We start from the raw sequence: 231,335 nt of genomic DNA, 5'->3' as shown, positions 1-231,335 counted from the left end.
GACAAATGCACAAATTGACTGACCACAACGTGAACGATATCTTTGACCAGTTTTGGTGGTCTGTCTCTTTATTTCCTGTCCCTTTTCCATGTCCCTTGCCATCTCTGATGTCATCACTGCCATATTTACCAGGTCAAAGGTTTCCCTGGGAAAAACAGGGACGATTTGCAGTTTGAATAGATAGATGTGGATATGGTCCATGCCTGCGCGTCCTTCTGTGTGTTTATGTATAAGAATGAATTGTGAACTAGGTGAAGGGAAGCTATTTACTATCAAGTCGTTGAGTCCAGCAGGCATCTAATGACAAACGATTTCTACCTCTCTCAGTCATGCATAGATATAACCATCAGTATGCCATATATGCTTCCTTTCTCATCTTAAAGCATTTTGGCCGCTCTTATAACACACGGGCCTTCCAGGAGAGGACACAAATACTCTAGAATTCTATCATCAAAATCGGAGGCGAAATTAAAATCACTCATTTTCTTCCTCCATCCAAGGAGCAGATCAATTTCCGCAGACTGGGTCGTGATATTTTCCGCCATCGGGTTTTCCCGTCTTTGGCACAGCACCTTAACTGCTTAGCAGCAGGGAGCCCGGGGCTTGGCTACACGCTTCGCCGGAGAACAGTTACTTCTGCCGCGCCGAGTTTATTTGCGCCTCGCTATGAGAATTGCCATCATTTACCCTACCCCGACACCTCCCAATAAGAAAAGAAATAGACAAGAAGGGAATCTAGAGAAGAATGAGAAAGGGAAATTGATTCTTTTTGATACTGCTGGGGACATTATAGGTACCCAGTTTGGCCATCTTTAAAAAAAATGGACCGAATAAATTTAGTCTAAATAGGTGTTTTGAAGGTCTGTTGTTCATATGGGACTTCTATCGACACAGGCCTTCAGCATCTATGATGATGTACGATTTGCTTTTAAACATATCAAATGATACCCTTAATTGTCCACCTCATTACAAAGCCCATACCATTCATTGCTCCACACCACACCTGCTCCATTCGAATCTGAACTGAGAAGAGATTGACCCACTGTCTGTGGGACTCTGGGAAATTGTCTGTATGATCTTCTCACACCTTTTGGTCCCTGAAGGTTCACTCCCCCCACCACCCCTGCCCCCACCACCCCTGCCCCCTCCCCCAGTACCCCTCACCCATTCGGAGCAGGACAACCCTGCTGCTTGCGTGACGGAGCGGGTCTGGTCTTAATTAAACCCATATTGAGAAACTGTATATATCCAGCCCCCTTTTTCTCATCTTCCCCACTCACTACATCACGGGACGAAAGAGTTGTGCGGTAGGCTACATGTAGGTTGAGGAAGTCAAAAAGTCCAACAGCAGTTAGTAAAGTTTTTACCTGCGCGTTTGGAATTGACATTCTTTCAGTTGAAGCGTTTCCAATAAATAGCGCTATGGCAGGATTGAAGGTAAGCGGTCATATCCTCTATTCCAGTGAAATACACTTTCATGAAATGACATGTATTTATTTGAATTTAGGTGCAAAAACAGCTTATGCTCTTAAAGCCTAGGCTACTGAAAAAATATGCTTCTTCGCATTTTAACTCCATTATTTACAATTGATATATACTCCGGCACACATGTCAAATGTATTGATCTTTGAGGATACTAGAGTCACATCTGCAATGTGTTCTAGAGCAGCATACTTCAAGGGGCGTTCCCTCCAAACCAATCAGAACGCTTGATTTAGCAGCTGGCCAGATGTGATCCGATAGCTCCTGGCAGTTTAGCTTAAACCAAAGTTATGACGGTCAGTAAGTTGATAAATATCATGTTATGCGTAATAACGTTAATTATGTTCCATGTTTAAAGATGTTCCAGACTGTATATATTTGTCCCTTCTATAACTTTACGGTCTTGTAGGTGGTTAGCACACATAGAGAACATACTCGTGCGCTTCTGCAAACCCACAATGACTCAGCAAAATGCCTTTATTTTTTCATAAACAGTGGAATAAAGGGGGTTGTTTCATGTCATCAGAATCTGCAAAGAAATCCAAGCTGTAAAAAAATATAATTATCTGCAGTCAAATTTGACACAAGTCTAAATTCAATGACTATACTGTAGGTTACATGGTGATTGTGAACAGTTTGACATACCAAGAGGGGGGGATATAATATAATCTTAACTTGTTTGGGGATGGGAATAACACAAAACATACAAATGTTGGGAGGTATATGAATGTAAGATCCACAAATTTGACCAGCTGTTTTCTAATTTATGTTGTGTGACATCAGTACATGAGTGGGTTTGGGAACGAGTTTTCCTCCGAGGACTCTCGTTGTCCAGGATCCCTACCTGAAGGACAGGTGACAAAAACCAGTGCTCTAAATGCCACAATAAAGGCTTTAATATCACAACAGTTTAACACCACATTCCATATTTACACATACCACACAGATGTCTTCAACTACCTGTCTTGTGCCCCTGCAGAACAACCCTCAGGTATGTCCATATGGCCTATATGCTGAGCAACTCTCTGGCTCCGCCTTCACCTGCCCACGGCCAGCCAATAAAAGGAGGTATCTGTTGTTGCACTGTGACTGACACTGTGACTGACACTGACTTTTCCATCCTTCTCTGTTGTAGCATCTGCCCAATGTTTTAATAAAAAAGCATTTAATGTAAGGTTGACTAACGTGCACTCACAAACATTCATTCTTGTCTCGTTGTCTCGTTACTGTTCTCCAGCTGGCTCTATCGTATTTTGCCATCCGTCCGACACAAGCCGTATGCTGCAATGGACTGTGGAGACCTGACGGAAAACTGGAACGAAGTGGAACCTGATCCTAACCAGGTAGAAAGAGTTACACAGATTCAGAAGAGAGACAGAGAAAGAGATAGTAATATTCCAAAATGTCTTCCATAGATGAGGTGGCTTCCATTCACCATACCAAAATTCTCAGAGAAGAAAGTGGACTTTGTGATGGTAAAGTTGAATTTTTTATTATATAAATGATTGACTGCTGTTTGTTTTTTTCCGTAATGAAAATGGATCCTTTAGCAAGGTATTTGCTTGTACTTCATAGTGATTGGTCTGTGTGTGTGTGGCAGGGTCTACACACGCTGTGTGGTGCTGGAGATGCCAAGTCTCGTAACGGGATCGCCATCCACATGTTCACCTGCAACACCTCCATGATGGACAGGTGTGCCTACCTGGGACACTATCATTGACACCATAACTTACATTCTTCAATTATAAGATATCCACAGTCACCATCATTGTAGATAGAAAGGGCTGTCTACAATGTGACCTTCTCAGTTTCGTCTTTGTGTTTTAGATGTTTCAACAACTCTGATGGAGACTTTCTTATTGGTGAGTCAAATTTCCTTTAGATTGTTTTGATCTGTAGTTAAAAACCGAAAGATTTCTGTGGTTGGTACTCTTTCTCTTATCTCTTTCCCTCATTCTTGACCTCTGTCTTCCAATGTATCTCAGTGCAAGGCCGTAATCATAATAAATATTGGGGGGTCCCCCCCCCATTATTCAAATCTGGTCAAAATGTCCCCCCCAATATATTGATATAAAAATATAAATGTTCTACGCTATGACAGGCAACCACGCACACTGTCCGAAATGATCACAATTGTTTATGTTTTATTTATATATATTTTTTAATTTGTCTCCCCCCAATGTTGGACAGTGCCCCAGCAGGGAGAGATCCTTGTCACCACAGAGTTTGGGAAGATGATGGTCGAGCCAAACGAGATCTGTGTTATTCAGGTGAGCTTCTAATCCGTTCGTCCACCCTCTGCTCTTCCATATCGTCATGTACCTGTCCTTCTCACCATCACTCCCAATCTCCCTCTGTGTGTTCCAGCAAGGGATGCGCTTCAGTGTGGCTGTGTTTGGGGAGACCCGAGGCTATGTGCTCGAGGTGTACGGGGCCCACTATGAGCTCCCAGATCTGGGACCTATAGGTGTGTGCATCACCCCCTTCCCTCCATTCCTATAACTTGATCTGTCTTTTAACACCATCTGCTCGTATTTGCTTATATTCCATCATTTCCATCACCCCTTACCAATCATGTTTGTAGGAGCCAATGGGCTGGCCAATCCCAGAGACTTCCTGGTCCCTGTCGCATGGTATGAGGACCGCACAGTGGCCACAGGTTACACAGTCATCAACAAGTACCAGGGCAAGCTGTTCTCCAGCCAACAGGTGGGTAGGCTTGTGTGTGTGTGTGTGTCTGCCACTGTGGCACATGCAAACTGCTACTCATGTGGCTTTGACTGATACAATAAGGCACTTTTTACACATAAACTTAAAATGTTGCCTGTCACTAGCTAGAAGTTCATACACTGCATGGGTCCTCTAATGCCCTGTGTTTGCATTTTTCCGAAGCATTAGCCAGTCACCAGGACCTACGTTTCAGAATAACATGACAGACCTGCTACTTGCTAGCTGCATTCTTCTATTCAACTGCCATCCCCGATGATTTATTATAAAATGTCTAACTGTTCTTGGATCAGCAGGCTTCCATCTCAGCTCCCTTACCAGCCTTAATCACTCATAATTAGTTAACACATCCTGGAGTTACAGCCAGATACCTGCCTATCTGTTCATTGGAAGAAAAACGTTTCTTGAGTTAAGCGTTAATTTCAGCATATTTCACTCTGGAATGATTTCCCCCCCTGAAATGTCCTGTCGGGCGGGTAATTGGATCGACTCGTTATGTCTGTCAGGAGTTTCTTTCCACCGAGACAAAAATGGAAGGGTGGGGTGACGGGGGTAACCGTGGAAACAGTGTCCGCATTCGTGCACAGTGACATTACTCATTACCGGAAAAGCATAGGCTACGGTCTGACACAACCCCCACCCCTCCTCCGTAATTCCCCTTTCCAGTCTTTTTTCCTTCCATTCATCATCCCTCTATCTTTCCTCTGGGTTAGCTGGGTGTTGGGGCTTGCACCTGACACCCCGTCCTGTGAGATACCCCGCCTAGAGAGACAGGAGGGTGGGGGGCAGGGGTAAATGGAAGGTGGGAGGGGCGGGGGCTGGGGTAAGCAGACTTCATCTGGGGAAAGGGCCTGCCGTCATCTTGTCCTGCTGTTTGTTCCCCCTGCAGGGAAACTAAATTGCTCAAATTAACTTATTATTTGCTTGACTGGGCCAACATGTTTGTGTTCTGTGTTGTGTGCGTGAGAGAGACAATGTGTGTGTGTGACTGTTTTTCTCTCTCATCCAGTTTTAATCAAGTCTGTTGGAGTTATCATAAGAACTATAATGTCCAAGAGATTACCTGCCTTGGGGACCCCAAGCTCCCACAATGCAGTGTGACATTATGTCTGTGTGTGTGTGTGTGTGAGAGAGAAAGAGGTGAGCGCTTTTATATATACTAGTGTGTACTTGTAACTAGTGTGTCAGTGCATGTGTGCTTTTGTGTGTGATGGAAGACAGAGGTCAATGCTGAAGGCAACAAGAGCTGTAATGAATTATATTGATTTTCGAGCTGCCATTGAATGTCTCTTTCACAGTGACATTATCAGAACAGAAGAGCTATATAAAATTGCTGTGGTTTTAACAATCAAGATAAAGAAATATCTCTACACTGTAACTGTCCCTCCCTCCCATCTCTCCCTAAGTCACAGCACAGAAAGCTGAAAGTTTGGGAAAGTTTGATTGTGAAGCCAATTACAGTAAAATACCTGGAATGGAGTATTTGAAAGAACAGGAGAAAAAGATAGGAGACACATTGTGTTTCACAATCAACCCTTATCATCCTCTTGAGTTTTTCTTTGTGTCACAAAGTGCGTTGTCTGAAATTTTAAGATGACAAAATAAGTTTTTTTTCTTCTTCCATTATTCGTTTTTCTCCCTTCCTCATTCTCTCTCACAGGTGCCAAATTTAAACCATTTCATCTGAGAGCAGCCTTCCTGACATGATTTGTGTTTGTGTGCTTTTAGGATTTCTCTCCCTTTAACGTGGTGGCATGGCATGGTAACTACACACCTTACAAATATAACCTGGACAACTTCATGGTCATTAACTGTGTGGCCTTTGATCATGCGGTGAGTTGTCGTGATCACATACTTGTGTGTCACACACTGTGGGTTGTCGCTTCACAAACACACTCACCCTTCCCTTCTGTCTACACACATCAGGATCCTTCTATCTTCACCGTGCTTACAGCCAAGTCCAATCGCCCGGGAGTAGCCATCGCCGACTTTGTCATCTTCCCTCCGCGCTGGGGTGTGGCTGATCGCACCTTCCGCCCCCCCTACTACCACCGTAAGACGAGTCACACCCCTCTTCTGTTCCATATACTAAGATTCTGTCACAGTACTTGCTCAACAGGCTCAGACAAGTCATTCTATACCATTCCGACTAACATGGCCATCTAGTGACCGTTTGAGATACTTTCGCAGTGATGTCAGAGCTCCCCCTGCCTCACGTTTCAGGTAACTGCATGAGTGAGTTCATGGGGCTGATCAAAGGTCACTATGAGGCCAAGGAGGAGGGCTTCCAACCAGGAGGGGGCAGTCTCCACAGCATGATGACCCCACACGGGCCAGACGGAGACTGTTTCGAGAAGAGCAGCACGGCTGCTCTCAAACCAGAGAGGGTGGCTGAGGGGACCATGGTAACAGGCATACACTTTGTTCCAGCTCAGTGCCAGTATATGGTGGGAGCATATTCAACTTATTAGTTTTGTACGTGTGATGTTTTCTCACAAATCTCCAGGTGATCACATGTATATATCTCCCTCCTCCTGCCAGGCCTTCATGTTTGAGTCCTCCTTCAGCATGGCGGTGACTAGGTGGGGCCTGGACACATGCCAGAGGCTGGACAAGAGCTACTACCAGTGTTGGGAAACCCTCCGCAGTCACTTCAACCCAAACTGGAGGCCCAGCAAACAGTAGAAAAATATAAGAGTATACTGCCACACAGTGGTTGGCTGCCATAAATAAGGTTTGCAGCTAATAAGTAAATGTGTACTGATATGTTTAATAGATGGCCACAATTCCAAAATGTTTTGATGAATTTAAGCCTTGTGATCATATGTTGATAGATCTTTCATGAACCACTCAGTAAATGTTCTATAATACAGAGAATTTAAAATAAATCAATTTGGATCCCACCTTTTGAAGGCATGTATAAGCCAGACATGCTTTACATTTACATTTAGTCATTTAGCAGACGCTCTTATCCAGAGCTTTACTTCGTCAGTTAACCACCTTGGTGTACTTTTGATTCAAGACTGGTTTCTCATTTTAAACAATATATTTAATTCCATCTTTTAATATTAGTTACATAGGTTTTACATAATTTCTATAACACTACATTGGAAGGATGTGAATTGCCCTGACTCAGTATGACAGGCTGAACTTGGATTGGTTGTAGGTCCCAGCCTTAATCGCCGCCTCCTTGTTGTCCTGGAAACAGAGGTTTAGCGTTAGCACAGTCGCCATGACAACACTGTAAAATCCCCTTCTCTGCAGCCTGACTCTCAGCGTGTTTATAATATGAATGAATGTCTTTGTCCTGATTTCCCTGGTGTCTTTTTCTCCCAGTAGGCTATAGACAGTTCGACACGTTAAATCCTGCCCAAACAATAGCACTCAGTAGGTCTTGCTGACATTTTCTCTGAGTACAGATTCAGGGGGCACATTTCAATAACAATGGAGAGAAAATGAGAGGATGTGAAATGTTCTACTCCCAGTCAAAAGGAGGGGTGATGGGGCACAAGGGCAAATTAGTTCAGATGGTACAAGGGGAGATATTACAGTCTACATTTCAACTAGAAAGTCTGAGAACCATGTGTTGGTATCAGGATACTGGAATCTCATTGTACATAAACAGAACATGCCTGGATACCTTTCATTTACATTGGTCCAGTGTCTGGACATATCACTTCACATGATTCAATATAAGCTTTCAACACAGCGCGCATTAACAGTATATTGGTTCTAATAGAAATGCACTGTGCATGCATGTAGAACAGCACTTAAACCACGCAACAGGTCCACTACTCTCAGTACATTTACATGAGCGCCTGACACGGAGTATAGCTACAACTGAAGGGTCAAGCAAGGTCGAGTACAATGTATGTTTACCCTGTCCGTCTTGAACACATAATATAGGATGAAGAGCGGCGCCACTCCGAACAGAGCCCCCAGAAGCGACGTCTTTTTTGTGGGTTTGAAGTAGTTATAGGGGTTGGCGCGAGCATACACCCAGCGGTTCAAGGCTGGGTCTTCCTAAATATAGAAAAAGGGGAGGAAAAGGCCGAGATAAGTCAACAACAGGCGATGATAGAGAGTACATGTAAAGCGCTGTACTCGGCCTACGTGGACAATGGTGTTATTCTGCAAATAGGTAAAACACCTGTGCAATGATAGTCAAGATGGGCTTGATTTACAAGGGGGCATATAATGTGCATCCTAGCTGCCGATCATTCAACACAAAGTCAAGCGTTTGCCGCTAGCCAGCCTGGCAATCGTTGTAAACAGTTAGCTGCTTGCAATGAATGTCTGACATTAGCTTTAAAGGTTGGAAACATACATAGTTGGAAGCATACATACATAATGCATTTAGACGAACAATACTGACATATTTAAGACAAAACACGTAAGTCAAATGTTCTGCAATCGTCGTAATTCAATAAATCAGTGACTGAACTGACTGACATTAGATAGCAAGCTAACATAATGCTAGCTAGTGTTAGCATGTCTTCTCTGACCAACTTACAATTAGCTCTTTTCTGTGAGGGTTATTCAGTTGCGTCTGGTATTGTCTCTTCAGTTGTGCTCTCAGTGTTGCCCTTTGTTCCTCGGCACGTCTCTGGTCCGGCGAAAGGTTAAAATATTCAGCCGGATCCAATGATTTTGGCAGAGTGGCCAAGGGCGCCTCTCTGTAGTTCGCCATTTTTTTGGATTCCGAAGGGCAGGCAACGCGAGTTTGATATCTCGCGAGAGCCCGTCGATCGGTTTCTCCTTGTATCTATGGCAACATTCTGTCTAGACGCTAAACTTGAGATACAAAATGACCACTGATCCTTCTCAGCAACCCGAAACGGATTCATATTTTATCGAAAGTCTTACAATAACAGCAGATTCTGACGATGGTTTTCAATATGATGAAGTTACTTTTGAAGAACACTGTAGTTTGACTGAAGGAGAAGAGGATTTGGAGGCAACGGTAAGGGCTATCCAAGAACGTTCGGATGACACTACCTCAGTTGCTCTAAACCTCGATGCATCCCAGCCCCGTGTTTCTCACGTTCCCGAAGTGTTGGACGACTTCCTCCGCAATTTTCTTGTTAAAATGGGAATGAAAAAAACATTAGATTGCTTTCAAACTGAATGGACTGAGCTAGCACACAAAGGTCTATGGAACACAAACAAAATCGAGTTGGTCCCAGAAGTGTACACGCAAAATCAACTTCTGGACAGCCAGTTGAAGAACGCTCAAAGGGAACGGGACGAGTACAAGCATGCGGCCTTGGCAGCAGCAGATACACTGGTCAAGCTCCAGAAAGCCAGAAATTTTCATCGTCTACAGCACAAACGTGTGATGCAAGAGAAAAACAGACTGATAGAAGATATTAGAAAACTTAAGACCCACTGTTCCTCCTATGAACCTGTTCTGAGGCAGATGAATGAGAAATACCAAGTAGCTTTGAAGGAGAAGATGCTGGCCAGTTTAGAGAGGGACAGGGCCTTAGGGCAGGCACACAGTCTAGAAGCCAGCCTCCAAAACACTCAACTTCTGTCAGCCACTGAGGATCGTGGGGAAGACCTGAACCAGGAAGCGAGCTCTAAACCTGATGTCAAGCTGGGTAGGGAAACCAAGTCCCAGATGGTCAAGGTTAGCCGCAGTGATCCCTCCAAAGACCTAACCAAGAACCCCAACATGTCCAAAGACATAAAGGACTCAGAGTTCCCGGTGGACATGCGTGTCAAGCCCTGTCTGGCTCACATGAAAGATCTGTCCATATCAGCTCAAGACTCAGTCAAGGCCAACAGCTTCCACCTTACAAACACCTTCAAGGTTAGATAGCTAACCACAGACTGCTTAGTAATTAATCAAAAATGTAGATATCCGTCTTTAGATTTCCCCCAAATTGCTTCTCTATATATTTTTGAAAAACATATATTATATGCTGAGTTTTGCCATTTTTGTCCAATGCTTGTTTACCTGTTGTCCTAACCCTCCCTCCAGGCCCACAGCCTGGCTGTCAGCTGCCTGGCTCTGCACCCCTGTAAGCAAGTGTTGGCATGTGGAGGTGACGATCTGGTCTGGAGGCTCTGGGGGCTTCCTGAAGGAGAGCTCATCGCCACGGGGGAGGGCCACTCCGACTGGCTGTCTGGGATCAGCTTCCACCCTGATGGATCCAGGCTGGCCACCACCTCTGGGGATACCAGTGTCCGTGTATGGGACCTGGCGCAGGGCCACTGTGTGCTGACCCTGGAGGGGCACACGGGAGCCACCTGGGGGTGCACCTTTCACTCATGTGGGGATTTCGTGGCCTCCTGTTCCCTGGATTTCACTGTAAAGGTAGGACGGGAGTGATCTTTTAAAAGCTGTTTATGTTTAAATAATGTTTAAATCAATAATATTGAGCTCTATTTCACTCCCGAGTGTACTTGCATGTACCTTGTATGGGAGATGCTTTGTATTTGTGCAGGTGTGGGACCTCCAGAGTGAGAGATGCCGCTACACCCTTCGTGGACACACGGGCTCCGTCAACAGTGTTGAGTTCCTGCCCTTCTCCAACAACCTCCTGACCTCTTCTGCTGACAGAACCCTCTCTCTGTGGGACGCCCGCACCGGGCTGTGTGCCCTGTCCCTCTACGGCCACCGTAGCTCCTGCAACCACGCAACCTTCACCGCAGCCGGTGACATGGTGGCTTCCTGCGATGCCCTTGGCTTCGTCATGCTCTGGGACGTGAGGAATCCGCCGGCTCCTACGGTCACCGTGGAGACAGGGCCGCTTCCTAGCAACCAGGTGGCCTTCAGTCCATCAGACCAGACGTTGGCGGTTGCCGGGGACGACGGTGATGTGAGGCTGATGGATCTGGCTTTGTCCCAGGTGGCCCGTGTTCTAAAACATGAGGATGCAGTGCAGAGTGTCATCTTTGACCACAAGGGGGAGTACTTACTGTCAGGGGTTTCTGACGGGCAGATATATGTTTGGTCATAGCAGAGATATTTATATTTAAACAATTTACATAATCCACCATGCACTGCATTGATTTAATGACTTCATTACATCACATTAATGCAGCTTGTCATTATCAATAAAATTATAAGTTCCTCGTACTCAATATGTCCCGGCACACATCGTTTTAACTCTACGTTCTAAAGAGTTTTGTATCTCTAAATACTGTATATCATTTATCATTAGAAATATGTTATGAAAAGCACCAATCGTCCATTCAAGAATCAGTAATGTCTAACCTTAACCACCAGAGGGCAATGTTGTCCCACATGTTCACTGCCTAGCAAGCCGTTCTGTAGAGCCTGTTCACCTGTTTGTAGCAGTTCAACTCTGTGATTGTGATTTAATTAGATACTTTGGCCCTGAAGTTCCTGCTGCGAAAGCTGTTTAAGGGAGGCCCAAAGCTGATGGATTGAAACAGATGGACTTTTAAAACACCATCCACCCAATGCTGTACAATCATTCCAAATTCAATACAGGCCAACTAGCCAACCAGCCTCCTTCTCAACCTTATTCAGTGAGCCATATGAAAAATCAATGTGTTCCCGATACCTTAAAGTTTCAGAGTTGAACTTGTGAGGAGAAGGTTCTGTCTGGCACCACAGAGAGCTGCATGATCAATCAACATTGTCTCCACCCCCTCTACCAATCTCTTGATGAGGTCCACCACCATGAGGTACACTTCACACCACTGTGAGCTGTCAAATGTGCAGGACACAATGGGGTTGGATAGGTGTGGGGGTGCTGACAAATCATAAGAGAATACCAAAGAAAGCGTGTTAGATAAAGAGAGAGAATACATCTCCTGTGCTCTGCATCTACTCCAGGACTGTAATTAGCTACAGCAGTCTCAGGTGATGTTCCCCTCTTTTCTGTAAAATGCCTCTTATCTCTAAGACTGGGGAAGTGCAGCCAATCTTTATTCCCTCTTCTGTGGCTGTTCTGTACTAATGGTTGTCCACTTTAACTCATTTGACTACAAGTTTTAAATGTCTTTTTTTATATGTTTTGGACTGGGCTTACCATGAGTGCCTGGCTCTTCCTCAAACTTCCCTGACGATTCCCAACCCGACCTATCTCCACCCCATCAGAGCAGCCACTGTAATCTCCCTCCACAACGGTGCCATAAAACACGTCTTACCTCTCTCTCCCTCTCCCCCTCCTGACAGACTGGGCTTATTAGGATTCGGAACTGGCCTGCCTAGCTCTGCTGCCTTCTCCTCTCTCCTCTGACAGCAATGTCTGCCTCCCAGTCAGCAACGACCTTGACATCACACAGCACAGGAAAGTAAAGAGAAAACTCATGCTCTGCCCTTTCTCATGACAGAGAGAAAACTCATGCTCTGCCTCACTCTGCCTTCCCTCCCTCCCTCCCTCCCTCCCTCCCTCCCTCGTTCTTTGTCTGTCAGAGGGGAGGTTGGTAAACTGCAGCCACTTGAGCAGTTCTATCAGCTGTGAGACAAGGTATCTCTTTTGTAGTCGTGTCTAGCTGGATCAAGTTGTCAGCGCGACAAGAAACTAACCATAGGTCTGTGTATGCCTGTGGATATGCTTTCGTACATTAAAATGTCTAACCTTGACCGCGGGTGACCTGCACGTGTGTGGTTTAGTCAGACTTGTAGCACTGTCTAACAGCACCATTATCTTCCTCTGAGGTCTGCTGTTCTCAAGTAATGCATTCCTTTTAGTTCTTGGTTTTCACAGAGTGTAATTTGAATACTATTAGCATGTCGTACTTAGCCGTTCTTCTTGCTCCAATGTCCTGCTGGATTCATTTCCATCACACATTTACCATTAATCTGGTGAATAGTTTATTGCTGGGATAAATTATATGGACTTTATGAAATCAGGATTTATGCCACATTGTAAGGTCATTAAAAACAGACTTCAGTATGACCAGTCATGTGGTCCAAATGCTGCTGCATGTGGAATATGGTATGGTTTTGAGGATGATGATGAGAATGATCAGTCTTGACACAGACATTTAAAAATATCATAATTCATTATAAATTGTATTACTTTTTGTAGTACAATTTGTACAAATTGTGTATACTGCTGACATCTAGAGGTCATGTTGCAAGCTGCAGTAAATTGTGAAAATGATAACCAAGGCAATCAATCACATGTGACCTGGGGTCTAGTGTGTAAAGAACATTGGATCATTGCCAACAAAAGGTGACACCCAACTCCCCCAACAACACAACCACAATCAGCCATTAATACACAGATCAACGTCTACGTTCAAACAACAGGGTTTTACTGGGTTAGAGTGAGAAACAAAGAACGGAGTCTGTTAGAAAGGAAAGGTCACTGATATCTCTCCCATGTCAAATAAACCACACACACACGTGCATGCAGCACATTCACACACACACACGTCCATGCAGCACATTCACACACACACATTTACACACACAGACACGCACAAGCAGCCTGGCCCTGTCTGAACCCACCAGAGGGAGAAGGATATGCATCCTCCAGGTCAGGTGTGTCTCTCGCACCCAGCACAGTGATATGATGGGAGAGTCTGTGTTGCTGAGGTGTGTGTGTGTGTGTGTAAGCGTGTGTGTGTGTGTGGGAGGAGGGACGGGGGGGCATATTGACAAGACAGCAGAGCGGGCGAGCGTTACCGAGGTTACTGGGTGGTGGAGTGAGTGTTGGCAGGAGCCAGGACATCCTATGGGGGGTTCTGTGGGTGACAGTAGGCAGCACAACACCCCTCGTCTGATCTAATGGGAGGAGACAGGGAGGTTGGGAGGGACGAGGTAAATTCAGTGTGACACGCTGACCCGACCGAGGCCAGTCAGACAGAGGGAAATGGACAGGGAGGGGCTCTACTGGAATACTGAACGGGCAATATCTCAACTGTCAGTCACGACCGAGGGAGAAACATCTCAGCACAGAGGCCTGAGTCTGGGAGAAACACACCCTGGATCAGGTCATCACAGTTCCCAGAGCTCTGCCCTCTCTGCATGCCCCTTGGCACCAACAAACAACCAAACATTGACTGGATCAAGTACATAAAGATCTGATCAGGGTTGTAGTCGTGACACTGAGGACTCAAGCCCGTTGTCCATCAAGCTAAGAGAGAGACAGATCATGAATGGCTGATTCCATCAGTGTGGATATTGTACTCTGCTGAGAGTCTATGGTTTTGTGTGTGCACCTGTGTGCTTATGCTGTTTGTGTGTGCAATTTGTGTGCCAGAATGTGGGCCGGCATGCATCATGTGATTGCTTGTGATTGCTGCCACTGTAGGGGAGTGTAGGTGAAGCAGAGGCTGTCTGGCTGGTACCCTCGCTGCCCTGCTGCTCTGACCCTGAAAGCCCAGAGACAACATGTCTCTCTGACACCTTCTACAGCCATTCAGATCAATCTCATTCAAAAATCCAGGCGTTCTGGAGAAAGCTTTCTCAGCACAGAGAAACCCAACCCCCTCCAACCCCCCCTCCACCCCACCCCCCCCCTCCCCCAAACCTCTTGGGTTGGGATCACCTGCAAACACACGTCCACCTCGGTCCACCGTGATTCTCCATAATTTCTACCTGATCCATTCCTACTGTGTCCCACTGCAAGGGTCAAGAAATAGCATGAAGTATAGAAGGCATCCGAGATGCTAAGTGGACATAAATAATGCATTGGGTTATTATGTTCATCCTCAGCTATTGAAGAGATGAGGTTCTATTGTGAGATATCATAACAATGGGAACATCTTCATACCAAAGGCAGAGGGGGTTTCATCCTTGTTAGTACAGAATGAGTCATAGGTCAGTCTATTTATCTTGCGATTGTTATCTCATTGAGTTCTGCGGTTACTACAGTAGTGCCCAAGCATATACCCTGCATTTTCACAGTAGCTTTGCAGGACTAGACATGGCTATTCGACGCTCCATCACTGCAAATGAAGACCTGACTCTATGAAACTGTGGATATGGCTGACACAGCGGTACAAAAGTATTTGATCCGCCAGTCCAGATGTGAAATAATTAATTAAGACAATTCATGTTGTGAGGTCCCATCTCTGGCCAAATGAATTCATAATCAAGTATTTTTTTTCTGTTGAGTAGATTGAGTTTGACATCTAAAACAGAAGGCTCTGTCTACATCTAGATGATTCTTTCCCCACAGCAGTTGGCTGCACGCCCACACATTTAAATAGATTAACCAGGCTGGTCTGGGGTTGATGCTGTGCCCCTTTCCGCCTTGCCAGCATTGCGTTGGGCATTCAGTACCCAAAGCTCAGTGCTATTTTCCCCCTAATCCGCAGTTTCGGAATGAACTGTTGGCAGCTTCACAGTCCCTTGCATGGGAAATGAAGGTGTTACACAGAGAACAAGGGAGGGGGAGAGGCAGCCGAAAGGTTTATGTAACTTTTTGTGAAAAAGAAGAAATGCTAACTAAATGGTAATGTTTATTTCATAAATTTACGATGAGTACAGGATATGTTGCCAATCCTACTGTAGTCATTCAGTATTTGATTCACTCTACAAATGCTCTTGTTAAACCATCGCTAAAGATTATGTTCGATTTTCTGTAATCAAAATATATGTTAATTTTAAACAAGGGATTCATCTAGAAGTATTTGACAGGGTTCTAAAGGACACAGCATATTTAACCAGTACTGCATATTTAGCTGATGTATATATTAGTAACTTGAACAATTTACACAGAATCAATATATTGACTCACACAATGCAGCTACAAACTATGTAGCACACAGTAACATGTTGGGCACTCGATTGATGTATATTTAGTATTCCATTTCTGAACTATTTACTTGGGATTCTTCCTTTTCTGTGCGCTCCTCTTGGGTCTTTCAATCACTGCATCCCCCTGAGGACCAACATCAAGTATCAAGTGTCAGAATCAAACAACGGTTAAGATATTAATATGATATATGCCATGGTTCTGTGAAAACATCAGTTTGAGAGTGTTTTCCATCAGGAATGGTGGATAGTCACCAGGACTGAGTAGGCCCCAGAACGCCCCGTCTTCCCCTTCTTCGGTGGCTCCTGAAGCTGCCGTCTCACTCTCTCCACCTGGAGGCACATCTCAGCGTTAGAGCCCCATAGCACACCTCACATTCTGGTTTAGCAGGGAGCCAAACACTTTAAAGAAGCTGAACGCCTCGAGCGATTGTTTAACGGAATCTGACGCGTTGTGTTGACAGTTGAGGAACCATAGTGACCACAGTGGGGTCTGGATTGGTCTTGTCTGGTCTTGTTGTCATGGAGACCCACCTGGAGGGGTGAGGAGAAGTCATGGACGATGAGAGAGTAGGAGCCGACACGGGATTTGACCTTGTTCTTCTTCTTTGTACCAGTGTGACCCAGATGTCTCCTGGCACGCTCCGCCTGTTGGAGCAGACAGCCACAGGCGGTCAGACACAGTCAGGGAAGCAGCACTACCATGGCAGGGTGACAGATTGGTGCTGTGACAACATTCTTCAACCCCACAGAAATGTCACTTAATGTTTCTGTGGGGATGAATGATTCATGTGGTCGTAATTAGCTGTTTGCAACCTTATACAATTTAACTTCTTTATTGTGTGTGCAGTTACAATGTGGTTTACATTGAATTGTTTTTCTTTCAGTCACAGTGTCTATCTCTTTCTTTCTTCCCCTCCCTCTGTCCCTCCCTCTGTCCACCCCCCCCCCTCTCTCTCTCTCTTTCTCTCTGTCTTTCTGTCTCTCTCTGTCTCTCTCTGTCTCTCTCTCTCTCTCTCTCTCTCTCTCTCTCTCTCTCTCTCTCTCTCTCTCTCTCTCTCTCTCTCTCTCTCTCTCTCTCTCTCTCTCTGTCTTTCTCTCTCCCTCTCTATGTTCTTTCCCTTTCTCTATCCTCCTCTCTCACTCTGTCCCTCTCTGTTGTAATGGTACCTGGGTGACCATGTTGGGGAAGCCCTTGACGGAGACGGCTCCAGGCAGGCTGGCTGGGCCCAGGTGTGTGGGACCACTCCTCTCCAGCTGCCTCTTCTGTCTGCTCAACACCTAGCGCACGACGACACAAAGCGCACTGTTAAAGGAGCTGGCCGCATCTGTCCTTGCACATCTCTCTCGCTCTGCTAGACAAGCTAGATGTACTCGGTTACAGAACCGCAGTGTGAACCATTCTATAACCCATCTCAAAAATATATGCCAAAAATGCTATATAAATGTGCATACAGATAGATTACAGAGACTCTTAAGATCTGAATATAATGTCTCTGAGACATTATTCTATTATTCGATCAATTGAGTACTTTTACCTGTAACTGTTGTAGAATATCGGTGTGGCCTACGCTCTGTGGAGACATCACAGTGTGGTTATCAGAGATTGATCATCTGCATGCATCATCATCAATTTCTATGTGATGGACTGAAGGCTGGTTATTGATCGGCTCTGGCCACTCTTAATGAATGCATTGGTACTTGGAGGATAGATAAGCCAGTACCAGTCAGTCAGTCTGACTGACTGAAGCAGAAATGAGGACGGTAGGGGGATTTCAGCGGAATCAATAGAAGAATGTTTCTCAGGTTGTGTAATTGGCAGGATTTTTACTTACACCAATTGCCCCTCTTGACCCAGGTCTTGTTATCTGGAAACAACAAGGACAAAATGTTAATAAGATTAGAGGGTTGGTGATGAAGTGGGATGCTTTGATTAAGTAAAATGCTCTTTACGAGGTTGTCATGTGACTCTGTGAAATCAATGGTGCTGTCTGCTGCTAAGCTAATTCCCCAGGTTGCTGTTCAACGCCTGCTACATTAGCACACTGGTATTGTGTTGTGTATATGGTGACTGCAGCATTAACTGTAGTTATGTGTTACGACAGAACAGTCGGAACAGTTGGTATGTTAGCCTCCCTGGAGAGATCCCATGATGCAGGCATATGTTGAGGGATTAGCACACACACACACACACACACACACACACACACACACACACACACACACACACACACACACACACACACACACACACACTGGAGGAGAGACCTCTCCCAGCCTGCTGCTCTCTGTATGGAGCCTAGCAGCTGGATGCCCTTGTGGATGGTGTGTGTGTGTGTCTGTAGGGAGGAGGGTGATGGTACACGTACCGGCCGTGTTCTCCCAATGTTGCTTCCTTGTAGCCCTGCCCCCCTCAGCTACAAAATGTCAATAGTATAAAATAAGTAAAAAATTCAATGAATGAGAATTATAATAGCTATATTACTGTGCAATTTAAGAAACAGTTTACGATTCAATTTCTTTCAAAAAGTACATTAAAGTTCAAATGTTTTGGGAATCTGGAAAGGTCAGGGTTATTGTTACAGTAATATCCTCCACACAGTGAATCAGCTGGGCTCTCTAGCATCATGGATGACTCATCAGGGTAAAGCAATTCTTCCTTAAAGGATGAAGCCCGTTTTTTATTAAACTATTTTTTTTCAAGCACACACCATAAAAACTGTCCATGACCGATTTTAACCTATTTCTTCTGCTCTTGCAAGCATTGTTGGCTTGTAGCATAAATAACCAAGTCATTTTCTTTTCCATCATTCAAAATGACCTTGGTGGGAAGAGACACAGACAAATAAACTGAGCACAAAATTAAATCTAACCTTTTGAAAAAAGCTTCAGAAACCGTGTTGCTAATGTCAACACAGGAGGCGACCACATCAGTAGTATATGAATGCACATGGGCCCAGTACAATTACACAAAACACATTATGCTCCTAAAAGCCCAGACGGGAAAACCATTCTCGACTCTCATGTTTGAGAGTAAATTCACATTTTAAAACTTCCAGCTGTTGTATCCATTGCCTGATCCGGTTGAGGGTGATTACATTGGACAGAACACAAAGACTGTCCGCTGAAAATGTTGACCGCAAGTATGGAAAGTCTAACTGCCCTGCAGCCACATGAAGGTTCTGTGAGAATTGGGGTTTTTCTGTCTACGGCTGTGTTTTTGCTCAAGGCGCGGGCTCACTGTGAAATCCATAACAATGAGACTTCTGCCCCCTGATGAAAATAAACACATATCCCCACCAGGTTAATGACACGTTAACCTAGCTATGTATTTATATTACATCCTGAGATGACACACTTGACCACCACACCACAGTCACACAGACCTAAATTTAGTGTTACTATGTGGAAAATGAGTGAGAGGATCCTGCCTCAGTTATTACTGGCTTCCCGTGGCCTCAGTCTAAACCCTGCTAAGGAGCCACCAAGACTTGTTTGTGAAAACAAAAGAACTGTAAGGAAAGCAGCTATCCTCTGACCATTCCAATTCACACATCAACAACAACCATGTCTTTTGTAACGATAACAACCCTTCCAAGCTTCCACATCTGAATGTCCACACACAGCTACCGCATATTCTGTAACCCCAGCTGGAATCCACCCGCCCATCAACCCCCCCCCCCCCACCCCCCCCCCCACACACACACCTCCACCCCTGGTCTTACCTGTCCTCCTGTCTGGGAGGAGCAGTCCAGGGCATGTGAGAGCAGGCCAGCCGTCAGACAGAGCAGGCACACCCAGGCAGTCTGCTCCATGGTCCCCGCACTGAGCTCCAGCCCCTAGCCGATCCCTGCTATATACCCTCTGCTCTTAATGAGGACCAGATGCTGGGGCTTGGAGGCCCTGCCAGCTTCGCACAGACAAACAGGCCACCGCAGCTCTACGCTCCACGGCAACTAGCGGCCTGCGGTCCTGCTGAAACATGTCAGACATGTGGAGGGCCTCCCCCTGAAACCACCCCCACTCCCCCACCGATCTGGGCCTGCTCCACGAAGGCCATTTTCCACTGCGGAAAAGAGAGACAGAGTGAGAAAGGAAACTGCCTCAACCTCTGTTGACGATACACTTGAAAGATTTTTTTCATTTAGAGAAAAATCCATAAAAAACATTGAGGGGCCGAGGGGGTTGAGCTTGCTGGTTGTCTGATTGGTTCACTATAAATGGGTTCAGCTCCAGAACAAAATATACCCTTTCTGTTCTGTTCTGCTTTCTCTTAATTATTATTCTGCCTATGGAATCATTCTATTTTACAAAAATCATTACAATTGGATTTGACGAAATCGTCTGTAGCGTTTCTTTGGTGGGCTACTGCTTCCAAATTAGTCTGGGCCATATACTGTACATTAGGACAAGTTACACTGAGTTGCTGTGTGGAAATGTAATCATGGCAAAATCACAAGAATCTTAATAGCATGAATACTTAATTGTTTTCAAATTCTATATTTATCAGGATTTTGTTTATTCTTCACTCAAACTTGTGAGTTTCACAGCTGAGAAGCAGAGCTGACCTCTTGACAGAAGTTTAATTTGGTCAATAAAGCCTAGCATGCTGAGGATGTTGGATGGATGAATGGATGAATGGTTGAATGGATGAATGGATGAATGGTTGAATGGATGAATGGATGAATGGATGAATGGACAGATGTTCTGACGTGGAAACCACAAATGAACCGGGGTGTGGTATGAAGGTGTGTAAAGCATGGAGGGATAGAAAGGGGAAGTGAAAGACGTATTATGTCTTTAAGCTTCCAGCTCAGGGGCCGTGTAGGCTATCTCCGGAATGGAAACATCTGGTGTTTCAAACTAAAAAACAACAACAACTGCACAGTATGGGCATTTAGGATGTGTTGCATCCATCCGTTTTAATATGGTGATGTGTTATGTCTGGACTCAGTACAGTGTCAGGATTGAGCAGAACTGCACTGTCTGGACTTCAGCCGTGGGCACGGGAGCCCAATCAAGAGCTACTTCCTTTCACTTGAGCTGGCCGGGATAAACACCAATCCATGTTTGTCCTGGAAGGCAGTCCAAGGTGGGGTCCAGGTCATATGCTGCAGCCTTACCTAAACACATTCAGTGCAGATTAGGTTCTCTGGCTTGAACCCCTGGGAAGGAGGGGTGCTGCCCTACAAAGAAGTTGGGGTGTTTTAAACATTTCGGGCTTTGTGGTAAATATAGGTTGTGTCGTCGGGTGTGTAGCATTTCCAAATAGGGCCATGGGGGAACAGGCAGTCAGGTGTGAGCAGAAAACTGGTGGTGGAAACTTTTAGAATAAAGATCAGTATCGCCTTTCTGACAACTTGCACTTGCCAAACATCATTTCAAAATGAACTCACATAATGGCAATTCACTGCCTGCATTTTCAAATGGTCGTACCTGACAAACACTGAATGCAGGCTTCCTGTATGAGATATGAGCTGATGTTTTTTGACATTTTGCATTATTGTGAGTCAAAGAATGAAGCTGCTTGTTGCAAATCCCCAACCTGTGAACCAGGAGAATGCCACGGTAAGGACAACAGTGACGTAGATCATTGACATGCAGAACCACTTCCTGTGTTATTCTCATTTTGGCCTCCCCATCGGCTGGCAGTGTTAGCTCAGAGCCGAGTGGCCATCACAACTCGTATGAGCCTGGTACGCATTGGTAGCCTGTCGACCTTGTGTGTGTGTGTGTGTGTGTGTGTGTGGGAGGGGCACTCTCTGGAGGCACTTACGAGAACAACAGGTAATTTGTGACACGATAATGCGTCACAAGAAGCCATTTGGACCCAGACAGACACAGACGATGCGTCATTAGGAGACAACTGTCTCAGAACATCACCAGTAGGAAAGGAGTCATGAGCTGTACGGTATATTTTGTGTATTAGGCATTTTTTTTTAAATTATCAACCAAAACTAATGATAGAATTTCAATATGACAATGTAATGAAGCTATTGTACATTAAAGCGTGACACACCTAGCCTTCTGGCTGCATCATTTTTTCAGGAGGTCAGTATGAAAAACAAGTCCATTTTGAGGGTCTGTATGTTGTGCCCCTGGCCTGGCTTCTCACTGTGAGATGGATGGTGATGGGCCTCTTCCCAGAGAGCAGAGCAGGATGTGGTTTACCGTGCAATCTCTCAGCAAATGGGAAACAAGTGGATATAAATCAGACACTATACAGGGCTGCTGAGTATGTGTGCGTGCATGTGTGCGTGTGCGTGCATGCTGGTGTGTGTGTGCTTGTGTTTACCCAGCTCTTTGAGAGGCTGTGAAAGCTTGTAATGGAAAACGAACAGGCCCTGCGGCCCCCCGCCCCCCCGGAGCTCTTGGGCGAGAGATCTCCTTTTCAGCCCCTCAAAGTGGCTCTCCTAAACGGAGCCATGCACGGCGTGGCACCATCCGTCTGCTGTGAATAGCACTTCCTTTGTGTGCAGAGGGAGTGATTTCAACACCAGTGCTACCCATTCTGACTGTGGTAAAGATAGACATCACGGCAGCACGCTCCTTCCAGACTTTGAACATTGTTTTCTCTATGTCCACCTTTCTTTGTTCTCCCTCTTCCATGTTTGCAGCTTTCGCTACCGCCTCGGCCCCATTCCAAATCAATACTCCTCCAAAGTGCTTTGTCACTATTTCCAAGAGGCCGGCTCTGGCAACAGCTTGTTTTGAGGCGCGAGGGCAGCGGAGACCTTTCAGGGCCGACAGGTGGAAACAACCTGACAACCCAAGGATGGGGAGGGAGAGAAAACCCAGATGTGTACAGTCTGGCAAGGCAATCAATGGATTTGTCACTGATATTATAGATTGTGTTGTCTGCCCCTACCTTCCCCATCACCTTCTCTTCTTTATGTTTTCAGACTGTAATGAACAGTCCCAAACATGAAGTTAGCTTGAATTTCTTATCAATTACCCATGTTCATTCATCTTTGAACGAATATCTTTGCCTGGCCAGACCCTCTGAGAGAAGTCCTTGTGAATGAAAGGCCCACCGCAATCAGAGACCCCCTTTCCTACAGCACTTGGATGAAATAAGATTCCACCCCCGTCCTGATTCCTTTTGATGAAACTACAAATTACTTTCCATTTTAAACACCAACTCCCAGATCCATAGAGACGGAACGGGTGCCAGCTTGCCAGATTAAGAATGAAAGGGCTAATTGAGCTCTGCCAGGGACGTCCTGGTGATCTGTTATTCCCTGACAGCTCAAAACATGCAGAAATAAACTCAGGCACAGACGGCATCACTACAAGGATACTCACAACAGCGGTGCTCATCGTAAGGATCCCAGCTTACTTTAAGGATACACACATCATTGGAATAACAACGGTTGGTAGTGCACATGTCCAGACATATAGATATACAGACACATATACAGACAGATATACAGACAGACAGACAGACAGACAGGGACCAGGTCACGCCGTCTCACTATCTCACAGATTTACAATCCATTCACTGGGCTCCTGTTACCATGGCAGCACAGAGTCGATGGCAAACAATGCCTCCAAGGTAAGTGGTGTGGGGAAGAGGGGAATGCCTTCCAACACCTGTCTGTCTCCACGACAAAGCTCACCCTTATATGTCTGCTAACATCAAGCTCCATCCTGACTTCTCACTCTCAACGCCCACACTCTTTACACCTGTGAAAAGGTGATGCAGAATGTCAATTAAGCCGGGAGTAAATCAACTTTCATTGTTGATGAAAGAACTCTTTAGACTTTATAGGGCTGCTTGTACAATGCACCATACAAGAGAGCATGATATCTTTCTCTTAGTATACTGGGAACATCAACCCAGAATCTCAATCCAGTGATGCTCCACACAGCACAGAGACAGTCTTAATGACATGGGGTCTACAGGGAGTGGGTGGTTTGACATGAAACAGGAAATGGGAAAAATACGATTGAGTCATTTCACAGGAGGGGTGAGGACACTCTTTATTTCCCCTTCTTCAAACTGATTTTCCATAGCGTTCTTAGGACTCCCATGTCGACTGCCGGAGCTGAGGTGACACATCCTGATATCTGCAGCTCCTTCGTTGCATACCAAACACTATGCTGCCTCACCCCTCTCAAATACAGTCTGCCATCCTACTTTCAGCTAGGTACAGTGGCGAGTAATGCTATTCTTCCATGCCTGCTTTATGCTGATTCAGTTTGATGGTTAGAGACTAACCTGTCTGTGAGTGTGCAGATGTTATGACTATGAGCAGCTGTTGGAGGGCTGTTGGGAAACAGACTGTCAGAGAGACAGAGGACAGAGCAGGCCAGAGATGACAGGAAAACCTGTTCAGGATTCATCAACGTCATTTCAGCCGACTCCCAAGCACCTTTGTGTTTATTCAGCTTCATTAATTGGGCGTGACTGGACCATGGTTGGGAGATCACATTCTGCGTGAACGTTGGATGTGAAGCAGTTCTGTCTGGATGTAGGTTTCTCCACACTTCTTTAAAGCAAAAACTCGGAGCTTCCTAAGGGATTGCGGACTCTGCTGGAGTCTGTACTGTTTGTAGTGTTGTAATGAATTACAAAGTCTGGCAAGATGGGAGCCGTTATTGAAATAAGGACACAGAGGAAAGACAACACAAACACAGCCTCAGGAAGCAGCTGTGGTGGTTAGACTTGGCTGGAGTATTGTTGGCAAGGGACGTGTATGGAGTGCTAGGCAAAACTCTCACTGATCCACATTTGTGAAATAAACAAGCGGTTGTATGTATGTGTGTGTGCATGTGTGTGTGTGGAGGGGGCGTGGGGAATGGGGGTGGGGGGTGGGGGATGGGGGGGGGTTGGGGAGTGTCTGGCTGTGACTAATAAAGTCTGGAGGGGAGATTGGGTTCTGGCTTCTCATCACGCTGTGGTCTCCATGGACAGGATGCACATATCGGCAAGATTATAATGAAATGAAATCAATTCAAACATATATCTGTGTGTCAGACCTCAAACAAAGCCTCATTTCCCCCCAGGGTTGTCTCTGCGTCCGCTAGTCTCTCCCAGGAGGATGCCCCAGTCTGCAGGCCTGTCCGCTCCCTACCTAGTCCCGGTCTGGCTCCTATCTTGTCTCCCTCCTCGGTAGGTCTAGTGGGCGCTGAAGTCAGACTTTATACTGGTTTAATGACTACACTTGAGCTTAGAATGGGAACTGGGAACTGGGTAATGGGAGTTTCCTCCATTGTTTCACTCATTAAAGACACTGGGAAGACCAGGCGTTAGTCCGTGTTTAATAGCCATAACTAAGGGACCATTTTCTAAGTCTGGAGGGATGTTCTAACTTACAAAGGGTTGTTTAAAAACATGGAGCAATAGTTCAAGTACAAATAGTCTACTGTAAACAATAAGTCTGTGTTTGAATGTGGGGAAAGGATGGCACTCTTCAGTTTATTTATTTTTAAATGCTGTCGACAATATTTCCTGTGTGAGTGAGTGAGTCATTGTTTGCTGAGGCTTTACCGACTGTGCACAGGCCACTTACAGGCAATTAGCCACGTTCATTAAAGTCAACCTTTGCTCAACCTCCAACTGTTCGATCTGAATCTTAAAGTTAATAGGTATATTCTTTATGTAACAGGATTCAGCAGAGCAGATGTAGATAATACACACACAAATGCACATACTGCTTACATAAGTGTATATTTACCTAGATGACAAGGTGAACATTGGTCTGAAATGCCCTCTGATGGACCACACAAAGATCCTGGTTCTTACTTGGTCATCATGTTGTGATCCTTACCTTCTCAGTCCTGTAGCTGTCCACTGCCCATCCTGACAAACGCCAATGCAGAGCACAGCAAATACTTTACTGATTCAAAACTCGGAATATCTGCGTCTTCACCATCCATTCACTAGCAAACGTTTACTCTTACATTTAGATTCATTAGGTCATTTAACAGACGCTCTTATCCAGAGCGACTTACAGTAAGTACAGGGACATTCTCCCCGAGGCAAGTAGGGTGGATCGCCTTGCCCAAGGACACAACGTCATTTGGCGCGGCCCTAACTGCTCAGCCATCTGACCCCCACTCTTATCAGTATTCTTACTGCATACAGACATACAGGCACATAGACACAGACAGACATAGACTGAGTCATATGAATGCTTTAGCCCATACAGATAACTACAACCACAAACACACAAACTACCCCCCCACACACACAGACACTAACTAACCCCCAACCCCCCCCCCACCCACACCCACACACACACACCTAGCCTGGATGGTGGTTAACAAGCGCATTATCAAATATCTTCCTGTGGAGAATTGCTAATTCCAAAATCAATACAGTCTTACTTTGAGTTTTTCCGAAGCGCAAACTTTATTGTTTTTAAACATGCAATGATTACTTCTCTGCTAATGGGATTCCACTCTTATGTGGGATTAAGTAGATAAATTGTTTCTAAAGAGAAAGAGAATAAAGTAGCGGATCAATGACGAGAATGTATCTTAAACTCGACTGAACTCCAGGCTTCATGGAGGCTGGGCTAATCCAATTAATTTGATTGAATAGAGTTCAGAATTTCTTGTAATAGGGGGCATAAGCCATTGTAAAAACACACATACAGATACAGACACAAATGCTCTGTCACACATACAAATACAGACACATAGATTCAAACATTGACACAGACATACATCGCAGATCCAGATTACCACTTAATTTGACAATTCACCACTTACCCATCACCCCCCCCCCCCCACAAACACTCATAAATTCCTGTTGTGAGTGGTTGAGGTTTTCAGCTCCAAAGCCCCACAGGAAACCTGCACAGCCCAGCACATTGCAGCCACAAGAGATCCAGCACGACCAGCTCTTTGTGATGACTCATGATGATGCAGAGATTCCTTTTTTCCTTGGTAAGAAACTGAGAAACTTACATCAGTCTACAACATAACTCCTTTTCCTGCTTCAGAATCGACCTGAATTCAACACAGGAATCTGGTCTCAGATCCTCAATCTTTGTTCAGTCCAGAAGTTTTATGCTGAGAAAAAACCATAACCCTGAATGGTCTACCTCAAGGTGCGTCACACATAATGAAGGGTGTCATTTACTTGCTGCCTTCTTTCCGTTTACAGTGCAGAGATCATTGTAGCAGGTTGAAATGCACGCACTGTTTAAATATAGCTAAGTGTGTATGTCGGAATGTATGGTTGCTCCAAACAAAGGCTTATCCAAGCATACAGTCAAACATGGATATGAACATCCTTGTTATTGTGTGGACACAAATGGAAGGTAATCAACGGGATAGAGTGTTTTTAACTTTACGCCTTCTTTACTCTGATTATTCACCACTGAAGGTGATTGTTTTCTTTCTTGTACCTTTAGCTGTAGATTGGAGGGGCTAGAAGTGTGACATCTATTTTCAGGACTTTGGGACATGACAATTGTATCATTGTTAAGAGTGGGTCATGACAGGAAGCTAGTGGTTGAATGTTTGACTTCTTGTGAATGGTGCTTGCTGTGGGTCAGGGTTGAGTGGTCGGTTAATATAACCGGTGCCAGGTGGTAAGGCTGTGTGTACCTTTAGACACGCCTGCTGTCTGACTCACTGCCAAGGAGAGAAGGTAGGGCATATAAATTGCTCAGGGATATGTGCTTGTGAAAAAAAACGTACTGTAGTTACACTAATTGTTGATTTTTTGCTTCCCATGTAGGGGAAGGTTTGATTCAAACCTCAAACCACCACAAACTATGAACTCTGTCTTGTATCTCAAGTTGAAAGTTAGGTGAGAAGAAAGCAATACACTTAGGACATAAGTGAGGTATCTATTGATTGTCACATTATGAAATAATTGATAAACCTATAAATAATCTCCACAAAGGAGCTCGCTGGATTCATGAATTAATTCCATTTTAGATTGTTTTGAAGTGTGACATTTCGACAAAGAAATAGTTTGCACTGTGTGCAGAGAGACCCTCTGTATAGCCCCTCAAATGCCAGTGTTCCGGCTGTGTAGCTAATCTATTCCCAGACAAACAAAAATGTTGAATGTCGCTGCACACACACACACACACACACCGTTGCGTACACATACACAATTTCTAAAGCTTGCTCTTTCCCACTGATTTATAAACACACCCACATACACACACTCACACACACACCACTGCTGCTGCAGTGGGGGGCATGTGAAAGGGATAGAAGGACTAGAATGCTTTGCTCTCTTCATTCAACCAAATAATCCAACATTAGTAATCTCTGCTCTCCAACCCACACTAGTGCACTCACACTAGAAATCTACAACCAACCCACATGGAGACACACTGTGGCGATAGAAAATGCAAGGCGCTTTAAACTTGTAATTTATTTCAGCATGCAGCTCTTTACATTCTCCTTTTGTGACACTTAAGGTCAGTGCGTGCACATGCCATACTGGGACATTTATTCCTGGGCGCCAGCGACTTTTTTCATAGCGTTTTGCCTTTTTTGTGCGGCCGCTCTCTGAAAGTAAAGGCGCCGGTATCACTCTCGCTCCTTAGGCTAGCTAGCCACTTAGAGTTAAATCTGTCCGTAAACGATAAGATAATATGAGATTAGACTTTGAATAATCTCTTTGAAAAGTCTAAAACAAGTTATTTAGTGCTTTTTTATTTGATGTCATTTTTATTGAGTTACTATGAACGTAAACTGAGATAAAGATAAATCGAATCGTTTAGTATGGCGTTGTCATGACCTCCAGTTTTGTAATGTCTTTATGCTATTTGTTTTATTTTTTTGTGAATGAACACACAAAGCGAGTTCATTCTGCAGCAGAGGAGTGCGCTTCCTCAAGAGAGGAGAGAAGCGGTGTCTTTGAAGCACTCTGATTGGCTGTCCCACAGGATGCACAGGTGCCGACAGAAGATGGGATCAGAAGCTGGAAATCTACGTGGCGATAAACGGAGAACGTTGCGTGCCTGCCATTATTTTGCATTTTCTACCGCCTTTTGTCTTATGGCCACCCAGAGAAAATAAATGTGCACCGCTCTAAACACCGGGAAAACTGAGATATGTAAATCTCCTCACCTCGCCCGGTCTGCGCCGTCTTGTAATCCAAACCTTGTGATCACTCAATGGTGCCTGCGACTGTTTGGGGAAAATAACCCGAAGACATTGCAGCGCAAGTGACAAAAGGACTAACCTAAAGGAAGTTTAGCACTGCATATCAGAGCGCATCAACCCACGTTTTGAAATCATTGACTGGGATAAAGCGCTGTCTGGAGACTGTTGCTGGCGGTCATCTGGTGCTCATTGATTGCGTGTAAGTGTTTGCTAGACAAATGAACTTATGGCTGTTAACCTGTTGTTAGATCGCGTCTTTGGTTGTAAACATTGACAGCAAATTGACGGAATGTTCTGATTCAACGTATAAATACAACTTGACAAGAATGCTAGACTGCAAAGCAGCTGTGTTGTGTCCGATAGCCCGTTAATGCAATTATCTGTGTGTGACCACTCCGTATCATGCATTTTAATCATGATTAAAACAATCGCTTGCTCTGTTGCAGATAAGAGTTTTAGACGGAACGAAGCAGTGTATCAGAACATTATATATTTAACAACAGACACAACCTCCTTTTCATAACATTTGCTAGACTATGTTCTTATTGATAATCTGTTTTGATAAGCCAGCAAACGTGGCATGCAGTCTGAGGCGGTGAATGGGCTAAACACAAAATCACCATTGTTAAAATTATCTTTTGCGCCTAAGAACCTTCTAACATAACATTTATTCGTAAATAAAACCCGGAGGTGACCAGTCATCAGTCTAATCAAATGTTGTTACAATACATAGACATGTTAGTTATCATGGTTTCAACGGAGAGGAAATGAGGACAGTTTTGTATGTGTCCTTACACCTGCATTCACATAATGACGTGTTGGTCATTCTAAACAAGGCTATTTGGACACTGAGCTGCCAGACCTCAGAAAGGTAATACAACCATGAAAGGATATGCAGGGGAATGCAGAACAGTCTGGAGAGTTTATACAGATTCAAAGCCCGGGGGGCACTGTGAGCAGGCTGGCTTTATGAAACACAGATTGTAGGCGCAGAGGGGTGGACTCAGTGCAATATATATCCAGGCTAGTATAACTCGCAAGGTGTACCGTAGGATTAAATATACAGCCCAGGAAAAGAATCGATCGTAGTAAAGAGAACTCATTCAGACAGGGCTGTGTGCAGGTTGTGGTTGCTGGTGCTGATGAGTTGGCATCATGGCTGCCTGACACCTGTTGATAAGAAAGACTTTGGCCGTTCAAAGGCTTTGGTGCAAATAGCTTTTATCTCCATAGGCTGAGATTTAGCCATGCATGACAATAGGCTTCCTCAAAGCCAGTTTCTTTGATCTTTTTCGATATGGAAGAAAATGCAATGAGCAAAAACTATACATTTATTCAGTCTGCATATCACATCATAGGTCACAGCAGCAGTAGCAGCATTGAAGCTATTTCTGTGTTCAACAACCTTCCCTTTTTAATCAGGAGCGTTAGCTTTAGGTTAAAGGTGATGTCAGTGATTGTGAGGTGAGGTATTTCCATGGGGGATTGCAAAAAGCTTACCGGAACACGATTGTAAACAACTGCAACCTGTTCTCATATTCTCACCTTAACACTTCCTGTGTACAGGGTGGTAATTGCAAGGCAGGCACCGAGTGTGATAGCACTGCATCAGGCAGTGACAAATGGCCTGGTGGCCCTCAAAGACCTGGGGGGTGGAGGCCGCCGCTGACAGATGGTTGTTCTCTCGTCTCAGGCCCCTTCCTCTTCCTCTTCCTCTCTCTGGGGCATTAGCCTAGTTGAGAAAGACAAATGGCCAAACAGACATGAAAGAAAAGACAATATGCAAGATAAAGGCTACTGTTTCGGGTAGACTATTTTCCATTCCTTCAGTTTTTTTGACGGAACTTGGAAGGGTTCCCCGCGCTTTTGTTCTTTCGTTTCTGTTGTGGGCGCCTTGTTTCAAGGTGACTGCTATGCCATGGCTTGGTCTCTGTGATCTATGTGTGCAATTATTCCAGGGACTACGAACCTCTGGCTGGTTTTTCACCTCTAAGAACACACTCCTGTACAGATGGGTCACACACTGCACCCTCCACAACACTGTCCACAAACATGCAGCCGCAGAGGAACGAATGAGCTGGTTTTTATTCATGAGAGTCCTCCTCGGATGTCTATGAGTGGCTGGTCTGTGAATGGAGGTGGTGGTTGTCCTTCAGGCTGTGGCTAAACACCGATTCTACAGAGAGGCTAAAACAAGCAGTTCATTTAGCGCTTGGCTGCTCATACCCTTTGAGCTCGTCCTGAGGCCTGCTCCATCAGTCCTCCATCTGCTAGGAGCCGGCCCTGGTCTTCACACACTCTCCTGTGATAGGCCGCAGCAAGCAGACAAACGTCTTTGTCTTTGTGTGTGTGTGTGTGTGCCAAGCTGACATTTTCATCCTCTGCATCAATGTGGGTGTTCTTGCATGTGTGTATGTGTGTGCCTGTGTACGTGTGTGAATGTGTGCAGTACTGTGCAGAAGTCTAAAGCACAAATTAAAACAAAATAAAAAGTGGGACGAAAGTGCTGAAATAAATAATGTAATTAAAAAACTACACAAAAGTTGCCACACAAATTCAGAAAACAAAAAATACATTTTTTTTATGTTTATGAAAAAAATCTTGGGTGCCTAAGACTTTTGCACAGTACTGTATGTCCATTTGGCATATATATATATGTATATGCTCTGTATTGATGTGTGCTTCCTAGCTGACACAGGTTCCTGTGTCTGTGTTCTGTCAGGTGCTCCAGTTTCACCCACTTCCTGCTTGTCCTACCCAGCCACGGCTCATTGCTATCTCCCAAATCTTCCCTCATCTCATTGATTTCTTTTAGTGACTCACTTGCGTTTAAAGGTCAGCTAATCAAAGGCTAAGCAGTAAGGGGAAACTTTGTTTACGTCACATGACCCACTATACTGTTGGTCTTGGGTGAACTACCCAGGCAAAAGGCTCTGCCAGTTGTACTCCACAGTACTATCATTAGTGCAGGACAGCTGGGCGCCCCATGACACAGGTGGTTCCCCTAAAAGAACGTGTCTGATTCAGATATTGTCGAGCAATCAGCCCCTTTATGACTGAAGACCGTCACTGGCAGAGTGAATGACAGTGTTGCTGGAACGTCGACCCAATCTCCAATCATTATGCGGCTGTTTAATTCAGTGCAGCTTGTCGTGTTGTGAAGCACTTGCCCACACATCCTGCAGCGCTGGGTTCAGAGCGATGGCTCATTGGTGGCTTTTGTCTGCTGTGTGCTGGTGGGCGGGCTGTTGTCAGTGTATGATGCAGATGTGGTGACATCAGCACACAAGTGTGCTAGGATGAGGAGGCGTGTTTGAGTGTGTGTGTGTGCGTGCGTACAGTCAGGATGTGTCTGTGCATGTTGGCTTTGACCAGAAATCCATACAGTAGATTGGATGTATTGGATGCCACCCAACCTAAAGCTGTGACTGAACATGTGGATCCCACTTTTTAATACTGACACACACACACATACACACACACACAGATCATTGATGCCCCCCTCCCCTTTCCCCCTGCCCATGACACGGCTATAAAAAGCTGGGGCTGAATAATTACCTTCGCCCCTGGGTTTCAGTAATGGAGTATTTTTGCTGCTCTTTACATCAGGCCAGTACAGTACCTCCTTTTCCCTAAGGCCTGGGCCACAGGCACATGTGACAGACCTAGATAGCTCAGCCTAGAGAGTCACAATTCTCAACTGAAGTGCCAAGGCAGAGGCAGAGGCAGGAGGGGGGGGGTGTGTTCTCATGTTCTCTCCGCTCTGTCGTCACTTACATTTACATTTATTCATTTAGCTGGCGCTTTTATCCAAATTGACTAACACAAAAAGGGCATACATTAAGCCCAGCAGGAAATTATGACATTTGCAGCAAGAGTTTGTCCTTTGTCCATGTGAGCAGTCTTAGAGGCGTTGTGGTTTGTGAATGATAAAGAGTGAGACATAGAGGGCGTACATGCAGGAGTTGGGTGGGGTGGGGGGGGTTCTCGTTCAGCTCCAGGTGTTAGTGTGATAGGCTGAGTAATCTAGCTCGCTGGCTAGTAGCAGATGAAGGTTTGTCATTGGGAGCTGCAGTAGTCAGTGTGGGAGGCCTTGTTAATGACATTGTTATGCACAAAATGCAGCACCGGCTTACCGCGATGGTGAGATTTCACAGCTTTCCACTTAAGGCTGTTAAGAACGTGACTAAGTGTGTGTATTTGTGTGCATCTGTGTGTGCGAGTGGGTGAAAACACAGTGTGCCGGTGTATGCAGTGTTGTCAATGGGCTTGTGATGCATGTTCATTGGCTTCACTAGCTGGCTGAGACAGATGATCTCAAGGCTCTTACCCAAGACAGGACACAGTGAAACTTACAGTCCACGATGGAACATTTATCTCCCACAAAGTGACTTTGACATTGGAGACCGGCTGTCACTCTCTGGTCTGGGAGACAAAAGGACTTTCATCTGTCTTCGTGACGAGAAATAGGATGATGACGTGCGTTTGTTCTCCAGACTGGAGGAAGGCGTGCTAGATGGGTAGAGAAAGAGAGAGAGAGAAGGAGGGTGAGAGAGGACAGGAGTGTAGTGTGCAGAGGAGAGGAGAGAGTCTCCCTGTACTACAGGTCAATAACAGGAGAGATAATTGTCCAGGCTCATCATCATTCACCAGGCTCTCGCTCTGAACTCAGTCTCATCGTTTACAGGCCCCAGAGTTAATGGAGCTCTCCATGTCCTCCCTCCTTTCTCCCTTTCTCTCCACACCCCCCTCCCTCTCCCCCTCCCTACAGGGTCGTCCCAGCCTCGGCCCCCAGAGCCTCCTCTGCCCTCTTCCCCGGGAGCAGCCCCTTCGCTGAGCTGGCGCAGCCAGGAGAGATGCGGCGGAAGCTGGACCTGTCGGGCCTGACGGACGATGAGGCAGAACACGTCCTGAAGGTGGTGCAAAGAGACATGAAGCTGAGGAAGAAGGAGGAGGACAGGCTCAGGTGAGGTCCCGGGGGAGGGGTGTGGATTGGGGAGTGGAGGGCAGAAGGAAAGGGGGTACTGGACAGCTGTGGGGGTTTTCAGTTTGGGAGGGTATATAGAACATTTTGAGAATTTGAGTTTTCTGTTATGAAGGTCCCAATAACAAGCTGAGTGTGACTTGCTCAAGATTAAGAGACTTCTGCTGATTTGGAGTGACTGGAACACAGAGGGGAGAGGTTTTAGTCAGTCAGTCACTGGACATCAGAGGTGCTGGGTGTACAAGTCAGGGGTCAGCGATAGTTCTCACAGTGATGTCATGTCATGGCCCCCACTCTCTCACTCCCTCAGACAGACTCCCCACACTTCCCCTCCTGCTCTTCATGGCCCTCTCCTCCTCCCCTCCCCCTCTTCATGGCCCTCTCCTCCTCCCCTCCCGCTCTTCATGGCCCTCTCCTCCTCCCCTCCCCCTCTTCATGGCCCTCTCCTCCTCCCCTCCCGCTCTTCATGGCCCTCTCCTCCTCCCCTCCCCCTCTTCATGGCCCTCTCCTCCTCCCCTCCCCCTCTTCATGGCCCTCTCCGCCTCCCCTCCCCCTCTTCATGGCCCTCTCCTCCTCCCCTCCCCCTCTTCATGGCCCTCTCCTCCTCCCCTCCCCCTCTTCATGGCCCTCTCCTCCTCCCCTCCCCCTCTTGATGGCCCTCTCCTCCTCCCCTCCCCCTCTTCATGGCCCTCTCCTCCTCCCCTCCCCCTCTTGATGGCCCTCTCCTCCTCCCCTCCCCCTCTTGATGGCCCTCTCCTCCTCCCCTCCCGCTCTTCATGGCCCTCTCCTCCTCCCCTCCCCCTCTTCATGGCCCTCTCCTCCTCCCCTCCCCCTCTTCATGGCCCTCTCCTCCTCCCCTCCCGCTCTTCATGGCCCTCTCCTCCTCCCCTCCCCCTCTTCATGGCCCTCTCCTCCTCCCCTCCCGCTCTTCATGGCCCTCTCCTCCTCCCCTCCCGCTCTTCATGGCCCTCTCCTCCTCCCCTCCCCCTCTTCATGGCCCTCTCCTCCTCCCCTCCCCCTCTTCATGGCCCTCTCCTCCTCCCCTCCCCCTCTTCATGGCCCTCTCCTCCTGCCCTCCCCCTCTTCATGGCCCTCTCCTCCTGCCCTCCCCCTCTTCATGGCCCTCTCCTCCTGCCCTCCCCCTCTTCATGGCCCTCTCCTCCTGCCCTCCCCCTCTTCATGGCCCTCTCCTCCTGCCCTCCCCCTCTCTTACTTCTTATTCCTCCATCTCTGCTTGTGACAGGCGGTGGTCAGGGGAGACAGTGCTGTCACATTGACAAGCTTGCCTGGGGGACCGGTCATCAGATCCATTGTCCAGTCTCATCTGTCTGTTTTCTGAAGGCTCAGAGGGACTGGATAGGTATCCTATCAGAGCTCCAGGGAATAAGGATGTAGAAATGGATTTAACAGATCAAACACAAGACAAATTATGTTTTGTTTGGCATAATGGTGCATCTTTGTCCATCTGGCAAACTATCTTAATTTGTTATTGGATGGCAAGTTAATGATCAAAAATTAAATTGGAGGTTTTGTTGTGTTATCGAACCTCCTTAAGCGATGTTAAAGAAAGACATTGTTGCCATGCTTTGCTGGGAGATGAGTGGATGGATGTCCTTGCAACCCTTCTCAGCAGTACAGATGCATTAGTGACATCTAGCTTTGTTTGGAGCCTTGTTGAATTAAACATGGGTGGAAGCTAAGTGCTTTTCAAAGTGTAATGTTAATTTGGCAGTTATTTCAGATTATAGATTCCAGCACACAGACACTTAAAGTGGATTCCTTTATTTCTACTGATTTCGTTCGGTCTTGTTATTTGTTAAATATCGCCTCCGAAACCATTTCATTATCATCAGTTTTGACACACTCCCACAACAACCAACAATGTGACCTTTTTCTCTTTTCTCTAGTCCCCCCGCTCTTGAGATTAGTTTGTGTTTCCAGAGTTATCGTTTGAAAATGTACCACAACAAATGTACTGTTCTGCTCTGTCTTTAACTATCTGGGGTCCAGCTGCTTTGGGAGTCAGAACTTTGCATCTCAAGAACAAGACCACACACATACAAACACCACAGCCTATGTGTGTGGTCTTTTTACGGTTGCCTAACATTAGAAACTACTATAGATTTAATGTATATTCCAGTCTGCCATCAAAGGTTTAACTTTTACTAAAATATCTAATAGGTTATCAAAATGTGTATTTTGTGAGAGTGTGTGTGTTTGTGTGTGTGTTTGTGTGTGTGTTAAAGTGAGGTTGCAGAGCCATTGGTGTATTTTTGCTACTGCATACACCTATTTAAGAAGGATCAGACCAGCATTCATAGTTTCACAACTTTGCTGACTAGGTCAAGAAAACAACCAACAAAGCCTGTTGTTTGCTCGCTGTATGGAGCCATTTACAGGGAAACACCAGTTCTCAACACTGGAGACATGTACATTGTCTGAACATTAATAATAGCATATTAAGTATAGATATAAAAGCCACGGCAGATGGTGTGTTGGTGTTTGTGAATGTTTCAGCCCCCAGAGGGGGCTTGTCTGCCTGGCTGACGTTTGTTTGTTCTCTCTGAGATGAAGACAACCCAGAGGAGTTATAAAGTACCCCATGAATCCTTCTCAAGGCGAATTTACAAGTCTCATCTGGCACCTTTAAACGCTGCCGTTTTAATTTCCCCAGCGTTGCCTGCTGAGAAATTGTGAAAAACCTAATTGATATTGCCGTCTGTCTCATAAATACTGGCCTGTCAGAAACTTTAAATAAGCACAAAACAGTTCTAGTTTCTACAGAGAAAGTTTTAGCTGAAGTTTTAATTAGTCAGCATTGGCATGTACATGCTAAACACAAGCTGCTATAGCAGTGTGTTATATAGTCAGTCAGTGAGGTGTAGCTGGTACTGTACTTGATGGCCATTAATTACCACTATACTTTGCTTGTGTGTAAGTATGTTGAAGGGATGATAGTGTCTGGCATGCTTCAGTGTCATCCACATGCCTTTGACTGTGGCTTGTCATTACTTGCAAATGTATGGAACATAAGGTGAGAACAGACGCCACCAAAGGCAGCATGACAGGCCATGGCTATGGACAAGCAGCTTGTAGCATGCGCTGCCTTCTGTAGCAATACATCTGGCTTTGCAAACCCAGCTTATTATCATGTTGGAGCTTCTCCACCTCTGACCTTATCTCTGTCCCTCTCTCTCTCCTTCTCTTTCGCTCTCTCTTCCTCTCTCCACTGTCCCTCGGCTGGAGTGGCCTTCATTAGAGCAATGGAAAGAGCTGAGGTTGTGAGCTGAGGCTGAGGCTGGGAGTAATGCTGAGGCAGACTCAGAGGCCGAGTCTGGGGGTAAGGCTCAGCCTGAATCAGAGGCTGAGGCCGAAATCGATGCTGGAAAGCTGTAACAAACAGCCCAATGAGTGTTACTTATTCTGTAATGGTGCACATTGTGTTACCTGAACGCTTGAATTTTCTTCGGAATCAGTCATATTAATTGAATCGAGCAATGACTACCAAGGGAAGGAATTAGACAAAAATTATAAAAAAAGAACTGAACACCCAGCTCTCTGTGTGTGTGTCTGTGTGTGTCTCCGTGTGTGTCTCTGTGTGTGTCTCTCTGTGTGTCTGTGTTCCCATGCCTCGTTCATGCTGGTGCTCAGCACTAATTACCTCAGGAGATGGGGAGATCTTCCACAGAGCTCTCTCTGTTCCTGACATGATAATGCCAATTACTTACTACTACTTTCACTCCTGGCTCGCTTCACTTTCCCATTAGCCAAGATTTGACAAGTCTATCTTTATCATGCAAAGGCAAGGGTAGAGAGGGTGCATCACCTTTTAGTGAGCCAAGTCGGACGTGGAAGGTAAAAATAGCTCGGTAATTGAACAATGTTCTGCTTCTAAGTTGCTGTCCCTTCGTCCCATTGTAGAATAATGCTCCTTCCGCTGTGTGTCCTGGCTCAAGCATGTTCTCTCTCTCTCTCTCTCTCTCTCTCTCTCTCTCTCTCTCTCTCTCTCTCTCTCTCTCTCTCTCTCTCTCTCTCTCTCCTCCTCCCCCCCCCCACCCCTCTATCATAAGGAGATTACAGACTTGTAGCTGATTGCTGAAGGGTGTCGTTTTTAGAGCTGTGGTTTTAATTGGTCACAACCCTCAGTGTAGGTCTTCAGTGATGAGACGGTAGTAAAACTGCCCGCTATGCTCAGACAAACAGGCAGCCTCGTCATCAGACAAGGCTTTGTTAATGATGCGTCGAGCCATTTATCACACCAGGGGGTGTTGAACCGTCCTACAGAGACATTTGCCTTCGTCACTTCTCTCCCCAGAGTGAATGTGACAGAATGTTGTGATCGACTGGAGGTAGCAGGTGTTAGAGATTGAGGCTGTAACCTTGTCAACAGAGACAGCCGGGGAAAGGCCTCTCCATGAAGGGGAGGCCTGCCCTCTGTTTCCTGTGGCGTTCATCCCCTCACCTCTCCACAGAACCAGAGGCCAGCCATCCTTCCACTTCAGTTCACCCCAAATCAGCCTGCAAGCCACTCATTTCACAACACAACTCATTCACTTACTGACTTATTAAACAATTATGTAAAACACCCCATCTCTTTTTCTCCCGAATGGTTCTCTGTCAATCAGAATTGAAGTAATTGGGTGTCCCGTTGAAGGACGTCCCGTCAGTATGTCTTCATTTCATTAGAGGAGCACTAATGGATGGAGATTAACTCTCGGACTCGCGGCTGTCTGGACACTTTTCTCGTTTCCTCTCCTCTCATCGTTCCTTTAAATCATGTCTGTTTCATCTCTGGTGGGGGAACGGTGGTGTGTGTGAGTGTGTGTGTCTGGGGGGCGTTAGACCAAGAGGGATGACCTTCGAGTAGATGTAAAAACAACAGAACATAAACTTTTCAGCAGTATTGCAGTGGTCAGGTGAAGTTCCTTTAGACTGAATAGACCTATTGTGTTTCACAGACGTGCACTAATTCTCCAGGTTTAAAGCTCTTCTCCATGATAACATGTGACCTTATTCCTCATGAGCTGCTAATCTGTGAGGCCAGCGTTGATCACATACAACACCACACTTTCTGATATTTACATGGATGTTGGCTAATTGGCTCTTGTTACAGGGTATATTTATATATTTATTTATTTATATATAGATTTAGATAGAGTTTTTTTCTTCTCAAGATCCAAAGAGGACAGTGAATTAGGTGGTGCAGGTCGATATAGCCACAGTTCTGTGCTTTGCTGCGGGGCTACGTGGCGGTGGTCTGGGATAAAGTCATGTTTTGCTCCGGGGTGGAGGGGCTTTCTCCATCGGGGATTAGAAGGGGCGACCTGTGGCCTGGGGTGTTGATCCGAGTCGTATCTTAGGCCTGTTGCCCAGCAGTTTACTACACAAGGGATCCCCAATCACTGGCCTTTATTCAACATGGATGGTGTTGCTCTTGTCTGTGGATGTTTGTAAATACAGCATAGCAGGCTTATGACACAGGCAATTCAGCAACCTTTTCTGTTAATCAGCAACATTTTAAGTTACCTACCTCTGCTAGCAGAAAACCAACACAGCAACAGTCTAACAGAGGGATTTAGCAAAGTGTCTGTTTCCTCATAAAGAGAGTGACTTTTGATTATCAGCGGTTGTGTTTTAATTTGCTCACAGGCGTTAATGGTCGTTAGGGTGATCGGCGTTGCTGCATGAGCCTCCTGATTTCTAATTAGGCTCTAATATGACCCAGACGAGTTGATGTTTAATATGTTTAATACCGTCAGAGTTTAATTAGCAGACCGACAGTTAACCTCCACCACGGTGATTATGCATGCGTGTGCACGCTCAGCCAATCAGACAAGGACTTTCATCTAGCTGTCTCTGTCAACACCGAGAACACTGCTGTGGTCAGGCTGGTCTGTGGTCAGGCTAGTGTGTGGTCAGGCTGGTGTATGGTCAGGTTGGTCTGTGGTCAGGCTGGTCTGTGGTCGGGCTGGTCTGTGGTTAGGCTGGTCTGTGGTCAGGTTGGTCTGTGGTCAGGCTGGTCTGTGGTCGGGCTGGTCTGTGGTCAGGTTGGTCTGTGGTTAGGCTGGTCTGTGGTCAGGTTGGTCTGTGGTCAGGTTGGTCTGTGGTCAGGCTGGTCTGTGGTCGGGCTGGTCTGTGGTCAGGTTGGTCTGTGGTCAGGTTGGTCTGTGGTCAGGCTGGTCTGTGGTCAGGCTGGTCTGTCGTCAGGTTGGTCTGTGGTCAGGCTGGTGTGTGCTATGGTCAGAGTGTGTGTGAGCTGGCTGCTTTTCTCTGCTGGTGGATGATTGGACTGTTCTCAGCCTCAGACGCCAGGGCTCATTGATTCCCCTAGAGGACAGCGAGTCAAATGTCACCACTGAAAACAGCTTTTCTGTGGTTCAGTTGATTGGACAGATATCCTTCTCCAATTGTAACTTTACCTGCCTGTGTGTGTGTGTGTGTTTTCATGCATGTGTGTGTTAGGTGACACAACTTGCACTTTGGAAAGAGCTGACTCTGCCAGCTGGTCTACCCTCCACCAGGTGACTTTGGAAAGCCAATCACTTCCGACGGTTTAGCCATGCTCAGCAGAGCTGAAGTGAAGGGCAGCAAAGCTCTGCTTAGCCTTATCTCAAGGCCAGACAAATAAACCTCGATGTGAGCTTCTCTCCAAAACAGGCTCTGTAGCTATCAAGACAACTGAAACAGACTTGGAACAAAAAAAAAGAGTTTTATTTTTATCTTTTAACAAGGTACAGGCTGCCCAAGACGTGGGTCCCCCGTCCCCCCCCAGCAAAATGTCAAGCAGGTTAACGCCAGGAGAGCTAATACGGAAAAGCTACTGTGAGTCATTATATTGTATGTAATGTCCTTGTCTACACATTCTTTTTCACTCTGTCAGTGCCGCCATCTCCCATTTCCCCCCTCTCTTTCTGCTCCTCATCTTCTCTTTCTCTCTCTTATCCTCTCCTATTTCTGTCTTTCCCTCTCTCTCTCTCTCTCCCCCCATCCCTCTCCCTCCGTCTCTACTCCTGTGCATCATTAGCTGGGCTCTCTGAGAGGTGTATGGACAGATGAGATTGATACCCAGGGTTGTGAAGCAGGAGACTGCAGCCAGACTCCTCCTGTCTGAGTCATAACCTTCGCCTCTTCTTCCCCTGACCAGAGACACATCACTCAGCCTCCTCAACGCTGGCATCAGCTTATAACCCCCAGACTCCCCTTGAACACCAGCTTTAGCAAACATGGGCCCAGATGGATTCATGGGGGGGGAAGGGGGTATCCCTGGTCAAATGTGCCTCTTACGGGTGTGCGGTGGCGGGTCAGCTTTTTATTGGGAGCTGTTCAGAGGAGTGTGTGGAGTGTGTGTTACAGCTAAGATGTCCTGCAGGAGTACATCTGGGAGACAAAGAGGAGGAGGACTTGGGAGAACATCAAGCATGTTCTGAGACCAAGCCTGGTCAGGGGATTCAGGGATAGCTTGATGCTAATGTATCTATTTATAGTCTGTGTGTGATTTAATTTTCATTTTTCTGAGGGAACATCCTATTCCTCCAAATGCCCTACATATCTCACAGATGCCAAGATAACATTTGGCCTGCCTTTTTTTTTAAGGAAGCGAAGGGGGGGAGGCGCGGGGTGTGTGTGTGTGTGTGTGCAGGTGAGGCTCCTAGCACTAGTCAGCCGAATCAGGGGTTCCTCAAGATCTCTCGATCCCTGTCTCCACCGTCCCCTATCTCCCTCATTCACAATGCCTCGGCTTTGCATGTCTTGGTTTTTAGACAATCAATTAGTCACCCACTGCAGCTTCTGAGAAAGCTCTTGAGCCCAGCCCTACTCCAGTCAAGAGGATGCTGGCTGGTGTTCTCCTCAACACCCGGGGGAATCTCTTTCCAGAAGAGTTATGGATGGAGGAACTGTATGCCAGGACACAGAGCAACAGCACAGGCTTTCTGCTGCTGCTGATCACTTACACTTGCATTTGCACACAACACACACACACACATACAAAAATGACGATTAAATTAGTGCTGTGCTTTCCCGTCAGCACTGTACTCCAATTACCCAGTAAAATGGCGGGAACTCCGTCGACAGAGGAGTAAATATAAGATCACCTCTACGAACTCTGCCTCTTCCATTTTGTATATGTGAACCAAAAACTGGAAATCCAATCATGGGATTGATCAGATGCAAGCTGGAGACAAAGTAAAAAGGTCATTTGTAGCCTTGACTGTGATACTAACGCTGTGGTTAAAAACACAAGCCCGAACATGGGCCCAGGGATCTGGCTCATGTTGAAGACTTCTCACGCTTCCTTTTGGAGGGCCATTGATTCTAATTTTCTCCTCTGCTGGGTCTATTTAAGGAAGGCGAGGAGGGGGCTGATATTTCCTAACGGGGAGTGTCCTGGACCTGATCAATACCTCCCCCAGGACTAGTCTTCTTTCCACCCACCCACACACACCGGCTGAGAGGAACACACACACACACGCTCTCCTTCTCCCTCCCTGCCTTGCTCTATGGTGTGGTGTGTATTATATAAACTCCACTGTCCCGGTGTCCTGGGGTGAGGCTCAGCATGTGTGTGTGACAGGGACCAGACTGTTGCGGGTGACATTCCCCTCCTTCAGGCTTTACTAACATGCAGTAATGGCTGGATGGGGCGAGGGGTTGGAGGGGGTGTGGGGGTTGGCGCGGGGGGTGCTTCTCCCTGGTCTCTGACCTCGATGGGCCTCGCTGCCAGCGTGTGACTAGCGTCAGAGCCTCCCAGTCGTGGATATGGGAACATATGCTGAGATTAGATATGCAGCTCTCTGGCAATACTTGTGACAAACAGCTGGCCTTTTAATTCCAATTACAGCCTCCTTCAGCGAAAGTGGTTAGCATCCGTTTATGCCGAGCAACTGTAAAGGGGAAAATAATTTACCTATGTGATTTTCATTTTGTTACGCTTGTGACGAAGGGGTACACTAAACCCTGACGGGGGAGGCTGGGGTTGTTCCCCTCTACAATGATGAGGTCGCATTTCTGAGGTTTGCTGCGTCTGGGTGTGAGGGGTTGTCTCTGACAGGGGAGTGCAGGAGCTGCTGTGTGTCTTGTCAGTCCAGAGACAGGATAGGCAGCCTGGGGTGTTTCTCATGTTTTCAGAAAGGGCTGCAGATGCTGTCTGAGCCTCCTTATCAGCACTGCTCTGCTCTGCTCTCACAGCTGCTGCTGCTGCAGTGTGTGTATATGTGTGTGTTGGTGTACAGTATTCTTGTATACAGTATGTGTGTGTATGTTGCACTGTAGTTGAGATCTCATTACTCTTGCAAAAATTCAGTTAGAGCTTTGCCCTTCTGATCCTTGGTTCTCTGCGGTACTATACACTATTTGCCTGTCGCTCTGTATAGTATGTGTGTGTGTGTTCATGCAAGTGTGTAAGCATGTGTGTGTTTGTGTGTGTGTGTGTGCATGCAAGTGTGTAAGCTTCTGTGTGTGTGTGTGTGTGTGTGAGGGTTCATGACGAGGCTGCAGGTCTGTCTCCCACACCTACCATGCCCAGGCAGCTTGTGAGTGTGTGTGAGTGAGTGTTTACAGCACAGGAAGTGCCATGTAAATGCTATGCAGATTTTACAGTACATTACCTTTCCAGTTATGTTTAGAATGCATACAATATGCATTCCTCCGGTGTCACCAAGGGTAATGCCCAGTACTGCCTAGCTTATGTGTCAGCTCTAAGAGTGGGATGTGTTTTGAATAATGAAGAGTTTCCATACCTGTCCATGCATGGAGGTTGTGTAGGGAAGGAAATGATGTGACAAGATTGAAGAATTCACTCTCAGCACAAAAACAAAGTGTCTGTCACTTTCTTCAACAACCATGATCAATCCACATCTGCATCCTGTCTCTCTCTCTCTCTCTCTCTCTCTCTCTCTCTCTCTCTCTCTCTCTCTCTCTTTCTCTCTCTCTTTCTCTCTTACTACCTCTCTGTCTTTATCCCCCCCCTCGTCTCTCAATCTCCCTCAATCTTTCTCTGTCCCCCCCCCCCCCCCCCCCTCTCTCTCTCTCTCTCTCTCTCTCTCTCTCTCTCTCTCTCTCTCTCTCTCTCTCTCTCTCTCTCTCTCTCTCTCTCTCTCTCTTCCCAGCCTCAGCAGCTGAAGTTGCGGTGGAAGTGTTGAGATGTTGAAGCAATCCGCAGAAATATCACGATAAGCAGCACTTTGTGGCGGATGGCTCAGCCCTGTCCTGTAATTCAGGCCACTGATGGTCTGTCAGCCATGAAAGGGTTCCACACTAGAATGGGGCAACTGCACTCCTCTCACCACTATTCACTGCCTCAAAGTGTTTGAGCGGCGAGTTGAGTTTTTATGATGACTCGGCGTAAAGGATCTCGGAAGATATTCTGCTAAGCTTGGCTTGTGCTTTTCTCCTTCACTCTCTCCTTGCCTCCTCCTCCTCTCCCACCCTCCTCCCTTCTTCCCTGCTGGCAGTCTCTGTCTTAGTCCTGGGGTGTGGGATAGACTGCTAATGTTAGCTACCTACAGGATCTCTGAGCCCCTTTTCAAAGGTTCATATCACTACAGAAACCACAGAGGTTTGAAGTTGGCAGTTTGTCTCCCCACTGTAAAAGTCAACCATTGGAAACCCATTCATCTGATGTTAGTGTTGACCAGAAGGCCAGGCTACTGATAGTTGTCACTGGGGACACATGGTGACTATGTTGAAGTGGGCTGAGTCTAAGTAGAGTCGGGTGACGTGGATGCGAGATGCGAGATGGATGGGCCTTGACTATCATAATATGTGTGCTGCATTAGGAGGGGTTGCTAGGTTGTCGGAGCAATGTTAATGAGTTTACCACCACTCCTCGGATGGTTGCTAGTAGCGACTGTGGACAGTAGTTCTGAGGGATTGATAAATAGCTATGTAATGGATTAGTGGGTTGCCAAATTTGACGGGTCTGCCCCGTTGAAATGCAACACCCTATACTTCAAGTTCAGAGATTGTTAGGTATCTTGGAATTTACTTTATCTATATAGCTATGATCTAAGGCGATTAGTGGGTTTCCATATAGTAGTTTCCTTTCACCAAACTTGACCAATATAATCCTCGTCAGTCATTTCTTTCTACTGGGTGGGTTGCCAGGTTTGCAGATTGACCTTGTGTGTAGAGCTACTGTGTAGAGCCTATAGAGAGCACTGTTGTCCATGTTACTGTTAGGTCAGGACGCTCTCCTCCAGCCCCAACTCATCCTTGTCAGTACCTCAGGATAGCCTGTATGGTACCTCTGTGTGGTTTTCTCTCTGAATGGCTGAATTTATAGTTACAGTTTCTGGACTGCCAACAAATTAGATCTCTGCATCATCCAAGATGTCGGGGAATGACATTCCAGGTTTGCAAGGTTTGTAGTCTTTATAGTCTTTAAAAATACAGTTGCTCCCTATTGGAGTAAGTTGTTATTAGTGGCCCAAACATGTAACTGTAACTGTAACTGTGAATGTGCACTGCAGAACATTCAGTATGTCACACTGCATCTAATGCCCTCCTCTGGAATGGGGTGGCACTGCAGGAGAAATATTTAAGCAGAAAAAGATTACCTTATTTTTGTTAATTGCTACCTTTTCCCAGCCTCTTATTTTACTTCTTTTTTTTTTTTTAAGGAATTATGATTACATTTGCGATCAAAAGACTTCTACATGTACAGTTACAATTTACATTTTTTTTTTTACCATGGAGTGAATATTTGTTGGGATGATTCTTATTCACTGTCTCTTGCCTGTTATCTATAATGCAACTCCTCCTCATCAAACATCAATGAAGCTTCTCAAAATGGAATGTCTGGCTATTTGACAAAGACATCTTCCTGAAAAGTTAATGAGTCACAATGTAATGCTTCCTCCCACGGGTGTGTGTGTGTGTGCGTGTGTGTGTGTGAGGTTTTCGGGAATATAATGGAGGTTTCTCCCAGCTTAAGGGACCTGGCTTAGGCTCTCTTGGTGGAAACTAATCAGCTCTCCTAACTCTCAGCCTTGTGAGAGTTCACACACACCAGGGCTTGAACACACACCTCATTCAGACACACACACTCACACACACCCTCAGATAGATACAGTGCAACAAACATGTTGTAGTTCCCCAACAAGCTTTTCCTCAGGTCCAGCATCTGTGTGTGTGTGTGTGTTTCATGTGTGCCCTTCTGATTGAAAAGCAAGGAACACACAGGTTGGAAAATGGAGGAAATTACAGTTCTCTCTACCAGTGTTCCCATCATAAGCCATAAGTGTATATGGCTGACAGTAGCAATATGAAGTATTTCAGTCAATCATCAGCCTGACTCCAAGTCCCTGAGGCCCACAGTCATTTCAGACTCGTTTGCTGTTGCTGAGATCCAGCCTTTACTGAACCATACAGAAATGCGGCACCTTGTTCAACTGTAAATGCTGTGCGGCTGTGCTGTAACGCGTTTGGTACCAACACCAGTTAGAGGTGATTGAGGTGATTGATTGTCTTTTGCAGCTGAGAGCTTGCCCTGTAAGCGTTTCATACTTGACTGAGTCAGTTGAAGCCAGTGCACTTTGGACTAGCACACAGAGATGCAGGCAGAGACGTGTGTTTGTGTGTATGTATGTGTGAGTAGGCATGTGTTTCTGGTTAGATCATGCAATGAAGAGAGATAGATTAATGAGCTTGTATTGTTATGCTACCAGTTATGCACTGATTGTGGATCAAGCTCAGTGTGTTAGTGTGTGCGTGTGTGTGTGTGTGTGTGGAGTTGTTCTCTGGCTGTTAACAGGGGCGTGATGACACGGCTGCTAGGACATTACAGGAATGTTGCTCTGCTGTCCTCAGAACACAAAATTATACACACACACATGCGCACACACACACACACACACTCACACAAACACCAATCTGCTCATGCCTACACTTCCACCACCATGATTACATTTTTACTTGTCAAAGGAATTATGTACAATATTTCATTACAATTTCATAGATTTTTCTCAAATGTGTTATTATGATGATAAATTATGACTTTTACTATTACAGATGGTTTAGTGCCAGTTTAATCATTTTTTATCATGTCATGTCCTGTCCTTTCATGGGTTCCTCCTGGCTGTAGCAGCATGTTACTATGAGGGGCTGATCAGATCCTATATTAAAAACAGCATCATGCTCCTTGTGAAGTGCTTATAAATAATTACTCCTGACATTTTCTCAGCCTTCATTTCCCCCAGCTCCATGGCTGTGTGCTTGACTAAAGCAAGACTCAAATACATTCAAATTAGCTTTTTTTGGTGATACATTCTCGAAGTCCCATTGATGAATATTACATGCAGTATTCATAGAGCTGTTTCCCCTCCGTCTGATGCAGTTAAATGCCCTCTAATTGTGGTCTGATCTTTCTCGGTCTCTTAGGAACTGAAATGTTGGCATCCGCTGTTTTGGAGACAGAAGCCTTCTGATCACATTTGAACAGAAGGGTGTGTGAACAGCAGTCATCTTCAAATAATGACCTTCATATATACATGAACAATACTTTTACAGACCATGTTAAAAAACATTTAATATCAGCTATTGGGTCCATCAGTAAGACTGCGGTCTGTAGCATGGTGGGACTAAGCTGGTTTTTGTGTGCTGGAAGCTGAAGCCTGGTACTGCAGCAGATCAGACTCATCTTCACTCCAACACCCAACACACAGTGCAGAAGCCTCCTGGTCTCAGCTCCCAGGAGCTCTTTACATTGGGACAACCTTCTAGAGGATTCTTGCTTTAACTAGGATTTTCCTCTTTGTAGGCAATTTCTATATGCTTCTAGAAGGTTCTCGCTTCAACTCATCATCATGAAAATACAAAACTACTGTGTACAAATGCCATATTGTGATGTTTGGATTTTATACAAACTGCAACAACATTGTGTTTTGTTTACTGTAGGAAGTAAATGTTTTCTGTTTCCTTTTGATTAGACTGAAGCGGTTACCTTTATAAAGCCTTGCTGTAGCCTGTACAGACACGACTGGATCAAACCGGTATAATGTGTGTGTGTGTGTAAGCATGCGTGTATTCTAAGGCCAGAGCTGTGGATCGTCTATCAATAATATTCAGAGTCATTACCGTGGCAACATCACGGTGTTTTAAAAGTGGACACATTAATTACTCACCCCCTGGTCTCCGACCCCCGGAACGTGTCCCGCCAATCAGCAGGAGTTGCCATGGCAACGGCCGATGGCGCTCCACGTGACCTGTTAATGAGGTACAATTGTCTGGGTTGTGATTTGGGATTAGAGCCAATCAGCATGTGTGACACGTACAGGTGCGCGTGACTACGTACGCTCTCCGGTGCTCTGAGGTGCCCCCCCGTTCTCCCTTATTGCCTTCATATTGCAAATTAACGACACGCCGCACGTGATTTGCAAGCCATTTATTATCGTTCTTATGAGCATTTGCCCATGTAGTGGGAGGAGGGGCGGGGGGAGGGAGGGACATGACTGGAGTGATCCATCAGGGGAGCCGTACGCTCCGTGTGATTGGTGGAGAGCTGGCCATGTCGAGATTGGATCCGAGTATGCACGTTTCTCATAATGGTAAGACGGATGCACGCGGATGCCCTGTGTGTCTTTCCTGGTGTCGTGTCAAATTGTCGATCTTATCCACGGCCGGCGCTGCACAGAAGTGGGCCGTGATTCGGAGGAGAGACCTGTGTTCAATCAGGGCCTGGCGCTGGGACAGAGACGGGTTCCCTAGCTCTGCTGCTGCTCCTCACCATGCTGGCCCAGCCAGATGAGGGAGCGCAGCTTCACCCTGAGACAGAAACCCAGTAGATCCAGGACCTCCTGTGATGGGAGACCTACGCCCGCCTACAGAGCACACAGACTGTGTTGGGATGTTGGGAATGCAGGAGTTATCCAAATAGGGAAGGTGTCCTGCTAGAGATAATGTCAGAGCCAAAGCTAACAGAGGAGTGCATACTATGTGTGCCCACGTGTGTGTGTGTCTGTATGTGTGATGTGATGTTGGATTCAGTGCTGTGCTTCATGAGGAGGTGGTGGTAGACGTCTCATTGCTCTATGTGCAAAAGCCCCAGTGACTGGAAGTCATCACTCCACCGATAGTTATGACTCATCCAGTCTCTCTCTCTTTCTCTCTCTGTCCTGTATGATCATAGCTCTCTCTCCCCCACTACCAATGGGTCTTTCTCCCTCTCTTTCATTCTCTTTCTTTGACACTTCTCTACAGATCCTGCCTGATAGTCTAGTCTCCCCATCTTTCTGTCTATTCTCTCCATCCGTCTGTCAGGAGGGCTGTCAGCCAGACCCCTGTCAGAGAGCGTCCTTGTTAAGTGGTGACCCTACCTCACCCCTCCAGAGCCGCCTCTGCCAGCCCTGCCCTGCCTGCCTGCCTGCCTGCCTGCCCAGCTCCCTGGGCTGAGCTTCCATCCCTGTTGGAAGAAGAGAATCCTTAAATCGAATGTACTTTTATTAAATGACAATATATTTTCATTATATCTACCCGATTGGTAGTGTACTTAAGGGATACACTTTTTGTATATTCACATACTTATTGACAACTTTAATATATGTGTTTCTACTTCTACTCATAATATTGGTTTGGCTTTGGGAGCGTGACTGATTCCCCTGCTCTCATTTCTGTAGAAGCAACTCCGGAACCTTCGAGAGAGTTGTAGTCTTTGAAGGGGAACTGGACAGATCCAGTATGGGGGCTTGGCTACAATATACAGCCTCAACCTGCCTCAACACCAGCTGGGCTGTTGTTGAGTGTACTCTCTGGCCTGGACACACACTGACACAGGTGGTAGGTACACACTCTCACACCTGCGTTCGCAGCAATACACAGCTTGTCCTCCCGTTAGACAGTGGTAGGACAGTGTGTCTCACCTTGGGTAAGAATGCGAGAGAGAGTACCATTAGGGGAGAGAGGGACTCCTCGTTGTTGCTGTGAAACTATATTTTTTCCCCAGGGAACTATTAAATTGTGACACTAAACACAAGTGTTTCTTATCTTTGGATCTTTTTCATCTCAGTTGGATAAATAGGCTTGCTCTTTGATTTGTGGCTGTTTTGTGAAAAGCAGTTTTTTCCTTAGTCTCCTTGCAGAAATCTACTTTAGCTACACTCATTTTGTCACTGAAGGTTATTATGTTTTTACTCAATGAAACAGAGTTTGCAGAAAGGGTTTGAAGTGACAAAGGGATTCAATTGTGTGATGTTTCTTGTCCTAATTCCTGCTCTTTTAGTTCCCGCCATAACTACACCATCATTTTCTTTAGCTTGCTGCATTTTTCAGTTGCATTCTGCTGCTTTATCGCATAAAAAATAAACTAGTGCAGGAATATCTGGCTCCCAGCTTCTCTATCGCTATGAAAAAAGGAGAAAACGTTTTTCAGATTGGAAGATAAATGTTTGCTATCATGGCTTTCTATGTAGAGAATTGACTTGAGTGATGATTGACAGTTTGTAATTGCAAGGTAAACAGCCTGGAATCCCTCAGTGTGCAGTTCGGTAGATTGGCTGTCTGGATCAGATGTGAGTGTCTTCTCCACTCTGAGTGAGACATGCCACATCTGAGGCCTCTTAGTTTACATCTGTGAATTTGAACCTGCGTGTCATTGTGTCAGCGTTCCTTTAGCGAACAACAACAACAATCCTTCATTGATCTCGAATTGTGGCACGCATAAACACACACGCTTGCAGGGAGCGGTGCACACATGCAAGAGGCCTCCACAGGAGAGACTCCTCAGGTCGGGGATTGAAACCAGGACCTTCTTGCTGCGACGCCACTTGCCACGGTACCACACAATGACAAATGAAGCAGTCATTGTGCAATACGTCTGTGGTTCTATGAATGAATGGGCGTATAAGTGCTTTATGTGTGTGTTTTATGTGTTTGTGTCATTATCATCATGTGTGTGTCAGCAGTGCTGGCGCCCACCATAGTGATTGATGAGGTGTCATCTCTGCTTGGTTGTGCCTGATCCCTCATTCCTGACACTCACAAGAAGAAAGGATTTAAGGATAGAAGGAAGGATGAAGGAAGGAAGGAAGAAAGGAAGGAAGGAAGGAAGGACATTTTTGAGAATCATAACAGTCCCAAAGCCTGCTGTTGAGCCTGTCCCATCTCTACTCTCCATTCCTCACTGTGGCTGAAGTCTTTTTTCCTCTCCTCATCACAGCTGCAGTCCAGAGCCTGCACGACTCCTCTCAGAGCTCTGTCTGGCTATTATCTAACACTGCAATAACGAACTTCCTCCTTGGGAAGTAATCCAAGTTAAATGTGTGCATCCTTGATAACACTTTCCAATCAAAATGGCTGCCCTCTCGCAGAACCAATGGGGGCAAAAACCTTCTTGAGTATTTATTATGAAACACAGCATGCTCTGAGGTAATTTAGAGGCAATATCTTTCTTTCTTATGTTTTCAAGTTTTGTAGGAATACTTGGCTTTAATGGCTTTCTCTTTGCAAGCTGGAAGATGATCGATTTCACGTTGATGAGAGATATCATCTAGGGGACTGGATTTCATCATCTTGTAGCTCATGCTCAAGACCACAGGCGAAAAATATAATTCTGACACATTTCCTCTCGACACTGAGCTGCAGTATGGGATCTTTATCAATTGGCTACTGAAGCTGACCAACCAGTGAGCAGCCCTGAGCGCTGGAATACCGCCTATAGAGGTCATGGTTTAATGATCTTACACACACTCAGGATCAAAGTCTAAGCCCAGCAGAGTCTCACCCTTTTAACCCTGACTCCCTCCATCTCTCCTTCCATCCATCCCTCCTCCATTTCTTTCATCTTGCCAAATCTCTTTCCACAGTATCCATTGCTTCATCCATTCAATTAAAATAATCTTTTTTTTTTTTTTATTCCTCCATCTCTCCTTACATCATCCCATCCCACTTGTAACCTTTCATCCATCCATTTCTGTTCATCTCTCCCCACATCCATCCCCTCGATCTCTCCATCTCTCCATCCAACCGTCTCCCCCCCTCTCTCCCTCTCTCCTCTCTCCCTCTCTTCCTCTCTCCCTTCTTCTCCCCGCAACACCTCTTGCCTCAGAAGGATTACTCATGCGGTTCACATAGCGCAAACTCGGTGGAAGGCTGTGATTGTTCCCACTTTGCTGAATAATCTCTTTTCAGTGGAAAGAAAAGAAAAACAAATATGCCAGCAATTCAGCTTAAGTGTCCCTCCCACCCACTACCAGAAGTCAAGTGAGAGGGAAAGGAGGAAGGGGGGTGGGGTGGGAGGGAACGGAGACATTCGGGCGATTACCCAATGGCCTCCTTGATGGCCCGGGACAACAGTGCTGAGAAATGCATTGTGGGCAGCGTGCAGAGGAGTCAATCTGTTGTTGGGCTGACACTGAGGAATAATGATGCAGGCTCGGCATCACACTCAATATGCTGGTACTGCTACTCTGACCGTGTGATTAATACAGACCATACACACACTTATGCCTGTCATGCCTGCATCACATCACCCAGCTGACCACAGGGAAACAGGGAGCTTTACTCCGCATTTCAAAATAATCTCTTTTGTCGTTGTTTACTGCAATTGGGCCATGTACAGTGGTATGAATGAGTGTTTGGTATGTTTTTGAAGGTGTCCTGTAATTGGCTGAGAGCATACACATGTGACTCTGGGACTGCCAGTGGGAAAACAGTGGCTATTTCAGAGGCAACAAAGACACTGGGCTGGGAGGAACATCTTTCAACATATTCCCCTGGGATGAATACTGTACTGCATCAATGAGGGAGAGGAGGACAAAATGGGATAAGAGAGGACAGATAATGGAGGAGAATGAGAGAGAGGAACACATAAGGGGCTGGGGATGGGTGGAGGGGCGAGATGGAGGCGGGGTAGTTATTTTAGGGAGCTGCCATTTCAATTAGGAACACAGGGATTGCCGTTGACTTAATGAGAACCTGGGTTCACTTCCTGGGCATGCTGTCCTGATCCCAATTAGAGAGGAAGAGTAGACTCGGATTGGCTGGCTGTGTACAGAGAGACACAGAGAGACACTGACTGGCGTAGCCAAAGTACCCAGGGTAGTGTGTGCAGCATGTAGATATTAGAGAGAGAGTGTCTGTCTTTCAGTTTGTCTACTGGTCTGTGAGTTTGTGCGCTCTGCTGATAAGAGACAGTTTTCTCTGCGGGGGACTTTGACAGGCACGAGCACACACTCCACAGGAGACTCAGGGTTAGACGAGGCACACACACAAACAGCCATACACAACTATAGGCTCATGTTGGTTAGACTAGCACATACACACACAGATTTCCCTCAAATAATCAATTAGAGCCGGCTTCAATCCGTCTGCCAACCGACAGACAGGCCTGAGAGAGCACGGCTTTTAAGACGCTCATTTGCTCACCAGTGATGGATGCCTGGTCTCTGGACAAGCCTCATTCCCCAGCTAGGTGCAGTCACCCCCCCACACACACACCCACCCACTCCCTGATCTGGCCGAGGAGGGGTGAAAATATGGCATTGGATTTTTTTGACGGCGAGGTATTGATTTCAGACTGAGACGAATGTCCATTCGCAATAGCGAAGCAATAGGCTTTGATTTGAGCAGTTTCATAATGCTAATAGCCAACAGCTGTGTGGCGGAGGAGGACTGGGTGTGGAAGGGAGCCAACGTCCACAGGCCTGACCCAGGATGACTTCTGGGTGATGTAGTGTAAACATGCAGACAGGCGTCATGTCTCATGTGTCTTACGGAGGACTGACGTAGGTATCGGTTTTCTGGTCATGCAGAGCAGGAGCCAGATCAATGGTATAAACATGAGCTTCTGTGTCTTGTTTAGCCTGTCTCGTGGGGCGCTTAGTGAGGGCCTGTGGAAAGGTGTGACATGACTAGGATTGAGAACATTCTGTTCAGTTCATATAGCCTCACTGTTAAGCCATTCATCCATCTCGCTCTTTCTCTCATGTACCTGTATGTGCATGCCTGTGTGGATGAGTGTGTGTGCGCACATGTGCGTGCGAGTGTGTGTGTGTGTGTGTGCGTGAGACACATGGTCTCTTCTAATATCTCCGGCGAGCCTCACTGACACGCAACAGCATCCTCTGCTAATCCAACAGAGGCCCTCACAAACAATATTATCAATTTCATTCTCTTTCTCACTCAGTCAGTCAGTCACACACACTTTCTCTGCCTCATGTTATCCATATCTTCTATTTAAAGACATGTCCCTACTGGTGTAAGAGTGTGTGTGTTCTAAAGAGTGGCATGCTTTCATTCACACAGTATGATTCTATTCCCAAAGGCGTTTTCACCGCTGAAAAAACCCTGCTGAGGTTAACACGCACATAAAAGCTCCAGCACATACTTAGTAACACAGTCTCCCACACACACACATACACACACACACTCACACACACACACACACACACACACTCACTCTCACACACACACACACACACACAAACACACACACACACACTCACTCTCACACACACACACACACACACACACACACACTCACATATGCATACACATACCCAACCAAGAGATATCATCACATGGTCTTGCCCTTGCTGTGGTCACCTTGGGCAAATTGTTGCAGTGGGATGTGAGAGATGAAGGGGTAGGGTGGGGGAGAATGAGGAAGAGGGGATTGGACAGTGACAGAAAAAGACATAGAGAGAGGGGAAGGAGAGGAAGAAAGAGGAAAAGTAAGGTGTGCTCTGGGCTAGATAGGAGGAGGAGGGCTATAGAGTGTGAGAGCTTCTGGACTTAGCATATCATTCTACTCCAGCAGTCACTCCTTTCACATTTCACAAAGTACATTATTTTCAACCTTCATACAAAATATGAATCAGAAGGTACTTTAAGCCAGGATACAACTGCACTATTTTATTAAATACCACTTTGTCATCGTGCTTTTAACTCGTTCTCTGCTTCCTTGTAACCATGCATGATTTTGAGCAAGTTTCAAATAGGACCAAATAGCAATGCTCCTTGTTGGCTCAGCACTATGTTGAGTTAGCATCGTGACCTCACTGTCAGCCTCAGTTCCGGCCAATGAGACGCAGGGCACTCTACTCTTCATCCAATCAAGTGCCTTAATAACTCAATTTGATGAGGCAACAAAAAACAGGTGACAGGTCTGTCATTGACTTACACTGTGCTGCCATCCATTCATCTCCCAATGCTGTTAGCCAGTCACTTCTCCATAGGTCATGCTAGCCTTTGTCCCTTCTCAAAAGACCTATATTGTATTGAGGATGGATCTATGTGAAGTGTGTTGGAGTGGAGTGTACTGTAGAGGAAATTTTAGTCATATGTACAATAAATGTGCTTTAAGAGAAGTTTTAAGATAGATTTAAGAAGCTTTGTACAATGACTGTTGATTTAACTCCATTTGGTAGTGATGCCATTTGGAGACATGAAGTCTGGGTGACCTGAAAGAGTTTTTACACCTGGGGGAAGAGACAGTTGGTCTAAGGACAATGAGGGTTCAGCTGTATTGTTCTTGTGACCTGGGGGAAGGTAGATAAATGGATCAAGCTGCTCTGACCCTTCCTGCTTCATAGGTGATGTTAATTAAATTCTTGTTTGAAGATGGTCACACAAAGGACAGTTGACCATTTGGCTGGTCAACTCCTGCTGCTTTATTATCTATTGGTTTGGGGAGATATGCCCCATGACAGAACAGTGAAACAATTGCTAGGGAGATGCATTGTTTCAAACTGTCACCAAGTTGAGTTGGCCAATCACAGAGTTTGCTTCATTGATTGATTGACCTTACACACACACACACACACACACACCTACACGTACACACACACACACACACACACACACACACACACACACACACACACACACACACACACGTGTGTCATTACAATAGCAGCTGAATCTCATGCTGCCTGAAGCCAGTGGCATTTTGATAACTCTAGTTAGTTTTACACAACAAGTTCATTCAGACGCCCTTTAATAATTTCTGTGAGTACTGATGTTTTTGGATAAATCCTGAATAAAAAATGCATTAACACATGCATAGTGAAGCTCCTGGATGCACACTGTGACAACATTGCTGTGTGTGGTTTAATTTGCTAGCAGTAATACTTAGACTGTGTAATGAATGACCTTAGGCGGATCTTGCTTTTTATTTGTTTGTACTGTAGTAGCCTTGTTTGTCTGGAACTAGCTGGGATAGATGACTCTCCCTGTGGCATATACACTAGTGTGTATGCAGATGTGGAGCCACCCTGCCTGGTGCCCCGCTGTCAGGATTCAGTTGGGCTGTTGAAGAACTTCCTAGAACTGAGTAGAGCCATCTTCTTTCTTCTTTCTCCTCCCTAAAAAACGCCCCTTATATCCCCCGGTCTCTTTTTGTCCTCATTTTCTCTCTTCTCCCTGCTCTTACCCCCTCTCCCACACACACCCCGGAGAACTTGCTCACTACCCTCACACACGCTTGTGACAGATCAGAATATCCACCGAGTTATATATTATTTGTCCATGCACTAAGAGAGGGAGAGAGAGGGAGAGAGAGGGACAGCGAGAGACAGAGATGGACATAGAGAGAGGGAGAGAGAGGGACAGACAGGGACAGAGAGAGAGGGAGAGAGAGGGAGAGGAAGAAGCGATGGTGCAGCTGAATGAGGAGATCCTGGGGAGGATGAGATATGACACTTCTGCTTAAAAATTCTTTGGTTCATCTCCAGGTCAACCCCGAGGCAGTGCCACCTGCTCTGGCTGAAGAGAGAAGGGAGAATGGGGATAGGGGACAAGATAGAGAGCGGAAAGTAAGAGGGAGAAAGAGAGAGGGAGAGAGAGAGACTGAGAAGGATGGAGTGACAGACGATGTAAAGATGATGAGGGAAGGAAGCTAAAGGAAAGATGGCATCAATCCAAGCCAGTCTGAATTTTCAGGACTCATCTAAGAGTGTGGAAGATGGCTAACACTCTCTCAGAAAGGAAACATCCATGGCATATAACCAGAATTTGGGGGAAATGACCTCACAGGCTAAATATTCTTACTGAAAATTGGCTGACTGACTTCCTGGACTGGAGTGTGACTCACAGCACACATTAGCCTAGCGGGTTAGCCCATTATGGCCCCCAGGAAGGAGTCTGCCACACAACTTCAACCCTTCCCTCAGCCAGACAGCCTACCCTTCACCTCAATCAGCGGCCTGGACACAGGCCTGATAACCTCACACCGATAAGACTCACACTCAATTCATGGCTGTTACGTGTTGATCTGCTATTGCACTGCAGAGAAGAGTTAAGGCATTGTCAAGTCTGCTCTGACAGCGTAGTAATGTCTGAACACGACATCTGACTTTGGATCAGCTGCCTAAACCCTGCTCATATCTTGACCAACATCCACCAGAACAATTACAGCTGGCTCTGGACCAGGTCACAAGGACAGAAAGTTTCTGTAAGTTTGAAAGTGTACATTCCATGAGGGAGATTAAAACGGTATTGATTATGGAAATGGGTGACTGTATTGTGACACCATGGTGAATACAAAATAGAATTCAGCTCTTTAAAACTGATAGTCTAATGATAGGTTATTTGCCTTTTCTTGGCAAAGGAAGGCTCAGATAAATTCAACTAGCCGGTCTGGGGTCTCTTGCTTTCTAGTTTCTCTCTCTCTCTCTCTCTCTCTCTCTCTCTCTCTCTCTCTCTCTCTCTCTCTCTCTCTCTCTCTCTCTCTCTCTCTCTCTCTCTCTCTCTCTCTCTCTCTCTCTCTCTCTCTCTCTCTCTCTCTCTCTCTCTCTCTCTCTCTCTCTCTCTCTCTCTCTCTCTCTCTCTCTCTCTCTCTCTCTCTCTCTCTCTCTGTAGATATCTCTTAATCTTTTTCATCATCCCTCCCTCTTCATCTCTTTCACTCTGTCTTTCTTTCCACCACACTCGTACAGTAGCCTTAGCCTCACTCCTCAGTCAACACTGAGGAGTGTCTTTCTTCAAAGTCTCAAGTTTCAGGAGAACATATTTTAGTTTTGCCTAAATGCAGTTGTGTTTATATTCAGTAGAAGAACCAAACGACTTGTCAAACTCATCTGAGTGGTGATGCTCTCAATCTTATAACAGGACAAGATAGGATACCTCATAAAGTTAATAATGCCATGCATGTGAGGCACTTCAGTCCTGTTAAATGCTGTGGACCCTACACAGTCCCAGTGTCCAGCAGGCAGTGGTAAACAGTTCCATGAATACAGAATGAGAGGGGGATGAATTATTGACTAAATAGTAAAGGGCAAGCTAATGAAATAACTCAGGGCCCATTTAAACGACACACAGACCCCCGCTAAGACTTTCTCACCTTTACCATGTTTAATTCATTTATTCATTTATAAACACACACACACACACAGACACACATAGAAACACGCACACACACACATACGATCACATACACAAACATACAAACATGCACATTTGCACACACATACACAAACGCAGGTTCTTCGTTCGTTGCTGGAATATTCGATCTGTGGTGGTGTATTGGGGACGTTCCCCAAGGGGTGCTGTGACCCCCAGACAGAGTTCAAGGTGCGGCAAGGACACTGATGGGCTGTGGAGCCCTGTACGAGCATGCATGGGTGTGTTTATGTTTGGGCTATTGTTTGTGTGTGCCTCGCGTGCATCTGTGTACACCTGAGCGTGGGTGTGTGTGTGGGGGGGGGTGGGTTGTGTGTGTGTGTGAGGCAGTGCAACGGCAGTAGCAACTCTACCCTGCTCCGTGCTGCCATGTCCGAGTGATGTCATCCTGGACCCTGCGCTGCTGTAACACCGAAGGGACGTTTCTTATGCCTAGTTAAGGGAGAGGGAAGTTAATCTGCCTGAGCAGGGGGCGTGACTGGCGCTCTGTCTGTCCTTGGCTGTGTGTGTGGGTGTGTGTGTGTGTTTTAGCCCATCTCATTTACTCCAATGACCTATCACACACACTGTAGCTGTAAACCAGCTGGACGGCTCATCTCAGCTCATTAAGGCCGTATCTGTCTCGGACACGCAACTTAACGACTGTCTTAGCCTCACCACAACATGCCATTCTCTCTACTGTACTTAGTCAAAATGTCCGCCCTGTTTATACTGTGCTGGATGAGTTGGCAAAAGGTCTTCCCGGTTTGAAGGTAGTTAATCTGTGTTTGTATGTGTGTTTCGTGTGGAAACGATTGTTTCCGTGAGTAAAAAGAGCATTTGGGTGTGTGCATTTGTCACACTGTGTATAAACTGGCCTGAATATGTATGGGGGGATTGTTCATCTGATGAATATACTAAGGCTAATGATGCATGTGAAAAGCAATCAGAGAAGCAGGAGCTGATGAGTAAGGGAGATGAGTATAAATACCAGAGGAGGCAGTAGATGGCTCATCCCCCTGGCCCCATGCACAACTGGGCTGGCTGCTCCACATACTCACTGCTCCACACAATTCCCCTTTACCTCTGTAGTACAAACCCGGTATTTTTCACGATAGATTCTTGGTGATGCTGCTTCGCGGGTGAATGATTGTTGTAAGGTGTGTGTGTGTGTGCGCGCAGGTGTGTTGCCATGTTTGTTTGTTGTGCACATGGTGGTTATGGGAGCGTGAGTTTATGGGTGTGGGTTTGTGTGGGAGATCATTGAAAGTCGTGTTAGAGCTGGCGCTAGCACTGTAAATCCTGGTTGATAGCGAGGCTTGAATAATTTACTTAGTGACTATGAGTCCGAACCCTTTCACTCTTTTCTACCTGCATCTGCACCTTTTGGAGTTTGTCCATCTCTGTTCACACTGGCACACTGAGGAAATCAGATAGAACAGTCAGTATATCTTAGACAATTGACACATTATCTTCAAGGCTGTAATTCTAAATACGATTTTTTTCCTCATTGGCCTGGATAAATACCTTGTTTTTTTTTTACAGTAAAGTATAGTCTGACAGTATATCCATACATAAAAAAAGGACATGTATGGATTAATCCAGAGACTTCCTGTGTGGTTTGCAGGCTCGTATAAATCTACTGTCTGACCTTTAGTTGTATCTCTTTAATCTTACTGTTTAATCATCATCGTCATCACCACCATGACCATCATTATCATTGCCAGCATCACCATCATTGCCATTATTGTGATGTTTCACAAATGAATGTGCACACACACACACGTAGTGGATTCAGGCTTTCTTTGGGTTTGATTGATGTCGAGAAACAAGGAGTGACATGCTCCCAGATTGAAATGTCGTCCGTCGTGTTAATTCAGAGGACTGGCGTGAGAGAATAGGAGAGAGCATTTTCCTCTCCGCCCCACCCCAACCTCCCCCCCTCCTGTTTTATTATCCTTTTTTAATTTTTCATTTGTTACAGCATCTCCAATTATTCCGCCTCGCCGTTTCTTTTTTTTTTTACATTCCATCTCAGACGCACTCGCTCAATCTCTCTCTCTCTCTCTCCCCCTCCCCCTCCCGCTCCCCCCTCCCTCGCTCTCTCCCTCTCTCCCGCTCCCGCTCTCTCCGTCAGTGAGATGAAACAGGAGCTGGCGGAGGAAGGCAGCAGATGCTCCATCCTCACCAGGCAGCACCGCTTCAACGAGCACTGCTGCATCCGCTGCTGCGCCCCCTTCACCTTCCTGCTCAACCCCAAGCGGCCCTGCCTCGACTGCTGCTTCAACGTCTGCAAGACCTGCCGCACCTACAGCAAGAAGGAGCGCGCCTGGCTCTGCTCCGCCTGCCAGAAGACCCGGTGAGTACCCACCCCACCCGGCTCGCTCCAAACGCACGCCAGACGCTGTCCCCTGGAGAGAGGGACCCGGGGACAGGGAGAGGTGGGGACGGAAGGAGAGGGACAGAGGAGTGTGGATGGAGGAGGGGGGGGGGGGGGGGGGGGGGGGGATAAAGAGAGAGGATGAAAGAGAGGAATGGGGTGAGAGGAGGGTGGTAAGAGACTGAGACAGGAACAGAGGAAAGGGAGTATGGGGCTGTAACTGCCGCTACAACTGCCAGGACTGCTGGGAGTGAGTTACAGGTATTTAGAGACAGAGAGAGAGACAGAGTGAGAGAGAGAGGGAGAGAGGGAGGGAGGAAAGAGAGGACTCTGCTGAAGAGAGAGAGATAGAGCGAAAGAGAAAATGGGATGCCTGTAGAGTGCTGTGAGGGTTGACAGGTTGTTTTTGGGCATGAGGGGAGGAAGAGAGGAGGAGAAGGGAAAGGGGTTTCATATTTGCGGCTGCAGCTGCCGCTAGTGTGTGTCTACCATTAAACATCAAACCGCACGCACACACACTCGCAAAAACACACAGGTGCCGAGTCTAAAACAGTGAAAATAGTAAACCATGCTGTGTGATTGGAGAATTTATAACGAGGTTGTATTGAACCATGTTGTGTATGAGTTGAGTGGGGCTTTAGTGAGTTAGCTGGTTGATGATTTATTTTCCTGTCAGACCTGGAGCTCCATTAGCACCGTGTTATCTGGGTGGCGTGATGGTCATGGTGTGTCTCCGCACATTCCCTTGTGTACTGTACAGTCCATGAGTGTAGCGGTAGGTGTGTGTGTGTGTGTGTGAGGGACTCGTAGGTGTACCTGAGGAAACGCCTGGGTTTCTGGGAGCTGGTCACGTCTTAACCACCTGCGGCCGCGGCACCGACATAGCGCCACGCTCCCCCTCACCACCGTCTGTGCCTCAACTCTCAGTGTGTGTGTGTGTGTGTGTTTGTGTGTGAAATGCAGAGAAATGCTGACTTGTAAGTGTGGGCATATCTGTGTGTGCGTAAGACAGTTTGGAGGTGTTGATTGTGGAGATTAGGGAGCATGACAATGTGTAGAAAAGGCGTAACGTAACCGCTCTACCCAAGTCTCTCTCTCTCTCTCTCTGTCTCTCTCTCTCTGTCTCTCTCTCTGTCTCTCTCACGTTCTCTCCTTTTCAGTTCTTACTCTGTATTTTTTCCTGTCTGTCTGACTGTGATTGATTCTGCTGCATGGTATTGAGTTAGACCCTCAGCCTAAACTCTCGCTTTACTAGAGGCGGAGGGGGGGGGGGTGGAGGAGAAGCTAGAGATCTATCGATCTGGTTAAAGAATCTCTCACCCTCTATCTTTTCTCTCCTTCCAACCCCCCCTCCCTCCTTCCCATCCTCTCTATCTTTCAGCGCTCTCCCTCTCTCATCTCTGACACTACCCCAAGGCAGGGGAGCGCTAGCCCGCTAACGGTGCGCCAGCTAGTCCATCTCCAGCGATGTCATGTTCTCATTAAGGCAGATAGAAAGCCTGTCCAGATATTAGCAACCACCAGGCTCATTAAGCACAGCTCCTTTCATCAAAGTGTTGAAAGAGCTGTCAAGATTAAATAGACGATGGGCTGTCTAATAATTTCCTGAATTCTGAGAATTTTGTTGTGGCCCAGCATTGTAGCAACATCGCCAGTAAGTTGCTGCAACATTGTGTGTCAGCTGGAGAGTAAATGTACCCGGTTATGTCGCATAACCTGCTTTCTGGAATACCGCCCAGATCTCAAATTCCTTTACTCTGATCTTTGCGGGTGTTTGTGTGTGGTTGTGTCCGAGGTGTGTGTTTGGAAGGTACAATTGGAAGGGCCACATGGTCTGGTTAACACGTGCAGGCTGTACATGTACGTACGCCCACTTTTATTCCGAATGCTACTGAATGACATCACCACCAGCGACCACACACACACACACACACATGCTAGCTTGCACACACATGCTGGCACACACACATTTCTGTGTACACTCAGACTTGCGCACACACAAACACACTCAAAAGCACATGCACACACACACACACATCCACACACTTACACACCACATACTACACGCCATATAAGTCATGAACATGTAATGATAATGAATCATTTCGAGTTTCCTTCTAATTCATTTTGGCTGACGCCATATGGTAATCAGACAGTTGCCTACGGTTACACAGTCACACAGAGAGGGGGCAGTACACGACTGATTGGTCCAGCCCAGTGGTTCTAGGTAGTGCAGGATGCGTGTAGAGCAGAGGAGCTGTTCTAGGAGCAGGTGGGCCAGGCGGAGGACAAGATGAGGGTTATGTGTGCAGAGAAGACATTGTGACGATGCTGCCTTGTTCCCCTGTGTGTTCACTCTGCTGTGGCAGGACTGTCACACCACCTACCTGCTAGACTGAGAACACACACACCACAGGCACATAGCCGCATCAACACACACACGCACACACGCGCACACACAGACACAGACACAAACTGTCCCTACCAGTCCTGGGTAAACAGGCATGTTGAGCGTGACCGTGAAAAGTCTGGTTGTATTAGTCACTTAGGCCTCTGGAGTGAGTCTGTGTGTGTGTCCACACACACACGCACACACACACACACACACACAGACAGACATTTTAGGTAGAGAAATGGTAAGTAAGTAGTTCATGACATCTACAGGGATTCTCGTCTTCTATTGAAACTGTTTCCAGATCGGGTACATATACACACACAAAAACACACAAACAGGTTCAAACACATACACACACACACATGCCTAGACTTTTACTAGGTTTCTCAGGGAGAGTGGCAGTGGGAGGCGAGTGCAGGGGCCAGAGAATGATGCTGAAACCCCCTGCCTCTCAGCTGGCTTGAACCAGCACACACTCGGCTGAATGAATATGAAATCCTCTTTTCATCTTCCTCTCAAGTTGCCCTGCTCGCCACTTCCATCAGGGAAATGAAAGTCCCTGTTCTCCACAGTTACATTTGCACCAAATTTCAAAATTGAACACTCTGATTTATGTGTTATACCCTAGCGATACCCCCCCCCCCACACACACACACAAACACACACACACACCTCACACAGCAAAACGGACACGCCGCAGTTACAAAATCAAACCGAACCACACTCCTGTGGCGGTGTTGCCCATAAAGGGGTCCACCTCTGGCCAGAGAGAGCTCTATTTCAAGCTGATGGGCGTCAGGGGAGGGGCCGTGTACGCTCTCGGCCTGGAGCCCCTCACCTGCTCCTCCTATTGGCCAGCCAGCTGGAGCCACTCTGATTGGTTTGGGGAATGAACAAACGTAATCCAAACCCTCCGCCCCCGACCGGTCCAGTCCCCCACCCCCCTGGGCATATCCTGGGAAGCATTCTTAGACCTGCCCACTTTTTAAATAGCAACAATCAGCCCCTGTCACCAATTGTCACCTCCCCCTGTTGGGATGTAAACCGCTGTTGGAGATGTGCCCTTAGACAATGATGAGGAGTTTTTATGAATGGGACTATTTATAGGGACGACCCAAGGGTGACGTTAATCGCTGGTGACATACGTCACGCCCGTGGGACATCTCTGTGAGCATAGACACACTAACATGGAGGTACATTATGTATTTTTTTATTTTATTTTTTATAATGCTTGGTTACACTGCTATGGTGTATCATTAGCAGATGGAGTTGTGTTGGCAGGTAAGGACTCATGTCCTTGTGGATGGCAATTAGACTTGAGAGTGTGTCTTGTAAATGGCAAGCACTCTCTGACGAAACTGTGAAATAACTCGAGGAAAAAAGAGTGGAGAGGAGGAAGAAGAGGAAAGATGAAAAAAGAAGGAGATATCTTTATCTTCAGCAGGGGGGTGTTTTCAGAGAAGGAGAGAAGGAGAGAGAGGCAGAGAGAGAGACAAACAGAGAGAGACAGAGAGAGCTTATGGAGACATGTCGAGGTGCAATGGATGTAAGAACTCACTCCATATTTTAAAGAAGCTTCAAGTTAATGGAAAGCATTTGACAGCAGAACGTAACACTGCGCTTCCTGAACACTTGGATAACCCAGCACTAAGATGACCGAATACTGAGAAAACTGAACCCTAGGATAACTGAACACCAGGATAACTGAATACCGAGAACAGAACACTGGGCCTGTTCATCCTCCCTCTTCTCTCTTCGTCCGTTTTTCTCTGTCCCTCTATGACTATGACTGTTTCACTTTCATGCTCATTCGCTCTAGCTCTCCCTTTTAGTTTTCTGCATCCTCCTCTCGCTGTATCACTGTCTCACCTTCTCTGCTCTCGTCTTGACCACCTCTGCTCCACGCATGCTCTGTGGCAGACACTCATATAGACACGCACGCAACTCCAGCAGGTATAATAAGCACAGATGATAGTGTCTGTGGGCTGTGTAGCTCTCTGTGGAACGGAGAAGGCAACAGTACGGTTCTCGCTTGATGAAGGTACATTTAAAAGCCTTGCTCCCCTAAACGAAAGCATAGACCCAATTAAAGAACTCATTCCTATTTGTGCAAGAGCTTCCTCAGTCTTAATTACTGCTGAGCACCCCAGCCCACAGGCTAGATCAGCGTGAGCCTAAGGACACTTGTGTACTGTGTGTGTAATGTGTGGTTTTTGTATGAGTGCATGTGTGTTTATCTGTGTGTGGTTATCTGAGTGTGGTTATCCGAGTGTGGTTATCTCTGTGTGGTTGTCTATGTGTGGTTATCTGAGTGTGGTTATCCGAGTGTGGTTATCTCTGTGTGGTTGTCTATGTGTGGTTATCTGTGTGTGGTTATCTGTGTGTGGTTATCTCTGTGTGGTTATCTCTGTGTGGTTGTCTATGTGTGGTTATCTGTGTGTGGTTATCCCTGTGTGGTTATCTCTGTGTGGTTATCTCTGTGTGGTTATATGCATATGGTTATGTATGTATCGACATTAGTTTGTGTGGGCATGTGTTGTGTGTTGGTCTGTGTGCAGTTCTTTGTGTGTGTGTGTGTGTGTGTGGGAATGTTTGCGGGTGTGTCTGGTAGCCCTCTGTCACTTTGCGGATCTCTGAGTCATTGTTGTGGGTTAGCATGCCGTGGTGTCTCTGCTGTCATTTTGTCTGTCTGTGTGGGTGGTGAGACTGAGCCAGTGACGCCCCTGACACGCGCCCATGTGACCTCAGCGCCAGTCAACAAGCCACGAATGCAGTAGAAAATATTGCTGCTCTCTCCTAGTACAGTACCCCCGGCTGCCATTGAGTTTCCCCAGTTGCATTAGTTCTGCTTTGTGACTTGAAACTGGAACTTAATACCATGCCCCAGAACTCCATTGCTCGTCATGCAGGCTTCCAAACCTGCTGGCGCACAATTGGAAATTGTATGATTCTGAAATTGGATTGTTGGTCAGATATGATCTATCACAAGGCAACATTAGCATCAGAAATCTCTAGAACCCTGGCCATTTTTCATTTCCTGTGATAGACTGGATGCAGTCTGCCTGACGGTGATGCGAGAGATGTGATTGGCTGCTCTTCCTACTTCTCTTTGTCTCGCCTTGTGTCTTCTCTCTGTCTCTTTCTTTTCTGTCTCTTTCTCTTTCTCTCTGTGTCTTTCTCTCTGTGTCTTTCTCTCCGTCTCTTTCTCTCTCTCTCTCTCTCTCTCTCTCTCTCTTCCTTCTCTTTCTCTCTCTCTCTCTCTCTTCCTTCTCTTTCTCCTTTCTCTCCGGCTCTCCTCCCCCGGGTGGACAGTTCCATCTGACTCTCAGCCACAGTGTGCTCTCCAGTGCAGAAATGAAATGAGATATTGACACCTCAGCGTTCATATTCACCACGCGTTCCCTCCCTCCCCCGAGAGCCCCCTTTGAAGAGAGAGAAAAAGATAGAGGGAGGGAGGGATTTAGGAGGGGGAGGATTGAGCTTCTTCCTATGCAAACATTTCCATAATTGCACAAATCCCTTTCCCTCATCTCCACAGTACAGTACAGGATGGGAATATGAGTATTAGTATTTGGGCTCCAGCATGTTTGTGTGAATGAACGGTATGTGTGTGTGCGTGTAGAAAGAACATTTTCGTGTGTTATCTAGTTATCAGGGCTGGCCAAATTATTTGGGTTCGCACAAATTAATTTACTTTGTGTCGCTAATCAAAGACACACATTCATTAACACAAACACGTACAATAACCTGCATGCACATCATGAACTCATTGACCGGTTTTCCTGGAAAGTGTGGCATTGTGCATGAATAACAATTAGCCGATATGCTAATGTTGCTCTCCCACTGTTGGTGTTCTGCTCTGAGTACTGAGGCGTTTTAATTGATGTGTTTTCCTTTTCTCTTTTTCCCCTCTCTCTTTCTCTCTCATCTTTCGTTCTTTCTCATTATCTCTGACTCTCTTCTCCTCCTTCTCTCTTTGCTCCTTGCACTCTTTCTCTCTTTTAATCTCTCCCTGACTCACCCACAAAGTCTCCCTTTCCTGCTACCTTTCTTTCTCGATCTCCTTATGTATTCCCTCCCTCCCTCCCCATATAAATTATTCTGCAGGGCTCCCAGTTTGTGTCTCCTCTCCCGAGTCCTCACAGCCCCTCCTCATGCAGCCCAGCTATCTGCTCCTCGTCCATCGTTTGATCGTGATTTAATACCTGGGTGCTCAGCTTGTGTTATCATATTTGTTTAGGACCGTCTGAAGTGGTTAAGACTGCCAGGTAGGGATGCTGGTAGCTCAGACATCTCCTTTGTGTTTCACAAATGCTCAGGTCACTTCTAAGTCTTGACTTTACAGGGATGAGTGGATGAAGAAGACCGTGTCGGTAAGGTAGAGAGGAGGGAGACACTGAGTGAGGTGGTGACATGGTGCTGGAACCTTGGCAGTATTGGATTGTACTGTACTGATGAGAGGAGCTGTTGGATGCCTCAAGGTGGAGCTGAGTGTGCCTTCTGATAGGCTTGCCAGATTACACACACACCCACATGCAACACACAGGCACACACACCACAAACACACAAACATGCAAAAACACATACACACTCAAAATACACAGACAAAATACCCAAACACATACGTACAAAGTCATACAAATAAACAAACACCCATAGTTTTATACAAACACACGCACACACACCTCACTTGCAATCACTCACTCACTCACTCGCACACACTCACTCGCTGAAACAGATAAACACCAACACACATGGTACTGGCATCATTGATCTACCATGCAGATACACCGGCAAAACAGCTAACCCTGTTTCTGTGTCCTTGTCCGTGTGTATGTGTGTGTGTCCGTGTGTGTGTGTACTCCTGTATCAATCTTCTGCTTTCTGTATATAAATATATATCTTCTGCTGAGGCCAGGATCAGGGTGTTTGATATAGTGCTCTCATCAGCAGTATAGCCCACAGCCCTGGCCTTGCCACCGAGCTGACTGACAGATGGACTGACGGACTCGAACAGCATAGATCAGTCTGCCTCGCCCTACACATTGGCCAAATCTCGTTAGGACTGTGTGTTTCATGTGCGCGCGAGTGTGTACGTGTAGTAGCCTGTAGGTTAGGCTGCTGCCACTGTTGTGTTTCAACCATCCTGCAGGAATGGATGTATGGAGCCATGCATTTTGAATGAGGTCTCCTTTTCCTCCTGCCCCCCTGCTAGCTTGTGGATGTGAGGTGGTCTAATCTCGTAAGGGCCTCTCACTGCACCAGACAAACAGCCACTGGAGTCGCATTGCTCACGGAGCACCTTCACCTCGCCACAGACGCAAAGAACATCTCCGCGGTTGTAAAACCTCGAGCTCCGATTTTGGTGTTCGCGAATGAAGCAGGGTCCCTGAAAATTGTGTGCAGCTTCAGTCCACTCATACGACTAATTCATTTCTGTGCAATATCAGCCTCAACAAGTCACATATCAACCCCCAACCCCACGGTGTTCCTACTCAAAATCCCAACGTAGCTTGTTAGTTCTCTGTGCCGAATATATCTATTGATACAGTACCACCTCCATACCCTCTGTACTGTGTTGTTCTCTGTTACTTTGTGTTTGTGTTTTGGCACCCTCCGTGTTGATACTATGTTGGTAAACAATAGGGATCCAGAGAGACTGCCTGCTTGTCTGGCTGCCTGCCTGCCTGGAGGACTGCCTGGGTGTGTAAAACGCCCTCAGGCTGACGACTGTGCACACACACATGCAATCACGTATTCCTGGTTTCGGGTCTCTAATGTCTTTGTGACAGTTGTGTTTTGTGTTTTGGTGGTGCTTCTTTTACAAATCCAATTGACTTCCAGTATCTGCATTCATCTCCCTCACAGCTGCACATGTTTATGCATCATCCGCTCGAGTCCACCTGCTCGTCAGGGTCAGCCAGGGAGCACAGGTTTCCCCTGGTCTGTAGGACCCTTCCCCCTCCTCCCTCCCCCAAACTCTCCAACCATCATCCCCCTCCTCTCTGGAGTGAGTGCGGGTGAGGTGATGGTGAGAATGGACTCCTCCCAGGTGCGATCAACTCCGATCTTGGTTTTCCCGAGAGGACACACTAAAATGTCTTTGAGCTACCTCCGTCGGTTCATGCTTGACCCGCGTCAATCGCTCTCACTGTGTTATTCCATTCCCGTGTGGCACCGATGCACACGTGCGCAGGGTGTCCTGTCGCCTGTCACAGGGCCGCCCTGCCGCCCGCTGTGTTCTTTCAGCGTCGGCTGCTCAGCAATAAAAAGTGTTTTGACTGTATTGAAGCGAGCGGCTAGCAGAGGGCCCGTGGCTGTGGGGGACGCCCTCGCTCTCAGCTGGATGATTGTCGTTAAAGGCGGCCCGCGGTGAGGCCGGCAGTTATTCATGCTGATTTGCTCTCCAGTCCAATCTCATTTGCTATCGAGCTTTCTCTCGTTCGGAGGGAATCACCTTGACGTGTAGAGGTTGAAGATAACGATCAGGGAGGTTTACACAAGCACGTCTGTCCAACCACGTTCCTGAAGAGCTTGAGCCTGTAGGTGTTTAGTTCCAGTCCTAAATTAGCACAGCTGATTCTAATAATTAGCTGGCAGACAAGCGGAGTGGGGTGAGCTAAAAGTAGGGTTGGAGAGGAAGCCTGCAGGAAGGCAACTCCCCAGGAATACGGATGGAGAGCCCTGCACTGCAGCAGCTCTCCCCAGGGTACTCAGGGCTCCATATCAGCCTCCTGGCATGAATAATAGAGGACTGTTGCTGCTGGGTAGCCTGGGACGACTCTGGACTGTGCTGCTGGGTAGCCTGGGACGACTCTGGACTGTGCTAGTGGGTAGTCTGGGACGACTCTGGACTGTGCTGCTGGTTAGTCTGGGACGACTCTGGACTGTGCCGCTGGGTAGCCTGGGATGACTCTGGACTGTGCTGCTGGGTAGTCTGGGACGACTCTGGACTGTTGCTGCTGGGTAGTCTGGGACGACTCTGGACTGTTGCTGCTGGGTAGCCTGGGACGACTCTGGACTGTGCTGCTGGGTAGCCTGGGAGGACTCTGGACTGTGCTGCTGGGTAGTCTGGGACGACTCTGGACTGTGCTGCTGGGTAGCCTGGGACGACTCTGGACTGTGCTGCTGGGTAGCCTGGGAGGACTCTGGAGTGTGTGGAGGAGGACCATGGATGACAGTGTCAGTTGTGGTGTTGGTGGGGACTGGGTAGAGGGGGGTTATAACACATCAAAGCGATTTTAACCCCCCCTCCCACACACACACACACACACATACACAGAGATGTGCATTTTCTCACCCTCCTTTCTCTCTTTATCTTACACACACATGCACACTTTCAGCTTTTGGCTTGAGTGACCAGTGTTTACCACCCCTCTTTAGAGCTCACAGCTTTATAGTTTAAGTCATTGGAATGAGCTTAATGTACAGTTTATGCAACTCATGCTATCCAGAAGATGTGAGGACATTATTGTTACACTCATTGCACTGAGAACTCCTACTGTCCTGTCGCTTGATTTAATATGTTTGATGCTGTTTAATCCTATGATTAAAGTGAGTTGCTACATAAAAGTTCTCGCTTGTTGTTTTAAAGGGCCTGGGTTCATGACTGGCTCTGTCCAGGGATGTCAGGTGGCTGAGCGGTTAGGGAATCGGGCTAGTAATCAGAAGGTGGTCGGTTCGATTCCCGGCTGTGCAAAATGACGTTGTGTCTTTGGACAAGGCACTTGAATTGCCTCAGGGGAATGTCCCTGCTGTAAGTCTCTCTGGATGAGAGCGTCTGCTAAATGTAAATGTCTAGCAGAACCTACTAGTATCACTCGTTATACTCTGGCATCCTACGCAAAGAATCCTCACAGCATCTCACTTCACCGTGATCCCCCCCCTCTACATCCTAATTTAGCCCAGCTCATGTTAATCTGTCATGGCCTCTAATGAGATTAAATGTGATGTTTGCTGCTGGAATACTGGAGTCTGTCAGGTTTGCATGTCATACCATGTGCTGGACTGAATTGTCCTTGAGAGTTCCTTGCCACGTGTTTGCTAGTAACGCTGTTAGCATTAGCATGATGTTAGCTTTTAGCAGGATATTAGCTGTTAATTCTGTGCTACCGTTTAGCATGGTGTTAGCTGTTGGCGAGATGTTATCTTTTAGCTCTGTGTTAGCTGTTAGCACTGTGTTAGCTGTTAGCACTGTGTTAGCTGTTAGTCTGTAGCAAAGAGCCCCAGGTGGGTCTGAGAAGGAGATTTCTGTATTTGCTTGCCTGGCTGTTCCAGTCTGTCTCCAATCCTCCATCTGTCTCTGACTGTGCCATGGAGCCACTGGCACAGAAACCCTTCTACAAGCACTGATAATTGTAGAGAGAGAGAGACAGAGACAGAGAGAGACAGAGAGATTGATGCCTGGGGTAGTGGGGTAGACTGGTAGAGGAATCGGTAGAGCTGTATATGACAGGCTATGGAGAAGTTGACTAATGTACACCGTATGCTATGTGGGATGTATAGGATAATTTGCTGGTTCTCTATGCAAAGATTCTCCAGTTCTGTGGACAGAGAGAGAAGGAGAGAGAGATGGAGGGATGAGGGAGGGACAGTGTCATTGATGGTCCTCCTGGTCTATCTGGCTGACTGCTGAGCCGATGGGGCGAAAACTCACTCAGGACTGGCTCATAAACGCACACACACACACGCGCGCGCGCACACACACACACACACACACACACACACACACACACACACACACACGCACACACACTGTTAGCCAGTTGCTGCGTGTCTGACTTGTCAGGACAGCTCATTCAAGATACTCATTGGCTTGAATTAACTTTCATAAAAATGAAAACCTTGCCTAATTTATAACTCCTCAGGTTGCAGATACTCCCTTATTCATAAACTGCAGATGCCCAAGACAGTATTTTAGCCAGAGATATAACAATATGTGGTCACTTGCCAGCACCTTTTTGAATGCTATTCTTTCATCCTTTAAAATATTTAGACCAACAAGAGATAGCCGTAAAGAGGGAAAGAGAAAGAAGTGAAAGGGAGGGAGAAAGATCCAGAGTTCTGTTATTGCCTCTACATAGTGTTTAACATAATGCCTTTCAATGCAAACCATTTGCACTAGTCTAAGCCCGCATTGTGTCAAAATAGCCACTGTCTTTTTCATTCACCCATAAAACTGATTCAAAGTTGAGAGTTGTTTAACTGTTTAACTATCAGGTCCACAGACCGTCCATATGACCAAATCAGAGAACAGTTGTTTCAGACATCATACACATCTGCATTTTTTTTGTGTGGCTCTGAAATGACAAGCATTATTGTTCACCACACCCACCCTGTGTGTTTGCAAATGGTGTCTTCCATGGAAGGGTAGTAAAAAGAGAATCTATAGTTAGTGTTATTTGTCTCTTTGGTCTAGTCTACAACCTAAAGGGACCCTTACCCCTTGACACCCACTAGGGTCTTGTTTGAGAGAAGGGACATTCACGGCTTTCTTAATTGGTGGTTCTGCAGTGAAATGGCAGCATTTATGATCCTGTTTTGGGGACTGTACTGCCTCATATAAAACGCACTCAAGTGACTAGAAGATGTGGCCTCGGGGGTGACAAGCGTGGAGAAATTATTGTGATGGGCTGATGTGCACACACACATACACACACACACACACACACACATGTGCACGCATGCACACACTCACGCACGTATCCTCGCTCAGAAACACATGCACACACGCATACACACACAAACACATTCTCCAATTCTTTGTTACTCCCGTCCGCTGGGGGAGTATTAAACTGTCTTAAGCTTCGACCAGAGAAACCCCACTGTGTCCCGTGGGGCAAGGCCATTCCATGTGTTTATAGAGCAGCTCATGATGCTGGCTCCAGAATACATACTGCTTTATTTACAGCCAGGAAAATGGGAGGTGAGCAGGGTTCAGAGCTGTGCTATCATCTCCAGTGTTCTTGGTGTGTCTGTGTCTGTGTGTGTGTGTGTGTGTGTGGGTGTGTGTGTTTGTGCGTGCACGTGTGTCCTGTCTCCAATATGAGAGGATTTAGTGGGTGAAATCCAGCACTCAGGCTCAGATACGGACACAATGTTAATCCTCATAATGTTATGTTACATGATACGTTGCACTGTTACTGTTAACTGCTAACATATAGCTCTGCTGAACTGCAACCAGAAAACAGGAGATAATGGAGCTGTTTTGTTATTCTGGACTTGACGCATGAGGTTTGTTTTTCCATGTACAGAACAGCAAATTAACAAGTTTACTTTTAAAACATGGCAATCCAGCTACAATACATGATGTCACAGATAAACTCTAATGCCCCGTTGACCCGGAAGAAAAGGGGCCACACAGCAAGTGCTCTGGTGGTTTCCCATAATACTCTGAAGTGTCAGGACTCAAATTTTACTTTCCGGGTGCCGAGTTTCTAGTCCTTTGGTCTCTCTCCCTCTCCTCCCCTCCCTCTCTCTCTCTCTCTCTCTCTCTCTCTCTCTCTCTCTCTCTCTCTCTCTCTCTCTCTCTCTCTCTCTCTCTCTCTCCTCTCTCTCTCTCTCTCTCTCTCTCTCTCTCTCTCTCTCTCTCTCTCTCTCTCTGTCTCTCTCTCTCTCTCTACCTCTCTCTCTCTCTCTCTCTCTCTCTCTCTCTCTCTCTCTCTCTCTCTCTCTCTACCTCTCTCTCTACCTCTCTCTCTACCTCTCTCTCTCTTTAGAGATGTGGATGAGACAGGGATGTCAGCTCTCCTTCAGTCAAACAGCCTGTCAGACAAGCTGATAGTCTGAATGCAACCTACAGTTCAGTGCCTCTGACATTGTTACCCACTTTAAAATATTCCCTTTGTCAACCTCTTTTTTGAGGGGAAGCCAGGCTTATCAAGTGAAGGAGTAGGAAGGGTTTGTTCCTTACAGAGCAAGGTGCGGCCCAGAGCACTTGAAGGAAATGCAGCCAGAGATGAAAGATTGCAGGTCACGGTCTCTCTCTCTCTCTCTCTCTCTCTCCTCTCTCTCTCTCTCTCTCTCTCTCTCTCTCTCTCTCTCTCTCTCTCTTTCTCTCTTTCTCTCTCTCTCTCTCTCTCTCTCTCTCTCTCTCTCTCTCTCTCTCTCTCTCTCTCTCTCTCTCTCTTTCTCCCTCTCCTTTTGTCTCTTTCTCTTTTCCTTTTACTCTTTACCTTTCCCCCCCAACTCTCTCTCTCTTTCTCTCTCCCTCCCTCCTATTGAAGATCGATCCGCATGGATAACACAGGCTGAGGATGAAGCGTGACTTCTAAAAATAGGGACGGGGAACTAATGCCCCATGCATCTGGGGTGTGATGTGTCCCCATGACCGCCTCTCTCTCCTCTCTCTCTCTCCTTCTCTCCCTCTTCTCTTTTCCCTCCACCCCTTCTCGCCTTCTGTACACACCCAATCACAGAAACATATGATCCAATCTTTTCTTTTTCTTTTCTTCACTGGCTTCTTTCTGCTCTCTCTCTCTCTCTCTCTCTCTCTCTCCTCTCTCTCTCTCTCTCTCTCTCTCTCTCTCTCTCTCTCTCTCTCTCTCTCTCTCTCTCTCTTTCTCTCTCTCTCTCAAACACACACACCCACACACACAAACACACAAAAACACTTCCAGTCTCTGTCTTTCTCTCCTCAGCCCCTCTCATTTCTCCACCCTACCTCCTAGTCAGTGAAGGTGACACTATGATCACAGGCTAGGTGTAGTGCACTCTGCAGCCGTAAAAGACAAACATTCCGCTTCTTAAGAGTGAATAAACATGCTCGTACGCTCCTCTCTCTGCAGCTGCAGTGTGCTGCGTTCTCAACTCCTCAAGGCTGGAGTCGCTCCCAGCTACAGTGTCATTAGCCCAGCAGAAGGGCCAGATAGGCCGGGGGTGACAGGAACAAGATTACAGCAGCACATGTTCTGACTGTACGTTCCACCCCATGGCTGGGCTCCAGTCTTAGTGTGCTGGATGGTTCCCTGGGTCCAGTCTGGAGCTTCTCTCATCAGGGGCTCCTCTACTGACAGCACGCCATCCAGGAGGAACCTAGATTAGCAGGTGGGGACAGACGAGGGAGCCGTCTGATTGTCTTGCCCTTTCTTACTGGTTCTCCCTCACCACCTATCAGTCCGTGTCATACTCCTCTGCTCTTACAGTGTAGTCTAAATTGATGACTGGCATTACCAGGGTGCTTAGCATGACCATATCTGTGTGTACAGTCTTGATCCTGCTGCTAGACTAACTGTCTAGGACTTCAAATGTAAACAGTCTATCACACCCTATGGACTGTCGATGACTCCCTATGAACAGTACACTCCCTATGTCCCTCCCTACAGAGTGAGTAGTCTATCCAGATTGTGACTACATACACTCCAACTCCGCACATACAGGTCTACGAGAGAGCAGTATATTAGATACGATCCTAGAGCTTCTCCTAGTCTATCTTAGTAACTCGCCTTTTCTGCCCTGCTGTCTGTCCCTGGTCTGTGCCAGATGCTGCCATTGCCCTTGGAAGAGCCAGGGGGAGGTGAGGGATGGAGGATGGGGGGAGGTGTTGAAGTGAAGATGAGGTTTGGGTGAGTGAGAGAATTGCCCGGCAGTGCCTGAGCAGCAAGATGTGCTGCTCCTAAATTTAGAAACCACCAAATGACCGGTGAGCTGGATGACACCAGAGTGTGTGGCTCTTTGTGTTTGTGTGTGTGTGTGTGCATGCGTGTGTGTGGTGCCTGCAAGAGTCAATTACCAAACCACTGATTATGCGGTCTGGGGTCTCTTCATCCCTGCTCCCTGTGTGAATGCCCATCACACGTAAGGCCCTACACACAGACCCCGACAGGAGATCAATACCCCCCCTCATCTTCTAAGAAGGGGCATCAACAAGGGGTCTTGCTGGTAGCCTGGGGAGGTTGGGACCTGCAGTTATTCTTTGGGGTGTGTTCTCTCTGCAGAGATCTGGAGAGGCAGGTGAAGACAGGGAGGCTTCTAGCACACAATGTACCCAGACGCTGCCACTAACGGACTCAGAGCAGAGTGGACCAGAGGGAGCAGAGCGTGTCTCACGCACAGTCACTTACTTAAACACACACTCACAAGCTGAACACACAGACACTCTATCATCCTGTCCGCACCTTCAATCACTCACTAGCTGTCGTTTCCTAGTACTCATACATTCTGTCTGGGGTTATAGAACAAAGCTGCACTGAGACACACAGGAGGAACAGTAAGGGACCCGATCTTGTTTGTTTGTAAAGAGGAATTAGTCACTAATTTGTTGATGATGAACTTTATTAATATTCCAAGCTTGTTGCTTCCAGGCTCAGTCTTGACTGCTTGTCCGTTTACTTAGAGCAGGCTCTTACTCAACCAGCAGTAATCTTACATAAGGGTTTACATAAATCCATCATTTGCATAACGTTGTTTGTTTGTGGAATAAATAGTCGACCACCTCACCTTTGGCAGCCCTTGCTGGAGAGAGGCCCTGCTGCAGGCTGCCTCCACCTCAGGCAGGCTGCTGGGAAACACAGCTGGGCGTCCTTATCATGCCTTCTCAAAGTTTATCTTCACTTTTCTGTTCAAGTTTGAAATAGGAAACCCCCCCCCCCCTCCCTTGCCCCACCCGTCGGGTTAAAGTAGAGCCATGATTGAAGCGATCAGATTAGCAGGAGCCAACGGCCCTTCAGACGCTATATTCTCATCAAGACGTGCGTCTTGAGAGCTCCCTGTGTCTGCCTCCGCCCCCCCCAAGCTCTGATCCGCACAAAGGAAAAAGCAAGAATGATGTCTCCACCGCCTTATGTTCCTTCATTCCAAAAAGAATCCTGCGATAGCTTTCAGAGCGAGGACAGATTCTGTTTGATCTCCGGTTAAAGAGATCTCCCCCCCCCCCCCCCTCTCTCTCTCTGACAGAAACCACTTCCCCCCCACCTCTGACAGAAACCACTCCAATTCATTAGATGACTCAGAAAGTCAATTATGGTAATATCTGCTCTTGCCAGAGAAGCAGACCTTGGCAAGAGCCACAGAGGGTGTCTTTTATTTGAGCACTTTCACATATTTTATTTAGATCTCATTTAGATGTGCAAATTGACAAAGAGATACAGAGAGAGACAGAAATACATATTTAGAGAGAGAGAGATACAGAGAAAGAGAAAGAGAGTGGGGGGGTGAGCTTCTCTCTCATGCTCCAAAAAGGAGGGAGGGAGGGAGGGAGGGAGGGAGGGAGGGAGGGAGGGAGGGAGGGAGGGAGGGGAGGGCAGGCCCGTGTCTGGAGAGCATCTCAAGGAATTCCTTTCTGTCTTATTTATGTGTGCAGAGCAGGGGAACATAAGGGATCTCCCAGCCTTATTATGGGATGGGTATTTGTAGGAGCGAGCAGCATGGAGATACTTTACTCGCACTGAAACCTCCCCTGATCCACTTCTCTTTCAGTCATTATTGTAATTCTGCAAGTGTATGAAGATTCCTTGGTTCTCCCAAAATCTTTTGTCTTGAGATGAAAAGCTTAGTTTGGGTTGGGTTCGTGTAGACTGTGGTGACAGTGAGATTACAAGGAGAGAGAGCAGAGACAGAAAGAGCAGGAACGAATGAGACAGTTCAGAAAGAAAGCAGGGAGAGAGAGTAGAGAAAACAGTAGATAGCGAGCAGAGCAGAGAGAGATGGAGAGCAGAGAGGGTAGAGCAGAGAAATAGAGGCAACCAATCAGACGGCTGCTTCACAACATATCCTGATCAGTGGTCTGGAACATGCAGGCCTTCAAATACGTTACCACGTGGCACACTAGTCACAGCACACAGCCAGACCAGGCCACAAATGAGTCCACTCTCTAATCAACCATGGCATATTCACATACTATGTTTTTCATTAGAAAAGTGATATTGCAAAACGCCATAATCATCTCAGCATCTGGGTGCATTCAGCCCTGAGAGAGGTTGTGATTCCATTCACTGCCAAATGGAATTGCCGTAATTTCCTGTTTTTTGCTACATGCCTCATAGGTCAAAGGGCCCTTTCTTAGTTCATAAGCTCATTTTGGAGTTCAGGAAAACCCATTTCCATCTGCCCTTGGTTCCCTAAATCCAAAATACTTCTACAATTGTGGGGCATTTTTTTTACCGTCTGGTGCCACCCGCTATGGGGGTGGAGCAGAGATAAAGACCCCTGGGTGGTTTGATTGAACCGACAACAGGAGGATTGGAGTTTGGGTGCTGAGAACAGACTGCTGGTGGAGGCAGAGCTGAACTCTTCAGAGAGAGTGAAAAGGAGGGATGGAGGGAGGGTGGGAGGGAGGGAGGGTGATAAGAATGCCAGCAGGGAAGGATGAAAGAAAGCAGGGAGGGATGGAGAGGGAGGGGGGGGGGGGGAAGGGGGAGGGTAGGATGCAGGTCTGAGGGGATTGAAGGAGGGAGGGAGAAGAAAAGAAAAGATGGGATTGGAGAGATTCCTTCAAACTATGAAGCCTCAGGGACACTCAGGATCCTCTTAGTGTTCACTTACTGGTGTGTCACTCTGATGTAGAAGAAAGCACACTCACTCACACACACACACACACATACACCCACATACTGCACACATCTCAATGACAATTTTCTGCACTCTTATGATTGTTTGGTCAATCCCAACTCAAAACTCATCCCACAATGGAATGCAGTTTACGTAACAGTCAGCGCTTAGGAATTGGGACAGGCTTCAGCCTTCCCACTAGCAGCTTCACACCATGGGGGAGTGGACTTCAAAGACACACACACACACACACAAAGACAAACACACGCACATACACAGGACCAGACTGGAGAGTAAAGCCCTGGTCATCCAGATTTGGAAGCCAATTATTTTCTCCAAAGAGTCTAAGTGGAGCTTTGTGTGTCTATGGGACTGTGGACTGGATGACTGTCAATTTGAGTTTGAAATTATGCCAGGTAGCTGACTCAATATCGTAAATGGGGATTGGCCATGAGCCAATTAACTTCACTTGTATTGGTTCACATGGAGAGCAGTGACCGAGACACTTGTCTGAAGCAGGTCTAGTTATTTCCCACCGCAGTGCAAAAACACAAAATGAAACATGAAATGTTTGGGTTCTGAGTTTGCAATCCAAGTGATTAGAAAGTTCTTCCGAACCGTTTCTTTCCGAACTCTCTTTGTGCCAGGTTTAATTTCACCTTTGACTGACTCTGTCTGTCTCTGTTTCTTTCGTCCTCTATCTCTTCCTGCTCCTCCTCCACCCTCCAGGATTCTAAGGACCCAGTCTCTGGAATGGTACTACAACAACGTCAAGAGTCGTTTCAAACGCTTCGGTAGCGCCAAGGTCTTGAAGACTCTGTACAGGAAGCACATCATAGAGAGAGGAACCCTCTCCGAACTCCCAGGTAACCACTGCGCCAGTTGCATCAGAACAAAGATACCTTTGTCTCCCTGGCCACTAGTAAACAGTATCCGTGTGTGTGCGTTTGGTTCAGCCGAGGTTACTACGCTCTTTTGGCTATCGTCATAAACCCAACTATTGGGATTGAACACTAACTCACTTTCTCCACCCATTCAACTCCACGTACTCTCTCTCACACACAAACACGATTCTCCGCCGTATACACACATTGCCCAACCTAGTCTGGCCTGTGGATCCATTTAATCCCAGAATTTGGGGCTGTAATCCCAGTGTGATATTAGCAGGCGAAGTTAAGGCGCATGTTCACTAAGCCTAATGGAGGATAGCGTCTGTGGCTGCTCCAGAGTGCTGCTCCAGCAGAGGGGGAAGCCACTGGGTCAGAGGACCAGGGACAGAGCTTCTGGCTGGGGGAGTAATCCCCTCGCAGGCCCTGGCCACTTTGGCCGCTGAGTGATTAGTTCCTGTGCTGAAGAGGAAGAGTGGAACGCGTTTAATCTGCCCCGTCCAGATGCCATTGTTGCTGGTAGCATGAGACAACTGTGTACGGAGACCGAGTGAGGGATTTAATAAACAAACTGTGTACGGAGACCGAGTGAGGGATTTAATAAACAACAACAGAGAATCCCGTGTACTGGGGCTGCAGGCGTAGCTGTGTCCGTCCGTCCGTCCGTCTGTCCGTCTGTCTGTCTGTCTGTCTGTCTGTCCGTCCTCTCCTCTACTATCCTCTCCTCCCTCTCTTACATCATCACAGAGGAGAACAGGAAAACAGGATTAACTGCCGCTGTCGCTCGCGTCCCACTTCACATGAGACAAACCGATTATAATTGTCTCCTGCACATGCTGTATGCGCGCACGTACACAGACACAGTGTTGCATGATAGGGGAAATACACATCATCTGTTGTGTTATGTTTTGGACTAACCATACATGACTTACTGCCATGTGTGTGTGTGTATGTGTGTGCATGCGCGTGTGTGCGTGCATGTGTGTGTGTTTCTCTTTCGGTGCTTTCGTCCCTGAGAATGTCCTTCTGTTTGTCAATGAGATGCCCCCCCCCTTCTTTCTCTCCCATTCTTCCTCTCTCCCTCTCTTTCTCTCTCCTCCCAAGTCCTCCTCTCTTTTATCTCCTACTTCAGACTGGATAGGGTGAGATTGTAGAGATCTCAGCATGGCAGGGTTAAGGATCCTTCTGGAAGCTTCCGTGTTTTCGTGATACTGCATCCTAATCAGTGGAAGGATGATCAGCATCCACCAATGCGGTAAAGAATCCACAGGATGGAGGTTTGACAACCCCCCCCTCCCCCTCTGGCACTGTGACCCACTCAGAGCCCATTGGTACTTGGAACTTCTCCTCTGCTTTCATTGAAATCAAAGGGACAATCTGCAAGGAGAAACGGCAAGAGGAACGGCGGAGGAAGAAGACATGGAGAAGGAAGAGGAAGAAGAGGAGAAAAAGGAGGTGGAGGAGGAAGAGGGATGAGGAGGAAGAGCGATGAGGAGGAGAGGAGAGGATGAAAAGATGAGGAGATGGAGAATGGGGAGGTGGAGGAGCAGCAGGAGGAGGAGGAGAAGGAGTACAGGGAGAAGGAGAGGAAAGACCAGGAGGAGGAGAAGGATTTGCGTGTCTCTCTTTACCACAAAGCAGGTTTCTCGTCACAGCCCAATGCTGAGATAACGTTCCAGCAACCGCAGGATAACTATCTCAGAGATAACGTTCACCACCAGATAACCATTCATGGGTAGGGCTGTAAAATGTTTATTGAATTCATGTGATAACATTCAAGGAACTGCCAGCTAACATTTGGTTTCACGTCCACGCCAATCCTCCTACATCCAGAACTTACACAAGAATGTGGTCAGCCTGAACTGACCTCTTGTTGGTGTTATTTCCACCTGGGTGGGTCTGAGGTCATTCTGAGCCTGGAAACTCTGTGCCTGGCAATCCACTGGTCTCCTCTTAAAGTGCATCATTTCTATAGTCAAATGGTAGCGATCGCCTCAAGAGAAATATAGCACCTCGTGTAGCAGAGCGCTCCTCAGTGCTCGGTGTTTTTGACCGGAACTCTGTGGAGCGTCTTGAGTTTAAAATAGCCTGTGAGCACTCGGGAGCGCCGCACTATACACATCTTTCAGTGTCCTCTCTGCTTCCGCATCCCTAGATGAGCGGAGCTGGCCCGAGCTTACCCCGTGAGTCAGTGTCTGAGGCTTGTTGAGAATGGTGACCTTGGTTGTCCCTCTCATGCTGTTTGGAGTCTTGGAGACATTAGTGACTCAGTGAGGTGCTGTCCTGGAGTTGACTCTGGGAGTCTGGCTGGAGAGGGCCTTATCCTGGGAGTGGAGGGCAGCATGGAGAAGCTTGAGTAGGGCTGAAGGCTAAGGGCTGGATCCTGGGGCCTGGGACTGGTGGCTAGGGCCTAAGAGCCGGACGCTTGGGTTCACAAGGATAAGAGTGAAATAATCTTGTGTTCAAATGTGTGTTTGGGACCATCCAAGTGTTGTGTTAGGGCTAGTCTGAAGCTGGGGGGGGGGGGATTATGTGACCATGGGGGAGTTTAACTGGTGTCAGCCTCATATGGATCCCTCATCAATCATTTGTCACAGATTGGAAAAGGTTAAAGACACACACACATATAGTCACACAAACGTATGGTGCACTTTATTGTAGAGGCGTTGCTAGTGTCACAAGATTTAATAGGATGAGGAGAGGACAGTTATACTGTAGAGATATTTCACAAAACACCCTCAACCTCGAATCCCAATCCCAGTCATGGCATGCAGTGCCTCTGGTGGCCAAAACATGTCATAACATGTAGTTTATCTGTGTTTGTGGAAGTGAAATGGAAAAGGCCCTCTGTATTTCTACTGATGTGCTGACAACTCTCTTTTCATTTCCGTCTCTCTTTTCTCTCTGTCTGCTGGTATGCTAGCTGTCATGTAGTTTCCCAGTGCGTGTACAGAAAAGCTGTGATGTGTGTGTGTGTTGTGACAGATGCACTGTTACAATTGAAAGCAAGCTGTCTGGTCTCTACATGCCCCCACTGTTAGGAGGAACTGCAGCTTTAAGTGTTATTATTGACAGTGTCTCAAACACACACACAAACACACACCCACTCTCACGATGATGCTGTCGTCTGCAGTGTTGCCATGGTGATATGGAGGGATTGTGCAGCCAATTGCAGTGGGGTAAGGTGAGGCAGTGACCAGACAGGAAATTAAGACACATGCTGAGAAGCCCCCTATTTTACCCACCACACCCTATCACTTGCACTTCCTTTTGCGGGAGAAGGGGGCAGTGCTCCTTTTGATTTGCATCCATGATTGACAGGGCAGGAGAGAGAGCCACCGTCATGTCAGGTTGTCACACAGCACGTCAGGTTGATGGTGTATCAGGGTGTGTGCATGCTGAGGGCTCACATCAGGATGTCACACACACGTGCACAAAAGTCTAAAGACTGTGTATTCTTTTTTGCTGTATGCTTGTCTGTCTGCCTAGATGAGTGTGTGTGTGTGTGTGTCTAAGCTCCACTTCCACATCAGCACTGAGTCATTTATTGGGGGGGTGTGCGTATCCCAGGGGGCCAGCTGTTTCATCAAGCAGTGCTTTATTGACTCCTTGCTTCCTCTCCTGGGGATGATCAACCTGCTCCAATCAGACCCAGTTGGGCTCTTAACACTGGTGTAACAGCAGGAATTTGGGGCAGTGTGTTTGTGTGTGTGCTTACAGAATGTGTGTATGCATAAGTGTGTGCGTGCGTGTGTAACTGATGGCAATTTGTGACAGGAAAGCAGGCTGTCTGTCCACTGCCTGCCTGCCTGCCTGCCTGTCTGTCTGTCTGTCTGTCCATCTGTCTGTCGTTCTGTCTGTGGGGTCTCGTCAGGTTCAACCAGAGACAGATGGTGATGGTTCCCCTGCGTTCGAACCCACTGGGTCCTCAGCACCTCCTTAAACACAACAGCTGCCTCCTCGGACTCTGCTGCCTCTCCTCACCTTCATCTGCTTCTCTCCATCCGCCTCCGCCCTCTGTCCCCATCTCCCCGCACTCTCCTCTCTCCCTCCTCTCCCTGCTCTACCCTCCATCCCCTCTCTTTCCCCCTCCGTTCCCCTCCCCTTCCCTCCCTCTCCCTGCTCCTCACGCAGGTACAGTGAGTGACATTCATTGCTGCCCCCGCAGCCTCAATACCAATAAGAGGCTGGATTGAGGTCAACCTCCCTCTGACAGGACACTGTTCTGTTGTAAATACAGCAATGCTATGAACTGGAGGGAGGGAGACGGAGATAGAAAATTATGTATCACACGACTATGTAAAGGGCAACATCGTGGTTAATGTGTAGAGTCTGGCAAGGCTGACGGAAAGGAAGCGAAAATGAACTCAATGAAGCATGCAGAGCAACAACAACTCAACAATGCCCTGATAACAAACGCCAGTAGAGAATCGAGGCCGTGTGGCATTTTGCTCAATAGGCTTTCATGAGGCACTGCCAAGTATCTCTCCTTTCGTTCTGTCTGTCTCTTACTCACTCTTTCTTTCTTTTTCTTTCTTTCTTTCTTTCTTTCTTTCTTTCTTTCTTTCTTTCTTTCTCTCTTTCTCTCTTTCTCTCTCTCTTTCTCTCTTTCTCTCTCTCTCTCTCTCTCTCTCTCTCTCTCTCTCTCTCTCTCTCTCTCTCTCTCTCTCTCTCTCTCTCTCTCTCTTTCTCTCTTTCTCTCTTGCCCTGAGAGGCATGATTGTCGTGAGTCTGCTTTTTAGATGTTTATCCTGTCTTATGGACTGTAGTGGCCCTTCTCCTCTCATAACATAAATGTGTGTTTCTGTAATATGTTGCCAAAGCTCCCCACTTAAACTAATCTTCTTCTCTTCTCCTCCTCTGTTCTTTTTCAGAGAGCAGTATCAACGAAGGAAGCAACGACAACGATGGCAGTGTGTGTGGCAGTGACTCCACCTTCTACAGGCAGAGTGATGGTAGGCTTACCAGCCATGTACAAACCAGTCAATACTGCCATTACAAACACACTTGCATTGTCGGGCTCTTGTCCAAAGCCCCCTACCTCCAGGCCAGCCCAGTAATGATCATAGATGCACACACACACACAGACACACACACACATATGAACATGTCCAGTGTAAACATCCAACCACAGACACTGTCGCTAATTGCACTTGTTCAGCCAAATGATCTTGTTTTGTTTGTTTAATATGCATAATTGAAATATGCCTTTCAGATAACAATTGCCCCAAGAGAAAACTAACACACACAGTGTGTGTGTGTGTCTGTGCATCTGTGTGTGTGTGCGTCTGTGTGTGTGTTTGCAGAACACAGCATGGCAGATACCCTTACAGTTGCTTTACGCGTTGCTGAAGAAGCCATAGAGGAAGCCATTGCCAAGGCAGAAGAATTCAGTGACAGTTTGGTGAGGCGTCAATGATGTTCCGTCCTTCTCCTCTCCCCTTTACCTCTCCCCCTCTTCTCCCCTCACTCTCTCCTCTCCCCTTTACCTCTCCCCCTCTTCTCTTCTTTCCTCTCTCTCCTCTCCCTTCTTCTCTCTTCTCTCTCTCCCCTCTCATTCTCTTTTCCCCTCTTTCTCTCCTCTCCCCCATGTCTACTCTCCTCCTCCTCTATCCTCTCTCCTCTCTTTTTCTACTCTCCTCTCTCTCCTCTCCCTGTCTTCTTTTTTCTTCTCTCGTCATGGTTTTTGGCTGGATTCAGCACCACTGCACAGGGGTTCATGGTAATTCACAGCTCCTTTGAACAGGCTTTGATGTATGTGTGTTTGTGTGGGTGTGTTTCTGTGGCTGTGTTTCTGTGGGTGGGTGTGTTTCTGTGGGTGGGTGTGCAGGAGAAACAGAATGAGGCTCGATATCTACGGGACCACAAAGAGGAACTTATAGAGGAACTTGCTACAACCATTGTACAGAAAGTAAGTGGCTTTTGTGTTTCTTTGTAAAACACACTAAAAGGATTGGCCAGATTGATTATCGTTTTCTGCCCAACAAGGTTTATGTCCTCTCCTAACCTATTATGTTCTTCTATCTATCACAATCTATCAATACTCCTTTCCTCCCCATGCATGGTGCCACCATCTCTCCCCCCCCCTCCCCCCCCCCTCTCTCTCTCTCTCTCTCTCTCTATCTCAGATTATTCAGAGGAGGAAGCGTTCAGAGATGCAATCTGAGTATGACTTTGTGTGGCCCCAGTCTCAGAGCCAGTCCCAGGGCCGACCTGGCGAGTTGCCCTCCCCCCCTCAGACCCCCCATGCTGACCTGGCTCAGGGCTCCCAGGCCCAGCTCCACAGCTCTTACTCCCTCTGGGTCAGTCTGGAGCTCCACCACACCTGCAGCCAGCACACACACACACACACTCAAGAAGATACACACACACACACACACACTCTATACTCAATATACACATGCATTCAAACACACACACTCCCTTTCTCTCACACACACACACTACCTCTCACACCATAAAGCACACACACACACTCAAAAATATACACTCCCACACACGCACGCACACACACACACACACACACACACACACACACAAACACACACACACAGAGACCCTCTCCTGAGGCAGCAGGGCAGAGTGGGAGGCTGGCAGTAGAACTGTAGCAGGTCTCTGTGCTCAACCAGGTGGTGCATTCCTAGTGTCAGGGGAAACCTTTAGCCTTTAGCACATGTTCACACCCACTCACGCAAACAAACACACACACACACACACAGATGCACAAACGCATAGTGTTGGCAGAGTTTCAGTGGGGCCAGTTTGGTAGATTTGTCCCGTGTGTCAGGCAGGCGCAGTGTGGAATCAAAGCAGCGTTTCCCAGCCCCCCTCCTGCCTCAGCATGTCTGTTTCACTCAGTTATGATCAAAGTGCTGCAAAACACACAGGGATTCACCTAAACTCCCTAACCCGCCATGGGGTAGGCTGCCTCCATCAACACCACGTAAACACACACACAGACTCTCATGAATACACGATGCACATGCACACACTCAATCATATGTACAGTACACACACACACACATGCATCATGCACAAATTCGCACACTTATTCACACACATATCTGTGCTTATGAATGAGCTGACAGAAATATAAATTAGGACAAAATGAGAAAGAGGGTGGGGGAGAGAGAGGAACTTAATTTAAATCGGATTACTCACTCCTGCACCACTCTACCGTTTTTCTTTCTTAACAAATGTTTTTGTAGCTCTCTTGTGCTCCCTGTTGACTAAAATATGAACCACAGCTACCAGTCTCAGGTCACAGTACTGACACATGCCTACTGTGAAAAGAGACCAAGAATGTTTGTATTCAGTACTTTTAGACTCTTAAAGCACTTGGCCACTTTACACACACACAAATATGTAGCAGTCATCTAGAGTAGCTGGTTTGTTTTCACTTAGGAGCGTGAGAAAGTAACAGTTAAACCCCATCTTAACTCACCCAGTAATTAGCTGAAGTATTACAATTGTGTGTGTGTGTGTGTTTGTATGGGTTGCGGACTTGTATGTGTTCATGTATGTGTGTGTATGTGTGTGCATGTGTGTGTTTTCTAACAGAGATCCAGGTCAGCCTTCTCCCTGACCAGTGACGACTCCCCAGAGAAGCCCTCAGAGGGGGGGTTGGGGGCCGGCGGGGGCTTGCAGCACTACACCTCCCTGAAGAGGGACGCCAAGGCCGCGTCGCTGCCTAGCTGGAAGAGTGTGGACCGCCTGGACAACTCCAGTAAGACACACACACCTGCCCCCATCACTCTGGCTGCTTATGTTACAGTCAACGCTAAACGTTACACTGGTCCTTGTAGCATGGAACTTGGTGATACTACCGTGTCTTTTTAAAGGCTGTAAATATGTGTGAATAACTGTGTGTGTGTGACTGTGTGTGTGTGTGACTGTGTTTGTGTGTGTGTCCAGGTGCGTCCTCTGTGCTCCAGAGCCCAGACGGTAACTGGATGGCCCTGCAGAGTTCCCAGCTGTCCCGCCCCAGCCTCCTCACCAAGAGGAAGAGCCTGGTCTTCAGCGTGCTGGAGAAGGAGTCCGGCGTCGTCTCCGCCTACGACGAGATGGGCTCTGCCTCCGAGTCGGACCGCGAGGATGAGGGGGGCTGGGCCTCGGCCCTGATGCAGTTCCGCAGGAAGCTGTCGGATGAGACATACTACACCGACTCCCAGCACGATCCAGAGTGGACGTACACCCCTCACCTCCCCGTCACCTCGCCGTCCTCGGGGCAGTACACCAACACCGAGACCCTCAACTCCGACTCGGAGCCCTCGTCCGTCCCCTCCGCTCGCCCCCGCAAGCCCCCTCACAACCTGGGGAAGAAGAAAGCCCCCCCAGACACCCAGCTGCACCCCCAACACCCTCCGCACCACCCCCAGCACCAACATCCACAGCATCATCCTCCTCATCACCATCCTCCCCAGCAGAACCCCCCCTCGTTCCCGCAGCGCCCCCAGGCCCTGGATGTGAACTTTAACCCCAAGGTGACGGGGGACAGCAGCGAGGCGGAGGAGCGCCAGGTTGACCCCATCAGGAGGTCGCGGCGACGCAGGAAGAGCAAGAGGGAACCGGCTGAACAGGGGAGGGGGGGCAACCAGCCCCCCAAGCAGCCTGCGCCGCCCACTACAGTACAGGTAGCATTCGACTTCCCTGAAGACCTGATCAAAGATTTGTATACATTTGAAAAGTCATCGCTAGGCGCTATTTGGCTCCACGTTAGGTATTTTTTCAGCTTGGGTTTTACTCCTCTTTCACCACTAGGTGTCCTCCCAGGGCCATATTGCTGTTAAACAGAATGTGCAGCATTGGGCACACAATGCCTTCACTCGAGGAGACAGTCGACAGTCTAGATATGCGCCACTTTGTTATGTGACCTTTCATACAGCGTCTCATTCTCTTTTTCCTTGTCGGTTTGTCTCTGCGTTCCTCTCTATGTTTCTGACCTTGTCTAACTCTCTCTCTCTCTCTCTCTCTCTCTCTCTCTCTCTCTCTCTGTCTCTCTCTCTCTCTCTCTCTTTCTCTCTCTCCCGATCGCCCACAGGAGAACAGTGGCTTCCTGCTCAGCAGCCTGTTGAAGAGGGGAATGCGTGAGGAGAATCCGCCCCATGACATTCCCGCGCCCATGATGGAGGCCTCCACCTCGGATGTCATGACCCCAGAGTCCGGGGACCTGGACACAGATGCCCCTGTCTCTGCTGCCCCCAGCCACCCCGGCCGGAACCCCCAGGCCCCCCTGCCCCCCCTTGACCCTGGCCCCCAGTCGCTCAGCAGCTCCGGACCAGGTTCTGGAGACACCCTGGAGCAGGAGGTCCGCTCCAAACTCAGCGAGATGGTCAGCCGGGCCAACAGCAAGGAAATGACATCGTCTGAGGACGAGGCGACTAAGCGTCTCGGAGAGAGGCCGCTGGACAGAGGAAGTGACAGACAGCAGGACAAGCAGAGCCTGAGAGAAAGACCCAGCTTTAAGGAGAGGGAGAAACCAAGAGAAGTGCAAGAGCAGGGCAACGGGCCCGACCTGAAAAGGCGAGAAACGCTTATGGAAAGTCCTGTGTTGAGAGAGGAAGAGAGGCTCAAGGCAAGGAGATTGGAAACCGGGGGAAAGAGTTGGGAAGATAAATCAGATGACAGCATAGGAGAAAAGAGATTGGTGAAGAGAGAGGAGAGCAGGCAAAGCAAGAGACAACAGAGGAGAGAGGTGGACAGAGAACCAGAGAAGGGAACAGAACCAACGGAGGAGAAGTCCGGATCCACTCCCTCCTCCCCTGCCATTTCCCCTTCTCTCCTGGAGGGGGCGCTGTCAGAGGGACAGGTGAGCACAGAGATACCGTAGATCATTCGAGCTTTAGCTTAGCGTCCACTTGCAGCGAGAACATTACAACATCTCTGTTTTGTGACATAGCCTGTCTGCTCGTCTTTATCTCTGTAAACGTTCTTTGTCTCACTCCTGTCCTTTTTTCCGTCCATCCCTTCATCGCTCTGCTCCCACTCTTGTCCATGTTTTTCTGTGCTGTCCACATCCTGCCATCCATCTCTTTGTTTCTCTCTCTATGTCTCTATGTCTCTATGGTTCTATGTCTCTGTCTCTCTGTCTCTATGTCTCTCTCTCTGTCTCTCTCTCTCTCTCTCCCTACCTGGCTAGCAGGAGGGCCCGAATGGGCTGGATCTACAGCAGAGACTACAGTTACTCTCCTCTCTCTTACAGCAGGTGAGATGTGCTGTCTCTATAGCAGACTGCCTCAGTCACTGTCTATACAGGCAACGTCTGGTCTTGTCTGGAATAGTCTGGTCAGGACACTATTTAACACAGCAAATGTTGAATTCCAGACTTGCTTGGAAGCATGCGTTTGATTGATCTTGCTTGGCCAATGACCTAACTAAAAGGTTATTCCCACACAAAATCAAACCCTACCCACCTGCTCAAAGAACACAAGCTGATGGAAACATGCAACCCTTACATTTACTCGTGAGACAACACACAATATTCTCACATGGATGGACACACACACATGACATATGCCCCTTTTGTCTCCATCCAGACGTTATTGATATCAGCTCTTGTTCCTACTGGCTTACTGCTACTTCCACATCGATGATGGATACTATTTCAAGTTGCAGATGTCACTCACTGGTTGTACATCATTCAAGTATAGTTAATAGTCCTCTAATTTGAGTCCACCATCGAGCCAGTAAGGCCAGAGTTTAGGGGCTGAATGAATGACAAACGAATGATCACAAAGTCTTTTGAAACAAGATTCTTAAAGTTTCTTAAAACGACAGTAGCTAAACAAATCAGTTCTGATTTGACACCCAAACGGTGCTTGGTAAATTAAAATAATGTCGCTGGTGCTAGTGTGGTCTGCTGGGGCTAGTGTGGTCTGCTGGTTAACATAAGTGAATCCCTAACCCTCAGAATTGGCTTGGGGCTGTGTTTCATCCTCCTGGTTAGGACTTTGACTTTGTAGTTGATGACACCAGCAGCTCTCTCAGTACAGATCCATTCTCCATTGACTAAGTAGTCAATACTGCGGTCTCTGCCTCGCTCTCTTTTCACGACGGGCGGCCGTCAGTGTCTCATCTTGCTTCATGTCATTTCTGACTCAAGTGCGCCCCCCTCCCCTTCCCCCCGTTCTTCCACTCCTGCGCGTGAATCCCACCCCAACACACTTCTTTTAAAAAACAGCGCTGTCACTAAGTAACCCTGGAGTGTGTGGATCAATGCTCTCACTGGTTCTCCTGATCAAAGCCCCGGCCAGTGATTAATTCATTTATTGAATTTCATCTATCTCTCTCTCTTTTCCCTCCCTCACCTCCTCATCTATCTTCCAATGGAGGTTTTTTTTTCCGTCTCTGTCCTGTATGCTGAAGTGCTCCTGTGTCGTGGTGTGATTCGTTGTCTGCAGGTTGAAATTAAAAGTTATTCGTTGTGGCATCACTCTTGTTTGAGAGAAAACATTGTAGCGGTGTAGTAAAGTGATGAAAGGTCAACTTTTCCCCCTCTCCTCCTCCGTACGCCTCTTCGCACTCCTTCTTTTACTGTTCTTACGACACCTGACAACTCCTCACAGGTCAAGCATGACGATATGTGTTCACAGTGACACATGGTAGGGTGTGGGAGAAGGTGTAATACCTGCGAGAGTGTGTGTTGAATGTGATTGCCCGAGCAAATCTTCTGACCCTCACATCGCGATGTGTGTGTGCGCTCCACTGTGCGTGTGCATGTGGGTGTTCGCACCTGTGTGTGTGTGTGTGTGTGTGTGTGTGTGTGCGCTGAGCAGAAGGACACGGCGGCGTCTCTGTGCAGCATTACCACTGAGGTCCTAAAGGTGCTCAATGCCACGCAGGAGCTGATAGGCGAGGCTGGCAGTGGCAGCGCCACTCCGTCCGAGTCCATGAGTGCCCACGAGTCCTCCATCTCCAGCAGCTGTGAGACACGAAGACTGGACCAGAGACTCACCAAGATGGAGGAAAATGTAAGACGACACGTGGCTTTAGATTCATACCTACATACATACAGCGCCTGAGAGTCGTCACAATGGCCTTATTTACACGAGAGAACAACAAAGGATATGAGGACAGTCCCCGCCTCAACTTTGACCCGATCCCTCCCCTCACTCTCTCTCCTTCCTCCCTTCTGTCTGGCTCCATCTTCTCTCCGGCTGTGCGTCTGCAGGTGTACCTGGCTGCAGGAGCGGTGTACGGCCTAGAGGGGGAGCTGGGGGATCTGGAGGATTGTGCGCGCAGCATCAACAGTGGCACCTCAGACAGAGACCTGGCCTTCTTGGAGGACCAGGTGGCCACGGCCGCAGCCCAGGTGCAGCAGTCTGAGCTCCAGGTAGGGCTCTCCCCCCAGAGTGGCGGCTCATCTGGGCGTGGGGGGTAGGGGGCCTATTGTTTACCAGAAATGTTGTGATACACTACATTCCTTATGTTTTTTTCCATTTAACAGATGCAAAATCCTGCAAAATAGCCCCTGTGCTGTCTGTCCACCCCATAGTAGCATTCTTGGTTGTTAATGAGTAATTTAACACCAGAACATCTCTTTTTAGTTTAACCTCCATAGTTGATATTTATGCACAGCTGTTTAACCTCCTCTCCAGATTTCTGATATTGAGGCTAGGATATCCGCTCTGAAAACAGCTGGCTTGAACGTCACAGTCTGCACACGCAAGTACAATCCGAAACCCCAGGTACACACACACACACACACCCTTCGATCTCCTCAACATGCACCTAGAAATAGTCGCCCACAGAGAGGTACACTGTGCTAACACTGTGTCGTCCACAGCCTCAAACCCTTGACTCATCACGCCAACAAAGGAGAAAGCTTCCGGCTCCCCCAGTCAAAGGTATCACAACAGACATGACCCTCCAACGAACTCCCACCTTCCACGATATGGTCTTTGTGATTTATCTGTTATCAATTAGGTTCGTGTTGGGGGGAGTTTCAGCCATGACCCGCAAGCCACATCCCAGACCGACAAATTCTGGAGACAGCTTAATGTCAATGTCAAATGTGTGGCGGAGCGGGGTTAGACTTCGGCCGGAAGGACGATCTTACGCAGCGTGTTCTGTTCAATGTGTGAGCATGGTTCATTGATCTCTGCTCACGCCAGCGCAGCTACAGGGCTGTCTTCTCCACAGAATAACTCACTCTTGTTATGTTTGGGTGTTCTAAGAAGGATTGAGGGACGGAAAAGGAAAGAGAGAGAGGGGGTGGGGGGGTGGTGGAAGAATAGTATTCACACCTCGACTCATCACACGTTCTCAAGTGAAATAGGTGGGTTGGGAGTTGAATGGATGCAAGTCTAAATGCGCACGGTGGAGAGCGCCTAAGTGAGACGGACTCCATTAGGACCTGATAGAAGGAACACTGAGAGAACACGGAAACGTGGCGCTGCTTTATCCAGCCCTGGCAGACAGCTCCTTTCATGGTCATTAATAGTTTTTTTGTGGGTCGTTAGGACCAGTGTCCACTCACACAGCCTGTGTGGTGACGCACTCTTCTTCAGCTACAGTTTCAAAGAGACACACGGCACAACAGAGAGGGAAAAAAAGCAGAGACAAAGGAATGTTATCGTGTTCTTTATTCTAGCAAGGCTCAGCCTGAGATGAGGAGCTTTTTAGAGATGCTGGGTTAAGACAGAAGTTTACATGAGCACTGCGAGACCGACGGCGAGGCAATTAGAGAGAGAGAGAGAGAGAGAGAGAGAGAGAGAGAGAGAGAGAGAGAGAGAGAGAGAGAGAGAGAGAGAGAGAGAGGAGAGAGAGAGAGAGAGAGAGAGAGAGAGAGAGAGAGAGAGAGAGAGAGAGAGAGAGAGAGAGAGAGAGAGAGAGAGAGAGAGAGAGAGAGAGAGAGAGAGAGAGAGAGAGAGAGAGAGAGAGAGAGAGAGAGAGAGAGAGAGAGAGAGAGAGAGAGAGAGAACTCTGAATAACTGTTTGCTTGTGTGGATCATCTTAAGTCCTTTGTCTTGAAATATCTCCCTCCACAGCAAATGAGGTGTTCTAAATATACAGTAGTAGAGTACAGTATCGTGGACGTACATTGTGTCAACATGCAGGTCTACTGCTGCTTGTGTCTTGAAGGCTAAGCATGCCTCAAGTGGCGTTCTACTGAATAACTGATTTTACGCAGACATTTATTTAATTTAGCATCCGTTAAAATTCAAATCAATATACAAATAGTGCATAATATTTAATACAGGATCAGAAAATCACTGATGAGAAATGCATAGTTCTGGTATTTCAGTGTTTAATATGAACGAATACTCTGTATTTTGGCACTCAGTGCAACAATAAAATCTCGACTACATAGTACAGTGTAACAAAACTGTACTGTAAAAAAAATAATAATAATGTCATTGTCAGTGCTGTGTTATGGGTGGAGTGTTTTGTTGGCAATGCTACAGTGGTGCCTGCTACTGCTTGTGTTATCTGGACTGTCTTAGACTCAATGCAGTTTTGTGTTGCAGATAAGGATGCAGAGCAACAGTTGAGAGTGGTTCGACCGTAGTGGTTCAACAGCACAAGGAGCCTCTTCAGGACCCAACCCCACCTTCAGGCACCCCCCCTCCCCTCACCTCTAGACCCCCGGGGCCCTATCACTCCAGTGCCTTGTTCCAGCATCCGTCTCCAGCTCCAGTGGCCAAGGGGCCTACACCTGCCCTCTGTGCTATCCCATTTGGAGCTCTCCTCAGGGGCCAACATCAGTCCCCTTGCTATCCAATCTGGAGCTCTCCTCAGGGGCCGTCATCAACCCCCCTTCTACCCTAACTCGAGCTCTCTTCAGGGGCCAAAATGAGCCCCCTTTCTACCCTATCTGGAGCACTCCTCGCACAGGCATGGCATCAGCAATCAATATCTCAAACCCTTCATTTTCTCAGTCCAGCCCAGGACTGACTCCCTTAACCCTACCCAATCTCCCACCCATCCCTGGACCCCACTTCCACCCTCAACAGGAGGGCTCGACAGACAGTGTGTCTCTGCCTTAAAATCTACAAACACTCCTCGCGAGACATCTCACTGTCCAACTCTCAACATAGGAATATGTGACTTTCCATCTGTTGTACAGAAAAATCCCTGTCCGTCATTTTTTCTATCTGTTTGCAAGAGTGTTGTAGGTGTTTGAAATAATGTATGTAAATGAAGATGTGAAAATCATGTGAAATCTAGTGTGATACATGTCTCAAAAGAGGTTGACCCATGTTTTATACTGTTCCCTTTCTCGCCAATTATATGTCATGATAAACGACAGTTTCCCAACACAGCAGAGCCTGTTTAACATGACCCTTGCATTGGAGCCAACTTATTGTCAGAAATTCAAAAACAATTAATGGCTTTGATATTTTGTTCAGAGTCTTCTCTTCATCTCTCCTTAAAAAAAAGTATGACACTTGTTTTGGGATTTGGAATTGGCATGAGAGTTCCCAGCACCCTAAGCACCGTGAATAAGGAAATAAAGATAAGCATCTCGAGAGCTCTAATTGCTGCCTCACCCAAACAGTGACATCTGATGGTTGCTTTGCAACACTAGGTTTTGAATGTGTGATTTACGAGAAAAAAAAACTACTGTAACTTTCATATCTATCATGTCATCACCTGAATCAAGTCATTCATGATTGTTTTTTTTTTCTAAACTCGTTTTGCCTTTTATAACTTTGTGGCCTTTGTGGCCTTTTTTGCCATTTTCCTTCTGATTTGTTTCTTTACTATGTCGCTCCAGGTTTTACGTTGTCCTCACAAATCTTGTAAAGCTGTACACATATTGAAATATATTAGGCTTTATATCAAATGTCATGAAACCATGATTTTATTACAAGCAATTTATTTTTGTACTTACCAAGAGTTTTTATGCAGTGAAGTAAGTGGGCAGATAACTTGGACAAGAACAACACGTCTTTTATCTCCTTAAAGGGTTTTCTCGTCTGAATCCATGTCATGTCCATTTCTTTAAAGTGCTTTGAATGTCTGCCTGCATTAATTGACTGAAATGAATGACTCAGATGGGGAATTGTCAAAGACAAACAGGCGATACAAACGCTTTGACTTCAGCTCATAGCATCACTCCAAAGAGCTCCACAAAGTTACATCATCTCACACCATCCTTTGAAAGTCATTGAACAGGAAAGCAGAAATAGTACATAGATTCTGCTGTCATTCATCAGCCCCAGGATCACAGCAGCAGTCCTGTGGTATGGACTTTGAAGTGATCTGTTCCCCTTTAGTAAGACTTGTGTTGCTTTTGAGATATTTCTTGACTCTCCTCCTCATTCCAGGCTTCTCTCAATCTGCAGAATATTGCTGTTCGTCATTCTTGTACCCGGAGGTGTTTGCGTATGATAGCATGTTGCTGGTTTAAATAGATGTACAAGTTCTCATGAGAAGCACAGCCAAGGGGTTCAATATCGACGTCTTGTATTTTTATATTGTAAAAACTAAAAAAACTAAACTCAAATATTTTATTTCACCTCAGAGTTTGTTCATATGTATATATATATACATATATATATATACATATACTGTATGAGGAAAAGATGGATATGACATATAAAGCATAGTCAAATGTGAAACTACTGTTGCTAAATGTATGAGCGTGGTGAGTTTTGCTATGCACAGCTCATTTGGTGGTCCACTCACTCATATGTGCAATCGTTTGTTGCACTTGCAATCTACGTGTTGGGGAAAATATTAACAAGCAAAAAGATTATCTGTGCCAAATTACCTTGATTGAGAAATGTGTAATATAAAATAAATAAAATTTGCTTAACCTGCAAAGCTCGAGTTATTATTTACTAAGTCCTCTGTAGAAACATTACTGAGAATTGACAGAAGAACAATTAGGGTTTATAGACTCCTTTTAGTTACCCAGAATAGCGTCTGACAGAAACAAGAAAAATGGCAAAAGAAGGTGAAAATATGGTCCCAATATCCTCATTTATTAATCAATATAGTTTGCATTTCTCATATGTATATACTTCATCTTGTTTAGTTTTTTTGTCGGGCCAAAGAGTTCAGTGGTCCGGTCAACACAGGCTTCAATGGGACTCTTGTCACAAGATAAGGCCAGACACAGAGAAGTAGAGCAACAATCCTTGATTAAATAAAAAAAACACTTTCACAGATACGAGCAAGGGAGAGAACTGGGCACACTGTCATGGTAACCAGTCAGAGTCTTCATGGAGCACCTTCCCAAGGTCCTCCTTGTTCCTAATGGCATCCAGGAGCATCTCCAGGGTGTTAACCACAGGACGCAACCCTTCCCCAGAACCGACCCTGCTGTTCCGCTTCCCAAAGCGCCCAATGGGCCGCACGCCACGCCCCACGTACCAGAAGGGGTCTATCTCTGGACCTGGGGAACCACGGGACACACAGCAGGTTTGAGTGAACACACATCAGAGGATAGATAAAGTATTACAAATATCTAACAATAAACATCATATTTTGTTTCTTAATGCCAGATATACTTTACATCAATACATGCAGATGCATTCAATACTATAATTCAACTAACAGTGCATTTACTTGTGGCTATAATTAAGTGCTGTCGATTTGTGTTGGCAATTGATGGTCAACTATGAAATTAATGTTATTCTTACAATGCGTTGATCACATGCAAACTTTAAAGTGGATAACAATATGGATCAAACAAACACACACACTCAGTTTACATTCAAAGGAACTCTTGTAGAACCAAAATGCAATGATGAACATCCAAATTCCAACTCAAAGTCCTTTATCATTTTTTTGCCTAAAAAATCCAACCCCATTTCCTGTTTTTTTTATGAAATGTAAATGATCATTTACTTAAGTAATTTCTCCCTTTATTGCCTTCCTAGAGCGTTTGAATGTCACCCACATTATTTAATACCAGTACCTTGCTCTTATAACAATAAAGACAAATATTCCCTAATACAAGATCTGACTGAACAGATAACTAAAACCAAATCAACATTCAAATGACATCTATCAATTATTACTACATGCATGTATGTTGGATACAATACTATATTTTTACAGAACGTGCACCCCGTCGTCTTTAATGTATAATTGATTCGTAAAGTCTTACTTCTGTTGTCGACATTGTGGACAATATGGAAATCATGCTCCACTGTAGTACTATGAGCGCAGGTGACACTCATGGAGAGAAGCAAAAGGACGGTAAGCGCTGCCGTCAACCAGCGAGAGGCCAGAACGCACTCTCCCACCGGGCAAGCCACTCTTTCAGGCAGCATGTTTTTGACAGCAAGGCACTGCGCGTGGGCTGTTGAAATGTAAAAGAAAAGCATCAGGAATTAGTAAAAAAGATAGACATTGTAGTTTTTTTCTAACATTACCAACTAATCTTCTAAATAAAAAGGTAAATTGTTTATTCCTAAAAGCAGTTCCATATTATCAGGTTCATGTTTCGTCATTTTACAATAATTGTTTTTACACCAGTAGTATTATAAATCAAATCAAATCAAATGTATTTGTATAGCCCTTTTTACACGCAAGCATGTCACAGAGGGCTTCACATGCGCCCATAGAACTGCCCCTCAACCAACCTAAACCCTCAAGGACTGTTACTGTGTCTGGAAGACATAAGAAAGTCAAGACCAGCGAAAATTCAAAGCAGAATAAACTCACCGTAAACTTTGGTTACGCGTAGAGGGGAGTGTTGGCTTTCTCGTGTTCAGTTCTTTATTGGAAGGCGTATTTGTGTGCGAGCTTTTATAATCTGGGCGTCAGAAGGCGATGAATCAAGGACGTCCGTCACCACAAGGGATGATACTTTGGCCCCCACCACTCCCCACTGAACCCCCACCCCACCTCATCCCCAACATCCCCTCTTCCCCTCCAAGAATGATGAGATAATTTGTTGGGAATTTCGGTGTTGAGCTTTTCTGGTAACCGGCACGCCGTAGTACACTCCATCAAGAAGTAAATGACACGCGGACTATTAACTTAGTTGCAGCCGCCTGATTTGGGGATCCCTATCTCAAGTGCACGACAGTGGCACAGAAGTGCGGAGGCGCGTGTGAGTTTATCATGTTGATTGAAATCGACAAGCTCTTCGGCTATCACGCTCTAAACCATGGACTTTTGGCTAACTACACATTCAGATTATAGATTCCAATCTTGACGTTTTGGATCCTTGTTGTGGCTGCAATCAAGGGTTTCAATGCTACGTGCGCCAATATCCAATAAGGTCATGCAATGTCATTGAGACGGTTTTCTGTTCCATACCTTTAGACAGGAGTACACATAGGTGTCACAAATGACTCATCTCAGGTGGCCAGACGAGGGGAAATGGGAGTGTATGTATGTGGGGGGTAGAGGGAGGGAGGGAGGGGCGGTGGGGGGAATCTACAAAGGTCAAAATGAGTGTCACAAAATGCCAGTATAAGATGTTTTGAGCAGTGTTTGCGTGATGCGATTCAAGTTCAAGACAAAAAAAATCGACTTAGGAAAGGCAGCCTTTTTGTCTCATTGCCCACACATATAGGCCTTCCGTCTATTATTTTTTTCGCTCCCAGTAAATGGTTGTAGGTGCTTAGTTTGTCGCCCTAAAAAATAACAGAAATGGAAATAACTGAAAATAAATGTCTTAAATTGGTAAATTTCCGTAATTTGGGGATCTTCTCATACGTCATTGGTCTATTTGGTAGTAACAGGGCAGCCTATCCTTTTGGTTCTCCGCTATGGAGTAGGACCATTATTTTCTGGTTAAGGCGATCAGATGGTGTGTATAAAGGTCCGTGAACGAGAGGGGATTGTTTTGGTAACGAGCAAATGACTACCTCAGGATTCCTTTAATCATAGCGTCGCTCTCCCGGCATAAAATGGCCCTTAACGGTTGAAGATGCACATTGATTGATGGTGAAGAGCTCTAATTTGCAACAGAACAAATATGAGATTCTTCGACCAGATGCTCAACATTGGATGTTGCCTTTAGCATGGTAGGTTGAACAGCCTTGAAATCGAGAACAAATCCATCCCCTTTGTCCCAAAACAGTAGAAGTATGACAGGTTGCCACTAGAAGTATGACAGGTTGCCACTGAAGAAACACATACGGTATATGTTTCATCATAAGCAATCATCTGACCTGCTGCTGCTGTGTGGAATGAGAGGATCCGATGGCGATCAGAGTCTTATGTTCTTACACTTTCAGATGGATCAATCGACCAACTCAGGTCTTGTCTCAGCATCCTGGAAAATGATTCAGTTTCTGACTCAAAGATTCTCACAACAGGCACCAACCAACCAGCCAGTCTCACACATGGGCTCTTTCTGACATGTCTTTCTGAATCAAACATTATAGCGGATAGCTCAGAGGTAGAACATTTAACTGCAGATCAAGAAGTTGTAGGTTCACATTTTTCCCAGTATGTCTCTTTGGATTGAAACATTTTCAGAATAAATTACTATTATGCCAGAAACCAGTAATACAAGGTTCAGCTCAATGCTTCAGCTCAAAGCCAATTAAAATGTTTGTTCTTAGTTGACTTTTCAGGCAATGTGCCATCCAATACCCGTCCTATTGAATGTAACAGGGTTGAGGAAAGTAAGTGCTAACAGGGAACGCTAACAGGGTTTGCAGGATGATTTAAATGTCTTGGTCAGGTAAGACTCTGAGGCTGAATCACCCCCTTGGTACCCTGGTGTTTTTCTTAACGAGGCCTCATAAATCTTATCTTACAGAGTGGGCTGAGGTCCAACATTGATCTTCCTTGGTTAACCCAGTCCACAGGAAGCTTCCTCGCAGTGTTCAATTAGCTATTTGGTGCTCATTTGTGGGTGTGTTTGTTTTATGGAAGGATGGGGGGGGGGCAAAGGTTATAGGTCACCTTGTAAAATCAATAATCTTCATTGTAGCAAATCCATTCAGTCTTCTCATCAACTAAAAGTAAAAATCATTGTATCACGTATTAATTTCTTGTGGGCAATTGGAGTACCAGACATCATTGAAACGCAGCTTTGTATCGATCTATTAGAAAACGGAAAATAAATCTGTGGAAAACGTGTCTCAAAATGAAGTGATCATACAGCAGCTGTGTCCCTCAATTTGGAACTTAATCTCTCACTAAGCAGCCATGCAGAAGATACACACCCCATGCTGTCAGAGACGTCATCTGCATCTCCATAGGGAGCCTGGGTAGGGGCTAGCCTCCAGTGTTAGAACAATAGTATCACATTATCATTGAGTCAGTTTCAGGGCCCAGTGGCCTAATGGATAAGGCATCAGCCTCCGAAGCTGGGGATTGTGGGTTCAAGTCCCACCTGGGTCGATGGCTATTGGAATTTTACACTAACTGCTAATCTTGGTTGTGTAGCTCAAGATATCAAGTCTTTACTAACGGTTGTATGTACACTATACCTCCAAAAATCCTTCAGATCATACAAAAGTCTGTTTGTGGAATACGTCTCAACTTGAGTATCATCTTGAGGTCCATGTCAAAGCTCGACTTACTAACTATACAGAATTACTGTGAAGATACTATCATGGTCTGATAATACAACTCAACATTACACACACAATTATGTTTTTTAACAAATCTTTATCATTACAATTACAAACACAGCCGTAAACAATAACTCACACATATGGGTCTTATTTTATGAATAGTCTCAAGGCAAAAAAAGTCATTCTCCAATACTGATGTATCGAGACACTGCCCCATGCTGTCTGCTGTGTGTCAGTCAGGACAGGGGAACATAGGCAGACACATCGTCCAGGGTGCTGCAGTCATTGTCCAGGTACTCCAGGATCACGTTGCCCCCATTGTGGAGGGGCGACTCAAGGTGGGCCAGCAGTGACAGCAGGGTGTCGTCCATCCTCAGGGCCTCCCCAGTCTGGGGATGGCACAGACGAAGCTTCTGCATGGCAAAAACACCGAGAAAGACACCATGTTTGTTTTCAGTGGGGGCCGTTTCAATGAAAGAGTAGTATAGTGTGTTTGTGAGGAAAATAATTTGGAGTGCAGATTTCAGCTGTCTACAAGGGTCTCACTATCTGCTCACGCTTCCTATCCAATGGTTACCTTAGCAGTTAGTATGTTGTTGTTGTTCTTGAGACTAGCCAGTGAGGCTGCATAGTCCACTACTTTCCCCACACTCCACTTGGAACAGAAGAACATGGGCAGGCTGGCGTCTTTGCCTTCTTGGGGAAGGTATACTTGCAAATAGGTTCTTTCTACCTGAAGGTACAAATTAACACTTTTAGAAAATACAGATATCCATGCTAAGGTTCCCAGTACAGCAGACATGGCTGCTACTGCTTTGCTGTGTTTTTGAGGTAATAGGTGGGTTAGGGTACCTGTCTCTCCCCATACTAGACAAGTCTTACCTGTGGCAACCCCTTGTCTCCTACAGCGTGGAGCTTTAACTTCATCAGTGCCACTTTTGCTGCAGTTGCACTATTCTTGGCTCCTTTGCGACCTTTACTTGCTGGCATGTCTTTCTTCGACTCTGAAAGGCAAGAAAGAGGCACAGAGTTTATTAAATACTGCCCTCAAGTGGAGAGAATGTTGAACTGCTACAATATTTTAAGGTCCTAAGCACCTTAAAAAATAACTACAAAATACTTTTACGGTTGACACTTTTATACATACAAGACGGGACTGACCAACAATTCTTTTCACCAGCTCTTGCGTGGCTGCCATCCGGGGCTTTGGCATCTCCAGCTTCTCACACTTGTGGTCATCTTGATGACGATGGCTGGACAGTCAAGACAGCAGTTGAGACAGATATTCAGGTGTGAAATATCACATGATATTAATATGTGAAACATTTCTGTTCAGTCCATTTGATTACAAAACACTGTGAAATTGTATAAGATTAGTATTACTATGACTAACCCCAAACAGAAATGTTTTTCGCAGTGTGGACATATGACTGGTAGCAACTCTCGTCCTTTGCAGTCCTGGAATGTGCAGGGATGGCTAGTGATGCCTCCTCCGGATGTCTGAACCTCTTTCTTCACAGGCAACTGGTAAAAGTAGAACCCAGGAATTTTAAAAAGGAAAATTTAAATTTCCACAAAAAAAAAAAAACACCTTTTAAAATTACCTCCGGGCATGAATGTGACTCTCGACTTCTGTGTTCAACACTGAAATTAAAGTAGATACATATGTATTCAGATATGTCTGTTACCACAAAGTTTAAAACGCCCACAGAGTCTCATCGTCAAAGACCTGCATTATAGCTTACATTGTGTGATAAAGTATTCTCGACAAGTATTCTATGTCTTACCAGAAAACTCCCTTGCACCCATCGCACACAAACGGCAAAAAGTCTGCAGAGGAAGCGTACATATATATATATTATTTTATTTTATTGCAAGTTAGGAAAAACATCAGGTTAGCTCACTAGCAAAAAAGCATGTAGGCTTGGGAGATAACGTTTACGTTGCTAAAACACCATATTAAATATAGGCCTAGTTACATGGGATATGTTTCAGCTAGTCACGATGCTGGAAACATTTGAATATTACCAGTTTCAAGGCAAATATAGTTAAGCTGTTTGTATCCATTTAGGCTACACCACAGCACTATGCAACCAGCTAGAGCTAATAGGCTAATGTTGTTTGCACGCTCGAACCTAGAACTGTAGTGCTATAGTCGTGACCATATGGCCAAAAAGTCAGGATACAGAGATATTTATGTCAATTATATCGGTAAGATTGAAGAAAACACCTTTCTGATAGCAGGTTTTGAGCCGACAATGATCACCAATGTCCAGTTCAGCCATTATTGTTCAAAATGTCAACATGAACTTTCAACCCGTCAAAACAAAACCACGTGATACCCACGGTATTTTCTTTCTGTAGCTGTCTTAAATGGAAATGTAGCCTACATTGATACACTGACTTTATTGTATCAAGTAGCCTAGGCTGTATCCTCAAGTAGCCTTTACATGAACGTTGTGTACAACGTGTTTGTGTGAACAGCTGAATACTTTCAAATTATCTAGAATTTCGGACTATAGCTTTATTTATTATGTTAAATAAGCAGTTATTTACTTTGACATTCAAAACAATTATACTCAGTATTTTCAGAAGTCTGTTTCAATGACAGGCATTTTTTTATGTTTCCAATTTGCTGAATAGCCTACCTATTACAACTCAGCGTAATAGTCAGGCGGTGTCAAATATCATGAAACGTCATACAGGTGTGTGGTTATTTGAATTGAGGTTAGAAAGCTGTCAGGCAGGAATTGGTGCATCTGCCGCCACTTTCTCTCCAGCAGTTTGAAGAAAGATTGTTTAATAGAATTTTGACCGCAGATTAACAAATATAAGAGAGTGCAAAAATGAGTAAAATTTCTAAAATGTTTAAGGGCAGCTCTTCAGGTTCTTCAAGCTCGTCAAAATCGAGACACAGGGGACAGCGCACCGGACCTTCGTCTCAGGAAGCCATTCACAGACTTCGGGAAACAGAGGAAATGCTAACCAAAAAGCAAGAGTATCTGGAGAAGAAAATAGAACAAGAAATTGCGATAGCGAAGAAGAACGGCATGAAGAACAAACGGGGTTTGTTTTTATTGAATTTTCATGCTAAAAATTTCCAACCTGTTAGACTTTTCCAGGACGACGGAATGCCCCTCTAACGAAAATAAACCTAAACTCCTTCTTAAGGCAACAAAGAAACTGCATTCAATTAAGAGCAACGCCTAATCGACCTGAGAACAGTTAGTCTATCATAATTACTTTGGTGTAGTTACATTAGTCTGGTCTGCATGCAGTGCTACAGGGGAATTTATAACAGCCTTCCCTTGTTCAGCATGAGGCCTAAAGACTCGCAGAGCAAAACGGTCAATTGCCGTAAATGGGCAACATTGTTCAATTCAATGCACTACTACAACTAAATACAAAAAAGTATTTTCTAAAGACACCCTGACATACTGTCAACTGTTTCTATATACCCATCATCCCCCAGCCGCCCTACAGGCTCTGAAGAGGAAGAAACGCTATGAGCAGCAGCTCACCCAAATTGATGGAACCCTGTCCACCATCGAGTTCCAGAGGGAGGCGCTAGAGAATGCCAACACTAACACAGAGGTGCTAAAGAACATGGGCTTTGCAGCCAAGGCCATCAAGAGTGTCCACCAGAACATGTGAGTGACCTCAACATATGAGAGGTGCCATATTCATTTGACTTAAATCAACGAGGATAGGTTTATTGCAGACTAATGGGACTTAAATCAACGAGGATAGGTTTATTGCAGACTAATGGGAGTACGAACATGATAGTCTTTCTCTTTCTCTCTCTCCATCTCTCCCAGGGACCTGGAGAAGATAGATTCTCTGATGCAGGATATAACAGAGCAACAGGAAGTGGCTCAGGAGATATGTGATGCTATCTCGCGACCTTTCGGCGAGGTGTTTGATGAGGTAAGGGGCCTACCTGTTAACTTATCCTCTTCTACACATAGAGGATAAGTTAACAGGTAAGGTCGACATTTAGTATGAGTAGTCGCTTTATGTGAGAGTGTAGACCCAGCAATGTCTTCAGAGGAGTCTCGCTATGGCCTTTGTTTCACCTCTCCAGGATGAGCTCCTGGCAGAACTGGCAGAGTTGGAACAAGAGGAGTTGGAGGAGAGCATGAAGAACATGGAGAGACTGCCTCGTGTGCCGTCCTCCAAACTCCCCTCTGTCCAGCCCAGTCAGCGCACTAGTAAGCATGAGCCGCTGGGCATTACCTGTACTGCCTGTAGCAGCCCACAGCATCAGAGGCTCAGCAGTTATGTTGTCTCTTGTTTTACAGAATCCAAGAAGAGGGTGGACAATGACAACGACATGCAGATGTTAGCAGCCTGGGCAACTCACTAATATGCGCACATGCACAAACACACACGCACACACACAGTCTTGATATGAAGGTTAATCTGAAGGTTGTTTTTTTCTCTTTTGAGAATTTTATAAGTGTATACAGTTTCTTTGTGTTTCTTTGTAGCCTATAATGGATAGGTTTTGCAAAATGTTTGGTATACAATAGGTAGGCCTAAGTGACTTTCTGTGGTCTTTTACACCAGTGTGGTTTCTTTTGTGTGCTTTTCTATGTTTTACTGTCAGAAACAAATCAGTTACATAATTTTAATGACACAGGCTTTTCTAATACAATAATGTTAATAGTCAGACACATTTTTGTAAATTCATATTAATATGACTTTAAGAAATAAAGTATATACAGCATGAATGTAGTTCGTCAAGTTTGCTACACTGCGTTTCTGTATTGCCGATCTGAGATACCAAGGGGGCACCATACTTCAGTCTTTGAATACGTGCTTGTAGGCTACTGTCCCGCCTGTCAGCCAGTAAAGCAGGAAATCCTTGTACGGTGGATTAGAGTAAGACGAACCTGCCGATGAAAGGAGCATACTGTAGCTCATAGCTAATGTAAACCTGCATCTTGAACCGCAATAACAAAACAGTATGGAAGCAGATAAACCGGTACAAACAACAGGTGGGTGTTCTTAAAGCTACATAAACGCGTGGTTGAACAAACTTTAAGCAATTGCGGTTTTGTGTAGTCTACTGTGGTAGCCTACCCGTCAGTCTTCGGGTAGGAGCTAATTTGCTAATTCATGTTCAGTTTTACGTCACTCTTCTGACCACTAAGTGACACGTCTCTCGTCAGATATTTTAGTTTCCCGTAACACAGACAGAGTTAAACAAACGTTAAAATAATTTAAGACCAACAGCTACGTGCCGCTCAGTTCCATCGTACGCTTCTAGCTAAATCGTCTACAAAAGTTGTCAGTGGAGTCGACAACCATTTGGAACGCACATAGCTAATACATTGTATATGTAAGGACGTATTTTTTACGTTTTAATTATTGATGTTCTAAATCTATGGTCTATTACAGTTAGGCTACTTAGAAAGTCAATAACTAGTAATGTGTTGAAAGACTAAATTAGAAATACATTATACAGAATGGATTAAAAAATGATTTAGTGTCAGGTTAGCTTGCAAAAAGAGTAGAAATTGTGGTTATGGTCTTTCCTTGATCAAACCTCAGTTGTATCCCACTCCTAATTACATATCATTCCCACAGGAGAAGATGTCCTTGACCCAGAAGAAGAGGAGAAGAGGGCGGCAGCAGCAGCCCGTGTGGCCAACCGCCTTCCAGAGCTCCGCCTAGTTCTTCTAGGCTGGCGGTGGCCTGGGAAGAGCCTGACAGGGAACACCATCCTGGGCCACGAGGAGTTCCGCCTGGAGCGGGCCGCCGAGTTCTGCGTCAAGCGTGAGACGGAGGTTGCAGGCCGCCGCGTGACAGTGGTGGATACGCCCGGGTGGTTCTCGGTCCAGGACACGCCGCCCGTGTACCAGAAGGAAATGCTCCGAGGCGCCTCCATGTGCCTGCCGGGCCCCCACGCCTTCCTGCTCGTCATCCCAGTGGGCATGTTCACGGACGTGGACCGCGCCCGCATCGAGGAGCATGTGGGCCTGTTCGGGGAGCGGGTGTGGAGGCAGACGATCGTGGTGTTCACCTGGGCTGAGGTCTTGAGGACCATATCCATTGAGAGGCACATCCGCAGGGAGGGCAAGGAGCTGCAGTGGGTGCTGGAGAAGTGCAAGCGGAGGTACTACGTCATCAATAACTACATCTTCGGGGAGCACCCTCAGCTGCTAAAACTGATGGAGAAGGTGGAGAAGATGGTGGCGGAGGAGGGGGGCTTCTACAACCCCGAGGAGGCCGTGGAGGAGAAGAAGACTGTGGACCAGAACCAGAACCCTGCACTTGCGGGCCGAGAATTAGGGGCACGGCCTAAGCAAAACTCAGCAGTGGGATTAGCCAAAGCCATGGAGGTGGACCCATCCCATAGTGAGTATTTTGCTTTGTATTGACAGTCAACATCACTTTACTGTTCCATTTTGACCTACACTTAATCTATGCATTTTCTGGCACTCCACAGAAACACATTTTGTAAATGTGTTACATATCTATCTAGGTAACATGATTTGAACAATACAAAACTTTCCAAGTAGGTTACTCTTCCCTTATACACATTAGACAATGATTCCTCCGTTTCTCTTTTCTACCCCCTCTCAGCCCTACTCTGTCTGTTTCTGGATGTAGAGTCAAACTGTGGTGACATTAACACAGGAAGGACCAGGGAGTGTAATAGCAGCATGTCCTCTCCAGGAAAACTAGTTTATGCCTGATGACAGATGCATTCAGTGATTTTCACTCATCTATTATTTCCTTGTTTTAGATTCAGTGGATGCACTGACTGACTGACTGACACACTGGCAGAAAGGCTGACTGAATTCTGGAGTGCTTTTGGATCACCAACAGAACTGATTTGAAAACTGCTGAAAATGCATGGATGAATGGGATCATTGGAAAGTAGGCTTGAATGTGCAAATTGTTATTTATTTTGGGAGAGGGATAAAATGTCGAAGCAGATGTTAGATTTTATGTCACGCCCTTGTGATAGTGTCTTGGGTAACAGCTACACTTACTCACCAGTAGACCTAGTGATTACCTCAGGGCTTTATTGTATATAAGGTCAAATACACTTTTAAAATGTTTCTTAAACAGTTCCTTTCTGTCTGCCATCCTTGAGGTAACGATTGGTGAAGTCATGTGCCCCTTCACACCAAACTGCTGCTTCCTATGCTGTCAGGTTAGAGCTGTTCCTTTCCAGGAACGCGAGATTGTGGTCAAACCTGATATTGGCCCAGGACTGCAAGACATCCATGATCTGTGGGCTGGGAGTGTAAAATGACAGTTGCTAGATACATCTGTCTGTGACATCTGTGAGTGGCACTAACTGGAACTCCAAGAAATGGAAGACTTAACATGTCACCCCAATGTGAACACTTCAACCTGACATCACACTGTACTTAGTACTATTGTATTGCACTGCAGTTACAGTAAAACGGGGATAGAATACTACAAAAAAACGATGTAGTAGTTGTAGTTTTGGGAAACAGTTGGTCAGGTTCCCTCCTAAATTGTGACAAATCTTAGGAATGTGTCTTGTTTTAAATGTATCTTAATATTTATGTGCTTATGTTGTTCATTGTTTCGACCCCCTTTTGACAAAATAGCCTTTACATATTTAAGAATGTTCTGGGTGTCCTTTCAGCACAGTTACCGTGTTGTACCTACAACATATATTATTTGACAAATGTTTTAATGATTCCAATGCTGTTGCAGTACTGTATACTTAAATACTACTGTATAAATATGGCCCAAATACTATTCTACCTAATGTACTCCAAAAATAACATTTCTATTGCTTTCTCTAGAGCTCATATTCTCAGCTCGACTTGCACTTGCACAACCTAATGTCCAATGCTGGGTTTGGGTCAAACTCCATTGTTTATATGTTGATATGACATGCAAACATATATTTTTAAACGATTGGTATTTTAATGTAATTTTATAGGGCTCTGAACAGAGTTAAGCAAATTGTAAGTACAGAGATATCAATGTTACTTTTTAGGTTACTTTGAATAATTGATGAAGTGGCAGTAAGGTATAAAACTGGTCCAGGCCTGCCTAGTGACACTATGTCTTCCTTTCAGCTGGAGCTGACTTGTTTGTATGTGAGAACACATTCTGTTTTATTTTAGTATTTCTATTAGAGCCCCACTGTTTTTATGTAATCAATTAAAGGTTTATATTTTCAGTTAAACATTTCAGTCTGTTGAAATTGCATTATTTCAACACAAAGGAAACTCCTGCTTCATTCATGGCGGATGATTCTCACTTCCTCTGGTATTTCAAGGATCCTTAGAGAAGATTTTCCATCTCAAATGGATTGCTGTCTTTCATCATGTTGATTGTGGTATGGCCTATTAGTTAGACGGATGCTAGTTATGTCAATATTGACCAATCAAAGCTACTGACATGGAGACTATTGAGTTGTTATTGTAACCATATTGAAAGTTTCTTAAATCAATCCCATTTATCATGTGAGGTGAAAGTCAGTTTGATCAGTTCTTCCACTAGATGGCAGTAGGACATTACAGCTAGGATACCTTAAATTTAATATGAAAATTATTCTGCTTTATAATATAGACATTTTAATAGTTAAAATGATCTTGGTTTGATATAGCTTATATGAAACTTGACTTGCAGAGGTAGGTTCGAGCTTCCCATAGAGTATCACAACACTTAGAACAGTCTCTAAATACGCCCACAGCTACAGTACAGTCAAACAGATCAATATTAACCTTTAACAATATCCCTTGGGGGCAACTTCTATGGTTTCCAACATATCCTCTAAAACCTTGGCATGGGTCTCTGTCATCCTCCCTGTCTGCCTGTCCACCCCCCACCTGCTGAGGTCAGCTTTGAAGCCTGCTAGCTCAGTATGTCCCAGGTGTGCTGACAGACAGCTCTCCTCCTCTGACAGAGGACCAGGGCATGTCAGCAGGCACCTACAATGAGGATGCTTCCTGTAAGTCCCAAGACCTGCGCAGCAGGGGTCTTTGCCAGGAATATTGGGCCCAATGAAAAGATACAATTTGGGACGTTTTGAGGAACTCTGACTGCCTGCCAATGAGCTGGCCTGACTGGGGGTTCACCACCGGTAAACTTTATAAAAGGTAAAATAAAGCATGTTATTATGTAAGCTGCGAACCTTCTCAACTGTGATGGGTTACACTAGGACTGGTAAGAGCTATTCCTGTGGTAGCAATTGGAGGACAAAAGACTGGATTTAGTGTCAAAAGAAACATGGATAATTGTGTTTTAAACATTCTTTATTATTTCAAATGTAATCAAAACAACAGTAGTTACAGAAATTACAGACAGCTATGGTACTGTGCAATTTGAAGTCTTTCATCATGTCCTTTGTGATAATTCTGGAACAAAACACAGGGTCACAGTTTGATTAACCTCCACCAACCCCCACCACACCCCTGCCTGCTCGGCCTCCATTCTGTATATTTGTGACGACAAACATTGTAGAGCTAGACTTGTACCTGTATATAATCACATCATTCAGTGGCAGGAAAAACACAACAGCACACTGCGGCAGATGTAGCCTATCCCAGCAACAGCACAAGGTTGCTTGCCCGAAAAAAAGAACAACATAAAAGTTTATATAAAGTTGGATGGAAGTAATCAGTTCAGTTCAGAGATGCAAATTATTATTAAAGGCGTAGTAACAAACCCCAAGCAAGGTTGAAGGTTTTTTTTCAAACGGCAGAGGTGTCTTGACGATCAGATCTTTCAAAGTCTCAAACGGTACTGCTCCAAAGGGAGTGAACCCAACCCCCCTCCCCAGCCAATCTCAGAGAATGTCTGTAAGCATAGAGAGGCCATCAGCCACCAACCAGTGTGTCCACCCCCTGGCTCTAACCCGTCCTTAGAGATCTGTTTCGAAAAAGACTTGCCTTAGACTTTGAGGGGAGCCCTAAAACCATTGCTCTCGTGCGGAGAGGCTATGAAGTACAGGGAAGTGCTGAGTAGAGAGGCAGACAGAGGGAGAGGTCTGGGGACTCCACAAAACACGACTGCTTCCATATGGAGCTGCTGCTGTCTGCTTTCAGAGCACACAATGAAAAGTATTCCATACCTGTGTGTGTGTCTGAATCACTGTGAGTCTCTGGTGAGATAATAGTGCACATGTCAGGTGTTTGGGTTTTGCTGTTGGAGGTGGGGCTATGGTAATAGGGGGTGAGGGACAGAGGACTATGGGACAGCCACACATGGCTTGAATAAAGAAAAGGTTATGGGCAGAGTGTGAATTTAGCAATTTTGTAATAATTTATATGGTTTATGTTGAAATGATTCTTTGGTCTGCAGTGCAATGGAAATGTGTGGGTCCAGGTGGATTTTTATATTGCACATTTCATGTCACTTGTCAGCTAAAACAGTATACAAGTACAACGTGTTTCTAAGATTTGTGTTTTTTGTATCTGAAAGAGTCATAAAAATCTTAGTCATTTGTTTGATTTGATCAATGCATGAAAGCATGGTATATTGATCTGCATCAGCAGCAATTGAAACATGATTCCATGTTTTGATAAAAACAAAATGAGAAAGAACATAAAGAAGGCCACTCAAAAGTAAGACATAATAATTTCCTAATAATATATGTACTAATTTCATTAATAACCTGCAAATGTTTTTGAACGTGTGTCTACAAAGGTGACCCTTGTATACATTGCTATGGTTAAATGATGTGGACTAGCCACTATTCATATCCTCTAGAGATCAGTAACACTATACCTCAGACAAAAATATCTAACTTGTGTGAGCCACCAAAATAAATTTCAACCAATGAGCATCAATCACACAGAGCCAGCTCAAACATTCCAAGCCTTAAAAAAGTGGATGTCCAATCACACACACACACACACACACACACATGAACTCACACACTCACAAGCGCCTGTCTTGTCATTTTGCATTTTTACCAAATAATATTAGTCAAATGAATTAAAGAAATATGTGCATGGGAAACAACACTGTATACAAAATGGCATGGAAGAAGTGAAAACAATGTCAAATTAAAAAACGATTTCTCTCTCTCACACACACACACACACACATTGAATAGCGTAATCTTTACCTTTTAAGGATCAATTGAATAGTGAAAAGAGTATTCACAAAATGATTTAAAAAAACACCCCGGTAATCAAAGAACATATCATCTTTGTAATAAAACTCAAGCAAATCCACCTGCCTCAACAACTGAAAGCCATGGCCGTGTCGCCCCCACCCCCACCCCGGCTGTAATTGGGGGCTGCTGCAAGACATCAGAGTCTATACTGTATCACACTGTTCTGCCTTACTGTGAACAGTAATAGACTGTAGGGAAAAAGTCAAAGGCAGCTGTATCACTGTACTGGAAAGCAAGGTCATATCACACATTTCACGATGGAAAGTCCAGTAAAAGCATCAAAAAAGAAAGCATGAAAAATTTAACAAGCAGAAAAAAAGGATATACAAAGGCCTATAGAACCCAGAATCTCTGTGCACACACTCTGTATTGTTTTCTGAAAAATATACTGTATGTATAGTTATATTCACTACCAATCCCTTAGGCACATCAGCACAACACCAAGGGCAGTTAGGCTGTACAACCACTGAATGGCTACAGGAAACCAATCAGAACCAAGGCCACACGCCCCTTCTTCCGCCCCTCTGTGTGTCCATCAGTCGCTTGCAGCGGGGAGAGGGAGCTCTCTGAGGCCTGGAGCTGAGATAGAATCAGTTTAGAGTTTTCCTGCAGCCCAGTCCCGCTGGCAGTGAGCGTCCCTCAGGGCCTCTCACATCAGCTCTCTGGGCTGCCAGACTTCTCCTGGTGCATTGTGGAGGTCCACCAAGGCTGCAGACCACCACCAGCAGCAGGGAGAGAGAGCCTGGGATCTCAGAGTGAGGTGAATGAGGTGAATCTTATGAACGGACATCTTTCCCCACGTACTTCGTCACCATCGACACCTCAGACGTTGGCAGTCCACTTGGTGAACCAGCCTAAGTCTAAGTTCAGTCAGCGCAGTAGCTCAGGTCCTCCTTTTGGGGTCAGTACTGGTACAGGATGAAAGTTCACTGTGGGGTGGACAAGAGGGAGGAGGAGGAGGCAAAAGCGGAAGGGGGTGTCGAGTATAGAGTGTTGTGGCTGTGTGTGTGTGGAGGCCCCCCACCCCCCTCCCCCCCATCCCCCTCAGCACTGCTCAGACTCGATGAAGCCCTCCTTCTCCTGGCCCACGGGCTCCACCTCCGCGTAGGCCGGGTGCCCTGATCCTCGGCGGAACTTCATGGCCGGCCACCTGCTGGGACGTCTCTGGAGGGACAGGAGAGAGAGAAAGAGAGACACACAGAGTGAGAGGAGGGGTCGAGGGTCACAACATGCCATGAAAGGTCAGTCACAGTCTAGATGAGGTCAGGATCAGCTGGGCAATCGAGATCTTGCTTTGCTTAATATTATCATAATAATTGAATTATCAATAATTGTTGATTAACTGCGAGCTACTAATTGCAAGCATGGCATCAAAGAAAGAGTCAAGCTGAGTGAGAGATACATCAAAGAGACTGCCTTTTTAAACTTATTGAGGGATAAGTTCACTGTGTGATATTGACCTTGAAGAGGATTAGTTAGTCATTTATTAAAGTGGTATTTGAACATCGATCACTCTCATCACACCGTCAGAACCATACACATAAAACTGGACCAATTTATCCTTGAGGCCTTCACAAATGCCTTCACAGGCATTTATCAACAAAGCCCATGAAGTGCCACGGCCTCCTGCAAAAGTGATGCATATTTTATGAGTCAGGGATATAGTGTAAAGAGCCCTGTCAAGAAACATCTTAGCCTCCACGTCCAAAAAGGGATCTTAGAGGGACATACAGAGTTCAAAGTTTTAGGTTTGTTTTTCCCGGTTGGAGGCACTGGTGTCTGTTTTTTTGGACAGACATGACCTTGGACAGCAGGACCTGCCTGGGTACGTTAAGATAGCAAGCCTCTCAGACCTGACAGTCAGAATCCCTCTCCAGTCCTCTCAAAAGCCTCGGGCTACTACACACCTCTGTTTCTCATCCTGGAGGGCCAGAGGTCACTGCTTGTGAACAACAGAGGCAGACGATATATGCAGCAGAGAGACGACTAGGCTGAGTACAGCAAGTTTTGAAACTTCTGAGATGTCTTGGGTCATGCAGGGATATTTCAAAGCTGGTAGACACGCTGTCCCAGCCATAAACTTTACACCTTCATTCAACCTCATTCAGCATTTATTGAAGCTTCATTCAGCATTTATTCTACTTACATAATTCATGTTTCACACCAACATGTCCGACACCTAAATGGAACCTTACTCGAGGAGATGATACAGACGAGGACTAGAAGGCGGAGCCCTGACATGAGGGGGTGCCAACAGACTGCACTCACCTCGATGAAGAAGAGGCTGGCGGCGGAGGTGGGGTGGTGGTAGACGTAGACGGTGATCAGGACACCGGCGACCATGACGACCATCACCATGAGGACACCCAGGATCAGCCCCGTGTGGAGGGGGTGAGCGCCCGTGGTCCGCTCAGCTGCGCCGTCAGCAGGCATGGCTGCAACACAGCACAACACGCTGGGTGAGTCTCAATGGACAAACAGAGAGAGAGAGAGATAGATAGAGAGGGAGAGAGAGAGAGAGAGTCCGATGAAACACCGACAGGTAGACAGACTAATGGTTGGAGATAAAAATAGGTGTATGGAGAGTCTTTTCTGACATTGAAAACCAATTTGATTCATTTCTTTGCAGTTCTCCTTTCCAACAGTAGGGGACACTCATCTTTCATCAGTTCCAGCCTCTTGTCCTCTCGCCAAGGGTGCTTCTGTCCTCATAAACACGCCTGACGCTCGTGATTAAAACTTAATTTGACCAAATGTCACGGTATTGAAACAACACACAGACGTTGTTTAGTTTCACAGCATAACCATAATCACTCTGGAGGCCCCCCCCGCACTCCCCCATCAGCCACAACACAGACGAGTGACAGGCTGCAGTTCAACCTTTCAGAAGTTAATTGTGTTTTTCTGTTTTAAACCAAAACAGAAAAACACCTCAGCGTCTTTCAGAACGCTGCAGTCAACAGAAACACTTTTAAAAACACAGGCCTTTTCTGTTCTGAGGGAGATGGAAAAATCCAGGTTTGTGCTTGGGTTTTTAGCTGGAGTGTAGCGAGCTTGGTGCATGGTAGAGGACCATTGTTGTGATCTGCTTTGCTATTCATGAGCACTCATGCTCACAAGGCAGTGGCAGGAGATAAATCCAAGGTTAGAGGGATGGAGGGATAGGAGAATAGGGAATAGGGAGAATAGGGAGTTGGAGGAGAGACGGATGTATGGATGCTGATACAGAGTCCTATCAGACAGACGTCTGATAAGGGCTGGGAGAAGCAGCGTCATTACGGTGTCCTACAGAGAGCCTTGAAGTCCTGGACGCATCGTCCACAGGCCCACAGGAGATCCATGTTCATGTGGTTGTGGAGGCCTGTTGATCCCGGTCCACATCCATGTCACTCACACAGACGGCTGACGGCAGAGCCAACAGCTTACGAAGAGAAGGGACTATAACACTTGTTATACAATGATGTTGGGCCGATGCTGTAAATGTTTGAGGCAGAGAGAGGGGAACAAACACGTGAGAATGAGCGAGAGAAGGAGAAAATAGAGAGCTGTGATGGACGGTGTCAGTCAGTCTGGAAGAATAAGAATAATTGACCAAATCCTCCATTGTTAGAGCATATCAGTCTCCCCAATCTCATTAGCTAATGTCTGTGACTGAATATAAAAGAGACTAATCCACTTTCAGACTTGGCTGGCCCAGAAACATCATCTAATTTCAGACTGATGCCAACAAAAATGTCAAATTCTTTGGAAAACCATTTGTCTTGTTTTTTGGAGAAACACAATGGAGAGTCAAACAACTCTCACCTCTGTCCCACAACAGCACGGAGCAGAGCCTGGCTTGGCTGTTAGCTTGAGATGTTAGCTGAATGACAGGGGGAAGTTTTCTAAGCACTAGCATAAAGAGAGAGAGAGAAAGAGAGGGTGAGACTGGAGAGAGAGGGAGATAGGGGAGTAGTATCAGGCAGGTTAACAAGCCTCCTGTGGACCAGGACCGACAGCCTGCCTGCTAACTGACTGCTTCTTTATCTGTGGATCGGGGAGAGGAGTGGACGAAGGGGGATGAGTGGTGGGGAGAGCAGAAGAGGGGGGAGAGGAGGGGGGAAACTGGGATAACTAGAGGGTGGAAGGTGGATAGCAGAGGAGTCAGACTCAAGCATTAGACTACATCTGTTTGAGCCTAGACAGTGTGTGGACATAAAGGCTCTATCCTGTATTACTGAAAGTCAACCTGGGACACAATCAAACCAAAGGTACCAGGGTGCTGGCATCAGTCCAGTCCATGCCCATTAAGGTCAACACCGCAGCATTGTGTTGTCTCTATTACAGCTCACACATTAAGGATGGGAGGCTGTATTAAACCCTAATGCACCGTACAGCCTTCTCCCTACAGCCATAAAAACACATTAGTGTTAGAGAGAGGACGGACCCCTCTGATTCACTGAGCCTCATTTGGCTCCACAGTTCTGCTAGGGAACAGGAGTGTCGTAGGGTCATGTCCTGCCTGTCACCTGGCTAATGGCTCTAATTGAAGATAGAGAGATTGAGTTTACGTGCACGCACACACATGCACAGATTTGCACACTCACTCCAGTGAAGAGTACATCCAAGGTCCCTGTTGTTCTGGATCTTATCATTGGAGTGGCTAATCGCCTTGGCCTAGGGTCTGCAAACACACAGACGGACAGAAATTTCTCCCAAAACAAGACAGATCTCAAGCTGGGACATGTTCTGATCCAGCAGGGAGGGGATACGTCTGTAGATTCAAACCCAGTTTCTGAGACAATCCCTGTATGCATGTGGACCTATGTTCTATCATCACACCATATCGTGGGGTCAGATGGCTGAGCGGTTAGGGAGTCGGGCTATTAATCAGAAGGTTGTTGGTTTGATTTCCGGCCGTGCCAAATAACGTTGTGTCCTTGGGCAAGGCACTTCACCCTACTTGCCTCGGGGGAGAATGTCCCTGTACTTACTGTAAGTCGCTCTGGATAAGAGCGTCTGCTAAATGACTAAATGTAAATCACATCTAGGATCTGAGCCTGTGATGGATCCAGTCCAGTGGAAGACTGGGAGAGCACCTCTGAGGAGAACACTGTGGTTTGGCTCCACCACGCCTGGCTCGCAGTGGTGCTTCTCCATCCCTCCCTCCCTCCCTCCCTCCCTGTCTCCCTCCCTGTCTCCCTCCCTCCCTTCCTGTCTCTCTCCTTCACTCCCCCCATGACTCTCCCTCGCTCCCTCCCTGCCTGCCTGCCTCATTCCTCCTCTTCTTCATAAAATAAAAAAATACGGTGTTAAAAAAATATTAGCAATTAAAATAGCAAGCAAACTAGTCATGTCTGGCTAAAACCTCAGGCCAGAACTCAGAGAACGAGGCAGTGAGGCAAGCCAGTGAGACCACTACACAGCAATCCTCTCATGGAAGTATGATAAGAGATGTGAATTCCTCTCCTGCAGGAAATTAAACATTGGAGTGGCTCACTCAGTAGCGGACAGAACTTTTAGTTTTTTTGAACTTTTTAGAACACATATATCTGCTCAGTGCAGACACAAACACATTACCACAGTTCTGCTCAACTAAATAGACTTGTCCAATCAAAGTGGCAGAAAATGTGCTGTCCTTTGTTAAGGTGTTGTGTGTTCAGTATTATCTACAAAGCCTGCCTATGCACTCGGCTACAGCAGGGTGATGGCCATACCTGATCATCTCTACAGTGACTTTCAGCTGACATTGACCTCACTGTGAATGTCAGGTACCCATCCCCCCGAAACACTACTGGTGAACCTTGTTTATACATGTTTAACCACAGAGCACACCTCACCACCTCTACCCTCTCCCCTGCCTCTAGCCCGGTCCAGGCCCGATGATTGATATCTCCTTCCCAGAAGGGGTTGAGTTCACTGGGTGGCTGGTGATATAGCGGGCTACCTGATTTAGCCTACCAGCCTGTAATACCCAGGAATCCAAAAGCAATCTGCTGCCTGGACTAGAAGAAATATCTGGGTTGTAAATACAGAGCAGTGTTCCTAACAAACACTCACATGTAGACACCCACAGGCACCCATGCACTGAACCCCCCTCCCCCCATCACCACACACATGTACACACACACACACACACACACAAGCACACAACATATACACACGCACACCTACAAACCAACACAATGCAACATCCAAGATGTTGCCCAGTTTAAAACCAGCACTTGGAATATCTGTGACTACACAGCATGGCAAGAAGAAATTTACCTCCATTGTCTTTAAGATGCAGAGCAATCTTGGTATCATCTGTGAAGGAGACAGAGAGAAGATGAACATGTTACACACACATACTTCTGTATTGTAGTACTTCCTGCTCTTCTGATAGAGCCTTAATCCAACATACAGTCTACTGATTGTTAATCTCAACAGCAGAATGAGAAACAAATGTTTATATTTGAGATATAATTTCATTTTAAGGCTGTTTATGTTTTTTTCTAGATCACATTTCTTTCCCAAAATGAGATTTACATTATACTATTATTAAAAATTAATGTACTGAATATAATGCTGCCACATCCATAATTCAACACAATCAAAGCAGTCTGGGGTTACGGTATGGTGAAATATGTAAATGTAGTTTGGCTTACTTCTCAGAGAGAGCTAATGTGCATCCAGTATCCACACCACCGAGCTCATGCAACATGCAAATGTGGCATCAATTCATAAGAAGAGAAGACATTACGCCTTTCATTTCTCGAATAAGAAAAACTGGGAGCCTTGAATACAAATTCCATTTTAAAAAATCCTCAAATGCTTAGATCATACTGCAACCACGTTGTAGTCTAGGAGATGATTGAGTTTATAAGATGAGGTGTGCGAAAAAAAAAAGTGGTTCCACTCAATGACCAAACCTAGACAACTGCCATGAATATGGAAACATATCCTAGCTCTACTTATTATGCTGAGCCAGTTAAGACTTTCGTATCAGCAAGTCTAAAGTTAAAGATACAGAGCAGACTAACCGCTGGGGCACTCTGTAAGGAATGCACTGGAGCTCCTCTGAGACAAGAAGAGGCAGTTCATAAAAACGTCCGCATTAAAATGGAAAAGAAGGAAAATAAGAGAGAGAGAGAGGTAGGCAGTGAGAAAGGCAGAGGAAGAGAGAGAGAGAGGAAGGGGAAGAAGGGAAAGGGAGGGATCATGTAAGCAGAAGAAGAGGGTGGAGAGGGAGAATGAGAAGGGTAGGAACAGACTGAGAGACGATAGGGTTTCTCACACCTCGGAGACTCAAAGCCTGCTCTCAGCATGAGGCTCTGAACCACCCACGCTCAACCTTGACCCCTGACCCCTGCAACTGAGGAGGCCTGCAGAGTTAGATACAGGGCTTCTCTGTGTGGGCAACACAGCACATACCACCGACACACCCTCTGGCCCTTGATGCTGACACACGCACACACACACATGCACTCGCCTTTGCAAAGCAGCATGCTACTTTTCCCATTGTCATGTCAGCCCCTATTTCCACAGCATGCTCCTGAACTACAGGATCAGCGTGTTTGTTTTGACTTTGTGCTCGGCCCCTTCCACACTCCTACTCTCGAGAACATCTGATCTGAGTTCATACTATGACACCACCCTTTCTGCTGTACTGAGGCACTCTGACACGAGTGAGATGCTGCCATTATCCACCCAACCTAACCAAGGAAGAATGGAATTTAGAGATCTACACAGTATGGAGCCACGTCTGGAACCCACAACCTCCTGGGCGGTGTCAGTACAGAGTAGAACCCCTGCTGGGACGCTGTGGCCTCAACCACCGGCTTCATTAACAATGGGGATCCATCAGTTGTGTTAGGATTACTGAAGGAGTAGCTCTCTGAAGCAGTGGTAGTTGTCTAAAAAGTAATATGAAAGAAAATCCTTTGTTGCGATGGTATTGGTTTAACATTAGGGGGGGTAAAGAGGTGAGGGAGACTGTCAATGGATGAACCAGACAGTATACTGTGAATTATCTGTACAGACCTGACTACAAAACTGCCCTTCTTACAACACTACATATCATCCCATGCATCCTTTCATGTTGTTCAAACTACTCCTCCTTGAGGTTTAGCTCGAGAAAATTGGCCATCCATTAGCACTGTGCATGCTGGGATTTTTCACCCTTAAAGCCATTAAAGAGCATAAGCCAATTAGGAGTTGCTCCATTATATAGTGCTCAGGCCCCAACCTACTCTTCATAAAGTCCACAGGCTTTTAGTGCTGATTAAGCTGTGAGCATCACACTGTGACACAGCACATTCACTCAAACATTACACACAGGGTGATACTGGACAAAAGCTTCAGGACAGGCTGACTCCCATTCCTCTCAATCTCAGTTCAGCGTCGCATACATACTATGTTATGTTTATCGTTTATGTCGTTTGATGTCTGGAAACTCCAGTTCTAACTCTAGGTGGGAGGCAAATAAAGGTAAACAAACTTTGAAGGGGCACCTTGACCACTTCTCCCTGCATCAGCAGAAGGACTCAGCAGTTCCCCCTCAGCAGGGATCTGTGCTACATAACTCTGCAAGGATGCTGACGGAGGTCTGGAGTGAGTTAGGAAGCTTCCCTTCCCTGAGGTGGCACTAATCAGGGGGCTTAGTACAGCACCAGCCTGGAAGGCCCGGGTCTGGCCCCTGGACTGGGCTCTGGAGACCCTGTAGCAAAGAGGCTGGCAGGTTCAGTCTACAGGAGGACAGGGGCAATAGTTGAGGGAGAGGCTCCGCTATGGGGGAGAAGTGGGGTGTCGCTTTGCAAAAGCTGGGCTGGACAGAGTGTAATGACAAGGTTGACTTGAGGGATTTGTAGAGAGAGAGAGTGTGTGTGTATGTATGTGCGTGAGTGGGAAGATATCTGGGTTCAATCACAACAAGGTGTTTATCAAATTCCTAACTCTTTAAGTCACATTTAATTTGCGCCAACAAAATCCAGCCTTTAACCTATTTATTTCCAATGAAAGATTGCTCTTTCTGGAACAAAGGCTTCTTGTCATTTGAAATATGACAAAGACTGTTCAGAATCCCATGCACTTTGCAGGTTTGTAAAAGCAGTGTGAAGCTAAACTTCCTGAATTTAAACTTTTGCTGATGACAGCTACAGCTTCAGATGACTAAACGCACACAACTCCGCTAACATTTCTTCACAGTATAAAAATAATAAAAAAGAAATGTCATAGAAGATGAATAACCGAGCTGGTTTGGAGTGTTTCTCTGTGGAAACATCTAGTTAAGATTTCAGAGGTTTGTCCTGATTCAATCTGTTTTGTTTAACGTTTGGAAGACAAACACAGCTGCCATGCCTGGCACAAGGAGTTTGAAAGTTGCCATCTGGACAGCGTTTTCTGCTGAGAGGAAGACTTTGCATTCTCGAAACCAAGGTGCTATTGAGCAACTAAGAAAGTGAAAAATGGGGTAGATTATATGCTTAAAAACTATACTAATTATTACTGTGAAACACTATTACAGAACTTGTGAACCAGCACCTATTTTATAGTTGTGCTTATGTTGTGCTTATGAAGAGTGCCTCAATAACAATTGTGTGGAAGTGTGCCTGGGCGTGTTGTCATACCTTCTGTAGGAGCGCTGGTTGGGGGGTGGGATGTAGAAGATGTCTCCCCTGCAAGTGTGGACTCTCTGCGGGCGGCCGTGGTCATGGCGACCTCGGTGGTAGTGAAGGGATGGGGCTGGGTGGTTCTGATGATGTCACAGGTCTTGTCCTTGGTCTGGTAGAGCACAAGGCTGGTGTTTGTCATTCATAGAAGCAGAAGTATATGTATGTGTGTATGTGTGTGTGTGTGTGTGTGTGTGAGAGAGCAGAAGGTAAGAGGGGAGCAACTGGGGCATCCCTTTCTCCCCGCTCACTGCAGACGGGAGCATCCATCATTCTGGCAGCTATGTAGGAACATTACAGAGGCTATATTCCACCCTCACGCACAAACACACACACACACACACACACACACACACACACACACAAGCACGCAGCCTAAGCATATCCTATCCATTACAAAAGAAAGTTTCTCTACAGTAAACCATCAGCATCATTAATTCTCAGATACCCTGTTGTGAGCATAATAGTGGCTGTTATTCCCAGTAGAGCTAGTATCTATCTGTGGTGTATCTGCTGGGCTTCACCTCATCTGGACAGCTGTTATCCACCCAGTCTTGACGATGACGGTCAAATCCACTGGAGCATCTGAAAGACATGAAAATATGCTATCAACAAGAACTTCCTGAATTTCTCTTATTGAACAGGAGAGAATGAAGACATCATGTTGATCAGATGGAATCCATTTGAAGGAGATTCAGTTATCTAATTGTACCATAGGGCAGGAAGCCCGTCTGCCCACAGTGGGGCTTCTGCTCTGTGCGAGCTGCTCCAGTTAGAATACAGGAGGATTTGCATTGAGGAAGTTCATTGGGTCAAAATGCTGGCAGTGGAGAAGGGGTTGAGGGGGGTGGGGGGAGAGGATGTCTGTGTGCCCTCTGGGCGTGCAAGCATCTAATAAGCTGAGACTGCCTTTGATCAGGGACGGCTACTGCTCATCCTCGCTCTTTTTCACAGAAAATAATTACAGACGACGGACAGTGAACCACCGGCGAATCAGCTATCCTCCCCATCACTCCCTTCTCTATCTCTTCATCACTCCCTTCTTTGTCTCTCCATCCCTGACTTCTCTTTCTCTCCATCACTCTATGTCTGTCTCCCTCTGCTCTGCCTCAGACGCATGAATGCAACCCATGGAAAGAGGAGGGGTGAATGTTGCACATTCAATTTCTATCCCCTCTTTTTCTACCATCTATCTGCTCCCCCCCTCTCCCCTTCCCCCCTCTATGTCTGTCTGCCTGACGTATTCCAGTCTAAAACATAGAGCTGCATGGTCATGACAACCACAGTGTGAGTGCGACACACACACACACACACTCACACATACACAGTTAATGAATGACATGTTGATGAAAACCAAACCCTGTGACCATGTCACAGAGCGTCCAATGCCTGGAGGCTGGTCCTGTCTCTTCAGCAGACTCTGCTGCAGCCCTGTCTTGAGACGACTGCTGCCCCACACTCATTCTTATTCCCGTCAGGTGCCTTCACCAAGGTGAACATATTGTTATGCTAATGGCTCCGTGTGGAGAAGACTCCATTTTCGTCTCTGCTCTGCTCTAATCTGCCCGTTTTGTAAAAAGACGACAAATAAAAAAAAGAAGGTGATTCTGCCTTATCTGTTCAATCAGAGCTGATAGATTACTCTGGTTTATCCTCCTCTCTCTACCTAAGACTGGAGAGGGTAGGAGAGAGACCCAGGGTGTTGGTGAGCAGCTCTGCCTCTCCCAACGCCACCTAGCTCACTGCACTGCCAAATAGAAATGGGCTCATATGCATGGCAACGGGTTTCTCTTCTGTTTCCTTCCCATAGGAAGCGTTGGGTTTTTTCGCCCTTAGCTCAACTTTGCTTTGAAAGTAATTTAATTCATGGCATTTAAAAAATAAATATATCATGACATAACTGGGATTCCATAGGCTTCCAATTTAGTGTGGCGACCTGACTGGGGGAACAGAACGGCGATGCTTACACCATTTCTTGGCACCGTTCACTGTCCACAAGGCGTTCACTTTGAATGAACATGCTGTGAGACTGAGACTTAATAAAAGTCGAGACGCAACGTCTTTGATCTCTGGTTTTGACCACAGTGATTTTCGAGATTCCATGTCCGTGATGCACAACAGCTGTGTGCTCTGGGTAAACAAATCCTTACCAAGTGCCTCTTCTCTGTGGACTGATGCTCTGTGGGTCTGGCAAGGAAGGCTTTGGAAGAACGGGCTTCATTAACGCCTTCCATTTTTTATAGTCTGATCATGCCCAGTGTTATTAGTATACATCATAAAATGCTGCACAATTATTAAGTCTGAAACGCAATGGGGGATTAGGCTCTACTTTACCTTTATCAAACATCAGACAGAGGGAGGGAGCGAGGGGAAGGGAGAGAGAAAAAATTTAGAAAACAAAAGAGATAATGATGGAAATGTGAAGAGAGAAAGAGTGTCGATAGAGTGAAAGAAAAGGTAGGAGAAAATAGGAAGAGAAAGTGTAGAAAGAGAGAGAGGGAAGAGAGAGATTGTTCATTATGCTTGTTCCCTCAGAACACCAACATCTTTCATTAACCCTAGGCCTCAGCCTGCTGCCATGCATTTTAATTGACTATTTAAAGTACATTCATTTGCCTTCTCAAAGCAAGTTGTTGAAGGTAACAGAACAGAGAACAGAGAACAGCCTAGAAGAGAAAGTACTAGAAGACGGCCACATTTGTATCTCATCAAAATGCTGCTTAGTTGCATAACCAAAAAGTGGCTGTTTGTGTCCCAACAGCAATATGAGTTTCTGATAAGAAAAACACAGAGGGATTTGTATTATTAAGGGGAAAAGTTGATCTCTCTACAGGAAATGTGGTGACTTTGTCAGTACACAGGGCATTTGGGATGTAAGGTGCATCTCCGTGTTTTAATGTTGTAATACCGACCCCAGAGGAACTCCAAATCCCAGAGGACCTTGTGCGTTAGCAGTATTTCCCTTAAACTGCGCATGATTACTCAGACAATAAGGGTCTGAAACAGAACAAAGTTGATAACAAATAGAGGAACCAGCCACTGAAAATAGGGAGAGGAGGGATGGAGTCTGCCCAGGTTCGAACTTCGCAAATCATCCCTGCTAACTCCATAAGACATTTTCCTACTATGTCTTCCCAAAACCTTTCCGTGCACTTGATAACTAATGGCTCGTATGTCAGACTTGAATGGCTGACAACATGTCTTTAACACATGCTGTTTTTTTAGGATTTATTTATTCGTTCTGTCTCTTTAACCCAAACCTTCACCTCTGACTAAGCTGAGGTATATCCAAGCCTCCCATCTCTCCCACTCCAGCTTTCCAGACAGAAAACACCATGTCTCGTTGACAGCATTCTACAGTCTCAAATATTTACATTTGTGTGAGAATGGGAGAGAAGACAGAGAGAAAGATACGGGGAGGGAGATGGACTGAGTAGGTGAGAGATGAGTGAAAGCTGAGTTGTTAGCGCAGTTAATAGGTAGAGCCCCCCTCACTCCCTCCCTCCCTTACTTCCTGCCCTTTACCCCCATTATTCTGTTGTGCATACCACTGAATAGACAGACAGAGAAAGAGACAGAGAAAGTAAGAGAGGGAGAGAGGGAAAGACAGACAAGAGAGGGACCTGGTATGAACCAGGTGAACGCTGTCCTACTCCCACTCACCAGGAATCGTTTGGAATAAGACAGTGTGGAGATGCCTACTGTAACAAGAACTTACAGTATGTATAGAGAAAGAGTGTGTGTGTGATGGGTCACTCAGGGTCTGTGCGTATGTAAAGGCCTCACCTGTGCAGACGGTGGCACCAGCTGCAGTTGAAGTTGATCTGGGCGGAGATGCAGCCGCTGCAGCTGGTGAACTGGAGACACGCTGTGGAACAGGAAGTGAAACAACACTATCACAACTCCTGTCAACATGTCAACACTTCAGGACTGAGGATCTGAGGTAGCAAGTTTGTCACGGATGTTTCTAGAAAGTCACTTAGATGTAGGGTCAAATGAGCTCAGTTATGACTGTCTACTTGCAGTAATCTATTGATAAAGCAGTGAGGCAATTCTTTGTATTCTGATGGCATAAGAGGCAGAGCCCATGTAAAGAGAGGCCTCTTACTAGGAAGAGGCCACATCTCCACAGCTGTGGAGTTGGTGATCTTTGTCTTGGTGAGTTCCACACGATGATACTCATAGATTGTTCTCCTTCGAACATCTGGAAGAAGAGAGAGGGAGAAAGAGGTGAAGGGCAGAAGTGTGTGTGAGAGAAAGAAAGCAAGAGAGAGAGAGAGAGAGAGAGAGAGAGAGAGAGAGAGAGAGAGAGAGAGAGAGAGAGAGAGAGACATCACAAATCTTCCTCGGAAAGCTAAAACTAGGACAAGTGGTCCCTGAAGAAAGAAAGGAGAGAAGGGAAGGCAGAATCAGGCCATACTGGGAAATACCACATTATTTATTTCTCTATTTCTCTCTCAGTAACCCTCCGTAAGGCCTGCCACTTGGCAAGCCAGAGTAGATAGCTCCCTCAGTCCCTTCAGAGTGGATATCAATCAGAGTGTTGAAAGGAGCCACTCTTAGTCATCTGCTATAGCAGTCATGTTCAGGTCAGGTAGGATAGAAACTATCTTCGACTCAATAACTCAAATACCGCTTCTGGTTCACAATTAAATGGGCCACTTTGTTTTGCAGTTCATGCATCCTCCCTAAGCTTTGCTCTGCATGATGAATCCTACTTGTATTTTAATAATTTTTTACTTGTGAAGTTTATGATTCACTCATTTAGATGTTTCCAGTAAACCATTAAAAATGCCAAATATATTTTTGCATGATGTACGAATATCCCTAAAATATAATGGGAGACGCATGCAGCTTATCCATACTCTGTTCTTTGTTCAATTTAGCTCATTCAGGCATTGTTTATTTTTTATATTCTAATTTGTTGGTCCAGCGAGCTAGAAAATTGAAATTCATACATTATGCATCATGGCAGTGTAACATACATGAAGCAGAGAGGCTGGTAGTGGTTGGCTGCGATCACCCCCAATCCATCATACACATACATGTTGTTGTTGCATCATAGATATTCTACCACCTGAGTAGAATGGGCAAATTGCTGGGGTAATATCTGGAACTGAACCAAAGCAAATTCAAATTGACATTCCCACAGATGTTGTACGTTTGCTACAGTAAAATCAACGTGTTTGATGGCTGCTTTGGGCAGATATTTGATAGATATGGAACACCAGGGGGAACTGGTATGAACTGCCTCTAACCTGAACTGCTTTCTTCCTTCCCATCCCTTTATCATCTCCTCCCTCTTTCTCCCCTGCAACATTACCACTACCCCCCCCCCCCCCACTCCCTCCCCGTGGCGGGCTTCCATAGCCTCTAGCACTGGGCTTATCCTGTTTCTAATGATAGTGTGGAGGTGCGGAAGGAGAAGAAATCAGCCCCCATGGTGACCCATCACAGAGCTGCTGTTCTGGAGAGACTCTCAGGCTGGAACAGCCTTTCTGGGCCTCTGAAGGTCCTCACAAGGGGGCCACAAGAACGATTACAGCCTTGCACTGATACCATCAAACAAAAGGCAATTTACACAAGTGTGCCCATTATGCATAAGAGGGTCAATTAGCAGATAATCTAATTAGAGGCCCTTTCAGGAAAAAATAATGCACTGGTTGGGGTCAATATACTCCAAGACCCAGAAAAAAATAGCGGAAAATTACTGGATGACCCCACCTGGCAACGTTCTTGCTTAGCTCTGGTAAGATAATTGCAGTACTAGCCAGGTACATATTGCTTATACATTTAGCTCTTAAAAGGACAGATGAAAGTCAATAAAATAAGTGATGTGGAGACCTTGTGCAATGAGTTCGAAACCAATGGTTGACTAAATCAATCAAAATTCCCTGCAGACACACAATGAAAGTATCTGGCATCTAAATGAATACTTTCATTCTCATTGCTCTGGAGTTCCAGCAGTGTTCTGATAGATATTAACAGAACCACATATCCCAGTCAGTCCAGTCCCAGATATGACATCCCTTGTCTCTCTGTCTTAGATACCAGATTCCAAAGGCTCAGCGGGTATGCTGTGTGCTTCTCATACTGTCGTCAAGATCACCAACTGGGAGCCTTGATACAGCGACATCATCCTCGCCCAGACAGAGTAAATAGCTCAAATATCTTTCTCCTGAAAGCACCAGACACATTGTTATTGGTGTGAAAAGAAAAATCTAACTGACAACGTAACAAGGATGCCAGTTGACTTCCATCTTTCTCTCTCTCTCTCTCTCTCTCTCTCTCTCTCTCTCTCTCTCTCTCTCTCTCTCTCTCTCTCTCTCTCTCTCTCTTTCTCTCTTTCTCTCTCTCTCTCTCTCTCTCTCTCTCTCTCTCTCTCTCTCTCTCTCTCTCTCTCTCTCTCTCTCTGTCTCTCTGTCTCTCTCTCACTCTTTTTCAATTTGTACAGTGAGATTTGTTCATTCTGAGCCATTGTGTGGATTTTCAGAGGAGTGCATACACACTCCTGAACTATACTTAAACATAGTCCTGAACTATAGTTAAACTGTCTAATAAGGAGAGATCAGAGGGACAGAAGGCAGAATTAGCTGGGCAGAGCATCCCAATCCTCAGCCCTGGATCTGACCCCCCCCAATTATCGAACCAGGTTAAGGGACACCCACAAATATCTTCTCTTTGTTACATATCCCCCTCTTTCCCTGCCTACCTCTTCTCCCTGCCCTGGATGAAGCAGGAGTTTGCCCCCCCAGAGACAGAAGCGTGTAACATGCAATTCTAGCCCTTGAATCCTGACTGTGGCGGCAGGTTTAAAAGCGTCCCCACGGCATGCACCCAGGCCAGTATGGCGTAATTGGCAGTTATCGACTCGACACGACTTCCCCCAGAACACTCCCGCCCCAAGATGCCACGCCACTCCCGATCGATTCCACTCTCTGAGACCTGGAGCTTCCCGCCCTCACTGCCCCAGCCATTAAATAAACAGTCAGGATCCCAAACACACTCTAAATACTGGGTTTTCATTGCACTTACATTAAATGACAAGTGTGGCAATGCACACTAACATTTTTCTGACATTTCAGATTTGTATTTATCAATCTGAGAACAGCAAATGAATGTCATACTGAGAAGGTATTAAGATTTCATTAAACCCCTGTGTGAATGGTGTGGAACCGTGGGTCAGACAGTAATCCATACAAGATCTATTCTACCTGCTGGCTCAATATCCCCCAGTGAGAAACCTTGCCTTCTCACAGATTTTCTCAAAGTTTGACTTCCAGCAGACTCACAAGCACATTAACTGCAATGTAGGCAGACATCTGTACACCTGACAGAAGGAGCAGCCATCTAAAATTGTTGAGCTCCAGGTCAGAGGTTATCAACGACAAAGCTCAAACCGTTTGAGACTTATTAAAAGGAATTACCTAGAAGAAGGGGGACTTCATTTTACATTGGCAAAACGTTCAAAAACGATAAATGTAATCCATATTGAATAAATAAAAGTCAATAATCTGATTCAGACTATGTAAATGAGAAGTACCATGAACAAATAATATCACAAGCACACACCGTTAAATGAAGGAATAAATCATTTCTGACAACTCGTTATTTTTGTTGAGGCCTTCAGCAGTTATCTAGAAGTATATAAAAAGGCTATGCATTTCTTAACTCTCGTTTGTGTTTTACTGTAATGGGTCTAAATTGGCAGAGCCTGTTAGGAGGCAGGACTGGCCCTGTGCCCGTACCCTGTCCACCGAGAGGGGGAAATGTGATGACAGATGGGCTGACAGAACATAAAGTTCATTGGCAATATCATTTTTTTGAAACAAATATTACTGTGATGGGCTTGATGTAAAATGAGTATATGTTTGTCTGTCCTGCATGTGTGAGTCTGTGTCCTAAGTGTGTGTGTTTCTGGAGTGTGCATAGCTTGTGTGTCCGGAGTATGGGTGGTGTGGAACTTACTGGGTATCTGTTGAATCCTGTGGAGCACCACAAAGGCATCAGAGAGGCCAATCTTCACAGGGTGATTGACAGAGCTGATGACTGACACCTCCACAGGGACCTGGAGGAGAGGGGAGAGGGGAAGAGAGGAATGGAGAGGAAAGGGGTGAAGACATCAGTCACCAGTGATAGCTGTCAGATGGAGGCCTTTGGAGGACTGGACCCAGACACAGGCCACCTGACAGACCCTGATGCTGATGGAGGGTCAGGGGAATCAGAGGACATGTTGAAAGAAAGGTGGTATTCAGAACCAGAAAGGTTCTTTAAATGGAACAATTCTGAAAATCTCACAATACGGATGGTTTACTGTAAGAAAAAAATGTAATATGTAGAATTGTATTTTGTTTCTGTATATCAATAGGACTTTTTCAAATGGGATTTTTCAAATGGTTGCTCCACAACTGAAGAACCATTTTGCAGACCTTATTCTTCCAGTGTACTCTCATCTCAGATTGAACTGACAATGATATGACCCTGACAGGAAGACCAAAGTCTGTGTTACACAATGGTGCAGGAGTGAAGATGAGAAGTCCACTTAAAGAGAGAGAGAGAGAGAGAGAGAAAGAGAGAGAGAGAGAGAGAGAGAGAGAGAGAGAGAGAGAGAGAGAGAGAGTGAGAGAGAGTGAGTGAGAGAAGTAAATTACTCAAATATGATTTTTCTTCCCCAGAATAACATTGCAATATTATTAAGCTCTATTATCTTTATTAAGATAATTTCCTAGACCCTTTCAAAACACAGAACAGTGAGATCCAATCAGACTCAAGATATGGAAAGACACGTTGCTGATAATAATACACATGGGATCAAAGCACTAATATTATTTAATGGATGTTAAAGCATCCTAACACGTTCAAATTGATACTCTCTCCATGTCTCCTTTTCTTGTTTTTCACATCATTTTAAATCAAATTCCAATTAGACACCATCATTGCAATGTAATACATATAAAGTCTATCATATGAGGCGATGTAGCATAGATCCAAGACTCATTTGATATTTGAATGGTTTGAAAGTTAGAAACCAAAGCCAACATATGGAAGCAGTACCCAAGATTAGGTCATATTTTCTCAGGCAGCCTCGATCATAAAAGTCATTAAATTGTCAGTCACGGCGGCGTCAACTACTGTAACGACCCTGAATGAAAACAGAGGTCCCTGAGTGGAGAGCTTTATTTATCTATTCAATCAAGGAGAGAACGAGAGGAGGAGGGGAGAAAGAAAGACAGAGGAGACAAGAACAAGAGAGAGGGAGAGATGGATAGATTATAAAAGAGAGAAAGAGAGTTACAGAGTGAGAGACAGAGGGAAAGAAAGATAGATTATAAAATATATAGAGGAAAAGACTTAGAGAGTGGGAGGCAGTGGGGAAGAGAGACAGCGATAGAGATGAATGAGACAGAGATAGATCAGGACCTCTTTGTAGGCGAAGATGATGCGTCCATCGTTGTGCAGTGTGGCCTGGAAGGTGAAGCTGCCCAGGTTGTAATTGTCCTGGAGGTGGACATGGTCCCACTGGACCACCAGAGCGGTACCTACAAAAAGGAGGGGCACAGTCACAACCATGCAAAACCGTACACATTCACAGTGAGCCAAACATGACTACAGATGATCAGATACTGTCCGCATCCGAAAGAACCACACAGTACCCCAGAGAAAATGGGATCATCCAAGACTAAATACCCCAATGCATGAAGACTTCACACATGAAAACAACCATACTAAACCAGGAAGAACCACACTCTGCCCTCTATGATCACGTTGCCCAGGCCTGAGGCCACCTACTGCTGATAACGTGCCAAACTTCAATCAGACAAAAGTTCCCCCACCAACCCCCCCCCCCTCCATGGAGCAGGCTTCAGATTTGGCCTCCATACTGTTTTGATTTAGCGGAGGCTCTGTGGAGATCCTATTGACAGGAGAGCACTGCCTCCATCGCCAGGCAGCCCTGCCATTTGGCAGCGCACCAGAGCAATAAAGGTTTGTTAACACAAGTAATCAATTTTTCCATCACACAGCCAGACTCCCTCGCTCTGCTCTTCTTCCAAAGTAAAGTCGAGATTTTGTTTCTCTGTTGACAGCTTTGGAGTAGCTGTGCTGGAGTCTACTGCCACAGGAAACCCCATAATAACACACATCTGGTCTACAGAGAAGAGAGAGAGAGTATGAAAAAGAAAGAGAAAGAGAGCGATAAAGAGAAAGAGAGCGATAAAGAGAAAGACAGAGTAACAGAAAGAGAAAGTATTAGAGAGAGGGAGTGAGTGAGTGAGAGAGAGAGAGAGTTAGAGAGAGAGAGAGAGAGAGAGAGAGAGAGAGAGAGAGAGAGAGAGAGGGAGAGAGAGAGAGAGAGAGAGAGAGAGGGGGGGGAAGGTAGGAGGAAGTAAGAAACACTGCCTGGCTGATAAAAGAGGGGGGCGTGCTAGTACCAGTGTTAGGGATGGGACGGAGGTGTGTTTGCTGATCCTTTGTGCTAGTGTACCAGTCAGCACTAAGGCTGGCCTGATACGAGTCCTAAGCCTACTTAAAATGCATTGAGCTCAGAAGGGGAAGATGCAGCACTATCTGGGGCTCCCTCTGCTAAAAATACAGCCAGTCTGGGAGGGTGGTGATTGTATGTGTGTGGGTGGGTGGGGGGGGGTACACAAAGTACACGCTGGCCTTGTTTTTTCCATCAACTAAAGGGCTTATACACGCCGAATGAGGCTGAACTCTTCCAACACACACACACTAAACATAGACAGTGGTGGGTGGAAGAAATTCAATGGGATAAAAAAATTATATATACGGTTTGAAGTATATAAATTGAGTTTGGAAATGAATCAGATGAACATACTAGAATGAACAGGAAAGCCTGTCAAGCCTGTTTTTAAACCTAAAAGAGATTAGATTAGAATACATCAGATTAAGAGATCCTGGAATACAATACCGTTGTCGAAGTAGATGACAGTGGAGTTCCGTGATACGCTGGGGTCAAAGTTCGCCATGAGGGGCGCAATGTACTGGGTGGCCGTCAGCATCCTGTGGACCACGTCACCTGTGTAGATGAACCCTGAGGACGAGACAAAGACAACTTAGTTGACTCAGTACTCACTTATACAGAGACTCAGTTTACCACAAACTAGAAGCTACACTAATTCAATCAATTTTACAGCAAAAAAACTACTGTTGACAACCACCCCCCTTTTGTTACTAAACTATTCAAACTAGACCAGACAGGTGTCTGAGCAGGTGTGTTTGCAGGGTTCATGAGGGTCAGGTGCTGCCCCCTGTCTATCAGGTTCAGGTAACACTTGTCTCCCACACAGCAGTGATCCACACTTGGCTCTCTTCCTTTGGTCCACATCAACAGGCTGCTAGACAGGAATAAGCTAGTGAGGTTGATTAATTAGTTAATTAAGGTTCATGAAAAGAGAGGAGTCAATGTGAAGGGCTTCAGGGTGAAATTAGCAGAGTCATTCAGCGCATATTATAAAGGGTCTTTTTATGTGGTGGTACCAAGAGAATGTTTCAAAGCCCTGTCTGACAGACTGTATAGGGGTTAGAGAAGACACCAATGGTATCATATAGAAAATTCCTATTCCTGGGCACTGATGTTACTGTCGGTGATTCGACCTAGCTTGCAAATGGCGTCAGAATTGATGTCAAACGGTTTGATGGTGTTTAGGTCAGGGATGTGTGCAGGCCAGTCAAGGATTTCACACCCAACTTGACAAAACAATCTGTCTGCACCTCACTTTGTGGATGAAGGCATTATCAAGCCGAAACCGTAAAGTACCTTCCCCAAACAAATGTTGTAGCAAAGAATTGTCTAAAATAATAATTCATGTTTTAGCATGAACATTTCCACCCATAGAACTAAGGGCTTTGGGCCATAAAAAATCACCACCATTGTTAACTGGCTTGATTTTCTCAACATAACTATATGATACAGTCTCCACTGTAAACAGCACACAATTAATCATCAACAAGCTGGAAGTGCAGCCATTAGCATGATTCTCAATGGTGCTGTTATTAATGGATGCCAGAGAGACAGAGACCTCCCACCACTCATTACCAGAATCGGTGCTTTCACGTAAGTGGCAAAAAATGAACAAAGAATGTTGATACAGAAACAAACAACGCGTTAATTTATTCATCTGCCAGGCAGGATAGCAAAGTCAGCCGGTGCTGAAGCCCATCAGAGGCTTCATTGCTCCTCTGTTTGCCTCCTGTGTATTACCAGCATCCATCACCTCACGGCGCGGGAATGGATCGGAGTCTCTCAGGCTGAGAGAGCAAGCAAGGGGACGTCTTAAAAAGGAGAGAGAAAAAAAGTGACAGTTTGACTTATAGATTAAGTCCCAAACTTTGCCCGGCAGGAAAAAAAAGATTTCTGGAAAGGTCACGCGCAGCTGTGGCCGGTAAGAGGCCATATCGTGTCCCAATATGTCTCGGCAAACACCATCTGGCCTGCTGAAAACACATCGATCAGAGCAGAGGCCAAGAGCAGGCTGCCCTGGAGGAATCACTGCTGTCAACAACGGAGCCCTTCTCTAAGAGGTTGGGAAGGAGGCGGGGGAAGGGGGGGTGAGGGGATGGGAGGGGGAAAGAGAGAGAGGAGAGAAGGGGAGGAGAGTTGTGTCTACCTGGCTAAATAGTTTATCTCCAGTGAGCTTAGCTGTGAGTTGAATGTAAACATGTCCGAGTTCCAATGTGTGTGTATGTGTGTGTGTAGTATACTAGCCCTTATCTCACTACGCCCTCTCACTGAAGGTTTGACACAAATAATTTACCCTCAACTTAATCCCTGAATTGCATGTACTCTCTCTCTCGTACCCTCCCTCCTTCCTTCTGTTTCTCTCCTCCACAGTCTCACCCACCTCTTTCATGTTTCATTTCCCTTTCAGAAGCACAAAGGTAGGCATGCAGGCTAAAGATCTACAGCACCATGCAGGCCATCTAAATAAACACACAGCCTGCGGTCATGCAAACAAAACGCACATACCCACACACAATCACACCCACAACTTTTTCGTTTTTGGACTGAGATGCTTGCCGGCCTGCTGGGTTAGAGAAGAGATGTTTCCCTCCAATCCATTCCAAATACAAGCCCCCCTGTCTGACAGCCTGGATGAAAGCAGACAGCCTCTCAATACGGCTCAGAGCAGACAGGCAGACTGCCACTCAATAGGCAGCAGGTCCCATTCATTAGAGCCTTCACTCAGAGCATGGGGAAACTGAGGAAGGCAGGAGGGGGAAAGCATGATTAATCAACTGCCCATTGATCAGCATCGATGGACGATTGGCCGAGAAAAAGAGAAAAACTCTTAGAGGATAAAACTAGGGACAGAGGGAAAGAGATGGAAAGAAAAGTAGTGGGGGGGGGGGTAGAGAAAGTGAATTAAAAGGGAGAGAGAAAAAAGAGAGAGAGACAGAGAGATGGAAAGTGAAGTACAATACAGAGAGTAAGAAAAAGCATGACAGAGAGAGAGAAAATGAGTGTTCCTTCTCTCTCCAGTTACACATGTGTTTACATGTGCAGCTATCAGAGTGTTGCATATTCCCAAGAATAACATGAGCGGAAATTAGCTGTCCCTTCTGACCAGGCCATGGCTTTATTGGACATTCTTGTTAAACAGCTCACTGTTCTCTCCTTTTTCTGCTTTTGTTTATCTCTGTGGAGATTTCATAGATCAAAACAGCTGCCTGAAGGAACTGGGAACCGCCAGGGTTCCTGCAAAACACACACACACACACAAACACGCACACACAAAGGCAGAATCTCTCTCGCCTAGAGCGTGCTCAGGCCTCATCTTATCTCCCTTACGGAAACTACCTCTTCAATTAGGAAGAAAGGCTGCCCTCATTGTCCAGCTCTGATCATGATGACTGCAGAGGAGCGGCTGTGCTGAGGCAGCCTGACTTGGAGGAGAGACCGTCGTACAAACAAACAGGAGAAGAGGAGGACTAGAGAAGGAAGAGAACAAGTTCATTTTATATTCTCCCTGCTGTATCTGTCCCTTTTGTCCATGACTTGTTTTTTCTTTCCTCTGAGTGTGTGTGTGTGAGCATGTGTGTGTGTTCTTACTAACCTCCCATATCTAGCGAGGCACTAAATACATCCATCCAGCATCAAGAGTATGTGTTGGATAAGGGGCCTGTGTTGGCCCAGTAAAGGCATCACACAGTTGGGGTTGTGTAGAGCTGGACTGTGTGTTGGTGTTACCCCCCCCCTGTCCCCCGTCCCCCGTCCCCCACACACACACACACACACACACACACACACACACACACACAACACACTCACACACGCACACACACACACACACAACACACTCACACCCGCACTGGGCTTGACTCTGCTGCCACAACTTACACCTCGTCACACAACCAATTGTATTACCATGGCACATGTTGTGTTGTGCACAATGGCTCTATAAACGAATGATTGACTGTTTAACTGTTGGTATGAGAGTCTGTCTGGTCTGGCTCATGGTGCCTCTTCCCCATTAGGCTGTACATGGAGATATCTCTGGCCCAGACACATCCCATCCCACACTGGCAAACTGGCTGGATGGCAGTCACTCAGCACAGATTAAGAGATGGGAGGCAGACCAGCGAGCATGAGCTGGTTGGTTGAAAAGGGCAGAGGGAGGGGAGGATGAGGGGCGTGAGGACTGGGTAGGGGGATGGGAAGAGGGGCAGAACCTCAAATGGAGGTGTGTGATCTTGGGTTCCCAGAGGTAGTCTGCCGAGTGCTGAGAGCTGAGGTGTCCTCTTTTTCCACCTCCTCTGCATTACACTGTTACTGTAACAGCCTCTTTTCCCCTTTATCCCTCCATCTTACTCTCCCGAAGGGTCCATGGGGTTTCTGCTAACTCAGCCCAATAAACTTGTGAGATGGGACATCATTGCCCACCCACAGTCATGAATAAATCTGTGGATACATTTTGCTGATGATGACAATAATGATGACGATTTATTTTGCTTTTATTACAATAACAGCCTAACACGAGCAGACATTGCCGTGATGGTTGGGGGAGGGGGGGGGGGGGGGGGGGTTTAAGCATGACACTTTGATGTGATAATAGCTGGTTGAGACTGCGGTCTCTCCCACAGACTGTGGAAAGTCCTGACTGAACATTCGATCACACACACCCTGCACTGGTCTCACCCGCAATGCTACACACACAGAATGTCACACCCGCTCAGGAAATCTCACCCACACATCTGCACATATGGCCGAACCAGCCATTCATGTTCACCTACTCTTCAATCATTCCCTTCTCACATGGACATGGAGGGGAATATCTAGAACTCAATCCAAAAGTGCTAATAACAGTGGCAGAACCAGTTTTCCTCCCCAGTCCAAACCCAAACCCTGGCCCGGGTCTGCTCCCATTACATACTGATCTACACTGGGCCTGGCTGGTACCACAGCAGAGAGAGTGGTTTCCCGCCGGTCTGATAGGCAGGCTTGTGTGCTGCTGACTGCTGTAAGTGGTGAGGTACCAGGCTAGCTGGAAGCCGGGCCGGGAGAGCAGGGAGCTGTTAGTGGTTTTGTACTGTGGTGTGTTGGCCAGACGGTGGTTTCTGAAGTGCCATTTCATCTGGTACTTCCCTGCCGATGGAGCAGTTCAACTGCTGTTGAACTGTTGGTACCGGAGGCAAGAGCTTCTGTAGGTAGATGTTCCACACAAATGCACACATACACTCACACACGCATACTTGACTACAATTGCTATTCTTCTCAATGTGAAGACTTCTTTTCATCTGGTGCTCCTCTGACTAACCTCATTACATAGCCTTTCAAAGCGTGCAGTAATAAAGGTGTAACCCAGCATGTATAATCCCAAAGATAACACAGTAATGGCTCCAACTGGAGGCCCTGACTGAGAGGACGTCCACTTACCACCAGTTGCCACGGTGATTTCACGCAGGAAATGTCCATAAAAGGGAAAATCGAAGGACAGATTGACTCTCTACATGAAAAAAAACACATAGAGAAAACGGGTCAGAGACATAACAAAAGAGAGAGAAACATAGAGAAAGAGACAGAGAGAGACAGAGAGAGACAGAGAGAAAGAGAAAGAGAGAGACAGAGAGAGAGACAGAGAGAGAGAGAGAGAGAGAGAGAGAAGAGAGAGAGAGAGAGAGAGAGAGAGAGAGAGAGAGAGAGAGAGAGAGAGAGAGAGAGAGAGAGAGAGAGAGAGAGAGAGAGAGAGAGAGAGAAAGAAAGAAAGAAACTAAACAAACTTTGTTCTTGGTTAGGGTACAAGTTGAGGTTTAGTCAGACAGAGAATGTGTAATGTAAACACTGAGACTGAGAGACAGGTCTGTCTCACCAGTCCTCCAGGGTGCTGACTATCCATATTTATAACAGGTCAATTTATGAATTGTTTTAAGCAAATATAAATCTGCCTGGGTGAAAAACGATGTCAACCTTTCAAAGAAAAGCATTTTGTAACATTCATAAAGTGAAAGAAAAACATGCCATCTTGATGGAATTAAGTTTCAGAGGAACCCTCTGACACACAGCTCCAGGAAAGCTACAGTACTGCTACCACCACTTTATTTCTCAGAAATTATAAACCTATGACTTTAAATACCGAAAAAGTTCCTGTTGTTTCTAAACAACCGACAGTCGTGTACCTCTTAAAAAATGCAAATTAGAATCTTACCAATTCTGGTAAATTCTCTATTACGATTTATAATGTAAAAATTTGATCTTGAATCACAATCAGAGCTTTGTTTTGAGTCTATTCATCGGCACAGCTAATAGACAGTCATAAAACAGAAGGGTAAGGTAGAAAATCGAGTTTTCCCTGTAAACACGCAGCAATGTGTTTCAGGATTAGACCAGCGGGACTAATCATGTGGTATACCACAGGTAATTACCAGGTCTAAACAAGCCATCTTCGGCTTAGTAGCACTACTGCAGTTTGATGATGTCGACCTTCGTGGCTTTGCTTGTTTTACGAGCCTGTCAACTTATTGTGTTTTGCGGCTGGTCCTACACACAGGGCACAGACGACTGCCAGGAACCCTTGATCCTGACCTCAAAGTGGGCCTGAGTCCTGGCCACACTGGCTGGGTGTATGCTGGCCAGGCTGGTGAAGCTCCAGCTCAGGGCTCAGTAGTCAGGGTTGTTTCTGATGTTTTGTGGGACTGTGGTGAAGCAGCGTCTACTCTTCTCCTTCAATGCTCCATAGTGGTGGAATGACTTCCCCTACGACCCTCAAGACACTTCCACTGGGCTGCTAGTCTTTAGCTTGCGTAGCGTGCAGGCGTAACACTAAGCAGTACATTACTTCTTGTGATTTCTGCAAATGTGTCCTTTCTAAACTTGTATGTATTCAATATCTTGTTGCACTGTCTGGCAAGAGACTGCACCCACGAAATTGATTGATGTTGCACTTACAAAGTTGATTTTGCTGCACTGTACTATGCACTTTTGTAATTGAGCTGTTATTGTTGCACTGTAGGTAAGACATTATTCATTTTCAGAGTGACTGGTAGCTGAGATGTGGGCTGTGGCTAGTAAATACAGACTGTTCCTTGACTCTGACCACCAATATGCTGTTAAAACTGTGCACCTCCGATCCTTGACTTTCTGCTGTACATAAAAGCGCCTTTTGTTAAACGTAGAAAACGCATCCTAATGTACTCTTACAGCTCCTATACTGCAACTGTAAAGTTTTTGCCTGAATTTTAACCTTAGGAGGAAGGTCCTCATGGAAGAATAAGGGAGGCACTCCATATCCCTCCTTGAACCTTCCCAGCACTCTACTGCTGAGAGAGGGTGAGTGTGGAGGGGCAGGGGTTGCAGAGAGGGCTGTATTCCCCTCCATCCTATTGATTCTCAGGACACAGCTCCCAGACCCACTCCTTTTATTCTTGTTAGCATCCAAAAGAATTGCTTCACTTTCCGGGGCCTTCTGTGGCAAATAAAGAAAAGATTTTTCCCCACTCTGTATGGTTCAATCAATCATGCCTACTGAGGGTGGAGGGGCAGAATACAAAATGTGGAACTCCATTCTGTCTTTCTACCAGTCATTGTTCACTCTTGGGGGCACTTTCCCGAGACACGCCCCCCCCCCCCCCCCCCCCCCCCCTCAGAGGACTGTGCTGCTTCCTGTCCCATAGCGGTGACCTCATCATTATGTGCCTCACTGAGAGGATCTGTTAGCGGGGAGGTAGTTAAGGGAGAGGAAGGGGTTCTGGCAGCTTCTAGCAAGGCAAAGTCACATGCAAACAAAACTAGATGCTACTAGATTTCTTAGATGGAAGTTGTGTGATGTGAACAAGGGTGAGGTGTGTTGCAGTCTTACCGCGGCTTGTCGGTGTGTGTTAGACAGAATCCCATGAATCTTCACCTTTTGCTTGTCCATCTGGTCAATATTTACCCACAAGTCCTTGCTCGTGGGATCCGCAGGCCCATAGCTCTTTGATGTGTAGTAGTTGTGGTCTGTGTCCTCCTGTCAAAAAACAACAACAACAAAACATAACTAGTTCTGTGAGGGAATTGCAAGAGTTCCAGAGAGGCAGAGAGTAAAAAAGAGAGAGAGTACAGAGTGAACCTCTGAACTCCGTATGATTTACTTAGATGGAGAGAGACTGAGGGTGGTGGTATATTCTATCAGCTTATGAAGTGACTTTCTCAAGTCTAGCAGGACCATCTTTCTCTCTCCCTGCACTGCTCAGCTCACATCAGACTAAATCTCATCTCTCTAAGCACAAACTCTGTCGGAGGCAATTTCCAAGACTAAAGCCAATATTTCCAATACAAGGATCATCAGAGACAACATCTCAACAACCTTAGAGCAGAACATTTTTCCAAACACAATTATATTAAGATTTCTCCATCTAATCTCCAAACTGTTGGGAGTGGAGCGTTTTTGCCTGCGAGTCGATGTTTACATTTCTGGGTCTCAAGAGGAATAAAAAACACTTAATATTACTACGAGTCAGTCTGTGTGCTGTGTGTTTGTGTGTTTTATGCACTTCAAGTAAGCCCTTGTAGGGTGTTTCTCATAGGCACAGTCAGCATCACAGAAGCAGCAATGACAACTAAATAAGAAACCATTAAAAACATGCTTCCTGCTTCCTGTTAGGAGAGAGACGTGTGTCGGTCATGGGGCTCATATTTCTAGTCTCTGCTATTCCGGCTTTTATTGTCTCTTCCTCTCAGAATTTTCCTCTCATGCTGTTTTTAATTCTGACTCATTTTTAAAAGGTTTGAGACACTGACAGTGGTGAAAAGATGGATGGGTGGATAGATGAATGTAGGTACAGACCTTATACAGTAATCCAAATGATCACAAAGGGAATTATTTGTGCACTATGCATCATTTATGCTACAACAGGACATGGAGGATGTGCACCATAACAAGCAGTCTACTGAAAGTCTACTGTGCTACTGTGCTTGCACAGACCAAGAAACACACCAAAATTATGTTGAATCCCCACATTATTGTTGACTGGTAAATTGTTTTGTGGCCCCAGGAGAGGGGAGATTTTCTAAATCAGAGATAATAACACCATACACTGTGGATTTTAATATCACAGGGTGTTGTGACATGCTTGACATGTTTATAACTATGTAAAACAAAATACATAATTTATGTCACCATGCTCTTTTTTTTTAAATCTCATTTTACATCAAGGAGAAAGAACTTCATGTATGGTCCAAAAGACGATCCATTTAGAAGGACTCGTTAGGCGTCTTACAGTCTCAGTGGAAATAGTAAATTATTTAAAACTCTTAATGTAGTCCGGCACTCAGATGACATTGAATCACTTTTGATGAATTGTTAGACCTTGGATGAACATCACCATAGGCCAGAAGATAAATCCCAATATTAAAAAGAGCCAGACAAAATGTTAGCTAAAGCAGCCGCCCCCTATAACAAGTCTGACTCAGCATGTTACTCTAAGTTAAGGAAACGAGAGCTTGTAAAGAGAGTTGACACAACCCCACACCGGCGGATACGTTTCCTGCTAATCAGCACAAGATGTTTGGGCTTATTTGGTGAAAATCTATGGGGACAGTAACCTTGTGGAGGTGAGAGGGGGCAAGAGGGCTGTAATCTTCCCACATGACCCTCCTCTTCCCTGGTGCAGGGTGATCAGGGATATGTCTGCTGGGAGCCAGAGATTATTGACAGTCAAACAGACTATGGAATGAAATATAAATTGATGAATTGATGAATGGATGGATGGAAACTGGAAGGGGACAGAGAGAAGGAAGAGGGATTGTAAGTCTGTCAGTCAAATGTGAATGTGCTTCCCAGTCTGTCAGGTCTTTATAGTCTTGAGGGGGAGAGGAAAATACCCTACTGCCAATAACAGTTTGGAACACGCACACACAAACGCTGAAAACAATTTGATGTCTCTGTACGTTTTAGAATACCGTAGGCGCTAAAAGGAGAAAACACACATGCTGTGTGAATTCAATTCAATTCACGAAACAATCTCAAATTCGCTTTCCAATTTATGTTTGAGACATTTACTCTGTATGCTGCATCAATATTGCATGAGGGTGACACCTCAATATCTCTCTGCCAATGTGTTTTCATTTCTGAGTAGATCTGTCATGTCTGGGAGATTCTGCCAAGCAGATTTATTGCCAAGCGTTTGGATGGTGAGTAGCATCTGCAAAAGAGGAGAAAATGTGATGTTCAGAAACATTTGCAAGGCTTTTATTATGGGTGCTGTCAGTGATCCATTTCTTAACTTAACAAACCAAGTAGTGGGAAAGTCCTACAACGGAGTGCAGTGTCCACAGGTGTGCAGTTTACCGTGTTTACAAGACATGAGCCAATGTGATCACCAATATTTTAACCTCTCCCTCAAATGAACAATAGGCGACAAACAGAGCTCAGAAATATGAAATCAAAGTCTGCCAGCGTTCCTGCCAGGCTGTCTCTATCTCTTCCCACCCCCACTCGTACAGTAAATCAGGCCATGGCTGGAACACACCCGCGCTAAAAGGAAGTTGTAACTCAAGCGTGGTGTTCTCCCATTGGCTGGTTATATCTATGATCCATTATTCATCGCCTTGCTCGTACCCCTGCCTGTTGGTACCATATTGTGATTGGTGTTGCAGCCCAACTACCATGGTGCTGGGCTGAGATACTGTATGCTGTGTTTGGCTAGCACCCACACACTAAGGCCAGGGCCTCTTTGATCCCAGACATGAAACGTGCAGCTAACCAACAGAACTGAGGTCAATATGAGAGCTTGAAATGTCGTTTCTGTTTTAAGGATAGCCTGGTGCTATCCTGCCTCGTGCTTTGTTATGCAACTGTGGACTTCGTAGGGAGAGATATTCACACAGAGAGACAAAACAAGAGATGTGGGAAAATGTGAGTCAGAGAGAAAATGCTGGGTAAAATCAGATTTTCCTTTTCAGATACAGCAAAGCCTTCACCAACCCTTATAGCTGTGTTGTTCATGGCTGCAGGTCTCACTCCTCCTATAAACATTTGAACATTCTGGTAGCTTCTAGTACATACCAGAGGACATGCACTAGAGCGTCTGCCAGACATGGCTCTCTGCAAGGAGCACTGATGTACTGAGCAGCGAAACCTCAGCTGAGAATCGTGACTCCATCCGGAGAAGACTACCCAAGCAATACACTTTGGCTGGAGACAGGCACTTAATTACCTGCCAGTCTGACATATAACACACATCTCTGTTGGGAACGCATCTCTCTATCTCTCTGGAAATCCTTTAATGAACATTATACACTAATCCCTGAATAAAAAAGGAAAATGCTGATTCATATTCACTCGTTCTGAATATAAAATAAGTCTATGAAAAAACTATAAAAGGAAATGAACGGAAGCATTGTGAATTACCCAACCTAGAAAAAAGTATTCCTCCGTTGTTGTCACAGTATACACATGGAGAATGTAATAATGTACTTGCTCCCCTGGGAGAGAGAGAAAGAGAGGGGAGATCATGTGTGTGTCGGTGTGTGTGCGTATTGTACAGACCAGAGCAGGTATCAAATAGCAACACTTCATCACAGATCTCTCCCTCCTGCCTATATCAAAGCTAACTACGCTAACAGAAGCACCAAAATGAGAACTGCAGAGCTGTCTCTTTCTGGTTCTCTTTCCTAAGCACACAAATAAAAACCCACGTGTTCCTGGTACTGAGAAAATCTACAAACTGACAAATTGTTATACCAGATACTACACTTTTGAAGCACTGTGTGAACAAATAGGACCATTCCCGTAAAAGAAAAGCAGGGTTGTGTTCCTTGAGGGTCTAGAAGGTTGTTTATAGTTTCATGTAGACGTCTTTATAGGACTGGCCTTCACATGTGTCGTTTCTCAGCAGGATGACAGAAACCTCTAATCAACATCAATATATCCTAAAGGAGTTATGTGTTTGTTTACATGCTGTCTTTGGCAAAGGTGTGAGGAATTCAACATGTCAAGGCATCCTCTGAACCCAACTCAGGCTTTAGTAAATGCATCTACAACACAAAAGGCCTTGTCACTGCTACCACAAAGTATGATCATGACGATAAGCTCACACACACTTACGCAACAGTCAGAAGACTTCATCAGGACCACAGTGCCAGGGTTTTTTGATCCTGGATCCTGGGAAACGTTCCAGTGACTCATATCGCTGGGCGTCACAGAGTCTGCTCTTGTATGCATGTTTGTTATGATCTCAAAGTTGATTAAGATAGAGAAGAGTTGGGCCCAAACACGGTAGCTAGTCGAGGTTGTGTGAACAGAGAGGCCGAGACAGATAGATGCGGGTGCTGTACTGGAAACGTGTGGCACATGCCAGTTTGGGAGGGTGCCAAAACAGAACTGCAGTTAGGCAATGATGCAGCCTTCGCTCATTAGTGAGCCAAGAGTTCCATCTTCTGTCACTTTACCCTCTTGATCCAACATTCATCCCCTTTTTCTCACAACCTGGCATCTGCTCCCATCTTACCTTTCTTCTTCAACCCCACTCCCTTCCACCAATCCCACCACCACCCTCCTCCTTTCTATCTACACCCTTCTCAGCCTCGCAGCGAACAGACATTCATTGGAGTTACATCCAGGTGCTGGGTTGGAGGTGTCAGTTTGCCATCTCATCAGATCTCACCTATAGCTCTGAGGACGCGAGTGTGACGTCAGAGGCGTCAGAAAGCCGCTAGGAGGCCATGTTAGAACGAGGAGGGTGGACAAGACAGTCAGGTTGATAGAGGGGGGGCATAGGCCACTGCCAGGAAAAAATAATAGGGCATTTTGCTCTATAAGCCCCAGTATCCCACACAACAAAAACAAATGAGCTCTTTTGAATATGATAAAATCATATTAAAAAGAAGGGAGAAGGGTGCATGTGCCTGTGTGTGTTGTGTGCGTGTTGTGTGTGTGATGTGTGTAATCAAAGCATCCTTAACCAGCAACAAAGCTGCACACCTAGGATAATTACAAGGCAGAGGGAGACTTAACAAGCTGTCTGGCCACCTCGGCCGCCATCATTACCACACAGCGCCATGAGCATCAGGCTCAGCATAATAACAGCAGAGCCTGGGCCCGGCCTTTCAATCACATGGACAAGCCCAGCAGTTAATCTGTCCGGGATCTGTTGGCCTTTTGACTTGGGGGGTATTCATTTCCTGGCCCTGAATGTGTTCCTGTCTAAATGTGTTAAGAGTGTGTGTGAATTAGTGTGTGTGTGTGTGTTTTTTCAATCTCTTTTTGGAGGATTTTTTATGTGATTCTGTCTCCCAGTCCATGGGTAAATGAGTGCCTAGGAGCTTCACTCCTAATTTGACACTCATAAATCCTGGATAAACCCTCTAGTCCTGTTTCTTATTATCCACACCTACAGAGCTCTGTTCTGGAGAAATATGTACTCCTCAGAAAGTTTCTAGAGGGATCTTCACTCCTCAACAAGTTTCTGGAGAGAGCAATGCTTCTCACAGTTGTCTGGAGAGATCTCCACTCCATAAAGAGGTTCTGAAGAGATCTCCATCCCAAAGAGAGGTTCTGGAAAGATCTGTGCTTCTCAAATAGGTTCTGAAGTAATCTACACTCCTCAGATAAATCTCTCTCTGGATGACAGTAAGGCGATGTGCTAAAGTATACCCTACCTCTATCTGGGAGCTGTTGTCTGTTTCTTGGGTTGAGAGCAGACCAGGGAAGGCATCTGGCAGATCCAGGTCTTGGTCCGGCTCGGGGTCCTGGTCCTGGTCCTGATCCTGGCTGGCCCTGTTACTGTCCATGTTGCGCGGTTCTGGGGATAGCCACCTCCGCCACCTGTGGCTGTAAAGCTTCACGTCCACTGCCACATCCTTGTCTGCCAGCGACAGCCCCTGCACATAGTCATAGGAGACCCCTAGGAAGCACAGAAAGGATGATTAAGGGTCTGTCACTCTTTACCAACCTGTAGAGCAGTTTACTGGTATTCAACTTAGTTTGCATGGACATAGAGTAGATCCATTACATCATCAGGATGTGATGGTGAATTACTTTTAGTTAGGACACCCCAAACAGGAAATCAATATGCCAGGATTAAACTCACATTCCGTTGAAAACAATAAGTATTTGTATTGGTGCAATATCACTGCACAATCAATGTGATTCACCAGCCAATGCATCCTTAATTGTTCAACTATGTTTGGGTAGACCAATTGACATCAGGATCATTTGGGCTGCTGTATTGTTGTTCCCCAGTGAGAGATTGTACTGTAATTACAGGAAACAATCTTTCACAGTCAATAAGGCAGTGGTCCAGATATGGAAGCTGCCTTGGGTTGGGCCATTAATCTGCTGATTAACTCATAATTTACCATTAGAGGACAACTCTCGCACCCTTGGAGATAAATATCCCTTTGGCTTAAACAGATGGCTGTTTTAGTAGTCTTCACACACACACACACACACACACACACAAACACACACACACACACACCAACATCAGTGGTCGTCCCCTTTGTTCGTCCCGGTCTCCAAGATGAAAAAGTTGGTGACCAATAATGAGACACTGCTTTATTGGAATAAAAAGTAGACAGCTGATTGACAGCTTGGTAATGAGCAGTCCTTGTGTTGTTACAGGGTAGAGTGAGAATGAGGAAGACCCTCACAACAGACACAGCCCCACTGGTAATGCTCTTTATTCTACATCTATAGGAAGACCTCCAGGACCCCTCTTCCTGAGGGGACCCCCTGGTTCCCAGACTCCCAGTCCCCGGACTCTAACCCTGGATGATGTGATCCCTGGGGCTGACAGTTAACAACCATCCATGTCATCTCAGCTATGCTAATGCAGCTGGCTTGTACACCACACTGAGTTTGTCAGCTTTCTTTCTTCTATGATAGAAAACCAGTGCCTGGGTTTTAATTAAGAGCGGGCTTAGTCTCCGTCGATCTTTCCCGTTCTCTTGTTCATTACCCCTATGCTCTCCCTCCTTCCATCTTACGATCTTTCTTTCCCTCTCTTCCTCTCACTTGCTTTCTCACCTACAGCCGCCCAATCTATCTCTGGACACGGCTCGGTGTTTCTTAGGAGACAGGCGAGACTCGGGAGGGAGGGAGGAGGTGAGAGTGAAAGAGAGGGGAGGGGGGAGAAGGAGGAGGTGAGAGTGGAGTGGAGGGATTTAACATGCTAATGCACCCAAAGTGGAAGCTGACAGATTCACTTTATAATGAGTATCTGCGGAGCAAACAGCACTGAGACCAGTCCCTGCACAGAGAGAACACACACACACACGCAGAGAATGCTCAATGATCTCACACTGAATGTGCTTCTGGGTGCAAGTACATTTACATAAGAGACAAAGAGGCCACAGGACCAAACATGAAACAAGTGTACATCTCTGGCTCAGAGATTTTTTAACAATTTAGCCTGAGAAGCACATCATCAAGATAACATAATAAATATCCAAACACGCCAACACATATGGCTCACTCTTCTCTGAAGTGCCAACCCCCGTGTCGGGCCCTCTTATTAGGCAGTCAAAGCAGACAGCTCTGTTTAGAGGACGTACTGTTGTGGTAGGCGGCTAATTACTATGCAGATCCCAATCTTGTTGTTGTTGTTAGGGTGTCTTACACAGCTCCTGAAGCCAAGCATTTATTTAACTCTCTCTCTTTCTTTTTCTCTCCCTGTCTCCCTTCCTTTCTTGCCTCATCAACTTCTGGTCATTAGTTGAGTTATGTCTATCAGGTCACTGCAGCCTTGGATGGTTTGCATCAGCCACAGTACATTTCATTCCATGGGGAACCTGGATTTCCAATCTCCTGTTCCACTCCAAAATACATTTGCTTTTATTCCAACACAAGTTAGAGAGTAGTCAAAAACAGGACATTTCAAGATACACCACAGCTGGAAAAGACAAAGACCTTGAAAGCTAGTGCTTTTCCCAGCATTGCTCTGTGAATGGCCATGATGAGTCAACAATTCTTAAGTTGCACCTGCGTTCGGGACTCTCTCTTTCTCCTGTCACTGTAGGTCACCTCTCTGATTCAGGAAGAATGAACCCTCTCATTGTCCGGGGGGAGTCTAAGCTCTTTGAGAGGTGCACTTTGCAGAGACCCCTGAGGAACACCTAAATAAAGCTCCCAGCAGGACGGGGCTTCTCCCTGCATGTGTGTGTTCCCTTGCTTTTGTGTGAGAGGAAATCTCCCCCCCCCCCGGTTTCCCCCTACTCTCCCTCTGAATACCCAGCATGCCTTCTCACTGACTCTCTCCACAGGCCACTCCGCTCGCTCGACCTACGCCTGTCCGCGCCACAAAGCCCAGGGCTGCAGCAGGACTGTAACCTGCTCACACTTAGACCTTGTAGGGACACTGAGAAGGTCGTGACATCACAAAGTAAAGGTGCAGACTGCACCGCTTCCTTATACTTTCTTTCACTCTGTAGTCAGGGGTTTGGATCCTATGTTCTCTGGCTGTCTACTTGACTCAATGCCCCTGACAGGCCACTTCCGCACGTCAGGTCCACACTAGTGAATACTGGTGTGTGTGTGTATTATAGCTGGGTTGTTGTGCTACTGTGAGTACGTTTGTCTGCTTCCATACAAGTTTGAGATAGTGTGGTCATGCTTTGAGGTAGGATGAGGCTGGAGCGAAGTCTTTCTGGCACAGAGGTTTTGCTGCGGTCATCTGCACAACCTCTCACTCCTTGCTCCCTGGCTGAGACAGGGGACTTTCTCACCCTCCATAGAAAGCTGTTTCATCAGAGGGCCAGAGCCCCTGCCAAGCACCCTGGAGAGTGGAGGCACCTCTCTCACTAGGGCCAAGAGGGGCCAACAAGGGCTAACCATGGCCCCTGACTGCCATGGAAGGGAGAAACACACAGTACTGCAGCTGTAGCCCTAGGGTTGAAGAGATCCCTGGCCCTGAGATAGAGCCAACCGTGCTCTTTGTCGCTACTCAGGTGAAACTATGATTCTCTGTGTGAGGCAGCCGGCACAAATGTGATGTCACATCCTCCAAAGACAGAAAAATGGATCGGGAGAATTATAGGATGCCTGATTAGACATACACAATTACGGAGTGCCGGAATATTTTTCACCAATCCAACAAAACACTAAATTGCTGTTATTTCTCATCAGTCTGAGTTGTTTTCATCGTTAGCACTGATTCAGGGGGAGGGGCAATCCTGGTTGAATTCTGCAGCTGGGAGCCTGGGAAATGTCAGCAAATAACTCAGCCCTGAGCACCACTTTACATGCACAGCAACAGAAGATGATGTGGAAAGCAAATGGCACCACTAAACGACCTTCCTACTCTCTCCGTTCTCTCTTCCCTCTTTCCCTTCTCTCTTTTGTAACGGCTGTGTGCTCTATAGGAGAGCCATCACTACATCACATGCCAGGGGTTTTCAAAGCCCAGCTGACTTATTATTGTTAACTAATCTCCTGTAAAAGTGTAAAATTGGCCTCTATGGTAGAGGTCAAAGACAGACAGGGAGAGCGACTGGATTAGGAGAGAGTGTTGACAGAGAGTCAGAGAAAGAAAGAAAAACAATTCAGTGCTTTACAAGAGCTCCACTGTATATGTCCAAGGGAAGGTGGAGTGAGGGTGAGAAGAGAGTGTTGCAGAACTGTCACAGGATGAAAGTTCCTCTGTGGGTTTGGGCTCTGTCCTGTCCTGCTACTCCTACAGGGATGCATGTGTGTGTGGAGACTCAGGGTGTTGATTCACAGGGAGCAATACTTCAGACTAAGAGATCGATAAAACACAGCACACAAACCAACATGGCGACCACACAACAAGCAACACAATGTTACAGGGTAGAAGGACCCATTACAGTAACACACATGAGTAATTAAGGAACACAGAGTGATTGATTGCCTTGTTGTCTAGTTGAGAGACGTTAAAAGAAAGACACCAGTCATCTAATATGGTCGACCCTGCGGATGAGAGAAGACCTCAGATTGTATTTGATGTTGGCCAGATGACTCCAACAGACAACAGACAAAGTGCTCTCTCTCCTCTCTCTCTCCTTTCTCTGTTTCTCTCTCATCCAAGCGGAAATGGATCCCTCAGGGCCTATGGGGTCATCCAAGTGCAAGGGCAGGGGCAGTGAGCCCTGAGGGTGAGAGGAAGGGTGGCCGAGGGGAAACGGAGACTGGAGAACCCTCTCAGGGTGTCTAGCCACCACACACCTCACAGGTGTGAAACAGCTTGGCCAACCTGGAGACTGAGAATGATGTGTTACTAAAGACTTTCCAGTGCAGATGGCAGCTGCTGCCAGGATCGGCTCTCAGATCACCTGTGAGACGACAGATGAGGCAGGAGATCTATGGCAGCGCAGTGAGAGGCTGACTGCAGGTCTGCTAACACCTCTCTTCCTGTTCGCTCTGAGGTGATACGGCGACCAGGCTGGGACTGCTGTGCAATTAATGAAACAAGCAATATGAATCAGGTCAATAACGTTACTTTGGCCCACTGTGAGAAATCAGTTGGATAATTCTAGCATCACCCCTCTGAAAAGATAATCCATTCTTATTGGTGCTTTATTAAACTTGTAAATGCTGTGTTGTAGACTGATACTGCAGGCTAACATCAAACATAAATGGAGGCCCAACCGTCTCTTTAGGAGAACCTCCCAAACGTAGGGGAACTATCATTAACAGGAAGAAAGTGTGCCTCTCCAACCTGCTCCAGCACGCTCCTCTGCCGCGGCTGTCTGCAGTAAAACCCAGGCTGTTATTATAGTTCCAGGTGAACTCAATGACACGACTAGAGGAGAGACAGCACCTGTCCGGACGAGACAGACAGAACACAGGGTAGTGGGACACATATCGGTGCAAACACACACACATACACACACAAACATACGCACACGCAGAACACGCTCGTGTTGTATATCCCTGTGGAAGGAGTTTAGGGTATTACTGGGGATGTTCTGGCTGCAGTCTTCACTGTACTGTCAAAACAGTGTAGTCCAGGGATATAACACACTCCCACAGAATGAAAATCAACCTCCCTCCCTCAATCCCCTTCACTCTCCCTCCCTCTCCCTGCCCATCCCTAGTATTACTAGCTGTCATGCTCCACAGTATTACTCTAGACATTGTATTTAGCCAACAATTAGTCCCATCTCTCCAAATGAAGGCAAGCAAGACTGTGTATCCCTGGCATCTGCAGATGTACGAGCCAAGACTGCAAACAGGGAAACGCAAATGGTTGCTTCGGGTAGTCGACAATTTGTCCATTTCATGTCACGTTAACCCAAAAGGACACATTTGCACTTTGTATTTCCCAATATGTAGACAAATTCAACAGGCTGGTGGTACATTACACACAAGATGATTCATCGGCCCCGAATACCTTGCCGCTTCAAAGAAGGGAGTAAGACAGTTATCTTTGCCATCCTCTGACAGGTTTGTAGCTGTCCTGTTACCCCCCCCCCCCCTTCCTCCCCCAAGAAAATGAGGTGTGAAAAAGGGCCATAAATAAAAAACAATCTTCTTTGCTTTCAAAGTGTTAATTACATTCACATGGAAGCCAGAGGAAGGGAATGGGGGGGTGGTAATTAGATAGAGACTAATGTTGTGTTCACGCTCTGCCCTCGAGATACCCTGACCAGATGAAGAGAGATGGGGAGAGACGGATGTACAGATGAGTAGGGGAGGGGAAAGTGGAGAAGAGAGAGGAGACAAGAAAGGGAGTAAGAAAGAGAGGAGAAGGAATTAGTTCCAGGTCCAGATTACAGTGAATCTCCACGAATATATCTAAACATCGACACACTTAAATTGTCTAAAAGCTGAGTAAATTTAGACTAGGCCTTGTAAAAAGTACATTTTCCACTTTTCTTTAACAAACATGTCAAAAAAACAACACAAACAATCAATCAAAACCTATATTTGTGGTCCTTAATCTCAAGCACATGATGAACGGCCTAAAACACAGGGTCTCAAGCCCGGGGAGAAACCACAGAGCGTCTTCTGTCCCCAGACGGCTCTCTGGATGTCATCATCACTTCATAAGCTGGTGACACAGGACACCCAAAAAGGAAGATAGAGTTGGATAACAAAGAAAAGTGTGTGGTACAGTGCTCTGCACTGGCTGAATGACACACAGCCTAGGACATTCTGTATTTCAGACAGGCGGTGCAGGGGGAATGGGGAAAAACAAAGGGGAAAGGGTGTGTCTTATGTTTCAGGATTTTGGGGGACAGAGTACAGGACCCAGGCCTGCTTATCATTCCACAGTGAGACAGAAGAACAGCTCATCCAGTCTAGAAGCCTGGTCTAATTCCAGCGAAAGATAGAAAGACCTACTGTACAAAACCGAGTCTTCTCACTGCGGGAGGTCTAAAGGAACAGTAAACGCAGTGATGGTCGGTGTACTGTAACTCGCTGCATATGATAAGGTATTTTCTCATGAAAGCACAGCTCTAGTACACTCACTGCATATCTCATCTGAGCTGGCTCTTCCATCTCTGTGTTCCACTGTCTTGAGAGAACTTGCTTAGTAGAGCCTAAAATTGGAAATGGGCAAATCAGAGCCACTGAGTCTCTCAATGGTCTGGGTTTACGGGCACAAAAGCCCAGATCCACTCCGACACACCCCTGCACAGAAATTGCCTGTGTTTGTGTGTGTGATGGTGTGAATCAGTACAGTGTGAGTTTTAAAAACAATCATGTCCTTTTCTTTCAACTTTGATAGCTGTATGGCGTAAACATGATTACAACCTCTAAGAGCTGACATTTTCTCTATGGTGTGCTCAGAGGGCCTATCAGCTACCTCATCAACATGGACAGTTTGGCCAACATGAATGCCTAGCTGAACACTGTGTGAATCTATTTTTTATTTTATCGGCAAAGAATGACCCATGAACAGATGATTTCTAAGCCGGTAGCCATCCAACTGGAGATTGATTTAGACTATGATACATCCCTGAGGCGTGTGTGTGTGTTTGAATGTGTATCTGGAGATTGATTGAGCGAGTGTGTGAGAGGCCCAGAGAAGACCCTGTGGCCTGACCTCATCCTAATTGCTAATCCCTCAGCATCAGGGAGCCTCTCACCACTGTCCACACCAGAGCCTGAAAACTCTCACCCGCCATATACACATACACTCACTGCTTTCCCTGCAGAAGATTTAACACAAAGGCGCCAAACAGGTAAGTCCAGTTCTATCATGATCAATCATCTTCCATGTTAGAAGCCTCATATGACTTTGGACCCGTGAATATACTGTACCATGACTAAGATGAATATACTGTCCCATGACTAAGATGAATATACTGTACCATGACTAAGATGAATATACTGTACCATGACTAAGATGGATATACTGTACCATGACTAAGATGCAAAATAAAGTCTGAAAAGCAGAGCAAATATAGCTTTACTAAAACCAGTTCAATGTCACAGTTGTCTTCTCTCCATCTGCTGTTGTCTGTCATCTGTGTGTTCACCCTCCACAACGCCTCCAATAAAGCTTCTAGTTCAGTCATGTCTGCAGCATGGTAAAGAGCAGATAGACTTTACAGTAATGAGACCGCCGCCATCAGTAAGCCTCCCGTTTACAGGAGCAAACACAGAGACATCCATGTAGGTAGAGAGAGAGAGAGCAGGAGAAACAGCGAGAGCGAGAGCAATACACAGAGAGAGAGACAGAGACATAGACAGAGAGAGCGAGACAGAGAGAGAGAGACCTAGACAGAGAGAGAGATATAGACAGAGAGAGAGAGAGAGAGAGAGAGAGAGAGAGAGAGAGAGAGAGAGAGAGAGAGAGAGAGAGAGAGAGAGAGAATACCAGCCTCTGAGCCAGCAGAGAGAAGGATCTTGGGACCAACCTGGAACTACCACTCAGAAATGATCTGCCTGCGTGGACCCATGGTGGCATCCTGCTCCTTCTCTTGCTTTATCACTTTAGGCCAAATACTAACGGAATATTTGCAGGATTATTTGTAGCTTTAACCTCTGTGACTGGGTGCAATTCATCAATAGCCAAGCTCAGTCCACCTTCGGATGACTAATAAATGTTGATCACGACACCATTTCTCTTTAGCAGTGTTGACTTCAGCCGCCCTCTTGATATCAGCATTGGTGACAGCTCATGGGAAACGCCTTGACCCTCACTGGAAACATGACCACAAAGTACTGCAGAAGACTCACCAGTGGATGGCTGTTTAATTATGTAGTCGACTACAAACCACTTTGGATGTGTTTATGTGTCGAAAGTCAGCTTATCTTAGTGTAGCTTAGCGTCAGAGAAAGGAAGATACCAACACTTTCCTTCCACATTGAGCACACAGGAAATGGGTTCCTGTCCATATTTGCATTGTTCGATTGTATCGCACATTGATTACCTCGTGAATCCTTCCTCTCTGTGCGAGAAAAGGTTTATTAAGCTGCACTAGTGTTCTCCGCTCACGGAACAAATGCTCTCCTCTTTCCCGCCTGTCTGTCAACTGACGAGCTTTCAAAGCGTCGGAACCTCTTGAACAGACGCTTACTAAAAGTGTAAGCCTCATCCAGACAATTGAATTAATGATCTACAAAATATTAACTTTCACACACTTTTACACTCTTTGCGGAAAGGAAAAAAAGCCACATCAAATGACGCGGAATTAATTCATTTGGCTTTACTAAAAAAAGCTGTGGAATAACATCTCCACAAAGATTGCAGTAAATTGCCGTGATCTAATTGGTCATTGAGTGATAGCTCATCTCATTATCTCGAGTTTCAGATCAATGCAACGTGGCTCCTTAATTATCTTCTTAATCAAACTAAAGGAGCAACGTGAGTGCATGTAAATGTCAGTCACTGCTCATTTCATGTGTCTTCTCTCCTTTTCTATCTCTCTCTCTCTCGTTCTCTCTCCACCAAGTCCCATAGAGTAAAACCTCTAAAAAACCTGTCCCACAATGATGACATCACTTCACAGGGACACCGTGTGTGAACACTCACAAGGGTAAAGAAGGACAACAATCCTCCTTGTAAGTTGTAACGTGCTGACTCAAGCAAAAGACGAGACATTCAGCAGTGTTGACATGTACCCCTCCCCCTTGCATGTCAGTGTTGACAGGCGTCTGCCTGTGACGGAGGGATATCATTAGCCACACCCACATTGCCCCACTCTGAATCATATCTCCAGGACCTTCAAACACTCCACTCCAATTAAATGTACTTCAATAAAAGTTTTTTTGAGAGTTGACTGGAGGCAGCATCCCCTTAATAACAGTATTGATCTCCTCCAAACATGTGTTTGAATTCTTGCTGGAAGGAACGACAGTCTATTGGAGGGATGGAGCAGTTTGTCTCACAGCTAGTGAGCAAAGTTGCACTGATGGGGATTTCATTAGAACAATACACTCAGCTAGAACTGTGTGGGAGTGGCCAGTGGAAACACAGGACCAGAAAGGTTTCAAAAACCCTTCTGTCCCCATAACATCCTTCCGGTCATTCTGTTTGCTCCTCTCTTTATATTGTTCTGTTTTTCAAGAGACGCTGGGAAGGTAGTTGCCTTCTCTCTTGGTGATGAATGCAGGGGGATGGAAGATACTCAGTTCCTCCAGTAGTTCTTCCAGTAGAAAAATGGATGGTCCCTGGCACTCTCAGGCTCCTTGAACCCCGACCACCTTTATTTACCAGCCCCAGATGTCTAATGAGTGCGTAGAGTCAGATGGCTGAGCGGTCAGGGAATCGGGCTAGTAATCAGAAGGTCGCTGGTTCGATGCCCGGCTGTGCCAAATGACGTTGTGTCCTTGGGCAAGGCACTTCACCCTACTTGCCTCGGGGGGAAAGTCCCTGTACTTACTGTAAGTCGCTCTGGATAAGAGCGTCTGCTAAATGACTAAATGTAAATGTGTCTCATTGGTGCCTTTCTGCTAGGCACTCTGCCATTGCTGCTTGGCCCATGGCACAGGCATGGATGCCAGTCCAGAAAGGAGGGGAGAACACACAAAACAAGATGAGAGAACATTTAATACAGACATACAGGGTTTCAGAAACAATGTGAGGCAAAAGCATCCAGATAGCCCCTAAAGATAACGACACATTAATAAAATACCATAGCAATGAAAGTGTTGTGAGTCCCAACTCCCAGTGCAGTCCTTTCGCTCCCTGACTCAGACACACTAAGAACCGGACAGCATGGGAACCCGGAGGAAGAGATCATTCCACCCTCTTTCTGACCTCCTGATGGATAAAACGTCTAGACAAGCGAAGGCAGCACAGTGAAGTCCAGTCATGTAACACTACTCCGACAAAAGTTCAGTAACAGAGAGCCCTTGTCTGGCAGTGGACACACCTCTCCAGCTCCAGAAGTTGATGATGAAGTAAAGGGTTGGGGGGTGTTATCAAGGTCCACTCTGCTGTGAAACGCTATCTAACCAATCACAGAGGGTTAGGTTAGGGTTATCCTATCTGGGGAAATATCATAGAACACTTTTGAATGTCGCTTCCACGTATTTTCTGCACTGTCTTCTTACAGTATTAAAGTCATCTTAGAGCAGTGGCAATGGCTTTCTGTCTATGAGCTTCGCTACCTGTTACCTGTCAGCTGAACTGTGTCATGGGAAATCAGCTCTGTCTGTACTGAAATAGGTCAGAACACGGCCTATCTTGATACTGTTACCTCATACTTATATACTAAAATCTTCTTCCTGAGATTTTCATGTTATATAATTAGCAGACTTCGATTAATAGACAGTTACTGTACATATGCAGTATGCTTTTGTTCTTGTTGTTGTTTGGAAGGCAATATTCATGTAGTAATATTTTGAGCAAGGTTGGATTTTGTTGTGTTGCTGTGTAACTCACACAAACAGACACATACATGCCGGCACGAGTATACTCTTCCTTGTTAAACAAAAATCTGTGAATGAATACATTCCTGAGCTACAAGGCTGAGGTTTTACAGTGCCAGAGAGAAAACAGCTTGGGCAGAAGCTTTTAATGACTCAGTAAAGCATTCACATCTGGCGGAGAAGAGGAGGAGAACAGGGGAGAGGCAAGGAGAGAAACGAGCAGAAAGGGGAAGGAAAGACAACCAGCCATCCCCGAAGAACTGTGGTGAGTTTAAACCTCAGGGTGCGTGACAAGGAGTGTTGGGAGAGGGGAAATGACGAGCGACAGAGACAGCAAAAAAGAAAGGAAAAAATTGGACAAAAACCGGAGAGGGAGAGAGGTTTAAGAGAGAAAAAAAATGAAGAGAGAAAAAATGACAGAGCTTAGGGTGTGACAAGAGAGAATCCGACGAACAAAAAGATGGGATTTGACTTGATTTGATTATTGTGTATTCTCTTCCCTGCCCATTTCCCAGGCAAAGGGCGCCTGTCCATCAGCCACACCACAAAACATCAGTTGAGACCATCTCCTTTTGTCAGTTGGCTGGTTGACTTCAAGGTTAAATAGGTTAACCAGGGGCAATTTATATCTCCCCCTCCCCCCTTTCAGTTTTTCAGTGTTTACCGTCTTCTTTCCGAGACAGGACCTGTTTTCCTTCACACTGTGTTGTCCTATCAGGAATCGCCATCCCTCCAGCCCTCCATCCCTCCATCCCTCCATCCCTTCATCCATCCAGTCCTCCATCCATCCATCCCTCCATCCCTCCATCCATCCAGCCCTCCATCCCTCCATCCCTCCAGCCCTCCATCCATCCATCCCTCCATCCATCCAGCCCTCCAGTCCTCCAGCCCTCCATTCCTCCATCCCTCCATCCATCCATCCATCCCTCCATCCATCCAGCCCTCCAGCCCTCCAGCCCTCCATCCCTCCATCCATCCAGCCCTCCATCCCTCCATCCCTCCAGCCCTCCATTCCTCCATCCCTCCAGCCCTCCAGCCCTCCATCCCTCCAGTCCTTTATCACTTGTCTACTTTATGGGGAACACCAGGACCTTCACTACTCAGAGGAAGTTCCTCTCCAGTAACTGCACACCTCAGGGCATATGCGGTCTTTAAACAGCGCCTTGCACCTGTCTTTTCCCTCACCTGTCTGATGTAACGACAGACACACAGACAGACAGAACGGACAGGGTCCCAATTTTTCCTGCCAATCACTCAGCAATCCTTTTTTTCTTGCGTGCACCCGGCCGAGGTGTCACTGAGGCAGAGACCCCCTTCCATTACCTGGCTGTCAGAGGGATTGTGCTCTCATATCAGGATGCATGTGCAGCCTGTCATGTCCAGGCTGGGGCTTGTCACTGCAAATCTGCCACCAGACACAAACACCAGGACTGAGGCTAGGAGGTGACAGCATCATCTACTCACAGTGAAAGTGATTTAACACCTCTGTGTGACACTATAAAATACAAGCTATCATAGCAAAGTGCATGAGTGATCAGAGGCCTCAAGTCACTGTTTTAGGACCAACTAACCTCTTGGGAGCAGAGAACCAGCCAGTTATGACAATGTATGCCCCAGTCTCTGTGGTTCTCCATCTATTACAGCTTGGACCCCGTCCACAAGATGTGCACTGAATAAAAGCCCACACTTCCACCTCATCGAAAAAGAAATCTCAGCCATGAACAATAATAAAGTGACCCATTAAAGATTTTTATGTCCTAAATAATAAAGAAGAATTGTGTTCAAAATATTTAATAAGCCAGTTTGGAAAACGAGATCATAAGATTTAAGGGATGAGGGTTCTAAGCTCCCTCACAGAGGGCAGTATGCAAGCATATTTATTTTTTGATGAAATAATAAAAGACAGTTTGAAAAAGTAAAACATGACGAGCAGAGGTGCTGCTTTATCTCCCTCTGAACATGGTGGAAAATCACTGTTCTTGGAGTTCATCCTGAACATGAAGGATTATCAGTATGTGAACAAAGCATCATATCTTCCAGAGACCGTTTAGTTCACGTGTCAATCATAGACATGTATTTGTTCACCAATTTATTTCTCCATTTGTTTGTTTGACCAGTTCAACTCTCATCTGACAAGTGTGTCCACTTTTCAGTATCTATCTGGTGCTTGATTTCTCCATTATGTTTGTGTGTGTGTGTTTGTGTGTTTGTGGTCTCAGGAGGCTGTGGTGTCAGAAAGCTGGGGGGGGGGGCATTTTACAACCCAAGCTCAGGGTCAGAGTTCAGGGTCAGAGTTCAAGGCAGTGACATGCTCGGGTATCGAGCTATCGCTTCGTGTTAAATCAGCCGTCTCCTTTTGGCCCACACATCTAACCAACCAGGGAAAAAAGGAGGAGGAGGACAAGAGCGGCCTTTTCTTTACTGCTTGGAAATCTCCGGAACGCTTGCAGAGTCACGCGCAGCACTTTGTCGAACACAGTGAATATAATATCCCATAAAAGCTGACTGTGCCAGCTCAGGTGTCTTACCTACACACACCATGTCTGGAGCTACAGTAGGAGGGGGCCAAAATACCCACACTGCAATTTGGTTTATCACCTCGTTATGATCCTATAAAAAAAATAGGCAGTCGTGACAAAGTGCATGGATTGGCAATGAGAAGGATTAGTGAGGCCCCAAAGTACCTGCTCAACCACCTCTGGGCTGATAATGAAAGTTCCCCTAGAGATTAAGACACAGCACCAAGGAGGAGAGAGAGTATTATTTACTTATTGTACAGATCTTTAAATGCAATTAGCGATGAGACTAAGAAGGAGAACCAGCAGCCATGATTCCTTAGCATGTGTTAATTTTCGTGGTTCTTCAATTTGAACCCCCGCCCCCCTGCAAAACCCCAGCAGAGACCGAACGGCCCTTCCGAGAGAGAGACAGAGACAGAGAGAGAAATCATGAAGAAAGAGAGTCCAATCCTCCAGCCTGTGTCCTCAGCTGTGGAGCGATCCAGTCCTCCAGACTCCTCCAGACTCCTCCAGCTCATTAAAAACACATCCCCTCTCCCCTACAGAGAACAGCAGGAGTGGCCGATCATTAGGCCGCTCCATCTAATCACATGTGACACAGGAACGTTAACTCAGGAAACCGGGGAAACGGAAAGCAGAACTCCTAATCACATTCACATAGAGAGCCAAGGAACCGAACCATGGACTAGAACCACCACTCTAACACCCCGGGGTGTTGATCACAGACCGTGGGGAACGATGGAGAATAAGACGAGAGGATCAGAGGTGATGAAGTTCATGTTCATTTTCTATGTAACTGTGGATTTGATTTTTGTCACAATGTTTACTGGAGACAGAGGGAAAAATAGGTTATATCTGAAGTTCTCTTTTATACTTTTCTCATTCATGCCTACATGATTACATCAGCGATGTCACCTAGATCGTATCCTCTTAAGAGGAACCTTAGGAAAGGCCTCATTACCTCATATCACTCTTCGACCATTTGTATTCTTCCTCTCATCTTCCCATCTCTCCTTATATCCATCTCATTCTCTTTCTAACGATCATCCAAAAATAACCCACCCATCCCTTCTGTTTATCTCTCATGCACCATCAACACCTGGCAGCTGTGAAGTGTTTAGTAATATCTAACACACACTCACTCACACTCACTCACACACACACTCACAGACACACACTAACTCACAGACCTGCACACACACACTCAGTCAATGCCACCGTGGGGGCTCAACTTTTTAACAAGCCACATGGCCATGTGTCTATTCAGTTTGTGAATGTTGAACATTAGCAGCAATCATTTTCTAACAATAAAACTGTATTCTTCCTCAGCATGTCTTGATGTTCCTCTACAATATCAGATTCATGCTGTTCCACCAAGTCACATAGAAAACTGCTTCAAAATTACTCATAACTTCCACCCTGCATGCGGCCCCACATCTGGCAAGTGAAAAAACCCTGCACAGCAGGGAACCTGGTGCCAATATCCCCCCCCCCTTCCCACAAAATAAAAATAAATGTTTTTATATTCACAAAACTTCACTTGGCTTTGCAAATAATGTCAAATAATTCATTGTTGTTTATTCTCATCACAGCTTGTTCGATTTCAATCGAGTCAATAAGTTCGACACGCAGCGCATCCATCACAGCTCCAGACAGCCCTGTAGAGTGATGGCTGCCTGCTCCACAACACAAGCTGTACTTCAAACTCAGGATCACAAAACAAAACAAAGATGAGGAATTGATGAACTGGCTGCTAGTCTTTATTGATGGCATTCTTGGATGTGAGGCAAGAGTGTTGAGTTGGCATTGAGCGAGTTCCGGACTGGGATTAAGCACAATGCGTTGGTAACTGTGCCACCTCACCCATCTGGGGAAGTGTGTGTGTGTGTGTGTGGGGGGGGGGGTGGTTGGGGAGCCAGACACTTAATCAATACCTGGCACCCCTCACCTTAGCCAGACACTCATGTCCCCCAGGGCTCGACAGCTCCACCAGCCTGTTAAGAGACAGCACAGCCCCCCGTCCCCGTCCCTCCAGGGAGACAGGGGAACTTTTATGCTTCCATCTCCACCGGGCCCCTGTGATATTTGTGGGGGACAGGGTGTGTGTGACGTCATGTCACCACCCACCACAACCATTCTTTGGGACGAGGATCCAGCCATGAGTGGGACACGGTGGAACAAACAAACCACTCTAATTAAACTGCCATCATTAATTCACTCAGCATCCAATTACTGTCATCTGGGGTAAATTGTACAAAAGCTGGTTAATGAGAGTCAATTACACTATTGTGAAGAAATGAGTGTGTGGAGCCCCACCTGAGAACCTTGCTGTCACATCAACTTCAAATAGAGACCCACCCAGAGTAAACCCATGTTTACCAGAGCAAAGACAAAAATGAACTTGTCAATGGTAGCCACACGTCTTGTAGTTAGACCCCTGGAATCCCCTGGGCAGCAGCAATAAGCCCGAGGGAAGTACTAGATGGGACCTAACTCTTTAGGAGGATGAACGCACAAGTTGAGACATCGAGTGCTCTGGTTCTCAGGTGTTGAGTTGCACTGAGTACGAGACTACAGACTAGACTGGTCAGCCAGGTGTCTGCCAGGAAGACAAATACAATCTGTAGTTCAGAAGGGACTATGAGTAAGCCTTCCTCTAACTTCACCCAGGCATATTCAAATTCATTCTGTCAGGTGATGTAAAGGTTAACAGGTCATTCTTTAACCATAAAGCAACCTTCGAAGGTTCCTGTCCTCGTTTCTAACCACCACACAGTCAGGTCCAATGACATAAAACACATCACACACTGAACAATTCCAAAATTACAATGGCACATTATTGTTCAACCTCTCCCAAATCACTGAGTTCAACTAGCATGTCAAATCTAACTGTGCTCATAAAACAAAAAAAGCTGTGGCGTCTGAATCACTGTGTGTGAAATGCTAGGAAGGAAGATGGGGGCTACTGTTTTTGTCCAGCTGTACGTCTTTCTGTGAAATACAATTAATTGGCAGGCTGGCTGCAGGGCATTCCACTGAATTAAAACAGCCTCTGTAAGTCTCCGGTTACCTGAGTAGAACTGCCAACGGCTACAATTCGTCCTCACACAGACACAGGGCTACCATTCGCCTTTGTTGTTGGCAGTCTGTGTGAGATCAGCTCCAAAATCCCTCCCAGCCAGACACAGCTACAGAGACGCCTGAATACTTAAAGTTAAAAGCAACCAGACACACTTCACCAGAAACCCTTGTTGATTCCCATCACAGTTGTGCTACCCCGTTTGATATTCATCCCCCACTGAGTCATAAAGAATGTTCCGCCAGGTAAGCATAACAACCTCAGATATCCTTACAAAATAATCACTGGGTCTCTGAGGAGAGTAAGGAGGAATATCTGATGGTCTCTGAAGTCATAGAGATTTCCAGCCTTTTGTCTTTACAGGTACAGTCTAAACTCAAAGTTAGTATTCCGAGGAAATCTCTCTTCCTGTGTAACCAGAGTGGGAGGAGCTCCCCACTCTCCAGACTTTGTCTCCACTGGGACATGACAGCTGGAAGACAGCAGGTGTCTGAGAGCTGACCCAGAACCAGCCAGCCAGTCAGTCAGTCAGTCAGTCAGCCAGTCTGTCAGTCAGATCTCAGTTCCTCCAAATACTGCTCTCTCTTTCACAATCCATGGTAATTTTCCTTTCAGTACTCATTCTCCCCAGTTCTGGATGACTCACAATTGTGGGGGTATATCTCTCTATGGCTTGTCATGACTAACAACAATAGTGTACCAAAACTCACCAACCCAAGAGATTGTCTTTTTAAATCTAAACCTTGAGTTAATCCCTCTATTCTAACCCGAAATGTGCATGTGGCCCATGCCCACAACATTTAGAAACAAACAAAGTCCCATGAGGCTGAGTTGAGCTGTCAGTGTTCCGTTGCTGCAGGACCTGGTTGTTACATGTCAGGAGGAGTTTGGAGTGGAGGGAACGAGAGAGACACATGGACCAGGACATGCTCTTCATGTCCCAGAGAACAAACAGAGAAACACTGGGCTGTTGGACAGAGGGGGAGAATGAGAGCTAGATATGTAGAGTGAATATGTAGAGAAGCCAGGAATCAGCTTCAGTGCTTGCTTGAACTTGTTTGCAGGTTTAAAACACCTTTTTACCGTGACACAGTAAAGAGATGCCAGCATACAGCAGGCACGTTTGTAAGCTGCAGTAAACAAGAAGATGTCATGATTCCAGCAGTGATGACAACGCCACATGAATGTGAGACTGTGGACATCTTATGAAGCTTCTGGAAACAAAGCCTCTTAAACTTGTCTGTATTTTTACTGGCAGCCTGCATCCAATGTCACAATGAGAGAGAAAATAAATAGGTTGAAAGGAATGTTGGATTGGTGGGTTTGAAAGCATAATATGCATATTGTAAAATCCGGGTTGAGTTTGGGGCTGTGTAAATCCTGTTCATTTGTACAGGAAACTACAGAAGACACGGAAGATCAAACAAAATACAGAGCAAAGGGAGATCACGAGATACATGAATACAAACCATAACAAAAGAAATACTATTCTCCTCATCTCTCCTTTTCTCTCTCTCTATTTATTTTGCCTTACCTTTTATCACTTCTCTCTGTTTCTGTCTCTCCTGTCTTCTTTATTACAGACACAAACATACACATGCATGCAGATGGACGTGTAGCAACATGTTGTCAGCCCCACTGAGTGACACAGCCTGGTCTGGGACAAAGGTTCCTTCCGCCCACCTGGCTGTGGGTGTCAAGCCTGTTGAAGGCAGGGTGTGTGTGTGTGTGTGTCAGGGGTTAACAGATTCCTTGACCCCCCACCTGGACAGACTCCCAGACAGTCTTCATCGCCAACTGGTGTATCACACTCACACCAAACGACATCAACCTCTGCTGGCATCTCATACAAAACATATGAAATCCCTAAACTGTCAGGTGTAGTGGATGACACCTTGTGATAGTCCAGAGTCTATTCCCTGGATGTGAAGGCAGCCAGGGATGGAACATTTTCTCCAAATACCCAATCTACGATTTTGATCATCAGACACTCTCCCCTGCAGGCAAAAAGGAAGCTGAAAATGCTCGAACTTCAAAAACACAATTGATCTTTTTCTCTTTTTGGACTCTCCTACTCACTGCTGCCCAGCTGGACAGTCAGCCAGACTCTAGATAATACAGCAACCTGGGTACGGACACTGTCCACACACTTATCAAATCACCTCTTCCCCACCTGGCAGAGCTGAGGAGTTATGTGAATGCATGGAGAATGAAAATACCTTTCCCTTTCTCTCTCCCTCCCTCTCACATAGATAACACTACACTCCCTCCCCCCTCCCTCCCTCTCACATAGAAAACCCTGCAATCAGTTAAGCTCCTTCACATGTAAGTCCCTCAAGAAAAAAAGCCATCTCCAATCTTCAGTGTGTGCTCCTTTGACAGACCCTAATAATCACTTAAGTTCCTAAGTGATTTTAATCTAATAAACACAACCTTAGAAGAGAAAGCCCCCCCCCCTCCTAAAGCAGAGGCTGGTAGAAGCTCAGTGACCCTGCTGAATTAAAAACTGCAGGTGGAGGAGAAAGGTCTTCAGGCTCATGTGAAAGACAATAGCGGGGTGGATAAAGAGCAGCTTAACTGTGCTGGCTTTCATTAACTAGCGGCCTCGTCTCTTTGTCTCTGGGGCTATTGAACCTTCTACTCTGCCCCTGCCCCCTGCCCAATGCACCCCCCCTACTCATACCCTTTCCACACACACACACACAAACACACACACACAGTTGTGGGTCCTCCTCAGAGTGAAGGGGTGGGCACAGGATGACAGGTTCCAGGGTGTGACTAACGTGAGAGCTTGGTGGCTGCCGTGTGCCCCCCCACCCCCAGCTACCCCCACCTCTCATCCCTGCATGGGAGGGGGGCGGGGGCAGGACAATGTTCTGCCGCACCATCGCCCCCTCCCGCTCCCCCGCCGCCCTCCACAGACCATCATCCAGCCCCCGTCATCCATTCATGGCAGCTTCTTTCAGCAGGTCATTCAGACAGCCAATAAAGAGGCCGGCTCCTTCTGTGCATTCTAGAATGTGCAGTGTCAGAAGGAGGGGGGGTAGTGGATTCCAAGAAGGCTCACACACTGACCGTAAGCCCCTCCTCTCCCCTCCCTAAACTCAGCTGAATCTCTTCCCCTCTGTGGAGAACAGACAGGCCTCTTTGTGAAACAGGCCCCTGATGATAACCTGCCTAGTCATGAAGGAGAACCAAGCCAGGACAGAGAGAAAGCAGACTATCTTAGTCATGAAGGGCAAACCCTTTGAAGGTTGAATCTAACAAGCTGTGCATTGAGCATACAGTTTGTGTCTAGGTGCAAACATACGTGAACTGTATCTTGGTCTTGGTGAGTTACTGTGATTGTGTGTGTGTATGTGTGTGTGTGTCTGTGTGTACAGTGTGCATGTGCAGCGTGCACACCTGTGTGCGTCTGCATACAGTCCAGTACCGAGGCGGCTCCTGCCATTTTGATCGATGGAGAACTGGCCCACACGACCATCGCCAGGCTCTCAGCACCTGTCCATGTTAACCTTCTGTCTACCACAGAACCCACCCAGCCCAGTGCTGCTCAGCCCAGAACAACACAGCCTCAGTCACGGCACACCATGGTACAGTCTCCAACACAGACATAGCTGTCCATGACTCAGGGACATTCCACAGAAAACCACAACCCTAGCACATTAGCAGCCCCGAACACAGCAGTTTAAAACCCGACCTCACCGCTCCACAGGGCAAGCAGGGAGAAGGAGAGAGCGTTGTGACGTCGCCTGTCTCTCGCTTGGAGGCACAATCAGGGTGAAAAATGAACCGAGCTTGCTGCTGACGTCAGCCATAGATGGTCACAAAGAATGGGGTAGGGGTAGATTGGGAGCGTTTAGATCACCGGATGTTTTCGCCCAAATGTACACAACAGCCAGTCTAACTGGTAACTATGAGACAGGCATGTATGTGAGGTGTGTGTGTGGCTGCGTATGCCCACAATACACATCTGCATACTGTACTGTTAAACACACACACACATCTGGCTGTATGTAGTGAGACAATCTCATCTCTCCCCATCTCCAAATCCTTTACAGCTGTGGATCCCAGTCAATGGGAGAGCCAGTGACAGTGTTTGTGCAAGCGAGTGCTTCACCAGACCAACCAATCCCAGAGGTGCCAGCAGACTGGAGATACCTCACCTCTGTGAGGTACCATGTGCTGGTAAGAACACCCCCCCCTGGGAGCCAAACGAGAGGACACACTCCTCCTCTTCACCCAGCCCCAAAATAGTGCATGTCGTAACCCATGACGAGGAAAGCACTTCACCTAGAAGATGGAATCTAAAAATATTGTCCCACATACGGCTCCGGGGAGGGGGGGTCATCCTCTCTATGTGGAACTCAGAGTTCATCACATCCACCGACAAGGACAGGGAGGGGCCTCCAGATAGTCTTGGAGTTAACTGGAGATAGTCTTGGTCTGAGAACTTTAAATCAGAATAGTGATGGTGGGAATTGTGGCACTTTCATATGTGAACCTACTGAAGGACACTGGTTGGAGTAGCATGATCATGCCAGTCCTCCTAACCTGAACAGTGTGGTGAAGGACTGGCAGGAGGAGCAGCAAAACCAGGATCTGTCCTGTAACATGAGCTCTTTATTATCCTCTCACAGCACTGTCACTGGCTGATCCACCGCTTGCCAAGTGAGATGGATTAGGTCCATAAAGAGAGACAAAGTACCTGTCAATAGCGCAGTAAAGATAACAAAATGCGTGAGTGTGTGTGTCTGTGGGCGTGCCTAATTATTGTTCTCTCTTTCTCCGTCTCTTTCTTTCCTCCCTCTCTGCCGAACTGGCTGTGTTTATTCCCTCTAATCAAATACAGTACTATACATACTCCAAACACTCCAAACACCTTGGCCCCATCTAACACATACACACACAATCCCTGTCACAGAGTCCATTTCTTGAAACACTATGCCATATAACATTACATGTCCCCACCAATCCTCCTAGAAACAAAGCCAGGACTATGAAGACACAACCCATGTTGGCATGATGTTCTCCGGGTGTCACAGAACCAGTCTGGAGCAAGTCCAGAACCCTGACAAAACATGGAACCACTCACTGGAACCCAGGGAGGGTAGAATGGAGTCCCTGACGACAGTGCCTGTGAACAGGGCTGACACATCATCAGCATGTGAACAAACATACTTCTCCCTCTTCACCCACCCCCTATCCCCAGTCCCTCCCCCCTCTCCCACGCCCCCTACCCTCTCTAGCTCTCCCTCTTTCCTTCTAAAACGGTGGTTATTCATTGCTATGTTTCTGAGTGTTGAATTTCAAGACTGGACACTCCCAGACTGGTACAGGATGTTCTGGGTCAACACTCTTAGATGAAAGCAACTCTCTCCTACCTGCTTCTTATCTCTCTCCCTCCCTCCTTCTCCATTGGGGCTAATCTGGCATCAAATAAGACAGAGTCAGTCCTGCAGACAGCAGTTGCATTGAGAGGGACCTTAGTCCTAAGGCTCCTCAGGCACTGCTTGGCCAGATTCAATCTTGTTCATTCTCATTCATAATATTTACTGTAACTCAAGATGAAGGATTTTCGTATCATCCAGGTGTAGCACATTGACAGAATACCACCGTGTGCAACGGTCTCTTAAAAACATATCCATGATTAATGGATAACCTTTGACAATGGGCGTGAGCCTGATTTATAAAAGCTAAATCTCGACATGAATGTGTACTGTACACAATGACTTAAACAACTTCGAATATAACCTGTTTGCAACACTATATATTTACTAAGAATGTTTAACGAACTGTTTTGGGGCAACCTATCCACTGCTGGAATAAAAGAGGAGGACAATAGCATCCAGTATCAGTTGCCGACCCGAGAACGCTTTCCATCTCTCCAATTTAATGCGCGCGCACCTGCTCACACAAAAACACGAAAGGATGCATGCATGGGAGCGCCCGCACACACATGTTCGAATACTCCTATAAAATATGAACATTGCCCCTACTTCCAAATCTCATTGCAAATATTGTAAATACATTGGCATCCATTTCACTGTAGAATGATCTGGTAGTTAGCGTGTGCTTTTGGATGCACCTGATGTGGTCCACCAATACAAATAATCAAAGAATGTTATAACATTCTTACTGCATATATGCGTTTAATCCCAAACATGATGAAAACAAAATGATCCTTTTACTTTACGCGACGGGTGAAATGGCTGTTACGACCGTGAGCCTGTGACATCACACAAAGAGTAGACTATTTTGGTTTTCTGTTAGGAATCGGAGTTGTGTTCCAACTGTCGTACCTACTTTAGGATGTACAATAGATAATAATGAACGTAAAACATAAGCCCACACAACAACAAACGGTTTATTTGTTCACTACCCTATGTTTTTAAATTGTATGGATAATTTGTGTAGGTCTTGGAACCATCAAGATTTCGGGTCTTACCGCTTGTTGTTATCTCCCCTCGGGTCGTTTGAAGCGCATTTCCAAGACAGTGTAAAACTAAAACAACTCCAACAATAAGGTCGAATGTCTTCACACCCGCCATATCCGAGGTCCACTGGTATTGGTTATGTCCCCTTTATATGGATATTTGTTTTTCATACACAAATTGTTTTCACGTTGACTCCGTAACTGTGCCTCTCCAGGAGCCAGTGTTTCCACAGCGAGACCTGTCTGTTCCGCTCGCTCTAACAGGAACAGCGGACGTTCGGTGGTGTTTGTTTGTATTTGTTTGTGTGCGTGCTTGCTTGTGCGGGGTATGCGAGAGTGCGCGCATACGCTCGTCCAAACAAGTCTCAGTTCACAATCCAAAAAAGCAACACAGTTCAAAATATTGGGGTCATACAAGCTCCGCGGCGTAACCTACAAAGATCTCATTCCGACGGTCCTACCAGGGTAGGAGAAGGAGGCGCAATGGGGGCTGCGCTCTCGAAAGAGCAGGGTGCTCTGTCCCCTCTCCCCCTCTCCCCCCTCGATCACCAATTCACCAATAGTGTTCAGTTTCTAACAGTGAGTGCCACCCCTTCCTCACACACCCAGTTTACAGTAAACTACCTACCACAGTTAGGTTTACAGCAGCGTATCCATTCATCCGCATGTATTTTTTTTTTTTACAGTTAACTAGGCCTATGTCAGATACAACGGGTATCCTACCCGTTCCTGGGTGTTGGTCCACATACATTAGGGCAGGCATACAACCTAAGACTAATACTATAGCCTATATGCATCATTAAATAATCTCATCACAAACGTGACAGGGCAAAATAGTACGATCTTTGTTTTCCATGTTGGTATAATTCCTTTAGATCACTTAGGGTATCCCATAAGCAGTTGCCTGGACCTCTCAACCGGACACAGGACTGCCTGCTCTGGCCGGTGTCCTATTGTATCCTGCCTGTTTCATTTTCCTTCCAGGACTTAAATGCGTTTGCACATATCAATGTTAAATTTAAGGTTAGCCCTATACTTTTGCACTACGGTAGGAGCATTGGAAAAGGTTGGCCAAATGGACAGAACACTAAGTTTCACTCTCCTCCTTCTGTTGCTGGTTGAGTTCCCTCTCCCTGCGCACGGCCTTCTGTGGCCATTCCATGGCTTTGATCTTAAAAACTTAAATATTTTCCCACGTTGAGTTATGCTCGCTTTGCGGACTGGGTACTTGTTTTCAAAGGCTACAGCCTCCTTGCTTTTGTCCTCTGTTGAACTCTAGCCTACATGGGACTAGAAAGGCAGTTAAGTGAAGTTTATGGCGTGTTGCAATCATTTGACAAATTAAATTATGTTTAATACAGAACTGCAGCCAAAAAAGCATTGTGACAACATAAAAATGTAAACTATGCCAAAGGTTATTTTAATCACAGCTTTAGATATGGTTGACAATTTAGGCTATAGCCTAAACCAGAGTATAAATGATTGGAGCGGGAAAGGTGTAGGATATGTTATTCCAAGACCGTACTGAAACACACTCAAACTAAAAATTGAAAGTTCTATTACATTTGAGTTAATCCATGTATCATACCTGGACAAAGTAGCCAGTTGCAACTTGACCAGGTATCTTGCTTGCGCACCACCTGGCTGGTTGCAGCGCTGGTATGAGCGCCCTCTTTCGGCAATAGCTTTCTGTAAAGTGAATATGTAACAGGTGGGCGTAGATTTCTTCTAGATTGGTTATTCAAGAAACGGTTAAATAAAGTATTACTATCACGCTGATTAAACGAAAGAATAAAATAAACTACTGCAGCCTACATTTGCATAATATGATTACATAGATATAATGTCATGATTATCATTATGAAGACAATTTGGTCTTAGCAAAACAAGGCTGTGTTGGACTGCGTTCTCCGGTTCCACCTATTCACAAACATGACGGCCAGTCCTGTAGACCGTGTTCGGCAGCCGGCTGGGAAAACTCCTCGCTTCGTTTGCCAGCAAGCACATGTGGACCAGTCTTTTGGTCTGAAATGGCTGCCGTCCACGCCTTAGAACTCTCCATTCTCCCTCTGCCCCTGTGGTTGGCTGAGATCCTGCCCAGGGAGAACTAGTTGGACCACATACATTTTCCAATTAAGACACCCTCACCATGGCAACAAAGAGGCCAACATGACCTTACCATAGTTATGGAAAAGCTTCATGAAAATGAAAACGTTTTCATTTCATAAAGACCTCCTTTTGTAGGTAAACGTTGGCAGACGGGCATGCAATCATGCATGCAGCATTTCTTGATATTATGAGTTTTGGAAATGATTGAATAAACTGGAAGAGTAGTTTATAGTTTATAATCTAAGTAGGCAGCTGGCCTACCAATGCCAGTGCATCAGGATGTCAACAAGTCACAGCTTCGCCAATCCACTCTCCACTTTCCAAAGCCCATACTATACTATATATAGAGAAAAATGATTGCATACATTTTGGAGAGGGGAGTCAGCCAACGACCCCAGTGCAGCACTGCTAACTGAATTTGTCGCCTATCTGGAGAGGAGAGAGGGCTGCATCAAGTGAATCCAGTGGGCGATACTGTAACAGCACCAGCTACGTGTCTGTGACAGCAGAGGTTGGCTGGATGAGGGAGTCGCGGCGGAGCTTCACTGTGGATTAAGCAATGGGGGCCGGGCTGTGTATGCAGCAGGCCAGTCATTTTCTATGGTTGGCTGTCATGTTTTTCTATCTAAAATGTTCCTGTATTCTTTATTTGTAGTGTTCTATTGCGTTTTGTTGTGAAGCACTTTGTGATTTTTATCTGCGAGAGGTGCTATATAAATAAACGTTCTTACTTACTTACAATACTGGGGAAGGAAAAAAGCCAGAGACTCACCCAGGTACATGAATGTCGTAGTATGTTGCCTGACGACAGCTCATTGTGGATGTGAGGATTGGTGGTTGCTAATGTTTCCACTTGAGTTTCACCACATATTCACAGCTTGAATACATTGCTTTGCACTGGATTGCTTTGCACTGCAGTTGTTAAACTAGAATTCTGGATTTGTCTGCTTCTGAATGTTGCTGTTGGCTACTATTACTTTTGACGACCTTGGAAATCTTATTAACAACATGCAGTAATCTTTGATCTCAAGTTCAAGCTGTTTCAAACCTCAAAAACAGCAGACTGTGGAAGAGGCTGTTGGAGGCTGTTGTAGGTTGTTAGGGGAGCTATCATGATTTTGAAATGATTTCACTTCCTCGTAAAATGTTTTGAACAGAGATGTTGAGAAATTGCGTAGACTTATTGTGGTGATCCGACAATTATTATCTGCTGACAAAGTTAGACTGGAGACTTCCACATCCATTTATTCATCCATTTGTCTCAAAGTTGAGGGCCAAGCAGTAGATGTTTTTCACAGGAAAACTAACATCTGAATTGCTGGATACTGGACCAAATCCATGTATCATTCTAGATACACAACATTGTCATTCGTTTACTGTATACACATATCATGTACTTACATTTATGGTTATGTACAATGGCACAATACCTACATTGTACTATGTGTACAGTTTACAACTTACACGCAAATTATTACACTAAGGGACTTACAAGGAGTTAAAGTCAGAAGGACAAAATCATTCAAAAGTTTTCTAATGTTTAATTTGCTCATAATGTAGTTGTGCACTTGTGCGGTGGTCATCAAGGCCATAAAGCTGATTGGAATCAGTGTTGTAGCCGTAGTGACTTCATTCAGGGGCCAGGGTGGAATGGGATTCAGCCTCCTTCAAAGTGGCCAGCCAGAGCAGAGTCAGAGCCAAGACGCCTGCCTCCAAAAGAGCTTTACAACTCTCCACTGCTGACAAAACACTCTCTCTCTCTCTCTCTCTTTTCTTCTGTTGTTTCGGCGTAAATCACTTTTCTGTGTGATGATTTGTGGAATCATTGCACGGTGGTAAGACACGGTGGGTCTTGTCTCCAGCTCTGATCATCATGTTTCACCAGTGTGGAACAGGAGCACGGGCTGGGGAAAACCAGAGCCCATACAGGGCAGGTCAGGTCCCCCCCCCCCCCCCCCCATCTCCACCGTTAACCATCTTTTTTGACTCTCTCTCTCTTACTTAGCTTCTTTTGTGTAGCACTTATCTTTGACTCTCTCTCGCTCTCTTCCTCTCTCTCTCTCCTATTTATCTCTCTTTTTTCCTATGACTCTTTCTGTCTTATTGTATGTCATGCAGCTTATTGACTCATTTGATTAACCGCTGCTTGAGGTGTCATGTCAAGCGGAAACAACTTAAAAAATCGGTAAAAAAGGAATGAGAATCACACAGAAACCCCTTCACACCCAGCAGGCATCCCAGGATAGCCAGGGCTTCTCACCTGGCATGTATGGCAACTACAGCACTAAAAAGAGTAAAGAGTTTCAAAGCAACATAACGTTCAGAAGAGTCCCTTAGCTTTCCACTGTGCAGAAGGTGTTCATTCCCGAAGCTGGTTCAGGGCAGGTCCTGCCAGGTGAGTCTCTCAGCACTGTGGCTCTCCACAGTGCTTATGGGCCCTGGCACTGGAATGGAAGGAGAAGGTTGGGACTGAGTGGCCGTCACAGCCCCGCTCAAACACTTTAATGACGGTGAGCCGCAAAGAGAGAACAAGGTCAGCTCTGTCCTTTTCTTTCCACTTCTCCGTCGCCTGGCCACCGAGAGCTTTTCCGTCCCACAACAGCAGATGTTCGCCAAGTTTCGAGATGTACTATTGAGGGGATATGGAAACTCAAGTGGCTTGCAGTTTGCTTGGGAAAGACTCAATGTGGTGCACCCCACAAAGATACAATACACATCTTTGACTGACTCGGTAGAGTTTTTTTCAGCTAAATTGAAGAACTTCTGGAATTTCACATCACACAGTCAAAATTAACCCCTCTCAGGATTTATAGTAATTAATTAATGAATGATCTTATTTTCATGGGCTGAAATACTGACAGAACTTCCCAAGCATCATTCCCATTGATCTAATTTGATTGATCTCACATGAGCAATCTAACTGAAACACTTTATCCATAGTAAAATTAACTGGTGCCCTTTAAACACTGCTTCTCTGCAATCAATCAATCTGCCAGGCCTCGTTTTTTGCGTCTTATAGGGAAAACAGCAAAACGATAAACCTCAAAATCGCGTTAATTAAGGAATGCTTCAAGAGATATTGACTTGAATTTAGAAAGTTAATTAAGCAAACGGGGACAATAAGGGGGAGCGCATTGAAGCACAGAAACCAACTCAATGTTTAGGGTTTGCTGAAGTGGATTAGATAATTGGCTATTGCCTATCACATTCAGCAATATACATTTCTTTCTTTGAAGAAATTATTTAACCCTCCCCCCCACACACCTAGATCACTCATCCACCCTTATATTTACAGAATGGCACATATCTCAAGGCCCCCACAATCAACACAGTGAGAGCTGAGGACTCATTCTAAACTGTTGGAGAGAAAGTTCTCTTTCACCTTGACTCGGCAGACCTGAGACTGTGATTCCCGAGTGTAAGGGACAGAATGAAGAGTTGGCCTGGACTGAGAGACAGCAGGGCTGAAGTGGAAGATGGGCAGCAACCCAGGAACACTCTAAAGGCCGTAACAGTTAGCCCTGTCCTCGCATGCGTCACCTGCCACTGTTACGCCTCATTTATGAAGATACATTACAACAATAAGTAAAGTGAAGGCCACGGTTTTTGAAAAAATATTGTTTTGGCTCATTTGCCAAATTTGAGGGTCAGGAATCGTTACATTACATGAGGCTTTCGGAGAGAGTGCACTAGGTGTCAACCAAACACTGACCTTTGCCTCGGCTCCAGGGATAGCTAGCATAATTGGAATAACAACAGTCTGGGTGAAAACAGCTGACTGGTGTTGCTTTACAGAAGTGCGTCAACAAAAGCCCAGTGATGGGAGCTGCGCTGGTCTGGCTAAATGCTTCCAGGAGCTCTCCTCTCCCATTCAGCGGAGAGAATAACGATGGTTCCACAGACTGAGTCCAAGCTCCCAGGAACAATAGGAGAAGAGAGAGAAAGGTGGGGGTGGTGGGGGGTGGGGAGGGGAAAGCGCTGGGGAAAAGGCAGTTGGATGCACATTCTCAGTCAACTGACTGTCACGTGAGTAGTGTGGGGAGATTAAATGAAGAGAAGGGAAGGAAGTGGAGGAGGTGTGTGTGTGTGTGTGTGTGTGTGTGTGTGTGTGTGTGTGTAACGTATGTAACGTAGCATTTTTAAGTGAAATTTGAAGTGTCAAATTATCAAATGATTTTATTCATTCTGGAGACATTCACCTTCCAACACCTTGTAAAGAGCACAGCTCAACATTTTTTCTGACTCAGTTTATATTCTGCAGAAAGCCGGAAAGAGACGGGGTACTCAGAACTGCCTCAATACCGTTATACAGTCACAGGTTTGGATCGCTCTGTATCATTTTATTACTGAACACCCTACTCAACGCCACTGAATGTAAATTCAAAATGCCAAATCATGTTGGAACACAGGCTGATACATTGCCTGAATTAAAGTTTTATGATGATCCAGATCCTCACTATTAGAAACATATGTTGAGACATGCTAGAAGTACACGAATCCGAACCTCAAAACAGCTCAACTTTACACAGAAAACATGGACCGAGAAGGTGCTGAGAGGATTTATAACATTGGTTGCCAGATAGCTTCACAAATACATTCATGAATATGTCACCAAGACTGTTGTCCATCCTGGGCTGTGATGGTGATAATAACATGGGTATTATGGCTGTTGTTATCTGATGTTGTGATGTGTGGTTATGCCTCTGAGCTGCTGTTAGCTGCCCCAGCTGAGGGGTACTGGTACAGTGGGTTTGGGAAGGACGGTCTGGCATCTCTGTCCCCTGGACCCTGGAGTACATGCACGCATGCAAACACACACACATACACACACACATACGCACACATGCAAACACACACAAACACAGACACAAACACATTTTATAAATACAGACAATTATGGTAATTGTCAGTGACCTGTCAGGGACTGTGTGTGTGTTGGAACCCTCACCTCCACATTCCTTCTCCAGGGGTAGACGCTGATGGGCAGCCCAGGACCCTCACCCATCTGTGGGTTTGAAGCAGGGGAGGCTCTGGGCCTCACCTCCAGGGAGGGTGGCTGGAGACAGGGTGACAGAGCAAAAGTAAAAAAAAAAAAACAAGATGAGAAGATGAGGAAGAAAGCATGGATAAAAAAGTGGATGTGAAACACAAAAGAACAACGTGTGTCTATATTGTGGGTCACTCATGCTTACTGAAGAGGAAAGGCCTCTCTCATTTACTTTGACATTCTCTCTGCTCTGGATCACACCTCTGAAATAGTTTGTCCTAAAAATATCTCTTTAGACAGCAAATTGATGATAATTACGACGACTGGACAATTTTTATGTCTCCATCTCCGAAAAGGCGTTCTCAGTGTCCTTTCCACGGGAAGTGATTGCAGTTGAAAGTCTAAATGTATTTAAGACTATCTCTCTCTCATTACACACACTTATTAAAATGCATTAGTGCTTAATAAAAATGATCTCTCTTGGTGATGTTGATGTAGTTTGAGCTCCTGCTGGGCTGCTTCTCAATGGTAGCGGATAGACTGGAGAGCTTGGATCTAATGCTCCAGGCATCTCTCTCCTTGTCTCTCTCTCTCTCTTTATCTCTCTCTCTCTCCTTATCTCTCTCTCTCCTTATCTCTCTCTCTCCTTATCTCTCTCTTTCTCTCTCTTTTACCCCTCTCTCTCTCTCTCTCTCTCTCTCTCTCTCTCTCTCTCTCTCTCTCTCTCTCTCTCTCTCTCTCTCTCTCTCTCTCTCGCTCTCTTTTTACCCCCCCCCCCTCTCTCTCTCTCTCTCTCTCTCTCTCTCTCTCTCTCTCTCTCTCTCTCTCTTTTACCCCCCCCCCCCCTCTCTCTCTCTCTCTCTCTCTCTCTCTTTCTCTCTCTCTCGCTCTCTTTTACCCCCCCCCCTCTCTCTCTTTCTCTTTCTCGCTCTCTTTTACCCCCCCCCCCCCTCTCACCAAACAACACATACAAAAATCAATGTTCCCCGTGTAAAAGGACAATCGTGGAGGACATTGTTTAACCACTAGGACCTCTACCTATGTCAGATGTGGTTAGCTGACCTATCAATATAGAGAAGTGGAGTAATGTGATTTATACGGTTGACTAATCCCAACTACACATTCAAAATTAAATACAGAACATACTAAAGTGATTGATAGGGGCTCCATACTGACCTCTGATCTCCAGTTAAAGGGCGCGTTATTCATCACGCCATAGTCCATGAGATCATGCTTACTGTGGAGTCAGCACATGAACACATTATCATCCCTATCTTCCTCCTGCTCTTCTGCACAATATCCTCATCCTCTTATTCATCCTTACCATCCTCCTCCTCCTCACAATCATCCTCCTCCTTTTCATGATCATTAATTTCACCTCCTTCTCTTCCTCCTCATAGTCAATGTCATCTTCATCATCAGTATAACATTTTAAACCACTGAACTTACATCAAAGAGTGCTTCTTCAAGAAGAGAAACACAACAGAGACTGTGATGCCCACTATCAGAAGGACCAGTCCAACAGCTATACCTGCGTACATGGCCTCTGAACAGAACACGGAACACATGGGTTCAGACTGTAAACACATTCTGTAAACAAATCCACACACAGTGACATAGTTTTGACTGACAGTCTGTCTTAATGAAAACTAATTACGTAACGCCTGTACATTTCAGTAATTAAATGAAAGTCAAGTATTTCTTTGAATTCTAAATGATAATGAATCATTTACACTCTTATGGTATAAAAGTGTAGTTTCAGAGCTTGTGTGACAGAGCAGGATTCGTTTACCTAGTTTGGAGTCAGGCTCAGGGGGTAGGATGGAGGGAGAAGGCTTCTTTTTCACATGGCACCGGATGCCCGTCCAACCAGGGGAGCATCTGCAGTCATAGATCCTCACGTCACAGACTAACATTGGCATTGAGAGGCAACTGTCACCCACTCTACTGCAGCATTGCATCTATTCATACTGATTTTGGTAATGGACACAAGGAACAGTAAAATGCTGACAGATTGGGACATGTCGACCCTGACAGAGAACATAGATGGCGGCATTGAAGTCAAACCCCATAGGACAAGGGGGACACCCACTCAGTCTAATTACCTACTGTAAAAAAACATAAAAGTACTCATATTGGAAGATACTAGTTTCATCATTCAATCTTACATAGACACAAAACAAAGCAAGAAAAGTACTGTATAAATTGTGATCTCTGACAAATGGTTGTAGTACTGCCCCTGGGAAAATAACTGTTTCTCAAACGTATTCAAGGCTTCTTATCCAAGTCCACATCTGTTCAATATCATGGCTAGAATGTGGGGATAGAGCCATGTATGAGATGGTCGAATGCAGAACACGCTGCTTGCATTAGGGCTGGTTTATCTTCATTAGAGTACAGTGGGCTATCTGGAAAGGCTGTGAGGCCAGTGTGTGTATGTGTGTGTGTGCTGTACATGTAGGTGTGTGTCTATGTGTATGTGTGTGTATGTGTGAACCAGCTGAGATGGCTGATGATGGACAGTCCTTGGTTTAGGTTCCAGCCCACCAGGTGGATTGGGACTAGTATGCCAATGATAGTGTGAAGCCACTGTTGAGTTTAGACAGGCAGTGCATGGTGGTGGTGGTGGTGGTGGTGGAGGTGGCAGGGGGGTGAAGAGGTGGGGGGGAGGGGGGAGTAGATGATCACGAATGGGGGGTGAATTGGTCACAATAAGACATAGGGAGGGACAGCATTTGATGGTTGAAAAGAAAAAGAGAGAGAAAGAGCAAAAGGAAGAGAGAGACAATAGGATAAAGTAGAAAGAACAAGAGAGGAGCGGAGAAGAGAGATCAGCCTTCTCTATGCCAATATCACCCCCCCCCCCCCCCCCAGAGCTTGGCACATTATAGAAATGCACAATGTTAAAGACGGATCCAGCCCAACATTCCTGGAGGGAAACTATTTGCATTTAAATGTGACATTCTCACGGCATTGTGGGAAAGGACAGAGGATAGCATAGCTCTGTCAGTCAAGTGATTTTGGAGTCCAGATGCCCCCACTCACACACACACCCTGCCCATCTACATGCCCAGAGCTGCTGTAACCCCTGTCTCAAGCAGAAAAACACACAATCACACAAACTGATGGTGACTGACAAACCATTATGAAATCAACAAAATCAACCATTTACATGGTTTGATAACACCTGAATAGATTCTGAATAGATTTGATATTTCCGGATGTCATCTCCAAAAGACATATCAGTGATGTATAGAATATTGATTATGTATCAGCTGAAGTATCATCAGGTCTGCGGACGAAAATCGGAGCCAGGAGCTACTTCTGAATATGCTCCAGTCTCTCTCAGTGGAACCAGATCTGGTCTCTCAGGTCAGTGTGGGTTTAGGAGGAACAGAGAGGAGGAACAGAGAGGAGGAACAGAAGAAGGACCGTGGAGGGAAGAGGTTCAGTCACAGTCCCACCAAATTCACAGGATTAGTATAATGTTCTGGTCTTTTGCCGACCACTCCCGCAAACTAGACCTCTAGGGGTGGGGGAATGTTCACATTTGACCAGGAACATCTATGAAAAGTCCCCTTGGGGGAAAAATGTGTGTGTGCATGAGTGTGTTTCTGTGTGTATGAAAGCTGTTGGGGGATAAGCTTAGACTCCCCTACGGTCTGTGGAGCGTGTCTTTTCCAGGGAATGAAACAAGACTGATGGGATTTCCATGTTTTAAGGCAGCCAAAAGTGAGAGAAAAGGAGAAGGGAGCAAGGAAAGAAAAGAACTAGCTTCTATCTGTGTTTGTGTCTGTTTGCGTGTGTGTTTGTGTGAAACAGGGAGACGGTGAGGGAAAGAGAGATAGAGAAAGAGTGTGAAAGTGTATATCTGTATGTGTGTGCTGCATCTGGGTGTTGTTTGTAATCCTACTCACATGCAAACCGGCCCACGATTCTTCACACGGCACAAGCCGTGATACAAACAGTAATTTGGTTGACATTCTGTCAAAAGACCAAATGCAGAGTTCAACATCATCCTGTTAAACAATGTGAGGGTAGCAGAGACCTCCTAAAAAGATAATTCCATGTTTTCCAACATCCTACTGTATATCCTATGCCCTCCTTTTCCTCAACACTGTACCACTGTGTAACACTGTTTTACAATAGCCACTCGTCATGTTTTATTGACCATATTAGAGCATTTCCTCTATTTAATGATCATGCAGAAGTTGTTGGACTCTGCCCTGATGGGCAAACTGGGCTTCTGAATGACATCAGAACAACTGTGATTCTAAGAGAGGTTCTGGCACTGCCTGGGGTGACCTATGAGGTGGGCCCTCAATGCTGAAAAAGCACCTATGGGCAACACACAGATGGGTTTGAAGGCAGGAAATCCAGCATTCATTTCAAGCCCAACAAAACACATTGACTGGCACCATAGAGAGAGACAGGTGCAAAAGGCACCAACGACATTCAGACGTTACCATGGCAGCTAGACTCATCCGCATGGAAGGTGAGACAGTCGACAGTTTGGTCGCAGCGTTGGTGCTGGGGGAGACACCTGGGGGGGTTCTCACACACCAGCTCCCCCACCTCACACTGCAGCAGAGCTGGGGAGGAGGCAGAGCAGAGGACAGAGAATGACATGGAGAGTTGGAGGAACTGATGAGTTTAGTAGAGACAGAGAGACAGAGAGAGAGCTGAAGAGGGAGAGAAAGAGAGAGTTTTCCGACCATAAATCACAATCAATATTTTATTTAACAAAAGGAAACTTGAGTGAAAGCTCTGGTAGGATTTGAAGCTTTGTTCACACATCCGTGCTTGTGTGTTTTAGAGCTGTGTGTGAGACTCCCTATACACAAGCACACATACAGGCAGGACAACACACACACACTTACGGCAGCTATATTCGTCCTCTCCATTGGGGCAGTCAGGGACCCCGTCACAGCGCAGTATGGAGGGCAGGCAGCTGGAGTCTGAGCACTGGTACTGGTCTGGGGGGCAACGGTCCTGGGGGGGCACGGTGCCCGGGGTCAGGCTGGGACACTGCTCCTCATCTGATTGGTCAGCACAGTCGGCCTGGCCGTCACACCTCCAGCTCAGGGGGATGCAGTAGAAGGAGTAGAGACACTGGAAGTGCTCTGGGTCACAGGTCGGGGGCTGGGGGGTCACCGGTCCTGGGAATGACACAAACACACACACACACACCCACAGGTTTACACATAGACACACAGACACAGACACACACATACACACATGGACATACAGAGACACACATGAATGGACACACACACAATTGTATGTTACACACACAGACACACACACGCTCACACACAGTGTGTAAGAACAGATGGCATGAACGCCTGCAAGCATAAGATGTGTTTCCACACTTGCAGGGATGCCTACACACACCCACAAACACATATTTGGGAACACGTAAAAGAGACTACTTGGAAGACCAACGGCAACTCTCACTACACATCCTCTAGCAACACAGAGGGCAATTTCGACTTCCTTTTTGCTGTCTATTCTCCTCACAGACTGTGCGGAGTCCTTGAATCGAATGTGTGAACCTCTAGTGGATTGTGTGGGCTCTAATGATGTAGCCTGGGCAATTGAACAGAGAGAGAGAGAGAGAGAGAGAGAGAGAGAGAGAGAGAGAGAGAGAGAGAGAGAGAGAGAGAGAGAGAGAGAGAGAGAGAGAGAGAGAGTGTGCATGTGGGCATGTGTGTGTTCATGGAGGCAGAGAGGAGAAGAGCAGTGAAGAGGAAGCCACAGGCAGGCTGCTGTTATAGGTGGTGGGGGTGGGGGTGGGGGAGCAGGGGAGGGAAACAACACAATACAAATGTAATTGCTTTTCTCCCCCATTGCTCTCTGCTCTTCCCAGCTCTGACCCAGACTCCACTGTGAATTTATATGGGCCTATGGGGCAACAGGCTCCATTAATTCACACACTTCCCCTGGCTAAAGAGAGCACTTTATACACAAGAAGAAAGGAATCAGGGAGGGAGGGAAAGAAGAATGTAGGGAAAAGTGAAATAGAGAGATGAACCACCCTAAAGGAAACAGGGCTTTATTTAAATGTGGGAAGATGTGGGAAGGGTGAGAAAAGAAGAAAGAGAAAAGGTAGGGATGGATGACTTTGAGAGAAAAAAAGAGAGAGAGGGAAAGGGAGAGGGAAAGAGAGAAGGAAAGAGAGAAAAAAGAGGGGGAGAGAGTAAAGATAGACACAGACAGCGATGGAAGGAGATAACCTACCTCCAACTGTACACTCTGGCGTGAAGGAGATGTCATCCAGGGCGATGTCCGTCCAGATGTCTCCGCCCACCTCGACCTGGAAGCGTACCCTGAACGGCCCCGGGTTGGACACTATAACGTTGGCGTAGGACCACTGGTCTCCGTGGTTACCACTGGCGGCCCACATTAGGAGACTGGTTCCACTGGGTTCCAGGGTGTAGACCTGACAGAACCCAGCAACAGGTATGAGCACTAAGTCAGACACTGTCTGTCGGTCTGTGTGTCTGGAGGGCTGTCCTTCTGTTTGCCTGCCTGCCTGCCTGCCTGCCTGCCTGCCTGCCTGCCTGCCTGCCTGCCTGCCTGCCTGCCTGCCTGCCTGCCTGCCTGCCTGCCTGCCTGCCTGCCTGCCTGCCTGCCTGCCTGCCTGCCTGCCTGCCTGCCTGCCTGCCTGCCTGCCCTTCTATACTATGGACGTGCTGTAAGCTTATAGAAAACGTCATGACATTCACAAATTTATTTTTAATGTGCATACAGGGCAGAGATGCACAAGTTTGAGATGAGATCAAATAGATGAGACTACTGTTGTCTGGTGTAGCCAGCTAATAAGCTGAAACACTGAGATGTCGGTCAATCAGGCAGGAAGGGGAAGTTTCAGAGGACAATCTTATTTTTGGTCAGGAAAACATATCCTACAAACGAGGCCTCGACATGATTCAAAATAATAGGGAGGGGTATCTCTGAGGAGAGCCGTGGCGGTGGTGTTGGTCTCACCTTCAGAGTACCCATCTTCTCAGAACCAAGCATGTGAAACCAGAAGCGCAGGTGGCACAGGCCGATACTGGCCGGGAACAGGTGCCGTGTCGTCACCGTGGCGATGTCCCCCTCCCTCTGAATGGCTGAGTGGACGTACAGGTACTTCCCCCCTCTGTCTGATTTAGATAAACACACACACATAATTACGTCCATACACACAACCACACATGAACACGCTCACACACACATACACAGACACACAGACACACACAGACACACACACACACACACACATACACTGGCTGTATCAATGATCAACGATAGCTCCAGTGAAAGGTTTCCAGACATAAAGCATCCCGCAAGGATAAGTCCCATAAGTACAAGCTGCTACTCTCTTACATCCTCACTCTGATGCAACAGCCCAGAACCCAGTCTGAAGACTTGAAAGTTGAATCTTGTAAGTTAGTGTTGTGCCTAAGATTGGACTACTGTTTTGCTTTGAAAGGCCTTTTGTTACCTTGTCTTGTGTCATGCAGTGCTTAGCATTGTGTTACAAATAACTGAAGTGTTGTCTTCGCTGGAGAGGTCAGAGAGGAGACACCAGAGGGGTGAAACCAGAACAAAGGAACGGTTTTCCACATCAACTGGAAGCGGAATTTTTTGTACATTAGATAACCTTTGGGACTCTAAGACCACCTTGTACAGCAGACAGCATAGGGTCCTGGGCGCTCGCCCTTCATGTCCTGGTCCTTCCACCATAAACTTGGATTTGTCTGTGGATTGTTTCATGGGACCTCTTTGGACCCTGTATCTCTGGACATCAGTGATGATGCAACCTGATGACGTGGATGTCCCTCTGGGTGTGTTTCAGGTCCTGTTTGTCTGATGTGCTACGGTCTCACAGCGTGCCTCCAAACCATTTGTGTGCGTGTGTGTGTGTGATACTGTCCGAGCCTATCGATATGCCTCGCAGAGGGATCGTGAGGTCAACCCGGACACCAGACAGGCCTCCACTGCATGTATCTTTGCGATCAATAAAATGTGTGGAGTAGCCCCTCCCTGGGGTGAGTTTGTGTGTGTGTGTTTGATCGAGGACGTGTGTGTCATATCATGGCTCGACAGAGGAAAACTGTATCCATCCCTTGTAAAAAACAACATTGTCCTTGTCGAGTTAATGGGTCAATCTATTATGTATTGTGCCACATATTAGATAACTGTCTTTTTACAGTGTGAAACACGGAACACCCACACACACATGCACCTCCCATCTCCAACCACTCACTACGCTATCCTTCCATGGTAAACAAACCCAAATATCCGATGAACACCCCTTGAGTTGCCAATAAACAGAAGAATGCCTAAATTTCCTGAGAGGAAATCCTCTCCTGGCTCTGGGAACCTCACTGATCTGCCTCAGTGCTCCGAGAGCAGCTCCAAATCCACACCAGGAGATTGCCTGTTGCTAGGCACCATCTAACAGTAGACCTGAGGCTCAGAAAAGCCATCTACCTGCAGCCCAAGAGATTAGTTAGACTTTTGGCCTCTGCTATTCCACAGATTTTAATCTATTCTATTTTTTGCTGCTCTACTGTGACGGTACTCTGGGGCTGTATGGGGCAGACTTACCAGGGCTGTGGTCACCGCTAGGTCCCGTCCCGGGAGTGTCACTCTTCTGGCCAATCCTCCAATCACAGTCGTTGCCAGGGTCCTGAGACAGCTGGCAGGTGTCTTCCCATTGGTCCATGTTGAAGTTACAGGCACCTGGAAGGCCTAATATGTGGTCTGGGAGGCGGGGGAAGAGGGATGGAAACAAGCAAGCGTGGCAAAGAAAGAAAGAGATTGGAAGAGGGATTGCGTGTGTGTGAGAAGAGGAGATACAAAGAAAGGGCTGACAAGATGGGTTAAATGGAAGGGGATGACCTCAATGGATGTCCACGTTGTAGTGGGAAAGTGAGTAGACAGCTCAGGGTTTCAAGCCCTCACCACAGTGTCGCTCGTCTGAACCGTCCTCGCAATCGGCCTTGCTGTCACACACCAGACGGGCCTCCACACAGTCCCCGCTGCCACACACAAAGTCAGTGACGACCGGACAGGAGTCAGGGACCACAGCATCTAAAACACAAGCACACGTGTCACAGACACACACACATGGTCACAGACACGCAGACAGTTACACGCAGTCACATGCATGCACATGCATAAAGACACAGTCACAATGAGGAGACAACCCTACAGGAGTGCCACTCATATCCCATCACTCGCTTGAGTTCGAGGTGTAACTCCGGTGTATTGAGACTTCAGTGTTGGTGGTCTTGACAGCTGTGACGCAGTATATCACAGTGAGTCAGGGGGCTGTGCTTTCCAACCGAGAGAAGGAGGACGTTGAGATGCAGCCCTGGATGATAGAACTCTCTCTCTCTTCTGTTACCTCCCTCACTCTCTGGTACCACTTTTCTTTTTCTGCTCACCTCAATCCATCCTCTATCTGTTTGTTGTTTGGCTCCAGAGACCAGGAACAGCCACAGCAGAGTAAACAACAGCAGACTAGGCCACAGTCATCAAACACTGCTCCTGCTGCGCAGCCTTGTTTAAGAGAGAACATCCCAGACAGGGATCAGCCGGATAAGAAGTGTTTGTGATGCGTGCGTGTGTGTGTGGCAGTGAGGATAATAAATGTCCCATTAGAGTGAGAAAGGCAGAGTTTCTCAAGGTTGCAACAATGGAACTGCTCGCAAACCTATTTTGCATGTGCACCATGCAACCATGTAAGTATGTGTGTGTGTGTTTGTGTGTGTAAGGGAGAGAGTGTGTGTGTGAGTTTCAGAGGGGAGCACAGCAGAGGTATGGCCAGTTGCCATCTTCTGGCTAGACCTCTGCCAGGGCCTTCTTACTGTGTTAAACTAATGTGAAACATCGGTCTATGACAGAAACATCTAGAAAGAGCATGTGATCCCCTGTCATCCCCTGCATGTGTATGTGGGTGTGTGTGTGTACACAAGTATGTGGGTGTGTGTGTGTGTATGACCTATGTATGGCATATTGTTGCCACATCTGTCCAAAAGAAAGGGTTTCTGACTGAGTAGCAAAACAAGTTTGTAGCAAAAGGAGATCTCTTCAATGCACGGCTGAATGTCAGTTGGCTTGCAGGGCAACTAGAGGATCACATTTAAACGCTGCCAGAGAAGCATAATCTCATTTAATCCACATTATTCAAGGATGGCCGCAGGTACTGTTCAATTCACAACATCAAACGTATGATTTCATGGCTTCAACTTCAGTTCCAAGGAACTGTCAATGACACAACCAAAATGTAATTAGGCTGTGTTCACGCGTGGTAATCATAAACTCATATCCTATAGTTGAAGACGATAAGTGAATTAACTCCATTGGCTTCCAATTAGCTCTTTCTATAAATCTTTTAATGTCTGAGATCCTCATCCCATGAGACGCCATCCATGCCAAGTCATATCCCAAGACAAGGAAGACAAGAAATAGTTGCTGTAGTACAGTGTGTGTTACTCACTAGGGGCACAGTCTAGAAACTCCAGATCATCCAGGGAGGCCCCTCCGCCCAGGTCTGCAGAACGAACCCCTTCGAAAATAACCTCAAAGTCTCTCAGTTTCCTCAAAGGAACCTCTGCTCGGTTCCACTGCTTTCCCTGGTTCCCTGTTCGGCTCCACACCTCCGTCAGAGCATTCTCGGTCTGTGGAGAGGGGTAGAAGACGTACAGAAGAGGAGAGAAAAAGAGGTGGAGAATAGAAGGAGGTGGAATGAAGTGACAGGGCAAGCCAAGCCTTAAACAGGGAAGTTTATTCAAAGCTGTAGCACTTAGTGCTTTTAAACAGTAAGACACTATGGAGCTCAGAGTGACTCATAGAAGGAGCTCTGCTGCCTCGAATCAAGGCGGCCATTGTGGAGTGGTCATTGTAATGACATTGGAAGAACATAATTTGGCTCTCACCCTCAGACCAGACACTCATGTACAAACATGTCTCTGGTCTGAATGAACTGTATTAGTTGCATTACGACATATAGGCATTAAAACCCAGGCTCAATGTTTTACCAGTAAATCCTCTGTCTGTTCCCATAGAGCTGTAAAGGCCCTTCATCCCAACTAATAAAGCTGTGAAACAAACTGTATGTACAATGACTTCAAGGCTCCTTTATGGCTATGTTACACACCAGTGTCTCAACTGCAAGGATTTTGCAAGTCATTTATCCAGACAGCTAAATAGAGCCTTGAGTTATCTTTTAATTGAAAGATAATTCTCTTCTAGATCTGACTGGTACACTGTCATCTCACACGATTAAGGATAGTGTCATGGATCCTTTTTAGTGGACAGTGGAGGATAGTGTCATCAGAAAAGTGAAAAATGGTTCTTATTTACAGTTGACAGTAACACTCATTCTAGCGTGTCCTATTGGGATGTACATCAGACCATTTAGAGACATGCATCAGCTCCTGTTTAATCTTGGGTCTACATACAGACCTGCTGAAGAAGCCACTGCCAAACCACTTAATGGAGGCCTGATGGTTCCAGGGGTGAGGAAGGCCTCGTATAGACTGAGAGGACTCCCATGGTGGAGGCAGAGGGGATATGGATTTTGGAGTTGTGCAGTAATTGACTGTCTGAGAGTAGAGACAATGCTGACGATGATGCAAACACAGAAACTATCTTCATTTGTATCTTCTTATTACATTAGGATGGCAGACATCTGGAATGATGAGGATTCAAGTTGCTCCTTCAAAGAAGATAATAAACTTTGATAAACACCAAAAATAGCCAGGACTCAGCAGTTACAAGTGACATCATAGATTTAGGTTATCTAGTCCCTGTAAGGACAGAATGTGTATCCATATCTGACCTCCCTCTGTTCTAGTACTGAGTGTAACACAACAAAACAAGAAGCTAACCTTAGGCCTGTACCATAACACTAGCTAATCAGCTGTAAATATATGTTTCTGCCAAAGGGCTCAGTACACTGCAGAGACAGGAGAGAGAGAAGGGGCTGGACTTAATCTACTCAAAACAGAGGACAAGCAATGTCGTGTTCTGCTCAGCAGTTTGAAAGCTTATTAAACTGCCCCCCTGGGGTGAACCGCACTTTCTGTCTGTTGGACTCTTCCCGTCCTCTGCCAATGGAATCTTTGTTAGAATAATCTTGTTACTGGGAGGGTGAAGCCTGTATTAATATATTGTCTCATTGAAATACTTATCCAGATTTATACGGGATATTGGAAGCGAACAGGACCTTTACATACCAGTAGTGCAGTACTGAGGAGTGTCTGCTGTGACCTGTGATTTGATGCCTCAATGCAAGCTCAATCAGGGTGCTGATCAGATCAATTTGAAAGATCATTTTCTAAGTTCATAGTCTGGCAGTGTGACAGCAAATCCACTTTGTGCCTCAATCAGAGAGGACGTACAGTTACATAACTTTATTTCAGTATCACTGATGACAATTCCAGGAGTCTAAACGAACTGGGTAAGTTGTAATATCACCTCAGAATAAATATTCCATTGAAATCTCCCATAATGTCTTAGTATATTGAATGTCCTGCTAAGCCAAAATCCAATTTATATTCATGGCTTTTTCATTTTATGGCAGTGTTGGCAGTCGTTTGGTTGTCAGCTCACCTTCAATCCAAAGTACATCCACTTTTTTCTGCTCTTCGGATAACAAAAGGGATGCAAAGTTGTGAAGCCAAACTTGGAAAGTTTCCCAACAGACTGATCATTTTCAGACATGAATTTACACACTATGTGTGTTCAAAATCAATATACACAGTGAACCACAAGCAAATGTGTGTGTGTGTGTGTGTCAGTACAACCTTTTGAAATATCAATGCACTGTAAACAGAGCAGATTTTGAGAGAAACATCTGGGCCACAAAACAAGTCAACATTCAGATGGGTGTAATACTGTCTACACTCTGGGTTTCCAACATTCATGCTAACTGACATGCCATTCACACTCCAACAACCATGTTACTAAAACATCTTATCTGACTCTACACTGATTCACTAGCCCTCATTCACACCCTCCTTTCTCTGGTGTGATCACACCATGACCTTCGAATCCATAACCACCACAGAGTCAACCAATCCCCTCGTCTCATTTCCTCAACCAATCGGGACCATTCTTAAAGGTTACATCTTGTGCATTCCGACCCCCATGAGAGGACCCATCACAGAGTGCCTTGCGGTCCATCTCATGTCTGTCTGTCTGTGGCAGGGATGTCACACCAGGGAGCCAGAGACAGATGCAGGCAGACAGGAGTCTCATGGTCAGAGCGAACAGCCAGGGCATCAGTTCAACATCTGATCGATGAAGCTTAGATAATGAAGCCGTGTAGTCAGATGGGAGGTGAGTCAGAGCCGCACAGGAGCAAATTTGCTCTACGCTCTGTATTACAATACTCTGCTCGCTGTGTTCGACTTGCTTTAATACTAGAATAATGGTCATACTCTGAATGTTATATTTGCTTGAAGGGATTTGTTTTACAGTGGCTGTGTAAAAGAAATGTATGATATGGGGGTAGGTAAGAGTCAGTGTTGTCTCTGTCTTCCTCATCACATAGCAGAAGCAGTCAGCAGCATTAGCATGGCGCACCGCTGCTTGAGGGGAAATGAAGAGCTTTGATGGAATTTACATGATGACTTCCTGTCCCGCCTTGCAAATTGCTCCGAATGGAGCTAGAGAATCACACACACACACACACACGTACACACACACTCGCATGCATACACAGAGTGAAAACAACCGCTGAACCAAAGATGTGCCGCACCTTAACCTTGAGCCCCACCCTTACGGAGTCTAATCAAGTCTGAGAGGAAACAAACCAGTCATCAGAGGGAGGAAGCCTGCCTGGCAGACTGAGCTTCTGTCAAGGTCCCACTCAATCCAACATGTGTGTTTGTACAAGGTTAAATACATGAAGGTGTGCTCGACTATTAGAAGCCCTCAGAACAGGCAAAGGATGAAGGCTCATGGGGGTAGGGGGTAGGGGGGTCTACTGGGGTACCCTTGGTCCAGATGGCACAGTGGCACTGCCTGGCTGTTATCCCCCCGCAGCAACCTCTCCCCCCCCCCCCCTCTGCAGGCTCTTCCCCTGACCTGCAGACACAGCCTGGCATCCAGAGTGCCAGCCTGCTGGTCTGTACTCAGCAGCATCATTGAGAGCATGGCAAATGGGCAGATGCTCTCCACTGACTATTACTGACGGAGCCCTTTTTCCAGAATTATTAGACAGAAATAACACCATGCCGTCATTGAGTAACCATGGCAGCCACTGCTTATTTTTCGAACTGGAGCACTCTGACCAACAAAACTGTCTGACCGATGTCACTGTGACATAAACAGTGCATGTCGTTATGACACACAGAACAGTATGTAGATAACATGGATGAACAAGACCTCCCAGAGACAAACCTCTTACCTTGACTAGTAAGCGGATGGTGCCTGATGCCTTCTGGGAGATGTAGTACCAGAAGCGAAGCTTGCAGATGGAGCTGGACTCCTTCCATGGAGAACTCTTCATGTGAGCTTTGTCTCCTTTCAGTCCCACAGGAGTGGCCTTCAGATAGACAAGATGTCCTGGGGGGGGCGTGTGGTGGAGGGGGATTGATCGTTTCATATGAAATATATACACAGGAAGACAGAGAGGAAGGGAGAAAAGGGCCATGGAGAGAAAGAGGGGTTCCAAAGAAAGAAGGAATGTGTGATGGAGGAAGAAAAAGGAGAAATGAGAGGAGAAAGAGGAAGAAATGGATGGGAAGAAATGGACAGCGGAGGTTAGCCTGACCAATATGCATTCAGTCTATTTCTCCTCAGGCTCATTGAGCCTCTGGGGATAAATGACACTGAGGTCAGTGGGGTGGGAGGGAGAGGGGTATGCGGGTCAGAATCCAATCAGTGCCACTGCCCTTGGTGTCACCCCACAGTGCCAGCTAGGTACCCCACAAGGCAATGATTAAACCTCCAAACTTAGGAGGGGAAAAAGTTTTGCAACTATCAGAAACTCCAAGACTTGAGTGTGTACGTATTAGCAATAGCATAAAGAATGTACAAGCTACAGCCATTCAATGCACTTGAATTCTTACAGATCTAAAGTATGACACAATAATTATATTGTTGCATACCTAGAATATACTTTTATCCAAAGTGACAGAGGGGATTTTTAACATCTTGATCTGCAGTCAAATACAAGTCATGACACTCGATTATTACCTCTCTCGTTGTTTAAAGTATGGTCGAATGGTGGGTGAACGCTTTTGTCAAAGCCACCACCCAAAGTCCAATCAAAGTTATCCGCCAGGGAACTCTTCCAACCACAGCGGCCGCTCTCGAAGGTGCAGGAAGTCCCACAATCCTTTTCATCTGTGCCGTCGCCACAGTTGTCTCTGAAGTCACAGAGATGCTTCGGACTAAAACACCGGCCATTTTTGCACTGCAGGAAACCTGGCAGACAAGGACCTGCAGTGAACACAAACATAACACACACACAACACACAGTAAGCCACAGTACACACACACAACTCACCACACACTGAAAACAAAATAAAAGGAAGGATGATTCAATCTGCTTTTCCCAAAGCCAGTTTATATCACAGTTCATTGCAGTCTTGGGTGATGGGTGATGGTGTTGAGGGTAATGGATTCCATATGAAGACAGGGGGGAGCCGGAGTAATCTTGGGGTCGGTTGGCTGATATGTTTGCCATGCCTTTTCACCCCCATTCATCATGAACAGCAGCTATCAACGGTCAGGGGTCAGACAGTGGAGGAGCAGAGCACCATTCCATCGAGAGGTTAAGCTGAGGCGCTCTCCAGAAATGCTACAGTAGATTATCTCCCACAATAAGAGTTCCTGCATGACCCACAGATGTCAATACATTCTTGTGCAATTTCATCAGCTGAAAACCGTGTTCTAAAAAATAAAGGAGACAGCTGTACTCGTGGACAAGTCTCGTGACTTCCTTTACAAGGAAGTGGAATTCACTTGGAAAGTGGAGGGTAACCCAAGTGAAAACATCTCATCTCAGTGATGTATTAGTTTCTCTTTCAGTGGCTTAGGAGGACAAAGAAGTGGAACCTTAAGTCCGGCTCAGCTCCTATTGTATGTGGAGGAGGAGAGGGTGGGGGAGTGGGGGAGGGGGGAAGGGGATTAGATGAGAGAGTGAGGAGAGTGGAGTGGAGGGTGTGGGGTCGGCGGGCGGAGGGGTGGGGGCGGACGGTGTTCGGGAATCCATGATGGTTCTGAGCCAGGCATTCCAGCGACAGGGTCAAAGAGAGGGTTGGGGAGGTACTAGAGAGGGAGATGGGGCATGATGAGGGGCTGGGGGGGGGCAGTAATTAAAGCAGAAAAAGGGAAATAAGTCTCTCCAGTTTCTTTGTTCCTCTTCAGGTGCAGACGACCAGAAGGAATCAGCTCTACCGCACGGCCTCACTGGAAGACAGGAAGACCCCTCTCCAGTCTAGGTAACCATACTGGCTCACAGCCAATAATGAACACACATTCACAACATTCCCCAGAGGAGAAAAGCTGTTGGCTGCAACTAATGGCTGCTTCGTTTTGAGCTACACTACTGCTGTAAAAAGGACAGCCCCCCCCCCCCACACACACACACACACGCCCATTATCCTTTAATACAGCGCTAGTTACTTGTCAGTCCTTTCTCTGCAAACGTGAGTAAACTTGTCAGCATAGTAAATGCCATCCTTACTGTTTGCCCCCGTTGCCCTCTGCCACAAACCCCTGGCCAACCTGAAGAGTACACTGCCCCCTGGTGGATGAACGCTACAGGAGAGGCAGACACAGAAAAGCAGACACAGAAAAAGCTCCAGTTTTGTTGAGTCAACCAGTTCTGCTTGGCTAGACCATACCCCGAATCGTTTCTATCTTCTGGTCCCACTTAGTCCTTGTTTATGGACAAACTTCAGCCCAATGGCTCCCACTGGCCTGCGAAAGCTCACTGAGGGATAAAGACTCTGAGGAGAGGAGGACTCTGAGGAGAGGAGGACTCTGAGGAGAGGAGGACTCTGAAGAGAGGAGGACTCTGAGGAGAGGATGACTCTGAGGAGAGGACTCTGAAGAGAGGAGGACTCTGAGGATAGGAGGACTCTGAGGAGAGGATGACTCTGAGGAGAGGAGGACTCTGAGGAGAGGAGGACTTTGAGGAGAGGAGGACTCTGAAGAGAGGAGGACTCTGAGGAGAGGATGACTCTGAGGAGAGGACTCTGAAGAGAGGAGGACTCTGAGGATAGGAGGACTCTGAGGAGAGGATGACTCTGAGGAGAGGAGGACTCTGAGGAGAGGAGGACTCTGAGGAGAGGAGGACTCTGAAGAGAGGAGGACTCTGAGGATAGGAGGACTCTGAAGAGAGGATGACTCTGAGGAGAGGACTCTGAAGAGAGGAGGACTCTGAGGATAGGAGGACTCTGAGGAGAGGATGACTCTGAGGAGAGGACTCTGAAGAGAGGAGGACTCTGAGGAGAGGATGACTCTGAAGAGAGGAGGACTCTGAGAATAGGAGGACTCTGAGGAGAAGAGGACTCTGAGGAGAGGGGGACTCTAAGGAGAGGAGGACTCTGAGGATAGGAGGACTCTGAGGGGAGAGGAGGACTCTGAGGAGAGGAGGACTCTGAGGAGAGGGGGACTCTGAAGTTTACCCGGAGGTGACGGAGGCTCCCCTGGAGAGGAGGAGGAGAGCAGACATCCAGACGAGAAGGTGATGTCATCCAGACAGACGTCCCCCTTAGCGGTGTGGCCGACTGTGCCCTCAAACATGACCCGGAAGTCCACGAGGGAGGCGAGCGCGATCTCTCTGCGCTGCCAGTAGTTCCCCTGGTCTCCCGTCAGGTTCAGGAGCAGCAGGGGAGAGGAAGAGGTCACCTGGAGAACGTGGAGAGATCCGATGCCGACTCCAGACATGTGCAGGTAGAAGCGGATCTAAAAAGGAGCATGCTGTTTATTACGTAATATAATATGATTTGATGCAATAGGGTACAGTATGATATGGTATATGAGATGGTATGATATTCAACTAAAGGATATAAAATGGTCCGGTGTGTCATATTTTATGATTTGATCTGATCTGATGACGTGAGAAACCTATACTGGTTTTCGGTGTCAAAGTGTTCATGCATTGTACATTCAGAATAGTCCAAGGCAAAGTTGTAAAATGTCTGGGTGAATGATAAACATGAGAGTCACAGTATGCTTTACAATTACCACAGACTTTCTGCTGCACCCTGATTAGTGGATGAAAAACAGTGGTCTCCTAACCACAGACCAAGAGAAGGAAGTTGAGGCCTATTATTGTAGAGGTAATTAGTTTTCATGAGACCGGTCCTCCCAATAGACCCATTTGCTTCCCTCTTCATTTCCTGTATTCGTTAAGACCTGTCCACAAAGCCAGTTTCTCCAACACAGGCTGGAAAACGAGTTCTACAGAATGACTCTCCTCCAAAGGTCACCTGACACTGGGCCAGAGAAGTGAGGCAAAGGCAGGACAATAGAGGCAGCTGCTGTTGCTGCAACCAAACTACTTCCTCTCCGTTTTCTCCCCTTCCCTCATCTCATCTCTTCTTCATTCATCTCCTATCCTCTGCTCTGCTCTTCACCTCTCCTCTTTTCTCCTCCCTCCATTTTGAGTAATTGGAGTCTGTCAGCTGTATTTTGAGATTGATTGACAGGTCTGCCCTGGAATGAAACAGACACTGCTACACATTGTCCGGAGCAGTAAGTCAGGAGGTAGGTTCACACACACGTACACACACAGGAGGATGTAAGACTCTGGCTCAGTATGACTGAGAAGAGAGAGGGTGATAAACCCGCCTTCCTATCTGGTCTGAGGGGAAATGCTGACATTGTCCTTCAGGAATATTTGATCTTTACAACCTAATTATCTTATAAAACTGATCCCTCGTCTTCAAACTGGGTTTGACTTTTTCACCTCCAGCCTCAACTCCACCCTTCACCTTCAATTTCAACTCCACCACAAATCCAGGAAGATTTCTGTTGACCCCTCTCACTTATTGCCCTCTAGATGCTGACCCCTGACCCCTGACCCTTGACCCACTTTGCACTGCTTGCTCCTGTGGCTGAGGAGGGGTCCTGTGATGCGAGCGGAGTCTCCGACCGCCTGGGGGAAGGAGGTCTCTAGGTAGAGGTAGTGACCAGACGGGTCCCGCAGGGTGTGGTCTGTGGAAGGCCCTGTGCCAACCGTAGGGGTGCTGCCAGCTTTGATCAACCAATCAAAATCATCCTGCTTGCACTGGCGCCAGGAGCAGAGGTCAAACTCAAAGTTGCAGCGTCCGCTGAATCCCTCTGTGAGAGGAAAGAGAGAAGTCGTCTCGTTCTACTTTTGTTAAAAAGTCGCAAAGAAACCCTGGTCAGCAATAGAGGCATTTTTGATCAGGCAGGAGAAAAGCCTCACTGCAGATGTAGAGGTCCTCGTCAGAGCCGTCGCCACAGTCATCGATTAAGTCACAGAGGTTGCCGTGGGGGATGCAGTGCCCGTTGGCGCAGGCATAGTCCTCAGGACCACAGGGTAGCCCAGGGGTGAGGGGCGGGGCACAGCTCTGGAAGGCAACGTCGTCAATCACCACGTCTCCAAGGTAGCTGATTCCACGCTTGGCCCGGAACACCACCTGACCAATAGAAACAAGCCGCCCTGTCAAACCTCCTTCAAGACTTCAAACAGTCAAGCCTCATAGAGTGACAACTAGCCAGAACGAGGTATCACCCAACAATCACTGCTAGAAGGCCTTCAACACACTGGACATGTATGGCATCAAACAAACATTATTCAGAGCCATTCAAAAGTTCTAATTACATAGAGTTGGATGTTCAGACAACACTTTAAGGGCAGCTGTCTGTTAAAGGGCTCTCTGAAGAGACAGAAAGGGCACTGCGCGTCTCTCTGATAGTGAAAAAGCGTCTGTTGGAGACATGATGCTGGGGTGTGAAAGGTCATTCCAGACACTAATTGGCCTCTCTGAAGAGTTGAGCTGTGTCTGCCAGACAGAGGGAGGGAGGCTGGTAGATATCAGAGGATACCGACACAAAGGACATTATTATGTGGAGCTAAAATGACAAGTCTGGTGCTAATGTCCAGGTCCTGGTTTTGTTTAATGAATGAACTAGGCTGACCCAATCACAAGGCTTCACAGACATAAAGATGCATCATAAAACGCAACACAGACACAGAATACTCTGACAAAGAATACAATAGCTCTGGCTAAAAACAAACATTCACCCAAGAACAACAGACTGACTTAACCTTGGATAAGCTCTGGATAGGAGCATCTGCTAAATGACTAAATGTAACCTTCTGTGTAGCAAGATGATCAACAGACCTGGAAGTTGCTGGATTTCCCCAAAAAGACCTCTCCACGTCTCCATTGGTTGCCTTGGTTACCGGTCTGCGACCACACTTCCTGGGTAACATTTCCCAACTTCAACAGCACCTGATGATGACGACGGCAAGGTATTCCCATCATGGTCATGTGATACAAACCATTATTCAACTGACAGTCTCTTGTCTGAGTTGATTTTTAAAGAAGCGTGATTGGTTCCCTCACCTGCAGAGCCCCCACTGTGAACCCACTCATGTGGTACCAGAATCCCAGGGTGCACTGGGGCCCAGTAGATGAGATGACGGGAGTCTGGAGGTCAGTGATGTGGCCATAACCACCGTTAGAGCTGTCAGCATACATGTACCATCCCTCCTTACTGCCCCTGGTGGCAAAGGTTAACCTTGTTTACATTTTACTTTACACCTGATGAAGTATTGGGTGAAGGTTGGATGTTTAATCATTTTTAGCACTGTTTGTTTGTACAATATATATATATCTACCTGGAGTGAGATACCAGTATAATCAGTATTAATACATGTGTGCTCTCCCTCATGGGTTTAGGTTGGTTGAGGGGCAGTTCTATGGGCGCATGTGAAGCCCTCTGTGACATGCTTGCGTGTAAAAAGGGCTATACAAATAAATTTGATTTGATTTGATCCCTCATCACTTTCTGCACACCTCTACAAATCTTATAATCGAAACCCCCCTAATTTAGCAGGAAGCACTGCTGTTTCCAATCTTTATTTTCTGCTCAACCGTGAAATGGAATGTTTGGCCATCTCCAGAGAGTATGAGACATATCTGTTCTTATCAGACCTATCTCTCCTAACACACTCACACACACACACACACATACCCACACACCCGCATACACACATACAGTTACGGCGGCATAGAGAATTCCAGTCTCTTTGATCCTAGTAGCTGAGCTCTACTAAGTCTTACATTCTGTCAGTCAAAGAACCATGGGTGAGTGGGGCCCTGGGAATCTCCTGCCTGTCTCATCCATCTCCATGAGCTCCCATCACCAGAATACCCATTCCCCTGCCCCCCTACTCCCCAGCCCACTGCCCCCCAGAGGGAAGAGCCTTCCCAGGGCTTACAAAACACAGAGCTCCGCTTCTCTCTCCGTAGAGCCGGCAGAGCAGTATCGATTGGTCACGAGGGAAGTGTAAAGGACAACAGCAGGACTAGATGGGACTGAGGGCTGAGAGATGACTGCGTCTGCTCTCTGGCCCAAAGTCCAAGTAGATGAAATTACGGGAATAGAAAGATTGAGGGTAGTGAGGTAGAGGTAGCAGGAGTGGAACAACCATTCTGATCTGTCTCTTTGTTTTCAAGGACCTCAGATGAGCTATCACACCAATTCAAGGTCCCCAGCTACACTGCCCACTCTAGTTCAGTGCCCATGGCAAAGTGGACAGCAACACTCTGAGTCAGAATGTGTCTATCCCAGAACCAGATGTGTTAGGTGTGGGAAAACTTGATGTAGAGTGCTCACAAGGTGTGGTCGTTGACGGGCCGATGGTACTGCTCCCCGTAGTGAATGGTTTCCCCCTGGTCAGGGAGCCATATGAAGTAGTGCTGGTTGTTGGATATGGCGTGACAGCTGATGGTCCATCCACACTGGTCACCCCCCTCAAAGTCACACACCTCCTTCACTGGAGGGAGGAAGGAAGGGAAATTCCAGAAAGAGAGAAATAGAGAGAAAGTGTGAGAACATTTATTCATTTGGGTACAAGTTTAAACTCAGCACTTTGGAGTTCACATTATGGGTGGGCAATTAATTTAGCTGCAAACTTACACGTAATAGTCATAAAGTGAGGTACAGTTGTAATAACTTTAACTAATATTCACCATATAACTGTTCCATCTGAGGTGTAGCAGTACTCACCACAACTGAACTCATCTGAGCCATCGGAACAGTCATGTCTGAAGTCACACACCTTACTCTGGTCCACACACTCCCCAGGGGCCCCACACACAAACTCCCCTTTGGGGCAGCTGTGGGGCTGGGCCGTGGGGGTCATGGTGGGGGTAGGCGTAGGGGTGGGGCTGGGGCTCACTGGTGGCAGGTCCCCTGAAGTAAAACAAACACGCTTAATGTGACAGCACATGGGACACAGCGGGACAGAGTGGGATGACTGAGTGTGGAGGTTCTAAATTACCTTCATATGGGACGCAGTCAAGGAATGAAAGGTCATCAATGGCGATGTCTCCATTGAAGTCATCACCAACTGTGCCCTCCACCAAAATCTGTCCCAAAAAGAAAGAGGGGATGGGTGAGGGTGGGTTGAGTGAGGGGAGAGGAGCAGAGTGGAGGGATACAGTGCTGAATGGGAGTCTCCAGTCTCTCCTAGACAGATGGTTATGGTGAGCTTGATAACGTTACTGCATCCTAAGGGTCACAAAGCCACAAACTAACAATCTGCATGAAAAGCCACGCCATTTCCCATAATCCATATCACTCCATAACACTTTATGTATTAGTGTTTATGAGTCACACATTAGCATTGGCATCGCACATCAGGTTGAACGTGAATGTTATGGAAGACTGGATAAAAAGCCTTTTCGTTATAAAAAACCTCATTAGCAAGCACCACAGTAAACTACCTTGGGACACAACTTAATTAACTTCTACACCTATCATGCAATGCTGCTGCTGGTTGAATGACTGAGCAGAGAGCCATAACTTAACCAGTAGGCCCATCTCCTCAATGCAGCACTGCTGTGCAGTCTGGGATACGGGAGCCTCCACCTCACCTCAGGCCAATGCTGAGTTAATTAACACATGATGCTCATTGGAAGGGAGCTCGACGGTCTGAACTGGACTGCAATTGCCCAGAGGGGGAGGATATGCAGATTCAGGGAGGAATGGACAAAGTGATTCCACCACTGCACAAATATGTTAATGACTCCTTCACAACTTCACAGCATAAATCCAATATTCATGGCTGAAAAGACACAATAATGAACAAGTGCCACTATTTGGATTTATTCGATATTAAACTTAGGTGGATTGATTTGGTTGGGAATATGTTGTTGGTGCTGTTTCACAGCTTTACCGGAGAAATGTGTTTCTTTGAGGAGAAATTAGAAGCACCATAATAATTCTTAAACCAACCAATCCACATCACTCAACTTCTTAATGTGAACACGCCAACGCAAACAGATAAAACCTTCTCATTGGACGATGGACCTGTTGAGTCCCGGTGTTCTGTCAAGTTTACCTGAAAGGGCCGGGCACTGTTGAGATACAGGGTCTTCCTGTGCCACAGGTTGTCTTGGTTGCCATAGCGAACCCACAGCATGTGACCATTGCCGGTGCTGGAAGTTCTGAGGTAGACCGCCAGTCGGTAGACGTGGGAACCAAACATATGGTAGTGGAACCTGAACACACAGGGGTGCTGAGGTTGACCCTGGCCGTGGCGTGGCGTGGCCTGGAAGATCCGGCTCACCAGCACGGCCCTGTCCTTAAACTCCTGAGGAGCGGAGGCCTCGATGTAGACGTAGTGCCCGTTGACGGTGCCAAGGGTGTGGTCCTTCATGGGGCCCGTGTTGAAGGTCGGTGTGGGGCCCTGGATCTGGCTCCAGTCAAACATGTCCGCTCCACTCCGCTCCTGAGTCCAGCTGCACAGGCCCTGTTCGAAATCACACTGCAGCTCTGGGGCTGGACGGAAACCAGGAGCGAACAAGAAGACCAGGAGACAGGTACGGATCATGAGGCTAGGACGACGCAGCACAGACAGAATGTGGGAAAACCCCTTCCATGACAGTGTGTGTTTGTCTGTGTGTCTGTGTTTGTGTGTGTGTGTGTGTCTGAGTCCAACTCACAGCAGCCCTCCTCGTCAGAGCCGTCCCCACAGTCGTCCACCAGGTCACAGCGCTGCAAGTGCTCCACGCAGGCACCGCTGTGCAAGCACCAGAAGTGTGTGAAGAGAGGGCATTCCGTTGTCGCCGGGGGAAGGGAGCAGTTCTGGAACGTGACATCATCCAGGGCAGAAACTCCATCAAACACGCCCAGGCTGATCTTAGCCAATGAGATCTGGAAGGGCTGGGTGATGCGTCCCAGTTGGACGGTGACCTTGTTCCAGCGGTTCCCTTGGTTGTATAAGGTCCTCCATAAAATGGTGGAGTTCTCGACCCCCTCGATTTGCAGGTACATGTCTGCAGCCCCCACAGATATACCTGAGTTAAAATGCCTGGGGATTGGGGGGGGGGAGGGCACAGATGGCTCTTTCATAATACCAAAGATACCAACAAGATGAAGCAAAACAAATAGATATGCTGCACATCATAGGTGAGCGTTTCTGCTGTGTCGTGGTGTCCTTGATGGCCCGTGGCCCGTGGTGGAGCGAGAGATGAGTGCTTCAGACACTTCTGGTCGGTATTTCCACCAGGGGTACCAGCAGGGCTGGTTCTTACCAGAAGGTCAGGGTGCAGTCGGGCGCCGTCTGCTGGAAGCGAGGTCCCTTCAGGACCGCTCGGGGGTGCAAGCTGCTGCTGTTCTTCACCACAAACATGAAGTGACCTGAGGAAAGACAGAAGGCATCTGGATAAAGAGGGAGCACTTCATTACATCACATCACGGCCTGTCCTAACCAGATCATGAAGGCAGGAGATATAGAAGAGGACGTGTGACTGGAAGGGAGCAGGGGAGGGGAAGGGAGAGGCACAGATGGAACAGAACTGTAAAAAAATGATGTGAGAAGCTTGCCATCAAATTAGAGATCCTAAAAAATTAGAGGAGGGAAATACAGCAGGAGGAAGGAAGGCAAGAAACGAGAAAGGCAGAGACAGAAAGAGAAATGGAGGAAGGGAAAGAGAGAGAGTGGGTGAGATGTCTCTTTCCTCTCTATTATGCAGAAAGCTGAGGAAGCTTTTCTCCCATCAAATCTCTGCACTCGGAAAAAAGTCAACAGGGGCTTTTTCATGGAAAAGTGATAGATTTAATCTGTGAGTAATATTATTTTCCAGTCTTATTTCCTCTGCAACAACACTGAGAGGGTGAAGGCAGCCTCTTATCTGCCAAACGTGGCACTTTTTTGCTTTTTCGATTAAGACTGTGAGAGGGAGGAAAGCTATATTCAGACACCATGTGCTAGAGATGTGTGTGTGTTTGACTGATGCTGTCTCAGGTGGTGTCTCTACCTTTGGAGCTGTTGGTGGAGTGGTCCAGAGGGGGGTCCTGACTCTGGTAGTGGGGTGGGACCTCTGGAGAAGACCCCCGGACCCAATCGAAGCCATCCCCCTGGGTGAACTCGTACCAGCCGCACAACCCCCCCTCAAAGTCACAGTGAGACGCTGCATTGCAATACGGGGAAAGAGACAGAGATAAAACAATCATGAAACAAGTTGCATGGGTCAGTCTTCCTCAATACAACCTGAGTTTGAACTGACTCACAGCAGTTGGCTTCATCCTGTCCGTCTGGGCAGTGTGGGGTGAAGTCACACACCTTGTTGTCCTCCACACACTCCCCAGGGGGACCACAGGGGAACCAGGAGGGGGGGCACCCAGGGGTGGGAGGAGCCATGCTTCTGTCTATGACCGGGAACACAAACAAAGCACTCACAGGCTGGACAAAGAAGCAGTACAAACTAGTGTCCTGAACTGGAAAACACATTTCCAACTATAATTTACATATATTTGAATGTGCAACATGACTGTGACTGTGGATTTTATGAAATAATTGTGATTGCGCAAAGCATTATATGTACAGTGGGCCCATCCATGCGGGCAGGAAGTTGATTTCATTGACACGTCATGCAAGTCATTCATTAAGTGACTTTCTTGTGGGAAATCACTCCAGGCAAAAAAACTGAATCCCTAGACATTCTTTATTGCGGTTGCTGTTGTACATTAGTTCTATTGTTATAGACAGCACAGCAGATGGAGTTAACCATAAAGAGAAGGGACCAATGAAAGAGAAGTTATTCTGATCCATCCAAAAGATGAGCCTCCATCTCTTAACCAATGTGTTCTCTCTGTTTACTTATTAGTAAGCATGGACAATGTGACTCACTAAAGTAGCCTTCTTTCCTGAATGGATCCTGGTTGAATTTATATTTACAGACTGTAAACTTCTGTTAATTTCAGTGAATAACACAATCTGGTGGAAAACATTCGAACATTCAAGTCATCGAAGCTACTGTAGCAAACAAGAAGAGCCAACTATCAATACCCCACAGGCCGAACAGACAGAACTGCAAGAAATAGGATAGGTTATTTCATAAGGATTCCAACAAACCTGTCAAATCTGACACACTGCTGTGCATGCCTTGACTTTAATACAGAATTTGGTTTTGTAGGCACAGTTAATAACAGTTTTCACCCGGTACCCATGGTTACCATTTAATCACAGGATCTTTATGGATGGTAGTAAGGACATCATTTGTGGCAAAGCATTTAGTCTGATTCTGTACCTGTTGGGGGCTCATATTTCACCCCAGCACTTCTGTAAGCTGAGCCGAATAATAAAAGCCACAGGAAATCAAAAGGAGACTCTAACTGTGAATACATGACAGCTTGTTAGATGTGGTTAGAGACGTGAGCTACATGACAAGGCAGACTTTTAATTACAGCTATAATAGGGCTCCACGTGCAGCTGCATGAGTTCCCTAAAGCAAGTGGATTGAAGGATGCAGCAGGGCACACCTGCAGACGGTGCTGGACGCAGCGTGCATCCACCCCTGACTGGAGTCTAAGCGACATCAATGCAACAGGCTGAACGACACTTGGTCTCACCAACCATAAATTACCTTGATGACCTAAAAATATGTCATCCGGGTGTTGCAGCAGAAGAGACTGGGAACGCAGGGACAGTGGGTCCCTGAGCTTTGACACCACAAAGTATCTTCTGTCTTCCATGCAACCACAGCAGCCATTTCATGTGACACAAACTCCATCTTTAAATAGATCCCTCTTTTCACCTCAGCCCTGATTAAATGATGCAGAGGAGGTATGCCATCATGCTGAGTCAGTCACGGTTAGTGGTAGAGAAGGGGCACCACCAGACAAGCACACCTGAGAGACGCGAACAGCCAGCGTTCAATGAGCGTTGAATAGCTGTGTGTGTGTTTCTGGCTTTGGTGTTCAAATCCTTGATGGAGCAGAGGGCTCTACAGGGTTGTGCGGTTCACGGCTCACTGTGGGGAGCCTGTGACAGATGGAGGCAGAGGGACAGAACTGAGAGGTGACTTTGACCTGCCCTCTCCACTTAGACATGCAAGACTGGTCAGGCTGGACAAGCTGATCACACCCAGCAGGCAGCAGATAGACAGACCCAGGGAAGCAGACCCAAGCAGACAGACCTCCACAGACAGACAGACAGACACAGACAGACAGAGACAGATATACCCAGGAATGCAGATCCAAACAGACAAACAGAGACTCAGACAGACAGACAAATGCCGATCTTCCCAGACCTATGCTAGTGTTCACAACAGTGTTACTGCCACAGCCTTGGAGAGAGATCCAGCACAGACATTTTTAGGACCTTGAGGCCTAAGAGCCCAGTGCTAAAACTAGAAAATCTTTAGAAAAGTTACAACCCCATATTTACTTTATAGACTCAGCGAGCAGAAACTGAAATCCTACTGGGTGAATCATGGACGTTTTGAAGTTCCCCTATAAAGATGCCCAGGTGTGTGAATTATGTTGAGAAATAGTACTTTGGTCAAAGTGATTGAAGAAAATTCTGAGGTCTCTGGTGTGTATAAACCCTGTAGACCACTGAATCCTAATATACCAAAGCTGCCTTAGGATGACAAGTGACCAAAACATTGAAGCTCTGTGCAGGGTTGGGTTTCACAGTCCATGCTCTAATCTTTAGAGGGAATCAGAGAGAGAGAGTCATGCCTTCATCTTTTGTGACAAAGCAGAGTTACAGTAACAAAGATTTGCTGTACTTGAAGCTGAGTTCAAGGAGTCACCCTAGCTCACGTCGACCTGAGGTTATCAGAGCTTGGAAAAGGTTAGATCCTGTTCCAGAATGTGCTGTGACATTTTGCACTTGACCCCCGGCAGGATGGGTGCAGTGAAGCAAGATTAGAAGACACTCTTACCGGGGACTGTCACACAGCCGTCACCAAAGGAAATGTCATCGATGGCCAGGACCTGTGAGGGGACGCTGTCAGCAGAGATCTCCCCTCGAACGACCACCTGGCAAACACAAACATTCAATATTTATCTTAACACACTATATCTTTCTATGCTGACACAGGTTCTGACACTGTGTTCCTGGTGTGGTGTGTGTGTGTGTCTGTATCTTCTGTGTGTGTGTGTGTGTGTGTGTGTGTGTGTGTGTGTGTTTATGTGTGTGTGTGTGTTTGGGTGTGTGTGTGCTTGTGGTGTAGAAATGGTGTTTGTGTGGTTGGATGAAAGAGCATAGGTGTTCCCCTGTGTGATTAATGCCTTCCAGTATTGTACATCTAAGTAAACCATTATCTCTGCCAAGAGTACAAGCTATCAGACCAAGGCCAAAGTCCACCTGCTTTTAGCCTCCTGGAGCTTTAGTCTTTACTCATAGGTCTGGCTTAATACATGTGTTGTATTATACAGTAGCTGTGACTAGTTGTGTCATGGTGATGTAGAACTCTCTTTAGATGGAGAAATCACTTCTCAGCACAGTTACAGTAGAATCCCCTGTCATGCCATTACTGGAAGACTAGCATAGTCACACAGCCTGTCGCAACTGATTGATCTGAAAGTGAATTCATCTGTGCTACAAATTTGAGTCAGCAAACAAGGTTGACTTGTAGTATCAAGTCAACTTTTTGAAAAAACAGGGACAGATGGCACACCCATGGCCAAGTGTTAAAGAAGGTGGGACAGAGTGGGAACAGACCCGGAACTGGTGCTGACTGGTAAGATGTATCACAGTCCTCTGCCATGCTTCTGAATGTGGTTCTGATTGGCTCCACACCAGCACCTCCTGGTCCAGTGGCTGTGATCGGGTCAGAACCTGCAGACCTCCCTTCACCCTCCCCAAGTGGTGATAGAAGGTCAACTATGGAGGAAAGACACACAATTGGTCATTCAGATATGATGTGGGAACAGCAGTCCAATCCGAGAGGGATAATTAGACTTTATAATATTACCCTGCAAGACTCAAAGGGCAGGAAGGCAGGACTAAGTAGGTCAGCCAAGGACCTCTGTCCTCTAATTCCCTGGAGGAATAGGTAATGAGCTGGGTAGGACAGAGTGAATGACAAATAGAAGAAGCAAAAGTAAAACAAAGATGGAGGAACATGAGGATAACATTTAATTGACAATTCAGACTCGGCAGTGTCACATTTATAACCATTTAGTTTGTTGCACAATTTGTATTTACCGGATTGGTTGTTGGCATGGTTGTGTTTGGGTCCAGAGCCTGAAATGCGGGTTCCTCTGGTCCATACAGAGTCTGTGTCTGAACCAGCTAGCAGGTCACATAAACCCTCCTCAAAGTCACACCGAGTGTATCTAGAACCTTCCAAAACCAACACAGTAAACTGTTAGGCAGAGCAGGACGGCTCACTCAGTGAAATGATCTGTCCTTCACGCAGAGATGAACTGGAAACCATAAACCACATTTGACTTTAAAACCCCTGACTCACCCAGCAAATGCAGACTGCCAGGCATAATATTTTGCTATATTTGGAGGTGTTACGTAGTTGTAGTTGTGGGCTCAGAAGTTACATTACTTGATGAACCAGGAGTAGGGTCAATTATTCTTCATAAAATTGTAATATATAGTATAATATGTGGACTATGGACACTATTAAACAAATAACTGTAGCATACAAGGGTCATCAATTAGAACTACTCACAGTCTTTCTCATCGCTACCATCCCTACAGTGGGTGGTGAAGTCACACACACGGTCCTCCGACAGGCATGTTCCCTTGTCACAGGAAAACTCTCCAGCAAAGCAGGCCACAGCACTCACACACAAACACACAGAGACACACCCCAGACAAAAGGCCAGCAGGCACAGGGCCCTTGGCAACCCAGTCATTGGTTAGACTGGAACAGAAACACTCACTCATTCACCCCTTTATTCCATAAAACACGGTTTGGTTTCAAGAACGTTTTTAACTGAGGTGCTACCTTACAATGTTCAGTTTACCTTTAGATAGTGATCACGTACAAGCTGTGAGTCTGAATCAACACAAGTCAATAAATGGATTTTATGGCTGTTACTCAATAGGCTGTATGTGTGACTGTGTGTGTGTGTATACGTGAGTCAGTGTGCTTGCATGCATGTATGTATCTGTGTGTGTGTGTGTGTGTGTGTGTGTGTGTGTGTATGTGTGTGTGTGTGTTCGCAGGCGCATATCCTTCGCATCATGACTATAAAATAATTGTTCGGACCTGAACACACTGCAAGTAATTGACATATTGTGTATTTTCTGTCGGAAGACTTAGAATCATAGCAATAACAGAGAAAAGTGAGTCCACATGAGAGAAAACATGTTAAAAAGCTGTTCTATGACACTCAGAAAACAGTCCAAGACTCACTTTATAAATGTATTCTCACACAATCAAATTTGACATGAATCAATTAATAAAGGATATTTTTCTGTGATGGGTGAGTCGATTTCTGCGGTAGGTTGCCCCAATGACCTTGAGACAACAGGGAGTAATTAACACTTTGATGGAGGGACCCTGGTAAACTGGACCAATTACAAGAATAATTGATTTATTGACCCGCATTGGTAGCCCAATGACAATATTGTGTCATCCTAGAGGCACAAAAAGGTGTATTATAATCATGGATGTTTTATTAATCTTTTCATGGTCATTTCTGACCTCATCTGTACAACTAGGTGTAACAATGACATGATTACAGACCAAGCTCATGTTTCTCATGTTACTGTATCAGTGACTGGATAGGAATCGATTCAGTAAGCTGGACATGCATCTGAGGGTTCTGTGTGCAATGCACAGTGAAAAGGGGGAGTCATTTATTTTAAGTAGACAGGCTTGTGGGTGTCTGGTATGGCATCAGGCAAAGCAACCCATTTTCTGTTTAGTGACTTTGTCATTTCATGCTTTTTTGCCAAAGTGACTCACATACGATTCATTAATTGATCCTGGGGCAGTTGTGAAAAACCTCAATTAAAAAGCCTGCTAATGAGCTAGCACAGGGCACATTAGGACACATACGCATTAAACTTCAACTATATTCATTTTTTACAAGCAGTCAGTGTTCCCATACTTAAAGCAGACATGGTGTACTGAAAGTTGGCTTATTTTAGATCAAAGGAACATCCATTCACTGTCAACCCCAGTCCACTTTCAATGGAACCAATTTGTTTTCACTAAACGAAACATGATTACGACAGTATATGGTGCATGCTCAAATGCATACAGGCATGCACAGAAACAAACATATACAGGCAAGTTATGCTATTTCAAGTTGATGCAAGAGTAAAACAATTTAGATTTTTGCTTTCTTTGCAGAGGTGTTAGTTTTGTCTCCCCTTTCAGGATTATGCATTTTCTCTATGGGGATTAAATTCACCTTCATGGCCCAGAGAGAGGTCAGCCCACTGCGCCACCGTAAGTGACTTAAATAAGAAAGACATCTAATTTATGTCCCACAAGGATTTGTGGGATGGTGTAACCATTGCAAAGATTTGTCAAACGATTTGCGGAGCAATCTGTCTTGTGCTGGCTCAGCTCCACTTGCAACACATTAAAACAAAGACATGATTTAATTTTCCTCTCATCTGTAACCATGCTAGTTTTTGCTGCAAGCTTTGACCTCAAGTTTTGCCAATATGTCCCCTGAAATGTTACCTGAAGTGTAGGCCAAAATCAGTGCTTGGAACATACAAAATGTGGACAAATAAATACGTAAGCCTTCACACCTCAAGTTACTGCATTCTAACACTGGCAAACCCTAGAAAACTCAGCCATCCTTTAGCAGCTTTATATTTCAAGCGGATTGCTGTGTTTTGGATTACACTTCTATAACAGTTTACAGAGACATGAATATTTATTAAAAAGCTGTATGTGGAAAACAAACCCAGTCTTGTTGACTTTCCATTCGTCATCATAATGGCTTTTTCCATTCTGTTGCTTTTGGACAGCTGGTTAATTGGAATGCATTAAAAAGAACAGAATCGTCACCATCGTGAATTCTGCCTTGCTTTTTACATCCCAACTCATAACAGCTATTAGTCGCATTGCATATAAGCCGTGGTTTTAATCTCTACGCCTTCACGGTAGGATTCGATTTGGGAGTCTATTTACCGAAGCAATAGCCTATATCGACCAACTGCTAAAAACATTGATAATAAAAATCAGGTTTGAACATGAAGTGTAGATGAGCTCGACAGGTGGAGTGTGCTGGAAGAAGCAAACCGTTTCAACCAAGCATAAACACACCCATCTGTCAAGAGCATGCCAGCTCCACCAAGCTGCCACCTCTCAATGATGTGAGGGGCAACGTGCCACACGCCCAAGAACATTTGGAGTTCTATTATGAAACATTAACGGAGCTTGTGAGGTATGATCACAGTAACATACATCACCAGCATCACTGTGTTGCTTTATACATGGCCAGGCTGTAATATACAGGGGGGGAACCACTTTCCTCGGGCCTCCAGGGAAATCTGTTTCACCTGTGTTCTCTGTATAAAAGACTGGTGTATAGATAACATTTTCTATAATGTTCACAGTAACATACATCACCAGCATCACTGTGTTGCTTTATACATAGCTAGACTGTAATATACAGGGGGAACCACTTTCCTCCGGCCTCCAGGGAAAGTTGTTACATTTACATTTATTCATTTAGCAGACGCTTTTATCCAAAGCGACTTCCAAGAGAGAGCTTACAAAAGAGCATAGGTCACTGATCATAACAACGAGATAGTCCCAAACATTGCAAGTAGCCAAAACATGAAGCATATACTGTGAAAAGCTAAACAAGTGCCAAAGGGAAGACCCATAAGAGCATGCAGTTATACAAGTTACAAATTAAACAACATGAACCACAAAAGTGCAGGACTGTACCTGTAGAAGAACAATCAACAGTAAAATATTTCACAGCGAGTACAAGACTTAACTTTGTTATATCTAACCTAAAAGAGCAACAAGTCACTCAATAAGAGTCATTGTGATCCTGGAGGAAACTAACTAACAAGTCCAGCCAAGCATTCTTAAGTGTTGTTCCCCCTGTGTTCTCAGTGTAAAAGACTGGTGTATAGAAAAGTGTTATACATAATGATCACAGTAACATACATCACCAGCATCACTGTGTTGCCTGCAAAAAATGGCATGGGCTGACTCAGATTTATTGACTGTCCTCTCTGATTACTGTGCAGCTTTTATAAATCTCCCCTATTTAACAAGACAGGAAGCCGAGGATAGCCCCACACACATGCACACTCACACACACTGCCAAAAGCACATCCTCACACCAGTTTAAAGAATAATGAACTCTAAGAAACATATCAGAGATTTACTTGTCAGGGCAAGAGCTGAATTTAGTTACTAAAGCACAATACCTGAGCCACATCATCAGGGATGATTTTTGTGATGATGATGACATACAGCGCTGTAAAGTATTTGGACAAGAACATTTCGTATGTGTAATGACAAAGTTAAAACATCTTTCTGGAGCATACTGTACTCCAATGTATACAGCTCACCTATGGTGCAGCTACAGTAAAGCAAAGATTCATAAGATAAAAGTGGTATACAATGATGCAGTTAGAATCCTGTTGAAGTGTCCAAGATGGACCAGTGCCAGCCATTTGTTTGTGACGAATAATGTTCCCACCTTCCATGCTGTGCTGAGGAATTTGATGTACAGATTTATGTGCCGAGTCGAAGAATACAATTTTAACCGCCTTAACCAACCCTGCACTTAGTGATACCAGATATACTGTACCTCCCAACTCTGGAAACACTGCAAAATGCATCTATACCTGTTTTAATTATTGTGCATATGTATGTGCTATGTGTATGTTTGTATGTATGTATGCATGTATGTATGTATGTATGTATGTTTTGTACGTACTTTATGTCATATGTGGTAGTCAGTATGTCTGTATGTATTTATGTTTGTGTGTTTGTGTGTACCCCTCTTGTAATATGTTATGTGTACTTTTCTATCTGGATCTTGAGTCTGCAAAATAAAGTTATATATATATATCACTGAGATGTATTTTTTGTTTACACCAACCTTAAGAGTTCTTTCTTTAAGCTGTATCATACTGTAGCCCATTCAACATGAAGAAAACTAGGATAGGACCAATAATGTAGCATGACATTTTGATTTGCAAAGGAACATTGAAGTCAGCGAGAGGTGATAAACTAGGATGCAGATTTTCTCCATTGCTAATTGTATCTTATTATCCATGTCTTGTAGACCTTTCTACATTACCATAGGATGGTTGTTGCTCATGTATTTTCATTTCTTATCACTCACATTAATAGCTAATACGTAACAGAGAACTGAATGAGAAGACAGGCTGCTAATCTGCAGTGATTAAATAGTGTTCCATGTGACTGGTTGCTAATGGGCTGCCATTCATTAACACCTCAACGGCAGTTAAATACAAAACTCATCCACTTATTGTAGAAAAAGAGGAGGTACAATAATAGAAAATCGTATTACATGTTTCCTAGAAACACCTGAAAAGTTACATTGAATATAAATTATGATATATTCTATTTTATCTCCTTTGCTTCCGCCAAAACTTCAGCCTTTTCATTCAGTGAAGATAATTCACCATGCCGAAGGTCCAGAATGGTATCTTCAGCATCAAGGAAGCTTGAGGGACAGGTTGATATGGCTGAATTTCCGGAAGCTTCTTAAAAGAAGAGCACTTCCTCCCCTGGGTACAGTACCTCATCTGGCTTCAACATAGGCAACAGCTTTTAACCTGTCAAAACAGATTAATCGGTGTGTTTTCACACAGCAGAACCCAAGGACACTGCTGACAGACCAACGAGTTTAATTCTGATGCATTGTGTTGGAGTATTAGAAATGGCATTTAGAAAACTGACTGAAAAGAGCATCTGTCTAGATATGAAACTGATCTCTTAATCTTTGAAGAAATATAAGAACAATAAAAGCGTGAAACCAGCTGAATGGGTAAATAACAAATATTCTCCTGAGAAACAGTATAGTGAAGGCATTAGAGACACTGTCCAAGAGGATATTATTACCATTATCTTGTTCTTAGAAGAAGACTCAAGGAAACTATTGTCTTTATCCAGGCGAGCATCCAGACCACAATCTGTTATGTCCTGAAACAAGGACATAGGGCATTGTAAGATTTAAAAAAAGGACTGAATTTATTCTGCTTTTCCTTCAGATTTCAGACATAGCAGTTGGGCTTCATGCAGGTCACGTTGGCTGACAGGTAGGATGGGGAAGTTAGGGGAATTGCCGTGAGAATTGCAGTCTTTGGCCGGGTTTCCCAGATTCGTTAAGAAGCTCTTAACGCCAAGAGCGTCTTAAGAACGTTCTAAGGGCGCTCTAGAACGCTCTTAGAACGTTCTTAAGAAGATCTTAGCGTTAAGATCTTAGCGTTAAGAGCTCTGGGAAACCCGGCCTTTGTCTGTTTGTTGACCCATTGCCCATGCCCTGCCCACCAGTGCCATCCTATACCCTCCTGTCTGTGCCAGTCTGTAATTTATCTCCTGTTCCTTTTGCTCACCGCCAGGCCATATCAGCTGTGACCTTCTCCCCTCCAATCAACTCATCCAGTCACCAGCAGGGCCTTCTGCTGCTTAAAGATGAAGATGGCAGACTGGCCACAACTTCCCTTCAGAACTCGAGACCAGAAAGAGGAAGTTAGGTTGTACAGTATATCCTTTGTAGCAGGCTATGAAAACAAATTCTGGCCTTGATTGTGTTTTTTGTCAAACTATGGTCTCTGGAAGACAATTATCTTTAAAAGCAGAGAAGACGTCTCTTGACTCTTTCTGCATCCCTTAATATCTGATGAAAGGTCTGGCACTTTTCTCTGCTTCTTTTGTTGGAATCTCAGGTTCTGTTTGAAATCAATAGAGATGCTTCAAAATCCTGCAATTCTGAGAATTCTGTGAGCACAAATGTTCTATTATGAAGCAGAAAGGTTATTTAAATCGCAGGCCTCTATTTTCAGTGACCTCCTGCTTGAGTTACAGTTAAGAACACACACAGGACCAAGTGTGGCTTTAATGGTTTCTTGTTTCAATTCAAGAACATTTTAAGGAATAACCCACAGAAAATCAAATCTGTCATCATATAAATAACTTAATTAGGTTAGATGGCCGTGAATACAAACTGTCAGGGACATAGAAACTTTAGGACACTATAACTTTTATTTAATCAAGCTTCCTTGAGAAAGACCACACAACAGTACATGTAATACCAGTTAATAAGCAGAAACACATAACAGGATTAGCAGGTGAAAAAAACATTCATTCCTCACTGAGGATATTTTGGCAACGTATTTCTGGAAGATGCGCTTTCTTCAGAAATTGTGTTCTAGAGATTTCTGCTTCGGAGCATCAGAGAAGTATTACAGTTTGATGAGCGGTAAAAATACTAGGGGAGCAGAGTGAATGCATGTTTGGGAGCCTGAATGATAAGATGTGGGTTGTTGACCAAACACCCTCTGAAACTTTACATAAGTTCTACCATCATGAAAAAGCTTTGTGGGAAGGGAGAAAGTAGACTTGCAATGTAGGCTACATCAACAAAGACACCATACTTTCCCACTGCTACAATATAATTTGTTTGCGTAAATCACGTTAATGGGGGGTCATTCATTCATCCATGAAGGAACTGCATGTCCTATTGTCTTCCTAGTTTCTGAATGTGCTGCCTTTCATGTGAATGTAACAGATCCTGCGTCCTGGCCAAATGCAAATTTGATTTCAGAAGAAATTAAACAGGCGCTAAATTTGGCGCTTCTGTGACTAGGAAAATGTCACGGCACTGTTGGCTCTCTACCAAATTGAATTTTTTGGGAAGTAATGTGGAGACAGTGTGATTATCTCGGAGGAGCCGTTAAACGAACATAAATATTCATGTGAGCACTTGATTCTGGATACGAATGGATGACTCTGGATACGAATGGATGACTCCAAAGAAACCAGTCATGGGGAAAATAAATCTTATCGTCAAGTAGCCTACAAACGAGTCTCAGTACATTAAACCTTGGATGGCATGGTCAATTAAAGGAAAAAGGCCCCAGAATTTGCTACAAGCATCACCACCATACACTCATTTAATGTACTAAAGTATAGCCTAATATTAACGCGTAAACTCGAGACATACAGCAGTTATAACAGTAGAACATTGTTCCGGTTTGACTGTGGAGGTTAGAAAACCAGAGGAAGGTTCCAGAACATTACATCCATGTCTGGCCAAAGGCCAGTGTTGTAGAAGCAGGCCATCTATTGATTAGCTGGAAAGATGCAAACCCATTTACTAAAGTAAATGCCTGTCAATCTGCAACAGACCAGAGAAGTAGGGATAACTCTGCTTTGGAGCCTATAGGCTCATGTATGAGTTTATGTCTGCAAAATGACACAGGCCTACAGTATTGTGAAACTCATATTGTTGATAAAAATGACTATGTAGAAGTGAAGTACCTTACTTGTTGGGACTATTCTGATTCCCCTCACGTTTTCAATGGTTATTGAATTAGAGAAATACCCGTTGCGATGAAAGAGAAGAAAATTTATTATATTGATCTGATTTTAACTCATCTTATTTCTTTGAACTGTAAGCTACTTTTTTACAGATTCAGGGTTACATAAAATATGTATTCATGATCTGAACCTAAAGAGAATAGAAGAGAGTACTCAGGATGTTACCATGGAGACACACAATATCTGACGTGTAACCAGTGATGCTTAAGGGGTTGACTTTTGAAAGATTCATATTCCAATTTCAGTGTAGTTGATACTGAAAAGATGCACCAGATGGATTATAGAATTCCAAATGATCATTAGATTTAGCAGATTATATGACAAACTCAGTACAAGTTTTAGTTGACTGAACGTTTACAAAGCTCAGGTTTTCTTTCCCTTTTCTTGTCATGAGTAGACCATCACAGCATTGCTCATACTCCTGGAGGGCCAACAAGCTATGATAGAAGAGAGAACTGAGAAAGAGAGCGATGTCTCAAAAGTGAATTTACATGTTTTTTTACCATGGTAATGGTATTTTTCATTTCTGCAAGATACCAGACACTGCTCAACGGGGCTCACATTTAATCTATATCCCTTTGGACTTGTGAACCTTTATTTGTAGAATAATAATAACACATCATTAATCCTTGTTGTTTCAGAAATCAGGCAGTGTGGCTTCAGTTTGGATCTGGCCTACCAAAGGCTGTTGCGTACAATTAGACTTTACAGACTGAATCTTGTGACAAGCCCATGGACAGATCCATCAGGGCTTCCCAGGTCTGCTCCTTCCAAACATGACGTCTCTTCAGTCCAAAGTCATACATTAACATCAATCACCCTGAAGGCTTTCAAACCAGAAACAATGTATTGTGCTCTTGTCATGACCATAAACTTTCCTAGTCAATCTCAGTGCCCGCCACTTGAGAAAAGACTAACTTGGTAACGATGGTGAATGTGAGAGGCTGATGAGCGAGTGTGTTAAGAAAGCTTGTCTCCAGACTGGAAGGGGACCGTCACCATCTGTCCCCATCCCTGAGGTGGGAGAACAACGCTCCGCACCACAGATGGTTCTGAGTGCATGCAAATCACACTGGCCAATCACAAGCAGCTGCTGAACAACACCAGCCAATCACAAGCGACCATCAAAGAACACCATCCAATTGTAACCAGCTGTCAAACAACACCAGCCCCCCCCCCCAAGTGGTAAATGGCCATGTGATGCAGAGGAATTTTAGAAGGAAAAAGGAGGAGGGAACAGAAGGGGAGATGGGGGGGCTTTCATATCGCTAAATGAAACATCTGCCAAAATGACTAAATGTAAACATGAACAAGAGTCTGGCTGAGACATCCATTATCCTTACTATGAAGTTGTTTATCCCAACGATATAGGTATGGATTACAGCTCAGCACCACTCTTCATTTGATGACTCATGAAGAGGTCAGTAGTGCCTGATGCCAGATCTTGCTCTTAATGATCCCAACCTGTAGATCAATCCATGTTCCTCTATGTTTCCCTCCCTCCATCTCTGCCATCCCTTCCTCATCTCATGTTTCCCTCCCTCCATCTCTGCCATCCCTTCCTCATCTCATGTTTCCCTCCCTCCATCTCTGCCATCCCTTCCTCATCTCATGTTTCCCTCCCTCCATCTCTGCCATCCCTTCCTCATCTCATGTTTCCCTCCCTCCATCTCTGCCATCCCTTCCTCATCTCATGTTTCCCTCGTTCTCCCTCCTTTCTTTTTTCCATTCAATGTTTTGGTTCACACCTCCTTATGGCCTCATCTCTTGTCATTCTGTCAGCTCCAAGTCAAGCTACTTTAATTTAACAAGAACTGATTGTCCAATATCAACACAGGTAGGTCAACAAATGAGGTATTTTTCTAATGACTTCACTTGCTGTAGTACTAAAGAAACAAACCCACAAAGTCAATTTCTGAAATAACTGTCTAGAACATACTGTTATATCTGGTCTGGGTGGTAATGGTGACTTGATCTGCATGTGCAGTTTCAAATCTTTCATTCTCGAACTAATGACCTTTCAAGACATTGTTTCGACACCGCTGCAAGACGGATGAAGGCACAGAAACATGATTAATGGCATCCAAAACCTTGGACAATGACCCAAAAGAAAACCATTTCTGCCTGCTGCAGAAAAACACCCCAAAGTTAATCGTGCTCGAAAAAAAACGGAATTTTCTGATTGAAATCAAGTTTCTTCCGATGTTCAAATAGGCCAACTGATTACCTACACTGTATGCTTTATAACCTTTACGTGAGAGGAAGAGGAGGGAACAGTGAGGAAAAGAGAGAAAGGAAGAGATAGGACACAGCAGGAAGTTCCATTCAGAACCATCCACAGTGGAATGCACCCACTCAACCCCATGTCATGATCCATATAGAACACTAGCATTTCCGTTTGGTAATGGTGTTACTTAACTTAAGAGGGAGGCCTACTAAAACTGCCTCTTCACAGATCCAGCTCTTCAGTCAGGCTGTAATAAATGTTTTAAGTGGCCCATCGATCAGAATGGTATTCTCTCAAGAGCCATTTAGACTGATGCTCTCAATACTAGATTGCAACATTAAGGTGTCAAATGCTTCAGTTAAGACTAAAGGAACCTCATATACATGTACAGAGTGCACTGCACACACTATGAAATGGTGCTATTGGATTTTATAGATGTTAAAGGCTGACATAAAAGGGTTATGTTGCCACCTAGTGGATGTTGATATTGTACAGCAGTCTAAATTCCACATACAGTTTACCTGAGGATTGTATGTAAAACCTTTAAGCTCCATTTCACATCAAATTACTTCTCGATAATTGTCCCATTCCCATTTACAAATGGCTGCCATTTCTAAGTAGTAAGAACTCAAAAAACAACCATCAGTTTCAAAACAAAGGTTTATTAAAAATGAAATAAAAAACTAACTAAAATGCATGACACGGATCATACTTGTCATCCCCCTGATTTTAGAGTGACTGTCCCACAGCTGAAGATCTGACAACCAGCACGAGTGAAACCACAACATGATATACTGTGGGCACTTGGTCAGTCATTGTCCTGCGTTTCAAATTGTGAAATACTGAAGACCAGAGCAATTGTCTGGTCAAGAGCCTCAGACCCAGAGACACGATAGAACCATCATCACCATCCACACTCATGACTGGTACTTTCAATGAGATCCTATTTAACACTGAAACCCTCATGCAACTGCCACCACTCAGTCTCTTTGGCCGCTACAGAGCTTGGCAGAGAAGGTGTAGGGAAATAGAAAGTGATATGTGCATAGATGTTAGAGGAGTCTCTTACACCAAAGTCACTGGAGTAACAAGGCCTGCTCATCAGGACACTCACATAGGCCAAATATTTCTGCACGTACACACCTTTAGAATAACGCTGGGGTCAGTTTAGTGTGGTTTGAAATGAAATATATGTCTTGTTTTGTTTGGTTGGAATAGTCCGAAAATAACAATATTTCCACTGAGATTTTTTTTACAATTAAAACTGAACTGACTCAAGCCCTGATTCAGGTGTTTAGACCAGCATCTGTAGAGAAAAAAACATGGGAGCACATTCCATTCACACACACACACACACAGAAATGTTTGTGGCACATTAGAAGGAAGGTCCCTAACCTTCCAGGGCTCCCAATCCCCTGTTCCTGGATAGCTATCCTCCAGTTGGCTTCTGTTCCAACCCCGGTTGTGATAAGGGGCTGCAAGAGGCTTGCTGGGGGAGGGGGTAGAGGGGATGATCAACATAGCAACACAGCTGCCAGAGACAAGAGACATGTCGTCAGGAACCAGGACTCATTCCAAACACACAACGAAAGGTATGACATCATTCAGCTGGATGTTAACCTGCTGACCATGACATTCCATGATGTATAAAATATAAACATACACTGATAGCAAAAAAAAAAAAATCTGTTGCATCAACAAATACTGTACTGTAGAGCTTTGTTCCACACAATCGTAACGGTTGCATACTGAAGTGAGAATCTACTTTGTTTGAGAGTGTTGTTGAGGTCTGCACCAAAACGCATACAGCGTCCTTCACCTTGAGTTAGTCTCTACTTGGCTGATCCCCATCTTGCACCATGGCTCAGGCTCCTGGAGACCACAGTTTAACACAGTAGGAACTGGTGTTTAAATTCAGAGCTTATGATACTGCAACTGTTATAGTTACCACTGAGAATATGTTCATGAACTATAAAAAAAGAAAGATCTGGATACACTACCCCAGTTTATGAGGTAGTGAATAATATTGAACCTAACTGCACCATGAGCATTTAAACATGAATGATAACACCACTGTGTGCTTGTGCACCAGGGGCTAAGCCCATTCTTCAAACAACCCAAACAACCAACGGGAACAGCCTTAGGTATTGAATTTTGAAAATACAAACCCACCCACATAAAATGAAGAACAGTCCAGATAGGCGATGATCCCAGTTATGGTTAGAATACTGCATTCTGACATAAAACGGGAGATGATATGTAGTGATAACGACATGCATCCATATTTCCACTGTCCTCTGTACATGTCCTATATCCCACTAAGAGAAAACTAATTGGTTTTGATGATGACCAGTAGATTCACAGCTAGGCAACCGGCAGTCCTTGTGGTTGAGTTGTGGTCAGACGTCTTGACCACTGAGGTTAATACTTGGGGAGGGTCTCTCTCTGTAACAGGTAAGGTTGCGTGTAGTGAAGAGAGGCACCTCTGTGCAGTCTTGAAGTTAGTTGGAACTTTTTGTTTCGTTTTAAAAAGCAGCCACTAAGGGGAGGCTAGGATGCCACCTGATAGGTGGAACAGGCAGAAAGTCAATCCATCATTGGGCGAAGGGCTATCTAAGTCCCGCCCTCGAGGTCATCCACTCCAGCCCCTGACACAAGCTGAGAGAGAATGGGTTCAGTATCCAGCAAGACATCAGAAAAATCTAGACTGTTTGAGAACTTGAGAGAAAGTGGGACAATAGACTAAGTTTGTCTTCTGTTCTCTTTAACGTGGGTGTGTGTACGTGTGGGTGTGTGTGTGAGGTGTCAATTTGCGGCCGTCTCACCCCTCTCCTGTGAGCGCGCAGCACGACTGGATGTGCCAGGGGTGGTCTTTGATGGAGCTGAGGGTGAGGTATTTGGAGATCTCCGCTGCAGACATACAGTCCTTCATATCCTGCTTGTTGGCAAAAATCAACACAGCTGCCTTCCGCAGGTCCTGAAGAAAGAGAAGAATAGGACAGGGGAGGAGAGGGGTAATGGAGGACAATGAGCACTAGCCTGTATGAGACGTTACATAACAACTGGGACGGAAACTTCCAGTGAACAAGGTGACGGTGGGAAGCCTGACAACTGGGTAAATGGACAGGATGTGTCGTAACACAGCCTGAAAGGCTGGAGTGGAATCCCTGTCCGTGATAAGATAGGACACAGTTTTTTCCCCCCCACTGTGTGTGTGTGTACGCACAAAACAGAAGGGTTACCTCGTGAGCCAGCATCCGGTAGAGCTCTTCTTTGGAGATGACCAGCCTCTCTCTGTCCGTACTGTCCACCACCAATATAATGAACTAGAAATAAGAGGAGACACGTGACTCACACATGTGACCGAAGCTTGCGCCAGTGACGAGGTGCTGTGAGGCACGGTGGGAGGGGATTTCCTACTGGAGCAGTCTGCGTCACAACAAAAGGGTGGCTCGGCTTCCCTATGCATCTACAGTGACAAGGACGAATCAGGTGGTCTACATGTGAGTGGATGTGTTCAGACACACAAACAATACAATAGGAGGGGGTAGGGTGCAGAGTGAGGGAGACCCATTGTCAGCGTTGTGTGTAAATGAAAAGCAAGCAGAGTGCTATGCTGAAATGTACAGTATAAAACACGGACAGTGCTAGATAACAGCTTGACCATGGGGGGGGGGGGTTACACAGATCTTTTTTCAGGACTACTCTCCCTCTTAAACCCTGTTCATCGTCCTCCTCCGTCCTGGCCTCATAGAGGCCGGTCCTGACCCCTCCTTTCAGACCGCGCCTTTGTAGCAGGGTGACCCTTGACCTGGGAGGCCTCTGCAGCCGTCTGTGCTCTGAACAAATACACCAGCTGCTGTGAGTGAGAGGGGGACAGGAGGGAACGCTACTACAGCAGGATGCTACTTTTGTTCTCCTGTCCAACAACAACTATGAGGGATTATGGAGCCCCGCTACAAAAGTCACAAAGTAGCAGCGCACACAGACGCCACAGAAGCTTCAGGAGGTGCAGGAGTCTGAACCCGAAGCGGGGCTGCTGCCAGCCAGCCATGTCTATACATGCACAGGCCAGGGCAGTTCACATCCTGCCTGCGGAGGTAGAGTGTGCGTTTGGGTGTGTGTGAGTGAGTGCGTGTGTTTGTGTGTGTGTGTGTGAGAGAGAAAGAGAGGGCGGGTGTGTGAGTGAGTGTTAGGACCGACCTCAGTGTTGGAGTAGTAGGTGTTCCAGGAGGACCTGAGAGACTCCTGGCCCCCAATATCCCACATGAGGAAGTGGGTGTTCTTCACCACTATCTCCTCCACGTTGCTGCCGATGGTGGGTGATGTGTGGACCACCTCGTTCATCAGACTGGCAGGGGGAGGAAGGAGATCAGAATGATACAGTTAGGTTGAGGGATGGAGGGAGAGACAAAGGCTGACACCAAAAGTGAGAGAGACGGACACAGAGATAAAGACAAAAGAATGGAAAGAAAGAAAAGATATACTCACAACTGGTACAGTATTGTGGTCTTTCCAGCATTGTCCAGCCCAACAATGATGACCTTGTGTTCTGAAACATTAAAAACATTATTAGCAACATGATTGTCTGAAACTCCAATATCAGTGGAACCACATCTAAACAGACTAGAATTTACCCTTCATGCCAGTCACTCATATCGCTAATGAAAACAAAACCAAGTAAGGAATGACGTTCTGGGAATGGCCTACTTTGTGCTATGTTCCATTCAGAATTTTCCTTCCTGGTATTCATATACAGTTTGTTTTCCAAGCACCTATTCACAAAGTCATGCCATTTTGATCCAAAGCCTTAGCTTTTTGTTCTGATCTTCATTTGTCTTTGAGCATAGCTTTGTCTATCCTTGCCTAACTTAACCCAGCCCCACAATTCCCAATAGCAGGATTCACTTTACTGCCATGCTGTTATAGGAGATTTAACACCTGTTTGTCAAACAGGGAGCCATGAAAGACGAAAAGGCCGTATCAAAGCAGGCACGTCCGTGGTAGAATATCTGAGAGTGGGAGAGTGGAAGGAAGAGTGGTCAGGGGTCCCATGACACTGACAGGCCTGGCATCACATACAGCAGTGTCTACAAAATAGACACTGCTTCACTGCATCTTTATGCCTCAGCCAATACAGCCACTGAGCTCAATAAACTGGTCATGTCCAACATTCATCCGTCCTTGGTGCTTCTACTTTAAGAGTCAGATGGCTAAGCGGTGAGGGAGTCGGGCTAGTAATCAGAAGGTTGCCGGATTGATTTCCCGCCGTGCAAAATGACGTTGTGTCCTTGGGCAAGGCATTTCACCCTACTTGCCACGGGGGGAATGTCCCTGTACTTACTGTAAGCCGCTCTGGATAAGAGCGTCTGCTAAATTACTAAATGTAAATGTAAGATAATAGATAATACCCTGTCCCACTTTGTTACTGATAGGCCTACATTATTTAGGCTAAAGTTGAAAGCACAACAAACAAACTCCAAATGTAATCTAATAATAGTACGACTCATGTCACAATTTCACTAACATCTCACTGTCTCTGAGTGAGTGAAACATAATACACTGAGAGAGGTCCAAGACACTAATCCAGGTATTATGTTGGGATTAGCAATCCAGTGCTGCTGTAAAAATGTAGGTGGGCCCTAGCAAGGCTTTTCCCACCACTACCAAGGAATTAGGCCACAGACGGCTCCCAGAAAGACAGCCACAGAATATACTCCAAATCATTACATCATTTCGAAGCAGAGACAATGGGAAGGCCTAGCCCTTAGTTGTGTGTGTGTATATATATATATATATATATATATATATAAACTTAAAGTTGACAGTCTCAGCAATTTATTTTACACTTCAGCTCACCACATTTCAAATAGAAGTTGAATTTTGGTATTTATAAACTTGACACCACATCTGAAATTTCAGTGAACTGTGGACAGACTCCTACTGCAGCCCAGTTCCATTTTTTCTTCAGACCGTAAAGATCTGTTCCTCTGCACCTGAACCTTCGTTTGTGTAACAATGGAATAGAAAAGGGGCACAAACACTTAACACTCGACCAATACACTTATGTTAATGCACAACCTCTTGGTCATTTACATTTCATCTAATGTCATTGTATTGCAGTCGACCACGACAAATAGCAAGCTAAAACACGTAAACATGTGTCAGCAATTGGACATCTAATCTTATCAACAAGTGATAAATCACAAGTTAACAAGCTGAGCAGAATCAAGTCCACACATTGCGCAATACATTTTTCTCCATGGCAGGATAGTCGATTTTCAAATCTAGTTACCTAGCTAGAACCTCATCCTAGCAAGTTGGCATGGTAGCTAGTGCGGCCACTGCGAACTCACTTGCCTTGACTTTATTCCCTGGATGGAATGATAAAGGCTGAGCCAGAATGTTGAATACCAGCGCAAGCTAAAATATGTCTATGTTGATGTTCCATAAACACAACACATCACTTTATAAATAAGTAGCAAGCCTGCTAGCTAATATATCATGTTTGACACACGACGAACTGAATCTAGCGAGCTAAGTAGCATGTCTAGCTTATTTTGATTAGCAATACTGCTAGTTACTACCTCCAGCATCCATCACTGCTGCACATTCCCACTATAGTTGCCAACAAACATCAACTCACCTTGATTGCAGAAGAAACTCCACAGTTTGGCAAATATGAGACCCATAATGACGGCTAGGTAGTTAACGTTGTAGTTGACCTCTTTAAAGAAGTGTTTAATTGGCCCCTTTCCTCAACTTTCCAGCCTGCTAGCCTAGCATAAAGATAGAACGTTAGCTCGCTTGCTTCGCCGTGCACAGCCGTAACAAATAGCGCTAGTCGAGCTAATGCGTGTCACCCGTTGTAGCCGAGGACCTCGCATAAAAATCGGCCAAGAAATAATAAATGGCGAGCTCATCTAATCCAACACAGTTGTAAGAACTCAGTTAATGTTCGTTCTGCTGCTCTAAGCTTATGGCTTTGATCCAGGCAAAAACATCCCGGTGTACTGTTTCTTCGTTTAAGGCCATCCCCTACAGTGTCCGGTTTCGTTGATGACGTTGTAGTTGGCCATTTGACAGGTCCTTTAAATATGGTTTCTCGTTGTAATTTATGAATGTATACATTAAATATTTACATGGACATTGATATAACCAATAAACCAGATCTGGAGACACTTCTGTTTTGCACCTTTTGCCTCGCGCACTGCACCCATCTGCAACAACAGGTGCATTGTTTTTTGTGACGCTATACGTCCCTTATGATATCATCAAATGTTAGAACTCCATGGCTGTCACATTTCGGAACCATATTGGTCTACCAGTCAATACCTACACCTTCCACAAAATCTTCAACTCTTGGTAAAGTATCATATTTTTTTAATTTGTTGGAGACATTTAAATCACAGTAAATCACACGTGAAAGGCATAGCCTAATGCTGTAACAAATGTATGGAATAAAAAACATTACAGGAGAAAATTATGTTCAAATTGTCACTCAACCTGTTTGTGCAGATGGTATGAAGTCAGTGAAAACTTAAAGTTCTGATGTATGTACAATAATTAAAGAGGAGGTAACCTTGGCTGAGACAGCGCCCAGATCAGACTGTCCATTGCAACAAGATTAGGTTAATGTACTACTGATTCACTGAGAATGAAGAGGAAGGGTAATGCACATTTAGGCAGCGGCGAAGGGCAAAGCCCATCCAAAAAGCCTTCTCTGCCCATACAGGGATATTCCTCAGCCCCAAAGCCCCAAATCCGACGGAATCCACCACGTAGAGGTCAGCATTATCAACCTTTTCTGAGGCGGAAGTCCCCAGTTTCTCAAAGAGATAGAACAATCCACATTTTGGGGGAAACTAGACAAATAGACGATTAACTAGAAAAGTGTATTAACTGTAAGTATCTGTATTTGTATTGCAGCCAGTTTCACATCTCTCTACACCGTGGGGGACTTGCTGGGAGAGGGAGGGTATGGAGCTGTCTATGAGGGAAAACGTAAAGAAGACAACCAAAAGGTGCGCTCAGCGTACCAACACAATATTCTACACAAACCTTTTCCAAATCCATTTGCAAAAATTATACAGTTTATTTAAATAATACTATAGACTAATTAGCAAAGAATAGGTACATCTCTATTATGGTCAAAATATAGAAAGCTGACTTGGCCAATGCAGTGATCAGCCCTGTTTGGTAAGATGCCAAAATAGCCCATTAGAATTGTATAAAATATTCAATAATTTTCTTGTGTTTCTCCTCTTTATCAGGTGGCCATTAAGTTTGTCCCGAAGCACACAATGGACTGCTATCTAAAACTTGTTAGTACAACAGTCTTTGTTGAACCACATCCAGAAGGTCAAGTTGGAAAGTTAAAAACACCTCTAAACAAATATGTATACTGGGGTTTTCAACTTCAGTTGTAAGCCAATAGGACATTGCAAAGGGACCAATACCAAACTCCCACCCTTGTGTCCTCCACAGCCTGGAACATCTAGCAGCCTGCCTGTGGAGGTGGCCCTCATGCAGATGGTGAGTGAGCCTCCTACCTGTGAGTATGTGCTGGAGCTGATTGAGTGGTTCGAGCAGCCCAATAAGTTCATCCTGATCCTGGAGAGGCCCGATCCGTGCATGGACCTTTTCGACTACACAGAGCAGCTGGGGGGCAGGATGGACGAGGGCCTGGCAAGGGAGATCATGCAGCAGGTGGTTCTGGCCGTGCTGCACTGCCGTGACCGAGGCGTCCTGCACAGGGACATCAAGGTTGAGAATCTATTGTTGAAGACTGACACCCTGAAGGTGAAGCTCATTGACTTTGGCTGTGGAGATCTGCTGAAGGACAAAGTCTACAAGGAATTTGCTGGTGAGGGAATGGGGGCTGACACTGAGTGCTGTTGGAGTGTCACAGAAATAGATATATCAATCAAAACACTATTGTTTGCTGTCTTTCTCATTTAGGCACTGCAGAGTTCTACCCACCAGAGTGGGTGCTGGATGGGAGCTACCAGGGTCGCAAGGCCACCATCTGGTCCCTGGGAGTACTGCTGTTTAACCTGGTCTGTGGAAAGCTGCCCTTTAAGAGGGAGGATGATATCGTGGCTGGGCGCCTGTATTTCAGACAAGGGCTTTCTAAATGTAAGAGTCGATTCTATTTTTGTTGTCATGGAGCTTTTTGTCAGTTTTCTCGTGATAACAATGCCAATCATGGTACCAAACTGTTCACAAATATACAGTTTTGCCTGACAATTGTATTTGTGTTTGAAATTATGATTCTTGCATCTCATCTTGTAGCAAGCAGGGATCTGATTCGCTGGTGCTTGACACCAAACCCAACTGACAGACCTGACCTGGAGCAAATACTTCAACATGACTGGTTTTCAGAAGTTTAGGTATGTAACCAGTAAAACAAGCTAGGTATCAGGTTAAATGAGAGACATCAATGTACCCAGTGATTGTTTTTGCTCATTCTCTTAATCTCTGTGTTGTTAATTTTCTTTTCTTTCTTCAATTACACTTTTCAGGTCCCTAAGCAACATGAAAAGGGTGGTGAAGGTTGGTAGGGGGTTTAGGGGTAGTTGGGGTGCCTGGAAAGAAGAAGGATTTGTCACATAATACAAAGAAAAAGTAGAATAGAAATGCTTGAAACAATAAACCAATAAAAAATGTATAATCCCAAAATCCCAAAACTGTATTGATTGAACTCTATATACTTATTTAATCTTATCTGTAAGTATGGTATCATCCAGGAGTCGAAATAATTAAATATGGTGTGAGAACTACAACTCCCAGAAATCCCAAAAGCACGTTTTCGGTGACGTATAAGGAACTGTACGAGCGAAGTTGGAGAGCAGTATAGACGTGGAGGTTGTCATATGGCCTCACATGTTTGTAATTTACGACTTTAGGTGGAAAAACACGTTCAAACATATTGCTTAAAAAGAGCATGATTACACCAAAATATATTTTGACCAAACTTGTCGACGAGAGGCGTCTTAAGAGAGGTTGTTGTCATATGCTCTGTAGCCAGCTAGTTAGCATAGCAGTGCAATAAGTGCATGTCTATTGTCAATTTACCAGTAGTGTAGGTAATCTAGGCACAGTAGTTTGGTTATGAAGACCAAGGATGAGCTTGAATTTTAAGCAAGTTGAAGAGGAGACTAGAAACGAAATGTCTGTCTTCCCACCAATTGCTCTGAAGCCCAAAGTGTATGATTACATGAAGAACTCCTTCATGAATGCAGAGGTTAGTCTATTTCGTTTCTTCAATAACGTCCACTTTCCAGGTAACAAGAGACTTCTACATTAAAAGTGTGTTTCTCATCAAATTAAATAATAATAACATAATTGCAGTCAGTCAGTGTACATCATTCAAATCGTTATACTGTAGCTGTTGGCTGCAGTGGGCCTTGAGGCGGCTGAGGAGAGGTTCCAGAGGCTACTATCTTGCCTGTCCCACCCACCTGCCTTCACCTGTGTGCGGGCCAACACTCACCTGGCCCCCCTGGAGGAGATCCGTCACCGCCTGGGGGAAGAGCTCAGACAGGTCAGACTGAAGCTGGAGGAGCAGTGAAGACTGGAAAAGTTCAGCTGAGATTCAGTTTTCATAAGGAAGTTGAGATGTCCAGCAACAATGCTTGTCATTGTGTGCGTGTGGATGTGTGTCTGAGAGTGAACGTGTGAACGTGCAGTTTTGTTCAGGTGATGGATCAAATTTTTGATCTCATTATGTGAGGTATCTATACCTCACTTGAGAGAACAGTCTCTCAATAATGGAAATCAACTTTAGGTTCCAAAGTTCAAATCGTCTTAGACACGGCACTGCCATAACACCACAACCACTCCTGAGCCCTCTCTCCTGTGCCAGCAGCAGCGTTGCGGGCAGCACATGTGTGGTTCTGAGGATGAAGTGGTTACTATCCTCTCCCATCCACACATTCCAGATGTGCTGCTTCTTCCTGTCATCGGCCCAAGGTATGTGAACAATGTCAGCCAAAGATTGGACTGCTCCACTGAGGCATAAACAAGTTCCAAGAACCTTCAGTAGCTCTCCATTCTCTCTGTCTCCTGTTTTATTTTTATGGCCAGCCACATGTAATTTCATAGAATTACAACCAAAATAAAATATGCTCTCATCCTAAACCTACCATACACAATATTTTGGGTTGCAATATACAGACCAAGAAACTTGCTCCTTATAACTTTGGCAGAGGATTGTTTGTTTAGGGTTAGCTATTCCGTTTTAGCCTATTTATATAATCTCGTGTTGATGTGTGTGTGCATGTGTCTAGTGTAGAATATAGTCTTTTTTTTTCTTCTTCAGTGTAGGTCTTGGTGTGTCTGGGTCTGAAGAAGAGAGAAATAGCATATATGTGGTACATAACGTTTGTGAACTGAAGAGAGAGTGTTGTTTTTTTTTGCTCCCTTGCTGGTTGACCTCTGCCCCTAGGTCTGTGACCCAGCTTGGCTCTGAGGTGGTGGTTGGGGCCCTGTGCGGCAGCGCTGTGCTCAGGGGAGCCCACGTCTTCGCCCCCGGGATCCTCGCCACGCCCAAGTGTGAGACCTCAACGACTAAGAACGTAGCACTGCGTTTCCTCTCCCTCCCTGTGTGCAGTGTCTGTTTTTCTGTTCCAAGGGGAGTCGTGAGAAACGTGTGGAGCGTGTGTTTGTGACGCCAGATGGTGTTCCTCTCATGTGTCCCCAGTCATGAAGGCTGGAGACACAGTGTCTGTGTTCTCTGACCTGGAGGGGAAGTGCACGCGCGGGTCCAAGAACTTCCAGGGGAAGAGAGTGTTTCTGGGAAACGGGCTTGCCGGACTGGACCGCTCCTCCATCTTCTGCACAAATGAACCAGTCAAGTAGGTTGTTCTGGATCAAAACACTCTTTTCTCTCCAAAGGGTTTTCCCCCCCCCCCAAAAAAAGGATCACTTCTGTTGCTTCTTTGAACAAGGGTCTTAGTGGTTAGAGCACTGGTTAAAAACCCCTGTGCTGTATGTCGCTTTAGATAAAAGCCTCAGCTTGTTGTTTGAGTGTAACCTCATGATCTTTACCTCCACAGGGGTCTTGGTATTCAGATGGTTGAGCCCCTGTACCGGAGCCCCTCGTTTGACGGTGTGCTCCCCAGCCTGGTCTTTCTGCAGGTACCTCCTCCAACTATCCTCTTCTGGTTTGGAAACAGGAGCGCTCTGGATGCATCTGTGGTCAGAACTTTAGAGCTTAGATTCATTCATCTATCCCCTTGGTTCTAGAACCTCCCGTCTGTGGTGGTGGGTCACGTGCTGGGGCCCCGACCCGGAGAACGTATTCTGGATATGTGTGCTGCTCCAGGGGGAAAGACCTGCCACATAGCTGCCCTCATGGGGGGTCAGGTCAGTATTGACCCCCATTAGAGTTCACTACGAAAACAGCCTTCCATCCATAGAGGGATCACTGATGTGATGTTGGATCAAATGCCCTTTAATTTTCAGTTACTCAGACCACTTTGACCACAAGATGGTGCTGTTGCACTGTTTTGTACGTCTCTTCCTGCTTTGGTCAGTGTGGTTTGTCCTTCGCAGGGAGAGGTAGTGGCGCTGGACAAGATCCGATCCAAGGTGGAGCGCATCCGTCAGAACGCCAAGACCCTGCATCTGGACTGCATCAGAGCTCACTGCTTCAACAGCGTCCAGGCTGTGAGCGGTGACCCTGCCCGGGAAACTGAAAGTACGGAATGTGAGCATCGTCGCCAGACAGCGTCTTGGCTCCGGTCTGGTTGTGAGGAAGCCCAGGACAGAGCACAAGGGAGGGAACAGCTCAATTTGTCTTGCCAGTCTTATGGTATTCTAGCTCCTTGTTATTGGCTCATGCTCTGACTGATTTAGCTTTGATCAGGCTTCCACCATTGAGGTAAGCCAGTCTCGCTGCGTTCCAGGGCCGCCGTTTCCCCCGGAGAGTTTTGACCGGGTCCTGCTGGACGCCCCCTGCAGCGGGCTGGGCCAGAGGCCCAACATGGCCTGTAGCTGGGGCCTCAAGGAAGTCTGCTCCTACCAGCCTCTGCAGCGCAAGCTCTTCCACACGGTCGGTCACATGCACACACACACACACACATGCTGGCAAACACAAACACACTCCAAGACTAGTACACACAGGAAATAGCAAACACTTGGCACTTTGAGTGTGAGTTTTCCAACCAGTATACAGAGCCTCAGGTGACATCCAAACAAAGTGGAATGCCTAAACAGAACCAGTTCATCTTATTTCAAGACCCTTGCTGACCAGTAGCTGGCACTGTGGGTCAGCTATAATGTAGCCTATATCCTTTGACCATGCTGCTCTTGTGAAAAAGCTTAAGGCTAGCAGGCAGATGGATAACTGTGGGGAGATTGGAGTCCAATGCACTGCACATCATTTATCCCTGTCACACTCTGAGCTCCATCATAGTCGCCCAGTCATGACATTTCAGCATAGAAACTTTGGAGACAAGCCAGAAAGCTGAATGTGTGTGTGGATATAAGCGTGGGACCACTCAGACAATAGGGTTCTCAATCAAGTGAGATGTGATTCTGAGTTCCAGTAGACTGACCACACTGATATTACAGTGTGTGTTTGTGTTGAGTGGTTGTGTGTGCGTGTGATCTGTTGTGTCCCAGGCCGTGCAGCTGCTGAGGAGAGGAGGGGTGCTGGTGTACAGCACTTGCACTGTGACTCTGGCAGAGAACGAGGAGCAGGTGGCCTGGGCTCTGAAGACCTTCCCCTGCCTCACACTACAGCCTCAGGTCATAAGCTGGAAACAGACAGACACACATACAAACAACACACACACTGACACATTCACTCATTTGAACTTTCCCGTTTCTCAGGAGCCTCACATCGGAGCAGAGGGCATGCTGGGAGCTGGCCTGTCAACTGACCAGCGACGTCTCCTCCAGAGGTTCAGTCCAGAGCTGAGCTGGGCCGGGCCCCCTCCCGTGACCCTCCCAAGCGGAGCCAACACAGACACGATCGGCTTCTTCATTGCCAAGTTCCTGAAGAGCTGAGCGAGCAGCGTCCCCCCCCCTCTTCCTCCTCCTCTCTCTACCGCACAGAAGGGTCCAGAAGGCCAGGGCCTCACACAGAGCCAGCGTTAGGGGTCTGTAGTGTTTACAGTGTTAACACTCTGCCTGGCCCGACAGGACAGTGTTTATAACACACTCTCCACCAGCATGCCCCCATCCCCTGCTGTTTACAACATCCACCTCTTGGTGCCGGTTCTTTCTGTCTGTGGGCCATATAGGGATGAGCTGTGTAAACACAGAGGCCAGGAGAGGGAGGGGTCAACAACACAGGGAAACTGGGTGGGGGGTGAAAGACAGGGGAAGAGGAAGTGAAGAGAATAGAGAGAATGCGGACTGGTGGACGCAGTTCGGCTTGAGTTGCCATAACAACAGTGACGACACAGCTGCCATGGCAATAGCGGATTGGCTGGCTCCTGGAGCAGAGGCCAGGAAGTGGTGTGCTGAAAGAAGGAGAGGAATTAACAATTGATGTCCTTTTAGTGGTGTATGTCAAGTACCACTGTGGTTACTGTCACTTGAAGAAGTCAGAATTGCCACGCTGAATTCTGAATTACCATACTCAATTCTGTGCTCTTTCATTTTAATTATTTATTTGAAATAAAATTAATTTCAAGTTCTGTGGACTTTGCTTTTTTCATTTCTCATAATTGGATGAAATCAAATTTAACCAAAGATAGATCATATGAAGTTTTAATTTATTCGGTGGCAAAAGTGACTTCTCATTTATCATTCATAGATGAAGGTCAATGTAATAAATTGCACAGCAGCTTCCAGACCATAATGATCACATGCTAGGCCGTTGCTACGTTGGGACCAACAGGTGACCTTCCTGATGACCTCCACTCACTCCATCCTCTCTCCTCCATCAGAATGACTATCAATACATCAACAGGATTATCCCTGACACGACGTGGGGGAGATGATGACAGCCATAGCCTGCAGACCCTCCCCCAGATCCATCATCAGCCAGTTCAGCAGGCTGCTCCTTACAGACATGGCCAGAACAGGGAATGATTAGGGATGGGCGAACGATGCCTTGTGAAGCTTTGGTGGTTTCTTCCGGATTGTGCCGGCCCAAAGAGCCGAACTATCGGCGCTTTGAAAATGAACAGCGTCATCTA

The 231,335-nt window shown here is 45.9% G+C and overlaps 14 protein-coding genes and 1 non-coding gene across 22 annotated transcripts; 8 read left to right on the top strand and 7 right to left on the bottom strand.

The window, feature by feature from the left end:
• The first annotated feature begins 1,249 nt into the window (after positions 1–1,249).
• hgd (homogentisate 1,2-dioxygenase) lies at positions 1,250–7,112 on the top strand. Of its 3 annotated transcripts, none has more exons than XM_047024094.1 (14): positions 1,250–1,437; positions 2,266–2,337; positions 2,462–2,550; positions 2,720–2,825; positions 2,898–2,957; positions 3,083–3,174; positions 3,310–3,344; positions 3,673–3,752; positions 3,850–3,949; positions 4,067–4,191; positions 5,938–6,042; positions 6,136–6,262; positions 6,433–6,656; positions 6,751–7,112. In XM_047024094.1, exons 1-14 carry the CDS (start codon positions 1,423–1,425, stop codon positions 6,892–6,894), a joined length of 1,374 nt encoding a protein of 457 aa, XP_046880050.1. In that variant the 5' UTR covers positions 1,250–1,422; the 3' UTR covers positions 6,895–7,112. The 3 variants fall into 3 exon arrangements, with proteins under 3 accessions (XP_046880050.1, XP_046880052.1, XP_046880051.1); XM_047024096.1 differs by having other exon boundaries at positions 1,255–1,437; positions 6,433–6,614; XM_047024095.1 differs by lacking the exon at positions 1,250–1,437 and adding an exon at positions 1,487–1,778.
• A 124-nt stretch (positions 7,113–7,236) lies between these two features.
• On the bottom strand, positions 7,237–8,933 carry ndufb4 (NADH:ubiquinone oxidoreductase subunit B4). Its single transcript, XM_047024097.1, has 3 exons — positions 8,723–8,933; positions 8,089–8,232; positions 7,237–7,407 (listed from the first exon to the last, which is right to left on the bottom strand). The coding sequence occupies exons 1-3, from the start codon at positions 8,897–8,899 to the stop codon at positions 7,342–7,344; spliced, it is 387 nt and encodes a 128-aa protein (XP_046880053.1). The 5' UTR covers positions 8,900–8,933; the 3' UTR covers positions 7,237–7,341.
• Positions 8,934–9,009: 76 nt separating this feature from the next.
• On the top strand, positions 9,010–11,206 carry LOC124470285 (sperm-associated antigen 16 protein-like). Its single transcript, XM_047024092.1, has 3 exons — positions 9,010–10,024; positions 10,196–10,531; positions 10,662–11,206. The coding sequence occupies exons 1-3, from the start codon at positions 9,017–9,019 to the stop codon at positions 11,175–11,177; spliced, it is 1,860 nt and encodes a 619-aa protein (XP_046880048.1). The 5' UTR covers positions 9,010–9,016; the 3' UTR covers positions 11,178–11,206.
• A 4,383-nt stretch (positions 11,207–15,589) lies between these two features.
• On the bottom strand, positions 15,590–19,873 carry si:dkey-12l12.1. 2 transcript variants are annotated; one of them, XM_047023741.1, is made up of 8 exons: positions 19,627–19,872; positions 18,271–18,318; positions 17,737–17,769; positions 17,440–17,475; positions 17,072–17,182; positions 16,436–16,549; positions 16,157–16,234; positions 15,590–16,028 (listed from the first exon to the last, which is right to left on the bottom strand). In XM_047023741.1, the coding sequence occupies exons 1-8, from the start codon at positions 19,714–19,716 to the stop codon at positions 15,969–15,971; spliced, it is 570 nt and encodes a 189-aa protein (XP_046879697.1). In that variant the 5' UTR covers positions 19,717–19,872; the 3' UTR covers positions 15,590–15,968. The 2 variants fall into 2 exon arrangements, with proteins under 2 accessions (XP_046879697.1, XP_046879698.1); XM_047023742.1 differs by lacking the exon at positions 18,271–18,318 and having other exon boundaries at positions 19,627–19,873.
• A 9,247-nt stretch (positions 19,874–29,120) lies between these two features.
• On the top strand, positions 29,121–94,719 carry myripb (myosin VIIA and Rab interacting protein b). The gene is made up of 17 exons (XM_047023929.1): positions 29,121–29,183; positions 33,756–33,950; positions 60,415–60,636; positions 79,268–79,404; positions 84,300–84,380; positions 84,732–84,829; positions 85,256–85,336; positions 85,554–85,727; positions 86,986–87,151; positions 87,340–88,058; positions 88,466–89,233; positions 89,564–89,629; positions 91,197–91,394; positions 91,595–91,756; positions 92,022–92,111; positions 92,210–92,270; positions 93,894–94,719. The coding sequence occupies exons 2-17, from the start codon at positions 33,841–33,843 to the stop codon at positions 93,932–93,934; spliced, it is 3,174 nt and encodes a 1,057-aa protein (XP_046879885.1). The 5' UTR covers positions 29,121–29,183; positions 33,756–33,840; the 3' UTR covers positions 93,935–94,719.
• A 1,640-nt stretch (positions 94,720–96,359) lies between these two features.
• On the bottom strand, positions 96,360–98,117 carry prlh2 (prolactin releasing hormone 2). The gene is made up of 3 exons (XM_047024086.1): positions 98,047–98,117; positions 97,487–97,681; positions 96,360–96,769 (listed from the first exon to the last, which is right to left on the bottom strand). Exons 2-3 carry the CDS (start codon positions 97,650–97,652, stop codon positions 96,573–96,575), a joined length of 363 nt encoding a protein of 120 aa, XP_046880042.1. The 5' UTR covers positions 97,653–97,681; positions 98,047–98,117; the 3' UTR covers positions 96,360–96,572.
• Positions 98,118–100,616: 2,499 nt separating this feature from the next.
• trnar-ccg lies at positions 100,617–100,689 on the top strand. The gene has a single exon. It is a non-coding gene; the product is annotated as a tRNA-Arg (tRNA).
• A 274-nt stretch (positions 100,690–100,963) lies between these two features.
• zfand1 (zinc finger, AN1-type domain 1) lies at positions 100,964–103,198 on the bottom strand. Its single transcript, XM_047023877.1, has 8 exons — positions 103,096–103,198; positions 102,653–102,695; positions 102,470–102,509; positions 102,259–102,389; positions 102,027–102,118; positions 101,748–101,869; positions 101,443–101,598; positions 100,964–101,278 (listed from the first exon to the last, which is right to left on the bottom strand). The coding sequence occupies exons 1-8, from the start codon at positions 103,148–103,150 to the stop codon at positions 101,102–101,104; spliced, it is 816 nt and encodes a 271-aa protein (XP_046879833.1). The 5' UTR covers positions 103,151–103,198; the 3' UTR covers positions 100,964–101,101.
• A 347-nt stretch (positions 103,199–103,545) lies between these two features.
• chmp4c (charged multivesicular body protein 4C) lies at positions 103,546–105,849 on the top strand. The gene is made up of 5 exons (XM_047024011.1): positions 103,546–103,931; positions 104,338–104,515; positions 104,684–104,792; positions 104,950–105,076; positions 105,167–105,849. The coding sequence occupies exons 1-5, from the start codon at positions 103,712–103,714 to the stop codon at positions 105,229–105,231; spliced, it is 699 nt and encodes a 232-aa protein (XP_046879967.1). The 5' UTR covers positions 103,546–103,711; the 3' UTR covers positions 105,232–105,849.
• On the top strand, positions 105,739–109,050 carry LOC124470230 (GTPase IMAP family member 4). Its single transcript, XM_047024010.1, has 3 exons — positions 105,739–105,865; positions 106,458–107,228; positions 107,620–109,050. Exons 1-3 carry the CDS (start codon positions 105,835–105,837, stop codon positions 107,643–107,645), a joined length of 828 nt encoding a protein of 275 aa, XP_046879966.1. The 5' UTR covers positions 105,739–105,834; the 3' UTR covers positions 107,646–109,050.
• Positions 109,051–110,104: 1,054 nt separating this feature from the next.
• plxdc2b (plexin domain containing 2b) lies at positions 110,105–169,407 on the bottom strand. Of its 2 annotated transcripts, none has more exons than XM_047023696.1 (14): positions 168,885–169,407; positions 145,714–145,958; positions 139,934–140,080; positions 137,515–137,584; positions 132,550–132,672; positions 131,040–131,158; positions 129,588–129,687; positions 125,728–125,823; positions 125,406–125,487; positions 122,144–122,204; positions 121,578–121,731; positions 118,237–118,275; positions 114,259–114,425; positions 110,105–113,154 (listed from the first exon to the last, which is right to left on the bottom strand). In XM_047023696.1, exons 1-14 carry the CDS (start codon positions 168,985–168,987, stop codon positions 113,035–113,037), a joined length of 1,626 nt encoding a protein of 541 aa, XP_046879652.1. In that variant the 5' UTR covers positions 168,988–169,407; the 3' UTR covers positions 110,105–113,034. The 2 variants fall into 2 exon arrangements, with proteins under 2 accessions (XP_046879652.1, XP_046879653.1); XM_047023697.1 differs by lacking the exon at positions 168,885–169,407 and adding an exon at positions 150,343–150,427.
• Positions 169,408–175,139: 5,732 nt separating this feature from the next.
• malrd1 (MAM and LDL receptor class A domain containing 1) lies at positions 175,140–206,405 on the bottom strand. The gene is made up of 33 exons (XM_047023892.1): positions 206,115–206,405; positions 205,637–205,774; positions 205,404–205,492; positions 205,151–205,312; positions 204,369–204,465; positions 201,709–201,846; positions 201,456–201,608; positions 200,730–200,835; positions 200,139–200,506; positions 199,535–199,974; positions 198,437–198,560; positions 198,199–198,369; positions 197,806–197,965; positions 196,530–196,686; positions 196,305–196,415; positions 195,383–195,596; positions 195,026–195,273; positions 193,614–193,893; positions 191,173–191,418; positions 190,382–190,539; positions 186,464–186,644; positions 184,924–185,052; positions 184,567–184,722; positions 182,959–183,116; positions 182,209–182,410; positions 180,849–181,127; positions 180,435–180,560; positions 179,886–179,952; positions 177,761–177,849; positions 177,418–177,514; positions 177,145–177,205; positions 175,930–176,037; positions 175,140–175,769 (listed from the first exon to the last, which is right to left on the bottom strand). Exons 1-33 carry the CDS (start codon positions 206,299–206,301, stop codon positions 175,677–175,679), a joined length of 5,493 nt encoding a protein of 1,830 aa, XP_046879848.1. The 5' UTR covers positions 206,302–206,405; the 3' UTR covers positions 175,140–175,676.
• Positions 206,406–216,822: 10,417 nt separating this feature from the next.
• arl8 (ADP-ribosylation factor-like 8) lies at positions 216,823–223,208 on the bottom strand. The gene is made up of 6 exons (XM_047023991.1): positions 222,827–223,208; positions 220,672–220,732; positions 220,384–220,531; positions 219,423–219,506; positions 219,006–219,157; positions 216,823–218,838 (listed from the first exon to the last, which is right to left on the bottom strand). The coding sequence occupies exons 1-6, from the start codon at positions 222,870–222,872 to the stop codon at positions 218,790–218,792; spliced, it is 540 nt and encodes a 179-aa protein (XP_046879947.1). The 5' UTR covers positions 222,873–223,208; the 3' UTR covers positions 216,823–218,789.
• Positions 223,209–223,267: 59 nt separating this feature from the next.
• LOC124470212 (serine/threonine-protein kinase pim-1-like) lies at positions 223,268–225,786 on the top strand. Of its 3 annotated transcripts, XM_047023987.1 has the most exons (8): positions 223,268–223,545; positions 223,916–223,967; positions 224,110–224,204; positions 224,454–224,504; positions 224,668–225,046; positions 225,142–225,318; positions 225,475–225,572; positions 225,705–225,786. In XM_047023987.1, the coding sequence occupies exons 1-7, from the start codon at positions 223,459–223,461 to the stop codon at positions 225,570–225,572; spliced, it is 939 nt and encodes a 312-aa protein (XP_046879943.1). In that variant the 5' UTR covers positions 223,268–223,458; the 3' UTR covers positions 225,705–225,786. The 3 variants fall into 3 exon arrangements, with proteins under 3 accessions (XP_046879943.1, XP_046879945.1, XP_046879944.1); XM_047023989.1 differs by lacking the exons at positions 223,916–223,967; positions 225,705–225,786 and having other exon boundaries at positions 223,269–223,545; positions 225,475–225,623; XM_047023988.1 differs by lacking the exons at positions 223,268–223,545; positions 225,705–225,786 and having other exon boundaries at positions 223,763–223,967; positions 225,475–225,623.
• A 214-nt stretch (positions 225,787–226,000) lies between these two features.
• On the top strand, positions 226,001–230,831 carry nsun6 (NOP2/Sun RNA methyltransferase 6). Of its 2 annotated transcripts, none has more exons than XM_047023677.1 (11): positions 226,001–226,426; positions 226,584–226,726; positions 227,051–227,154; positions 227,630–227,736; positions 227,885–228,038; positions 228,240–228,321; positions 228,430–228,549; positions 228,739–228,997; positions 229,092–229,237; positions 229,810–229,935; positions 230,020–230,831. In XM_047023677.1, exons 3-11 carry the CDS (start codon positions 227,069–227,071, stop codon positions 230,194–230,196), a joined length of 1,257 nt encoding a protein of 418 aa, XP_046879633.1. In that variant the 5' UTR covers positions 226,001–226,426; positions 226,584–226,726; positions 227,051–227,068; the 3' UTR covers positions 230,197–230,831. The 2 variants fall into 2 exon arrangements, with proteins under 2 accessions (XP_046879633.1, XP_046879632.1); XM_047023676.1 differs by having other exon boundaries at positions 226,571–226,726.
• Positions 230,832–231,335: the final 504 nt, after the last annotated feature.

The sequence above is a fragment of the Hypomesus transpacificus genome, chromosome 8 (genome assembly GCF_021917145.1).
Source record: "Hypomesus transpacificus isolate Combined female chromosome 8, fHypTra1, whole genome shotgun sequence".
In the NCBI taxonomy this organism is placed as follows: domain Eukaryota; kingdom Metazoa; phylum Chordata; class Actinopteri; order Osmeriformes; family Osmeridae; genus Hypomesus; species Hypomesus transpacificus.
This window is presented reverse-complemented; position numbering and strand designations above follow the sequence as displayed.

Coding starts and splice junctions, on each gene's coding strand:
- hgd (XM_047024094.1), top strand. Junction 3,345..3,672: donor TGATGGAGACTTTCTTATTG/GTGAGTCAAATT, acceptor AATGTTGGACAG/TGCCCCAGCAGGGAGAGATC. Junction 3,950..4,066: donor CCCAGATCTGGGACCTATAG/GTGTGTGCATCA, acceptor TCATGTTTGTAG/GAGCCAATGGGCTGGCCAAT.
- ndufb4 (XM_047024097.1), bottom strand. CDS start 8,899: ATGGCGAACTACAGAGAGGCGCCCTTGGCCACTCTGCCAAAATCATTG. Junction 8,233..8,722: donor CTCACAGAAAAGAGCTAATT/GTAAGTTGGTCA, acceptor TTCTATATTTAG/GAAGACCCAGCCTTGAACCG. Junction 7,408..8,088: donor ATGTGTTCAAGACGGACAGG/GTAAACATACAT, acceptor CTCTGTTTCCAG/GACAACAAGGAGGCGGCGAT.
- LOC124470285 (XM_047024092.1), top strand. CDS start 9,017: ATGACCACTGATCCTTCTCAGCAACCCGAAACGGATTCATATTTTATC. Junction 10,025..10,195: donor ACCTTACAAACACCTTCAAG/GTTAGATAGCTA, acceptor CCCTCCCTCCAG/GCCCACAGCCTGGCTGTCAG. Junction 10,532..10,661: donor CCCTGGATTTCACTGTAAAG/GTAGGACGGGAG, acceptor GTATTTGTGCAG/GTGTGGGACCTCCAGAGTGA.
- si:dkey-12l12.1 (XM_047023741.1), bottom strand. CDS start 19,716: ATGGAGCAGACTGCCTGGGTGTGCCTGCTCTGTCTGACGGCTGGCCTG. Junction 16,235..16,435: donor ACTTCTCCTCACCCCTCCAG/GTGGGTCTCCAT, acceptor ATGTGCCTCCAG/GTGGAGAGAGTGAGACGGCA. Junction 16,029..16,156: donor CTGGGGCCTACTCAGTCCTG/GTGACTATCCAC, acceptor GTTGGTCCTCAG/GGGGATGCAGTGATTGAAAG.
- myripb (XM_047023929.1), top strand. CDS start 33,841: ATGCGGCGGAAGCTGGACCTGTCGGGCCTGACGGACGATGAGGCAGAA. Junction 85,337..85,553: donor CTACAACCATTGTACAGAAA/GTAAGTGGCTTT, acceptor TCTCTATCTCAG/ATTATTCAGAGGAGGAAGCG. Junction 92,112..92,209: donor AGTACAATCCGAAACCCCAG/GTACACACACAC, acceptor TGTCGTCCACAG/CCTCAAACCCTTGACTCATC.
- prlh2 (XM_047024086.1), bottom strand. CDS start 97,652: ATGCTGCCTGAAAGAGTGGCTTGCCCGGTGGGAGAGTGCGTTCTGGCC. Junction 96,770..97,486: donor CCACAATGTCGACAACAGAA/GTAAGACTTTAC, acceptor GTGGTTCCCCAG/GTCCAGAGATAGACCCCTTC.
- zfand1 (XM_047023877.1), bottom strand. CDS start 103,150: ATGGCTGAACTGGACATTGGTGATCATTGTCGGCTCAAAACCTGCTAT. Junction 101,870..102,026: donor GCTGGTGAAAAGAATTGTTG/GTCAGTCCCGTC, acceptor CTTGCCTTTCAG/AGTCGAAGAAAGACATGCCA. Junction 101,279..101,442: donor ACAACATACTAACTGCTAAG/GTAACCATTGGA, acceptor TTTGCCATGCAG/AAGCTTCGTCTGTGCCATCC.
- chmp4c (XM_047024011.1), top strand. CDS start 103,712: ATGAGTAAAATTTCTAAAATGTTTAAGGGCAGCTCTTCAGGTTCTTCA. Junction 103,932..104,337: donor CGGCATGAAGAACAAACGGG/GTTTGTTTTTAT, acceptor ATCATCCCCCAG/CCGCCCTACAGGCTCTGAAG. Junction 104,793..104,949: donor TCGGCGAGGTGTTTGATGAG/GTAAGGGGCCTA, acceptor TCACCTCTCCAG/GATGAGCTCCTGGCAGAACT.
- LOC124470230 (XM_047024010.1), top strand. CDS start 105,835: ATGGAAGCAGATAAACCGGTACAAACAACAG. Junction 105,866..106,457: donor TAAACCGGTACAAACAACAG/GTGGGTGTTCTT, acceptor TCATTCCCACAG/GAGAAGATGTCCTTGACCCA. Junction 107,229..107,619: donor GGAGGTGGACCCATCCCATA/GTGAGTATTTTG, acceptor TCCTTGTTTTAG/ATTCAGTGGATGCACTGACT.
- plxdc2b (XM_047023696.1), bottom strand. CDS start 168,987: ATGGCGGGTGTGAAGACATTCGACCTTATTGTTGGAGTTGTTTTAGTT. Junction 131,159..132,549: donor TGTCATCTACTTCGACAACG/GTATTGTATTCC, acceptor TCCTTTTTGTAG/GTACCGCTCTGGTGGTCCAG. Junction 125,488..125,727: donor GGAGATGTGGCCTCTTCCTA/GTAAGAGGCCTC, acceptor CCTGTTCCACAG/CGTGTCTCCAGTTCACCAGC.
- malrd1 (XM_047023892.1), bottom strand. CDS start 206,301: ATGACTGGGTTGCCAAGGGCCCTGTGCCTGCTGGCCTTTTGTCTGGGG. Junction 183,117..184,566: donor TAGCGGTGACCACAGCCCTG/GTAAGTCTGCCC, acceptor TATCTAAATCAG/ACAGAGGGGGGAAGTACCTG. Junction 176,038..177,144: donor CCTTTAACTGGAGATCAGAG/GTCAGTATGGAG, acceptor CCCTGTCTCCAG/CCACCCTCCCTGGAGGTGAG.
- arl8 (XM_047023991.1), bottom strand. CDS start 222,872: ATGGGTCTCATATTTGCCAAACTGTGGAGTTTCTTCTGCAATCAAG. Junction 220,532..220,671: donor ACCACAATACTGTACCAGTT/GTGAGTATATCT, acceptor TCCCCCTGCCAG/TCTGATGAACGAGGTGGTCC. Junction 218,839..219,005: donor TGCGCGCTCACAGGAGAGGG/GTGAGACGGCCG, acceptor ATTCTCTCTCAG/CTTGTGTCAGGGGCTGGAGT.
- LOC124470212 (XM_047023987.1), top strand. CDS start 223,459: ATGTTAGAACTCCATGGCTGTCACATTTCGGAACCATATTGGTCTACC. Junction 224,505..224,667: donor TGGACTGCTATCTAAAACTT/GTTAGTACAACA, acceptor TGTCCTCCACAG/CCTGGAACATCTAGCAGCCT. Junction 225,319..225,474: donor CAGACAAGGGCTTTCTAAAT/GTAAGAGTCGAT, acceptor CTCATCTTGTAG/CAAGCAGGGATCTGATTCGC.
- nsun6 (XM_047023676.1), top strand. CDS start 226,307: ATGAGCTTGAATTTTAAGCAAGTTGAAGAGGAGACTAGAAACGAAATG. Junction 227,155..227,629: donor CTTCCTGTCATCGGCCCAAG/GTATGTGAACAA, acceptor CTCTGCCCCTAG/GTCTGTGACCCAGCTTGGCT. Junction 227,737..227,884: donor GATCCTCGCCACGCCCAAGT/GTGAGACCTCAA, acceptor ATGTGTCCCCAG/TCATGAAGGCTGGAGACACA.